The sequence below is a fragment of the Hypanus sabinus genome, chromosome 25 (assembly GCF_030144855.1).
Source record: "Hypanus sabinus isolate sHypSab1 chromosome 25, sHypSab1.hap1, whole genome shotgun sequence".
NCBI lineage: Eukaryota > Metazoa > Chordata > Chondrichthyes > Myliobatiformes > Dasyatidae > Hypanus > Hypanus sabinus.
In genome coordinates this window covers 45,728,855-45,953,640 of record NC_082730.1, presented here as the reverse complement: position 1 = coordinate 45,953,640, position 224,786 = coordinate 45,728,855, and the positions used below count along the sequence as shown (strand labels likewise).

The following is a 224,786-nucleotide window of genomic DNA, read 5'->3' as shown; positions in this document are numbered from 1 at the left end:
GAGGGATGTCCATTTGAAACTGAGTTGAAGAGGTATTTCTTCAGCCAGAGAGTGATGAATCTGTGGAATTCATTGCCACAGGTGACTGTGGAGGCCAAGTTATTGAGTACGTTTAAGGCAGAGTTTGATAGATTCTTGATTAGTCATGATATGAAGGGATACAGGGAGAAAGCAGGAGATTGGGGCCGAAGGGGAAATAGATCAGCCATGATGAAATGGCAGAGCAGTCTCAATGGCCTAAATGGCCTAATTTTGCTCCCATATCTTATGGTTTTAACAAAATCAGAGCCCATGGTCTTACAGGAAAGATACTAGCATGGATAGAAGACTGGGAGACCAGCAGCAACAAAAGAATGGGAATAAAGAGGGCCTATTAAGGTTGGCTGCTAATGACAAATGGTGTTCCACAGGGGTTGGTATTGGGACTGCTTCTTTTCACGTTATATGCATTGACGACTTTGTGACTGAATTTGCAGACAATACGAAGATGGGTGGAGGGGCAGGTAGTGTTGAAAAAGCAGTAAGTCCTCAGAAAGACTTAGAGAGATTGGGAGAATTTGCAAAGAAGTAGCAGATGGAATATAGTGTAGGGAAGCATACAGTCTTATACAGTAGTAGAAGGAGTAAGGGTGTAGACTATTTCCTAAATGGGGAGAAAATTCAACAATCAGAAGTGCAAAGGGTCATGGGTGCCCTTGTGCAGGCTTCACTAAGGTTAACTTGCAGGTTGAGTTAGTGGTAAGGAAGGCAAATGCAGGGTTAGCATTCATGGAGTAGAAAAGCAAGGATGTAATGTTGAGGTTTTATAAGGCATTGGGGTATTGCAATTGCAATTGGGGTATTGTGAGCAGTTTTATTCCCCTTCTCTAAGAAAAGAGGTGCTGGCATTGGAGAGGGTCCAGAGAAGGTTCCTGAGAATTATTCCAGGAATGATCGGGCTAACGTATGAGGAATGTTTGATGGCTCTGGGCCTGTGCTCACTGGAGTTCACAAGTGTGAGGTGGAATGTCATTGAAAAGCCTCAATAGAGTGGATATGGAGAGAATGTGATAGAGTCATAGAAAGTACACACAGAGACTGGCCACCGAGGATCTACAGATCAAACTGCCTACTCCTATTGACCCTCCATACCCCTACCATCCATATACCTATTGATGCTTCCTACAGTGGGGGAGTCTCGGACAAGAGGTCATAGCTTCAGAGTAGTAGAACGTCCCTTTAGAATGGTGATGAGGAGGGATTTCTTTAGTCAGCAAGTGGTGAATATGTGGACTTCATTGCCACCGATGACTATGCATGCCAAGTTATTGGGTAAATTTAAATTGGAAGTTGATAGTTCTGGATAAGTCAGGTCATCCACGGTTACAGGGAGCAGGCAAGAGAATCAGTATTAGCTTTAATATCATCGGCACATGTTGTGAAATGTGTTGCTTAGTGGCAGCAGTACGTTGCAATATCTAGTACTAAAAACTACAAATTAGAATAAAATCTATATATAGAAGAGAAAATAAGTAATGCAAAAAGAGAGGGGGAAATACTGAGGCAGTGTCCAAGGGTTCAATGTCCATTCAGAAATCTGATGGCAGAGGGGAAGAAACTGTTCCTGAAATATTAAGTGTGTGTCTTCATGCTCCTGTATCTTTACCCTGAAGGTGGTATGACCTTGGTGATAGAGTCATTGAACACTACAGCAGGGACACAGGTCCTTCAGCCCATCAGGTTAGACCCATCAAATCCACACCAAATCATTAATCTACCTAGTCCCATTGACCTGCACCAGGGCCATAGCCCTGCATACCCTTCCCATCCATGTACATACCCAAACTTCTTTTAAATGTTGAAATCGAACCCATATCCACCACTTCTGCTAGCAGCTCATTCCATATTTACACTATTCTCGGATTGAAGGAGTTCCCCCTCGTTCCCCTTAAGCATGCCACCTTTCACCCTTAACCCATGACCCCTAGTTCTAATCTCACTCAACATCAGTAGAAAAAGCCTGATTGTATTCACCCTATGTAAACCCCTCATAATTTTGCATATCTCTAGCAAGCCTCCCCTCAATCTTATACGTTCTAAGGAATGAAGTCCTAACCCATACAGCCTTTCCCTGTAACTCAGGCCCTCAAGTACCAGTAAATTTTCTCTGTGCACGTTGAATCTAATTTACATCTTTCCAGAACTGCATACAATACTCCAAGTTGGGTCTCACACACTTCTTATACAGCTTCAACGTAACATCCTATCTCCTGCACTCAATACATTGATTCAGGAAGGCCAATGTGCCAAAAGCTTTATTTACCTACTTGCAATGCCACTTTCAATGAATTATGAATCTGTATTCCCAGATCCCTTGGTTCTGCCGCTCTCCGTGTAAGACCTATCCTCTTTGGTCCTCCCAAAGAGCAGTACCTCACACTTACCTGTATCAAATTCCACCTGCCACTTTTTTGGTCCATTTCTCCAGCTGGTCCAGATACCACTGCAGGTTTTGATAGTCTTCCTCGCTGAGCAGGAATGGGATTCCAGTGATGTAATGGGGGTGATGGGGTCATTCGTGATGGTGACAAACTGCATTTTGAAGATGTCCTCGATACTGGGGAGGGCTGTGCCCATTTAATTATTCTGCTGTTTCAAGTTTACCTTAGAAATCCATTCTCCTATAGCCAGTTATACAGAGGGTGAAAGATTTAACCCTTTACTCCCCTGCAACATCCAACTATATGTACCCCTACTGCATTTGCACATGTGTATCTTACAGAGCTCATGTTTGCTGGTATAAATTAGGGGCAATAATTGCATATGGTGCTCTCAATGTGGCCTCCTCTACATTGGTGAAACCTGACATAAGTTAGGGGCCATTTTATTGAGTATCTTCTTCCATCCACCAAAAGCAGAATTTCCTAGCGGCAAACTATTTTAATTCCTATCCCCAATGCCTTTCTGACATGTTGGTCCATAGCCTTCTCTTTTCCCATGCCTTGAGATACACACTTGGAAAATGGAGTGTTGCTTCTCTCAGGGTGGAGGAGTAACAACTTCATATTATGTTTAGGTAACCTCCAACCTGATGGCATGAACATCAATTTCTTCTTCTGGTCATTTTCCCCTCCCCCTTCCCTCCCATCTTCCTCTATTCCCAAAATTGGCCTTTTACCTCTTCTCCTGACCTGCCTATCTTTCCACCACCCCCCAACCTCCAGTGCCTCTCCTTCCCTTTCTCCCATGCTCCACTCTCCTCTCCTATCAGATTCTGTCCTCTCCAGCCATCCTATCCCAACTATCTCCACTTGACACCTTCTAGCTAATCCCCCCTCACCTTTCTACTCTGACACCTTCCCTTTCCTTTCCAGTCCTGAAGAAGGGTCTTGGCCCGAAATGTCAACTGCTTATTTATTTCCATGGATTTTGCCTGAGCTTCTGAGTTCCTCCAGTATTTTGTCTGTGTTACTCTGGATTTCCAGCATCTGCAGAATCACTTGTGTTTATAATTACGAGATAGTTTGTCTGTCCAAACCAGATTGAGAAAGTCATCCCTGGAATATAGGGAGAAGGGATAAACATCATGAGAAACAGGGTTCTGGCTTGTGGGTATGGTTGCATTTAGTGACTGGGTGAGGTTGCAATTCTAAGACAGAATTACAATGAAGTTTATTATCACAGAGGAAAGCACAAAACATGCTGCAGAAATTCAGCAGCTCAGAAAGCATCTGAAGATGGGAATGTACAGTCGATGTTTCAACTGGAGACCCTTCGTCAGGACTGGGGAGGAAGGGGAGGGGAAGGGGTACAATGTTTCAGGCTCAGTCCCTTCGTCAGGACTGGGGAGGAAGGGGAGGGGAAGGGGTACAATGTTTCAGGCTCAGTCCCTTCGTCAGGACCGGGGAGGAAGGGGAGGGGAAGGGGTACAATGTTTCAGGCTCAGTCCCTTCGTCAGGACGGGGGAGGAAGGGGAGGGGAAGGGGTACAATGTTTCAGGCTCAGTCCCTTCGTCAGGACGGGGGAGGAAGGGGAGGGGAAGGGGTACAATGTTTTAGGCTCAGTCCCTTCGTCAGGACTGGGGAGGAAGGGGAGGGGAAGGGGTACAATGTTTCAGGCTCAGTCCCTTCGTCAGGATGGGGGAGGAAGGGGAGGGGAAGGGGTACAATGTTTTAGGCTCAGTCCCTTCGTCAGGATGGGGGAGGAAGGTGAGGGGAAGGGGTACAATGTTTCAGGCTCAGTCCCTTCGTCAGGATGGGGGAGGAAGGGGAGGGGAAGGGGTACAATGTTTCAGGCTCAGTCCCTTCGTCAGGACGGGGGAGGAAGGTGAGGGGAAGGGGTACAGTGTTTCAGGCTCAGTCCCTTCGTCAGGACTGGGGAGGAAGGGGAGGGGAAGGGGTACAATGTTTCAGGCTCAGTCCCTTCGTCAGGACGGGGGAGGAAGGTGAGGGGAAGGGGTACAATGTTTTAGGCTCAGTCCCTTCGTCAGGACTGGGGAGGAAGGGGAGGGGAAGGGGTACAATGTTTCAGGCTCAGTCCCTTCGTCAGGACGGGGGAGGAAGGTGAGGGGAAGGGGTACAATGTTTTAGGCTCAGTCCCTTCGTCAGGACTGGGGAGGAAGGGGAGGGGAAGGGGTACAATGTTTCAGGCTCAGTCCCTTCGTCAGGACGGGGGAGGAAGGTGAGGGGAAGGAGTACAATGTTTCAGGCTCAGTCCCTTCGTCAGGACGGGGGAGGAAGGGGAGGGGAAGGGGTACAATGTTTTAGGCTCAGTCCCTTCGTCAGGACAGGGGAGGAAGGTGAGGGGAAGGGGTACAATGTTTCAGGCTCAGTCCCTTCGTCAGGACTGGGGAGGAAGGGGAGGGGAAGGGGTACAATGTTTTAGGCTCAGTCCCTTCGTCAGGACTGGGGGGGAAGGGGAGGGGAAGGGGTACAATGTTTTAGGCTCAGTCCCTTCGTCAGGACGGGGGAGGAAGGGGAGGGGAAGGGGTACAATGTTTTAGGCTCAGTCCCTTCGTCAGGACTGGGGGGGAAGGTGAGGGGAAGGGGTACAATGTTTTAGGCTCAGTCCCTTCGTCAGGACGGGGGAGGAAGGGGAGGGGAAGGGGTACAATGTTTTAGGCTCAGTCCCTTCGTCAGGACTGGGGGGGAAGGGGAGGGGAAGGGGTAAAACCTCTGGCAGCTGATAGGTGATACCTGCTGAGGTGGAAATTGGTTGGGTGGGGGAAAGAAAATGAAGTAAAAAGCTGGGATTTGATAGATGGAAGAGGTAAAGGACTGGCGTAGAAGGAATCTGATTTAAGAGGATAGTGGGCCATAAGAGAAAGGGAAGTTGGAGGGGCACCAGAGGAGAAGGGCTAAGAAAGATCTATATTGTGTTCATTATCCATTCAGGAATCTGATAGTGGAGGTGCAAAGCTATATATATAATGTTGTGTGTGTCTCTTCAGGCTCCTGTATCGATCCCCTAATGACATAAGTGAGAAGAGGGCATGGGCAAGTCCTGGGTAGTGAGGGCCCTTAACGATGGATGATGTCTTTGTGACACATTGTCTTTTGAAGGTATCTTTGATGCTGGGGAGGCTTGTGTCCACGATATACCTGGATGAGTTTACAGCCTTCTGCAGCTTTTTCTAATCCTGTGCATTGGCTCCTCCATACCAGACAGTGAAACAACCCATTAGAATATCCTCCACAGTACATCTGTAGAAATAGCTCAAGTCTTTGGTGACAATCTAGATCTCTTCAAACTCCTAATGTGTCTTCTCTGTAATTGTATCATTATGTTGGTCCAAGAATAGATCTTCAGAGATGTTGACACACAGGAACTTGAAGATGCTCACCCTTTCCTCTGCTGATCTCTCAATGAGGACTGCTATGTGCTCCTTCCACTGTGTCAGGAGGGGTAGAGGAGGCTTAACCCTAAGCCAGAGCAGTGGAAACAGTTTAGCAGTAAATGAAATATTAGTAATAAAATACAAAAACAATGCCACAAGGGCCCACAAAACAAGTGAGATCCGACACTTAACACGACAGACAACAAGGTAACTGAAGCCTCAGAGCAACTGGTTGAGGCTGGCTGGTATGATAGGTGAACGAAGGATTGTTGTTGTTCTTCTGATTTTAATGGCAGTTGGCAGTCCAAATTAAAGGTCCATTATTGCCACCAACTGGACTGGCATCTGGTGTTCAGATTTAAGAAGTGAAACCCTTATTACTTCTTTCTCAAATGAAAGCTAAATTACCCCAAAAGCCCTATAGAATTTAAGTAGTGAAAGATAATACTGTGAATTAAATTAAAGTCACTCCCATAACTTAATAAAGTTTTATAATGAAAACTACCAACCTCTAAAGATTGTAATGAAGCCTACATTTGATTTCTTTCAACCTTACATGCTTCACACTGCAGTAGTATATGTTCAACTTTTTCATGATGACAAAATCTACGCAACCCAGAATGATGTTTGCCAACAAGATATAAAGAATAATTAAGCATAGTTTGCCCAATTCTAAGTTGAGTCAATATAATTCCCTCCCTTCTTGTTTTACCCTCCCCCAACAGTTTTATAATTCTGTGAAGGTGTCTCCCCTTATGCCCATTAACCACAAATCTTGCCATAATCCCCTAATCTTAATCCCACTGACCCTTTCACTTCTGATTTGCTAAATCTATATCTAGAGCTGAAATTTTAACAGCTTTTTTAGCTAAACAATCAACCCGCTCATTCCCCTCATAACCTCTATGCACAGGGACCCATAGGAAGGGGACATGTAAACTATATAACCATATAACAATTACAGCATGGAAACAGGCTATCTTGGCCCTTCTAGTCCGTGCCGAACGCTTACTCTCACCTAGTCCCACTGACTTGCACTCAGCCCATAACCCTCCATTCCTTTCCTGTCCATATACCTATCCAGTTTTATTTTAAATGACAATACCGTATCTGCCTCTACTGCTTCTACTGGAAGCTTGTTCCACACAGCTACCACTCTTTGAGTAAAAAAATTCCCCCTGGTGTTACCCCTAAATTTTTGCCCCCAACTCTCAACTCATGTCCTCTTATTTGAATCTCACCTACTCTCAATGGAAAAAGCCTATCCATGTCAACTCTATCTATCCCCCTCATAATTTTAAATACCTCTATCAAGTCCCCCCTTCTATGCTTCAAAGAATAAAGACCTAACTTGTTCCATCTTTCCCCGTAACTTAGGTGCTGAAACCCAGGTAACATTTTAGTAAATCTCCTCTGTACTCTCTGTATTTTGTTGACATCTTTCCTATAATTCGGTGACCAGAACTGTACACAATACTCCAAATTCAGCCTTATCAATGCCTTGTACAATTTTAACATTACATCCCAACTCCTATTCTCAATGCTCTGATTTATAAAGGCCAACATACCAAAAGCTTTCTTCACCACCCTATCCACATGAGATTCCACCTTCAGGGGAATATGCACCATTATTCCTAGATCACTCTGTTCTACCGCATTCTTCAATGGCCTACCATTTACCATATATGTCCTATTTGGATTATTCCTACCAAAATGTAGCACCTCACACTTATCAGCATTAAACACCATCTGCCGTCACTCAGCCCACTCTTCTAACTGGCCTAAATCTCTCTGCAAACTTTGAAAACTTACTTCATTATCCACAACGCCACCTACCTTAGTATCATCTGCATACATACTAATCAAATTTACCACCCCATCATCCAGATCATTCATTTATATGACAAACAACATTGGACCCAGTACAGATCCCCGAAGCACACCACTAGTCACCGGCCTCCAACCTGATGAACAGTTACCCACCACTACTCTCTGGCATCTCCCATCCAGCCACTGTTGAATCCATTTTACTACTTCAATATTAATACCTAACGATTGAACCTTCCTAACTAGCCTTCTGTGTGAAACCTTGTCAAAGGCTTTACTGAAGTCCATATAGACAGCATCCACTGCTTTACCCTCATCAACTTTCCTCGTAACCTGTTCAAAAAATTCAATAAGATTTGTCAAACATCACCTTCCACACACAAATCCAGGTTGACTGTTCCTAATTCAATCCTGTCTATCCAGATAATTAGATATACCATCTCTAAGAATACTTTCCATTAATTTACCCACCACTGACATCAAACTGACAGGCCTATAATTACTAAGTTTACTCTTAGAACCCTTTTTAAACAATGGAACCACATGAGCTATATGCCAATCCTCCGGCACCATCCCCATTTCTATTTCTATTTCTATTCTAATACTTTGAATATGAAGTAAAGTTTGATGAGCTTCCAACAGTAAGTCTGATGTACTGCTGCAATGACCTGCTCTAAGACTTATCAAAACCGAAAAGGAATCTGAACAAATTGCGACTTTGCAAGGACAAATTTCCTCCATCCACTGTGACCAAAATGACATTCAACCATTTCTGCTGTATATTCTGATAAATTGTTGGTGAGACACTTCTTTTTTGTTACCTTTAACTCAGGCACAAAAACAGCCTGAATCATTCCCAGTTAAATTATGTTTTGGACCATCTGTAAAGTTAGTTAGTATATCATAATAATTTTTCTTAATATATTGATAAAGCAACAGACTCTCAGACATATCGGAGCCCTTAGACTTTATTGAATCATGTAACCTGAAATCAATGAAAGTCAATGAAAAAAAACAAGGTGGAGTTACCAAGAATGCTACAGTGGGACATATTGCATAATGCAACAAATCCTTATACCTAGTGTAATAAGACCCCAGCCAGACAAAACTAAAATCACTCTTCTTGTGATGTTCATAACAGACAAAAGGTTGTGGATAAGAATTGGGTTTAAATCAGCTGCAGGTGATGAGTTGGAAGTGAGAGGCAGGTGATTCCGATTAGCTGGAAGATTGCAAAGGGAGTGGAGTGTTCAGGTGTGTGTGTCAGTCTAGACTCTGGGGATTGAGGAGTCTGATGGCTTGGGGGAAGAAACTGTTACACAGTCTGGTCGTGAGAGCCCGAATGCTTTGCCAGATGGCAGGAAGGAGAAGGGTTTGTATGAGGGGTGCATGGGGTCCTTCATAATGCTGTTTGCTTTGCAGGTGCAGCGTGTGGCGTAAATGTTTGAAGTGGTGGGAAGATGCTGCCTGGCCTGCTGAGTGGATCTAACATTTCTTCAGACTCTTTTCAGGAGTCCAATATGAAAGTCAGGAGGCTTGCTTCTGATCAGAGACAATGGGCAGTGCAGTCCCTAAAGGACAACTTGCAGGTTGTGCAAGTGGAGATGCAAATGTAATGTTAGCATTCATTTCAGAAGGACTAGAATACATAAGCAAGGATGTAATGCTGAGGCTTTATCAGGCATTGATCAGACCGCAGTTGGAGGACTGTGAGCAGTTTTGGGTCTCTTATCGGAGGAAGGATGTGCTGACATTGGAGAAGGTCCAGAGGATGTTCATGAGAATGATTCTGGGAATGAAAGGGTTATCATATGAGGGGTATTTGATGGCTCAGGAAGTGTACCCACTGGAGTTTAGAAGAAAGAGGGGGAATCTCATCAAGACCTAGCGAATATCGAAGGGCCTAGCAGTGAGGAGGATGTTTTCTTTAGTGGAGGATCAAGGACCAAAGTGAATACCAGGATGTCCCATGTGAACAAAGATGAAGAGAAATTTCTTTAGCCAAGGAATATACTCCCACAAAAGGTTGTGGAGGACAAGACTTTGGATATATTTAAAGTAGAGGTTGATAAGTTCTTGATTAGTAAAGACATCAAAGAGGAAAAGGAGTTGAGAGGGATAATATATCACTGGGCTGAGTGGCCTAATTCGTTGCCTATGTCTTATAGTCTTAATTAGCCCAGAGATGCTCACAACTCAGTCAACACTAACAGAAGGAAAACAACCATGAAATTCCAGCCAAATTGGAAAATAGAATCTCATTTAAAATCAACAAGCGTGGTCATGGACAGGAAGTGTTTCAAAATGATTTGATTGTCTCAGGCCATTCAGCCCATCCAGTCTGCTCCACCATTCCCTCATGGCTGATTTATTACCCTTCCCAACCCCATTGTCCTGTCTACTCTCCATATCTGATGATGCCCTGACTAATCAAGAACTTATCAACCTCTGCTTTAAACAAACTCAATGACTTGGCCTCCACAGCCATCCATGGGAATTAATTTCAGAGGTTCACTACCCTCTGGCTAAAGAAATTTCTCCTCAACTCTGTTCTAGAAGGACATACTTCTATTCCAGACCCTTTTATGCCACGTATCCCTACCATTAACTGAAGGGTCCATGGACCCCAGGTTGGGAATCCCTGTCTGAGACTCTCCCAGTAAATCAAACACTCTCTCCATATCCACTCTATCCAAGTCTTTCAATTTTAAATCATTTCAATTAGCTCTGCCTCATTTGTCTAAATTTAAATGAGCATAGGCACAGAGCAATCAGTCACTCCACATGTTAACTCTGCTATTCCTGGAATCCAGTGAACCCTCTCCAATGCCAGCTCATCTTTTCTGAGATAAGGGACTCAAAATTGCTCCAAGTGCGGTCTGACCGATGCCCTATAAAGCCTCAGCATCGAATCCTTGCCCTTGTAGGTTTCATAAATAAAACAGCTGAGATGTTTTATGTCCATAACAACTCCTTTAACGTCCTTCAAACATAGAACACTAGCACAGTAAAAAACTTTGCATCATTTCATCATCATAAGAAATAGGAGCAGGAGTAGGCCATCCAGCCCATCGAGCCTACCCCGCCATTCAATAGGATCACAGCTGATCTGCTCCATCTACCTGCCTTTCCCCATAACCCTTAATTCCCCTACTGTGTAAAATCAGACATCACATCAGATAGACCTGATAAACTGAACCCCAACTCAGTGTTGGTGGGTGTGAATTATACATATGTCTCCACCCATTACATTACCCGACACAGGACCCCCAGAATTCACCAAAACAGGCATTGTGAGCATGTTGGGAAATCGGATGAGCCTTCCAGCTTGGGTCCCATGTTCCATGGGTGGAGCAATAATAGTTTCCTCTGGCTTGTCCAGAGATAGGTTTACTAGAGGTGTTGGGAGCAGTTTAAACTAATATAGCAGGGGGATGGGAACCAGTATGCTAGAGCTGAGGATGAGCCAGCAGGTTTACAAGTAGATGATGGGTGTAACATGAATGTGAGGAAGGACAAGCCAATGATTGGGTACAAATGCAAACAGAGCAAAGAGTTAAATTGTACCATGGAGGCAAAATTCAAAAGAGTGAAAAATGCAGGAATGTAGCATTTGGAATAAGGTAGATGAATTTCTGGTGGACAAATTTGTTGATATGATGTTGTGGTCATCACTGAGTCATGGCTGAAAGAAGACCATGGTTGGGAGCTTAACATGAAAGGATATACTTTGTATCAAAAGAACAGGCAGGAAGGCATAGGCGGTGGTGTGACTCTGTTAGTAAGAGATGGAATACCAAATAAAGTGAAGGACTTTATAAGAGCCTTAAAAGTTTTAGCTTTTATATTCTTTGGCAATGGGCCAACGCAATCCACAATAACTTTAGAAAGAGAATCACCAAATGTAGGAATAGGCTGCAGTGGGGCCACTGGGGTGACCTGATTAGGTTTTCCCACAACCTGACAGGTGTGACAAGTTCGGCAAAATGTCATAACATCTTTCCTCAAACTAGGCCAGAAGAATTGTTTCAAAACTTTGTTCACAGTTTTATTCACACCTAGATGGCCACCCAAGGGCATACTATGGGCCAAAGTTAAAATCTCATTAGGAACCACAGCCTGGTGAACAATTGCCCATTCCTTGCTTACAGAAATATCAGGTGGTCTCCACTTCCTCATTAACACCCTATCCTTGAAATAATACCCTACTGGCACTTTCACAATCTCATCACCTGAGAGAGCTTTTTCTCTCAAGGCTGCAATCTCAGAGTCTCTGGTCTGTTCTGCTATAAACTCCTTCCTGGAAGAGACAGATCTTTATAGTCAGACCTAATACAAGGATCCTGGTTGAACAACGAAAGCAGGAAAGTCATCAAAACTTGAGTCCCGATTTGAGCTATCACGGGTAGTGGAACCATGCTGCACAGGACCTTCTGCATTGGCAAGTTTCTTGGCCCTAGTCGAGTTACTGCACAGGATGGATAAATGTTAGAATCCATCTTTGGGAATTCAGTGTTTGACTTAGTCGTCAGCTGCACTGCAGGGACAACTTTGCCCCTGCTAGGTCATTCCCTAACAACAAAGAAACCCCTTCCACTGCTAACCTGGGGCATAGTCCTATCTTAACAGGTCCCAGAACTAACTCTGACTTCAAAATTACCTTGTGCAGAGGCACAGAAACAATGTCATCCCCTATGTCTTAAATAAGATTTACCTCACCAGTTGCAGTCTCATCACTAAACTCTAGAACTCTGTCTAACAAGAGTGACTGAGAAGCCCCAGTATCTCAAAGAATTTTCACTGGCACCAGGGATGACTCTTTATTCACTGAAACAAATCCCTCCAACATAAAATGAATGTATTTTTTCCTAACCAGGCCAGACGTCTTAGATCCGCAACCCTGTGGGTTCAAAGTGTTGAATACAGGCGGCTTCTTCTTCTTCTTCTTCTTCTTCTTCTTCTTCTTCTTCTTCTTCTTCTTCTTCTTCTTCTTCTTCTTCTTCTTCTTCTTCTTCTTCTTCTTCTTCTTCTTCTTCTTCTTCTTCTTCTTCTTCTTCTTCTTCTTCTTCTTCTTCTTCTTCTTCTTCTTCTTCTTCTTCTTCTTCTTCTTCTTCTTCTTCTTCTTCTTCTTCTTCTTCTTCTTCTTCTTCTTCTTTCCTACAATAGTGACAAGTAAGACCAGAATGTTTCCCCTTTAACTGTTTCCCTTCATCCTTACCTTTGTCACTAGTCCCATATTTGATTTTTGGTTTACCCTGACTATCCATGCTACTCTTTTGGAAGGTCTTACTTGGGGTAAACTTAAATTTGTGGGGTAGAGAAAGCTCATCTGCTAACTTAACAGATTCTTGCAAAGTTTCAGCATTCTTTTCATCTAAATATGCCTTTATATCATTATGGACACACCTTTTAAACTCTCCAATTAAAATTAACTCTTTCAGTTTGTTGAAATTATCATCCACATTTTTAGATGTGCACCATCGTTCAAAACACACAGACTTCTCATAAGCAAATTCCACAAGAATCTGGTTCACAGATTTCCTCAGGTTTCTATACCTTTGCCTACAGGCTTCTGGAACCAGTTCATGAGCTTTAAGCACAGCCTGTTTCACTGCCTTATAGTTAGCTGCCTCACTAACTGATAAGGCAGAATAAGCCTGCTGAGCCTTACCCTTAAATACACTCTGCAACAGGAGAGACCAGCCATCTTTCGGCCACCATAGGCTCTGAGCAACTTTCTCAAAATGTTGTAAGTTTTTATCAACCTCAGCCTTAACAAATGGAGGGACCAATTTAACTTCCCGACTGGCAACAAACTTATTCCTAGAGCCAGAAATTTCTCTCTCGGGCCTTAACTTCTCTATCTCAAACTGTCTTTGTCTTTCATTGTCCTCTAATTCAAGTTTCTCTAACTGTAATTGTCCCTCTTCAGATGAAGCTCAGGGTTATCTAGTTTACTCTCAGGAAACATTTCTAACACTCCCTCTTCAAACACCCTCGTAGATACATAGTGCTCAGCTATTCTCCTCTGAATCTCTGCCTTTCTCATAGACGACTTTACCACTGTAAGTTCCAGCTTTTCAGCAATGAGCAACAAGTCTTTCTTTTTTGCTACTCCTAATGTCCCAGAGGTTGGTAATGCCAGAAATGCACCAATAGCACCAAGTGGAAACTTATGGTTTCCACACACAAGTCAATCAAAAAGGAAGCAACCAATGAGATCGATAATCAATCAATCAATACGCTCCAATTTTGTTCATGTCGCAGATCAGCCCCCAATTTTGTTACATACCAACAGCAAGAGATCACAAATTGAGTCAGGTTTTGATGTTAAAACCATTATCTTTATTAGTATCTACTCACAATATAGAGAATTACATGATATAAACAGAAGTTAACAGTGTTGTGTGTGTGTGTGTGTGTCTCCCAAACAGTCAAGTTTAGAAACAGTTCTTAAAATCTTAAGATTAAGATGGCAAAGTAGAAAGGTCCAGTAATCCATGGAATAAGTGATGGGAGAGATTTGTAAATCCACGTTAAAATGTAGAGAGAAGGCAATTACAAAGAATTTCACAGATTCCATGCTGGGTAAACAAAGTAACAGTCGCTGAAGATCTTATCCATCGAGCCGTTCCGAAATCCATGCAGAAATATCACAAGGTGACAGTCACAGAATATCCCCTCACACAAGTGGTTACCACATAACACACACACACAAATCCAGGTAACGGTTACCAAAAGTGGTTCCACAGGATACTCCAACAAAATCCACATATGGATAATCCGAAGTGACAGTTACACATTCAGTGTGCACGGTGTGTCATTGATCAACCCAATCTTTTGGGCATGGGAAAGCATCGGACTTTACCCATATCATAGCAAACCACTGCCAGTAGCTTGCAGTCCAAATTTTTTCTCTCTCTCTCTCTCTCTTCCCCCCTCTCCCTCTCCCTCTCTCCCTACCCCCCTTCTGAAGATCCCAGTGGTCTGTAGCAGCTTGTTATACTGATGTCACAGTCCTGCCTCATCCAAGCATTTTTTAAAGTGACACAGTATGAAACAGTGGTCACGTAACACCTGACAAATCTGTTTGAGTTCTTCGAGGCAGTGACAGGCAGGGTGGGCAAAGGAGAGGCAGTGGATGTCACTTACTTGGATGTTCAGAAGCAACTTGATAAGGTGCCACACATGCAGCTGCTTAACAAGATAAAATCCTATGGCGTTACAGGAACGATACTGACATGGATAGATGAATATTTGACAGGAAGGAGGCAGCGAGCTGGAATAAAAAGGCCCTGTTCTAGTTGACTGCCGGTGACTAGTGGTGTTCCTCAGGGGTCGGTATTGGGACCGCTACTTCTCACACAATTTGTCATTGATTTGGATAATGGAATTGATGACTTTGTGGCAAAGTTTGCAGATGATATGAAGATAGGTGGAGGGGTAGGTAGTGCTGAGGAAGCAATGCGATTACAGCAGGACTTAGACAAACTGGAAGAATTGGCAAAATATGACAGATAGAATACAGTGTTGGGAAATGTATGATAATGCATTTTGGTAAAAGGAACAAATGTGCAGACTATTATCTAAATGGGGAGAAAATTCAAATATCAGAGGAGCAGGGGGACTCAGGAGTCCTCGTGCAAGACTCCCAGATGGTTAACTTCCAGGCTGAGTCTGTGATAAAGAAGGCAAATGCCATGTTTGTTGCACGGAGCGACTGAGCAGAACCCAAAAGCAGGACACAGGTATGGAGACTGAGTTGGGGATGCTGGCATAGACATGAATGTTGAACAGCAAACTGGAGGAATTTTGATACGGAGCTTTGATATGGAGTCTTGACATGGAGACAGGGTTTTCATGGAATATCTTGAGCTGAAGATAGAGCTGATAGATGGAGCTGAACTTAGAACAAATGGTTCTAAGCAGTCAAGAAATGAAGTTATCACATGGGAATAGACCAAAAAACTGGCAACCTGTGATAGTGATGCCATTGTATTTATTTCCCAGTCTCTGACAAAAACCAGGTGTACTGTAATTGAGTAAACCAGCAGCAAATGGAGATCTGATGACTGAAGTTAGGGCATAATCAGGGAGAAAGAAGTGTTAAAGGGGAACAGCCAACCAGAACCATGACAATGTTGGCATTTATTTCAAGAGGAATTGAATATAAAAGCAAGGATATAATGCTGAGCCTTTATGAAACACTAGATAGGCCACACTAGGAGTATTTTCAACATTATTGGGCCCCATATCTTAGAAAGGATGTGTTGTCATTGGAGAGTGTCCAGAGGAGATTCACAAGGATGATTCTGGGAATGAAGGGGTTAACGTATGAGAAGTGTTTGGCAGCTTTGGGCCTGTACTCCCAGTAATTTAGAAGAATGCGGGGGAATCTCATTGAAACCTACCAAATGTTGAAAGGACTAGATATGGTGGATGTACAAAGGATGTTTCCTATGGTGGGCATGTCCAGAACTAGAGGGCATAGTGTTAAAATTGAGGGGTGACCTTTTAGAACAGAGGTAAGGGGTAGGTTTTTAGCCAGAGAGTAGTGAATCTGTGGAATGTTCTGCCACAGACTGTGGTGGAGGCCAAGTCTGTGGGTATATTTAAGGTAGAAGTTGATAGTTTCCTGATCAGGCAAGGTATCAAAGGATATGGCAAGAAGGCAGGTGTATGGGGTTGAGTGGAATCTGAGATCAGCTATGATAGAATGGTGGAGCAGACTCAATGGATTGAATGGCCTAATTCTGCTCCTATGTCATATGGTCTTATGGTCTTACTGCTGCTGCTGCTGCTAGGTTTACAAATATCACAACATATACAGGTGATATTAAACCTGCTTCTGATACTAATAGGTGACTTTTCAGCAGTGATATTTTTTGCATTCAGGTGGGTGTTTAAACAGACTCACTACTCTCACTGCCGTGGAGCTACTAAGTGACACTAGTATATAGTAATACTTAGTGTTATCCACGGAGATTTCTCGCAGAGCAAATTGGGCCTCAGCTTGTACAAACCAAGCAACAGCATTTTGCTCCCAAATCTCCAGCAGTTTCAAAGCAATTGATTTGGCCAACATGCTGAATAACTCTGGAATCATCTCCAATGTAGGTTTTTGTAAGTAAACCAACAGAGGCATTCTAAGTTTAAGGAAAACTGTAACAACTCATTTATGGTCAACCAAACACAGAATATAAAGCGTGGTAAAAAAAAACTTAATATCATTATGTCATCACATCAGAGCAGCTTCTTCAGGGGAAGCTCATCTCAATGTCAGTGATAGTGAATTATGCATATGTTTCATTACCCTACACTCTTACATTCTCCTCCTCTCAAAATGAATTCTAACATCGCGTTTGCCTTCCTTACCACCAACTCAACCTGGAAGTCAGCCTTTAGGGAATCACAAGGACACCTAATCCCTTTGCACCTCTGATCTTTGAACTTTCAGCCCATTTAGAAAATAGTCCGTGCCTTTATTCCTTCTGCTGAAGTGCATGACCATACACAATATTCCATCTTCCACTTTTTGCCTATTCTCCCAAGAAAGTACTCAGAGTAGAAGAGAAACAGCTGTGTGCTTAAAGAGAACAGCAGAGTGACTCCAATAGGGACAGCATGGCAGGGTAGCGGTAAAGCCAATTGTTTTATTGCGCCAGTGATCACCGATTGGGGTTCCATTCCCATCTCTGTCTGTAAGAAATTTGTACGTCTGACTGTGTGGGTTCCCTCCCAATGCTCTGGTCTCCTCCCACATTCCAAAGATGCACAGGTTAGGGTTAGTGAGTTGTGGGCATGCTATGTTAGTGTTGAAAGCATGGCAATACTGGTGGGCTGCCCCCAGACATGTGACAAATAAAGATAATTGGTGCTGGGACCACTTCTTTTCATATTACATATCAGTGATCTGGATGATGGAATTGATGGCTGTGTGGCCAAGTTTGTGGATGAAGGTGGAGGGGCAGGTAGTTTTGAAGAAGCAGAGAGGCTTCTGAAGCACTTGGAGAGATTTAGAGACCATATCCTAAATGGGGAGAAAATTCAGAAATCAGAGGGTCAAAAGGGCTTGGGAGTCCTAAGATTAACTTGCAGCGTTGAGTCGGTAATAAAGATGGCAAATGCAATGTTAGCATTCATTGGGTATATTTAAAGTGGAGGTTGATAGGTTGTCATTTATTCAGAGTGACAAAGGATAGAAGAAGGCTTGAGAACGTGGTTGAGAGAGACAATAAATCAATCATGAGGAAGGATATCTGGATCTGCAGAGGAATATACTGTAGACTTAGAAACAGAGAAAACCTACAGCAAAGTACAGGCCCTTCAGCCCACAAAGTTGTGCTGAACATGTCCCTACCTTAAAAATTACTATAGCCCTCTGGTTTACTAAGTTTCATGTACCTATCTAAAAGTCTCTTAAAAGACACTATCATATCCACTTCCACCACTGTTGCCAGCAGCCCATTCCACGCACTCACCACTCTCTGAGTAAAAAACTTACCCTGACATCTCCTCTGTACCTACTCCCCAGCACCTTAAACTTGTGTCCTCTTGTGGCAACCATTTCAACCCTGGGAAAAGCCTCTAACTAGCCAGAAGATCAATGCCTCTCATTATCTTATACACCTCTATCAGGTCAGCTCTCATTCTCCATCACTCCAAGGAGAAAAGGCCTAGTTCATTCAACCTATTCTCCTAAGGCATGCTCCCCAATCCAAGCAACATCCTTGTAAATCTCCTCTGCACCCTTTCTATGGCTTTCACATCCTTCCTGTACTGAGGTGACCAGAACTGAACACAGTGCTCCAAGTGGGGTCTGACCAGGGTCCTACATAGCTGCAACATTATCTCTCAGCTCCTAAACTCAATCCCACAATTGATTAAGGCCAATGCACCATACGCCTTCTTAACCACAAAGTCAACATGTGCAGCTGCTTTGAGGGTCCTATGGTCTCGGACCCCAAGATCTCGCTGATCCTCCACACTGCCAAGAGTCTTACCATTAGTACTACATTCTGCCATCATATTTGACCTACCAAAATGAACCACCTCACACTTATCTGGGTTGAACTCCATCTGCCACTTCTCAGCCCAGTTCTGCATCCTATCAATGTCCCGCTGTAACCTCTGACAGTCCTCCACACTATCCACAACACCCCCAACCTTTGCGTCATCGGCAAACTTACTAACCCATCCTTCCACTTCCACATCCAGGTCATTTATAAAAATCACGAAGAGTAAGGGTTCCAAAACAGATCACTGAAATAGTGACCGACCTCCATGCAGAATATGACCCGTCTACAACCACTCTTTGCCTTCTGTGGGCAAACCAGTTCTGGATCCACAAAGCAATGTCCCCTTTGATCCCATGCCTCCTTACTTTCTCAATAAGCCTTGCATGGGGCACCTCATCAAATGCCTTGCAGAAATCCATTTACACTACATCGACTACTCTATCTTCATCAATGTGTTTAGTCACATCCTTAAAAAATTCAGTCAGCCTTGTAAGACATGACCTGCCTTTGACAAGGCCATGCTGACTATTCCTAATCATATTATGCCTCTCCAAATGTTCATAAATCCTGCCTCTCAGGATCTTCTCCATCAACTTGCCAACCACTGAAGTAAGACTCACTGGTCTATAATTTCCTGGCCTATCTTTACTCCCTTTCTTGAATAATTGAACAACATCTGCAACCCTCCAATCCTCCAGAACCTCTCCTGACCCAAAGATGCAAAGATCATTGCCAGAGCCTCTGCAATCTCCTCCCTCACCTCCCACAGTAGCCTGGGGTGTGTCTCATCCAGTCCTGGTGACTTATCCAACTTGATGCTTTCCAAAAGCTCCAGCACATCCTCTTTCTTAATGTCTCTTTGCTCAAGCTTTTCAGTCTGCTGTAAGTCATCCCTATAGTCACCAAGATCCTTTTCTGTAGTGAATACTGAAGCGAAGTATTCATTAAGTACCTCTGCTATCTCCTCTGGTTCCATACAGACTTTTCCACTGTCACACTTGATTGGTCCTATTCTCTCACATCTTATCCTCTTGCTCTTCACATACTTGTAGAATACCTTAGGATTTTCCTTAATCCTGTCAGCCAAGCCCTTCTCATGGCCCCTTCTGGCTCTTCTCATTTCATTCTTAAGCTCCTTCGTGCTGGCCTTATTATCTTCTAGATCCCTATCATTACCTAGTTTTCTGAACCTTTCGTAAGCTCTTCTTTTCTTCTTGACTTCTTGAAAGTGAGTCCATAGGTTGTGGGAAAATTTCAGTGATTGGGCAAGTGATGTTGACTGAACCTATCCCCTTTGGTGGCCGACCTCCATGCAGAATATGACCCGTCTACAACCTTCTGTGGGCAAGCCAGTTCTGGATCCACAAAGCAATGTCCCCTTGGATTCCATGCCTCTTTACTTTCTCAAAAAGCCTTGCAAGGGGTACCTTATCAAATGCCTTGCTGAAATCCATATACACCACATCTACTGTTCTTACTTCATCAATGTGTTTAGTCACATACTCAAAAAATTCAATCAGGCTCCTGAGGCACGTCCTGCCCCTTGACAAAGCCGTGCTGACTATTCCTAATCATATTATACCCCTCCAAATGTTCATAAATACTGCCTCTCAGGATCTTCTCCATCAAATTAGCAACCACTGAGGTAAGACTCACTGGTCTATAATTTCCTGGGCTATCTCTACTCCCTTTCTTAAGTAAAGGAACAACATCCACAACCCTCCAATCCTCTGGAATCTCTCCCGTCCCCATTGATGATGCAAAGATCATCTCCAGAAGCTCAGCAATCTCCTCCCTCACCTCCCAGTGTAGCCTGGAGTACATCTCATCCCATCCGGGCGACTAATCCAACTTTGAATCTTTCCAAAAGCTCTATCACATCCTCTTTCTTAATATCTACATGCTCAAGCTTTTCAGTCTGCTGAAAATCATCACTACAATAGAACATAGAACAATACAGCACAGTACAGGCCCTTCGGCCCACATTGTTGTGCTGACCCTTAAACCCTGCCTCCCATATAACCTCCCACCTTAAATTCCTCCAAATACCTGTCTAGTAGTCTCTTAAATTTCAATAGTGTATCTGCCTCCACCACTGACTCAGGCAGTGCATTCCACGCACCAACCACTCTCTGAGTAAAAAACCTTCCTCTGATATCCCCCTTGAACTTCCCACCCCTTACAAGCCATGTCCCCTTGTACTGAGCAGTGGTGCCCTGGCTGTCCACTCTGTCTATTCCTCTTAATATCTTGTACCCCTCTATCATGTCTCCTCTCATCCTCCTTCTCTCCAAAGAGTAAAGCCCTAGCTCCCTTAATCTCTGATCATAATGCATACTCTCTAAACCAGGTAGCATCCTGGTAAATCGCCTCTGTACCCTTTCCAATGCTTCCACATCCTTCCTATAGTGAGGTGACCTGAACTGAACAGTACTCCAAGTTTGGCCTAACCAGAGTTTTATTGAGCTGCATCATTACCTTGCGACTCTTAAACACTATCCCTCAACTTATGAAAGCTAACACCCCATAAGCTTTCTTAACTACCCTATCTACCTGTGAGGCAACTTTCAGGGATCTGTGGACATGTACCCCCAGATCCCTCTACTCCTCCACACTCCCAAGTATCCTGTGATTTACTTTGTACTCTGCCTTGGAGTTTGTCTTTCCAAAGTGTACCACCTCACACTTGTCACACCACTAATCACAACCCTCCAATCTGAAAGTACTCCCTCCATCACGACACTCAGCTTTCTGCAAGCAAGGCAATTCTGAATCCACTGGCCAAACTTCCCTGGATCCCATACCTTCTGACTTTTTGAATAAGCCTTGTCAAATGCCTTACAAAAATCCATGCATCCACTGCACTACCCTCATCTATATGCCTGGTCACCTTTCTCAAAGAACTCTATCAGGCTTGTTAGACATGATCTGCCCTTCACAAAGCAATGCTGACTGTCTCTAATCAGAACAAGATTCTCTGAATGCCCATAGATCCAATCTCTAAGGATATTTTCCAACAGCTTTCCCACCACGAACGTAAAGCTCACTGGTCTATAATTACCTGGACTATCCCTACTACCTTGTTTGAACAAGGGGACAACATTCGCCTCCCTCCAATACTCTGGTACCATTCCCGCGAACAACAAGGACAGAAAGATCCTAGCCAGAGGCTCAGCAATCTCTTCCCTAGGATATCTCCTGGTGGTGGCTGATGGAGTAACAGCAATCTGACGTAGCTCCAGCTCTAATTATCTTACTATTTCCAACCTGTCTTGAAACTTCTTTTTTAAGTGTGATGTTTTTTCATTATGGCTGCATTAGGGGGTGGCAGAGGTACTAAAAAGGATGATCCCCCTGTTTCTTTGGATTCTATTATGGATTTGCTGCAAAGTCAGACACGAGAAGCCGCTGAGAAGTTTCAAGAATTCAGCTCTGAATTTAAACAAATAGATGGTAAATTGGATTCTATTCAGCAAACTCTTAATGAACACGATAAACGTATAAAAATAATGAAGCAATTTTGTCGTCTCTGGAAATGGAAGTGGATGAATTGCAAAAGCTTTGTGAAAAGCAATCGAAGTCCAATGAAAAGTTCAGACAGAAGATTATCAACATAGAAAATAGAAGTAGAAGGAACAACCTATGGGTTCTGGGTCTCAAAGAATTAACCAAAGGTAATCATCCTATGGAATTCTTTGCAAACTTTCTGCAAGAATTATTTCCGGAAATTTTGGTGTATTTGCCTATGATTGATCGAGTTCACAGGTCTCCCATGTTTAGACCTCCTAACAGAGATAGACCAAACTCAGTAATAATTTGTTTTCATGAAATTAAAACAAAGGAACTGTTAGTATGCGGATCTTGTTGAAGAGGCATGATTGACTATCATGGTGCAAGATTAGAATTGCTGAAGATTACTCACCTGAGGTTATGCAGGAACGTGCTAAGTTCAAAGTAGTTATGTCTGAGTTTTTTAACAATGGTTTCAAGCCCTCCCTTCGCTACCCAGCTTGACTCAGAATCACACTTAAAAATGGATCTTTCGAATGGTCTCATTCGACTGCTGAAGCACAAAGGTTTTTAAAATCCAAAGGCTAGCTGTTTAGTGTGTCCTTACATGAAGACAGAAGATTAAATGAGAAACTTTTAATTTGCAAATCCCGTCAAAGGGGCATGATTCATTATTGGGTGGAATATTAAGATTCTCAAAGACTAGTTGCTTGAGGTAGAGCAGAAATGTAATAAGTTTAAACAAGCTTTATTGGAATTTTTTTAACAAGGGTTTTAACCCCTCCCTTGGCTACCCATTTTGACTGAGAATCTCATTAAAGATGGATCCTTCAAATGGTTTTGTTTGAATGCTGAAGCATAAAGATTTTTTAAATTTGAAAGCTAACTCCTAGCCTGTTTTTTCATGAAGATATAAGATTAAATGTTTAATGTCTTTCTGTATGAATAATTGTATCTTTTACTTTCGGTAAACCTTTGTAACTAATTCCCTTTTGTATTTTTTAATACTGTATTTTTGATATATGAGAATTGAATTCCTTGTTTGGATATTGTTTAGTCTAGATTGGAATATAAATAAACTTGAAACTAATTGGAGCGATCACCAGGTTTTTTTGTGGGGTTGTCCATTGTTGTAGATGCCGGCTTTCTATTGGTCGGTCTTCTTTCTTTAGGAGGTGGGGGGGGGATGTTTTTTTTTCTCAGAAGCTGTTTTCAACATTTTTTTTAGCCAACTTGTTGCTTGGTTACCATTTCTCAAGGTTTATGGATTGGTTTAAACATATTTTAACCATTCCTTTAAATAATATTAAAAATGGACCAAACTATTCATTTTCTCAGTTTTAATGTGAAAGGATTAAATCACCCTGTTAAATGTAATAAAATTTTTGCTTATATTAGAAAATTTAAGGTCCCTTTTTTTTACAAGAAACTTACAAAAGCAAATGTGATAATCTATTTTTTTTTAGCCGTTGGAATGGACTTTGTTTTCATTCATCTTTTCTAGCCAAATCTAGAGGAGTTTCAATTCTTATAGATAATACACTTTCCTTTGTCCAACAAAAAGTAGTGTCTGATACTAATGGACGTTTTGTTATACTTTCAGGAAAACTAGATAATAAATTAACAGCATTTGCCAATGTGTATTCCCCAAATGTAGATGATCCAGGATTCTCTGAGTGTTTTGTTTTCATTTTTATCAGATCTGAGTCTTTATACTTTGGTGATAGGAGGAGATTTTAACTGCCGGCTAGACCCAATTTTAGACCGATCATCTAAACCAGAGTCTCTTAATAAATCAGCTTTGTTTATTCTATCTTTTTTATTGAAATGTGGTATTGTTGATGTTTGGCATTTCTTAGATCCTTTAGATAGGGAATACTCATTTTTTTCCCATGTTCATCATACAAATTCCAGGATTAAAAACACAAAATGCTGGCAGAACTCAGCAGGCCAGACAGCATCTATGGGAGGAGGTAGCGACAATATCTCTGGCCGAAACCCTTCATCGGCCCGAAACGTCATCACTACCTCCTTCCATAGATGCTGTCTGGCCTGTTGAGTTCTGCCAGCATTTTGTGCTTTTATTTATTTCCAGAATCTGCAGATTCACTTGTGTTGCCTCCAAATTCCAGGATTGATTTTTTTATTAATAGTCAAATGATTTCATCTGTTTGTTCCCGTGAATATAGAGATTGCTGTATCAGATCATGCTCCTGCATTACTATTTCTAAATCTCCCTGGTCTTCCTCAAACAAACAGATTTTGGCATTTTAATACAACTTTGTTATCTGATAAGGAATTTTTTTAAATTTCTAGAGAGGCATGTTATTTTGTTCTTTGAAGAGAATAAAAAGGAAGAGACTTCTAATCTTATTGTATGGGATACTTTCAAGGGCTATATTAGAGGACAAATTATTTCATATACTGCAAGAGTTAAGAATAAAGCTAATAAAGAAAGAATTGAATTAGCCAATCAATTGAAACAATTAGACCAAAAATATGCTATAGCTCTAGATCCTGTTTTATATAAAAGACGTGTTGAAGTTAAAACTAAATATGATCTTCTGTTAACATATCCAATTGAAACTCAACTTCTTAAAGATAAAACTCAATTTTACATTCACGGAGATAAATCAGGCAAAGTACTGGCCAACCAATTAAAAACTTCTGTAGTTAAATGACAAATGCAAAACTAATGGTGATAGGACAACTGATCACTCTGAAATAAATGATACCTTTAGAGAATTCTATTCTAAACTTTATAGTTCTGATTCCAATAAAGATAATACCATAATGAATAATTTTCTAGATCAATTAAATATTTCTGCAGATAATTGTAAACAGATGGATTATGAGGAAGTTGCTGTGGCTATACGTTCATTACAATCAGGGAAGGCTCTGGGTCCAGATGGATTTTCTGGAGAATTTTATAAAGCTTTTTCTTCATTAATTATACTGCAGTTACACTTAGTCTTTTTGGATTCTTTCAAATTTGGTAGCTTGCCTCAATCTTTCTATGAAGCCTCTATTTCACTTATCACTCAATGTTGATACTAAAGTCCTTTCTAAAGTTCTAGCTCATAGGATTGAAAATTTTCTACATTCTATTATTTCTGATGATCAGACTGGATTTAGTAAAAACCGACATTCCCATTTTAATATACGCCATGTATTAAATGTTATTTACTCTCTCTCCCAGGAGATGTTGAAATGTGTGATATTATTTAGATGCTGAGAAGGCCTTTGATTGGGTTGAATGGAATTATTTATTTAAAACCTTAGAAAAAATTAATTTTCGATCAGATTTTATTCAATGGATTAAATTACTGTATCTATCTCCTTCTGCTTGGATTCTTACTAATTTTCAAAATTCCAAACCATTTAAACTTCATCACAGAACTAGACAAGGCTGTCCGTTGAGCCTTTTGCTCTTTGATCTAGCTTTAGAACCCCTTGCTATTGCTTTTCAAGAATCTAATGATATCTGTGGTATTTTAAGGAGAGGTATCACTCACAAAATTTCGCTTTACACTGAACATGTATTGCTGTTTATCTCTAATGTTGAGACCTTGTTACCTTGTCTACTTTCTTTACTCTCCCAATTTAGCCTGTTTTCAGGATAAAAACTGAACCTACATAGGAGTGAATTATTTCCTTTAAATAATTTGGTATCAATTAATACTAATCTCCCTTTTAAAGTTATAAGGAATCAATTTACTTATTTGGGTGTAACAGTCACTAAGAATTACAAACACCTGTTTAAAGAAAACTTCCTTACTTTATTGAATCATGTAAAAAGGACATAATTAAATTGGTCACCTCTTTCAATATCATTGATTGGATGAATTAATTCTATTAAAATGAATATTCTTTCTAAATTTATATGTATTTTTTAGGCTTTACCCGTTTTTATTCCTAAATCCATTTTTTACTTTCTTGATTCTATTTTATCCTCTCATATATGGAAAAATAAATGTCCTCATTTAAATAAAGTTCATCTTCAAAAATCTAAAAAGTCTGGAGGTTTAGCCTTGCCTAATTTTGGGTTTTATTACTGGGCAGTTAATATGAGATATCTTACGTTTTGGCTATATTATATTAATTGTGTGGACTGTCCGGTATGGGTCTCTTTAGAAGCTAACTCTGTTAATAAATTCTCTATTATTTCTTTTCTTGGATCCTCACTTCCTTTATTTGTAAGTGAATTAACTGATAATTTCATTGTTAAACATACTCTGAGGATTTGGGTACAATTTAGAAAACACTTTAGTCTATTGAGATTTTCCCTTTCAAGTCCCTTTTATTCTAATTTTTTTAAACCCTCCATGATTTAGTTTTTAAAGAATGGGACAGGTTGGGTCTTGAATGCTTTTGCGATCTATTTGTTGGAGAAACCTTTTTTCATTTGAGCAATTGTCAGCTAAATATAACTTACCCAAAACTCACTTTTTTAGATATTTATAAATCAGAGACTTTTTAAGATCTCAATTATGTACATTTCCTATAAGCTCAGATAAGAACTTAATAGACGTAATATTTAGTTTGACTCCTTTTCATAATGTTTCAATATCTAATATTTATGGTACGTTACTGGAGATGAGGAACGTTCCTTTAGACAAAATTAAGAATCTCTGGGAACAAGATTTACAGACGTTAATATCTGAGGAAACTTGGAATGAAATTTTTAAACTGGTTAAAACTTCATCATTATGTACTAGACATTCCCTCATACAACTTAAGGTGGTACATAGACCTCATTTGACTAAGGATAAGCTATCTTGTTTTTGTTCAGATATATATCCCTACTGTGACAGATTAATAATGGAGAAGCTTCATTAATTCATATGTTTTGGACTTGTCTGAATCTTGAAAAATATTGGAAGGAAGTTTTTCAAACTCTTTCCTTACTTTTTAAAGTCAATTTTAAGCCTAACCTTCTGATGGTCCTATTCGGTATTGTTGCAGGACAAGATATCAAGCTGAAGGCATCTGATTTACATAGTTTGGCCTTTAGCTCTCTTATAGCTAGGAGGGCACTTTTGTTTAAATCAAAAGATGTTTTTCCTCCTACTCATGCTCAATGGTTATGCAATGTTATGTCATGTTTAGATTTAGAGAAGATTCGTTGTTCAATTTCTGAATCTCGTCAAGACTTTCAAACTTTGTGGGGACCTTTTCTGAATTATTTTCAAAACCTTTAATTCACTGTTTAAACTCAGATGTTGGCTATTACTCTTTTTTTATAATACGAGGTTATCTTACCTTCTTTTCTCCTTAATGAACAGCTTCGGTCTTGGTAGGGGTTAGATTCTTCTTTTGGTAATAAATTAGTATATTTTAATATAACTATTGATTAACTTACATGAATATGAGGTAATGATATTGTTATTATGAACAGATGTAATGTAATTGGTAGTTTTTAAAATCTTTTTGACCTTTTATATAGACTTTCTTCTACTCTGTATTCTTTTATGTAGAAACTAATAAAAATATTGGAAAAACTATTTCTTCCCTCGCCTCGTGGAGCAGCCTGGGGAATATTCCATCAGGCCTCGGGGACTTATCCCTCCTAATGTATTTTAACAACTCCAACACCTCCTCTCCCTTAATATCAACCTCACTCATATTGTCCTCACCGTCATCAGGCTCCCTCTCATTGGTGAATACTCAAGAGAAGTATTCATTGAGAATCTCGCTCATTTCCACAGCCTCCAGGAACACCTTCCCACTTTTATCTCAATCAGTCCTACCTTCACTCCTGTCGTCCTTTTGTTCTTCACATAATTGAAGAATGCCTTGGGGTTTTCCTTTACCCTACTCGCCAAGGCCTTCTCATGCCCCCTTCTTGCTCTCCCCAGCCCCTTCTTAAGCTCCTTTCTTGCTACCCTATATTCCTCAATAGCCCCATCTGATCTTTGCTTCCTAAACCTCATGTATGCTGCCTTCTTCCACCTGACTAGATTTTCCACCTCACTTGTCACCCATGGTTCCTTCAGCCTACCATCTTTATCTTCCTCACTGGGACAAATTTATCCCTAACATCCTGCAAGAGATCCTTAAACATTGACCACATGTCCATAGTACATTTCCCTGCAAAAACATCATCCCAATTCACACCCGCAAGTTCTAGCCTGAAAGCCTCATAATTTGCCCTTCTACAATTAAAAATTTTCCTGTCCTCTCTGATTCTATCTTTTTCCATGATAATGCTAAAGGCCAGGGAGCAGTGGTCACTGTCCCCCAGATGCTCACCCACTGCAAGATCTGTGACCTGACCCAGTTCATTACCTAATACTAGATCTAGTATGGCATTCCCCCTAGTCGGCCTGTCACCATACTGTAACAGGAATTCGTCCTGGACACACTTATCAAACTCTGCCCCATCTAAACCCTTGGAAATAATCAGGTGCCAATCAATATTAGGGAAATTAAAGTCACCCATGATAACAACCCTGTTATTTTTGCACCTTTCCAAAATCTGCCTCCCAATCTGTTCCTCTGTATCTCTGCTGCTACCAGGGGGATCTATAGAATACTCCCAATAGAGAAACTGCCCCCTTCCTGTTCCTGACTTCCACCCATACTGACTCAAAAGAGGATCCTGCTACATTACCCACCCTTTATGTAGCTGTAATAGTATCCCTGACCAGTAATGCCACCCCTCCTCCCCTTCCCCCCCAATCCCTTTTAAAGCACTGAAATCCAGGAATATTGAGAATCCATTCCTGCCCTGATGCCAGCCAAGTCTCTGTAATGGCCACTACATCATAATTCCATGAATGTATCTGTGCTCTCAGTTCATCACCTTTGTTCCTGATGCTTCTTGCATTGAAGTACACACACTTTAGCCCTTCTACCTTACTACCTTTACACCCTTTATTCTGCTTCTCTTTCCTCAAAGCCTCTCTATATGTTAGATCTGGCTTTACTCCATGCACTTCTTTCACTGCTCTATCACTCCGGGTCCCATCCCCCTTGCAAATTAGTTTAAACCCTTCCGAACAATGCTAGCAAACATACCAGAAAGGATATTGCTCCCCCTCGAGTTCAGGTGCAACCCATCCAATCTGTACAGGTCCCACCTTCCCCAGAAGAGCTCCCAATGATCCAAAAATCTAAAACCCTGCCCCCTGCACCAACTCCATAGCCACACATTCAACTGCCATCCTCCAATTCTTACCATCACTATCACGTAGCACTGACAGCAATCCTGAGAACGCCACCCTTGAGGTCCTGTTCTTCAGCCTTCTGCCTAGTTCCCAAAACTCACACTTCAGGACCTCATCCCTCTTCCTGCCTACGTTGTTGGTCCCAACATGTATCACGACTTCTGGTTGCTTTCCCTCTCATACCAGGATGTCATGTACCTGGTCAGAGACATACCGGACCCTGACACCCGGGAGGCAACAAACCATGTGGGTGTCCTTCTTACATCCACAAAATCTCCTGTCTGCTGCCCTGACTATAGAGTCTCCAATGACTACAGCTCTCCTCTTCTCCGTCCCACTCTTCTGCACCACGGAGTCAGACTCAGTGCCAATGGCCCTGCCAATGTGGCTCACCCCTGGTTGATCACCCCACCAACAGTATCCAGGACGATATACTTATTACTCAGGGGAATGGCTATGGGGTGCTCTGCACTACCTGTCTACTTACCTTCACTTTCCCCCCTCTAACTGTCACTCAACGACGTGCTTCTGGCAGCCTAGGTGTGACTACCTCCCTGTACCTCTCATCTATGACTGCCTCATTCTCCCTTATGAGTCGAAGGTCATCCAGCTGCTGCTCCAGATTCCTCACACGGTCTTCCAGACCAGCCAGTCACATGCACTTCGGCAGATGTGACTCTGTGGGAGGGGGGAGTTCCCTCAAGACTGCCACATCTCACAGGAGAGGCACATCACCGTCTCAGGAGGCATTGCAAAGCCTAACTGGGAGCAAACTCGTCCTCCGCCTCTTCACATCGAAGCCTCTTGAGTCAAAGCCTCAAAGCTCCACTCCTTCACTGGCCCACTCACTCACTGACTTCTCCACTTGAGCTATCCTCTGTTTATTTGTTTGAGCTTTTCAAATTGCTTGGTCACCTGACCTCGATTGCCCAGTCAGCTGCTTTCTGCTGAGTCTGAGCTATTCAAAACTTGATTCTCTAATCAACTACTTTCTGCTGAGCTATTCAAATCTTGATTGACATGATTGCACAGTCCAACTGCCAAAAACTTCAACATGCAGCCTCAAAGCTCCACTCCTTCACTGACCCACTCACTCACTTTCCCACTGTCACACTTGACAGGTCCAATTCTTTCACGTCTTATCCTCTTGCTCTTCACATACTTGTAGAATGCCTTGGGGTTTTCCTTAATCCTGCCCGCCAAGGCCTTCTCATGGCCCCTTACTTGATAAGTGACTGGGAAAGGGTCTGGCAGATGGAATACAATGTTGGTAAATGAGAGATCATCCACCTTAGAAGGAAAATAGAAGATCAGATTATTATTTAAATAGAGACACAGAACATTACAGCCAGGAAATAGGCCTTTCAGCCCATCTAGTCCATTCTGTACTATTAATCTGCCTAGTCCCATCAACCCACACCTGGACCATATCCCTCCATAACCCTCCCATCCATGCACCTGTCCAAATTTCTCTTAAATGCTGCAATCAAACACTAGCTCCCAGTGGAAATCATAGATGAACATGCATACATGATTTCCACCAGCAGCTTGTTCTGTACTCACATCGCCTTTTGAGTAAAGAAGTTCCCCTTAAATATTCCAAGCACAAGTTAAGAATGAGGCATGACTTATTGCTTATGGTCATTTCATTAAGTGTTACAAAGGACATAAGGGGAGAAGCATAGAGAGCACAAGGAAAGAAAAAGAGAAAACAGACAAATGGAAAAACAGGGTTAAGAGACAGACTAATGTCTCATCCCAAATCACAACTGTTTATTCCTTTCCATAGACGCTGCTCAACTGCTGAGTTCCTCCAGCATCTTTGCATGTGAGATTAAGGTGGTGAAGTCTTCTTATATAAACTATTGAAAGTTCTCAAGGTAGGCAGATCACCTGGGCCAGATGAAATACATCCCAGGGTTCTGAAAGAGCTAGCCTGTGAGATTGTGCATACATTAGTAATGATCTTTCAAGAATCACTAGATTCTGGCATGGTTTCAGAGGACTGGAAAATTGCAAATGTCACCTTCTAAGAGGGAGGGAGGCAGAAGAAAGGAAACTCTAGGCCAGTTAGCCTAAGGTCAGTGATTGGGAAGATGTTAGTGTCCATTATTAAGGATGAGGTTTCAGGGTACTTGGAAGCACATGGTAAAATAGGCCATAGTCAGCACAGTTTCCCTAAGAGGAAATTTTGCCTGACAAATCTGTGGGAATTCTTTGTGGAAATAACAGGCAAGATAGACAAAGGAGAGTCAGTTGATGGTATTTACTTGGATTTTCAGAATGGTTTTCAGATTATAGAGAAAAAACAAAGTATTTGGCAAACTTGCCTTTATTCATCAAGGCTTTAAGTTCAAAAGTCAGGAAGTTATATTGCAGATTTATAAAACTCTACTTAGACCAGATTTGGAGCATAGCATACAGTTCTGGCCACCCCACTATAGGAAGGATGTTGAAAAACAGTTTACCTGGATGGTGCCTGGGTTCGAGGGCATGGGCTGGATAAACATAGGTTGTTTTCTCTGGAACGGCAGAAGCTGATGGGAGATCTGAAAGAGGTAAGATTATGAAAGGGCCAGAAAGAGTAGACAGAAATATGTTTTTCCAAGGTTTGTAACGTCTAATACCAGAGGGCATGCATTTAAGGTGGGAGGCGGTAATTTCAAAGGAGGAGCAGGTTGTTTGCACTGAGAATGGTGGGTGCCTGGAATGTACTTCCTGGACTGGTGGTGGAGGCAGAAATGTCAGAGACTATTAAGAAATGTTTTGGTAGCCACATGAGTATGAGGAAAATGGAAGGATATGGTCATTGTGCAGGCATAAGGGATTAGTTTAGTTAGTCGTTTGACTATTAATTTATTTGGTTGACCACAACTTTCTGAGCCAAAAGGACAGTTCCTGTGCTGATTTGTTCTATGTTCTATGTTAGAGACCAGAGCATTCTACCATTATTAGAATTGCTTATTTTAAATATATGCATTAATTTTCCTCAACAAAGTCAGTTTGTAAAATTATCTTTTGCAAGAGATTTTTTTCACATGACAAGCAAGTGTTAGGCACGGGCGGGCACCTCACAGTGTCCACCCAGCCACTTCTTTCCAACTCATCACCTGCAGCCTAATAAAACCGAGCTCTCATCAACTTATTGTTCGCCTATAAAAGCAAGGAGATAATGTTGAGGCTTTCTAAAACACCAGTCAGGCAGCACTTGGAGTATTGTCGACAGTTTTGGGCAGCATATCTCAGAAAGGATGTGATGTCATTGGATTGAGTCCTGAGAAGATTCATGAGGATGATTCCTGGAACGAAGGGGTTAACATATGAGAAGTGTTTGGCAACTTTGGGCCCGTACTCACTGGAATTTAGAAAGAATGCAGGGGATCTCACTGATAGGAGATCCCTGAATGTTGAAAGGACTAGGTAGGGTGGATTTGGACAGAATGTTTCCTATAATGCAGGTGTCCAGAACTACAGGGCACAGCCTCAAAATTGAGGGGTGAGCTTTTAGAACAGAGGTAAGGAGGAATTTTTTTAGCCAGAGAGTAATGAATCTGTGGACTGATCTGCCACAGACTGTGATGTCGACCAAGTCTGTATATTTAAGGTGGATATTGATAGTTTCCTGAGCAGTCAGGGCATCGAAGGATATAACAAAAGGGCAGGGGTATGGGGTTGAGTGGGATCCAGGATCAGCCATGATGGAATGGCAGAGCAGACTTGATGGGCTGAATGGCCTAATTTTGCTCCTATGTCTTATGGTCTATTGAACCAGCCAGCCTCAAACATTTCACCTAGCCTTCAGCCACGTTGTTTTCTTGCCATATTCAGTATCTGCTTTTTGTTGTTTTGTGGCCCCTTGTGGCTTATTAGGAAAATGTTGTTTACTGCTAAATCATCTCCACTGCTCTGCTTTTGAGTAAAGCCTTTGCTACACCTCCTGACAATAAGGCTGCACCAGTTATAAGATCAATGATGTAACGCGGAGGCATTGTTCAGACTGCACCTAGAATATTGTGAGCAGTTTTTAAGATCCAAGATTGTTTAATGTAATTTCCAGAACACAAGTGTAAAGGAGAACAAAATAACTGTTACTTCAAATCCAATGCAGCATAAAAACACTATAACATGAAGAACATAATAAAAATACAATAAATATAAATACATAAGACAGCTGAGATACATTGATTGATTGTATGTCCATGAAGTGACACTGGGTACAGAAGTGTCTGTACATAAGGTAACTGACAGGAAATGATAAAGTAGTTGTGGTGGTTGGGAGTGTGCCGGGTTGGGTTAGTGGATGGAGGTGTTGATCAGTCCTACTGCTTGGGGAACGCATCTGTTTTTAAGTCTGGTGATTCTGATATAGATGCCATGTAGCCTCCTCCCTGAGGCTAGAGGGACAGATATTCCACAAGCAGGGTGGGTGGGATCTTTCCTGTCTGTTGCAGTGCAGTTTCTGTACCAGGCAGTGATGCAGCTTGTTGGGAGGCTCTCTTCTGCACATCAGTAGAATGATGTGAGTATAGATTGCAAAGTCCAGCTCTCTTCAGCCTCTTCTGAAAGTAGAGGCATTATTGGGCTTTCTTGAGTGTGAAGGATGTGTTCTGGGACCATGTGGGAGATGTGCACCACCAGGAGTTTGAAACTGCTCATAGTTTCCACTGCTGTGGCATCAATATGTAGAGGAGTGTGAGTGGTGCAAGTTTCTCTGGTCAATAACCATCTCCTTGGTCTTGTTAACATTGAGGCCTTGCACCAGGCCTCGAGCTCTTCCACCTCCTGTCTGCAGGCCATCTCATCATTCTTGGTGGTGAGCTCTGCCACTGTCATGTCATCGGCAAACCTGACTATGTGATTACTTGGATGTTTGGCTGTGGGCCCCGTACCTCCAAAAGGATGTGCTGACTCTGGAGAGGGTCCAGAAGAGGTTAATGAGAATGATTCTGGGAACTAAATGGTTCATGTTTGAGGAGCATTTGATAGCTCTGAGCCTGCATTTGCTGGAGCTTAGAAGAATGGGGGAGAAGGGATCTCATTGAATCCCACAAAATATTGAAAGGCCTAGATAGAGAGAACATGGAGAGGATGTTTCCTATAGTGGGGGAGTCTACGAACAGAGGGCGCAACTTCAGAATAGAAGTACACCTTTTTAGAAGAGATGAGGAGCAATTCCTTTAGGTAGAGGGTGCTGAATCAATGGAATTCACTGTCAGAGATGGCTGTTGGAGACCAAGTCATTGGGTGTATTTAAAGGATGGTCTGTTCTTGATTAGTAAGGGCTTCAAAGGTTATAAGAAGACAGGGGAATGGGTTTGAGAGGGAAAATAAATCAGTCTTGATGGAATGACAGAGCAGACTTGATGGGCCAATTGGCCACATTTTTCTCCTATGTGTTATGGTCTTATATAAAATGCATTCCAATATTTCTCTGTTCAATTAAATAACAGCATTTCTATTTTGAGAACAGTTTATCACAATGCAAAATGTGATCGCGCGCAGTTTAATCCAAGTATATTAAGAAGCTTAAATATCTTATTTCATGGTGTCCAAAAGAGACTGCAGCATTTTTTTCCTTTGAAAATATTTACACCAAGAGAATCCATTTGAATATGTAGACATCATGACCATCATCTAGGTCAAGCTCTCATCTCGCTGCTGCCATCAGGAAGGAGATACAGGAGCCTTGGGTCCCACAACACCAGGTTCAAGAACAATTATAATCCTCTGCAGCTATCAGGCTCCTGACCGGCACATATAACCACTCACCTCAGCCCTGAACTGATTCCATAACCTAAGGACTTTCGTTGAAGGTCTCTATGACTCATGTTCTCAATGTTAATTATTTATTTATTATTATTTTGTGTTTTCTTTTTGTGTTTGCATTTGCTCAGTTTCTTGTATTTTGCACATTGCTTGTTTGTCTGCCTTCTTGTGCAGATTTTTATTGATTCTATTGTGATTCTTGGTATCTATTGTGAATGCCCGCAGGAAAGTGAATCTCAGGGTTGCATATGGTGACATTTGTACATTAACAATACAAAATAAAATTGTTGAGTTGGAGACAGAATTCACTTTGGGAATGTGTGGCAGGGCTTTGACTGACAGAACATTCAGGCTATAAATTATTTAGAACAAAATGATTAAAAAGGAAGGAACTTTATTAAAGATTCCACTGACATATCAAAATACCAATATGGCAGTCTGTTTCATTCCACACAGGCACAGGAGAATGAGAGGTGGCTCTAGAGAAATGTTTAAAATTATGACGTGCATGGATAAGATGATTATTAATAAATTTACTTTGCTTTTGAACTTTGAAATTGTTTACCAAAAAATGCTCTTTACTTAGGACAGCTGTGTAAAGTTACAAAAAAGAGACTAAAAACCATCTCTTAAATTATGGCGGGCCTTTAATTATAAATCAGTTGTATCAGAGACCAAAGCAGCCTACCGCTATTGGAATTGCTTATTCTGAGTAAGTGTGTTAACTTTCCTCCACAAGGCAATTTGTGAAATCAGACTTTGTAAACTGCTTTCTTTCACATGAGGAGCAAGTGTCAGGCCTGCATAGGCAGGGATCTCCCAGTCTCCAGCCAGCTAACAGGAGTCTCGTCCACTTATTTTCAACATTACCTGCCACCTATGTAAACCTAGCTCTCATCCAGGCAAGGGGAGGGTTTAAACTAGATTTGCAGGGGGATGGGAACTGAAGTGAAGAGGCAGAGGTTGGGGCAATGGTACACAAGTAGAGACAGCTTCTAGGGAGTTTGTGAGGAAGGATAGGCAGATGATAGAGCAAAGATGCTCTCAGCCAGATGATTTGAGATGTGTCTACTTTAACACAAGGAGCATCATAAACAAGGCAGATCAATACGTGGGACTGTGACATTGTGGGCATGACACAGACTTGGATGTCTAAGGGGCAGGAATGGCTGCTGAATGTGTCAGGCTTTAGATGTTTTGAAAGGGACAGGGAAGGAGGCAAAAGAGGTGGAGGAGTGGCATTGCTAATCAGGGATAGTGTCATGATGGGTGATTTTAACTTTCCTAATATTGACTGGCATGTCCTTAGAGCAAGGGGTTTAGATGGGGTGGAGTTTCTTAAGTGTGTTCAGGAATGTTTCCTGATGCAATATGTAGATAAGCCTACAAGAGGAGAGGCTGTACTTGATCTGGTATTGGAAAATGAACCTGGTCAGGTGTCAGATCTCTCAGTGGGAGAGCATTTTGGAGATAGTGATCACAATTCTATCTCCTTTACCATAGCATTGGTGGGAGGTAGTAGACAATTTGGCAAAACATTTAATTGGAGAAGGGGGAAATATAATATTAGGCAGGAACTTAGGAACATAAATTGGGAGCAGATGTTCTCAGGAAAATGAATGACAGAAATGTGACAAATGTTAAGGGAACATTTGTATGGTGTTCTGCATAGGTATGTTCCATTGAGACAGGGAAAGGATGGAATTGTAAAAGAACCATGTGTACAAAGCATGTAGTTAAGAAGAAAAGAAAAGCTTATGAAAGATTAGAGCTCTAGAAAATTACAAGGGTGCCAGGAAGGAGCTCAAGAATGAAATTAGGAGAGCTAGGAGGGGCCATGAGAAGGCCTTGGTGAGCAGGATTACAGAAACCCCAAGGCATTCTACAAGTATGTGAAGAGCAGGAGGATGAGCCGTGCCGGAATAGGACCAATCAGGATTGAGAGTGGAAACACATGCATGGAGCCGGAGGAGGTAGCAGAGGTACTCAATGAATACCTTGCTTCAGTATTCACCAGTGAAAAGGACCTTGGCAATTGTGGGAATTACTTGCAGTGGACTGAAACGCGAGTGTATAGATGTTAAGAAAGAGGATGTGCTGGAGCTGTTGAAAGGTATTAAGTTGGATAAGTCACCGGGACTGGATGAGAATCCCAGGCTCCTGTGGGAAGGGACAGGAGAAGTACCAGAGGATTGGAATATTGCAAATGTTCCCTTGTTCAAGAAAGTGAGTGGAGATAACCCAGGAAATTACAGACCAGTAAGTCTTACTTCAGTGGTGGGTAAGTTGATGGAGAAGATCCTGAGAGGTAGGATTTATGAGAATTTGGAGAGACGTAATCTGATTAGGAGTAGTCAGCATGGCTTTGTTAAGGACAGGTCATGACTTACAAGCCTAATTGAATTCTTTGAAGATGTGACTAAACACATTGATGAAGGTAGAGCAGTAGATGTAGTGTATATGGATTTCAGCAAGGCGTTTGATAAGGTTACCCATGCAAGGCTTATTGAGAAAGTAAGGAGGTATGGGATTCAAGGGGACATTGCTTTGTGGATCTAGAATTGGCTTGCCCACAGAAGGCAAAGAGTGGTTGTAGACGAGTCATATTCTGCATGGAAGCCGGTGACCAGTGGTGTGCCTCAGGGATCTGTTCTGGGACCCCTACTCCCCATGATTTTTATAAATGACCTGGATAAAGAAGTAGAAGGGTGGGTTAGTAAGTTTGCTGGTGATACAAAAGTTGGAGGTGTTGTGGATAGTCTGGAGGGTTGTCAGAGGTTACAGCAGGACGTCAATAGGATGCAGAGCTGAGCTGAGAAGTAGTAGATGGAGTTCAACCCAGATAAGTGTGAAGTGGTTCATTTTGGTAGGTCCAATTTGAATACAGAATATAATATAAATGGTAAGACTCTTGGCAGTGTAGAGGATCTGAGGAATCTTGGGGTCCGTGTCAATAGGGCACTCAAAGCTGCTGCATGGATTGACAGTGTTTTTAAGAAGGCATATGGTCTGTTGGCCTTCATCAACTGTGAGATTGAATTCAAGAGTCATGAGGTAATGTTACAGCTATATAAGACCTTAATTAGACCCCACTGGGAGTACAGTGTTCAGTTCTGGTCGCCTCACTATAGGAAGGATATGGATACTATAGAGAGAGTGCAGAGGAGATGTACAAGGATGTTGCCTGGATTGGAGAGCATGCCTTATGAGAATAGGTTAAGTGAACTTGACCTTTTCACCTTGGAGCGATGGAGAACGAGAGGTGACCTGAAAGATGTGTATAAGATGATGAGAGGCATTGATTGCATGGATAGCCAGAGGCATTTCCCAGTGTTGAAATGGCTAACACAAGGGGGTATAGTTTTAAGGTGGTTGGAAGTAGATACCAGCGGGGTGTCAGAGGTTTTTTTTAACACAGAGAGTGGTGGGTACGTGGAATGCACTGCCAGTAGTAGAGGCAGATAATGTGCTGTACAGACAGACAGACTTTATTGATCCCGAGGGAAATTGGGTTTCATTACAGTCGCACCAACCAAGAATAGCGTAGAAATATAGCAATATACAACCATAAATAATTAAATAATATTTAGTAAATAGTGCCTAGTGGAAATAAGTCCAGGACCAGCCTATTGGCTCAGGATGTCTGACACTCCGAGGGAGGAGTTGTAAAGTTTGATGGCCACAGGCAGGAATGACTTCCTATGATGCTCAGTGTTGCAACTTGGTGGAATGAGTCTCTGGCTGAATGTACTCCTGTGCCTAACCAGTACATTATGGAGTGGATGGGAGACATTGTCCAAGATTTCTATGTTCTATGTTTCTATGTTCATCCACAGACTTCGTTCACTCATATGAGCCAGCAAGGCTCAACCAGCTGCTCCTAGCATTCAGTTAACTTGGTCCCTGTTGAGTTACAGTTGAGGTTTCGGCCCGAAACGTCGACTGTACTTTTTCCCACAGATGCAGCCTGGCCAGGCTGAGTTCCTCCAGCATTTTGTGTATGTTGATTAGACTTCCAGCATTGGCAAATTCTCTTTTGTTTGGCTTAAGTATCTGTTCTTATTTTGAGGCCTCTCATAACTTGTTATTTTTCAGATGACGGTAGACAACAAAGATTTTGCTTCATGAATACTTTTGGTGTATCTTATGGATTTTGGGCTGCTGATTATGAAAAGGGTTAATGTACCAGGAGCTTTTGATGGCTCTCAGCCTTTACTCACTTGAGTTTAGAAGAATGTGGTGGTGGGGGCGAGATCTCATTGAAACCTGCGAAAGGCCTAGGCAGAGTGGGTATTTAGGCCTCAGAATAGTAGGATATCCTTTTAGAACAAAGATGAGAAGGGATTTCTTTAACCGGAGGCCGGTGAATCTGTGGAATTGGTTGCCACAGACAGCTGTGGAGGCCAAGTCATTGAATATATTTAAAGTGAAGATTGCTATGTCTTTGATTAATATGGGCATCAAAGATTACATGGAAAAGACAGGCAAATGGGGTTGAGAGGTAAAATAAATCAGCCATGATAAAATGGTGGAGCAGACTCCATGGGCCGAATGGCCTAATGTGCTCCTATGTCTTATGGCCTTAAATACTACAATGTTACTTTGTTGTAATTATTCAAAACATGGTCTATAGCACTCACTGTAATGAACAAGATAGCTCTTTCTCAACACACACAAAATGCTGCAGGAACTCAGCAGGTCAGAAGGCATCTTTGGGGGGAAATGAACAGTCAACATTTCAGACCAAGGCCCTTCATCAGGACTGGAAAGGAAAGGTTTACATCAAATCAATTGATTAGATCAGTAAAGATAGTTCAAATATTTGGATTCATCTACATCAAAGTTCAAAGTAAATTTATTATCCAAGTACACATATGTCACCATATACCACCTTAGATTCACTTTTTTGCAGGCATTCACAGTAAAACAAAGAAATAGACCTGAATGAATGAAACAAACAATACACACAAAGACTGACAAACAACCAATGTGCAAAAGATGATAAACTGCAAATTAATCAAATAAATAGATAAATAACACTGAGAACATGAGTTGTAGAGTCCTCGAAAGTGAATCAGATCAGTGTTGTGCTGAGTGGACTGGTTCAGGAGCCCGATGATTGTAGGATAATAACTGTTCCTGAATCTGGTGGTTTGAGACCTAAGGCTCCAGTGCCTTCTGCCTGATGGCAGCTTAGAGAAGAGAGCATGGCCTGGATGGTGGGACTATTTGATAATGAATGCTGCTTTCTTGTAGCAGCTCCCCATGTAAATGTATTCCGTGGAGAGGTGAGTGAAGTTATCTTCTCTGGTTCAGGAGCCTGATGGTTCTAGGATAATAACTGTTCCCGAACCTGATCGCAGCATTAATGGAAAGGAATAAATGTTAGACAGTTTGGGCTGAGAGACTTCATTCCTGATGAAGGGTCTTGGTCCAAAATGTTGACTGTGTGTATACAGAAATAAAACCTGACAAACAACTGATTTGCAAAAGAATTGTGCAAAATAGAAAATTGCACTCAGATCGTGAGCTGTGGAATCCTTGAAAGTAAGTCCGAAGTTTGTGGAATCAGTTCAGAGTTGAGGTGAGTGAATCTATTTATGCCTGGTGTTTGAGGGGTAATAACTGAGGCTGAACCTGGTGTCATTTGATGACTTTGCAATGTAGTGTCATTTGAAATGACTTAACACGCTGCAATGTTGTTTTGGTTGACTTTCCAAATGCGGTACATTGGAGAATATGTTACTTAGTGAAGTCTAATAGAGCCACCAGCAAAGATTATACTCTTTGTACAATTTCCCTGAATGAAGCAGTCCATGAAATCACATCTTATCCATCCAAGTGAGTAGCAAGGCTGCATCACAGTGTGTGACATTGCTTATGAAATAATTCAATAAGTAGTGAAAATCATTCCACTGAGATAATATTCAAAGGTCAGAGTAAATTTACTATTATCATACATCTATGTAACCAGGTACTACCACCCTGAGATTCATTTTCTTGCGGGCATACACAGGAGAACATGAGGAGTGTTTGATGGCTCTGGGCCCATAGTCACAGGAGCTTAGAGGAATGAGTGAGGATTTCACTGAAAGGCCTAGAAAGAGTGGATGTGGAGAAAATATTTCTTGTAGTGGGTGATTATGGGACCAGAGAGCACAGGCTCAGAATAGTGTGACGTTCATTTAGAACAGAGAAGAGGAGGAATTTCTTTAGCCAGAGGGTGGTGAATCTGTGGAATTCATTGCCACAGACAGTTGTGAAGGCCAAGTCGTTCGAGTATATTTAAATCGGAGGTTGATGGGTTCTTGATTAGTCATAGAATGAAAGGTTACGGGAGAAGACAGGAAAATGGGGTTGAAAGGAATAATAAATTAGCCATGATGGAATGAGAGGAGAATGGATGGGCTAAATAGCCTAATTCAATGAGTCCTATATCTTATGGTTATATGGTTTTAGCAATAAAATACAATATAATCAATGAAAAGCTACACCAATGCACAAAAGACAAACTGCAACTATTTAAAAAATAAAATAATAAATAAATTTGTACATAAATAATACTGACAATATGAATTGGAAAATCCTTCAAAGTGAGTTCATAAGTTCTTGAATCTTTACAGTGTTGAGCTAAGAGATTAATCCATTCTGGTTGAGGAGCCTGATGGTTGAAGTAACTGTTCCTGAACCTGGTGGTGCAGGACTAAGGCTTCTGTGCCTCCTGCCTAACGGCAGAAGTGAGAGGAGTGCATGGCCTGGATGGTTGGGCTCCTTGCTGCTTTCTGTGGCAGAGCTCTTGTGGATGTGTTCAATGGTGGGGAGGACTTCTCCTGTGATCGATGGGGCTGTCTCCACCACTTTTTATAGGCTTCTTCTGTTCCTGGGCATTGGTGTTTTCATACCAAGCCAAAGTGCAACCTGTCACGATTCTCTCCACAGTCCAGCAATATAAATTTATCAGAGTTTTAAATGACATACAATACATGCACAAACTTCTAAAAAAGTAGAGGTGCTGCCATGCCTTCTTTGTTATCGCACTTAAGTACTGGTCCCAGAACAGATCCTCTAATATGATAACGCCAAGGAATTTAAAGCTACTGACCCTCTCCAACCCCAATCTCTTAATGAAGACTGGCTCAGGGATCCCTGGTTTCTTCCCCTTGTAGTCAATAATTAGTTTTGATAATAACCATATAACAATCACAGCAAGGAAACAGGCCATCTCGGCCCTCCTAGTCCGTGCAGAACACTTACTCTCACCTAGTCCCACCTACCCTCACTCAGCCCATCACTCTCCACTCCTTTCCTGTCCATATACCTATCCAATTTTATCTTAAATGACACAACTGAACTGGCCTCTACTACTTCTACAGGAAGCTCATTCCACACAGCTATCACTCTCTGAGTACAGAAATACCCCCTTGTATTTCCCTTAAACTTCTGCCCCCTCACTCTCAAATCATGTCCTCTCATTTGAATCTCCCCTACTCTCAATGCAAACAGCCTATTCACGTCAACTCTATCTATCCCTCTCAAAATTTTAAATACCTCGATCAAATCCCCCCTCAACCTTCTACGCTCCAATGAATAGAGACCTAACTTGTTCAACCTTTTTCTGTAACTTAAGTGCTGAAACCCAGGTAACATCCCAGTAAATTGTCTCTGCACTCTCTCTAATTTATTGATATCTTTCCTATAATTCGGTGACCAGAACTGCACACAATATTCTAAATTTGACCTTACCAATGCCTTGTACAATTTTAACATTACATTCCAACTTCTGTACTCAATGCTCTGATTTATAAAGGCCAGCGTTCCAAAAGCCTTCTTCACCACCCTATCTACATGAGAATCCACCTTCAGGGAACTATGCACTGTTATTCCTAGATCTCTCTGCATTCCTCAATTCCCTACCATTTACCCTGTATGTTCTGTTTGGATTATTCCTGCCAAAATGTAGAACCTCACACTTCTCAGCATTAAACTCCATCTGCCAACGTTCAGCCCATTCTTCTAACCGGCATAAATCTCCCTGCAAGCTTTGCAAACCCACCTCATTATCCACAACACCTCCTACCTTAGTATCATCGGCACACTTACTAATCCAATTTACCACCCCATCATCCAGATCATTTATGTATATTACAAACAACATTGGGCCCAAAACAGATCCCTGAGGCACCCCGCTAGACACCGGCCTCCATCCCGAAAAACAATTATCCACCTCTACTCTCTGGCATCTCCCATCTAGCCACTGTTGAATCCATTTTATTACTCCAGCATTAATACCTAATGACTGAACCTTCTTAACTAACCTTCCATGTGGAACTTTGTCAAAGGCTTTGCTGAAGTCCATATAGACTACATCCACTGCCTTACCCTCATCAACATTCCTCGTAACTTCTTCAAAAAATTCAATAAGGTTTGTCAAACATGACCTTCCACACACAAATCCATGCTGGCTACTCCTAATCAGATCCTGTCTATCCAGATAATTATTAATACTATCTCTAAGAATACTTTCCATTAATTTACCCACCACTGATGTCAAACTGACAGGTCTATAATTGCTAGATGGTGAGGGAGAGGTTATTTTTGTGGCACCATTGAACATGATTTTCAGTCTCCCTCCTCTATACTGATTTGTCGCTAACTTTGAGTTGGCCAATGACAGTAGTGTCATCAGTAGGTATAAATCTGGCAATGGAGCTATACTTAGTTTCACAGTCCTAAGTTTAAAGCAAGTAGAGCAGGGGGCTAAGCACATACGGGGTCTGTGGAGGAGGTATTGTTGCCAATCCAAATTGACTGGGGTCTGCAAGTGAGGGAATCAAGGATCCAGTTACACAAGAAGGTATTGAGGCCCAAGTCTTGAAACTTGCTGACTAGTTTCAAGAGGAAACTAGTCCACTCAAAACTACTGCAAGTGTAATTCATGATCAACAAATCGGCTTTCCTTGCTTCCAACAATCATTTGTTGAGACAAGTGAAGATTTGCAAATTACTTGGAAGGATCTACATGATAATACTACACCGTGTAACATATCTTTCCACAATGCTGCTTTGATCTTTGTTGCCAATCAGCTCTTCTGGTCTAAATTATTTGATGGGGCCAAAGGTATCCCCATCAAAGTGTATATGGATTTCAGTAAGGCATTTGATAAGGTTCCCCATGCAGAACTCTTTCAGAAAGTAAGGAGGCATGGAATCCAAGGAGACTTTGCTTTGTGGATCTAGAATTGGCTTGACCACAGAAGGCAATGGGTGTTTGTAGATAGTTTGTATTCTGCATGGAGGTCGGTGACCAGTGGTTTTTCACAGGGATCTGTTCTGAGACCCCTCCTCTTGTGATTTTTTTATAAATGCCCTGGATGAAGAAGTAGAAGGGTGGGTTAGTTAGTCTGCTGATGACACAAAGATTGAGGGTGTTGTGGATAGTCTGGAGGGTTGTGAAGTGTGAAGTGGCTCATTTTGGTAGGTCCAATTTGAAGTCAGAATATAATATAAATGGTAAGACTGTTGGCAGTGTGGAGGATCTGAGAGATTTTGGGGTCCGTGTCAATAGGACACTCAAAGCTGCTGCACAGGCTGATAGTGTTGTTATGAAGGCATATGGCGATAGTGTGGGTAGTGTGGGTTTTGTACTTTTTTTTAAGGATTATATGGGTCAGCACAACATGGAGGGCTGAAGGGCCTGTACTGTGCTGTAGTGTTCTCTGGTTCTATGGTGTGTTGGCATTCATCAACCATGGAAATGAGCTCAAGAGCTGAGAGGTAATGTTACAGCTATATAAGCCCGAGGTCAGACCCCACTTGGAGTACTGGGTGTTATGGTTGGGTCCGAAGTCTGCATTCTGATTCTTGATCCGGTCCGCAGGCTCCGGACTCCGGGTCCTTCGACCGTCCCTCGTTTCACCTTGAACTCAAATATTCACACCTGAGGATCATCTTAGCTCGGTTGGGCTCAAGGAGGCACAACCGATGCCTATCAGTTGGCTGTGAATATAAGGGGCTCTGGGATTGAGTATAGTTGAGGGGTCGTCCTGTCTGTCCTGGCTTGCAGTACCATCGTTAACGACAAGTTCTGTGAGTGAGTTATGGACTGGGCTGCCCCATAGCCTGCCGAGTCTTCCGGCCGAAGACTTGAAGTCACCCTGGACCAAGCTCCCTTCCTACCCCTTGCCTCCATCGGGTAAGCCAGGCCGGATTGCCGTTGCCCGGTGGAGGGCTCTGCCCCTCCCTATTCCTCGCCTCTGACGGTGTGTGCCCTGCGACCTGCCAAGGCCCCTGTGTCCTGCCTGGGAGGTCCAGGTCCTGCCCAGGAGTTCTGCGGCCCACCCAGGGGGCTATCCTCCCAGCATTCCTAGTCCCGAGACCCCAGATTTGAGAGTCAAGCCTTGAGACCACCTTGGACTCCAAGATCATCTCTGAACTCAATGGTCTCCACATCTTGTCCTATCCTTTAGCTTGTCCCTTCCTGCCCCTAGTACTTCAGTGCCTGCGTCCTGCATTTAGGTCCATTCTCACATTCCTTATGACACTGGGTTCAGTTCTGGTCACCTCATTACAGGAAAGATGTGGATACTATAGAGAGAGTACAGAGGAGATTTACAAGGATGTTACCTGGATTGGAAAGTGTACCTTATGAGACTAGATTGAGCATACTTGGCCTTTTCTCCTTGGAGCGACGGAGGATGAGAGGTGACCTGATAGAGGTGTATAAGATGATGACGGGCTTTTCCCCAAGGATGAAGTGGCTAACACAAGGGGGCATGTTTGGAAATAGGTGGGGGAGGGGATGTCGGGATCAGGTTTTCACACACAGAATGGTGGGTGCGTGGAATGCACTGCTGGTGACAGTGATAGAGGTAAATACAATAGGGGCTTTTAAGAGCCTCTTAGATAGGTACATGGAGCTTCGAAAATATAGAGGGCTATGCGCTAGGGAAATTCTAGGCAGTTTCTAGAGTAAGATCAACACAACATTGTGGGCCAAAGGGCCTGTAATGTGCTGAAAATTTCTATGTTCTACATATCTCTACCACTGTGGTGGACAGAAAGGCTCTATAACAGGTAGTCAAAACTGCTCAATGCCTCTCTGACACCAGCCTACCCACCATTAAGGTCATACAGTATGTATCGACCTGCTATGCTGTAGGTATTTCATTTTAGAAGTTCTGTAAGAGCAGTCTATTCTGCTTTCAGCCTGTTTGGGTTTGAGCTGAGATAAGAAGAGGCTTTGTTGTTCAACTTAGGAATGTGGTGTCAGACAATCAGGATGGTGGAATTGGGAAAAGGTTCTAGAGAACACTGGCATGGAAAGAAGACAGGAGGAAAGGTGGCTGAGAGTGCCATTCCTGGTGCACAAGGTGCTTTGTGTAGATGAATGGCTTCGGGGGGGGGAAGAACCAAAACTCCCATTGGAAAGCCTATTTGTTCAAGATGGATTTCAAGCAACATTCAGAAGGTGGTGTATACTTCCATCCAGACCAAGGTCCCAGCGTGTGCGTTACAGACTAGTTCAAGATGAGCTCCAAATTAAGTGCCCAAGTGACTGTTAAAGTATAATGGGCCCTTTTTGTGTTTTTTTTCCTTTCCTTTGATAACCGCTTGCTTAAGTTAACATTCTTAAATATACTTCTTTACAATTGCCTGCAGTGTACGATCTGTTATTTCTTGCAAACGGTCAATTGCCAGGGACAGTAACTCACACAGCATTCACACAAACTGGGTGGGTGCGACATCCCAACCTCACGGATTTGACAGGACCAAAGTTGTATATACCCTAGGTATATGAGGCCTGAGAAAGGTGGGTTTCTTGCTTCAGAGTCCAGTGGTTGTTAGCGAGGGACTAATGAGCCACATTTCCAGAGACATCCAGTAAAAAGGAGCTTCAGGTAGATAGAGGGCCAGACAAGGGCCAGTAACATCATGAAGGACCCCACACACCCTGCTCATGGACTATCAATCCCACTCCCATCAGGGAGGATACTATGTCAATGGGTCAATAGGTACATTTAATGTCAGAGAAATGTATACAATATACAACCTGAAATTCTTTTTCTTTGCAGCTATCCATGAAAACAGAGGAGAGCCTCAAAGAATGAATGGCAGTTAAATGTTAGAATCCCAAAGCCTCCCCAGCTCCCCCTCCCTCACACAAGCACCCCCCCCCCCACCCTCACCAGCAAAAGAAAACATCATCCATGCCAGGACCACCAGGCTCATAAACAGTTACTTTCCCCAAACAGCAAAACGAATCAACACCTCCACCCACTAACTCCACCACTACTTTGTTATATACCATCAGTCACCTTATGTACAGTCTGGTGTCACTTTATGGACATATAATCAATCTGTGTATATAAGCTATCTTATATGTTTGTACTTATTGTGTTTTTATTGTTTTTATCTTCTTTATCTTTTGTGTTTGTCTTTGTGCTGCATCTGCCCCGGAGTAAAATTATTTTATTCTCCTTTACTTGTGTACAGGAAATGGCATTAAGCAATCTTGAATCTTAGGCCATAAGACATAGGAACAGAAGTAGGCCACTCAACCCATCAAGTCTTCTCTGCCATTCCATCATGGCTGATTTATTATCGCTCTTCTGCCTTCCCTCCATAACCTTTCATGGCCTGAGTAACAAAAAAACCGACCAACCTCTGCTTTAAACATACTCAATGACCTGGACTCCAGAGCTGTCCATGGTGATGAATTCTGCAGATTCAACACCCTCTGGCAAAAGAAATTGCTTCTAATCTCTTTTCTAAATGGACGTCTCTCTACTCTGAGACTGTGTCCTCTGGTCTTAGACTCCTACACTATAGGAGACATCCTCCCTATATCCACTCTATCTAGGCCTTTCAATATTCCATAGGTTTCAATGAGATCATCCCTCATTCTTCTAAATTCCAGCAAGTGCAAGCGCTGAGCCATGAATCACTTCTCCTAACTGAATCCTTTCATTCCCAAAATCTTGAACCACCTGTTCTCAACGGTCAATGGAATTTCCGTCAGATAAGACAGTTTGTGATGCGAGGGTTTCCCTGGAAATTTTGTTCATACAGTATATAGAGTAATACTACATCATGTGCAAGTATTGTAAGTACATGTACAAGGAGCTCTGCCACTAGAAAGTGGCATCCATTAGCATGGACCCCACACCAGCCAGGCTCTGCTCTTTTCTCGCTGCTGCCATCTGAAAGGAGGTACAGGAGCCACACCACCAGGTTCAGGCACAGTTATTACCCTTCAATCATCAGGCTCCTGAACCAGAGGGGATAATTTCACTCACCTCAACTTTGAGCTGATTGCAAAAACTATGGATTGCAACTCTCATTCTCAGTGTTCATTTTCTCAGCTCAAACTGGTAAAACTGAAGTATGGGCATGTCCAAGCTCGCTCATTTCTCAATTGCAAGGAACTTTTAGACTACCCTAGTGGTGTTTAGTGTTGTGGCTTTCTGGACATTTATGTAGATATTGCCATGTAAGCCTAACTGTTTGATGCTATTGCGTAGTGCCTTTGGGATGATACCAGTTGTAGATATTACTATTGGGACAGTGTATACTCTGTTCACCTTCCATAGTCTTTCAATTTCCTCTTTTAATTCAGCATATTTCTGCTGCTTTCACTTAATGATTTCTGTATGTTGTGCTATATCTAGTAAATAAGTTTTCCTTGTTTGTTTATCATGTAATATTATATTGGGATGGTTATTATTGATTGTCCTATCTGTGATAATGGATCAGACATAATATAATTTGTAGTAAACACAAAGTGCACTACAGATGCTGTGGTCAAATCAAGATGTTCAAAAAAGCTGGATGAACTCAGCAGGTCGGGCAGCATCCGTTGAAAGAAGGAGTCAACGTTATTGCTTCTTTCAATGGATGCTGCCCGACCTGCTGAGTTCATCCAGCTTTTTTGTACGTCTTGATATAATTTGTAGGACTCTAACTCTAGAACTAGATCAGGCTTATATTTATATAAGTGTGTCTTTTACAAGTTTGTATTTTAAAACAAAATTTTGGTGAATGATGTTTGCCACTTGATTGTGACTGTGTAAGTAATCAGATTGAGTTCAACTGCTGCAGGATCCTGTAACATTTTGGATTGTTTCTGGTTTCTCTTGGCATTTTCTGCATTTGTCATCTTGAATTTGTTAGTCTTTTATTATGTATTTTTATCATTTTTTGTGTTAACCACCTAGTCCTGTGTTTCTGGAACACCTCTGTTTCTGGGAACAGGTCTCCAACTCTGAGCCGAGTATTCTATGGTTCTTGTTAACATCTAATCTGCTCAGACCATAGGGATGTCTTCCATGGAGGGTCATGCTCTTCCATTGGTTAACTTTTCTTCTGATAAGATAGTGATAATATCTTCATTTTTCTGAGTTGCATTTTCATTTCAGTTTAGTGGTGTGTACTTTTTATCAGAATTCCATATGCTTGCATGGAGTGCAGTGCTGAATCCTGTTTTCATCTATTAAAGTATATCATTAGAAGTTTTATCTGACTGCTGCATAATTTTCTTGTTGTTGGTAGTGTTATTATAAGCATGTTCAAGTGTATATAGCATTTTCTAAAATTGTTATTTCAGTTCTTATTTTCTTTGTAAATTTTCCAGATCAGTTTCAGAAAGAATGCCAAAAGAATGTGTTAATATGGGTAGAGCAAAAGCATTTGTTGCCTTTGTTCTATTTTTACTGTTGAGCTCTGTTTGGCAGATTTTCTTCAGGTTTGAAGTAAATTCTGTAGAAAGTTTTCCCTTTATCACACTATGACATATTTTCTCTGCATGTTGATACCCCAGATACTTCTATATTTCATATTCATCCATCAGTGGTATTGCATCCTGCTGCTCTGTTTTCTATTCTATTGGCTCTATTGCACCTTTCTCTCTGTTTGATGTTCTGCGCTTATCCAGTCCAAAGTTCATATTTATATCTTTCAAAAATAGTTCTACTATCAGAAGAGGGAAGGGCAGGAGTCAGATACTAAAGAGTACCCCTGTGGCTGTACCCCTTGACAATAAGTACTGTTGGGGGGGAGCAAGAGTGGCCATGCCTCTGGCACAGAGTCTGGCCCTGTGGCTCAGAAGTGGAGGGAAAGGAAGAGGTTGGCAGCAGTTATAGGGATAGTTAGGGGATCAGACAGGCGATTCTGTGGATGCAGGAAAGAAACACGGATGGTAGTTTGCCTCCCAGGTACCAGGGATGGGATATTTCTGATTGCGTCCATGATATCCTGCAGTGGGAGGGAAAACAGCCAGAGGTCATGGTACATATTGGGACCAATGACATAGGCAGGAAAAGGGAGGAGGTCCTGAAAGCAGACTACAGGGAGTTAGGAAGGAAGCTGAGAAGCAGGACCACAAAGGTAGTCATCTTGGGATTACTGCCTCTGCCTCTGCCAAACCCCCAGCCACACATTTATCCACCACCTCACTCTATTCCTATACTCACTGAGGGTTTGGAGCAGGGGGCAGGGATTCAGATTTCAGGATTATTGGAACCTCTTTTAGGGCAGGAGTGACTTGTACAAAAAGGATGGGTTGCACTTGAGTCCAAGGGGGGACCAATATCCTGGTGGTGAGGTTTGCTAAGGCTCTTGAGGAGAGTTTAAACTACAAAGTAGAATTGCTGGGGGTGGGAACCAAACTGAAGAGACAGAGAAAGAGGCAGTTGGCTCCCAAATAGAGAAAGCTTGGAGACAGTGCCAAGAAGGAGGATAGGCAGGTGATAGAGAAGGGACGTGCTCAGACCGAAGGTTTGAGATGTGTCCATTTTGATGCAAGGAGTATTATGAACAAAGCAGATGAGCTTAGAGCATGGATCAGTACTTCGAGCTATGATGTGGTGGCCATTACAGAGACTTGGATGGCTCAGGGATAGGAATGGTTATTTCGAGTGCCAGGCTTTAGATGTTTCAGAAAGGACAGGGAGGGAGGCAAAAGAGGTGGGGGTGTGGCATCATTGATCAGAGATAGTGTCACAGCTGTAGAAAAGGAGGAAGACATGGAAAGATTGCCTATGGAGTCTATGTGGGTGGAAGTTAGGAAAAGGAAGGGGTCAATAGCTATACTGGCTGTTTTTTATAGACCACCCAATAGTAACAGGGACATTGAAGAACAAATAGGGAGACAGATTCTGAAAAGGTGTAATAATAACAGAGTTGTCATGGTGGGAGATTTTAATTTCCCAAATATCAATTGGCATGTCACTAGAGTGAGATGTTTATATGGGGTGGAGTTTGTTTGGTATGTTCAAGAATGTTTCTTGACACAATATGTAGATAAGCCTACAAGAAGAGAGGCTGTACGATCTGGTATTGGGAAATGAACCTGGTCAGGTGTCAGATCTCTCAGTGGGAGAGCATTTTGGAGATAGTGATCACAATTCTATCTCCTTTACCATAGCATTGGTAAGTTAGGAAAGCGTTCAATTGGAGTAAGGGGAAATATGAGGCTATCAGGCAGGAACTAGGAAGCATAAATTGGGAACAGAATTTCTCAGGGAAATGTACAGAAGAAATGTGGCAAATGTTCAGAAGATATTTGTGTGGAGTTCTGCATAGGTATGTTCCAATGAGACAGGGAAAGGATGGTAGGGTACAGGAAACGTGGTGTACAAAGGCTGTTGTAAATCTCATCAAGAAGAAAAGAAGAGCTTATGAAAGGTTCAAAAAACTAGGTAATGATAGAGATCTAGAAGATTATAAGGCTAGCAGGAAGGATCTTAAGAATGAAATTAGGAGAGCCAGAAGGGGCCATGAGAAGGCCTTGGCAGATAGAATTAAGGAAAACCCCAAGGAGATTCAAACTAGAGGACATGATTTGAAGTAGAAGTTTAAGGGAAACACGAGGGGGTATTTCTTTACTCAAAGAGTGATAGCTGTGTGGAATGAGCTTCCTGTAGAAGTAGTAGAGGCCAGTTCAGTTGTGTCATTTAAGGTAAAATTGGATAGGTATATGGACAGGAAAGGAGTGGAGGGTTATGGGCTGAGTGCAGGTAAGTGGGACTAGGTGAGATTAAGGGTTCGGCACAGACTAGGATGGCCAAGATGGCCTGTTTCTGTGCTGTGATTGTTATATGGTTATATGGTTATTCTACAAGTACGTGAACAGCAAGAAGATAAGTTGTGAGAGAATAGGACCAATCAAGTATGAAAATGGAAAAGTACATATGGAACCACAGGAGATAGCAGAGGTACTTAATGAATACATTGCTTCAGTATTCACTACGGAAAAGGATCTTGGCAATTGTAGAGATGACTGAAAAGCTTGAGCATGTCTATATTAAGAAAGAGGATGTGCTGGGGCTTTTGGAAAGCATCAAGTTGCCACAAGAGGACACAGGTTTAAGGTGCTTGGAAGTAGGTACAGAGGAGATTTCAAGGGTAATTTTTTTACGCAGAGAGTGTTGAGTGCGTGGAATAGGCTGCTGGCAACAGCAGTGGAGGTGGATACGATAGGGTCTTTTAAGATACTTTTGGATAGGTACATGGAGTTTAGTAAAATAGAGGGCTATGGGTAAGCCTAGTAATTTCTAAGGTAGGGACATGTTTAGCACAACTTTGTGGGCTGAAGAGCCTGTATTGTGTTGTAGGTTTTCTATGTTTCTATGTTAAGTCACTGGGACTGGACGAGATAGACGCCAGGCTACTGTGGAAGGTGAGGGAGGAGATTGCAGAGCCTCTGGCGATGATCTTCACATTATCAATGGGGACGGGAGAGGTTCCGGAGGATTGGAGGATTGCGGATGTTGTTCTTTTATTCAAGAAAGGGAGTAGAGATAGCCCAGGAAGTTGTAGACCAGTGATTGGTAAGTGATTACTTCAGTGGTTGGTAAGTTGATGGAGAAGATCCTGAGAGGCAGGATTTATGAACATTTGGAGAGGCATAATGTGATTAGGGATAGTCAGCAAGGCTTTGTGAAAGGCAGGTTGTGCCTTACAAAGCCAATTTAATTTTTTGAGGATGTGACTAAACACATTGATGAAGGTAGAGCATATGGATTTCAGCAAGGCATTTGATCAGATACCCCATGCAAGGCTTATTGAGAAAGTAAGGAGGCATGGGATCAAAGGGGACATTGCTTTATGGATCCAGAACTGGCTTGCCCACAGAAGGTTGTAGACGGGTCATATTCTGCATGGAGGTCGGTCACCACTGGGGTGCCTCAGGGATCTGTTCTGGGACCCTTACTCTTCGTGATTTTTATAAATGATATGGATGAGGAAGTGGAAGGATGGGTTAGTAAATTTGCTAATGACACAAAGGTTGAAGGTGTTGTGGATAGTGTGGAGGGCTGTCAGAGGTTACAGTGGGACATTAATAGGATGCAAAACTGGGCTGAGAAGTGGCAGATGGAGTTCAACCCAGATAAGTGTGAGGTGGTTCATTTTGGTAGGTCAAATATGATAGCAGAGTTTAGTATTAATGGTAAGACTCTTGGCAGTGTGGAGGATCAGGGGGATCTTGGGGTCCAAGTCCATAGGACACTCAAAGCCTCTGTGCAGGTTGACTGTGTGGTTAAGAAAGCATACTGTGCATTGGCCTTCATCAATACTGGGATTGAGTTTAGGAGCCGAGAAGTAATATTGTAGCAATGTCTGACTCTGGTCAGACCCCACTTGGAGTACTGTGCTCAGTTCTGGTCGCCTCACTACAGGAAAGATGTGGAACCATAGAAAGAGTACAGAGGAGATTTACAAGGATGTTGCCTGGATTGGGGAGCATGCCTTATGAGAATAGGTTGAGTGAACTTGGCCTTTTCTCCTTGGAACGATGGAGGATGAGAGGTGACCTGATAGCGGAGTATAAGATGATAAGAGGCATTGGTCATGTGGATAGCCAGAGGCCTGTTCCCAGGGCTGAAATGGCTATCACAAGAGGGCACAGTTTTAAGGTGCTTGGAAGTAGGTAAATCAGGGGTAAGTTTTTTACACAGAGAGTGGTGAATGCGTGGGATACACTGCTGGTGATGGTGGTGGAGGTGGGTGTGATAGGGTCTCTTAAGAGACTCCTGGACAAGTACATGGAGCTCAAAAAAATAGAAGGCTGTGGGTAACCATAGGCAACTTCTAAGGTAAGGACATGTTCGGTATAGCTTTGTGGGGTTGAAGAGCCTGTATTGTGCTATAGGTTTTCTATGTTTCTATTCAGATTATCTGTTTTAGCTTTACCACTGAAGAAGCAAATCGTCCATGTATAAAGGATTTTTCAAGTTATAATTCGTTTGGTTGTCACTGATACCCAACTTTTGTCCAATTCAGAAAATTAAAGGTTTAAAGCTAGACAAAATCACTGTGGGCTTACAGAATCACCATAGAAAATACCTCGGTTTATTTTGTTAAGGGTGGCTGGTTATTTTTGGGTGTTATTACTATTTTATTATTATTTGTATTTGCAGTTTGCCTTCTTTTGCACTTTGGTTATTTGAGAGCCCTATTTGCGTGTTGTTTTTCATTGATTCTATTATATTTCTTTCTTCTACTCTGAATGACTATGAAATAATTAACATCAGGGTACTGTACAAAAGCCTTAAGCACCCAAGATTTTTTATATCATGTCAGAAGGTATAGCCTCACAGAGCCCTGATCTCAACATCATTGAGGTTCTTTGGGATTGCCTAGAGAGACAGAATCAAGTGAGACAGCCTGAGTCTGCAAAACTGTGGCAAGTTCTCCAAGATGTTTGGAACAACCCACTAGCCGATTTGCTATTAAAATTGAATGACACCTAAGAAAACACGTAGACATAAAGGCAAAGGGTAGTCACACCAAATATTGATTTTATTTTGTTTTTTACTGTTTCTGGTTATTTATAGTATATTTTGATATTTCAAAACATTTCATTTCATTATTTTAAAAAAAAACATCTTTGCTTTACAGATTTTTTTTTACATGGGCCTAAGACTTCTGCACAGCACTGTATATGGTGACCTTGATAATAAATTTACTTTCAACTTTGAACTTTTGAAATTTGAATATACAATTTTATTCAAATTTAGTTCACAATTCGATTACCAGGGAGAGCATAGTGTGCCATAGCAGAAAGAACAACTCCTCATGTTTTAAATAGTTTACATTAAAGTAGTCAATTTGTCCCACATTGTTTGTAAACTGTGGATTCATTTGTATAGCAATGTTAAAGTAACATTGTTTAAGAGACAGACAGAATGCAAGGTCTGCCTTGATTACAATTACAAATGTAGGACATAGGAGTCAAACTTTTTAGTAGGGAATAACAGTCACCAATGCCTAATCAGAGGAATATCCCTCAAATAAAGGGCGACATGCAGCAGAGCAGTTACACAACACTGTTACAGTTTAAGGCATCAGAGAACGGAGTTCATTTCCAGTGCCCACCATAAGCAAGTCTGTACGTTTCTTCCCATAAGAGAGATGAGAGTGAATATCAGACCACTGGAAAACGACACTGGGGAAGTAGCAATAGGGGACAAAAGAAATGGTAGATTAATTTAATGAGTATTTTGCATCAGTCTTCACTGTAGAAAACACTAGCAGAATTCCAGAGGTGAGAGAGTGTCAGGGGGCAGAAGTCGGTGTCATTTTTATTTCTAAGGAGAAGGTGCTTGGGAAGTTGAAAAGTCTGAAGGTAGGTGAGTCACTCAACTAGATGGTTTACACCAAGGGGTTGATAAAGAGATTGTGCAGGCACTAGCAATGATCTTTCAAGAATCTCTAGATTCTGGAATGGTTTCAGGTGTCTGGAAAATTGCAAATGTCACTCTACATCTTAAGAAGTAAGGGAGATAGAAGAAATGAAATTATAGGCCAGTTAGCCTGACAGTAGTGGTTGGAAACATGCTGGATTCCATTATTAAGGATGAGCTTTCTGGGTACTTGGAGGCACATGATAAAATAAGGCAAAGTCAGCATAGGACTTAAGGGGAAATCTTACCTGACAAATCTGTTGGAATTCTTTGAGGAAATAACAGGCAGGATAGACAAAGGAGAGTCAGTGAATGATGTTTACTTGGAGTTTCAGAAGGCCTTTGACAAGGCTTAGAACATAGAACATAGAATAGTACAGCACATAATATTGTGCCGACCCTCAAACCCTGTCTCCCATATAACCCCCAACCTTAAATTCCTCCATATACCTGTCTAGCAGTCTCTTAAACTTCACCAGTGTATCTGCCTCCACCACTGACTCAGGCAGTGCATTCCACGCACTAACCACTCTCTGAGTGAAAAACCTTCCTCTAATATCCCCCTTGAACTTCCCTCCTCTTACCTTAAAGCCACGTCCTCTTCTACTGAGCAGTGGTGCCCTGGGGAAGAGGTGCTGGCTGTCCACTCTGACTATTCCTCTTAATATCTTGTACACTTCTATCATGTCTCCTCTCATCCTCCTTCTCTCCAAAGAGTAAAGCATTAGCTCCCTTAATCTATGATCATAATGCATACTCTCTAAACCAGGCAGCATCCTGGTAAGTCTCCTCTGTACCCTTCCCAATGCTTCCACATCCTTCCTATAGTGAGACGACCAGAACTGGACACAGTACTCCAAGTGTGGCCTAACTAGAGTTTTATAGAGCTGCATCATTACATCACATCTCCTAAACTCTATCCCTCGACTTATGAAAGCTAACACCCCATAAGCTTTCTTAACTACTGTGGGGCAACTTTCAGGGATCTGTGGACATGTACCCCCAGATCCCTCAGCTCCTCCACACTACCAAGTATCCTTTTTAAAAAGATAGCAGCCCATGGTATTACAGGAAAGATACTAGCATGCTAACTGGGAGGGGCAAAGAGTGGGAATAAAGGGAGCCTTTTCTGGTTGGCTGCTGGTACCTAATGGTGTTCCACAGAGGTCAGTATTGAGACCGATTCTTTTCATGTTGTAGGTCGATGAATTGATGGCTTTGTGGTCAGTTTTGTGAACGATACAAGGATAGGTAGAGGGTATGAAAATATATCTGTAATGGATGCAGATAAGGAAAGAGTACAAATATGAGGTGGAACAACCTCAATGATATGGTTCATGAATTATTGGACTCTGTAAATGTATAAAAATGTTCTGTTTTGAGCTGTAAGATGGTGACCACCTACCAACGACTAAACATGTGGAGATAGACTTTCCCATGCAAGTAATAAACATACTTTTAATTTGATCCACTCTGAGCTTGTTGTAGTTTGTTACAACGGAAGACCCAGCTGAATATCTTGCCCAAGATATTCTTGGGCATAATACAAAAGATGCAAATGCAGTTCATTCCAATGAGAAGGAAGGATTCAAAGAGGGGGAAGGGGCCACAGTGGTTGACAAAGGAAGTCAGAGATTGTATAGCATTAAAGAAAAAGAAGTATGACAGGACTAAGATGAGTGGGAATACAGATGATTGGGAAAGTTTTAAGGAACAGCAGATCTTAACTAAAAAAGCAATACGGAGAGAAAAAATCAGGTATGAGCTCAGTCTAGCCAGGAATATAAAAGGGGATAGCAAAAGCTTTTTTAGCTATGTGAAGAGAAAGAAGATAGTTAAGAACAATGTTGGCCCCTTGAAGAATGAATTGGGAGAAATTGTTATGGGAAACAGGGAAATGGCAACAGAATTTAATGCATACTTTAGATCTGTCTTCACCAGGGAGGACACAAGCAATCTCCCAGATGTATGGATGGGCCAGGGTCATAAGATATCAGAGGAATTGAGACAGATTGACATTAGGAAAGAAACTGTGATGAGTAGACTGGTAGGACTGAAGGCTAATAAATCCCCGGGTCCAGATGGTCTGCATCCGAGGGTTCTAAAAGAGGTGGCTTAGGAAATTGCGGATGCATTGGTAATCATTTTCCAATGTTCCTTAGATTCAGGATCAGTTCCTGAAGATTGGAGAGTGGCTAATGTTGTCCCACTTTTCAAGAAGGGAGGGAAGGAGAAAACGGAGAACTATCGCCCTGTTAGCCTAACGTCAGTCGTGGGGAAGATGCTTGAGTCCATTATTAAGGACGAAATAGAGGCACATCTAGATGGCAGAAATAGGATTAGGCCGAGCCAGCATGGATTTACCAAGGGCAAATCATGCTTGACTAATCTGTTGGAGTTTTTTGAGGGTGTAACAAGGATGTTAGACGAGGGTAAGCCAGTAAATGTTGTGTACCTAGATTTTCAGAAGGCATTCGATAAGGTGCCACATAGGAGATTGGTGAGTAAAATCAGAGCTCATGGCATTGGGGGCAGGGTTTCAACATGGATAGAAAACTGGTTGGCAGATAGAAAGCAAAGGGTAGCAGTGAATGGGTGTTTCTCAGACTGGCTGGAGGTGACTAGTGGGGTACCACAGGGCTCTGTATTGGGACCAGAGCTCTTTACGATTTATGTCAATGATTTAGATGAGGGCATTGAAAACTATATCAGCAAGTTTGCTGACGATACTAAACTGGGTGGCAGTGTGACATGCGAAGAGGACGTTAGGAGAATACAGGGAGACTTGGATAGGCTGAGTGAGTGGGCAGATACTTGGCAGATGTCATTCAATGTGAACAAATGTGAAGTTATCCACTTTGGAAGCTGGAACAAGAGGGCAGAGTATTGTCTGAACGGTGTCGAGTTAGGTAAGGGAGAAATGCAAAGAGACCTAGGAGTCCTAGTTCACCAGTCAATGAAGGTGAATGAGCAAGTGCAACAGGCAGTGAAGAGGGCAAATGGAATGTTGGCCTTTGTTACAAGGGGAATTGAATACAAGAGCAAGGATGTTCTTTTGCATTTGTACAGGGCCCTGGTGAGACCACACCTGGAATATTGAGTACAGTTTTGGTCTCCAGGTTTAAGGAAGGACATTCTGGCAATTGAGGAAGTGCAGCGTAGATTCACTAGGTTGATTCCTGGGATGGCAGGGCTGTCTTACGCAGAGAGATTGGAGAGATTGGGCTTGTACACGCTGGAATTGAGGAGATTGAGAGGGGATCTGATTGAAACGTTTAAGATAATTAAAGGATTTGATAGGATTGAGGCTGGAAATATGTTCCAGATGTTGGGAGAGTCCAGTACCAGAGGGCATGGATTGAGAATAAGAGGTCAGTTATTTAAAACAGAGTTGAGGAAGAGCTTCTTCTCCCAGAGAGTTGTGGAGGTGTGGAATGCACTGCCTCGGAAGACGGTGGAGGCCAATTCTCTGGATGCTTTCAAGAAGGAGCTGGATAGATATCTGATGGATAGGGGAATCAAGGGATATGGGGACAAGGCAGGGACTGGGTATTGATAGTGAATGATCAGCCATGATCTCAGAATGGCGGTGCAGACTCGAGGGGCCGAAAGGTCTACTTCTGCACCTATTGTCTATTGTCTATTGAACACTAGCTGTACACAACAAGGGCAGATATATTTTGAGGAAGTAAGGAGCCTGCAGATGGACTTGCACAGACTGTGATAACGAGCACAGAAAGTGCAGGTGGATTATAGTGTTGGGAGGTGTATGGTAATGCATTTTGGTAGAAGGAAGAAAGATGTAGACTATTCTCTGACTGGAAAGAAAATTCAAAAATCAGAGTTGCAAAGGGACTACGAGCCCTTGTGAAAGATTCCCTGGGAGTTAACTTGCAGACTGACTCATTGGTAAGGAAGGTAAATGTGATGTCGGCATTCCGTTCAGGTGGTCCAGAATAAAAGAGCAATTATGTGATGCTCAGACTTTATAAGGCATTGGTGAGAAAACATGTGCTGGCATTGAAGAGGAGGTTCATGAGAATGATTCTGAGAATGAAAGGGTTAATGTATGACGAGCATTTGATGGCTCTGGGCCTGTACTTGCTGGAATTTAGAAGAATGAGGAGGGGTCTCATTGAAACCTACTGAATATTAAAAAGGCTAGATAGAGTGGATGTGGATTGAAAGCTTCCTATAGTGGGTGAATCTAGGACCAGAGGGCACCACCTGAGAATAGAGGGCATCAATTTATTCCCTCTGGAATTGAGGAGGAATTTCCTTAGCCAGAGGGTGATGAATTTGTGGAATTCATTGCCATCAGACAGCTGTGGCGGCCAAGTCATTTAGTATATTTAAAACAGGTGGTGATAAGTTCTTGGTTAGTCAGGTTGTTAAAGGTTATGGGGAGAAGACAGTAGAGTGGGGTTGAGGAGGATAATAAATCTGCTCTGATGGAATGAAGGAGCAGACTCGATGGGTCAAATGACCTAATTCTGCTCCTATGCTTTATGGTCTTATATTTTAAAAGAGTCATCGTTTCTTCTTGGTATTACTATTCTATCAAATAAATCTTGCTTGACAAATCTGTTGGAATTCTTTGAGGAAATAACAGGTAGGATAGACATTGGAGGGTCAGTTTATTTATTTAGGGATACAACACGGAACAGGCCCTTCTGGTCCAACCCAGAAACTCACATATTTAACCCTAGCCTAATCACAGGACAATTTAAAATGACCAAGTAACCTACTAACTTTGGACTGTGGGAGGAAACCAGACCACCCAGAGGAAACACATGTATTCACAGGAGACCATAAAAGCTCTTTACAGAAGGCGTAGAAATGAACTCTGAACTCCAGCTGTAATAGTGTCGTGATAACTGCTATGTTACCATGGCACTTTTCTTCTTTGGATTTTCAGGATTTTTTTTGACAAGGTTCTGCACGTGAGCTGTCTACCAAGATAAGAGACCCTGGTATTACAGGAAATATACTAGGTAGGATAAAAGATTGGCTGACTGGCAGATGGCAAGAGGGCATTTTCTGGTGGGCTACTGGTGACTAGTAGTGTTCCACAGGAGTTGGTGTTGGGACTGCTTCTTTTCATATTATATATCAATGAATTGGATGACAGAATTGATTGTTTTGTGGCCAAGATGTGGACGAATCAAGGGTTAAATACATGGAGGGGCAGGTAGTGTTGAAGCAGGGAGTCTGCAGAAGGAACAAATTAGGAGGATGAGCAAAGATGTGGTGGATGCAATACAAAGCAGGGAAGTGTGTGGCCATGCACTTTGGTAGATGGAATAAAGGTATGGACTGTTTTCTAAATAAGACCATAAGATATAGGAGCAGAAGTAAGCCATTTGCCCCATTGAGATTACTCCGCCATTCAATCATGGGCTGATCCAATTCATCGGCCATCTCCACTCCCCTGCTTTAACCCCATACCCTTTGATGCCCTGGCTAATCAAGAACCTGTCTATCTCTGCCTTAAATACATCCAATGACTTGGCCTGCACAGCCGCTCATGGCAATGAATTTCACAAATTTACCATCCTCTGACTAAAGCAATTTCTCCACATCTCTGTTCTAAATGGACGTCCTTCAATCCTGAAGTTGTGCTCTCTTGTCCTAGACTCCCCTATCATGGGAAATAACTTTGTCATATCTAATCTGTCCAGGCCTTTTAACATTTGGAATGTTTCTATGAGATCCCCCCTCATTCTCCTGAACTCCAGGGAATACAGCCCAAGAGCTGCCAGATGTTCCTCATACAGTAACCCTTTCATTCCTGGAATCATTCTTGTGAATCTTCTCTGAACCCTCTCCAAAGTCAGTAAATCCTTTCTAAAATAAGGAGCCCAAAACTGCACACAATACTCCAAGTGTGGTCTCACAAGTGCCTTATAGCGCCTCAACATCACATCCCTGCTCATAAATTCATATTCATATAGCTCAGAGAATTCGACTGTGTAGGTAGGATTTAAGCCTACCTGGTCAATACCTGTGGAGGAGGGGGAACTGCGCAGGCGCGAGTGACGTCAGCATCGAGCGCGCACTTTAAAAGGCAGGACTTCTTTTCAGAGCGGGCAGCGGAGTGCGTGGAAGCAGAGTCCTGGGCTTTGGCTAAGTGGGCTTCGGCGTAAGGGGACTTCGGTAAGGCTGTGTGATTGCTCGCTGAGGGGAAGAAGGTAAGGTCGCTAGGTGCTTTTTAGACATTCTATTAATTCAGTTCAGGTATGGGGGAGACAGTCAGAGCAGTGGTGTGCTCCGTATGCAGTATGTGGGAAGTCAGGGTCAACACAGTTGTCCCTGATGACCACACCTGCAAGAGGTGTGTCCAGCTGCAGCTCCTATCAGCCCGAGTTAGGGAGTTGGAGCTGGAGCTGGATGAACTACGGATCATTCGGGAGGTGGAGGCAGAGATAGATAGGAGTTATCAGGAGGTAGTCACACCAAAAATCCAAGAAGTAGGCAGATGGGTGACTGTCCAGAGAGGCAGGGGGAGCAGGCAGAGAGAGCAGAGCACCCCTGCGGCCATTCCCATTAACAATAAGTATACCGTACTGGATACTGTTGATGGGGATGACCTACCAGGAATGAGTTGTAGTGGTCCTGCCTCTGGCACAGAGGTTGAACCCTCAACTAGAAAGGGGAGGAGGGAAGAGAAGAGAGCGATAGTTTTAGGGGACTCTATAGTTAGGGGGGCAGATAGGAGATTTTGTGGGGCAGATCGGGAGTCTTGGATGGTATGTTGCCTCCCTGGTGCCAGGGTCCGGGACATCTCAGATCGGGTGCAGGCTATTCTTGAGAACGAGGGCATGAACCCAGATGTAGTGGTCCATGTAGGGACCAACGATGTAGCTAAGGTGAGTGAGGGGGTCCTGCTTAGAGAGTTCAGGGAGTTAGGAGTGAAGCTGAAAGGCAGGACCTCCAGGGTGACAATCACGGGATTGCTACCTGTGCCACGTGCGAGTGAGGCGAAGAATAGAATGATTATGCACATTAATACGAGGCTGACAGCATGGTGCAGGAAGGAAGGGTTCAGATTTTTGGATAATTGGTCTTTGTTCCAGGGACATTGGGATCTGTTTCGAAGGGACGGTCTACATCTGAACCGGAGGGGTACTAACATTCTTGCAGGAGTGCTGCTCGGGGGGGGGGGTTAAACTAGATGTGCAGGGGGCAGGGATCCAGATCCAAAGGGTTGGTCAGAAGGAGCATGGGGTTAAATGTGTAGAAGGTTTGGGTGATCTTGAGAAGGTCCTCAAAATTCAGGGTGCAATTATCCCGATGGAAGTTCAAGGAGCTGGGTTAGGTACAGTAGACAGTGTTTTAAGCAAAGAGAGGAGGAATGGGCTAAGAATTCTATACTTGAATGCGCGTAGTGTCAGAAATAAGACAGATGAGCTGAAGCTCAGATGAAAATGGGGAACTACGATATTGTTGGGATAACTGAGACATGGCTGCAAGGGGATCAGGCCTGGGAATTGAGTGTACCAGGGTATACATGCTATCGTAGAGACAGAAATATGGGAAGAGGGGGTGGGGTGGCCCTGTTGGTGAGGAATGAGATTCAGTCCTTAGCAAGAGGTGACTTGGGAACAGGGGAAGTAGAGTCTGTGTGGATTGAGCTGAGGAACAGTAAGGGTAAAAAGACCCTAATGGGTGTTGTGTACAGGCCCCTAAACAGTAGCATGGATATTGGGTACAAGTTGATTAGGGAGTTTACATTGGCATGTGCTAAAGGTAATGCAGCCGTCATGGGAAATTTCAACATGCAGGTGAACTGGGAGAATCAGGTAGGTGCTGGACCCCAGGATAGGGAGTATGTGGAGTGTCTAAGGGATGTATTTTTGGAACAGCTTGTGCTTGAGCCAACCAGGAACGAGGCTATTTTGGACTTGGTGATGTGTAATGAACAGGAATTGATAAGTGATCTTGAAGTAAAGGTGCCATTAGGAAGTAGTGATCATAACATGATAAGTTTTTATCTACAATTTGAGAGGGATAAGGGCAGATCAGAGGTGTCAGTGTTGCAATTAAATAAAGGAGACTACGGAGCCATGAGGGAAGAGCTGGCCAAAGTTAAATGGGCGGATGCCCTGGCAGGAAAGACAGTGGATCAGCAGTGGCAGATATTCTTGGGCATAATACAAAAGATGCAAAAGCAGTTCATTCCAATGAGAAGGAAGGATTCAAAGAGGGGGAAGGGGCCACAGTGGTTGACAAAGGAAGTCAGAGATTGTATAGCATTAAAGAAAAAGAAGTATGACAGGGCTAAGCTGAGTGGGAATACAGATGATTAGGAAAGTTTTAAGGAACAGCAGATCTTAACTAAAAAAGCAATACGGAGAGAAAAAATCAGGTATGAGCTCAGTCTAGCCAGGAATATAAAAGGGGATAGCAAAAGCTTTTTTAGCTATGTGAAGAGAAAGAAGATAGTTAAGAACAATGTTGGCCCCTAGAAGAATGAATTGGGAGAAATTGTTATGGGAAACAGGGAAATGGCAACAGAATTTAATGCGTACTTTAGATCTGTCTTCACCAGGGAGGACACAAGCAATCTCCCAGATGTATGGATGGGCCAGGGTCATAAGATATCAGAGGAATTGAGACAGATTGACATTAGGAAAGAAACTGTGATGAGTAGACTGGTAGGACTGAAGGCTAATAAATCCCCGGGTCCAGATGGTCTGCATCCGAGGGTTCTAAAAGAGGTGGCTCAGGAAATTGCTGATGCATTGGTAATCATTTTCCAATGTTCCTTAGATTCAGGATCAGTTCCTGAAGATTGGAGAGTGGCTAATGTTATCCCATTTTTCAAGAAGGGAGGGAAGGAGAAAACGGAGAACTATCGCCCTGTTAGCCTAACGTCAGTCGTGGGGAAGATGCTTGAGTCCATTATTAAGGACGGAATAGTGGCACATCTAGATGGCAGAAATAGGATTAGGCCGAGCCAGCATGGATTTACCAAGGGCAAATCATGCTTGACTAATCTGTTGGAGTTTTTTGAGGGTGTAACAAGGATGTTAGATGAGGGTAAGCCAGTGGATGTTGTGTACCTAGATTTTCAGAAGGCATTCGATAAGGTGCCACATAGGAGATTGGTGAGTAAAATCAGAGCTCATGGCATTGCGGGCAGGGTTTCAACATGGATAGAAAACTGGTTGGCAGATAGAAAGCAAAGGGTAGCAGTGAATGGGTGTTTCTCGGACTGGCTGGAGGTGACTAGTGGGGTACCACAGGGCTCTGTATTGGGACCACAGCTCTTTACGATTTATGTCAATGATTTAGATGAGGGCATTGAAAACTATATCAGCAAGTTTGCTGACGATACTAAACTGGGTGGCAGTGTGACATGCGAAGAGGACGTTAGGAGAATACAGGGAGACTTGGATAGGCTGGGTGAGTGGGCAGATACTTGGCAGATGTCATTCAATGTGAACAAATGTGAAGTTATCCACTTTGGAAGCAGGAACAAGAGGGCAGAGTATTGTCTGAACGGTGTAGAGTTAGGTAAGGGAGAAATGCAAAGAGACCTAGGAGTCCTAGTTCATCAGTCAATGAAGGTGAATGAGCAAGTGCAACAGGCAGTGAAGAGGGCAAATGGAATGTGGGCCTTTATTACAAGGGGAATTGAGTACAAGAGCAAGGATGTCCTTTTGCATTTGTACAGGGCCCTGGTGAGACCACAGCTGGAATATTGTGTACAGTTTTGGTCTCCAGGTTTAAGGAAGGACATTCTGGCAATTGAGGAAGTGCAGCATAGATTCACTAGGTTGATTCCTGGGATGGCAGGGCTGTCTTACGCAGAGAGATTGGAGAGATTGGGCTTTTACACGCTGGAATTGAGGAGATTGAGAGGGGATCTGATTGAAACGTTTAAGATAATTAAAGGATTTGATAGGATTGAGGCAGGAAATATGTTCCAGATGTTGGGAGAGTCCAGTCCCAGAGGGCATGGATTGAGAATAAGAGGTCAGTTATTTAAAACAGAGTTGAGGAAGAGCTTCTTCTCCCAGAGAGTTGTGGAGGTGTGGAATGCACTGCCTCGGAAGACGGTGGAGTCCAATTCTCTGGATGCTTTCAAGAAGGAGCTAGATAGATATCTGATGGATAAGGGAATCAAGGGATATGGGGACAAGGCAGGGATTGGGTATTGATAGTGAATGATCAGCCATGATCTCAGAATGGCGGTGCAGACTCGAGGGGCTGAATGGTCTACTTCTGCACCTATTGTCTATTGTCTATTGTCTATATTCTATACCTCTAGAAACAAATGCCAGCATTGCATTTGCCTTCTTCACCACCGACTCAACCTGGAGGGTTTCCTGCACAGGGACTCCCAAGACCCTTTGAATCTCTGCATTTTGAATTCTCTCCCCATCTAAATAATGGTCTACCCATTTATTTCTTCCACCAAAGTGCATGAGCATACACTTTCCAACATTATTCTGATGAAGGGTCTCGGCCCAAAACGACGACAGTGCTTCTCCTTATAGATGCTGCCTGGCCTGCTGTGTTCCATCAGCATTTTGTGTGTTGTTGTTTGAATTTCCAGCATCTGCAGATTTCCTCGTGTTTGCTTTCCAACATTGTATTTCATTTGCCACTTCTTTGCCCATTCCCCTAAACTATCAAAGTCTCTCTGCAAGGCTCTCTGTTTTCTCAACGCTACCTGCTCCTCCACCTATCTTTGTATCATCGGCAAATTTAGCCACAAATCCCTTAATACCATAGTCAGAATCATTAACATACATCGTAAAAAGCAGCGGTCCCAACACCAACCCCTGTGGAACTCCACTGGTAACCGGCAGCCAGACAGAATAGGATCCCTTTATTCCTACTCTCTGCTTTCTACCAACCAGCCAATGTTCCACCCATGCTAGTAACTTCCCTGTAATTCCACGTGCTCTTATCTTGCTAAGCAGCCTCATGTGCGGCACCCTGTCAGAGGCCTTCTGAAAATCCAACTACAGCACATCTACTGCATCTCCTTTGTCTACCCTCCTTGTAATTTCCTCAAAGAATTGCAGTAGGTTTGTCAGGCAGGATTTTTCTTTCAGGAAACCATGCTGGCTTTGGCCTATCTTGTCATGTGCCCCAGGTACTCTGTAATCTCAACCCTAACAATCGATTCCAACAACTTCCCAACCACTGATGTCAGGCTAACAGGTCTATAGTTTCCTTTCTGCTGCCTCCCACCTTCTTAAATAGCGGAGTGACATTTGCTATTTTCCAGTCATCCAGTACAACGCCAGAATCTATTGATTCTTGAATGATCATTGGTAATGCCACTGCAATCTCTCCAGCTACTTCCTTCAGAACCTGTGGGTGATTCCACCAGCTCCAGGATATTTATCCACCCTCAGACCATTAAGCTTCCTGAGCACCTTCTCAGATGTAATTTTCACTGCACAAACTTCACTTACCTGACATTCTTGAACATCCAGTATACTGCAGATGTCTTCCACTGTGAAGACTGATGCAAAATGCGCATTCAGTTCCTCTGCCATCTCTACATCTTTCATTACAATATTTCCAGCGTCATTTTGTATTGGTCCTATATCTACCCTTGACTCTCTTTTACCCTTTAGATAATTTTTAAAAAGCTTTTAGTATCTTCTTTGATATTAGTCACCAGCTTCCTTTCCTAATTCATCTTTTACTTCTTAGTTTCCTTCTGCAAATTTTTAAAAGCTTTCAAATCCTCTATCTTCCCACTAGCTTTGGCTTCCTTGTATGCCCTCTCTTTTGCTTTTACTTTGGCTCTGACTTCACTTGTCAGCCATGGTAGTGTCCTTCTTCCCCTTGACCCTTCTTCCCTTTGAAAATTTCTTCTTATTTGGAATATATCTGTCTTGCACTTCCCTCATTTTTCACAGAAACTCCAGCCATTGCTGCTCTGCTGTCCTTCCTGCAAGTGTCCCTTTCTAGTCATCTTCAGTCAGTTCCCCTCTCATGCCATTGTAATTTCCTTTATTCCACTGAAGTACCGACACATTGGATTTTATCTTTTCGTTGTCAAGTTTCAATGTGAACTCAATCATATTCTGATCACTGTTCCCTAAGGGTCCCTTAACTTTAAGCTCTCTTATCATCTCTGGATCTTTGCACAACACCCATTCCAGCACAGCCGATCCCCGAGTGGGCTCAACAACAAGCTGTTCTAAAAAGCCATCCCTTAGACATTCTACAAATACTCTCTCCTGAGGTCCAGTACTGACCTGGTTTTCCCAATCCACTTTCATGTTAAAATCCCCAATGATTATGAACTTCTGATATGCCTTTTCTATCTCCTGCTATAATTTGTAATCCACATCCCAGCTGCTGTTTGGAGGCCTGCATACAACTACCATTAGGGTCCTTTTACTTTTATCATTTCTTTACTCATCCCATAGAGACTCTACACCTTCCAATCCTATGTCATCCCTTTCTAATGATTTAATATTATTTCTCATACACAAAGCCACACCACCCCTTTTGCCTACTAACCTATCTTTCTAATAAACCATATATCCTTGGACGTTTGGCTCCCAATGACAGCCATCCTTTAGCCAAGTTTCAGAGATGACCACAACATCATATTTGCCAATCTGCAGCTGAATGTTGAGATCATCCATTTTATTCCTTATGCTGTGTGCATTCAAATATAACTCTTTCAGTCCAGTAAATCTGGAGGGAATACAGAAATCAAAGTTGAAAGTATAAAGTTCCAAATAAATTTACTATTAAAGTATGTATATGCCACCATATATTACCCTGAGATTCATTGTTTGTGGGCATTCACAGTAGAACAAGGAGTTGATATGTTTCATCACTAATCACTCAGATCATTTCATCACAGTGGATGTGAGTGCTACTGGATGACACTCATTGAGGCAAGTTGCCATGTTCTGCTTGGGCACCGGTATAACTGAAGCCTGATTGGAGCAGATGGGTACCTCAGAATGCCAAAGCCAGAGGTTAGAGATACTGGTGAACACACCAGCCAGCTGAATACTCAGCCCGGAAGCCCACCTGCTCTGGATGCTTTCATGGGTTCCCCTTCCTGAAGGATGCTCTCAAGTCTGCCTTCAGAGACTGAGTCATACTGTTGTCAGGGGCTCTGGGGGCTCTGGGGGTTATGGTTGCTTTGCCTCCACGTTTTCAGACTCAAAGCGACCATAAAAGGCATTGAGTTAATTTGGGAGTAAAACCTTGACACATATGTCGCTTGGTTCACTTTGTAGGAGGTGATAGTATTCAAGCCCTGCCGCAGCTGATTCAATGATCCGTGTTTTCTCTGGAATTGTCACTTTGCTTTCTGGAGGTCACACATGGACCTTTTTGTATTTTACTTGCTCAACAATAATGGTGCATAGTTCCCTGAAGGTGGAATCTCATGTGGAAAGGGTGGTGAAGAAAGCTTTTGGTATGCTGGCCTTTATAAATCAGAGCATTAAGTATAGGAGTTGGGATGTAATGTTAAGATTGTACAAGGCATTAGTAAGGCTGAATTTAGAGTATTGTGTACAGTTCTGGTCACTGAATTACAGGAAGGATTTCAACAAAATAGGGAGAGTACAGAGAAGATTTACTAGAATGTTACCTGGGCTTCAGCACCTAAGTTACAGAGAAAGGTTGAACAAGTTAGGTCTTTATTCTTTGCAGCGTAGAAGGTTGAGGGGGGACGATAGAGGTATTTAAAATTATGAGGGGGATAGAGTTGACGTGGATAGGCTTTTTCCATTGAGAGTAGGGGAGATTCAAACAAAAGGACATGAGTTGAGAGTTAGGGCGCAAAAGTTTAAGGGTAACATAAGGGGGAATTTCTTTACTCAGAGAGTGGTAGCTGTGTGGAACGAGCTTTCAGTAGAAGTGGTAGAGGCAGGTTCGGTATTGTCATTTAAAGTAAAATTGTATAGGTATATGGACAGGATGGGAATGGAGGGTTAAGGGCTGAGTGCAGGTCAGTGGGACTAGGTGAGAGTAAGCATTCGGCACGGACTAGAAGGGCTGAGATGGCCTGTTTCCGTACTGTAATTGTTATATGGCTTTATGGTAACAGACCTTAACGCCACTGATCTGGCCTTGAGCAGATGACAGATCTCTTGGTTCAACTAGAGTTTCTGATGGGGAAGACTGAATGATTTTGTTGGTACTCACTTGTCTACAACTGTCTTTATAAAGTCCATGATAACAGTGGCACGTATTCATTCATATCCTCTAATGAGTGGGAGTATTAAGGCAAATGCAATATTAGCATACACTCCCAGAGGATTAGAATATGAAAGTAAGGATGTAATACTGAAGCTTTATGAAGCATTGGCCAGACCACACTTGTAGTATTGCGAGCAGTTTTGGGCCACATTTCTCAGAAAGAATGTGCAGACTTTTGAGAGGTTTATGAGAATTAAAATCTATCGAATATTGAAAGGGCTAAATAGAGTGGACATGAAGAGACTTTTCCAATCATGGGAGAGTCCAGGACTGGAGGACACTGCCTTAGAATAGACAACAGACAATAGACAATAGACAATAGGTGCAGAAGTAGACCATTCGGCCCCTCGAGTCTGCACCGCCATTCTGAGATCATGGCTGATCATTCACTATCAATACCCAGTCCCTGCCTTGTCCCCATATCCCTTGATTCCCCTATCTATCAGATATCTATCCAGCTCCTTCTTGAAAGCATCCAGAGAATTGGCCTCCACTGTCTTCCGAGGCAGTGCATTCCACACCTCCACAACTCTCTGGGAGAAGAAGCTCTTCCTCAACTCTGTTTTAAATAACTGACCTCTTATTCTCAATCCATGCCCTCTGGTACTGGACTCTCCCAACATCTGGAACATATTACCTGCCTCAATCCTATCAAATCCTTTAATTATCTTAAACGTTTCAATCAGATCCCCTCTCAATCTCCTCAATTCCAGCATGTACAAGCCCAATCTCTCCAATCTCTCTGCGTAAGACAGCCCTGCCATCCCAGGAATCAACCTAGTGAATCTACACTGCACTTCCTCAATTGCCAGAATGTCCTTCCTTAAACCTGGAGACCAAAACTGTACACAATATTCCAGGTGTGGTCTCACCAGGGCCCTGTACAAATGCAAAAGAACATCCTTGCTCTTGTATTCAATTCCCCTTGTAACAAAGGCCAACATTCCATTTGCCCTCTTCACTGCCTGTTGCACTTGCTCATTCACCTTCATTGACTGGTGAACTAGGACTCCTAGGTCTCTTTGCATTTCTCCCTTACCTAACTCGACACCGTTCAGACAATACTCTGCCCTCATGTTCCAGCTTCCAAAGTGGATAACTTCACATTTATTCACATTGAATGACATCTGCCAAGTATCTGCCCACTCACTCAGCCTATCCAAGTCTCCCTGTATTCTCCTAACGTCCTCTTCGCATGTCACACTGCCACCCAGTTTAGTATCGTCAGCAAACTTGCTGATATAGTTTTCAATGCCCTCATCTAAATCATTGACATAAATCGTAAAGAGCTGTGGTCCCAATACAGAGCCCTGTGGTACCCCACTAGTCACCTCCAGCCAGTCTGAGAAACACCCATTCACTTTGCTTTCTATCTGCCAACCAGTTTTCTATCCATGTTGAAACCCTGCCCCCAATGCCATGAGCTCTGATTTTACTCACCAATCTCCTATGTGGCACCTTATCGAATGCCTTCTGAAAATCTAGGTACACAACATCCACTGGCTTACCCTCATCTAACATCCTTGTTACACCCTCAAAAAACTCCAACAGATTAGTCAAGCATGATTTGCCCTTGGTAAATCCATGCTGGCTCGGCCTAATCCTATTTCTGCCATCTAGATGTGCCACTATTTCGTCCTTAATAATGGACTCAAGCATCTTCCCCACGACTGACGTTAGGCTAACAGGGCGATAGTTCTCCGTTTTCTCCTTCCCTCCCTTCTTGAAAAGTGGGACAACATTAGCCACTCTCCAATCTTCAGGAACTGATCCTGAATCTAAGGAACATTGGAAAATGATTACCAATGCATCAGCAATTTCCTGAGCCACCTCTTTTAGAACCCTCGGATGCAGACCATCTGGACCCGGGGATTTATTAGCCTTTATTAGCCTTTTAAAGTAGGATGCTACTTTAAAACAGAGGTGAGGGGGAATTTCTTTAGCTAGAGAGTAGTGAATCATTGGACTTCATTGCCACAGATGGCTGTGGAAGTCGTCATTGGATACATTGAAAGTGGATGTTGATAGATTCTTGATTAATAAAGGCATCAAAGGTTAGAGGGAGAAGGCAGGAGAATGGGGTTCAGAGGAGAAAATAAATCAGCCATGATGTAATGCAGAACAGACTCATTAGGCTAAATCACCTAATTCTGCTCCTGGGTTTTAAGATCTTCTCTCTTAACACATGAAGATTTGCAAAACAATTGGGTTGATTCAGATGCTTCAATAGAGACACCATATTACCATATTAGATGTTGTTTTTATTACCATCATGGCCTATCAGAGTATCTTTTATTTGCTGGATACCATTTGGGGAGCAGATCTATAAGTTGTTTTTGTTTTTTTGGATCTAAATAGCCAGTGGGTTTAAATAGTCAGCAGCAAATTTGTTTGTATCTTCCTGCATTGCATGATGACAAAAGTGGTGGATGCTGACTTTCAGTGGGAGATCCTGTAATACATTCCATAAGACCATGAGATATAGGAGCAGAATGAGGCCATTTGGCCCATCAAGTTTGCTCCACCATTTCATCATGGCTGATCCATTTTTCCTTTCTGCCTCAACCTCCTGCCCCCTCCCCATATCCCTTTATGCCCTGACCAATCAAGAATCTTTGTCTTTGTCTTAAATATATATAAAAACTTGGCCTTCACAGCTGCCTGTGGCAACAAATTCCACAGATTCCCCACCCTCCAGCTAAAGAAATTCCTCCTCATCTCCATTCTAAAAGGATGTCCCTCTGTTCTGAGGCCGTGTTCTCTGGTCTTAGACCCTCCCACCATGGGAAACATCCTCTTCACATCTACTCTATTAAGGGCTTTCACCATTCAATAGGTTTCAATAACGACATCACTCATTCTTCTGAATCCCAGTGAATACAGGCCCAGAGCCATCAAATGCTCTTCATATGACAAGCCATTCAATCCTGGAATCATTTTGTGAACCTCCATTGAATCCTCTCCAGTGTCAGCACATCCTTTCTAAGGTAAGAGGCCCAAAACTGCTCACAATACTCCAAGTGTGGCGCTGCCAGGAAGTCCAGAAACCTTTAGTAGACACTAAGTTTCACAACATCGAGGCAGTCGTTTAAAAAGAGAGAATTGTTTGGAACCTCGATTTGAAGGACCACTTCATGTATTGTTTGTTACTAAAACAGCCCGTCAAGCTAAGAGAAAAGCCATTGTAGATTTAGGTTTCTCACTGTGAGAAGATGCCTAATGACTTGAAGAAAATATAACATCACTGAGAGTCCTAATGACAGCGGTTAGATCAGTCCTTATCTTTTCTCTGACAGATGTCACTGCCGTGTACATGGGCAAACAGATTGATGTCCTAAGCTGCCGGGTTTCTATGGAGTCCAGGCATGTGGAAATAGCTGTGCCCTTTTTACCCATGCCCTTCAAGAGAACAAAAATAAACTGTTGCTTTAATTGGTCTAAGCCCTCTGCCCTAGATATGTAGGTACAATGGTGTTGGGACTCTGAAAGATAGACCCCTTCCTCCCCTTATTGGGTAGAGCCAGAATATCACTGGGAGAGGGTGGGGATATAAATTTGGAAACAGCAACCATTTTTGAAGTATATACCTCATAAGACAATACTAACCCAGAGTAAAAGGGCTTAGTGTTGTCCCTGGGGAAGGTAACACTTGCCTATGTAACAAGTAAAGCAGGCAGAAACTGATTAACGTGACATTGACATTGGAAAATTTAGCAAATGAAACTGCATATTATCTCAATCAAATTTAACAAGCAATATCTGAATTGTTGACAAAATTGATGGTAGTCCACACAGCAGTATTGCAAGAAATTAAATGACTTTGGAGTTTATTTTGTCTAAAAAAGGAGGCAAGTGTGACCTGATTGGACAAGAACATTGCATTTATATGCCAAATGAATCTGAAGACATAATTCACTTTGTGGATCACATTCAAGAGGCCACCAAAAACGTTAAGAGAATCAGACATCAATTTCACAATTATAACACTCCAGTAAGAGGAAGGTGGTTTGACTATCCCACATTACTGTGTAATCTTTGGTATAATAAGATCAGCTGTTATTCTTTTGTGGTTTATAAGAAGAAGAGTATATAGAAAATGGGTCCCCGTTTGTCCAGACTGGAAAAGAGGATTTTACTTAAGTTCTGAAACTGTATCATTCTAAGAATATTTGAAATCACTTTGATTCCTGTACTCAAACCTTAACAATTGTGTTTTGACAATTATAGTGGTGACAACAAGGAGAGAATGTGGAAATATATTTGTAGCCCTATGAAATCCCAAGGTGTGTTGCTGGCTTGGATGGGAAAACTTACAAGTTTGTGTGTTTTATGGGAGAAAGCTGCTTTTTATAGCAAGCAATTTGTTTTCTGACTGGATGGAATGTTTTGAGAATCGAGATAAGCAGGATAGAGCTTCTAACAAACAAATTTGAAAACAAAATAAGGATAAAGTTAACAATGTAATATTATGGAACGGAGCAACCTAATTACAGTTCTTGCATAAAAAGTATAAAAGTTCTTTGGTTAAAACATAAGATGAAATTTGACTGGAAATATACCTTCCCTTGCAAGTAAAATAATAAATGCATTAATACTGTGATCCACTCTGAATTTGTTGTAGTTTGTTTCTGTGTATTAGAAGACCGACCTGAATGGTATGTGACATCTGCTTCCACGTTACAACATGAAAGAGGAATGAAGTGTCAACTAGAAACTTTCCTCTTGGTTTTAGGGCATCATGGTATGCAGAGGCTAGCGCATCTCAATTACATTTCAGGGCATTGGAGTTCAGAGTTCAGTACTGATATCCTCCATAAGGAGTCTCTGTACTTCCTCCCCATGGAATGCTTGGGATTTTTTTCCATGTCTTCTGGTTTCCTCCAAAGACATACCAGGTAAGTTAATTGGGTTAATTGGTCATTGTAAATTGTCCTGTGATTGTTATAGTTAAATCAGGGTTGTTTGGTGGGTTGCTGGTCGGAGAAGCTTGAAGGACCAGAAGGCCACATTCCAGATTGTATCTCTAAATAAACAAATTTTAACTTGCTTCTAATAAATAATCAATATAGAGTTTTGTCAACTACAGTCGGCGCTCCTTATCCGCGGGGCATTGGTTCCGAGACCCCCCGCGGATACAAAAACGTGGGTGCTCAAGTCCCTTATTTAACATGTCTCAATGCAGTGGTCGTTAGGACCCAGCGGAACCCCAGACTTTATTTAACATGAAATAGTACGGTGGTCTTTAGGACCTGGCGGTGCAGGTCTGAATCCGCAGTGTTTCTGTTCACGAAAATAATCACGATCACGATTGAAAATAAGGTGGAAATAATAAAGCGATTGGAAAGCGGTGAAACGCCATAGGTAATTGGAAAAGCGTTAGGCTACAGTCGGTCAATGATCGGAACAATTTTAATGGAGCATGTGAAAGGCCCTGCCCCGATGAAAGCTACAATTATTACTAAGCAACGCAGTGGTTAAATAATTGAATACGTATGTTTCTTAAGTGTTTTATATGCATAGAAAGGTAAAATATGTACTATATACTAAGAAAAACGTTTCACTTACTGACGCTAAATAATACCGGATGTACCTGTTCCGACTTCAAATCCGACTTAAAGACGGACTCAGGAATGGAACTTGTTCATAACCCGGGGACTGCCTGTACTTTTAAGTCATTTCTAGATTACTTATAATACCTAATACAATGTAGATGCTATGTAAATAGTTGATATACTGTATTGTTTAGGGAATAATGACAAGAAAAAATAGTCTGTATGTAACCCCCTGGGTCGCCTCAGGCTCGCTCAGCCCGTTCTCGTCTAGGGGGAGCAGCCTTCGGCCCCGCCAAACTGGGTAATCAGCTGGTGTGGATGCTGTGTGATGTCCCCGGCTCGCCCAAAAACAGACAGTACACCATATGCGATTAAATGAGTACAATTTATAAAGGTTACTATAACTAAGTGATTAATAATGATACAGTATATATGAAGAAAAAAAAATAAAGAAAAGGCGCCAAACTTATCAAAGTCCAAACCACTTCGTGCACAACCATTGGAGCTCAAAGTCTTCTGACAACCATTCGATCCCCTCCGAACTCCTCGACTCGCAGCTCAGGACCCTCCGAAGATGAATCTAGCTTCATCTCCTCTCCTCGGAGTACCTCCTGGCCTCGGAACCCCGCTTGGGGTCCGTTCCTCGCCCAATTTACAGCATCGCGTCCTCTCTCTCTCACCCCCTCGCGCCGATCTCCCCAAAAGCCCGCCAACAATAGCTTACAGACTCAGAAGAAAGAACAACATTAATCCCAATTGGTTTACAAAGGAATACAATTCTCGTTATCAGTAAATTTTAACCCAAACAAGCTTCCAGCACTCTCTCGCAACAAAGAAGCATTCCTGCTTTTAACAAAACAAAGAAGCCATTTTGATTACATACACAGTAACAAAGAAAAAAGAAGAAATCCTCTTTACATGTACATGCTCAAACAACGAGTGCTGGAGCGAAAACTTCCGGGTTTTCCTGGTCCGCGGTTGGTTGAATCTGTGCATAAGGAAGGCCGACTGTATGTGGATTCATGTACACAGTAGTACAATTTAATTTGGGATATCTTCTCAGCAGTCTATCAACCTCTCCCTGGTGCCCCTCCTCCTTCTCTCATTGTCCACTCTCCACTCTGACCAGATTCCTTCTTCTCCAGCCCATTACCTTCTCCACCCATCAGCTCCCAGCTTCTTAGTTCATCCTCCTCCCCCACCCACTTGGCTTCACCTATCACCTTCCAGCTTGTCCTCCTTCTCTTCTCCTCCCACCTTTTTATTCTGGCATTTTACCCCTTCTTTTCCAGTTCTGCTGAAGAATCCCAACCTGAAACATCAATTTCCATGGGTGCTGTCTATCCTGCTGAGCTCCTCCAGCATTTTGTGTGTGTTGTTCTGGGTTTCTAGCATCTGCAGAATCTCTGGTATTCAAGTTTATTGTCATTCAACTGTACACATGTATGTTGTCAAATGAGAAATTCCTCTGGACCAAGGTGCACAACACAGTGCTTACAACTCACACAATGTAATATTATCACAAATAAATTAACAAAATAATAAGGTAATATACAAGTTAAAAACTAAACAGTATAGTGGCACTTCATACATAAGACTATAAGACATAGGAGCAGAATTAGGCCATTCAGCCTATTGAGTCAGCTCAACACATTCCATCATGGCTATTATTGGATCTCACTCAACCCCATAGACCTGCCTTCTCACCATATCTTTTGATGCCCTGACCGATCAGGAAACAATGAACTTCAGCCCTTAATATACCCATGGGACTTTGTCTTCACCACAGTGATGAGACCTGGGTGGCAGCAGGGACTTCAGTAGGCTCGTGGCCTGGGGGAAGAAACCATTTTCAATCCTAACAGTTCTTGTTGTGATGCTATGGTACCTCCTGCCTAATGGTAGGGATCAAAGAGATTGTTGGTTAGATGGGAGGGATCACTGACAATGCTAAAAGCTCTGCATTTGTACGTAGCACTCCCAATAAATATCTCTAATGAGTGAAAGAGAGACCTTGATGATTCTCTCCACGGTCCTTGCAATCCTTTGTTGGGACTTGTTTATGATTACTGGCAAAACTTATTGCTAATGCTTGAAGGAATTTCCCTTCAGTGAAGCAGTTTGTAATATGAGAATTGTTAAGCACTTTCCTTTTACACAAAGAAAATATAACCATTAATAGTTATAGCATAATCTAATATGCTAATTTTAATGAGATTTTCAAAACATGATATAAAGTACTCCACTGGTTTGGAGACTAAAGGCACAATTTATAATCAAGCAGGAATCTTTTCTTTATGTGGTAACTAGTTTGCATCAAATTATATATCTCCAGTGATATAAAGGTTTGAAAATTAATTGGAATGACACTCAATTGCCACTTTATTAGGTACAGGAGTGGAGCCCTGTGTGGCCTTCCGTTGCTGTAGCCTGTCCACCTCAAGGTTTGACATGTTGTGCATTCAGAGATGCTCTTCTGTTGTAATCAGTGATACTTTAATTATTCGCATTCCTGTTAGCTTGGATCAAACTGGCCGTTCTCTTCTGACCTCATTAACAAGGCTTTTCTGCCCACAGAACTGGCACTCACTGGATTTTTTTTCCATTTTTGCACCATTCTTATACAAGTTGGAGACTGTTGTGCACGAAGCTCCAGGAGATCAGTAGTTTCTGAGATACTCAAACCACCCCATCTGGCACCAACAAACAATCCATTGTCAATGTCACTTAGATCACATTTCTTTCCCTTTCTGATGCTTGGTGTGAACAACAACTGAACCTCTTCTTCTTCCAGTAATGTTTAATGGCAATTGGCAGACTAACATAAGGTGCATTACAGCCACTACTGAGCCAGGGCGTGGAGCAGAGACAGAAAGGGTACACCCTTTAATTTTCCCCACCAACAAAAAGAAAAACATCTAATGCTTTTCAGAAAGTCAAATACAGACCAATATACAATAGGATGGCAGTGATATCCTAGCATTCTATCCCTGTTAAACGTAGCCTGTCCCAAAGATCTCATTTTTGCAATTGATGTACTTGGCAAGTACATGCCCAGTGAATGTCCACATCATGTATATGAATTCTGAACAAGGAATTATTCAGCCTGGTATGTCAAACAGCTAAACCAATCAACCTCTTGACCATGCTTATTTGTATGAGGAGCAAGTATACCTCATGAATGGCCACTGAGTATGTTTGCCCAGTAATTCTGCTTCATTTGGGGTGACCTCATTGCAATGCAAGTTGTTGTTTAGTTTATCATTGAACATTGTAGTACCATACAGGCCCCTGGTCCTTCAATCTACTTGAAGATCAACATTACCCTTCCTCCTACATGGCCCTCCATTTATCTTTTATCCATGTACCTGTCTAAGAGTCTCTTAAGTGTCCCTGATGTATCTGTTTCTAAAACCACCCCTAGCAGTACATTCCATGCACCTACCAATCTCTAAAAACAAAACTACCTCCGACATCCCCATTACACCTTCCTCCAATTACCTTAAAATTACGCCCCCTGATATTAGCCACTTACGCCCTAGGTAGAAGCCTCCAGCTGTCCTCTCGATCTATGCCTCTTATCATCTTCAACACCTCTATCAAGTCACCTCTCATCCTTCTTCACTCCAAAGACAAAAGCCCTAGTTCACTCAGTCTCTAATCCAAACAGCATCCTGGTAAATCTCCCCTGCACTCTCCATAAAACTTCCACATCTTTCCAATGATGAGACAACCGGAGGACCTCTTTTGGTCGAGGTCGACCATGGATATGTGATACGCAAGCCGGGGCAGTACCATACAGTGTGGAAGCTGCTGCCCACGTAGCAGAGGCTCCCGCTCTTCTCGCAGCGATCGAGTCCAAAGGGACGGCAGAGAGCGAAGAAACATTTTAGCACCAGCGACGACGCAGGAATTGCCTTAGGGACTCCAGCTGTAGTTTTTTTCTTCGAGGTTCACTCCCGAAGCCTTCCCATGAGTGGGTACAACCTCAAGGGAGCAGAGGTTTGAGATCAAAGTTTTCCTTTTCCTAGATGAGCCGCTAGCTATCCTGGGCTGACGAGCCCCATCTGCCCGATGCAACGGGCTTTGTGGCACCAGACCTGTAGAGTTCCTCCAGCATTTTGTGTGTTACATTAAACAGCTTTTGCCCTTTCTGTCAGTAGAAACGGTTTCGCCAGATTTAGTATCGAAGCACGCGTGGTGCGGGTGCTGGACTTGATTGTTAGAGGCTATTTGAGACACACGCCATTGGGAGCATTTAATAGGTAGTGGGAGCTTATCCCCACTACCACCTCCAATTATAACAACCTTCAAGAACAGGTGCGACCAAAACTAAACACAATATTTCAAGTGTGGTCTAACCAGGTTTTATAGAGCTGCAATATTATATCACGGCTCCTGAACTCAACCCCTTTGCCTAATGATTGTCAACACCCCACACGCCCTTTCCACCACCTTATCAACTTGCGCAACAACTTTGTGTGATCTGTGGGTGCAACCTCCGCCCCCCCACCCCCCGGGCGGCGCGGGTTCCCGCGGCTGTGCGCGCGCTCGCCCCAGGCATTCCCGGCACGGTGCGGGTTCCCGCGGCTGTGCGCGCGCTCGCTCCAGGCATTCCCGGCACGGTGCGGGTTCCCGCGGCTGTGCGCGCGCTCGCTCCAGGCATTCCCGGCACGGTGCGGGTTCCCGTGACTTGTGTGCGCGCTCGCTCCAGGCATTCCCGGCACGGTGCGGGTTCCCGTGACTTGTGTGCGCGCGCGCGTACGCGTTCCGGTGGCTGTTTACCGCTGCTTGCCGCGGAGCCGCGTCTCTGCTGTAGGGGGGAAGCACCGATGGGACTGGTCCGAGATGGCCGGCCACTGCTGGCGGCTCTCCTGCTCGTCGGAGTAGGTAAGGACAGAACGGCGGCGTAGGCAGGGAGAGATACACGGCTCAGATACAGGCCTTTTGGCCGAGTACCCCAGACGGCTCCTCCCAAAACACTGCGTTCTCTGTATCTCTCCCACCAGATCCCCGCCCCTCCCTCCTCCTTCCACTTTTCTCCTTAAATGTCACCATTGCACCTCCTTAAGTTAGGCAATAATGTACCCGCTCCTTAAATGTCACCATTGCACCTCCTTAAGTTAGGCAATAATGTACCCGCTCCTTAAATGTCACCATTGCACCTGCCTCGAAACACACCCGGAATAGCTTGTGCCACCCTGTAACTGAAGAAGTTAGAGCCTATTTAAATCTTTTCCCCTCATCTGACCTATACTCCCTAGTTTTAGACTCCTCTACCCTGGGGAGAAGACTGCTATCTTCCATATTATCAATGTGTCACATAATTTTAAAGACTTACATAAGGCCACCTCTCCTTATAACCTAGCCTGGCCAACCTCTCACAATAACTCTGGTCCTCTTGTCTTAGCAACATCCTGGTAAGTCTTTTCTTCACTACTTCCAGTTTCTTTCCCCTCCCACCTCACCTGCTTTCCCCTATTAACTAGTAGCTTGTACTCCCCCCCCCCCCCCCATGGATGCTTTCTGACCTGAGTCCTCCAGCATTTTCTGAGTTGTTCTGGAGTTCCTGCACCTGCAGAATCTCTTGTGTTTATCATCCCATTTTATAGTCAGATTTACTCACCACATCAACATTGAAACATACAGTGAAATGGATTGTTTACAATAACAATACAACCTAAGGATGCGTTGGTGGGCAGCCATCAACTGTCACCACAGATCCTGGCACCAACACAGCATGCTTGGCAGAACAATACAGAACACACTGCAGTAAAACAAACCCCTTTTCTCCTATCCACACACCACACACTCTGCTCCAACCCCAGGACAAGTCTCCAGTCTGCAGCCATTAGGTTTCATTGTACAGATTGATCTTTGATCTAGCCATTTAGAGTTACTGTACTTAACTAAAACTGTGCATTGTACTCCCAAGTGCAGCTTCTCCAACAACATATACCAAATATAAACACACGAGATTCTGCAGATGTTGTAAATCCAGAGAGACACACAAAATGCTGGAGGACCTCTGCAGGTCAGGGAGCATCTTTGGAAATGAATAAGTAGTCACCTTTTTGACTGAGTGATCTTCGTCAGGACTGGAAAGGAAGAGAGAAGATGCCACAATAAAAAAGATAGGGGGAGGGGAAGGAAAACTGGCTGGAAGGTGTTGGGTGAAACCAGTGATGGGAAAGGTAAAGAGCTGGGGAGAAAGGGATCTGAGAGGAGAGAGGACAATGGGAGAAAGGGAAGAAGGAGGGCCACCAGGGGCAGGTGAGGAAAAGAGGTAATTAGCCAGAGTGAAGAACAATAATATAATATCCTATGTCCTGTAGTCAGTGCTCTGACCGAAAAAGGCCAGTGTACTAAACACCTTGTTCACCACTCTGTATACCTGTGATGACACTTTTCAACTAACTATGTACATACTCCTGAGTCCCTCTGTTCCATTACTCTCCTTTGTTCTGTACTGTACATAGTATAAGTCCTGTGCTGGTTTGATTTTCCAAAATGCATCATCTCACACCATGTCTGGTTGAAATTCATCTGCCACTCTTTGGTCCATTTTCCTGTCTAGATTCCTCTGTAACCAGCACCACCTTCACTATCACCATTTCCTAACTGTATTTGACATATACATTTGCATGTATTAGGAATTTACCATGATGTGTTGGCATGCCATGCAACAAAACACAACATTCAACAACTATAAAGAAATATATAAAAAATAAAGTTAGAAGTTTAAGTATGAAATTACATGAATATCAACATGTATTTGCAATAGAAACAGCATTATAACAAGCGGTTAAAGTGTCTATGTGCAGTGACTGTGCTAATAGATAGACGGGAGTGGGGGGGGGGGAGCTAACTAGAATGGTTGCCGGGGGGAAGGAAATTTAAAAATGGTTTGTTTTGTGTTAATAGCCCAGTAGAATTTTTTAGAAGGGAGGTTTGGAAAAGGCTGTTTGCTGGGTGTCTGTACTGATTCTTACCTGCCCGCTTTCAAGTCCTGCCAGTGACCTTTTCTGCTGACCTGACAGTTTGCTGTGGTTTTCATATATTGTGAGAAGATGCTGCACCAAACACGATAGTGATGGCTGGGGGTCTGTGGATCCCACTTGGAGTTGTGCTCAGTTCTGGTTGCCTCACTACAGGAAAGATGTGGAAGCCATAGAAAGGGTGCAGAGGAGATTTATAAGGATGTTGCCTGGATTGGGGAGCATGCCTTATGAGAATAGGTTGAGTGAACTTGGCCTTTTCTCCTTGGAGTGACAGAGGATGAGAGGTGACCTGACAGAGGTGTATAAGATGATGAGAGGCTTTGATCATGTGGATAGCCAGTGGCTTTTTCCCAGGGCTGAAATGGTTGCCACAAGAGAACACAGGTTTCAGGTGCTGGGGAGTAGGTACAGAGGAGATGTCAAGGGTAAGTTTTTTTTTACTCAGAGAGTGGTGAGTGCATGGAATGAACTGCTGGCAACAGTGGTGAAGGCAGATATGATAGGGTCTTTTAAGAGACTTTTAGATAGGTACATGGAGCTTAGTGAAATAGAGGGCTATAGGTAAGCTCAGTAATTTCTAAGGTAGGGACATGTTCGGTACAATTTTGTGGGCCGAAGGGCCTGTATTGTGCTGTAGGTTTTCTATGTTTCTATGTTTCTAACTAATCACAATGCAGTTCAAGATTCAGAGTTGTTTAATATAATTTCCAGTACACAAATACACAACAGTACACAAAGGAGAACGAAATATCGTTATTCTGGTTCTGATGCAGGACCAAAAAATACAACAAGATGAAGAACACAACAATAATAAAAAACTACAATAAATACATAAGATAGCTTATTTTACATAGACTGACTGTATGTACATAAAGTGACATTAGATATAGGAGTGTCTGTACATAAGGTATCTCCAACAGGAAATAATAAGTAGTGGTGGTTGGAGGTCTGCAGGGATAGACAATAGACAATAGGTGCAGAAGTAGACCATTCGGCCCCTCGAGTCTGCACCGCCATTCTGAGATCATGGCTGATCATTCACTATCAATACCCAGTCCCTGCCTTGTCCCCATATCCCTTGATTCCCCTATCCATCAGATATCTATCCAGCTCCTTCTTGAAAGCATCCAGAGAATTGGCCTCCACTGTCTTCCGAGGCAGTGCATTCCACACCTCCACAACTCTCTGGGAGAAGAAGCTCTTCCTCAACTCTGTTTTAAATAACTGACCTCTTATTCTCAATCCATGCCCTCTGGTACTGGACTCTCCCAACATCTGGAACATATTTCCTGCCTCAATCCTATCAAATCCTTTAATTATCTTAAACGTTTCAATCAGATCCCCTCTCAATCTCCTCAATTCCAGTGTGTACAAGCCCAATCTCTCCAATCTCTCTGCGTAAGACAGCCCTGCCATCCCAGGAATCAACCTAGTGAATCTACGCTGCACTTCCTCAATTGCCAGAATGTCCTTCCTTAAACCTGGAGACCAAAACTGTACACAATATTCCAGGTGTGGTCTCACTAGGGCCCTGTACAAATGCAAAAGGACATTTGATGGGTTAGTGAGTGGAGGTATTGATCAGTCTTAACTGCTTGGGAAAGGAACTGTTTTTGAGTCTGGTGGCCCTGGCATGGATGCTACACAGGCTCTTCCTTGATGGGAATGGGACAAATAGTCCATGAGCAAGATGTGTGGAACCTTTCATGGTATTGCATGGTATTGAGACCTATCTGTATACATTACCTTGATGGTGTATAGGCTGCTGCCAGTGACGTGTTGGGCAGTTTTGACTACCCGTTGTAGAATCTTCCTACCTGCCACAGTGCAGTTTTCAGTGATGCAGCATGTTAGCATGCTCTCTACTGCACATCTATAGAAAGTCATGAGTATTGATGTGCATAGTCCAGCTCTCTTCGACCTCCTTGGAAAGCAGAGGCATTAGTGAACTTTTTTGACTGTGTTCTGGAACCATGAGAGGTTGTGTGAGATGAGCACTCCTGGAAGTTGGAAACTGCTTACAATTTCCGCTGCTGTGCTGTCGATATAGAGGGGTGTGGGTATTGTGAGTTCTCTTGGTCGATAACCATCTCCTTTGTCATTCTGACTTTGAGGAAGAGGTTATTTGCCTGGCACCAGGCCTCGAGCTGTTTCACTTTCTTGCTGTAGGCTACCTCATTGTTGGTGATGGGCTCCCCCAGCGTCAAGTCATTGGCGAACTTATCAAGGTGTTTGGCCATGGATCATATGTTTGCTCCTCATAATACAAAACTCCTTAGCTGACAGTCATAAATGCTTTGTTGAACTGGTTTTTTGGGACAGGGAGCTGCAGAGGTATTGCTCCATCTTCTCTGCTCAGTGTCTTTGGGTGGTGCGGTAGAGTAGCAGTCAATGTAACACTATCACAGTGCCAGTGACTGAACCAACACTCACCCGGCAAATAACACCTCCCTTGTCCTACAATAAACAACTCAATTTCAGGTTTATTGTCATTCAACTGTACACATGTACCATCATACGAGACCATGTTCCCCTGGACTAAGGTACACAAGAGTACATATAATTCACACACAACACATAAAGTAATACTACTACAAATAAATTAACAAATAGTAAGGTGCGTATATGATAAACTTTGAAAAGTGAAAAGTACAACGCTACTGGTGCCTCATATGTGATGAGACCTGGGTGGCAGAAAGGGCTTATGGTCTGGGGGAAAAAGCTGTTTCCCATCCTAACAGTTCTTGTATCAATGCTATGGTACCTCCTGCCTGATGGTAGGGATTAAAGTGATTGTTGACAGATGGGAGGGATGATTGACAATGCTATGGACCCTGCATATTCAGTGCCCCTGATAAATAGCTCTAATGGGTGGAACACAAGAAATAGGAGCAGGAGTAGGCCAATCGGCCCATCGAGCCTGCCCCGCCATACAATAAGATCATGGCTGATCTGTCTGTAAACTCAGCTCCATCTACCTATCTTTTCCCCATAATCCTTAATTCTCCTACTATGTAAAAATCTATCTAACTATATCTTAAATATATTTAGTGAAGAAGCCTCAACTGCTTCCCTGGGCAGAGAATTCCACAGATTCACCACTCTGGGGAAAAACAGTTTCTCCTCATCTCCATACTAAATCTTGAGGCAATGTCCACTAGTTCTAATCTCACCTACCAATGGAAACAACTTTCCTACTTCTAACTTATCTATCCCTTTCAAAAGAGAAGAGAGACTCCATTGATTCTCTCAGCCATCTTTGCAATCTTTTGTAGGAACTTGCAGTCAGATGTCTTCCAATTCCCATACCAGACTGTGATGCAGCTGGTCAGGACACTTTTGATGAGAAATGATGAAGAAGAGAAGTCCTTTGCACAGCGATTCTTTCCACACTGTATCCCCCTCACAATACAATATCTCCCATCCAAACACTCAAATTCTCTCCATATAATCATCCCTTGACATAGAACATAGAACAGTACAGCACAGGAACAGGCCCTCCAGCCTACAATGTTGCGCTGACCCAATTAAATTAATAATCAAGTGGCCAACTATTATTTTAGACATTTCAGCCCTGGGAAAAAGTACTATCTGTCCATCAGTGCCTCTCATGATCTTATAAACCTCCATCAGATCTCTCCTCAGCCTCTGACACTCATCAAGTTTGTCCAACTTCTCGTTAGCAGTAAATAGCCCCCTCCCCTCAATACACATCCAACCACTGCCCCTGCCAGCTTCACCCTTGGCCAGACTCTGCCCTCATATAAAATCCTGAACCACAAAAACTCATTGTCCACAATGATGCCCCTCCAAACAGACTTTCAACCCTGAGCAACCTAAATGAAGTCCTTCTCCACTCACTTCCTCGCCCTTCATTCAAGCCTTACATACTCACTCACAATTCTCCCCCAGCAACACACACAAAATGCTGGAGGAACTCAGCACATCAGGCAGCATCTACGGAAATGAATAAACACTCGACGTTTCAGGCTGAGATCCTTCATCAGGACTGGAAAGGAAGGGGGAAACATCAGTATAAAAAAAGGTGGGAGGGAGGGGAATGAGGACAAGCTAGAATATGAAAGGTGAAGCCAGGTGGGTGGGAAATGTAAAGGGCTATGGAGAAGAAGGAATCTGTTAGGATAGGAGGGGAGAATGGGAGAAAGGGAAGGAGGAGTTGCACCAGGAGGAGATGATAGGCAAGTGAGGAGAAGAGGTAAGAAGCCAGAGTGGGTAATAGAAGAAGAGGGAAGGGGAAGGGAAAAAATTATTGGAAGGAGAAGTCGATGTTTATGCCATCAGGTTGGAGGCTTCCCAGATGTGTTGCTTCTCACGCTGAGAGTGGCCTCATCATGGCAGAAGAGGATACCATAGGTTGACAAGTCAGAACAGGAATGTGGATAGGAATTAAAAAGGTTTGTCAATGGGAAATTCCACTTTTGGTGGATGGAGTGGAGGTGCTCAACAAAGCGGTCCTCCAATTTGTGTAGGGTCTCAGCAATGTAGAGGAAGCTGCATCAGGAGCATTGCATACAATCGGCTACCTGACACATTCGCAGGTGAAGCGTTGCCTCACCTGGAGAGACTGTTTGGGCTCTGAATGGAGGTAAGGGAGGAGATGAATAGAAAGGCGTAGCCTTTCCGTCCCATTGTAAATGCAGTTATTTCAGCTTAAGTCACTGGTTCCAGAACCAAGTGTTTCACTCAAGAACTGAATTTTAAATTCTGCATTGATGTGATCACTTTTTCATTGGAGATTCTTTACAGTGAGATCATTGAGTGATAGCTCACTGCGTAACAGCAGATTTGAAGTGTCCTCACTAAACAGATTGGTCTAAGAAACCATTCCAAATGTACTCAATGGACATCCACAAAGCCTATTCTTTGATTTCTCCAATATACTCATTAGCCACTTTATTACGTAACTCCTGTACATCTGCTCATTAATGCAAATGTGGCAGCAACTCAGTTCAAATTTCAAAGTCAATCTATTACCAAACTACATACAGTATATGTCACTATATACAACCCTGAGATTCATTTTCTTGTGGCCGTTCACAGTGAGTACAAAGAAGTACAGTAGAAAGATATAACTCAACAAGATGAATAAACATCAATACACAATAGGCAACAAATACAAAAAAAGAAAATAATAATAATACATAATTAAGCAATAAATATCAAGAACATGAAATGTAGAGTCCTTGAAAGTGAGTCCATGGGCCGTGGGAACACTTCAGTGATGGTGTGAGTGAAGTTATCCCCTCTGGTTCAAGAGCCTGATGGTTGAGGGGTAATAGCTGTTCCTGAACCTGGTGTTGGGGGTTCCTGAGACTCCAGTGTCATTGTCCTGACGGCAACAGCAAAACTGTGCATGGCCTGGTTGGTGGCGTTCCTTGGTGATAGATGCTGCTTTCCTGTGACAGCCCTCCTTACAGATGTGGGGAGGGCTCTACACATGATGGACTGGGCTGTATCCTTTACTTTTTGAAGGCTTGTCTGTCTAAGGGCATTGGTTGCATTCAGGCTGTGATGCAACCAATCAATATTCTCTCCACTGCACATCTATAGAAGTTTCTCCAAGTTTCAGATGACATACCAAATCTTCACAAACTTCTAAGAAATTAGGGGCGCTTCCATGCCATGTAAAAGCATGCAGTCATGGTCAAAAGGCTCAGTTGTTGTTCAGGCCAAACATCAGAATGGGGAAGAAATGACTTTGATCATGGAATGATTGTTGGTGCCAAACTGAATTGTTCAACTGTCTCAGAAACTGCTTATCTGCTGGGATTTTCACAGACAACAGTCTCGAGACTGTAGCTACTATTCTAGTAGGCAGGTATTCTACTCTCACTAGTGACCCTGTACACTTACTATTCTGTCTCTCCCTATCAGCACAAATTTGACATCTTCACCTTCTGAGCCATTATCATACCACAAAACTGGTGTAATCTCATTATTTATTAACACCTTTACCCATCTACCTGCATTTAAAAGTTGAATATCCAGCAAAAAATTGATAAAGGTGTACATGATAAGAGACGAGCTGTAGATTGAGTGGACAGCCAGATACGTTTTCTCAGGATGGCAATGGCTGAAGCCAGGGTGCATATTTTGAGGTAATTGGAGGAAAGTATAGGGAATGGGGATATCAGAAGTAGATTTTTTATACATAGAAAATAGTGGGTTCATAGAGCACACTGCCAAGGGTGGTGGAGAGGCAGATGCATTAGAGACATTTATGACAGATGAATGGAGGGCTATGTAGGAGCGAAGGATCAGATTGATTTCAGAGGAAGTTATAAAGCCAGCACATAGTTGTGGGTTGAAGGCCCTGTACTGTGCAATAATGTTCCATGTTCTGTATCCTCTAATGTTTACTTTCCAGCTGTCATCACTTTGAAACTATACCTCTGTGCTGGTCATCAGAATATCCCCACTTATTTCTCTTTCTACCATCAACTTTTCTCTCATTAGGAATAGTGTGTACATTCAAGTAAACAACCTTTCCCAATTCTGACTCAGTTTGCTGGTGCAGTCACAGACATGAACATCAGCTCTCGATATACTCTGGTTATGAAACTTGATCTGTTAACACTACCTCTTTGTTCAAGAAAGCACGGCAGCATCTGAGGAGACTGAGGTGAGAGAGGCTCCCCCCTCCCACCATTCTAATCAATTTTTGCAGGAGCACCATTGAGAGGGTCCTTGCAGCTTGCGTTACCGTTAGGGTTAGGGTTAGGTCAACCCTAACCCTAACCCTAATGCGCATTACCGTTAGCTATGGGAGTTGCAAGGCAAGTTACCACAAAGCCCTAGAAAGGATTAAAAGACTGCTGATAGGATCATCGAGGTTGCTCCTCAACCATTGAAGATGTTTATCAGGAGCACTGGGTACATAGGACCCTTAGCATTGTCAGTAACCCCTCCCATCCATCTCCAAACTCTTTGATCCCCTATCACCAGGCAGTAGGTGCCATAACATTAGGACAAGAACTATTAGAATGGCAAGCAGCTTCTTCCCCCTGGCGAAGACGACTGAACTCCCTGCCACCATCCAGGTCTCATCACAATTGAAGCACCTGTAGCATTATACAGTTTACATCTTAACTTATAACATACATGCACCTTATTGGTTGTTAATTTATTTGTGGCATTTAAGTCTGGTGGTCCAGGTCTGTAAAAGAAAACCAGGAATGACTTGTGGAGGGCTATTTCAAGGGGTAAGAAACAATTCCAGGAGAGGTTGGAGAAGACATCGGATGCACATCGACTCCAGCGGGGTTTGTGGGATATTACTTCCTACAAAGCAAAACCCAACATTGTGAATGACAGTGTTGATTCAGATGAGTTCAATGCCTTTTATGCTCACTCACTTCGAAAAGGCGAATAAAACCACAGCTGAGAGGGTCCTGGAGGATCCGATGACCCTGTGATCTCTGTTTCAGGAGGATGAACCGTCACAAGACAGCAGGGCCCGATGGAGTACATGGTAAGACTCTGAAAACCTGTGCCAATCATCTGACGGGAATATTCAAAGTCATTTTCAATATCTTACTGCTACAGTTGGAAGTTCCCACCTGTTTCTAAAGGGCAACAATCATACTAGTGCCCAAGAAGAGCAGAGTGAGCTGCCTTAATGACCATCATCCAGCAGCACTCACATTTACAGTAATGAAATACTTTGGTCGTGGCCAGAATCAACACCTGAAACCTGGACGCACTACAATTTTCCAATCGCAACAATAGGTCTACAGCAGACGCCATCTCAGTGGCTTTCCACACAGCCTTGGATCACCTGGACAAAACAAATACCAGTGTTAGGATGCTGTTTATTGACTGTAACTCTGCATTTAACGCCATCTGCAGTGGTGATGGAACAGTTACAGAACCTACAGGCCTCTTTACCTCCCTCTGTAACTGGATCCTCAACTTCCTAACCAGAAGTTAGGAAATGGAAATAACATCTCCACCTCACTGGCAATTACACTGGCATTCAACAGGGATGTGTGCTTAGCCCACTGCACTACACTCCACACCCATGTCTGTGTGGCTACGCATAGCTGAAACTGCATCTATAAATTTAGACCATATGAGATAGGAGCAGAATTAGGCCATTCAGCGCATTGAGTCTGCTCAGACATTGCTAATCCTGGATCCCACTCAACACCATATATCTACTTTTTTGCCATATCCTTTGATGCTCTGACCAATCAGGAATCTATGAACTTCTGCCTTGAATATACCCACAGACTTGGCATCTACCGCAGTCTGTGGTAGAGCATTCCACAGATTGACTATTTTCTGGCTAAAAAAACTCCTCCTTACCTCCAGTGTCCCTGACAACGACACCTACAAGAAGCGCATCCAGCTGCTGCTCCTAACAAACCGCATTAGGGAACTGGAGCAGGAGCTGGATCACCTCCGGATCATTCGGGAGAATGAGGTGTTAATAGATAGTCGTTTCAGGGAGGTAGATACGCCAAAGGTGCAGGGCACAGGTAATTGGGTTACCGTCAGGTGAGGGAAGGGCAGGCAGAGCAGGGCTCCCCTGTGGCCATTCCCATCAACAGGTATACCGATTTGGATACTGTTGGGGTGGATGACTTACTTGGGACAAGCTGCAGCAGCCGGATCTCTGGCACTAAGTCTGGTTCTGCAGTGCAGAAGGGAGGGAGGAAGAAGAGGAGAGCAGTAGTGATAGGGGACTCCATAGTCAGGGGTACAGACAGGTGATTCTGTGGTCATGACAGAGACTCCCGGATGGTTTGTTGCCTCCCGGGTGCCAGGGTCAGGGATGTCTCTAATCGTGTGCACAGCATTCTGAGGTGGGAGGGTGATCAGCCAGATGTCAAGGTACATATCGGTACCAATGACGTAGGAAGAAAGAGTGAGGAGGTCCTGAAGAGTGAGTACAGAGAGCTTGGTAGGAAGTTAAAAAGCAGGACCTCGAGGGTAGTAATCTCCAGATTGCTGCCTGTGCCACGTGACAGTGAGGGTAAGTGCAGGATGCTCTGGAGGATGAACACATGGCTGAGGATCTGGTGTAGGGGGCAGGTTTCAGATTTTTGGATCATTGGGACCTCTTCTGGGGCAGGTGGGACCTGTACAAGAGAGACAGGTTACGCCTGAACTACAGGGGGACCAATATCCTTGCAGGAAGATTTGCTAGTGCTATTGGGGAGGGTTTAAACTAGATTTTCAGGGAGATGGGAACCAGAGTGCCAGAACAGATAGTGCAGTGGGGGTGAAAATAAATGACATTAGAAGTTCATGCAAAGTCAGAAATAGAAGGGTTGTGTATGGTGGTAATAATCTTCTGAGGTGTGTCTATTTCAAGGCGACGAGTATTGTGGGGAAGGCTGATGAGCTGAGGGTGTGGATAGCACCATAGAACATTACAGCACAGAAACAGGCCTTCTTGGCTGTGCCAAACCATTTTTCTGCCTAGTCCCACTGACCTGCACCTGGACCATATCCCTCCAAACCCCTCTCATCCATATACCTGTTCAAATTTTTCTTAAATGTTAAAAGTGAGCCCCTAGAAACATGGATTGACATGTGGAATTATAACATCACAGCCATTACTGAAACTTGGCTACAGGAGGGGCAGGACTGGCAGCTCAATGTTCCAGGGTTCCGATGTTTCAGACGTGATAGAGGCAGAGGGATGAAGGGTGGGGGTTGGCTTTGCTAGTCAGGGAAAATGTTACAGCAGTGCTCAGGCAGGACAGATTAGCGGGCTCGTCTACCGAAGCCATATGGGTGGAGCTGAGAAACAGGAAAAGTATGACCACATTAATGGGGGTTGCATTATCAACCACCCAATAGTCAGTGAGAATTGGAGGAGCAAATCTGCAGAGAGATAACAGGCAACTGCAGGAAACATAAAGTTGTGATAGTTGGGGATTTTAATTTTCCACATATTGATTGGGACTCCCATACTGTTAAAGGTCTAGACGTGTTAGAGTTTGTAAAATGTGTTCAGGAAAGTTTTCTAAATCAATATATAGAGGCACCAACTAGACAGGATGCAATATTAGATCCATTAGGAAACGAGTTAGGACAAGTGACGGAAGTGTGTGTAGGGGTACACTTTGGGCCCAGTGATCATAACACCATTAGTTTCAACGGTCATGGATAAAGATAGATCTAGTCTTCCACTTAAGGTACTAAACTGGAATAAGGCCAAATTTGAAGAAATGAGAAAGGATCTAAAAAGTGTGGATTGGGACAGGTTGTTCTCTCGCAAGGATGTGATTGGTAAGCGGGAGGCCTTCAAAGGAGAAATTTTGAGAATGCAGAGTTTGTATGTTCCTGTCAGGGTTAAAGGCTAAGTGAATAAGAATAAGGAACCTTGGTTTTCAAGGGATATTGGAAATCTGATAAAGAAGAGAGAGAAAGATGTATGACAGGTATAACAACAAGGAGCAAATAAGGTGCTTGAGGAGTATAAAAAGTGCAAGAAAATGAGGTTGCTTTGGCAGTCAAGGTGAAGGATTTTCCTAAGAGCTTCTACAGGTACATTAAGAGCAAGAGGTAGTAAGGGATAAAATTGGTCCTCTTAAAGATCAGATTGATGGGCTATGTATGGAACCAAAAGAAATGGGGGAGATCTTAAATTTTTTTTTGCATCTGTATTGACTAAGGAAATTGGAACTGAGTCTATGGAAACAAGGCAAACAAGTAGTGAGGTCATAGAACCTATACAGATTAAAGAGGAGAAAGTGTTTGCTATCTTGAAGCAGATCAGAGTAGATAAATCCCCAGGACCTGATAGAGTATTCCCTCGGACCTTGAAGGAGACTAGTGTTGAAATTGCAGGGTCCCTGGCAGATATATTTAAAATGTCAGTATCTACGGGTGAGGTGCCAGAGGATTGGAGGATAATTCGTGTTGTTCCGTTGTTTAAAAAAGGCTCTAAAAGTAATCCAGGAAATTATAGGCCAGTAAGTTTGACATTACTAGTAGGTAAATTTTTGGAAGGAGTACTAAGAGATAGGATCTACAAGTATTTGGATAGACATGGACTTATTAGGGAGAGTCAACATGGCTTTGTGCGTGGTAGGTCATGTTTAACCAATCTATTAGAGTTTTTCGAGGAGGTTACCAGGAAAGTGGATGAAGGGAAGGCAGTGGATGTTGTCTACATGGACTTCAGTAAGGCCTTCTACCAAGTCCCGCATGGGAAGTTAATTCGGAAGATTCAGTTGCTAGGTATACATGGTAAGGTAGTAAATTGGATTAGGCATTGGCTCAATGGAAGAAGCCAGAGAGTGGTTGTGGAGGATTGCTACTCTGAGTGGAGGCCTGTGACTGGAGGTGTACCACAGGGATCAGTGCTGGGTCCATTGTTATTTGTCATCTCTATCAATGATCTGGGTGATAATGTGGTAAATTGGATCAGCAAATTTGCTGATGATACAAAGATTGGAGATGTAGTGGACAGTGAGGAAGGTTTTCAAAGCTTGCAGAGGGATTTGGACCAGCTGGAAGAATGAGCTAACAAATGGCAGATGGAGCTTAACACAGACAAGTGTGAGCTATTACACTTTGAAACGACAAACCAAGGTTGAACATACAAGGTAAATGGTAGAACATTGAGGAGCGCAGTAGAACAGAGGGATCTGGGAATACAATACCTAATTCCCTAAAAGTGGAGTCACAGGGTCGTAAAGAGAGCTTTTGGTACATTGGCCTTTATAAATCAAAGTATTGAGTTTAAGAGTTGGAATGTAATGGTGAGGTTGTATAAGACATTGGTGAGACCGAATTTGGAGTATTGTGTGCAGTTTTGGTCACCTAATTACAGGAAGAATATTAAGAAGGTTGAAAGAGTGCAGAGAAGGTTTACAAGGATGTTACAGGGACTTGAGAAACTGAGTTACAGAGAAAGGTTGAATAGGTTAGGACTTTTTTCCCTGGACCGTAGAAGAATGAGGGGAGACTTAATAGAGGTGTATAAAATTATGATGGGTATAGATAGGGTGAATGCAAAAAGACTTTTTCCACTGAGGCCAGGGGAGAATAAAACCAGAGGACATGGATTAAGGGTGAAAAGGGAAAAGTTTAAAGGGAACATGGGTGGGGGGGGCTTCTTCACACAGAGAGTAGTAGGAATGTGGAACAAGCTGCCAGTTGAGGTGGTGAATGCAGGCTCACTTTTAACAATTAAGAAAAACTTGGACAGGTACATGGATGAGAGAGGTATGGAGGGATATGGTCTAGGTGCAGGTCAGTGGGACCAGGCTGAAAAATGGTTCAGCACAGCCAAGCAGGGCCAGAAGGCCTGTTTCTGTGCTGTAATGTTCTATGGTTCTACCTCTGTTCTAAAGGGTCGCCCCTGTGTCCTCTAATTCTCGATACCCCCACTGTAGGATACATCCTCTCCACATCCACCCTATCTACTCCTTTCAACATTTAGTAGGCTTCAATGAGATCCCCAAGCATTCTTCTAAATTACTGTGATTACAGGCCCAAAGCTGCCAAAAGCTCCTTGTAAGTTAATCTCTTCATTCCAGAATCATCCCCATTAGCCCTCTCTGGACTCTCTCCAAAAACAACACATTCTTTCTGAGATAAGGGGCCAGAACTTTTGACAATACTCCAAGTGTCTCATATAGCCTCAGCATTATCTCCTTGCAGTAAATTCTGCTTGAAATAAATGCCAAGTTGCATTTGCCGCCTTTAGCACAGACTCCATCTGTAAATTAACCTTCTGGGAGTCTTGCATGAGGACTCATAAGTCTCTCTGCACCTCTGATGTTTGAATCTTCTCCCCATTCAGATAATAGTCCACACTATTGTTCCTTTTACCAAAATGCATTATCATATATTATTTGTTGATGATACAACCATGGCCTTTTGCCAGAATTTCTGATGGTAACGAAAGGACGTACAGGAGTGAGATATACCAATTAATTGAATGATGTCACAGCAGCAACCTTTCATTCAATGTCAGCAAGACCGAAGAGCTGAGTGTGGACTTCAGGAAGGGTATGGCGAGGGAACACAAACCTGCTAATTAAATTTGCCAATGACACTGCATTGATTGGCCTTATCTCAAACAATAACGAGGTGGCCAACAGGGAAGTCATCTCTCTGACACAGTGATGTCAAGAAAACAACCTCTCCCTCAATGCTGCAAAAACAAAGGAGCTGGATTACAGGAGCATTAGGGACGGGCTAACCCCTAATGACGTCAATGCATCTGGGGTTGAGAGGGTAAATAGCTTTAAGTTCCTCGGCACCCACATCACCGAGGACTTCACGTGGTCTGTACTCACCAGCTGTGTGCTGGATAAAGGCAGAACAGCACCTCTTTCACCTCTGATGGTTGAGGAAGTTTGCTATGGGCCCTGAAATCCTTAGAACTTTCTACAGGAGCACAATTGAAAGCATCCTGACTGGCTGCATCACTGACTGATATGGGAACTGTACCTCCCTTAATCACAGGACTCTGCAGAGAGTGGTGCGGACAGCCGAGCACATCTGTAGTTGTGAACTTCCCGTGATTCAGGACATTTACAAAGACAGGTGTGTAAAAAGGGCCCGTAGGATTATTGGGGACCCAAGTCACCCCAACCACAATCTAATCCAGCTGCTACCATCCAGGAACTGGTACCGCAGCATAAAAGCCAGGACCAACAGTCTCTTCCAACAGGCTATCAGACTGATTAACTCACACTGATTTGAGTGTATCTCTATGTTACATTGACTGTTCTATTTATTATAAATTACTATGATTTCACATTTAAATGGAGACGTAACATAAAAAATGTTACTACTCCTCATGTATGTGAAGGATGTAAGAAATTAAGTAAATTCAGTCCTCAAAGGGGGATTTGAAGTGGGAGTTTCAAGTTCCTGGGTGTCAATATCTCTGCGGACCTAACCTGGACACAACATATTGATGCAGCTGTAAAAAAGGCAGGACAGAGGCTATATTTAATAGGAGTTTGAGAAGATCTGGTTTGTCAACTAACCCACTCGAAAACTTCTACAGAAGTACTGTGGAGAACATTCTGACTGGCTGCTTCACCATCTGGTATGGGAGTGGGGTGGGAGCACTACTGCACAAGATCAAAAATAAGTTGCAAAACCTTGTAAAATTAGTCAGCTCTGTCATGGGTATCAGCCTCAGTAGTACCCAAGACATCTTCAAGGAGTGATGCCTTAGGAAGGCAGTGTCCCACTCTGCATGCTGTTACCGTCGGAAGGAGGTTCAGAATCCTGAAGGCACAAACTCAGCAATTCAGAAAGAGCTTCTTCCCCTCTGTCATCCGATTCCTAAGTGGACTCTGAACCTCACTATTTTTTTATTTCTGTTATTTTGTACTAATTTTAACTTTATTATTGAAGACTTATATATGCTTAATGTAACTCTGTATTTCCCTCTGTACTTATTCATCATGTATTTCATGGTACTGCTGCCGTAAAGTTAACAAATTTCACAACATATGTTTGTGTTATTAACCTGGTTCTGATTATGTGTTGTGTGTGAATTATATGTACTGTGTTGTGCACCTTGGGGTACAGTTGAATGACGATAAACTTGAACTTGTATAGAAAACATGAGAAATTCTGCAGATGCTGGAAATCCAAAGCAACACACACAAAATGCTGGGGGAACTCAGCACATCAGGCAGCATTACGGAAGTGAATAAACAGTCAACTTTTCGGGCCACGACCCTTCTTCAGAACTGGAAAAGAAGAGGGAAGATGGTAGTATGAAAAGCAGAGGGAGGGAAAAGAGGATAGCTCGAAGGTGATACATGAATCCAGGTGGGTAGGAAAGGTAAAGGACTGGAGAGGAAGGAATCGCATAGGAGAGGAGAGTGGACTGTAAGAGAAAGAGAAGGAGGAGGGGACCCAAGAGGAGGTGATATGCAGATAAGTGAGAGGTCAGAGTGGGAAATAGAAGAGGGGAGGGAGAGGGAAAAAATCATATATTCACTTCCATAGATGCTGCCTGACCTGCTGAGTTCCTCCAGCATTTTGTGTGTGTAGCTTGAATAGTTAACTGGAATCAGGATCTGTCCCAATTAAATTAGAACTAGAGTTTTGTAGGCAATCCTGTTACTTAATGGTGAGCTGCCTCTAATGAAGAGACGGTTCAGGTATGTGGAGGCAAATTCCCCTGAGGAACCAAAAAAGAACAAACAAGTTGAGATCTTCCCGGCTCACTAAGGAGAAACAGAGGAGAATAATGCTTAAAAACAAACTGCTTGTGATGGTCTGTGCCAAGTTAAAAATGCCATTTAGAACTCAATCATTACCAAAGAACAAGAGGGCAAGTAGAAGGAGATGTAAAAATGCATACGAGTAAAGATTAGTTGCCAAAATACATTCAGTGCCCACCTTATGAGGTACCTCCTGCACCTAATAAAGTGGCCACTGAGTGTATGTTTGTGGTCTTCTGTTGCTGTAGCCCATCCACTTCAAGGTTCAACATGTCCATTCAGAGATGCTCTTCTGCACACTACTGTTGTAGCACGTAATTATTTGAGTTACTGTTGTCTTCCTGTCAGCTTGAACCTGTGTGGCCATTCTTCTCTGACCCCTCTCATTTACAAAGCATTTTTGCTCACAGAACTGCCCACTGGATTTTTTTTTTTGTTTTTCACACCATTCTCTTTAAACTCTAGAGATTCTTGTGCTCAAAAATCCCAGGAGATCAGCAGTTTCTGAGATACTTAAACCATCCCATCTGACACCAACAATCATTCCATGGTCAAGTCACTTAGGTCACATTTCTTCCCCATTCTGATATTTAGTCTGAACAACAACTGAATCTCTTGACCATGTCTGCATGCTTTATGCATTGAGTTGCTACCATATGATTGACTGGTTAGATATTGAGCAGGTGTATCTAATAAATTGGTCACTGAGTGTGTGCCACCATACATCACTTTGAGACTCATTTTTGTGCAGACATTTACAAGAAAATAAGGAAAGAGAATAAAATTTGAGGGAAATCTATATAAAATTAAAGATAGACAAATAGCCAATGTGTAAAAGAAGACAAAACTGTCAAAAAAGTTCTGTTGTTCTGATATTTCAGATCTTAGTAAATTTTTGTAAGTGGAATCTTTCAGTCATAGAATGAAAGAAATGTGTAGTGATTCGTCAGGTGCCACAGTAATGTAGTGGTTAGCATGTCACAATTACAGCTTGGGGCGTCAGAGTTCCATCCTAGTATCCTCTCCAAAGAGTTTCTGTACGCCTTTCTGTTGGAATGTGTGGGTTTTCGCCAAGTGCCCTGGTTTCCTCCCACAGAACAAAGATGTACTGCTAGTAGGTTAATTGGTTATTGTAAATTGTCCTGTAGAGTTAGAGTTAAATTAGGGTCATTGGAGGGTTGCTGGGTGGTGTAACTCGAACTGCCAGAAGGGCTTATTCAGCACTGTGTCTCTAAATAGATCAAATAAAATATAGTGCATTTGAATTTCCAAAAGGCACTCAACAAGCTGTCATAAAAATTGCAGAAATTAGGAGCCAAGTTATTGGAGGAAATGTGTTGGTATGGATTGAAAACTGATACATAGCAAGCAAATGTTGGACTCTCTTTCAGACTGGAAAGCTGCAAGTGGTGGAGTACCCTGGGGATAAGTTCTTGGCTTCAGTTTCTTTAGTATTTACAATCCAGAGGATGGAACAAATGTAAGATCCAGTTTTGCTACTGATTTAGAAATAGGCAGAAGGGCATGTTGTGATTAGGATACTGCACTTCTGCTAAAGAATACTGATGGATTGAATGATTTGGACAAAAACACGGACAAATTAATGATTGCTTAATGTCATTTCCAGTACACAAATATAAAGGAGATCGAAAAAATTATTACTCTGGCTCCAATGCAGCACAAAAACACTAAGATAAAGAACACAATAATAATAACAAACATAAAAAATATAAATAGACAAGATAGGTTATATACATAGACTGATTGTATGTTCGTATAGTGGTGCTTGGCACAGGAATATCTGTACACAGGTGACTCTGACCAGGAAATGATGGAAGTTGTGGTGATGGAGGTTGTTCTGGGGGGGTGGTGTTAGTGAGTGGAGGTGTTGATCAGTCTTATTGCATGGGGAAGGTAACCACTTTTGAGTCTGGAGGTCCTATTATGGATGCCATGTAGCCTCCTTCCCAATGGGAGTGGGATAAACAGTCTGTGAGCAGGGTAGGTGAGATCCTTCATGATGTTACTGGCTCTTTTCCAGCATGTTTCTGGATGTATGTCCTTAATGGAGGGTACTTTGGTACCAGTGATGTGTGGCACAGTATTGACTATCTGTTGGAGTGCCTTCCTGCCCACTGCAATGTATTTTCCAGACTACAGCGATGCAACTTGTTACGATGCTTCCTGAAGTGAGTTACACCTGCATAGTCCAGCTCTCCAGCCGCTTAGAAAGTAGAGGTGTTGTAAATGGAGTTTAATGCAGGCAAGTGTGAGTTCATGCATTTTGGTAAGAGAAATCAAATGCTGGATTATTATGGAAATGGAGAGAGACTGTTGATAAATGAAGTTCAAAGGGGTTGAGGTTTTTGAATATATGAATCACAAATCATTAGCAACCAGTTGCAGGAAATAATTAAGATGACAAGAGCATGTTGACCTTTATTGTGAAGGGGTTGTAGTTTAAGAATAGAGAGATGTTGTTACGGTTGTAACAGGGTATGATGAAGTCAGATTTGGAAATCTTGCCTTGGTGCCTTTGGATATAGTAGCATTGGAGGCAGTCCAAATGTTCAAAAGGCTAATTCCTGGGATTCGAGATGGTCAGAGAAGGTTGACGAGAATGATGTTGGGAATGAAAGTGGTTACACATGAGGAGGGTGTTATGCTCTGGGTCTGTACTAACTGGAGTTCAGAAGGATGAAGGGAGAATCTCATTGAAACCTATCGAATATTGAAAGGCCTATATAGAGTGGACATGGAGAGAATGTTTCCAACAGAGGGCACAACCTCAGAATACAAGGACATCCCTTTAAACAAAGATGAGAATGAATTTCTCTGGTTAGGGGATAGTGAATCTGTGGAATTCATTGCCACATACAGTTGTGGAGGCCAAGTCAATGAATATATTTAAAGTGTAGTTTCTTGATTAGTCAAGGTGTCATAAGTTACAGGAACAACCAGGAGAATGGGGTTGAAGGATAATAAATCAGTCGTGATGGAATGACAGGACAGTGTCAATGGGCCGAATGGACTAATTTTGCTCCTATATCTTATGGTCTTATGAGGTGCTTGCCCTATCTTGAGAGGCTATACCATTTGGGCCTGCATTTCATGGAGTTTAGAAGAATAAGGACTCCTGAAGGACTGTATTGTTTTCCATAGATTCAGCCTGGTCTGCTGAGTTCCTCCAGCATTTTGTGTATGTTGTTCCAGTATTACAGAGAATTACAGAGGCATGAAAGAGGAGTTGGTCAGAATTAAATGAAGAAGAACACTGGCAGTGATGACAGCAGAGCAGCAATGGCTGGAATTTCTGGAAGCAATTCTGAAGGTACAGGGTATATACATCCCAAAGAGGAAGAAGTATTCTAAAGAAAAGATGACACACCCTTAGAACCATAGAACCATAGAACATTACAGCACAGAAACAGGCCTTTTGGCCCTTCTTAGCTGTGCCGAACCATTTTTCTGCTTAGTCCCGCTGACCTGCACCTGGGTCATATCCCTCCAAGCCCCTCTCATCCAGATACCTGTCCTTCTTAAATGTCAAAAGTGAGCCCGCATTCACCACTTCATCTGGCACACTCCCACCACTCTCTGCGTGAAGAAGCCCCCCCCCCCCAATGTTCCCTTTAAGCTGTTCCCCCTTAACCCATGACCTCTGGTATTTTTCTCCCCTGGCCTCAGTGGAAAAAGCCAGCTTGCATTCACTCTATCTATACCCATCATAATTTTATACACCTCTATCGAATCACCCCTCATTCTCCTACGCTCCAGGGAATAAAGTCCTAACCTATTCAACCTTTCTCTGTAACTCAGTTTCTCAAGTCCCAGCAACGTTCTTGTAAACCTTCTCTGTACTCTTTCAACCTTATTAATATCCTTCCTCTAATTCGGTGACCAAAACTGCACACAATACTCCAAATTCGGTCTACCAATGCCTTGTACAACCTCACCATTACATTCCAACTCTTATAATCAATACTTTGATTTATAAAGGCCAACGTACCAAAAGCTGTCTTTACATGTGAAGCCACTTTTAGGGAATTATGTACCTGTACTCCCAGATCCCTCTGTTCTACTACTCTCCTCAGTGTCCTACCATTTACCTTGTACGTTCTACCTAGGTTTGATCTTCCGAAGTGCAATACCTCACACTTGTCTGTGTTAAGCTCCATCTGCCATTTGTCAGCTCAATTTTCAGCTGCTCCAAATCCCTCTGCAAGCTTTGAAAACCTTCCTCACTGTCCACTACACCTCCAATCTTTGTATCATCAGCAAATTTGCTGATCCAATTTACCACATTATCATCCAGATCATTGATATAGATGGCAAATAACAATGGACCCAGCACTGATCTCTGTGGCACACCACCAGTCTCAGGCCTTCACTCAGAGTAGCAATCCTCCACTACCACTCTCTGGCTTCTTCCATTGAGCCAATGTCTAATCCAATTTACTACCTCTCCATATATACCTAGTGACTGACAATGAGAGAAGTCAAAGCCAACATAAAAGCCAAAGAGAGGGCATATAATAGAGCAAAAATTAGTGGGAAGTTATAGGATTGGGAAGCTTTCAACTGCCAACAGAAGGCAACCAAAAAAGGCATTAAAGAGGTAAAGATGGAGTTCGAAAGTAAACTAGCCAATAAAATGAAAGAGGATACCAAAAATTTCTTCAGATACATGAAGTTTCAAAGAGAGGCAAGAGTGAATGTAGGACCACTTGAAAACAATGCTGGAGAGGTAGTAATGGGGAAAAACGAAACGGCGGGTGAACTGAATAAGTATTTTGCAACAGTCAGTGTGGAAGACACTGGTAGCATGGTGGGAGTTCCAGGTGTCAGGGGGCATGAAATGTGTGAAGTTACCATAACTACAGAGAAAGTTCTTAGGACACTGAAAGGTCTGAAGGTAGATAAGTCACCTGGACTAGTTGGTGTACACCCCAGAGTTCTGAAAGAGGTAGCTGTAGAGATTGTGGAGGCATTAATAATGATTTTTCAAGAATCGCTATATTCTGGAATGGTTCCAGAAGATGTCACTCCACTCTTCAAGAAGGGAGAAAGACAGAAGAAAAGAAATTATAAGCCAGTTAGTCTGACCTCAGTGGTTGGGAATATGTTGGAGTCGATTATTAAGGGTGAGGCCTCGGGGTTCTTAGAGGCACATGATAAAATAGACCATAGTCCGCATGGTTTCCTCAAGGGAAAATCTTTTGGAATTCTGAAATTACAAGCAAAATAGATAAAGGAGAATCAGTTGATATTGTGTACTTGGATTTGACAAGGTGCCACACATGAGGTTGCTTAACAAACTACAAGCTCATGGTATTACAGAGAAAGACTCCAGCATTGATAAAGCAGTGGCTGATTGGCAGGAGGCAAAGAGTGGGAATAAATGGAGCCTTCTCTGGCTGGCTGCCAGTGACTAATGGTGTTCCACAGGGGTCTGTGTTGGGACCAATTCTTTTTACATTACATATCAATGATTTGGATGATGGAATGGATGGAATTTCTTACAGAGTTTGCAGGTAATATGAAGATAGTTGGAGGGGCAGGTAGCTTTGAGGAAGTATAAAGGCTACAGAAGGACTTAGACAGACTAGGAGAATGGGCAAAGAAATGGCAAACGGTGATGCACTTTTGTATAAGAAATGAAAGAGTTGACTATTTTCTAAATGGAGAGAAAATACAAAAGACTGAAGTGCAAAGGGACCTAGGAGCCCTTGTGCAGGATTCCCTAAAGGTTAATTTGCAGGTTAAGTCTGTGGTGAGGAAGGCAAATGCAATGTTAGTATTAATTTCAAGAGGACTAGAATATAAAAACAAGGATGTAACATTGAGGAATTAAGGAGATTGAGAGGGGATCTGATTGCAACATATAAGATTATTAAGGGATTGGACAAGATAGAGGCAGGAAATATGTTCCAGATGCTGGGAGAGTCCAGTACCAGAGGGCATGGTTTGAGAATAAGGGGTAGGTCATTTAAGACAGAGTTAAGGAAAAACTTCTTCTCCCAGAGAGTTGTGGGGGTCTGAAATGCACTGCCTCGGAAGGCAGTGGAGGCCAGTTCTCTGGATGCTTTCAAGAAGGAGCTAGATAGGTATCTTATGGATAGGGGAATCAAAGGATATGGGGACAAGGCAGGAACCAGGTATTGATAGTAGATGATCAGCCATGATCTCAGAATGGTGGTGCAGGCTCGAAGGGCCAAATGGTCTATTTCTGCACCTATTGTCTATTAAAACTTTATAAAGCACTGGTGAGGCCTCACTTGGGAGTATTGTGACTGGGTTTGGGCCCCTTACGTTAGAAAGGATGTCCTGAAAGTTGAGAGGGTTTGAAGGAGGTTCACGACAATGATTCCAAAATTGAATGGCTTGTTATATGAAGAGCATTTGATGGCTCTGGGCCTGTATTCAATGGAATTTAGAAGAATGAGGGATAACCTCATTGAAACCTGTTGAGTGGTGAAAAGCCTTGATAGAGTGGATGTGGAGAGGATGTTTCCTATGGTGGGAGTGTCAGACCAGAGGACACAGTCTCAGAATAGAGATGCATCCTTTTAGAATGGGGATGAGGAAGAATTTCTTTAGCCAGAGAGTGGTGAATCTGTGGAATTCTTTGCCGCAGGCAACTGTGGAGGCCGATTCTTGATAGGTAGTGCATGAAAAGATACAGGGAGAAGGCAGGAGATTGGAGCTGAGAGGAAAATTGGATCAGCCATGATGAAATGGTGGAGCAGACTCGATGGACCAAATGACCTAATTCTGCTCCTTTATCTTATGGTCTTAAGGGTAGCCTTTGTAACACCTTATTCAAAATCTTAAGGGGTTTGACAGGAAATGTGTTGAGATGTTTTCGCTGGTGGGAGAGGTACAAACAATGGGATACAGTTACAAAATCAAGGGCAGTCATTTAAAATGGGAGTGAATAGAAAAGTCTTCTGTGAGCATAGTGAATTTCTGAAATTCTCTGCTCCTAGGGGTGGTATAAGCCAGTTCATTGGATATATTAGACCATAAGACATAGGAGAAGAGTTAGTCCATGCAGCCTATCCACTCTGCTCCGCCATTCTATCATGGCTGATCCCAGATCCCACACAACCCCATACACCTGCTTTCTCGCCATTTACTTTAATGCCCTGACCGATCAGGAAACAATCAACTTCGGTCTTAAATATACCACTGACTTGGCCTCCATTACAGTCTGTGGCAAAGCATTCCATAGATATACTGCACTCTGACAAAAAAAATCCTCCTTACCTCTGTTCTGAAGGTTCTCCTCTCAATTTTGAGGCTGTGCCCTCTAGTTCTGGATACCCCCACCAAAAGAAACATCCTCTCCACATCGACCTAATCCAGTTCTTTCGGTAATCAGTAGGTTTCAATGAAATTCCCACCCCCCCCCCCAAACCCTGTATTCCAGTGAGTACAGGCCCAAAGCTGCCAAATGCACCTCATATGTTAACCCCCTCATTCCCAGAATCATCCTCATGAACCTCCTGTGGACTCTCTCCAATGACAACACATCCTTTCTGAGCTATGGGGTCCAAAGCTGTTGACAATACTCCCAAGTGTGGTCTGACTAGTGTCTTTATTGGTATTTATTTATATTTGCATTTTCACAGTTTGTTTTCTATACTTTTGTTCTTTCATTGATCCTGTTTACATTCAGTTCTATAGTAAATAGATTTACTATAAATTCTAATAAATTCTATAGATTTGCAAAGTATGCAGGAAAAAGAATCTTGGGTGTATGTGATGACATGTACTACTCTGATAATAATTTTTACTTTGAACTTTTAAAATACCCAATGATGGCCTCCACAGCTTTTGGCAAAGAGTTCTACAGATTCACCATCCTCTAGCAAAAGAAATTGCATATCTCTGTTCTAAAGGGACATCCTTCAGAGGCTATTCTCACACTATTGGCAAGTCCACTCTATCTAAGCCTTTCAATATTAGATATGTTTCAATGAAATTTCCCCCTTCATTCTTCAAAACTGAATACGGGCCCAGAGCCATCCAACACTCCTCATGTTAACCCTTTCATTCCTGGGATAATTTTCATGAATCTCTTTTGTACCCTTTCCAATGCCAGCCCATCCTTTCTTAGACAAGAAGCCCAAAACTGCTCACAATACTCCCGTCCCATTTGGCCAATGCTTTTTAAAGCATCACCATTTCATCCTTACTTCTAGTCCTCTTGAAATGAAGCCAGACATTGCATTTACCTTCCTTTCTACTGACTGAACCTGCAAGGACAGGCTATTGGTGATGTTCCCTCCTAGCATCTTGAAGCTCTCAACCCACCTGTCCCCAGTACCATCAATATAGACAGAAGCATCAGCATCACCCTCTTCCTGAAGTCAAAGACCAGCTCTTCTGTTGCACTGCATTAACGGGTAGGTTGTTGTCATGAAGAAGGTACAAGAACCTACACCTCCTGGATCATGAACAGTTACTATCCCTCAACTGGGGGGATTACTTCACTCAACCCATCACTGAATTGTTCACACAAATTATGGACTCGCTTTCAAGGACTCTTAATCTCATATTCTTGATGTTTATTGTTTATTATTATTATTCTTTTTTTTATTTTTGTATTTGCAGAATTTGTTTGTCTTTTGCACATTGGTTGGTGGTGGCCTCCCACTGATTCTATTGTGATACTTGTAGTCACTGTGAATGCTGCAAGAAAATAGATCTCAGGGTTGTATGGTGACATATATGCATATGTAACCCCCTGGGTTGCCTCAGGCTCGCTCAGCTCGTTCTCGTCTAGGGGGAGCAGCCTTCGGCCCCGCCATACTGGGTAATCAGCTGGTGTGGATGCTGTGTGATGTCCCCGCCTCGCCCAAAAACAAACAGTACACCATAAGCGATTAAATGAGTACAATTTATAAAGGTTACTATAACTAAGTGATTAATAACGATACAGTATATATGAAGAGAAAAAATAAAGAAAAGGCGCCAAACTTATCAAAGCCCAAACCACTTCATGCACAACCGTTGGAGCTCAATTACTGAAGTCTTCTGGCCACCATTCAATCCCCTCCGAACTCCTCGACTCACAGCTCAGGACCCTCCGAATGGTCAACCAAGCACATCTAGCTTCATCCCCCCTCCTCGGAGTACCTCCTGGCCTCGGACCCCCACTTGGGGTCTGATCCTTGCCCAGCTTACGGCATTGCGTCCTCTCTCTCGACCCTCTCGCGCCGATCTCCCCAAAAGCCCGTCAACAAAAGCTTACAGACTCAGAAGAAAGAACATTAATCCCCATTTGGTTTACAAAGGAATACAATTCTCCCAGCACTCTCTTGTAACAAAGAAACATTCCTGCTAGTTAACAAAACAAAGCCCTTTTGATTACATACACAGTAACAAAGAAAAAGAAGAAACCCCCCCTTTACACTCTCCCCCCATCAAATAAAAGTCATGTCCCCATGACTATTAAATAACTCGCCACCTTTCCTGCCAACACACTGTAACCCAGGCACAAACAGTGACATCTCCTCCCCACACAGTAAACCTCGCGCCCTGTTCCTCAGGCGCTACTTAGGCCAACTATCTGGGAGTTCCCTAACCCCTCTGAGACCTCCGTAACCCCTCACCTAAACCCTTCAGGCTCGGACACAACTGGGGATACCTTGGGCCCACTACCAACTCCTCTCTCAACCTCTCACTCATGCCCCCCACTGCACACAGCTAACCCTCCCCGCTACACCTGACTCAATGGGAGAAGGGCCAAAGGTCTCTTCCTCAATCGAAGGAAAGTCAGCAAAAGGCAGCATGTACCACACATCCAGCACATTATCCATCGAATCTGTATTCTTCCTCATTTCTGTGATCGGTAGCTGCTGTTTGATCTTCTCCAAACGGAAACACGTGGCCTGCACTGCTCCTGCAGTCTCTTTAGCCTCCTGCTCAGTATTCACTGCACTTCTCTCCAGCTTTTTCTTCCTCATGACTTCTTCCAGATCAACTTTAAGGTTTTGCACTTCATTTGAACTGTCGATGGTCATCTTCAGGTTCCCTTCAAGCTTCCGCTTCTCTCTTCTGAGATTTGTCTGTAATTTCTTCACCTCCGCAAACTCCCCTCTCCAGGTTCTCAGTTTGCTATTGCCCTCAGTCAGACAACTTTCTTCATTCTCTCCAACTTGTAAGTCTTCCGAATGGTTCCAGATCATTTCCTCCAGTCTCTCCGTCTTCATTTCAAACTTGATTCCGTAGAGACGGTCACTCACGAGCTGCGACCTTCGCCAGCCCTGGCACATGTCCAGAAAACACTTTAACTCGGTAGTTCTCAGCTGCTCCTGCAACGACCTCACTTCATATTCTCCTGAGGCAAATCCAAATACCAAGAGATCGTCCCCATACACCAAAACTCCAAATGCCTCCACATCCCCTATGGTCTTCCACCTGCCCCGCAGGAAGGTTGCAAGGGCTCCAGATATGCCCTGTGGCATCTTTTCGGACCGGAAGACTCCTAAGGAATTTATAACAGCTGTCTTCTCTTTGTTGGCCTCACTCATCGGGATCTGGCAACATCCACTCCTCAGATCCAGCAGCTTAAACCACATCACACCACTCAGATAGGCCATCGCCTCTTTGCCGCAGACACAATTTAAAGAGGGTGATCACACAGCCTCCACAGAAATCAATCCCGGACGAGCCCCCACAATGTAACCCCATGGTCGCCTCAGGCTCGCTCAGCTCGTTCTCGTCTAGGGGGAGCAGTCTTCGGCCCCGCCATACTGGGTAATCAGCTGGTGTGGATGCTGTGTGATGTCCCCGCCTCGCCCAAAAACAGACAGTACACCATAAGCGATTAAATGAGTACAATTTATAAAGGTTACTATAACTAAGTGATTAATAACGATACAGTATATATATGAAGAGAAAAAATAAAGAAAAGGCGCCAAACTTATCAAAGTCCAAACCACTTCGTGCACAACCATTGGAGCTCAATTACTGAAGTCTTCTGGCCACCATTCGATCCCCTCCGAACTCCTCGACTCGCAGCTCAGGACCCTCCGAATGGTCAACCAAACACATCTAGCTTCATCCCCCCTCCTCGGAGTACCTCCTGGCCTCGGACCCCTGCTTGGGGTCCGATCTTCGCCCAGCTTACAGCATTGCGTCCTCTCTCTCGACCCCCTCGCGCCGATCTCCCCAAAAGCCCGTCAACAAAAGCTTACAGACTCAGAAGAAAGAACATTAATCCCCATTTGGTTTACAAAGGAATACAATTCTCCCAGCACTCTCTCGCAACAAAGAAACATTCCTGCTAGTTAACAAAACAAAGCCCTTTTGATTACATACACAGTAACAAAGAAAAAGAAGAAACCCCCCTTTACACATAGATGTACTTTCAAAAATAAATTTACATTGTACTTTGAACCACGTCAATAAGCTTTCTGTCTCCTTCTTGTACTCCAACTCAGCATTATTTGAGATATGGCCCAAGGCAGTTGAAATGAATTCATAGATCAAGACAAAAATGGGAATCTGATTTGAATGTTAAAATTGATGGAAAAAAATGGTCAAGATTATGTTCTGATAGTATGAGAAATACAGTAAATATTCAACTTAGATTAATACAATATAATTTTTACATCAATTATATATAACACCACAGAAAATAAATAGATTAAATTTAAATATGTCTGACCAATGTTTTCGATGTAATCAAGAAATTGGTACTTTTTTACATTCTACTTGGTCTTGTTTTAAAATTCAACCTTTTTGGATAAATCTAAGACTTTTATTGGAACAAATTATTGGAGTACAACTTCCACATAGTCCAGTATTATTTTTATTAGGAGACATTGAAGGGATAATACCGAAACTTAAATTGAATAAGTATCAGAAAAAATTTATAAAAATTGCATTGGCAGTAGCCAAAAAAGTTATCGCAGTTACTTGGAAATCTGATTTATATTTAACTATGGATCATTGGAATAATGAAATACATAGTTGTATTCCACTTGAAAAAATTACATACAATCTAAGAAATAAATATGATATATTTTTGAAAATTTGGTTCCCATACTTACAAAAGATGGGATTAAATACATAGGTCCTTTGAAGATAAAATTATAAAGTAGTTGGGGAAAGAACAAAAATAAGTATTAAAATTATTTTGAACTCCATGGAGCATGTGGGGATCCTCCGATATCCAGGCAATCTTTCTCTTCTTTTTTTTCAGATAAGGGTTAAGGGGGAAGGGTCAATATTATTTTTCTTACTATTTTATCATCCCATCTATTCTTGTAATTTTCTCAAATTTAATAAATAAATATATATTTTTTAAAAGGCAGTTGATATGGTCAAAGACTAAGAATCCTGCCCTCAATATAAAAGGCAGGATTCTCTTCTCTGTCTAAATGTATGTTTCATTAAAATCTGAATGGTAATATATTTCTATAATCATCCTTTATTTCTGATTTTATTTATTATTTTATATTATTTAGCGATACAGTGTGGAACAGGCCCTTCTGGACCAGCAAACTGTGCCGCCCAGCAATCACCTGGGTGAAGGAATTAACCACATTATATAAATTGGTAAAATTTAATTTCATTGAATTGATTAAAAAATCTACGTTTTTGTAAATAAAGCTCTGTTTTTTTCTTTTTAAACACACAAGTATCTATTCCCAGATTTTGTCTGCAATGAGGACTGCATATATATTCAGTGACCATTTTATTAGGTACAGGAGTGGTACCTAATAAGGTGGCCACTGAGTCCATCTTCTTGGTCTTCTGCTGCTGTGGCCCATCCACTTCAAGGTTCAATGTGTTGTGCATTTAAAGATGCTCTTCTGCACACCACTGTTGTAGTACATGGTTTTTTGAGTTATTGTTGCTTTCTTGACAGCTTGAACCAGTGTGGCCATTCTCCTCTGACCTCTCTCATTAATAAGGCACTTTTGCCCACAGAACTGTCACTCTCTGGATTTTTTTTTGTTTTTCACATCATCTGTTACTTTTGGAGACTGGTGTATAAAAGTCATTTCTTCCCCATTCTGATGTTGGGTATGAATAGCAACTGAACCTGTTGACCATGTCTGCATGCTTTTGTGCATTGAGTTGCTGTCACATGATTGGCTGATTAGATACTTGCTTTAACAAGGTGTACAGAGGTACCTAATTAAGTGCATTGAGTGCATATTCAGTCCTTTCCCCTTTGCATTGCTCATATGGTGTCCTTTACTCTCCCCCAGTGTCTGCAGGTGATGACTGTTTGTGGTATACCGATAAACGAGGAATATGGCACATTGGCTTTGACTGTTCGTTCTTTCAATTCTGCTGCGGAAACTGCACATACCGTTACTGCTGCCTGGATCCACTGCAGCAGATTACAGAAAGACAACAAAAGTATTGTGCAGCCACCAATCTCAGGTCAGTCTCTCTAGTCTGTACTGAAGAGACGTACCACAAATGCCTCTACCCTGGGGCTTCTGGCAGAAGGCTCTAAATAGATTTTTTTTGGCTTTAGATGTACAGTGGATTCCGATCAATTTGACCATTGGTTATTGGGGCAACCGCTTAACAGGGACAACTCTAAAAGAGCAAAAACTAAATTGTGAAAATAGTGGGAACTAGCATCAGTCACGTGCACTTGCATGGACCTTGGACATTACACTGTGCTTAGAGTAATCAGCTTTTAAACAGCATCAGTTGCATGTGTTTATGTTAAAAAACCAGTGATTTTTTTTGTCACAGATAGTTGGCAAGAAGTAAGTAAGAAGACAATTCAAGGCTGTTTTGCTCAGCACAGTTTCAAGCATTCAGGTTGGGAGATGGCAGAAACAGCTAGAGTGAAAATGTAACTATTTCACTACTTCAATAAGTTAGGAATTACAAAGAATTTGAAGGTGTTGACAACCATCTCAAATGCTACAATGATAATGAAGATTTGCAATCATCTAAAGCAGTGACCCCCGAGGGGGTGGTTATGTGTCTTAAGGGAGTGTAAGGGGAAATAGAAGTCTTCGGGGGCATTCAAGATTCTTTGGGGCAGAGGCGGTAACTTAAGGCACCCTAACTTGAGGAACAAGAGCTGACTGACTGTTAATAGAGCAGGCACTCCCAAAAAACAGATGAGGAACTGGAACACAGAAAGGCCCAAAGCTCTGCAGACGGTGAGCACTCATCGTCACAACATGTCTGAAACTCGTCAATCTCATCCGACTTTACCAACCAAACAGACATTATTGGGGATGCATAAATTAGCAACCAGATTGCCCAACAGTTCCCCTTGGCTCATGGCACAGAACAAGTTCATGCAATTTAGCATTTGATAAGTCAAGTACGCCCTTTCAACTTTCTCTACAGATCTATGATACAGCACTGGCCACAACCAAACAGTGAAATAGAGCCAATCAGTGAATCTGCAGATTCCTCTTGAGTGTTCAAAGTGACCTCTTCTTTGGGGATTATGAGACCGTATGTGATTGGTCAATGGCACTAACTGGAATAGTATAAAGTTAGCTTGGCAAACACCAGCTCTACCCTGACTAACATTCAGATTCCAAACTGAATCCTTGTCAATGTAATTTTCACTGCTGTGATCATCTTCACCTCATCATTCCTTTGTGTGTCACTCCATCGATCCATCCGTGTCAACTCACTGCCATCATCAACATCAAATAGGCATTCCCAGTTTGTGTTCATTTTTTATTTTTAACTTAGCCCCATTAATGATAGATAAATATGTACAGTGCAATCTCTGTGAGTCTGAAGGCAGTGAAGCCTTGAATTCTAGTCCTGCTAAGAAACAGGAACTATAGAAAGTGCGTCAATACAAAGTTACATACATGGAGTATGGTTTTATTCAGTCTTCGTTGGATCAGTGACACCTCGTGTCTTATTTGTAATACTGTAGTGTCTAATGAAGCCATGAAACCATCAAGATTGCAGGAGCACTTCCGTAAAAGACTCCCTGAAAAGGCGACTTAAGGTATCACTCAGTTACAGAAGATGAAAGAAGCATTTGAAAAGCATTGCACACTTGAGTCATTTGCCAAGAGAGCTAAAAATGACCTTGACAGTGGTCTAATTGCTTCTTATAACATTTCCAAAATGATAGCAAAGTGTGGAAAATCTCATACAATTGGTGAAAGATTAGTAAAGTGTGCTATATCAGAAGTGATCGCTACTGTTCTCAAAATGGATACCAGTATTTTTAAATCAGTTCCTCGGAGTAATAACTGTAGCTTGTCATGTTGATGAAATGAGTGAGGACATTGAGTATCAACTATGCACAGAGTAAGAATTTGGGATATAACTGGATGACTCAACTGTGCAAGACATGAGATATTGCTAATAGCTTATGTATGGTGTATCAAAAATGGAAAAATATATGAAGATATTCTCTTTTGCAAAAGGTTAAAACAAATTTAAACAGAAAATCAATCTACAATGAGCTCAAAATGTATATTGAGGGTAAAAATATTCCAATTAGGAACATGATTTCTTGTGCAACATATGGAGCACCTTATATGACAGGTCACATTGCTGTTTAGAATCAGAATCAGAATCAGGTTTATTATCACCAGCAAGTGTCATGAAATTTGTTAACTTAGCAGCAGCAGTTCAATGCAAAACATAATATAGAAGAAAAAAAGTAAAAATAAATAAGTAAGTCAGTTATAGTATACGTATATTGAATAGATTAAAAATTGTGCAAAAACAGAAATAATATGTATTTAAAAAGTGAGGTAGTGTTCATGGGTTCAATGTCCATTTAGGAATCGGATGGCAGAAGGGAAGAAGCTGTTCCTGAATCGCTCAGTGTGTGCCTTCAGGCTTCTGTACCTCCTACCTGATGGTGACAGTGAGAAAAGGGCATGCCCATGGTGCTGGAGGTCCTTAATAATGGACACTGCCTTTCTGAGACACCGGTCCTTGGAGATGTCCTGCGGACTTTATAGGCTAGTCCCCAAGATGGAGCTGACTAGATTTACGACCCTCTGCAGCTTCTTTTGATCCTGTGCAGTAGCCCCTCCATACCAGACAGTGATGCAACCTATCAGAATGGTCTCCATAGAAAATCTATAAAAGCTTTTGAGTGCTTTTGTTGACATACCAAATCTCTTCAAACTCCTAATGAAATGTAGTCGCTATGTTGCCTTCTTTATAGCTGCATCGATATGTTGGTACTCAGAGATATTGACACCCAGGAACTTGAAACTGCTTACTCTGTCTACTTCTGATCCCTCTATGAAGATTGGTATGTGTTCCTTCGTCTTACCCTTCCTGAAATCCACAATCAGTTCTTTCGTCTTACTGATGTTGAGTGCAAGGTTGTTGCTACGACACCACTCCACTAGCTGGCATGTCTCGTTCCTGTATGGCCTCTCGTCACCACTGAGATTTTACCAACAATGGTTGTATCATCAGTAATTGGTATGGTATGCCTAGCCCAGGGGTCAGCAACCTTTACCACTGAAAGAGCCACTTGGACCCGTTTCCCACAGAAAAGAAAACACTGGGAGCCGCAAAACCCGTTTGACATTTAAAATGAAATAACACTGCATACAACGTTTTGTTTTGCCTTTATGCTATGTATAAACAAACTATAATGTGTTGCATTTATGAAATTGATGAGCTCCTGCAGAGAAAACGAAATTACATTTCTGCATGCAACAAAAACATTTTGAACTCCGAAAATATGACGTTGGGTTGAAGGTTACTTTTAAGTAAAATACTCAACGTCTATTTGAGTCCTTCTTGTATTTATGAAAAATGCTAAACTTAAATTTGCCGCCAGCAGCAAACCAAAAATAACGTCAGCCAGCTGTCAACCTGAAAAATAAAAGGACTATTTCACTGAACAATGAAAACATATGAATATACGTAAAATAATAGGCAATTAAAATATTTATCATACTTGGTCAGGTTGACTCACACCTGACAATGCAGTCGTATTCGGTAGGGATGGATTGATGCTTAGGGGAGTGACCAGGAAGGATAATGTGTTTTTTTCCTCTCTGAACTCACAGAAGCGTTTCCCAAACGATGTTTGCATTGCGATGATTGCAGAATGTAAATACTCCGAATTTATCATGTCGTGACCTTGTTTGAACTCTCTCAAATTGGGGAAGTGAGACAATGTGCCTTTCTGTAAATCTCTGGCAAGCACTGTCAACTTGCGCTCAAATGCCAAAACATCCTCCAACATGTGCAGGGCTGTGCGTTCTTTCCCCTGAAGAGCTGTGTTCAGCATGTTCAGGTGCGCTGTCATGTCTACCATGAAGTGTAGCTTTTCCAGCCCTTTGCTGCCCAGGAAAGTTTTCACTTCTTCCAGACACGAGACAAAGCGTTTCAGCACCTCCCCTCTGGACAGCCAGCGATAAAAACACGTTGTAGCGGTGTGCTACACGCAGTCAGTAAACTGCAGTCAAAGATAGCTTTATTCGAACTAAACAGCCTTGCTTTTAAGCCTCCCTCAACCTGCCCCCCCATGGGCGCAGATGCTGCAAAAGACACGTACTCACAAACCCCCGTAGGCTATCTCCCTTAGCCTGAACGCTGGCTAATTGTGAGCCGGTTTGGATGTGTCAGGAAATGGGTCGCCACAACGTCTTATTTAGATTGTACAAGATCACCATAATCTTCAAATTTAGAATTACATTTCAAAAACTAACAAACCAACATAAAATACATTGTAATTAAATACTGACCAATTATTTCCCAAAGCAACAGGGAGCCGCAGCACAGACGTAAAAGAGCCACATGTGGCTCCGGAGCCACGGGTTGCCGATCCCCGGCCTAGCCATACAATCATGGGTATAGAGTGATTAGAACAATGGGCTAAGCACACACCCCCAAGGTCCACCACTGTTGATCATCGGTGAGGAGGATATGTTATCACCAACCTGTATAGATTGTGGTCTTCCGGTTAGGAAGTTGAGGAACCAATTACAGAGGGAGGTACAGAGGTGTAGGTTCTGTAATTTATTGATCAGGATTGTGGGAATTAGGATTGCACCCAAGTTACAGGGAAAGATGAACAAGTTAGGTCTTTATTCTTTGGAGCATAGAAAGTTGAGGGGGGGACGATAGAGGTATTTAAAATTAAGAGGGGGATAGATAGAGTTGACATGGATAGGCTTTTTCCATTGAGAGTAGGGGAGATTCAAACAAGAGGACATGAGTTGAGAGTTAGGGGGCAAAAGTTTAAGGGTAACGCAAGGGGGAATTTCTTTACTCAGAGAGTGGTAGCTGTGTGGAATGAGCTTCCAGTAGAAGTGGTAGAGGCATGTTCGGTATTGTCATTTAAAGTAAAATTGGACAGGTATGTGGACAGGAAAGGAATGGAGGGTTATGAGCTGAGTGTGGGTCAGTGGGACTAGTGAGAGGAAGCATTCAGCACGGACTAGAAGGGCCAAGATGGCCTGTTTCCAAGCTGTAATTGTTATATGGTTATATGGAATGATGGTGTTATATGCTGAGCTATAGTCAATCAACTGCATCCTGACATAGGTGTTTGTGTTGTCCAGGTGGTCTAAAGCCATGTTGAAAGCCATTGAGATTGTGTCTGCCACTGACCTATTGTGGCGATAGGCAAATTGCAATGGGTTCATGTCATTGCTGAGGCCGGAGTTCGGTCTAGTCATGACCAACCTCTCAATGTATCACTGTAGATGTGAGTGCCACCAGGTGATAGTCATTAAGGCAGCCCACATTATTCTTCTTAGGCACTGGTATAACTGTTGCCTTTTAGAAGCAAGTGGGAACTTCCGCCTGTAGCAGTCAGAGGTTGAAAATGTCCTTGAGTACTCCTGCCAGTTGGTTGCTACAAGTTTTCAAACCCTTACCAGGTACTCCATCAAGACATTCCACCTTGTGAGGGTTCACTCTCTTTAAAGACAGCCTAACATTGACCTCTGAGTCAGAGATCACAGGGTCATCAGGTGCAGCAGGGATCTTCACAGCTGTAGTTATATTTTCCATTTCAAAGTGGGAGGGGCATTGAGTTCATCTGGTGGTGAAGCATCACTGCCATTCATGCTATTGGATTTCACTTTGTAGGAAGTAATGTACCAGAGTTGTCTTGCATTCGATGTTGTCTCCAACCTCATCGACATGGCATTTGTGAAAAAAGAATTTCCAAATCTGTTTCCAAATCATTGTGTAATTCTTCATCAATATCTCACAGCCAAAAACCTCAGCCTGTGACTTTTTTCAATTATGACTCTTCTAATATCAGCTATCAATAAAATTAAAGCTAATCCACTAAATAGCAGAATGTTTTGCCAGTTATGCCAAGATATCGATGTAGAGTTTGAACGCTTGCTTCTTCACACTGAAGTGCGTTGGCTGTCAAAAGGCTGCTGCTTAAAGTGTTTCTTTGATCTTTTTGACTCTGGTTGAATTTTTGCTCAAAGTCGACAAGAGCTTGGGAAACAAGATTGAACATCTAAGTGGAAATGTTGCATACCTAGTTGATCTGTATGAAAAAATGAACATTTTAAATATGAAACTGCAGCGTGAGAATTTCAATTTAATCCAGGCAAAAAGTGCAATGTCCACTTTTATTGATTGGGAAATTGGAAATATATAAGCAAAACATTGGGAGAAGAATGTTCTCACAGTATTCCTGCCTGGAAAATATGGCACTCTTTTTCACAGACGGTGATTTGTTTACACCTGCAATTACTGCAAAAGGATTTTAAGAATCAATTCAAGGATATGAAAGATCTGGAAATTCCAGACTAGGTAATTAACCCATTTCTTTGCAAGATGGAAGAACAGGAAGAGAGCTTGCAGGAAGAAATGATCAAAATTCAGAATGACAAAGAAGCAAAAATGCTTTTCAAAAATGTTGGCTTTGTGTTATGTGGCTACACAGTCATATGAAGTTTCCAGGTCTTTGGAGAAGAGCCAAACTGCTCTTCATTGCATTTCCATCCTCCTATCTTGTTAAAAGAGACTTCAGTGCAGTGAACCACATACAAAAAAACAGAAACCGCTTGGACATTGTTTCACGTGGGGACTTGAAGCTTTTGCTGTCACAACTTGAATCAGATATTTCAACTCTTGCTGAAAACCATCAAGCTCAAGGATCACATTACAGCACACACGTACTGTGTAAGCTAGGTTTAAAGACTATTACAGTTTTACAGTACTGTAGTACTATTGGTAGTGTTCTAATTTGTTCTAAATACTTTAATTTAATTTAATACTAAATACATTTAAATACATAAATTATTACTCAGTTAAATGATTGTCTTTTTTATATCTCAACTATTTCCGTGAAACTTCAGCTGATAGGGCCAGCCACGTAATTGGGCCAATAGTACTTGATGTGTTCCAATTAATCAGAATTCACTGTAATAGTTTGCAGATGTTGAAAGGAACAAAGCCGTTGAGATTTTTAAAATAGAAAGAAAATTTATCATCAAAGTACATACATGTCATCATATGTAACCCTGAAAATCACTTTCAGAATCAGAATGAGGTTTATTATCACCAGCGTGTGTCATGAAATTTGTTAACTTAGCAGCAGAGTTCAATGCAATACATAATATAGAAGAAAAAAGCAAAATATAGTAATAATGATAAGTAAATCAATTACAGTATACGTGTATTGAATAGATTAAAATTGTTGTTGCTTCATTGACTCATATGTTCTGGTCTTGTCCTTGTTTACAAAATTATTGGAAAGATATCTTCAGTATTATTTCAAAAGTCTTAAAAATTAATTTTCAACTGCATCCTCTTACTGCAATTTTCGGTTTACCAATGACAGATAATAATCGTTTATCTGCTTCATCTCAATGAATGATTGCATTTGTTACATTAATGGCTAGAAGATCTATATTATTGAATTGGAAAGAAATTAATCCTCCAACTGTATTTCAGTGGTTTTCTCAAACTATTTCTTGTTTGAGTTTAGAAAAGATTAGAAGTGTGGTTTTTGATCCTTAGTTAAATTTGAAGAAACTTGGAGACCTTTTATTCAACATTTTCACATGAGTTGAATTGTCTTTTCCTAAACCTTACTTATATTATCCTTAATCAATTGGATGGAGGTTCGGAGTTATTGGCACAACTGTATATGTACTTAATATTATTCAATGGCCCATGTTGGTTAGTGTTTTTTTTTCTCTCTTTTTTTGGGGGGTTTTTCCTTTTTTTTTCTTTTTACTTCTTTGTTCATTATTGTTCTGGGATTGAGAGGTTATATATTTTTATTATTATATATCTGAATGTCTATTTAAACTATTAATTATGTACTCTCAAACATTTTGTATTCATGTTTCATTTATGTTTGTTTAAAACTAATAAAAAGATTTAAAAAGAAAGTAAAATTGTGCAAAAAACAGAAGTATATTAAAAAAGTGAGATAGTTTTCACGGGTTCGATGTCCATTTTAGGAATCAGATGGCAGAGGGGAAGAAGCTGTTCCTGAATTGCTGAGTGTGTGCCTTCAGGCTTCTGTACCTCCTACCTGATGGTAACAGTGAGAAAAGGAGGTGGGTGCTGGAGGTCCTTAATAATGGATGCTGCCTTTCTGAGACACCGCTCCTTGAAGATGTCCTGGGTACTTTGTAGGCTAGGCAAGATAGAGCTGACTAAATTTACAACTGTCTGCAGCTTCTTTCGGTCCTATGCACCCCCATACCAGACAGTGATGCAGCCTGTCAGAATGTTCTCTGCAGTATATATGTAGAAGTTGTTGAGTGTATTTGTTGACATACTAAATCTCTTCAAATTCCTAATGAAATATAGTTGCTGTCTTGCCTTCTGTATAACTGCATCAATATGTTGGGACCAGGTTGGGTCCTCAAGAGATCTTGACACCCAGGAACTTGAAACTGCTCACTCTCTCCACTTCTGATCCCTAAATCCCTGTAAGGATTGGTATGTGTTCCTTTGTCTTACCCTTTCTAAAGTCCACAATCACCCCTTTCGTCTAACTAATGTTGTGCAAGGTTGTTGCTGCAGAACCACTCCGCTAGTTGGCATATCTCACTCCTGTGTGCCGTCTCATCTCTGTCTGAGATTCTATTGACAATGGTTGTGTCATCAGCAAATTTATAGATGGTATTTGAGCTATGCTTAGCCACACACTCGTGGGTCTTGAGAGAGTAAAGCAGTGGGCTAAGCACACACCCCTGAGGTGCACCAGTGTTGATCGTCAGTGAGAAGGAGGTGTTATCACCAATCCACACAGATTGTGCTCTTCCGGTTAGGAAGTCAAGGATCCAGTTGCAGAGGGAGGTACAGAAGCCCAAGTTTTGCAACTTCTCAATCAGGATTTTGGAAATGATGGTATGAAATGCTGAGCTATAGTCGATGAACAGCATCCTGACGTAGGTGTTTGTGTTGTCCAGGTGATCTAAAGCTGTGTGAAGAGCCATTGAGATTGCATCTCCCATTGACCTATTGTGGCAATAGGCAAATCGCAATGGGTTCAGGTCCTTGCTGAGGCAGGAGTTCAGTCTAGTCATGACCAATCTCAATGTATCACTGTGAATGTGAGTGCTACCGGGCGATAGTCATTAAGGCAGCCCACATTATTCTTCTTAGGCACTGGTATAATTGTTGCTTTTTTGAAGCAAGTGGGAACTTCCACCCATAGCAGTGAGAGGTTGAAAATATTCTTGGAATACTCCTGCCAGTTGAGAGCATTCACAATAACTAGAAGAAACACAATACAATCAGTGAAAGAATGCACCCAACAAGGACGGTCAAGCAATGTGCAGAAAAAATCTGTGAAAATACAAAATGGAAAAAATAATAATAATAAGTAAACAATAAATCTAGAGAATCTGAGATGAAGAGTCTTGAAAATGAGTCCAGTTCATTGGGAACAGTTCAGTGATGGAGCGAGTGAAATTATCCTGATGGTTCAGGGGTGCAGGTCCTGAGGCTCCTGTAGCTTCTTCCTGATGGCAGTAGAGAAAAGAGAGGATGCTCTGGTTGGTGGGGGTATTTGATGAAGGATGCTGCTTTCCTGTGACAGCACTCTGTGTAGATGTGCTCAGTGGTTTGCTCTCTGCTAGCAATTAGACTGATGGTATATTTCTTTATTTCTTCAGGTCAGAACATGTCATGGATGGTTGTGGACCTTGTGCAGGTCATGTAATCTAAAATACTGGAAGCACTCAGCAGGTCAGGCAATATCTGTGGAGAGAGAAATAGAGTTAGTATTTCAGCTGGAACGTTCTTCGCAATAGCAAAGAAAGAGAGAAAATAAATTAGCTTAACGTTTCAGGAGGGTGTGGGATGGAGAGACAGAACAAAGGGGATATCTCTGATCTGGGGAATTCATTGCCACAGACAACTGGTATAGTCATTCGGTATATTTAAGCAGAGTTTGATAGTTTATTGATTAATAAGGGCACCAAATGTTACGGGGAGAAGGCAGGAGAATGGGGTTGAGAGGGATAATAAATCAGCCATGACGGAATGGGCTGAATGGAGTAATTCTGCTCCTATACCTTACCCATACCCCTCTCACAACCCCAAAACATCAAATTCCCAAAATGGACTTTATGAAATGTCTATTTCATTTTTCTCTATTTAATAGTTAAAATGAGATTTACACTCAGCTAAGTTGCCAATGAGAACACATAAGCAGTCGAAAGAAAACATGTTTCTTTCCTGTTTTTCTGCCCCTCAGTTACTGAAGCATCTTTGACATCCACTCAAGGGCCACATAATTAGGTTCCTCCTATACTTAGTAAAATGGCTGCAGGGTAAAGTAATTGGTGGAAACATACATCATTCACAACCACTGACATTGAATTAGGGTTTACTTTAAGAGGCTGGTCTGATGTGATGATGTAATGATGTAAAGTTTTTACTGTGCTTTGTGTTCAGTGTTTGGAGTACAATAAATTAGATGTTATGGTTTTTTCTTTAATTAAAAATGCCTCCACCATTTTTATTTGTGACTCCAATGCTCTGGGCCGATTCCAAAGTTATTGAACTTGTCGGCCAACGCAGTCCAGTCACTTTGAAGCTGCTTTTGGGAGCAAAATGCCGATGCTTGGTTTGTACAGGTTGAGGCCCAATTTACGCTGTGAGAAATCACTGCAGACAGCACCAAATATTTCTATGTGGTAACGTCTCTCTGCAATTCTATGGCTGAGAGTGGTGAGTCTGCTGGAACACCAGCCCAAGCACAATAATTACTCAGAACTCACCTTTTACAGATTTTTGGACTGTCAGAGCCTGAGCACTCCAAACAGATGCTCTTCTTGCCCAGCCTTGGCAGTGCTAAGACATTGAAGCTAATGGACCACATGCTGTCTCTAATGGGAAATCACCATCCTTGTTTTATTTTTCAAAGAACTCTTCATGCAGTAAATGCCTGATTAAGTGTGCATAGCCTTCGCTAATGCACCATGAAGGACTATAGTGAGCTTGATAAATTGGCTGATAGTCTACAGTGCAGTAGTGGATCATTCCTCCTCCATTCTTTACCTCAATAAGGCCAGACAGCAAGGCCTCCAAAACAGACAACACCGGGCCTGTGTTTTTACCACACCAGAAAGTGCCGACCGCTTTGCAGTATCGACAGTGTCGGCGCATCAAGACATTCGAGGTCTGAGAACACCAAGGGTTCCAGCTGCCAGGATCGTCTTCTGCTCATTACAGACACCCTTTCAGGGTGACGCTTCAAAAGAATGTGCACAAGTGAGTGTGTGCCAGCTTCGCCTATTGATGAGAAGGCAAAAAGCAACAAAACCTCGCTGGAAGCCAGCAACAGCATGAGGATCCAGACTTACAGGATACAATGGCTGACGCTCTGCTTCGGTGGGTGATGTTACACAGGGGACTTCGTCCTGGCTAAAGTGGCTAGTCCTCTGCTAGGTGCAGATTTCATGTGTGCCCAAGGACTCTTAGTCAATCTTAAGATATGCCCGCCTGTGGATGTCAAGAACTTTGGGTCATTACCCTACTTTGTTATTATGTCCCCACATTGACTCTGTGAAGCACATACACCATTGCATGTGAGTTTACTCGACTGCAGGGAGAATTCCCAAACCTCACCAAGACCACATTCTCCACTACAGTCACAAAACATGGGGCTAAACACCGCATTTCCACAACTGGCCTGCCAGTGCATGCCCGCATGTGTAGACTGGCTGGCAACTGCAAAGGCTGAGTTTGCCAACATGGAAAGATTTGCATTGGACAGCAGTCGAATGGCCCCTGAGCTTCAACCCTCCATGTGGTCCCTAAGTCTGATGGTGGTTGCCGGCCATGTGGAGATTACCAACACCTTAATAATGCCACCATCCCCAATCTTTACCTGGTCCCACACATCCAAGACTTTTCAGCAGGTTTAGTCTATCTAGTTAGGTGCCTATGTGCTCAGAGGAATTCCCAAAACGGACATGATATCTGTTATTTGTGAAGTGGGGTGCCGTGCGCAATCATATGTGATTGAAAACGGACGTGGAAGCACGGAGAAACATCGGGAAATTCCAGGAAGACCTTCTTTGTTGCTGCTGCTGCTGTGAGGTCCGGGACTCTGCCGGGAAGAACAGGCCCCCAGTCCTCGGGGTCGCGTTGCCGATGGCCGTTGGCAGGGCCATCTTAATACGCTCAGCAGAGGATGGTGCTCAGAGAAGCTGTGCCAGAGGGGATGGTCGTCGGCTTGGAGGTTTGACAGACTCGGGTTGCTTTTGGTGTATGCTGCATCTGCGAGGCTGAGTCGGGCGGCGCCTTGGCAGTCCAGAGGGGGGTATTCCCTTCTGCCGCCAGCGTGGGATGACGAGTCTGTCGGGACCCTGGGGACTTGTGGAAACTGTGGTGATTTCTTTTGAACTTACAGTCCTTTAACATCTTGGACTACTTTTACTGTGCCCATTGTCTGTTTTTTTTTTATCAATTATGCTATTGTTTGCACTGTTGTAATTATGTGGTTTTGTGCAGGTCTTGTAGCTTTAGTTTTTGGTTTTGTTTGTCTGGTGGAATTGGAGCTCCTTTCCAGGGAACGCGCTGAGACGGTAGCGCAATATTAATACGCAGCAGCCTCTCCGGACTCTGGATTGGGGATTGCCAAACATTACGTGGATTTTCTGGTGTAGTCTGTTTTGTCATATGCTTTTGTGATATCATTCTGGAGGAACGTTGTCTCATTTTTTAACTGAATTGCATTTGTGGTTTCTAAATGACAATAAACTGAATCTGAACAACCCCGTTCGGCCTCTGTGAGTTTCTGCACATGCCGCTTGGGCTGAAAACGCAGCACAGACTTTCCAGCGGCTGATGGACTCCGTACTAAAAGACTTATCCTTTTCATGTACCTGGCTGACATATTTGTCACCAGTATATCCAAATCCGAACACATATCTCATTTCTGCTCACTTTTCCAGTGCTTAAGCTAACACAGGTTGATTATTAACCCTGCTAAAAGCCAGTTTGTGTTGGCAACCATTGACATCCTTGGGCATCACATCTCCACAAAAGAGGCCACTGTTACGGACTTACCACCACCCCACACTACTAAAAGCCAATAGTGGTTTTTAGGCATGGTGAACTTCAATCTCTGCTTCACTCTGTGAACTGCCAAACTTATGCTTCCCCCTGTCTAGTACGTTTAAAGGCAACACCCTGAATCAAGTGTTAGACTGGTTAGTGGGCATGAGAAGAGCATTTGAGCTCTTTCCAACCTGACCTTACTGGCGCACCCATAGCCATTACTACTGACTATGGCGTGGGTGCTGTGCACGAACCGTTAGTTGGAGGCATGTGGCAGTCGTTCTGCCTTCTTCAGTCAGCGGTCCCGTACCCCTGAAAGCATGTTTGACCATGAGCTTCTTGGTCTCTAACTGGTCGACCACCATTTTTGTTTTTTCTTCTGGAGAGTCACCATTTCATAGCATTTGTAGACCACAAGCCCCACATGCACACAATGGCCAAAATATCAGACTCTTGTTCTACATGGCTGCGACACTACCAGGCCTACATACCTGAGGCCTGATATACAACATTTCACAGGGAAAAATGATGCCGCGGTTGATTGACTTCCATGATCAGCCGTTGAGATGATACATACAGGGGTTGACAATGGCAGTTCACCAAGCTATTGACCCAGAGATCCAGGCTTACTGAACAGCCATCACAGGCCTGCATTTGGCTGACTTTTAAGTTCAGGGAAGCTGGAGGTTCTCTCCTGTACGAAGTCTCAACCGGTTGCCCTCATCCCGTTTGCCTGCAAACGAGACGGACTATTTTTGACTCCATTCATAGCCTCTTGCATCTGGGCTGGAAGGCTTCACAGAAACTGTTTGCACTAATGTTTGTTTGGCACAGCCTCTGAAAGGACGTGTGATTGGAGTGGAGCCTGTGTAGAGTGCTAGTGTAGAGTACAGAGGGCATTGGTTTAATGCCCCAAAAGCAGGATGGTGCCTTGGATAAGGCAGTACTCCTTCAACCAAAACCTCTCACCATCAGATCACTGAAGTGGGACCCATACCCTGCTGAAGCCAGTCCTGAAATGCTGACCTACATAGATGCTGTCTGACCTGCTGAGTTCCTCCAGCAGTTTGTGTATGTTAGCCTGTCCACTTTCTTTGTTTTCTAAAAAGAATAATGACCATGTTTTCAGTATTGTGCAGTCATGTTTCTTATACAAGCAGAAAAATTCCACATTTTCTGAAATCACTGAACAACCACAGACAATCTGTCACATATGCTTATCTACGTCAAACAAGCACCATATGCAGCAACTTCCCAGGCCAAGAAGTTTGTGTGTGCTGGAGAGCCCTACATTTTAACTTTCTCTGCATTTCATAATGAAAACATTGTTAAAGGCACATTTGCTGCACTCGGTAGTCATGGCAACTGACTGGTGTGGGTTGAGGATTCATTAAAGCAAAGAAAGGAATGTATGGGAATAAAAGAATCATTTTCAAGTTGTAAACCTGCAAACAGTGGGAAGCCATGAGGATTAGTATTGAGTCCAGTTTATAGCAGTGACGCGGAAGAGGTGACCAATTGTAACGTGTCTGTTTTGTTGCAGAGATACTCAGTCATCACTCCACTTTTTAAAAAGCAAGAGAGGCAAAGGACAGGAAATTACACTAAGTGGCCATTGTGTACTTGTGTATTTTCATGGTCTTCTGCTGCTGCAGCCCATCCACTTCAAGGTTCAAAGTGTTATGGGTTCAGAGATTCTCTTCTCAACACCATTGATGTAATGCATGATTTCTTGAGTTACTGTTGCCTTCCTGTCAGCTTGAATCAGTCTGGCCATTCTCTCTGACCTCTCTCATTAGCAAGGAGTTTACAACCATGGAACTGCCATGGAGTATTTCTATCTGTTTTTCACACCGTTCTCTGTGAGCTCCAGAGACTGTTGTGTATGGAAATCCCAGGAGATCAGCAGTTTGTGAGATACCCAAAGCACCCCGTCTGGCACCAACAATCATTCCACAGTCAAAGTCATTTAGATTCCTAATTTTGACATTTGATCTGACCATGCCTGGATGCTTTTATGCATTACGTTGCTGCCACATGATAGTGCTGATTAGATATTTGCATTAATGAGCAGGTGTTCCTAATAAAGTGGCCACTGGATGGAGATGGTCTTGGGGGCTGTGAAAAGGATGCGGGCCAGACCCGTTCATCAGAATCAGCTTTAATATCACTGCAATATGTCATGAAATCTGCTGGTTTGCAGCACCAGTACATTGCAATACATAATAATTAAAACTATAAATTACTGTAAATGTTTATATGTATGAAAAATAAATAAAATAAATAGTGCAAAATGAGAGAGCAAAAATTACTGAGGAAGTGCTCAATGGTTCATTGTCCATTCACAAATCTGATGCAGAGGGGAAGAAGCTATTCCTAAAACACTGAGTATATGTCTTCAGGCTCCTGTACAACCTCCCTGATGCTGGCAATGAGAAGAGGGCATGTCTGGGCAATGGGATCCTTCATGATGGATGCCGCCTTTTTGAGACATCGCCTTTTGAAGGTGCCCTTGTTGCTGGGGAGGTTAGTACCCAGGATGGAGCTGGCTGAGTTTACAGCTTACTACAGCTTCTTCCAATCCTGTATAAGTGGCCCCTCCATACCAGACAGTGATACAGCCAGCTGGAATGCTCTCCAAGGTACATCTATCAAAAGGAAAATTCTAGAGGGATATGGACAGATTAAATAAATGGAGAAAGGCAGAGCACTAGGATATAATGTGGAAAAGTATGAAATTGCATGTACATAAATTATTGTAAGTTGACATACAGATTTTCCTACCTATTAGGAAGGGACAGGATATTTTAAAACACATCTGTTTGTGAACTTCACTGGGCCCTGGTGTGTATGGATTTGGAATATTTAATACAGGTCTAGTTTACCTACCTGAGGAAGGATATTCATTTAATTGTAGTGAATATTCAATTTTGCTGCTTTAAAATCTTGACTGTCTTCCACTGAAGGCTTTTAAAGATGACCTTTATTTGTCACATATACCTTCCGGCACCCACGTAACATGCCCACAACTCACTAACCCTAACCCATGCATTTTTGGAATGTAGGAGGAAACCCGAGCATTGGGAGGGAACCCACACAGTCAGATGTACAAATTTCTTGCAGACAGAGGTGCGAATAGAACCCCGATCAGTGATTGCTGGCGCTATAAAACAATTGGCATTACTGCTACCCTACCATGCTGTCCCTGTTGTTCTCTTTGAACTCTGCTGTTCACTTTAAGCACTCAGCTGTTTCTTTTCTATTCTGAGTACTTTCTTGGGAGAATGGGCAAAATGTGGAAGGTGGAATATAGTGTATGGTCCTGCACTTTGGTAGAAGGAATAAAGGGATGGACTATTTTAAATGCCCTGATGCTGCATAGCTCTTTGTGAGCCCTGGTTGTATGAGGGTCTCAATCTGTTGTTGTATTAAACTCTGAGCCAATTTCTTGTTTTACACGATGAGCTTTCTCACTTTTATCATTCGACCTGCTGTTTTCAAGATTCCAGATTGTTTAATGTCATTTCCTGTACACAAGTGTAAAGAGAACAAAATAATTGTTACTGTGGATCCAGTGCAGCACAAAAATGCACAAAAGATAAGGAACACAATAAATAATAAAAACCACATTAAATATATATGCATAAGATAGCTTATAGACATAGTTTCAAGATGGTGCCAGTGAACAACATGACCCTGCTACAGTTCATGGAACTACTTCTTTTACTTCTGCTTTCAAATATGATAATATTAAGTTGTGTGTGATTGGAACCTGAGATTTACTTTTGATGGTGTGTTTTGGGACTGTTTGAACCATCTAGTGCTTTGCTATCTCCGAGCAGAGTGTGCAGCCTGGGGGCCTGGTAGCGAGTGCATGATCAACATTGCTTCTCTCCAACTGAGGCGTCAAACAAGGTCAAAGTTGACAAGGATGAGACTGGAGGGCAGGTGGGTGTTCAGCGCCATCTGCCTGCGTTTGACCACTTTTCTTCTCCCTCTTGCTACCTGCTTCCAGAGGAAAGTGCAGGATTCTTGGGATCCGTGTTGTCAGGATTGATTGGTGAGGCTGTGAACTCGTTTTGGGGACTTTTAGGTTCATGTTGCATGTGTTCCTGGATTCCGTTTACTTTTTTTTGCTGTCTGATCAGGGCAATTGATGCAGACGAGTCCCTTCTCGAAGAATGGCCCTGCGACCTGCATTGTCTAGCAGTGCGGGGCTGAACTGAACTAAACTGAATACTACTGGTTTGATGTTTGATATTCCATGTGTTCTTTGCTCACTTTTTGCCATTGGTGTAATTTGTTCTTTTTTTTTCACATTGGGTGTTTGATGTTTTCTTGAACGGGTTCCATGGTGTGTGTGTGTTTCAAGACTGCAGGAGGATGAATCTCTGTATACATACTTTGATGATAAATGTACTTTGAATCTTTCATATATGTTCATGAAGTGACACTAGGCTGTACATAAGGTGACTGACAGAAAATAGTAAAGTAGTGGTGGAGTTAGTGGGTGGAGGTGTTGATCAGTTTACCTGCTTAGGGAAAGTAACTGTTTTTGAGTCTGGTGGTCCTGGCCTCCTTGCTGATGGGAGTGGGACAAACAGTCCTTGAGCAGTGTGTATGATATTGCTGGCCTTTGTAGAAACACAGAAAACCTACAGCACAATACAGGCACCTTTGGCCCACAAAGCTGAGCCAAACATGTCCTTACATTAGAAATTGCTAGGGTTACCCATAGCCCTCTATTTTTCTGCACTCCATGTCCCTATCCAGGAGTCTCTTAAAAGGCCCTATCATATCCACCTCCACCACTGCCGGCAGCCCATTCCACACACTCACCACTCTCTGAGTAAAAAAAACTTACCCCTGACATCTCCTCTGTACCTACTTCCAAGCATCTTAAAACTATGCCCTCTCGTGTTAGCCATTTCAGCCCTGAAAAAAACCTCTGACTATCCACATGATCAATGCTCTCGTCATCTTACACACCTGTCAGGTCACCTCTCATCCTCTGTCACTCCAAGGAAAAAAGCCAAGTTCACTCAACCTATTCTCATAAGGCATGCTCCCCAATCCAGGCAACATCCTTGCAAATCTCCTCTGCACCCTTTCTATGGTTTCCATATCCTTCCTGTAGTGAGGCGACCAGAATTGAGCACGGTGGGGTCTGACCAGGGTCCTATGTAGCTGCAACATTACCTCTCAGCTCTTAAACTCAATCCCACGATTGTATGCTTTCTTAACCACAGAGTCAACCTGCGCAGCAGCTTTGAGTGTCCTAAGGACTTGGACCCCAAGATTCCTCTGATCCTCCACACTGCCAAGAGTCTTACCATTAATACTATATTCTGCTATCATGTTTAACCTACCAAAATGAACCACTTCACACTTATCTGGGTTGAACTCCATCTGCCACTTCTCAGCCCAGTTTTGTATCCTGTCAATGTCCCGCTGTAATCTCTGACAGCTCGCCACACTATCCACAACACCTCCAACCTTTCTGTCATCAGCAAATTTACTAACCCATCTCTCCACTTCCTCATCCAGGTTATTTATAATAATCCCGGAGTAGGGGTCCCAGAACAAATCCCTGAGGCACACCACTAGTCACCGACCTCCGTGCAGAATATGACCCGTCTACAACCACTCTTTGCGTCCTGTGGGCAAGCCAGTTCTGGATCCACAAAGCAATGTCCCCTTGGATCCCATGCCTCCTTACTTTCTCAATAAGCCTTGCATGGGTACCTTATCAAATGCTTTGCTGAAATCCATGTACACTGCATCTACTACTCTTCCTTCATCAACGCGTTTAGTCACATTCTCAAAAAATTCAGTCAGGCTGATAAGGCACAGCCTGCCTTTCACAAAGCCATGCTGACTGTTCCTCATCATATTATACCTCTCCTAATGTTCATAAATCCTGCCTCTCTGGATTTTTTCCAGCACCTTTTTGTATATATGTGGCCTGGAGGTTCATGCCAGTGAAGTGCATGTTTTAAACCCTTGCCTGGCTCTCACTCTGTCACTGTTTTAATTATTCTGCTGGCTTCCTTGCTGTTATGTTTGGTAACTCCAGAACATAAAGACTAATTGAAAGGAAAACACAGAGTGCAGAATGCATGTCTAACTTTGTTTTTTATTTTAGGCAAGGTGTGCACATATTGCATGTTAGCGTGATGATGTATTCTATTTACATACAATACAATAAAAATGTTTAATTAAATGATATATTTACAATGTTACTGAAATAGTAAATATACAACATTCCTCCATTATGCTTGTAGGAGTTGACTCTGACACTGCAGGAAGTGGTTCTGACAACTCTGGACATCTTCCTCCTTTTCTGAGCTTTTCACTCTGGATCTCCTTCAATCCTTGCCTCTTTCCTGGTCCTCTTCTTTCTCTCTCTTTATCTCTTCCCTTATTCTTGGTTCTCTCACAATCCCGATCAGACTCACTCGTGGTCCCGATTCCACTCACACTCTTGTTCCTGTTCTTTTTCTTCTTTCTAGGATGTACCTTGATCTTGTGAAGGTGCATTTAGTTCAACAGAGTATTCTATTATTAATTCTTCCATTGCTCTTGTTACAATCTGATCTCTCCTGTTGGTATCCTCATCTACAACATCATCTGACGAATCGTCTGTTTTCGTATTTCCATGGACTCCTTTCTTTTTGGCCTTCCATTTGTCCAGCTGGGTTGGTTTTCCTAACTAACTACAGCCTGACACAATTTGTTTAGCCAAGCCAGTTTCTGTCTAGATATTGCAATTCTGTTCATGCTCACTTTCATTCCTGACTGCAACTCATTTGCATCCTTGTCTTCCGTTTCCATTGACACAGCTATTTCAACTGTTCTTTTAAATGTAAGCTACACTTCAGTTAGGAGCCTTTTTTAATGTTTTCTTAAATTTTTTTATTGAATTTTCAAATAGGTTACAGAAAGAAAAAAAAATTATTTAAAAAATCATCAACCCTTAACCCCTCCCCCCTAACATATCCCTGTTAGCCTAACGTCAGTTGTGGGGAAGATGCTTGAGTCCATTATTAAGGGCGAAATAGTGGCACATCTTGATGGCAGTAATAGGATTAGGCCGAGCCAGCATGGATTTACCAAAGGCAAATCATGCTTGACTAATCTGTTGGAGTTTTTTGAGGGTGTAACAAGGATGTTAGACGAGGGTAAGCCAGTAGATGTTGTGTACCTAGATTTTCAGAAGGCATTTGATAAGGTGCCACATAGGAGATTGGTGAGTAAAATCAGAGCTCATGGCATTGGGGGCAGGGTTTCAACATGGATAGAAAACTGGTTGGCAGATAGAAAGCAAAGGGTAGCAGTGAATGGGTGTTTCTCAGACTGGCTGGAGGTGACTAGTGGGGTACCACAGGGCTCAGTATTGGGACCACAGCTCTTTACGATTTATGTCAACGATTTAGATGAGGGCATTGAAAACTATATCAGCAAATTTTCAGAAATATTTCATATTTATCTCTTAAATTATAAGTAATTTTTTCAGGTGGAATGCAGCTAAAAATTTCATTCTTCCAATTATCCATACTTAAGTATGAATCTGATTTCCAAGTAATTTCAGTAGCCTTTTGGCTGCCAATGCAATTTTTATGAATTCTTTGTGATATTTATTCAGTTTGGTTTCGGTTTTATCCCTTCAATATTGCATAGTAAAAATAGTGTTGGATTATGTGGAAGTTGTGTTCCAATAATTTGTTCCAATAAAATTCTTAAATTTGTCCAAAAAGGTTGAATTTTAAAACAAGACCAAGTAGAGTGTAAAAAAGTACCAATTTCTTGATTACATCAGAAACATTGATCAGATAAATTTGGGTTTAATTTATTTATTTTTGTGGTGTAATATATAATTGATGTTAAAAATTATATTGCACTAATCTTAACCGGACATTTGTTGCATTTGTCATACTGTCAAGACATAGTCTTGACCAACTTGTTCCTTCAATTTTAATCTTCAAATCAGTTTCCCATTTTTGTCTTGACTTATGAATTCTTTGTTTAATTGCCTGTTTTTGAATCAAACTATACATACAAGAAATAAATTCTTAAATTTTTTTCTTTTTGAATTAAAGTTTCTATTTCATTAGGTTTTGGCAATAACATTGTTTGACCCAATTTATCTCTTAAATAAGCCCTTAATTAGAAATAACAAAAAAGAGTGTTGTTTGATATTTTGTTTTTATTCTTTAATTGATCAATTGACATTAATATACCTCCTTCAAAACAATCTCCTATATATCTAATCCCTTTTTGAAACCAATTGGATAAAAGTTGGTTATCCATTGTAAAAGGAATAAGTTTATTTTGAATTAAAGGTCTCTTTGCTAATAAAGATTTCTTTATCTCATCATCAACATTTATCTTATCCCATAAATCAATCAAGTGTTTTAATATAGGAGATTCTTTCTTTTCCCGTATCCATTTAGATTCCTACTGTATATAAAATCTTCTGGTATATTTTCTCCTATTTTGTCTAATTCTATTCTAATCCATGCTGGTTTATCTTCATCAAAAAAATGCAATAAATCTGAATTGACTTGCTTTATAATAATTCTTGAAGATTGGAAGTTCTAACCCTCCTAGATCAAATTTCCATGTCAATTTTTCCAATGATATTCTTGACATCTTACCTTTCCAAAGGAACTTCCTCACACATTTATTTAACTCTTGAAAAAACTTCTGCAGTAATTGTATTGGTAATGTTTGGAATAAATATTGTAATCTAGGGAATATATTCATTTTACAGCATTTACTCTGCCTACTAATGTTATTGGTAATGTCATCCATTTATCAAGATCTTCTTGAATTTTTTTCAATAATGGTATATAATTTAATTTATATAATTTCTTTATATCATTATCAACTCTTATACCTAAATATTTTATAGCATTTATGGGCCATCTAAATTGAGTTATTAGTTGACATTGACTATAATATCCTTTAGTAAGGGGTAGAATTTCACGTTTATCCCAATTTATTTTGTAGCCTGATATCTTCCCACATTCTTCCAATCTAGAAGATAATTTACGCAGCGAATACAATGGGTTTTTTAAATAAAGCAAAACATCCTCAGCAAATAAATTAATCTTATATTCTTACTGGTTAACTCTGAAACCCATAATATCTGGGTCCATTCTAATTAATTCAGCTAATGGTTCTATTGCCAACACAAATAAAGCAGGTGATAATGGACAGCCTTGTCTAGTTGACCTTGTTAACTGAAATGATGTTGAAATTTGACCATTTGTCACCACTTTAGCTTTGGGATTAGTATTTAAGGTTTTAATCCATTTTATAAAAGATACTCCTAATCCATACTTTTCCAATACCTTAAATAAAAAATCCCATTCCAATCTATAAATGCTTTTTCTGCATCTAAGGCAACTGCCACACTCATTTCCTCCCTCTTTTGTGCCAAATGAATTATGCTAAGTAACTGAGTTACATTATCTGCCAATTGTCTATTTTTGATAAATCCTGTTTGATCCATATGTGTTAATTTTGGTAAGTATTTAGATCATCTATTAGATAAAAATTTTGCTATTTTATAGTCAGTATTCAACAAAGAAATAGGTCTATAGGTGATGTTGGTTTTAAAAGATCTATCTTTTTTTGACAATACTATTAAAATAGCTGTCGAAAAAGATTCTGGAAGTTTATGCATTCTTTCCGCTTGGTATATTAACTCCATAAAAGGAGGAATTAGTAAATCTTTAAACTTTTTATAAAATTCAGGCGGAAAACCATCTTCTGCTGGGGATTTATTACTCTGAAGTGATCCTAGAGCTTCTTCGACCTCTTTTAATGTAAAAGGCATATCTAATCCCTTCTGTTCTTCCGAATTCAATTTTGGAAGAGATATTTGTGATAAAAACCTTTCTATCTCGATGTTATCATTTTGTGATTCTGATTGATACAGTTCAGAATAAAAATTCTTAAAAGTTTCATTAATTTCTAAAGGTTTATAAGTAAATTTATTTACACTTGTTCTAATTGCATTTATCGTTTTGGAAATCTGGTCTGTTTTTAACTACCAAGCAAGAATCTTGTGTGATCTTTCACCTAGTTCGTAATATCTCTGTTTAGTTCTCATAATTGCTTTTTCTGATCAATATGTCTGAAGTGTATTATATTGTAGCTTCTTGTTAACAAGTTGTCTTTGTTTTTCTTCTGTCATGTATCTTTGAGATTCTTTTTCTAATTTTGTAATCTTTTTCCAATTGATCTATTTCTACCATATATTCCTTCTTAATTTTAGAAGTATAACTTATTATCTAGCCTCTCAAATATGCCTTCATTGCTTCCCATAATATAAATTTATCATCAACTGAATGTAAATTTGTATCTTAAAAAAAACTGAATCTGCTTTTTCATGAAATCACAAAACTCTTGACATTTTAATAATATTGAATTAAATCTCCATCTGTAAATCGATTCCTCTTTATCCATCATTGTCATTGTCAAGCGGGAATGATCTGACAATATTCTTGCTTTATATTCCATATTTTTCACTCTGTCTTGAATATTCGCTGATAATAGGAAAAAATCTATCCTTGAATAAGTTTTATGTCTATTTGAATAAAATGAGTAATCTCTTTCTTTTGGATTAATTCTTCTCCATATATCAATCAAATTTAAATCTTTCATCAATGCTAAAGTTAATTTTGCTACTTTTGATTTTGTAACAACATGTGTTGATCTATCTAAAACTGGGTCTAGACAAAAATTATAATCTCCACCTATTAATATTTTGTCATGTGTGTCAGCCAATTTCAAAAAGGCCTCTTGTATAAATTTTACATCATTTTCATTTGGTGCATAAGTATTCATAAGAGTACATAGCTCTGAAAAAATTTGACGATGTATAATTCCATATCTCCCCGCAGAATCAATTAATACATTTTGTATTTTAATTGGTAAAGTTTTATTAACCAAAATTGCAACTCCCCTTGCCTTTGAATTAAATGAAGCTGCAATAACATTTCCGACCCAATCTCTCTTTAATTTCTGATGTTCTATCTCTGTTAAGTGAGTTCCTTGTAAAAAAAAGCTATATCTATTTTCATTTTCTTAATGTATGTTAAAATTCTTTTTCTTTTCACCGGTCTATTAAGCCCATTAACATTAAAACTTTAAAAATTCAGTAAATTAGTCATTATTTTTAACTGGGTTACTCCAATCTATAGTAATACCTAGCCTTTCAACTTTCGCAGTACCTTGGGGAATCTTTTTAAAATTCTCCATGTTGCTGTGTATCTCCCCCCCCCCCCCCCCCCGATTGTCCAGGCAAAGAAAGAAAGATAAAAGAAAAATAGATTATAAAGAAAAAAGTAACAAAATACCCCCCCACTGATGTTGTGAATAAAAAAAACACAACATTACCCCCCCTCCGTTGTACGGGTCATGGTAATCGCCATGATTACACACGTGAATCCCGTAGCAATCGATCCAAAGTTCCCCCAGCTCCCAAGTAACATAAAAAAGTATATATAAGAAAGGAAAAAATTATATCACTACTCTCGATTAATATTTCTCAAATTTTTACCTTTCTCCCCCTGTATCATATAATTAAGAATATATTTAAATATTCTTCTGTCCTTAAACATCCATCAACTCCATTCACTGTCCCTGTCTTCATGTTTAATCCGTTTCACTTTTAAATCTTTGGCTGTGGTCAGCAAATATTTGGGAGTTCTTGTGCAAATTCTTCTGCATCCTGATAATCAGTAAAAAAAAATCTTCTTTTTCCGTCATCCAAAAAAATTATCAGTGTTGCCAGGTGGCGCAATATAAATTTATAACCTTTTTCCCATAAAACTTTTTTCGCTGGGTTAAATTCCTTCTTTCACTTCAAAAGGTCATAACTTATATCAGGATAGAAAAGAACTATTTTCCCTGCTACCATCAATGGCCCGTTTCTCTTTCTGGCACGTTGGGCAGCCGCCTTCAGGATCTTTTCTTTATCTTGATATCTTAAGCATTTTATCAAGTTTGATCGTGGGTTTTGATCAACTTGAGGTCTTGGTCTTAAGGCTCTCTGAGCTCTTTCAATTTCAATTAACTGGGTTCCTTCTTCCATTTCCAAAATTTCCGGAATCCATTTCTGAAAAAAATTTATTGGATCCTCTCCCTCTATACCTTCTTTAAGTCCAACAATCTTAATATTATTTTGTCTGCTAAAATTTTCAAGTACATCCACTTTTTCCAACAACCGTTTTCTTTCTGATGTCCAGGCAGAAATATTATCTTCCATTTTATTCACTCTGTCAATGGTGTCTCCGGTTGTTTCTTCCAGGTTTTTAATTTTCTTGTCCATTTTGTCCTGTCTTTTCATTATTTTATCAAACATAATCTTCATATTGTTAATATCTTTTTTTTATTACTTTTAATGCTTTTAATTTATGCATTATTTGCACCAAAGTTTTTGTTATGTCTCCAATATCACCTCCAACCTCTTCCTGTTGCTTTTCTTTGTTTGTCTCTTCATCTTCATCTGATTTATCCAGGGAATCTGATTCCACCTCATATTTACTTTCACTTTCAGTTCCGATCATAGCTGGGATTTGTAGTTTGGGTTGCTCGTGTTTGCACATGCCCCTTCCTTCACGCATGCGCAATTCCTATTGCTCTTTTTTTTTTTGGAAACGGTTGATGTTGCCGCAGTTTCCTGTTCTGTATCGCCGGAGGTAAATTGCACTTGAGCCCGAGGCTCTTTCATGGCGGCCGGCCTTGATTCTTTTCCAACTTGTGTCGTCTTCAAAGTAGTAGTTTTCTTCTGCTTCTGTTTAGGAGGCATATCTTAAGACAATCCTGAGTATTTTATAAGTAGTTTTTAGGAGGTATTTACTAACTTTTCTTCACTTAAACATTATTTTACTAGTTTTTTTACGGGAGAGCTGGGTTCCAGCGTCTCGATCCTACATCATCATGTGACATCCCCTCTTTTTTAATGTTTTCTTGTAAGATTCCACAAACTAGATGATCTCTCAGTGCAGCATTAAGCTCATCACTGAACTGTCAATGGTCAGACACCCTCTTTAATTCAGCCACGCATGCTGAAGTGGGCTCCCTTTCTTTTTGATTCCACTTATGAAACCTAAAGCATTCTGCATTCATGGTTCTGTTCCTAAATGTTCCTTTAATACTTTCATGATATCAGCCAAGCTCACTTCAGCTGGTTTGTTTGGAACAGTCAAATTTCTGAGCAAACTGTATACAGTACCTTTTAAACCAATACACTCAGCAAAACTGGTACTTGTTTCTCATTGTCTATTTCATTTGCTTCTAAGTACTGCTCAATTAGCTCAGTATACAGTACATTGAGCAATCAAACATGTCGATCTTTCAGATGTAGCCTGCCATGTCTGCCCTTTTTTATGATTATTATCACCCAGTACTTTTTTTATGGATCCATGAATTCTTCCATTTTTTAATTTGATTGTCTTTCCTTTAGCAAAGAAAATGTGCTGCTCTAGAGAAAAAATGATGTGCTTTTTTTTTACAATATTACTGAAATATTAAATACAGGACACTTACTTTCACATGTCTTTAAATTCTCAGCTTTTCCTTTAATCTGTCACTGCTTGTACTGCAAGCTGTCTCCACATGCTATGTTACATAATTGCCAGTCTGCTGTCCTACCGTTTTAAAGACCAGAAGATATGGGAGCAGCTTTCATCCCATCGCAAGTGCCCTGCTGTTCTATCATGGCTGATTTGTTATCCCTCTCAATCACATTCTCCTGCCTTCTCCCCACAACCTTTGATGCCCTTACTAATCAAGAACCTGTCAACTTCCGCTTTAAATATACACGACCTGGCTTCCACAGCCATTGGTGGCAGTGAATTCCACAGATTCACCACCCTCTGACTAAAGAAATTCCTCCTCATCTCTGTTCCAACGGGATGCCCCTGAGTCTGAGACTGTGCCCCCTTGTCCTAGACTCCCCCAGCATAAGAAGCATCCTCTTATTTCACAACATATGTCAATAATATTAAACCTGATTCTCATTCATATATCTTTAAATTCTCAGCTTGTTCCTTAGGTCCATCACAGTTTGTAATGCAAGGTCTGTCCACATGCTGTCTTGTTGCATAGTTTCCACTTTGTTCTCCTACCATGGTAAACCGCTGGTCCAAACTAGTATTGTACCCTGAATCTGCTCTCTGGCATAATTCCGCAGCTGTTTTAAATTCTGAGGCAGTGTTTTTGCCGATGTAATTCACAGCTCATTTTATCATTGTATCTTGAGCCACTGCTTTGCTTTCTTATGCCATATCACTTGCGGTCCTGTGACTCGCCAGTTTGTACTTTCCAGAGCTGCTGTCTCCCTGATTTAAATCCACGCCAACAGTCTCACTCTTTAAACCCGTTCTGCTGTTTCAGGCACTCTAATTGCTTTAAGCATCCAATCTGTTCCCACCCTGCAGTAAATAATTGACCCAGTTTTTCACAGCATCAAACTGTTGGTCCTTTGTCAGGCTGCATTAAAGTCGCATCATTTGCTGTAAGATTCCTCTTTTGCACTGAACATTCTCCCATTTTCTTCACAATGTTAAACTCCTGGGCTTCTCTTCCAGTGCGACAAATGCTTGACCTATTCTCTTGCCTGGTGAAAACTTTGTCCTCACGCTCTGGCTCTCTTAAAGGGGGGCACACTCCCCTCCACAATAGTTGTATTAAATTCTCAGATTTCACTTCCCATCCAGCTGCTTGGCCAAATCTCTCTCCCAGGCTTAAACAATGCCAAACCACTGGCCCACTCCCCAGCGCAATTGTTCTCTGCCTCTTTATTCCACTCTCTCTCTCTGTATCTCTGTCTCTCTGTCTGTCCCCCTTCCTCTGTCCCCTCTTCTCCCTCCCTCCGTTAAACTCTTAGCTCCCCTGCATCACTGTTTTGCGTTCTCCACCCAGGCGCTTGCTGTTTGGGTCACTTTCTTGCTCCTTCACTGCTTTAGACACTCTGTCTGCTGCTCACCAACTTGCTTCTGCTGTTGTGCTGTTTTTAAATTCCAGGATTCAGACTGCTATTCAGGCCTCTCATCTGTGCTCTAAGCTTTAATCACTCCATTCCACTGCACAGGATCAGAAAAAGCTGATCAGAAAGTTGTAAACTCAACCTGCTCCATCATGGGCACTAACCTCCCCAGCATCCAGGACACATTTAAAAGGCAATGCCTCAAAAAGGTGGCATCCATCATTAAAGACCCCATCTCCCAGGACACGTCTTCTTCTCATTGCTACCATCAAGGAGGAGGTAGAGGAGTCTGAAGACATATACTCAACATTTCAGAAACAGCTTCTTCTTGTCTGCCACCAAATTTCTGACTGGACAATTAACTCATGAACACTTCTTCAGTACTTTTCCCCTCTCATTTTGCATTACTTATTTATTTTTTTATATAATTGTAACTTATAGTTTTTATTATGTATTGCTATTTACTATCACCACAAAACAACGAATTTCATAACATAGGCACAATGCGTTAGCGCAGGTTTTATTTTGGTCGGATATTAAACCCGATTCTGATTCTGATACCCATCACCACTGTCTTGCTTTTTTAAACTTGCAGCATGTGTGCTCTTTTCTCTTGATGTCTCGGCCCACTTTCTCCGGCGTCCTGAACTCTTGTCTAAGTCATTAGCCTACTCAGAAGGGTTAGATCAATTGACAACACCCTCACCTTTTATACTTCTCAGCTCTGCAGCTGTTTCACAGCTTTTTTCAGCCCACTCATCACACATTCAATGCACAGCTGTGATCTGACTGCTTAACATTCTCAGCCTTTTTTTTTGCTGTTGTAAATACAGTGGATTCTGGTTAATTGGGACAAATCAGGATCAATTAATTTGGCCCAATTAAGCCGCTGCCCCAATTAGCTGATGTTTCATGGAACTAATTAAAAGGAATAAAAAAAAAGACAAACTTCCGTTTAACTGAGTAACAAATTACGTATTTAAATAAAATACAGAAGAAATTAGAATACTACCAATACCTTTGCAGTATTATAAAACTGTGTTTTAGTTCCCAATAGTTATTGACAGAGTTATTTATCTACTGTGTTCTTTTGACTGTAAATGAACAAAGTCAGCCTACTGCCTTCATACAATGCTTTAGACCAGGGTGGCCAATCTTTTACATTCTATGTGTCAAGTTTTTCACGTACGAGTTCAGATGCGCCATACAACTCTTGTACCCCCATTCAATTCTAGTAAAAATATGTTAATATAGATATATTTAGCATTTTTATATGATATATTGATTTAATATTAGAAACAAGGTAAACATTACTTACCTTAACAAGACTTTTAACAAATATATTTTGTCTTCTTTTGATTTCTTCCTTTTTCGTAATCACACATTCTTTTCGTAACTCAGACCCAAGCACTGGCTTCAGCTTTCCTTCTATTTCAGTCTGATGTTCTGTTTTGATTATCAGTCTGATTATCTGTTATTTGTGAAGTGGGGTGCCGTGCGCAATCATAATCGATTGAAAACGGACGTGGAAGCACGGAGAAACATTGGGAAATTCCAGGAAGACCTTCTTTGTTGCTGCTGCTGCTGTGAGGTCCGGGACTCTGCTTGGGAGAACAGGTCCCCAGTCCTCGCGGTAGCATTGCTGATGGCCGTTGGCAGGGCCGTCTTAATACGCTCGGCAAAGGATGGTGCACGGAGAAGCTGTGCCGGAGGGGATGGTCGTCGGCTCAGGCGTTCGATGGACTCGGACTCCTTTCGACAGACTCAGGTCGCTTTCATTGTGTGCTGCGTCTGCAAGGCTGGTTTCGACGGAGCTTCCATTGTGTGCTGCGTCTGCAAGGCTGAGTCAGGCGGCGCCTTGGAAGTCCAGAGGGGGGTATTCCCTTCTGCCGCCAGCGTGGGATGACGAGTCAGTTGGGACCCTGGGGACTTGTGGAAACTGTGGTGATTTCTTTTGAACTTACAGTCCTTTAACATCTTGGACTATTTTTACTGTGCCCACAGTCTGTTTTTTATCAATTATGCTATTGTTTGCACTGTTGTAACTACATGTTGTAACTATGTGGTTTTGTGCAGGTCTTGTAGCTTTAGTTTTTGGTTTTGTTTGTCTGGTGGAATTGGAGCTCCTTTCCAGGGAACGCGCTGAGACGGTAGCGCAATATTAATACGCAGCAGCCTCTCTGGACTCTGGATTGGGGATTGCCAAATGTTACGTGGATTTTCTGGTGTAGTCTGTTTTGTCATATGCTTTTGTGATATCATTCTGGGGGAACATTGTCTCATTTTTTAACTGAATTGCATTTGCGGTTTCTAAATGACAATAAACTGAGTCTGAATCTGAAACTGATTTCAGTCTGATGTTGTGTTTTATATTGTCTATTAAGATCATGTCTTCTACTATGTGAGAAAGTGTTTTCACAAGCAATGCACAATGGTTTTCTTGACAGACCTGCTATAAATAAGAACTCATTTTCCCACTGTTCATTGAATTCACGCGTACTATCACTTTTTGCTTTTCTTTGGCTCATTTTCTTTTGCACTGTGGTGGGTAACTGAATGTAAGGCTTAATTTTCGAAAAAGTACAAAACTACAAATGTTCACAAAGGGTGAACAAAGCACAACTCCGTAGCGCACGAGTGTCAATTGCAAACTGACCGGCAAAAACCCGCGACGCACCGCCGGTGCAGATGCCTGGCACCTCAGGATCAAACGAGTATCAAACGTGTATTGAACAGTTATGGAACAACTGCAGAACAAAAGTCCTTCTTTCCTAGTTTGATTCATTGAACATTTTTTAAAATTGAAAACAGATTAATGTGAAAGAAGATAACATTCACCAAAAGATGTGCACAAAATAATAAAATCGCTAAAAATAATTGCTAAGTTTTAGATTTATTCTCAATGAAACCCATTTCTAGCTCAAAGCTACTTGAATTCCCGTTACAGATTTTTTTCTACAAATCGGTTTTTGGTTAATACTTTTTGCATGAGTAGGCTGACTTTTTTATTATCACTGGGGTGCAATGCACCACTTCTACTCACCCAATGCGCCAAAGGTTGCCCATCCCTGATTTGGAGGATTGCATCCAAATCCAAATCTTCATCTTCATTGTAACATTTAAGTTGATTGCTGATACTTCAGTATTTCCTAACCTGTTGAAGGAGTGAAATAGTTTTATTTTCACTCCCAGCTGTTTCTGGCTTTTCCAAGCCTGAATGCTTGAAATGGCTGTGAGCAAGACAGTTCCGAATTGTCTTACTGCTTATTCCTCACCAACTATCAACAATAAAAATCACTGATTTTTGAACCCAAACACACCTGACACTATTCACTCTAAGCATGGTGTAGTGTCTAACAGCCACATAAGTACACACACCAGTATCCTACCCCAACTAAGCAGCATAGTGTCCCAAATAAAGAAGAGGAATCTTTGCTTTTCTCTGGATTATTTCTCGTTAAGAGTTCTCCCAATTAACCGATGGCCCAGTTGACTGGAATCCGTTGTATGTTTTAATCTCACTTAGTTGCAGCACTCTGGTAGTTCCGTGTTGTGTGCCCAGTGACTCTGATCCTTGGCTGCTCACTTGCTCAGTCCATACATTTACTCAGTGGCCAATCTACGTCAGGTCTCACCGCTCAGAACCAGAATCACTAGCATATGTCATGAAATTGTTGTTTTGTGGCAGCAAAGTATATATAATATATATAAAATTAGTGCAAAAAGAGAGAAGAAGTAATAATATAGTAGTGTACTTAGGTTCGTTATCCATTGAGAAGTCTGATAGGGGAGGGGGAGAAGCTGTTCCTGAAACATTCAAAATCCTGTGCTTCCTCCTTGATGGAGGCAATGAGAAAAGGGCATGCCCTGGGTGATGGGGTCCTTAATGACAGATACCACCTTTTTGAGCTATTGCCTATTGAAGATGTCCTCAGTGCTGAGTGGCTGCACCAAGAGCACTGCATACAGTAGGTGACCCCAGCAGACTTGCAGGTGAAGTGTTGCCTCACCTGGAAGGGATGTGGGTGAGGGAGTTGATGACGGACAGGTGCAGCACTCACATGGATAAGAGCCAAGAGGGAGATCAGTGAAGAGGAACAACCTTCATTTGTATCTGGTGCTCCTCTACATTGGCAAGACCCTACATAAATTGAGGTACACTTAGTCACACAACTTTGCTTTGTCTGCAACAAGCATGACCGCCCAGGGGCTGAGCTTTTTAAATCCAACCCCCATTCCCATTCTAACATGTTGGTCCATGGCCACCCCTATCGCCATGACGGGGCCACTCTCCAGTTGGCAACACTCCATCTGGGTAGCTGCAAATCTGACTGTATGAACTTCGACTTCTCTAACTTGCAGTAATTTCTCCCTGTTCTTCTTCTCCTTTCTTCTATTGCCCATTCTGTCTCCCATCTCACTTCTCCTATTCTCCTTACCTCTTGTGTCCCTGTTCCTTCCCTTTCTCCATGGTCCGCTCTCCTATGTGACCAGATTCCTCCTTCTTCAGCCCTTTACCTTTTCTACATACCACCTCCCAGCTTCTCACTGCAACCCCTCCCCTATTCAGCCACATTCCCCCTCAGGTGGCTTCTACTATTACCTCCCCCTCCCCTCACTTCCTACTTTGGCTTCTTCTCCCTTTCGTACCGGTCCTGACGAAGGGTCTTGGCCAAAACATTGACTGTTTATTCCTTTCCAAAGATGCTGTCTCACCTGCTGAGTTCTTCCAACATTTTCTGTGTGTCACTCTGGATTTCCAGCATCTGCAGAATTTATTGATTTTTTCCCATTCTAGTCCCACAGTGTCTCTGCATTAAATACTTTGTCTGAACTCCTGTCGCTAGCAGTGATTGGCTAGAGCTCTTGGGGTTTCAAATTCTGAGAACATTACTTTCAAAGTTCGAGGTAAGTTTTTATTACCAAAATAGATATATGTTGCCACATGAGATTCATTTTCTTGCAGGCATTCAGAGTAAAGCAAAGAAATACAATGGAATTAGTGACCAATTTGTCTGAAACAATAATGCTAAACATAAGTTGTAGAGTTCCTGAAAGTGAGTCTATAGGTTATGTAATCTGTTTAGAGTAGTTGCGATTGAAGTTATCCACTCTGGTTCAGGAGCCTGATGGTTTTAGGGTAGTTACGGTTCCTGAACCTGGTGGTGTGGGACCTAATGCTGCTGTCCCTTCTACCTGATGGTAGTAACAAGAAGTCTGGATCAATGTTGCTTTCTTGTGGCAATGCTCCATGTAAATATGCTCAGTGGTGGGAAGGTCTTTGTGATGATCTGTCCACAGTCTCGATTGGTGTTTTAGCCAGCTCACTGGTTTAAACATTTGCTCCCTTTATCCCATTACAGTCAGTCCACTCACTCACTGCATCCTTAGCATACCTATCTCTTTGCCCAAAATTCTGCTTTAAATTATCATCTCATTTCTTCATAGAAACATAGAAATGCTACAGCACAATACAGGCCCTTCGGCCCACAAAGCTATACCGAACATGTCCTTACCTTAGAAATTACCTATGGTTACCCACAGCCTTCTATTTTTCTAAGCTCCATGTACCTATCCAGGAGTCTCTTAAAAGACCATCTCATATCCACTTCCACCACCATCACAGCAGTCCATTCCACACACTCAACACTCTGTGTAAAAAAAAATTACCACTGACATCTCCTCTGTACCTAATTCCAAGTACCTTAAAACCATGCTCTCTCGTGCAAGCCATTTCAGCCCTGGGAAAAAGCCTCAGACTATCCACACGATCAATGCCTCTCATCATCTTATACCCCTCTGTCAGGATATCTCTCAGCCTCTGTCACTCCAAGGAAAAAGGCCAAATTCACTCAACCTATTCTCATGCTCCCCAATCCAGACAACAGCCTTGTAAATCTCCTCTGCACTCTTTCTATGGCTTCCACATCCTTCATGCAGTGAGGCAAAAAGAACTGAGCACAGTACTCCAAGTGGGGTCTGACCAGAGTCAGACGTAGCTGCAATATTACCTCTCGACTCCTAAACTCAATCCCACGATTGATGAAGGCCAATGCATCATATGCTTTCTTAACCACAGACTCAACCTGCGCAGCAGCTTTGAGTGTCCTATGGACTTGGACCCCAAGTCCAAGACTGTCAAGAGTCTTACCATTAATACTATATTCTGCTATCATATTTGACCTACCAAAATGAACCACTTCACACATCTGGGTTAACTCCATCTGCCACTTCTCAGCCCAGTTTTGCATCCTGTCAATGTCCCACTGTAACCTCTGACAGCCCTCCACACTATCCACAACACCCCAACCTTTGTGTCATCAGCAAATTTACTAACCCATCTCTCCACCTCCTCATCCAGGTCATTTATAATAATCCAGAAGAGTAGGGTTCCAGAACAGATCCCTGAGGCACTCCACTGGTGACCAACCTACGTGCAGAATATGACCTATCTACAACCACTCTTTGCCTTCTTTGGGCAAGCCAGTTCTGGATCTACAAAACAATATCCCCTTGGATCCCATGTCTCCTTACTTTCTCAATAAGCCTTGCATGGGGTACTTTGTCAAATGCCTTGCTGAAATCCATATACACTACATCTACTACTCTACCTTCATCAATGTGTTTACTCACATCCTCAAATATTCAGTCAGGCTCGTAAGGCACAACCTTCCTTTCACAAAGCCATGCTGACTATTCCTAATCATATTATGCTTCTCCAAATGTTCATAAGTCCTGCCTCTCAGGATCTTCTCCATCAGTTTATCAACCACTGAAGTGAGGCTGACTGGTCTATAATTTCCTGGGCATCTCTACTCCCTTTCTTGAATAATGGAACAACATCCGCAAACCTCCAATCCTCCAGAACTTCTCCCGTCCCCATTGATGATGTAAAAATCATTGCTAGAGGCTCAGCAATCTCCTACTTCACCTCCTACTGTAGCCTGGGTACATCTTATCTGGTCCCGATGACTTACCTATCTTGATACTTTCCAAAAGCTCCAGCATTTCCTCTTTGTTAATATCTACATGATCAAGCTTTTCAGTCCGCTGTAAGTCATCCCTACAATCGCCAAGATCACATTTCCATAGTGAATACTGAAGCAAAATATTCCTTAGTACCTCTGCTATCTCCTATGGTTCTATACATACTTTTCCACTGTCACACTTGATTGGTCCTATTCTCTCACTTCTTATCCTCTTTCTCTTCAAATACTGTCGAATTCCTTGAAGTTTTCCTTTATTCTGTCTGCCAATGCTTTCTCATGGCCCCTTCTGGCTCTCCTAATTTCTTTCTTAAGCTCCTTCCTGCTAGCTTTATAATCTTCCAGATCTCTATCATTACCTAGTTTTTTGAACCATTCATAAGCTCTTCTTTTCTTCTTGACGAGATTTACAACATACTTTGTACACCATCCTTTTATCCTTTCCCTGTCTCATTGGAACGTACCTATGCAAAACTCATGCAAATATCCCCTGAACATTTGCCACATTTCTTCCGTACATTTCCCTGAGAACATCTGTTCCCAATTTATGCTTCCAAGTTCTTGCCTGATAGCCTCATATTTCCCCTCACTCCAATTAAACACTTTACTAATGTTTGTTCCTATCCCTCTCCAATGCTATGATAAAGGAGATAGAACTGTGATCACTATCTCTAAAATTCTAAAATTTTCTAAATTTCTCTAAAATTCTGTCCCACTGAGAGATCTGACCTGACCAGGTCCCAATACCAGATCACGTACAGTCTCTCCTCTTGTAGGCTTATCTACATATTGTGCCAAGAAACCTTCTTGAACACACCTAACAAACTGCACCCCACCTAAACCCCTCACTCTAGGGACATGCCAATCGATACTTGGGAAATTTAAATCTCCCACCACAACAACCCTGTTATTACTACACCTTTCCAGAATCTGTCTCCCTATCTGCTCCTCAATGTCCATGTTAGTATTAGGTGGTCTATAAAAAAAACACCCAGTAGAGTTAATTGACCTCTTCCTTTTCCTAACTTCCACCCACAGAGACTCAGCAGACAATCTCTCCATGTCTTCCTCCTTTTCTGCAGCCGTGACACTACCTCTGATCAACAGTGCCATGCCCCCACCTCTTTTGTCTCCTTCGCTGTCCTTTCTGAAACATCTAAAGCTTGGCACTCAAAGTAACCATTCCTGCCCCTGAGCTATCCAAGTCTCTGTAATGGCCACAACATCATAGCTCCAAGTACTGATCCATGCTCTAAGCTCATCTGCTTTGTTCATAATACTCTTTGCATTAAAATAGACACATCTCAGATCATCGGTCTGAGCACGTCCCTTCTCTATCATTTGCCTATCTTCCCTCTCCCTCTGTCTCCAAGCTTTCTCTATTTGTGAGCCAACCGCCCCTTCCTCCTTGTCTTCAATTTGGTTCCCACACCCCCCTCCCCAGCAATCCTAGTTTAAACTCTTCCCCAATGGCCTTAGCAAACCTCCCTGCCAGATATTGGTCCCCCTGGGATTCAAGTGCAACCCATCCTTTTTGCACAGGTCACTCCTACCCCAAAAGAGGTCCCAATGATCCAGAAATCTGCATCCCTGTCCCCCTGCTTCAATCACTCAGCTATGCATTTATCCTCCACCTCAGTCTACTCCTATACTCACTGTCATGTGGCACAGGCAGTAATCCCGAAATGACTACCTTTGTGGTCCTGCTTCTGAACTTCCTTCCTAACTCCCTGTAGTCTGTTTTCAGGACCTCCCCCATTTTCCTACCTATGTCATGGTACCAATATGTACAACAACCTCTGGTTGTTCTCCTTCCCATTTCAGGATATCATGGACGTGATCAGAAACATCCTGGACCCTGGCACCTGGGAGACAAACAACCATCCATGTTTCTTTCCTATGTCCACAAAATCATCTGTCTGACCACCTAACTATAGAGTTCCCTATCACTACTGCCTTCCTCTTCCTTTCTCTACCCTTCTGAGCCACAGGGCCGGACTCTGTGCCAGAGGCACGGCCACTGTTGCTTCCCCCAGGTAGGCTGTCCCTCCCAACAGTACTCAAACAGGAGTATTTATTGTCAAGGGGTACAGCTATGGGGGTGCTCACTAGCGTCTGACTCTTGCCCTGCCCTCTCCTGACTGTTACCCACTTACCTGTCTCCCAAGGCCCTGGTGTGACTACTTGCCTACAGCTCCGCTCTATCACCTCCTCACTTTTCCTGACTGGATGAAGGTCATCGAGCTGCATCTCCAGTTTCCTAACACTGCCTAAGAAGCTGCAGCTCAACGCACCTGGTGCAGATGTGGCTGTCTGGGAGGCTGGGAGCCTCCTGGACTTCACACATCTGACACTAACCACAGAACACCGGCCTCACATACAGTCTTCCTGTCTGTATTCTACATAGGCAACCTACCTCGCCTCAACCTGTTATCGCCAAAGCCCCGTTGAACCAAAGCCTTTCTACTCTTGTCTCCTTCTACTCTTGTCTCCTTCTACTCCTGTCTCCTTCTTGTCTCCTTCTACTCTTGTCTCCTGCTACTCTTGTCTCCTTCTTGTCTCCTTCTACTCTTGTCTCCTGCTACTCTTGTCTCCTTCTTGTCTCCTTCTACTCTTGTCTCCTTCTACTCTTGTCTCCTTCTACTCTTGTCTCCTTCTACTCTTGTCTCCTGCTACTCTTGACTCCTTCTACTCTTGTCTCCTTCTACCCTTGTCTCCTTCTACTCTTGTCTCCTTCTACTCTTGACTCCTTCTACTCTTGTCTCCTTCTACTCTTGTCTCCTTCTACTCTTGTCTCCTGCTACTCTTGTCTCCTGCTACTCTTGACTCCTTCTACTCTTGTCTCCTTCTACTCTTGTCTCCTTCTACTCTTGTCTCCTTCTACTCTTGTCTCCTTCTACTCTTGTCACCTTCTACTCTTGTCTCCTTCTACTCTTGTCTCCTTCTACTCTTGTCTCCTTCTACTCTTGTCTCCTGCTACTCTTGACTCCTTCAACTCTTGTCTCCTTCTACTCTTGTCTCCTTCTACTCTTGTCTCCTTCTACTCTTGTCACCTTCTACTCTTGTCTCCTTCTACTCTTGTCTCCTTCTACTCTTGACTCCTTCTACTCTTGTCTCCTTCTACTCTTGTCTCCTGCTACTCTTGACTCCTTCTACTCTTGTCTCCTTCTACCCTTGTCTCCTTCTACTCTTGTCTCCTTCTACTCTTGACTCCTTCTACTCTTGACTCCTTCTACTCTTGTCTCCTTCTACTCTTGTCTCCTTCTACTCTTGTCTCCTTTTGTCTCCTTCTACTCTTGTCTCCTTCTACTCTTGTCTCCTTCTACTCTTGTCTCCTTCTACTCTTGTCTCCTGCTACACTTGTCTCCTGCTACTCTTGTCTCCTGCTACTCTTGACTCCTTCTACTCTTGACTCCTTCTACTCTTGTCTCCTTCTACTCTTGTCTCCTGCTACTCTTGTCTCCTGCTACTCTTAACTCCTTCTACTCTTGACTCCTTCTACTCTTGTCTCCTTCTACTCTTGTCTCCTTTTGTCTCCTTTCTACTCTTGTCTCCTGCTACTCTTGTCTCCTGCTACTCTTGTCTCCTGCTACTCTTGACTCCTTCTACTCTTGACTCCTTCTACTCTTGTCTCCTGCTACTCTTGTCTCCTTCTCCTTTTGTCTCCTTCTACTCTTGTCTCCTTCTACTCTTGTCTCCTTCTACTCTTGTCTCCTTTTGACTCTTTCTACTCTTGTCTCCTTCTCCTTTTGTCTCCTGCTACTCTTGTCTCCTTCTACTCTTGTCTCCTTCTACTCTTGTCTCCTTCTCCTTTTGTCTCCTTCTACTCTTGTCTCCTTCTACTCGTCTCCTGCTACTCTTGTCTCCTGCTACTCTTGTCTCCTTCTACTCTTGACTCCTTCTACTCTTGTCTCCTTCTACTCTTGTCTCCTTCTACTCTTGTCTCCTGCTACTCTTGACTCCTTCTACTCTTGACTCCTTCGACTCTTGTCTCCTGCTACTCTTGTCTCCTGCTACACTTGTCTCCTGCTACTCTTGTCTCCTGCTACTCTTGACTCCTTCTACTCTTGACTCCTTCTACTCTTGTCTCCTTCTACTCTTGTCTCCTGCTACTCTTGTCTCCTGCTACTCTTAACTCCTTCTACTCTTGACTCCTTCTACTCTTGTCTCCTTCTACTCTTGTCTCCTTTTGTCTCCTTTCTACTCTTGTCTCCTGCTACTCTTGACTCCTTCTACTCTTGACTCCTTCTACTCTTGTCTCCTGCTACTCTTGTCTCCTGCTACACTTGTCTCCTGCTACTCTTGTCTCCTGCTACTCTTGACTCCTTCTACTCTTGTCTCCTTCTACTCTTGTCTCCTTCTCCTTTTGTCTCCTTCTACTCTTGTCTCCTTCTACTCGTCTCCTGCTACTCTTGTCTCCTGCTACTCTTGTCTCCTTCTACTCTTGACTCCTTCTACTCTTGTCTCCTTCTACTCTTGTCTCCTTCTACTCTTGTCTCCTGCTACTCTTGACTCCTTCTACTCTTGACTCCTTCGACTCTTGTCTCCTGCTACTCTTGTCTCCTGCTACACTTGTCTCCTGCTACTCTTGTCTCCTGCTACTCTTGACTCCTTCTACTCTTGACTCCTTCTACTCTTGTCTCCTTCTACTCTTGTCTCCTGCTACTCTTGTCTCCTGCTACTCTTAACTCCTTCTACTCTTGACTCCTTCTACTCTTGTCTCCTTCTACTCTTGTCTCCTTTTGTCTCCTTTCTACTCTTGTCTCCTGCTACTCTTGACTCCTTCTACTCTTGACTCCTTCTACTCTTGTCTCCTGCTACTCTTGTCTCCTGCTACACTTGTCTCCTGCTACTCTTGTCTCCTGCTACTCTTGACTCCTTCTACTCTTGACTCCTTCTACTCTTGTCTCCTTCTACTCTTGTCTCCTGCTACTCTTGTCTCCTGCTACTCTTAACTCCTTCTACTCTTGACTCCTTCTACTCTTGTCTCCTTCTACTCTTGTCTCCTTTTGTCTCCTTTCTACTCTTGTCTCCTGCTACTCTTGTCTCCTTCTCCTTTTGTCTCCTTCTACTCTTGTCTCCTTCTACTCTTGTCTCCTTCTACTCTTGTCTCCTTTTGTCTCCTTCTACTCTTGTCTCCTTCTACTCTTCTCTCCTTCTACTCTTGTCTCCTTTTGACTCTTTCTACTCTTGTCTCCTTCTACTCTTGTCTCCTGCTACTCTTGTCTCCTGCTACTCTTAACTCCTTCTACTCTTGACTCCTTCTACTCTTGTCTCCTTCTACTCTTGTCTCCTTTTGTCTCCTTTCTACTCTTGTCTCCTGCTACTCTTGTCTCCTTCTCCTTTTGTCTCCTTCTACTCTTGTCTCCTTCTACTCTTGTCTCCTTCTACTCTTGTCTCCTTTTGACTCTTTCTACTCTTGTCTCCTTCTCCTTTTGTCTCCTGCTACTCTTGTCTCCTGCTACTCTTGTCTCCTGCTACACTTGTCTCCTGCTACTCTTGTCTCCTGCTACTCTCGACTCCTTCTACTCTTGACTCCTTCTACTCTTGTCTCCTTCTACTCTTGTCTCCTGCTACTCTTGTCTCCTGCTACTCTTAACTCCTTCTACTCTTGACTCCTTCTACTCTTGTCTCCTTCTACTCTTGTCTCCTTTTGTCTCCTTTCTACTCTTGTCTCCTGCTACTCTTGTCTCCTTCTCCTTTTGTCTCCTTCTACTCTTGTCTCCTTCTACTCTTGTCTCCTTCTACTCTTGTCTCCTTTTGTCTCCTTCTACTCTTGTCTCCTTCTACTCTTGTCTCCTTCTACTCTTGTCTCCTTTTGACTCTTTCTACTCTTGTCTCCTTCTACTCTTGTCTCCTGCTACTCTTGTCTCCTGCTACTCTTAACTCCTTCTACTCTTGACTCCTTCTACTCTTGTCTCCTTCTACTCTTGTCTCCTTTTGTCTCCTTTCTACTCTTGTCTCCTGCTACTCTTGTCTCCTTCTCCTTTTGTCTCCTTCTACTCTTGTCTCCTTCTACTCTTGTCTCCTTCTACTCTTGTCTCCTTTTGACTCTTTCTACTCTTGTCTCCTTCTCCTTTTGTCTCCTGCTACTCTTGTCTCCTGCTACTCTTGTCTCCTTCTACTCTTGTCTCCTTCTCCTTTTGTCTCCTTCTACTCTTGTCTCCTTCTACTCGTCTCCTGCTACTCTTGACTCCTTCTACTCTTGTCTCCTTCTACTCTTGTCTCCTTCTACTCTTGTCTCCTTTTGTCTCCTTCTACTCTTGTCTCCTTCTACTCTTGTCTCCTTCTACTCTTGTCTCCTTCTACTCTTGTCTCCTGCTACACTTGTCTCCTGCTACTCTTGTCTCCTGCTACTCTTGACTCCTTCTACTCTTGACTCCTTCTACTCTTGTCTCCTTCTACTCTTGTCTCCTGCTACTCTTGTCTCCTGCTACTCTTAACTCCTTCTACTCTTGACTCCTTCTACTCTTGTCTCCTTCTACTCTTGTCTCCTTTTGTCTCCTTTCTACTCTTGTCTCCTGCTACTCTTGTCTCCTGCTACTCTTGTCTCCTGCTACTCTTGACTCCTTCTACTCTTGACTCCTTCTACTCTTGTCTCCTGCTACTCTTGTCTCCTTCTTGTCTCCTTCTACTCTTGTCTCCTGCTACTCTTGTCTCCTTCTTGTCTCCTTCTACTCTTGTCTCCTTCTACTCTTGTCTCCTTCTACTCTTGTCTCCTTCTACTCTTGTCTCCTGCTACTCTTGACTCCTTCTACTCTTGTCTCCTTCTATCCTTGTCTCCTTCTACTCTTGTCTCCTTCTACTCTTGACTCCTTCTACTCTTGTCTCCTTCTACTCTTGTCTCCTTCTACTCTTGTCTCCTGCTACTCTTGTCTCCTGCTACTCTTGACTCCTTCTACTCTTGTCTCCTTCTACTCTTGTCTCCTTCTACTCTTGTCTCCTTCTACTCTTGTCTCCTTCTACTCTTGTCACCTTCTACTCTTGTCTCCTTCTACTCTTGTCTCCTTCTACTCTTGTCTCCTTCTACTCTTGTCTCCTGCTACTCTTGACTCCTTCTACTCTTGTCTCCTTCTACTCTTGTCTCCTTCTACTCTTGTCTCCTTCTACTCTTGTCACCTTCTACTCTTGTCTCCTTCTACTCTTGTCTCCTTCTACTCTTGACTCCTTCTACTCTTGTCTCCTTCTACTCTTGTCTCCTGCTACTCTTGACTCCTTCTACTCTTGTCTCCTTCTACCCTTGTCTCCTTCTACTCTTGTCTCCTTCTACTCTTGACTCCTTCTACTCTTGACTCCTTCTACTCTTGTCTCCTTCTACTCTTGTCTCCTTCTACTCTTGTCTCCTTTTGTCTCCTTCTACTCTTGTCTCCTTCTACTCTTGTCTCCTTCTACTCTTGTCTCCTTCTACTCTTGTCTCCTGCTACACTTGTCTCCTGCTACTCTTGTCTCCTGCTACTCTTGACTCCTTCTACTCTTGACTCCTTCTACTCTTGTCTCCTTCTACTCTTGTCTCCTGCTACTCTTGTCTCCTGCTACTCTTAACTCCTTCTACTCTTGACTCCTTCTACTCTTGTCTCCTTCTACTCTTGTCTCCTTTTGTCTCCTTTCTACTCTTGTCTCCTGCTACTCTTGTCTCCTGCTACTCTTGTCTCCTGCTACTCTTGACTCCTTCTACTCTTGACTCCTTCTACTCTTGTCTCCTGCTACTCTTGTCTCCTTCTCCTTTTGTCTCCTTCTACTCTTGTCTCCTTCTACTCTTGTCTCCTTCTACTCTTGTCTCCTTTTGACTCTTTCTACTCTTGTCTCCTTCTCCTTTTGTCTCCTGCTACTCTTGTCTCCTTCTACTCTTGTCTCCTTCTACTCTTGTCTCCTTCTCCTTTTGTCTCCTTCTACTCTTGTCTCCTTCTACTCGTCTCCTGCTACTCTTGTCTCCTGCTACTCTTGTCTCCTTCTACTCTTGACTCCTTCTACTCTTGTCTCCTTCTACTCTTGTCTCCTTCTACTCTTGTCTCCTGCTACTCTTGACTCCTTCTACTCTTGACTCCTTCGACTCTTGTCTCCTGCTACTCTTGTCTCCTGCTACACTTGTCTCCTGCTACTCTTGTCTCCTGCTACTCTTGACTCCTTCTACTCTTGACTCCTTCTACTCTTGTCTCCTTCTACTCTTGTCTCCTTCTCCTTTTGTCTCCTTCTACTCTTGTCTCCTTCTACTCTTGTCTCCTTCTACTCTTGTCTCCTTTTGACTCTTTCTACTCTTGTCTCCTTCTCCTTTTGTCTCCTGCTACTCTTGTCTCCTTCTACTCTTGTCTCCTTCTACTCTTGTCTCCTTCTCCTTTTGTCTCCTTCTACTCTTGTCTCCTTCTACTCGTCTCCTGCTACTCTTGTCTCCTGCTACTCTTGTCTCCTTCTACTCTTGACTCCTTCTACTCTTGTCTCCTTCTACTCTTGTCTCCTTCTACTCTTGTCTCCTGCTACTCTTGACTCCTTCTACTCTTGACTCCTTCTACTCTTGTCTCCTGCTACTCTTGTCTCCTGCTACTCTTGTCTCCTGCTACTCTTGTCTCCTGCTACTCTTGTCTCCTTCTACTCTTGACTCCTTCTACTCTTGTCTCCTTCTACTCTTGTCTCCTTCTACTCTTGTCTCCTTCTACTCTTGTCTCCTTCTACTCTTGTCTCCTGCTACACTTGTCTCCTGCTACTCTTGTCTCCTGCTACTCTTGACTCCTTCTACTCTTGACTCCTTCTACTCTTGTCTCCTTCTACTCTTGTCTCCTGCTACTCTTGTCTCCTGCTACTCTTAACTCCTTCTACTCTTGACTCCTTCTACTCTTGACTCCTTCTACTCTTGTCTCCTTCTACTCTTGTCTCCTTTTGTCTCCTTTCTACTCTTGTCTCCTGCTACTCTTGTCTCCTGCTACTCTTGTCTCCTGCTACTCTTGACTCCTTCTACTCTTGACTCCTTCTACTATTGTCTCCTGCTACTCTTGTCTCCTTCTCCTTTTGTCTCCTTCTACTCTTGTCTCCTTCTACTCTTGTCTCCTGCTACTCTTGTCTCCTTCTACTCTTGTCTCCTTCTACTCTTGTCTCCTTCTCCTTTTGTCTCCTTCTACTCTTGTCTCCTTCTACTCGTCTCCTGCTACTCTTGTCTCCTGCTACTCTTGTCTCCTTCTACTCTTGACTCCTTCTACTCTTGTCTCCTTCTACTCTTGTCTCCTTCTACTCTTGTCTCCTGCTACTCTTGACTCCTTCTACTCTTGACTCCTTCTACTCTTGTCTCCTGCTACTCTTGTCTCCTGCTACACTTGTCTCCTGCTACTCTTGTCTCCTGCTACTCTTGACTCCTTCTACTCTTGACTCCTTCTACTCTTGTCTCCTTCTACTCTTGTCTCCTGCTACTCTTGTCTCCTGCTACTCTTAACTCCTTCTACTCTTGACTCCTTCTACTCTTGTCTCCTTCTACTCTTGTCTCCTTTTGTCTCCTTTCTACTCTTGTCTCCTGCTACTCTTGACTCCTTCTACTCTTGACTCCTACTACTCTTGTCTCCTTCTACTCTTGACTCCTTCTACTCTTGTCTCCTTCTACTCTTGTCTCCTTTTGTCTCCTTTCTACTCTTGTCTCCTGCTACTCTTGTCTCCTGCTACTCTTGTCTCCTGCTACTCTTGACTCCTTCTACTCTTGACTCCTTCTACTCTTGTCTCCTGCTACTCTTGTCTCCTTCTCCTTTTGTCTCCTTCTACTCTTGTCTCCTTCTACTCTTGTCTCCTTCTACTCTTGTCTCCTTTTGACTCTTTCTACTCTTGTCTCCTTTTGACTCTTTCTACTCTTGTCTCCTTCTCCTTTTGTCTCCTGCTACTCTTGTCTCCTTCTACTCGTCTCCTGCTACTCTTGTCTCCTGCTACTCTTGTCTCCTTCTACTCTTGACTCCTTCTACTCTTGTCTCCTTCTACTCTTGTCTCCTTCTACTCTTGTCTCCTGCTACTCTTGACTCCTTCTACTCTTGACTCCTTCTACTCTTGTCTCCTGCTACTCTTGTCTCCTGCTACTCTTGTCTCCTGCTACTCTTGTCTCCTTCTACTCTTGACTCCTTCTACTCTTGTCTCCTTCTACTCTTGTCTCCTTCTACTCTTGACTCCTTCTACTCTTGTCTCCTTCTACTCTTGTCTCCTGCTACTCTTGTCTCCTTCTACTCTTGTCTCCGTCTCCTTCTACTCTTGTCTCCGTCTCCTTCTACTCTTGTCTCCGTCTCCTTCTACTCTTGTCTCCTTCTACTCTTGTCTCCTGCTACTCTTGTCTCCTTCTACTCTTGTCTCCTTCTACTCTTGTCTCCTTCTACTCTTGTCTCCGTCTCCTTCTACTCTTGTCTCCGTCTCCTTCTACTCTTGTCTCCTTCTACTCTTGTCTCCGTCTCCTTCTACTCTTGTCTCCGTCTCCTTCTACTCTTGTCTCCTTCTACTCTTGTCTCCGTCTCCTTCTACTCTTGTCTCCTTCTACTCTTGTCTCCGTCTCCTGCTACTCTTGTCTCCTTCTACTCTTGTCTCCTTCTACTCTTGTCTCCTTCTACTCTTGTCTCCGTCTCCTTCTACTCTTGTCTCCGTCTCCTTCTACTCTTGTCTCCGTCTCCTTCTACTCTTGTCTCCTTCTACTCTTGACTCCTTCTACTCTTGTCTCCTTCTACTCTTGTCTCCTTCTACTCTTGACTCCTTCTACTCTTGTCTCCTTCTACTCTTGTCTCCTGCTACTCTTGTCTCCTTCTACTCTTGTCTCCGTCTCCTTCTACTCTTGTCTCCGTCTCCTTCTACTCTTGTCTCCGTCTCCTTCTACTCTTGTCTCCTTCTACTCTTGTCTCCTGCTACTCTTGTCTCCTTCTACTCTTGTCTCCTTCTACTCTTGTCTCCTTCTACTCTTGTCTCCTTCTACTCTTGTCTCCGTCTCCTTCTACTCTTGTCTCCGTCTCCTTCTACTCTTGTCTCCTTCTACTCTTGTCTCCGTCTCCTTCTACTCTTGTCTCCGTCTCCTTCTACTCTTGTCTCCTTCTACTCTTGTCTCCTTCTACTCTTGTCTCCTGCTACTCTTGTCTCCTTCTCCTTTTGTCTCCTTCTACTCTTGTCTCCTTCTACTCTTGTCTCCGTCTCCTTCTACTCTTGTCTCCTTCTACTCTTGTCTCCTTCTACTCTTGTCTCCTTCTACTCTTGTCTCCTTCTACTCTTGTCTCCGTCTCCTTCTACTCTTGTCTCCTTCTACTCTTGTCTCCTTCTACTCTTGTCTCCTTCTACTCTTGTCTCCTGCTACTCTTGTCTCCTTCTACTCTTGTCTCCTGCTACTCTTGTCTCCTTCTACTCTTGTCTCCTTCTACTCGTCTCCTGCTACTCTTGTCTCCTGCTACTCTTGACTCCTTCTACTCTTGACTCCTTCTACTCTTGTCTCCTTCTACTCTTGTCTCCTTTTGTCTCCTTCTACTCTTGTCTCCTTCTACTCTTGTCTCCTTCTACTCTTGTCTCCTTCTACTTTTGTCTCCTTCTACTCTTGTCTCCTTCTACTCTTGTCTCCTGCTACACTTGTCTCCTGCTACTCTTGTCTCCTGCTACTCTTGACTCCTTCTACTCTTGACTCCTTCTACTCTTGTCTCCTTCTACTCTTGTCTCCTTCTACTCTTGTCTCCTTCTACTCTTCTCCTGCTACACTTGTCTCCTGCTACTCTTGACTCCTTCTACTCTTGACTCCTTCTACTCTTGTCTCCTTCTACTCTTGTCTCCTTTTGACTCTTTCTACTCTTGTCTCCTTCTCCTTTTGTCTCCTTCTACTCTTGTCTCCTGCTACTCTTGTCTCCTTCTACTCTTGTCTCCTTCTACTCTTGTCTCCTTCTCCTTTTGTCTCCTTCTACTCTTGTCTCCTTCTACTCGTCTCCTGCTACTCTTGTCTCCTGCTACTCTTGTCTCCTTCTACTCTTGACTCCTTCTACTCTTGTCTCCTTCTACTCTTGTCTCCTGCTACTCTTGACTCCTTCTACTCTTGACTCCTTCTACTCTTGTCTCCTGCTACTCTTGTCTCCTGCTACTCTTGTCTCCTGCTACTCTTGTCTCCTTCTACTCTTGACTCCTTCTACTCTTGTCTCCTTCTACTCTTGTCTCCTTCTACTCTTGACTCCTTCTACTCTTGTCTCCTTCTACTCTTGTCTCCTGCTACTCTTGTCTCCTTCTACTCTTGTCTCCGTCTCCTTCTACTCTTGTCTCCGTCTCCTTCTACTCTTGTCTCCGTCTCCTTCTACTCTTGTCTCCTTCTACTCTTGTCTCCTGCTACTCTTGTCTCCTTCTACTCTTGTCTCCTTCTACTCTTGTCTCCGTCTCCTTCTACTCTTGTCTCCTTCTACTCTTGTCTCCGTCTCCTTCTCCTCTTGTCTCCGTCTCCTTCTACTCTTGTCTCCTTCTACTCTTGTCTCCTTCTACTCTTGTCTCCTGCTACTCTTGTCTCCTTCTCCTGTTGTCTCCTTCTACTGTTGTCTCCTTCTACTCTTGTCTCCTTCTACTCTTGTCTCCTTCTACTCTTGTCTCCTTCTACTCTTGTCTCCTTCTACTCTTGTCTCCGTCTCCTTCTACTCTTGTCTCCTTCTACTCTTGTCTCCTTCTACTCTTGTCTCCTTCTACTCTTGTCTCCTTCTACTCTTGTCTCCTGCTACTCTTGTCTCCTTCTACTCTTGTCTCCTTCTACTCTTGTCTCCTTCTACTCTTGTCTCCTTCTACTCTTGTCTCCTTCTACTCTTGTCTCCTTCTACTCTTGTCTCCTTCTACTCTTGTCTCCTTCTACTCTTGTCTCCTTCTACTCTTGTCTCCGTCTCCTCTTGTCTCCGTCTCCTTCTACTCTTGTCTCCTTCTACTCTTGTCTCCTGCTACTCTTGTCTCCTTCTACTCTTGTCTCCTTCTACTCTTGTCTCCTTCTACTCTTGTCTCCTTCTACTCTTGTCTCCTTCTACTCTTGTCTCCTTCTACTCTTGTCTCCGTCTCCTTCTACTCTTGTCTCCGTCTCCTTCTACTCTTGTCTCCTTCTACTCTTGTCTCCGTCTCCTTCTACTCTTGTCTCCGTCTCCTTCTACTCTTGTCTCCTTCTACTCTTGTCTCCTTCTACTCTTGTCTCCTTCTACTCTTGTCTCCTGCTACTCTTGTCTCCTTCTCCTTTTGTCTCCTTCTACTCTTGTCTCCTTCTACTCTTGTCTCCGTCTCCTTCTACTCTTGTCTCCTTCTACTCTTGTCTCCTTCTACTCTTGTCTCCTTCTACTCTTGTCTCCTTCTACTCTTGTCTCCGTCTCCTTCTACTCTTGTCTCCTTCTACTCTTGTCTCCTTCTACTCTTGTCTCCTGCTACTCTTGTCTCCTGCTACTCTTGTCTCCTTCTACTCTTGTCTCCTGCTACTCTTGTCTCCTTCTACTCTTGTCTCCTTCTACTCGTCTCCTGCTACTCTTGTCTCCTGCTACTCTTGACTCCTTCTACTCTTGACTCCTTCTACTCTTGTCTCCTTCTACTCTTGTCTCCTTTTGTCTCCTTCTACTCTTGTCTCCTTCTACTCTTGTCTCCTTCTACTCTTGTCTCCTTCTACTCTTGTCTCCTTCTACTCTTGTCTCCTTCTACTCTTGTCTCCTGCTACACTTGTCTCCTGCTACTCTTGTCTCCTGCTACTCTTGACTCCTTCTACTCTTGACTCCTTCTACTCTTGTCTCCTTCTACTCTTGTCTCCTTCTACTCTTGTCTCCTTCTACTCTTGTCTCCTGCTACACTTGTCTCCTGCTACTCTTGACTCCTTCTACTCTTGACTCCTTCTACTCTTGTCTCCTTCTACTCTTGTCTCCTTTTGACTCTTTCTACTCTTGTCTCCTTCTCCTTTTGTCTCCTTCTACTCTTGTCTCCTGCTACTCTTGTCTCCTTCTACTCTTGTCTCCTTCTACTCTTGTCTCCTTCTCCTTTTGTCTCCTTCTACTCTTGTCTCCTTCTACTCGTCTCCTGCTACTCTTGTCTCCTGCTACTCTTGTCTCCTTCTACTCTTGACTCCTTCTACTCTTGTCTCCTTCTACTCTTGTCTCCTTCTACTCTTGTCTCCTGCTACTCTTGACTCCTTCTACTCTTGACTCCTTCTACTCTTGTCTCCTGCTACTCTTGTCTCCTGCTACTCTTGTCTCCTGCTACTCTTGCCTCCTTCTACTCTTGACTCCTTCTACTCTTGTCTCCTTCTACTCTTGTCTCCTTCTACTCTTGACTCCTTCTACTCTTGTCTCCTTCTACTCTTGTCTCCTGCTACTCTTGTCTCCTTCTACTCTTGTCTCCGTCTCCTTCTACTCTTGTCTCCGTCTCCTTCTACTCTTGTCTCCGTCTCCTTCTACTCTTGTCTCCTTCTACTCTTGTCTCCTGCTACTCTTGTCTCCTTCTACTCTTGTCTCCTTCTACTCTTGTCTCCGTCTCCTTCTACTCTTGTCTCCGTCTCCTTCTACTCTTGTCTCCTTCTACTCTTGTCTCCGTCTCCTTCTACTCTTGTCTCCTTCTACTCTTGTCTCCTTCTACTCTTGTCTCCTGCTACTCTTGTCTCCTTCTCCTTTTGTCTCCTTCTACTCTTGTCTCCTTCTACTCTTGTCTCCTTCTACTCTTGTCTCCTTCTACTCTTGTCTCCTTCTACTCTTGTCTCCGTCTCCTTCTACTCTTGTCTCCTTCTACTCTTGTCTCCTTCTACTCTTGTCTCCTTCTACTCTTGTCTCCTTCTACTCTTGTCTCCTGCTACTCTTGTCTCCTTCTACTCTTGTCTCCTTCTACTCTTGTCTCCTTCTACTCTTGTCTCCTTCTACTCTTGTCTCCTTCTACTCTTGTCTCCTTCTACTCTTGTCTCCTTCTACTCTTGTCTCCTTCTACTCTTGTCTCCTTCTACTCTTGTCTCCGTCTCCTTCTACTCTTGTCTCCTTCTACTCTTGTCTCCTGCTACTCTTGTCTCCTTCTACTCTTGTCTCCTTCTACTCTTGTCTCCTTCTACTCTTGTCTCCTTCTACTCTTGTCTCCTTCTACTCTTGTCTCCTTCTACTCTTGTCTCCTTCTACTCTTGTCTCCTTCTACTCTTGTCTCCTTCTACTCCTACTCTTGTCTCCTTCTACTCTTGACTCCTTCTACTCTTGTCTCCTTCTACTCTTGTCTCCTTCTACTCTTGACTCCTTCTACTCTTGTCTCCTTCTACTCTTGTCTCCTGCTACTCTTGTCTCCTTCTACTATTGTCTCCGTCTCCTTCTACTCTTGTCTCCGTCTCCTTCTACTCTTGTCTCCGTCTCCTTCTACTCTTGTCTCCTTCTACTCTTGTCTCCTGCTACTCTTGTCTCCTTCTACTCTTGTCTCCTTCTACTCTTGTCTCCGTCTCCTTCTACTCTTGTCTCCTTCTACTCTTGTCTCCGTCTCCTTCTACTCTTGTCTCCGTCTCCTTCTACTCTTGTCTCCTTCTACTCTTGTCTCCTTCTACTCTTGTCTCCTGCTACTCTTGTCTCCTTCTCCTTTTGTCTCCTTCTACTCTTGTCTCCTTCTACTCTTGTCTCCTTCTACTCTTGTCTCCTTCTACTCTTGTCTCCGTCTCCTTCTACTCTTGTCTCCTTCTACTCTTGTCTCCTTCTACTCTTGTCTCCTTCTACTCTTGTCTCCTTCTACTCTTGTCTCCTGCTACTCTTGTCTCCTTCTACTCTTGTCTCCTTCTACTCTTGTCTCCTTCTACTCTTGTCTCCTTCTACTCTTGTCTCCTTCTACTCTTGTCTCCGTCTCCTTCTACTCTTGTCTCCTTCTACTCTTGTCTCCTTCTACTCTTGTCTCCTTCTACTCTTGTCTCCTTCTACTCTTGTCTCCTTCTACTCTTGTCTCCTTCTACTCTTGTCTCCTTCTACTCTTGTCTCCTTCTACTCTTGTCTCCTTCTACTCTTGTCTCCTTCTACTCTTGTCTCCTTCTACTCTTGTCTCCTTCTACTCTTGTCTCCGTCTCCTTCTACTCTTGTCTCCTTCTACTCTTGTCTCCGTCTCCTTCTACTCTTGTCTCCTTCTACTCTTGTCTCCTTCTACTCTTGTCTCCTTCTACTCTTGTCTCCTTCTACTCTTGTCTCCTGCTACTCTTGTCTCCTTCTACTCTTGTCTCCTTCTACTCTTGTCTCCTTCTACTCTTGTCTCCTTCTACTCTTGTCTCCTTCTACTCTTGTCTCCGTCTCCTTCTACTCTTGTCTCCTTCTACTCTTGTCTCCTTCTACTCTTGTCTCCTTCTACTCTTGTCTCCTTCTACTCTTGTCTCCTTCTACTCTTGACTCCTTCTACTCTTGTCTCCTTCTACTCTTGTCTCCTTCTACTCTTGTCTCCTTCTACTCTTGTCTCCTTCTACTCTTGTCTCCTTCTACTCTTGTCTCCTTCTACTCTTGTCTCCGTCTCCTTCTACTCTTGTCTCCTTCTACTCTTGTCTCCTTCTACTCTTGTCTCCTTCTACTCTTGTCTCCTTCTACTCTTGTCTCCTGCTACTCTTGTCTCCGTCTCCTTCTACTCTTGTCTCCTTCTACTCTTGACTCCTTCTACTCTTGTCTCCTTCTACTCTTGTCTCCTTCTACTCTTGACTCCTTCTACTCTTGTCTCCTTCTACTCTTGTCTCCTGCTACTCTTGTCTCCTTCTACTCTTGTCCGTCTCCTTCTACTCTTGTCTCCGTCTCCTTCTACTCTTGTCTCCGTCTCCTTCTACTCTTGTCTCCTTCTACTCTTGTCTCCTGCTACTCTTGTCTCCTTCTACTCTTGTCTCCTTCTACTCTTGTCTCCTTCTACTCTTGTCTCCTGCTACTCTTGTCTCCTTCTACTCTTGTCTCCGTCTCCTTCTACTCTTGTCTCCGTCTCCTTCTACTCTTGTCTCCGTCTCCTTCTACTCTTGTCTCCTTCTACTCTTGTCTCCTGCTACTCTTGTCTCCTTCTACTCTTGTCTCCTTCTACTCTTGTCTCCGTCTCCTTCTACTCTTGTCTCCTTCTACTCTTGTCTCCGTCTCCTTCTACTCTTGTCTCCGTCTCCTTCTACTCTTGTCTCCTTCTACTCTTGTCTCCTTCTACTCTTGTCTCCTGCTACTCTTGTCTCCTTCTCCTTTTGTCTCCTTCTACTCTTGTCTCCTTCTACTCTTGTCTCCTTCTACTCTTGTCTCCTTCTACTCTTGTCTCCGTCTCCTTCTACTCTTGTCTCCTTCTACTCTTGTCTCCTTCTACTCTTGTCTCCTTCTACTCTTGTCTCCTTCTACTCTTGTCTCCGTCTCCTTCTACTCTTGTCTCCTTCTACTCTTGTCTCCTTCTACTCTTGTCTCCTTCTACTCTTGTCTCCTTCTACTCTTGTCTCCTTCTACTCTTGTCTCCTTCTACTCTTGTCTCCTTCTACTCTTGTCTCCTTCTACTCTTGTCTCCTTCTACTCTTGTCTCCTTCTACTCTTGTCTCCTTCTACTCTTGTCTCCTTCTACTCTTGTCTCCTTCTACTCTTGTCTCCGTCTCCTTCTACTCTTGTCTCCTTCTACTCTTGTCTCCTTCTACTCTTGTCTCCTTCTACTCTTGTCTCCTTCTACTCTTGTCTCCTGCTACTCTTGTCTCCTTCTACTCTTGTCTCCTTCTACTCTTGTCTCCTTCTACTCTTGTCTCCTTCTACTCTTGTCTCCTTCTACTCTTGTCTCCGTCTCCTTCTACTCTTGTCTCCTTCTACTCTTGTCTCCTTCTACTCTTGTCTCCTTCTACTCTTGTCTCCTTCTACTCTTGTCTCCTTCTACTCTTGTCTCCTTCTACTCTTGTCTCCTTCTACTCTTGTCTCCTTCTACTCTTGTCTCCTTCTACTCTTGTCTCCTTCTACTCTTGTCTCCTTCTACTCTTGTCTCCTTCTACTCTTGTCTCCGTCTCCTTCTACTCTTGTCTCCTTCTACTCTTGTCTCCTTCTACTCTTGTCTCCTTCTACTCTTGTCTCCTTCTACTCTTGTCTCCTGCTACTCTTGTCTCCGTCTCCTTCTACTCTTGTCTCCTTCTACTCTTGTCTCCTTCTACTCTTGTCTCCTTCTACTCTTGTCTCCTTCTACTCTTGTCTCCTTCTACTCTTGTCTCCTTCTACTCTTGTCTCCTTCTACTCTTGTCTCCTTCTACTCTTGTCTCCTTCTACTCTTGTCTCCTTCTACTCTTGTCTCCTTCTACTCTTGTCTCCTTCTACTCTTGTCTCCGTCTCCTTCTACTCTTGTCTCCTGCTACTCTTGTCTCCTTCTACTCTTGTCTCCTTCTACTCTTGTCTCCTTCTACTCTTGTCTCCTTCTACTCTTGTCTCCTTCTACTCTTGTCTCCGTCTCCTTCTACTCTTGTCTCCTTCTACTCTTGTCTCCTTCTACTCTTGTCTCCTTCTACTCTTGTCTCCTTCTACTCTTGTCTCCTTCTACTCTTGTCTCCTTCTACTCTTGTCTCCTTCTACTCTTGTCTCCTTCTACTCTTGTCTCCTTCTACTCTTGTCTCCTTCTACTCTTGTCTCCTTCTACTCTTGTCTCCGTCTCCTTCTACTCTTGTCTCCTTCTACTCTTGTCTCCGTCTCCTTCTACTCTTGTCTCCTTCTACTCTTGTCTCCTTCTACTCTTGTCTCCTTCTACTCTTGTCTCCTTCTACTCTTGTCTCCTGCTACTCTTGTCTCCTTCTACTCTTGTCTCCTTCTACTCTTGTCTCCTTCTACTCTTGTCTCCTTCTACTCTTGTCTCCTTCTACTCTTGTCTCCGTCTCCTTCTACTCTTGTCTCCTTCTACTCTTGTCTCCTTCTACTCTTGTCTCCTTCTACTCTTGTCTCCTTCTACTCTTGACTCCTTCTACTCTTGTCTCCTTCTACTCTTGTCTCCTTCTACTCTTGTCTCCTTCTACTCTTGTCTCCTTCTACTCTTGTCTCCTTCTACTCTTGTCTCCTTCTACTCTTGTCTCCGTCTCCTTCTACTCTTGTCTCCTTCTACTCTTGTCTCCTTCTACTCTTGTCTCCTTCTACTCTTGTCTCCTTCTACTCTTGTCTCCTGCTACTCTTGTCTCCGTCTCCTTCTACTCTTGTCTCCTTCTACTCTTGTCTCCTTCTACTCTTGACTCCTTCTACTCTTGTCTCCTTCTACTCTTGTCTCCTTCTACTCTTGACTCCTTCTACTCTTGTCTCCTTCTACTCTTGTCTCCTGCTACTCTTGTCTCCTTCTACTCTTGTCCGTCTCCTTCTACTCTTGTCTCCGTCTCCTTCTACTCTTGTCTCCGTCTCCTTCTACTCTTGTCTCCTTCTACTCTTGTCTCCTGCTACTCTTGTCTCCTTCTACTCTTGTCTCCTTCTACTCTTGTCTCCTTCTACTCTTGTCTCCTGCTACTCTTGTCTCCTTCTACTCTTGTCTCCGTCTCCTTCTACTCTTGTCTCCGTCTCCTTCTACTCTTGTCTCCGTCTCCTTCTACTCTTGTCTCCTTCTACTCTTGTCTCCTGCTACTCTTGTCTCCTTCTACTCTTGTCTCCTTCTACTCTTGTCTCCGTCTCCTTCTACTCTTGTCTCCTTCTACTCTTGTCTCCGTCTCCTTCTACTCTTGTCTCCGTCTCCTTCTACTCTTGTCTCCTTCTACTCTTGTCTCCTTCTACTCTTGTCTCCTGCTACTCTTGTCTCCTTCTACTCTTGTCTCCTTCTACTCTTGTCTCCTTCTACTCTTGTCTCCTTCTACTCTTGTCTCCGTCTCCTTCTACTCTTGTCTCCTTCTACTCTTGTCTCCTTCTACTCTTGTCTCCTTCTACTCTTGTCTCCTTCTACTCTTGTCTCCGTCTCCTTCTACTCTTGTCTCCTTCTACTCTTGTCTCCTTCTACTCTTGTCTCCTTCTACTCTTGTCTCCTTCTACTCTTGTCTCCTTCTACTCTTGTCTCCTTCTACTCTTGTCTCCTTCTACTCTTGTCTCCTTCTACTCTTGTCTCCTTCTACTCTTGTCTCCTTCTACTCTTGTCTCCGTCTCCTTCTACTCTTGTCTCCTTCTACTCTTGTCTCCTTCTACTCTTGTCTCCTTCTACTCTTGTCTCCTTCTACTCTTGTCTCCTGCTACTCTTGTCTCCTTCTACTCTTGTCTCCTTCTACTCTTGTCTCCTTCTACTCTTGTCTCCTTCTACTCTTGTCTCCTTCTACTCTTGTCTCCGTCTCCTTCTACTCTTGTCTCCTTCTACTCTTGTCTCCTTCTACTCTTGTCTCCTTCTACTCTTGTCTCCTTCTACTCTTGTCTCCTTCTACTCTTGTCTCCTTCTACTCTTGTCTCCTTCTACTCTTGTCTCCTTCTACTCTTGTCTCCTTCTACTCTTGTCTCCTTCTACTCTTGTCTCCTTCTACTCTTGTCTCCTTCTACTCTTGTCTCCGTCTCCTTCTACTCTTGTCTCCTTCTACTCTTGTCTCCTTCTACTCTTGTCTCCTTCTACTCTTGTCTCCTTCTACTCTTGTCTCCTGCTACTCTTGTCTCCGTCTCCTTCTACTCTTGTCTCCTTCTACTCTTGTCTCCTTCTACTCTTGACTCCTTCTACTCTTGTCTCCTTCTACTCTTGTCTCCTTCTACTCTTGACTCCTTCTACTCTTGTCTCCTTCTACTCTTGTCTCCTGCTACTCTTGTCTCCTTCTACTCTTGTCTCCGTCTCCTTCTACTCTTGTCTCCGTCTCCTTCTACTCTTGTCTCCGTCTCCTTCTACTCTTGTCTCCTTCTACTCTTGTCTCCTGCTACTCTTGTCTCCTTCTACTCTTGTCTCCTTCTACTCTTGTCTCCTTCTACTCTTGTCTCCTTCTACTCTTGTCTCCTGCTACTCTTGTCTCCTGCTACTCTTGTCTCCTTCTACTCTTGTCTCCTTCTACTCTTGTCTCCTGCTACTCTTGTCTCCTTCTACTCTTGTCTCCTTCTACTCTTGTCTCCTTCTACTCTTGTCTCCTTCTACTCTTGTCTCCTTCTACTCTTGTCTCCTTCTACTCTTGTCTCCTTCTACTCTTGTCTCCTGCTACTCTTGTCTCCTGCTACTCTTGTCTCTTTCTACTCTTGTCTCCTTCTACTCTTGTCTCCTTCTACTCTTGTCTCCTTCTACTCTTGTCTCCTGCTCTATAAGATGTCTCATTTTGAACTCTTCTCGCCGCTATCACCGGCTGACATCCATGCCCTGATCAGATCGCTGAAGAAATAACAGACCGGATGTTTCCTATAGCCGGGGAGTATAGGACCGGAGGGCACAGATCGAGTGGGTGTGGAGAGGATGTTTCCTATAGTCGGGGAGTATAGGACCGGAGGGCACAGATCGAGTGGGTGTGGAGAGTATGTTTCCTATAGTCGGGGAGTATAGGACCGGAGGGCACAGATCGAGTGGGTGTGGAGAGGATGTTTCCTATAGTCGGGGAGTATAGGACCGGAGGGCACAGATCGAGTGGGTGTGGAGAGTATGTTTCCTATAGTGGGGGAGTCTAGGACCGGAGGGCACAGATCGAGTGGGTGTGGAGAGTATGTTTCCTATAGTCGGGGAGTATAGGACCGGAGGGCACAGATCGAGTGGGTGTGGAGAGTATGTTTCCTATAGTGGGGGAGTCTAGGACCGGAGGGCACAGATCGAGTGGGTGTGGAGAGGATGTTTCCTATAGTCGGGGAGTATAGGACCGGAGGGCACAGATCGAGTGGGTGTGGAGAGTATGTTTCCTATAGTCGGGGAGTATAGGACCGGAGGGCACAGATCGAGTGGGTGTGGAGAGGATGTTTCCTATAGTCGGGGAGTATAGGACCGGAGGGCACAGATCGAGTGGGTGTGGAGAGGATGTTTCCTATAGTCGGGGAGTATAGGACCGGAGGGCACAGATCGAGTGGGTGTGGAGAGGATGTTTCCTATAGTCGGGGAGTATAGGACCGGAGGGCACAGATCGAGTGGGTGTGGAGAGTATGTTTCCTATAGTCGGGGAGTATAGGACCGGAGGGCACAGATCGAGTGGGTGTGGAGAGGATGTTTCCTATAGTCGGGGAGTATAGGACCGGAGGGCACAGATCGAGTGGGTGTGGAGAAGATGTTTCCTATAGTCGGGGAGTATAGGACCGGAGGGCACAGATCGAGTGGGTGTGGAGAGGATGTTTCCTATAGTCGGGGAGTATAGGACCGGAGGGCACAGATCGAGTGGGTGTGAAGAGGATGTTTCCTATAGTCGGGGAGTATAGGACCGGAGGGCACAGATCGAGTGGGTGTGGAGAGGATGTTTCCTATAGTCGGGGAATATAGGACCGGAGGACACAGATCGAGTGGGTGTGGAGAGGATGTTTCCTATAGTCGGGGAGTATAGGACCGGAGGGCACAGATCGAGTGGGTGTGGAGAGGATGTTTCCTATAGTCGGGGAGTATAGGACCGGAGGGCACAGATCGAGTGGGTGTGGAGAGGATGTTTCCTATAGCCGGGGAGTATAGGACCGGAGGGCACAGATCGAGTGGGTGTGGAGAGGATGTTTCCTATAGTCGGGGAGTATAGGACCGGAGGGCACAGATCGAGTGGGTGTGGAGAGGATGTTTCCTATAGTCGGGGAGTATAGGACCGGAGGGCACAGATCGAGTGGGTGTGGAGAGGATGTTTCCTATAGTCGGGGAGTATAGGACCGGAGGACACAGATCGAGTGGGTGTGGAGAGGATGTTTCCTATAGTCGGGGAGTATAGGACCGGAGGACACAGATCGAGTGGGTGTGTAGAGGATGTATCCTATAGTCGGGGAGTATAGGACCGGAGGGCACAGATCGAGTGGGTGTGGAGAGTATGTTTCCTATAGTCGGGGAGTATAGGACCGGAGGGCACAGATCGAGTGGGTGTGGAGAAGATGTTTCCTATAGTCGGGGAGTATAGGACCGGAGGGCACAGATCGAGTGGGTGTGGGGAGGATGTTTCCTATAGCCGGGGAGTATAGGACCGGAGGGCACAGATCGAGTGGGTGTGTAGAGTATGTTTCCTATAGTCGGGGAGTATAGGACCGGAGGGCACAGATCGAGTGGGTGTGGAGAGGATGTTTCCTATAGTCGGGGAGTATAGGACCGGAAGGCACAGATCGAGTGGGTGTGTAGAGTATGTTTCCTATAGTCGGGGAGTATAGGACCGGAGGGCACAGATCGAGTGGGTGTGGAGAGGATGTTTCCTATAGTCGGGGAGTATAGGACCGGAAGGCACAGATCGAGTGGGTGTGTAGAGGATGTTTCCTATAGTCGGGGAGTCTAGCACCAGAGGGCATGACCTCTAGAAAAGAGATGAGGAATTTCTTTACCCAAAAGTTGGTGAATGCGTGGAATTCCTTGCCACAGATGGCTGTGTATATTTAAAGTGGAGGTTGATAACTTCTTAATTAGTACGGGTGTCAAATGTTACAGGAAGAAGGCAGGAGAATGAGGTGAGAGGGATAATAAATCAGCCATGATAGAATATGGAGCAGACTCAATGGGTTTTCATGTTGGTATTCTCAAATATCTTGTACACCGCTCTCTCCTCCAAGCCAGTGAAATGGTAAATAATTCAGGGCCATAGATTGATAGTTTTTGGTGGTGCTCCACTAGTTACATACTTACATCCTGAGAAAGGTTCATTAACTCTACCCATTCATCATTTTCCCCAGACTGTGAGCTCTTGTATAGTGTGATAGCCTTTTATCAAATTCTTCTGGAATGTTAACCACCCAATGGCCACTTTATTCAGTACAGGAGGTACCTAATAAATTAGTCACTGTGTCAGCTTGAGCTAGTCCGGCCATTCTGCTCTGACCTCTCTCATTAACAAGGTATTTACACTCCACAGGATTCTGCTTGGCGGATTTTTAAAAATGTTTTTGCATCGTTCTCTAAACTCTAGAGGCTGTTGTGCTCAAAAATCCCAGGAGATCAGCAGTTTCTGAGATAATCAAACCATCCTCCCTTCTCTCCCCACCCCCTTAATTCTGATTTTGGTCTGAACAACAACTGAACCTGTGACCGTGCCTGTATGCTTCTATGCGCTGAATTGCTGCCACATGATTGGTTGATTAGATACTTGCTGGTATGCAGGTGAACTTAATAAAGTGACCGTTAAATTTACATGGGAGAGTTTGAACTAGTCATGTAGGAGGCAGGGAACTGAAACCCGGTCAGTAGGGAAGGATTGGAAAAATCAAGACAGGTATGTGGGTCGGATAGTTTGAAGTGTGCATATTTTAATACTCAGAGTATTATGGGTGAGGGTGATGAACTTAGAGCATGGAACAGTAAGTGAAACTATTTTGTTGTAGCCATTACTAATTGTGAGAGGGGCGGGAACGAGTGATTAATGTACCAAGTTTTTGAAGTTCCAGTAAAGATAGAGGAGGAGGTAAAAGAGGGGAGCAGAATTGCACTATTAATCAAGGACATCACAGCTGCACTCAGGAAACATAATGGGAGGGGCAGACGCTGAGTCTATTTGGGTAGAACTCAGGAAAAGTAAGGGCACAGTCAAACTGATGGGTTTGTACTACAGACCCTCAGTAGTCACCGGGACAGTGAAGAATGGATATAAAATGTATTCTCCCCCTCTTGGAAGTTTTCATGGTTAATTGATTTACAACATTGAATTACAGTGGATTTAACTTGACTTTTTTGACAGTGATCAACAGAAAAAAAACTTTGTGTGAAAATAGATCTCTATAAAGTGATCTAAATTAATTACAAATATAAAAAAATGGATTGCAGAAATATTCAGACCCTTTAATTTGACACACCAAATCATCACTGGTGCAGCCAATTGGTCTTAGAAGTCACATGATTAGTTAAATGGAGATCACCTGTGTGCAGTCAAGGTGTTTCAATTGATTGGGGTAAAAATAAACCTGTATCTGGAAGGTCCAACTGCTGTTGAGTCAATATCCTAGCAAAAAGTACACCATGAAGATGAACACTCTAAGCAACTCTGTGAAAAGGTTATTGAAAAGCACAAGTCAGAAGACGGAAACAAGAAAATTTCCAAGTCGGTGAATATCCACTGGAGTACAATTAAGTCCATCATCAAGAAATGGAAAGAATATGGCACAGCTGTAAATCTGCCTAGAACAAGCTATTCCCAAAAACTGAGTGACTGTGCAAGAAGGGGACTAGTGAGGGAGGCCACCAAGAGACCAGGAGGAGTTAGAAGCCTCAGTGGCTGAGATGGGAAATACTGCGCATACAACACTGTTTCCCGGCTGCTTCACCAGTCACAGCTTTATGGGAGAGTGGTAAAGAGAAAGCCACTGTTGAAAAAACTCACATGAAATCTCAGCTAGAGTTTTCCGGAAGGCATGTGGAAGATTCTGAAGACAGCTGGAAAAATGTTCTGTGGTCTGATAAAACCAAAATCGGGTTCTTTGGCCATCAGACTAAACGCTATGTCTGATCTTCATCAGACATCAGGAAATTATACCTTGAAGATAATTTCATCAAGAAGTTTGTTTTTACTTTGATGTGAGAGTCTCTTCTGTTGATCAGTGTCAAAAAAACCAAATTAAATCCACTGTGATTCAATATTGTAAAACAATAAAACATGAAACCTGTATAAAATAATAAAGTTGCTCTCATGGGGACTTCAAATTCCCTAATATAAACTGGGACCTTGGTGTATGGGGTTTCAATGCGGCTGAATTAGTCAAGCGAGAGGAGAGGCCGTACAGGACCTGGTGTGGGGTCATGAGCCTGGCCAGGTGACTGACCTTTCAGTGGGTGAGCAGTTGGGGAATGTGACCACAACTCATTAACTTTCAGGATAGGTATGGGCTTTGCGGGAAAGTTTTAAATTGAAGTGGGGCAAATTGTGGGAGCAGTTGGCAGGAAATAAGAAGAGTTAATTGGGAACACCTTTTCTTGGCAAGTCCACATCAGACATGTGGAGGGTGTTAAAGATCAATTGCACAGAGCACAGGAAAGGTATCTTCCTGTTAGAAGGAAAGATAAGAGAACCTTGGATGTCCAGAGAGGTGATGAATTTAGTCAAGAAGAAAAAGGAAAAGTATGTGAAGCTTCAGAAGTCAGGGTCAAACAGAGCATGTGAGAAGTCTAAAGAAGCCAGAAAAGAACTACAGAAGGGAATTAGGAAAGCAAGAAGGGGCATGAAAAGTCCTTGGCAAGAAGGACTAAGGTGAATCCCAGAGCATTATACACAAACATCAAGAGCAAGAGGATTAGCAAGGATAGGACCACTCAGAATAAAGGGAGAAAATTTTGCTTGGATGCAGAGAATGTGAGTGAGATATTTTATGTGCAGTTTGCTTCAGTATTTACCAAGGCAAAGGATATGGAGATACTTTAGGGTGTTTAGAAGTCAAGAAGGGGGAAGTGTTGGGCCTGCTGATGAATTATTCCTCAGGGCCTGATGAGATTTACTCCAGATTATCAAAGAAGGAAAAAGACAAGATTGCTGGGGCCTTGACCAGTATCTTCGTATCCTCTCTCAGCACAGGAGAGGTCCTGGATGACTGACAAGTGGCTAATATGCCTCTATTTAAGAAGGGAACAGTGGAAGTTCAAGGGAACTATAGACTGGTGAGTATTGCTTCAGTTGTAAGGAATTTGCTGGAGAAAATTGTTAGGAATGGGATATATGAGCATTTGGGAACCCATGGCCTAATTAGGGAGAGCCAGCAAGTTCCTCATGGGAGGCTAATCCAGAATGTTAAGATGCATGGGACCTGAAGCAAATTGTCTGTTTGGATTCAGATCTGGCTTGAAGACAGAGGGTAGTGGTGAAGGGACTTGCTCGAGCTGGAGGTTGTTTTCTGTGGAGCACCGGAGTCTGGGGTGGGGGGGGAGGAGATGTGATAGAGGTTTATAAGATTATGAGAGGCATAGAATAGACAGGGAGTTTCTCATGGTTGAAATATCTAAGTACCAGGGGGCATGCATTAAAGGTGAGAGGGGGATGTGAGAGGTAAGATTTTTAATCAGTGACATGGATACCTGGAATATGCTGCCTGTTATGGTCATAGACTGAAATACATTAGAGGCTTTTATAAGACGTTTGGAAGTTGGAGAGATATGGACATTGCATAGGTTGGAGGGTTTAGTGTTTAAGCGTTTTAGCTGGTTGGGCTCAACGTTGTGGCTGAATGGCCTGTTCCACGAGTGTACACTGCATCTACAAATCCTCCTTATCACTTCTGCTTGTTACATCCTGAATGGACACTCAGATTTGTTAAACATAACTTTCTTTTATAAAATTATGTAGACTTAGCTTAATTACATTAAACTTTTCAAAGCAACTAGCTATTACTTCCTTGATTATAGACTCCAGCATCTTGCCAACAGCAGATGTTAAACTAACTGCCCTGTAGTTTTCTGTGGTTTTTGTCACCCTCCCTTCTTGTACAAGGCAATGACATTTAAAGTTTTCCTGTTAACTGGCAACCTCTCGGAACTCAGGCTACAAATTCAGAAACCAATTCCTTTGGATGCAGAATCAGGTGTACTAATATTGACATATGTCATGAAAGTTGTTGTTTTGTGGCAGCAGTACAATGCAATGCATAAAACATTTTATATATATCCGGGATTCCCTTTGTTTATTTCGAACACGTTGCCGCCCTCTTAATGGGGACAGGAGACTGCTGCTGAACAGTTTCTAACTAGCATCAGTCACATGTACTTGTTTGGCCGTTAGAACTACACCGTGCTTAGAGCAAACAGCTTTTGAGTAGCGTCATTTGCCTGTACTTGTGTCATGTTATCCTTTTGGGCCAACAGACGCCAATTTAAAAAGTAGTGATTTTTGATAATTTTGTTTTATATTATGACTTAATAAAAATTCAGACCAGTGTCAAGAAGACATAAAAAGATTTGACCCTGGCAGAAAAAGTTATTCTAGGTGTCTGCACTGATTTTCTTTATTTACAGTCAATCAGAAGAACACGACAGCATACACTGGGTGAATTCCTCCGATAACTAACACGATCTTATAGCACAATAGTCATATTGGTAGTGTTCTAATTTGTCTGTATTTTATTTAAATACATCATTTCTTAGTCAGTTAAACGGTAGGTTCTCTTTTATATCTTTTTAACTATTTCCATGAAGCTTCGGCTAATTGGGTCAGGGGCTTAGTTTGGCCAAAATGTACCAGCTGATCTGTCTCACTCCTGTAGGCCGTTAGGTCCTGGTGACTTGCACACCTTTAGGGCTGATTTATATTTGTGCGTACGGGCTACACTGTAGCCCTGATTTTCACTTCTGCATAGCTCTACACCTTAGCGAGCATGCATTGGTGTGTGCCAAGATGCCAGTTGACGGTGGGGTTTCTATGCCACTGTGTTCAGTTTCTTCGTGAGAGACATGGACGAGGAAATGCATTTCAAACATTTTCACATGTTGGCAGGTAGATTTGATGATTTGGTTCATCTCTTCCGCATCGGTGTACAGACATGGTGAAGAAGAAGCAACCGGAAATGCGTAGGAGGAAATGCAAGGCTACCAAGCGGACCAATCACAGTTAGACAATAGACAATAGGTGCAGAAGTAGACCATTCGGCCCCTCGAGTCTGCACTGCCATTCTGAGATCATGGCTGATCATTCACTATCAATACCCAGTCCCTGCCTTGTCCCCATATCCCTTGATTCCCCTATCCATCAGATATCTATCCAGCTCCTTCTTGAAAGCATCCAGAGAATTGGCCTCCACCGTCTTCCGAGGCAGTGCATTCCACACCTCCACAACTCTCTGGGAGAAGAAACTCTTCCTCAACTCTCTGTTGTTGCAGTCTGCATCGCCATGACGCGCGAGTTACTTTTTTGGGGAGGTGCCCGTCACCCTACAGCGTAAGGCACAGCTTAGGGTACACAGTACCTGAGGCGCACAAATATAAATCAGCCTTTAATCTCATTATCTTGCCCTTACAACAGGGAGGGTTATGAGTTCTAACATTCTGTTGGAAACTTGTTTTATCTCTGAGGTGTTTGCCAGCGTCCTCTGTGAAAACAAATGCAAAGTATTGGTTGAAACTATCTGACATTTCCTTGTTTCCTGTTAATAATTATTTTGCTCTGCAGGGCTCCCAGATACATCTTAGTCACTCTCTTTTTCACACTTCAAGATTCCTAATTGTTTAATGTCATTTCTACTACACAAAAGTAAAGGAGAACAAAATAATTGTTACTCCAGATCCAGTATAGCACAAAACAAAACACAATAAGCATAAAGAACACATAAGTATAAATACATACCAAGCTATGTTTATAAGCTATCTTGTGTGCCCATAAAGTGATGCTACGTACAGAAGTAAGTGTACGTAACATGACCAACAGGAAATGGTGGTTGTGCATTAGTGGGTGGAGGTGTTGATCAGCTTTGCCGCTTGGGGGAGGTAACTGCTTTTGAGTCCGGTGGTCCTGGCATGGATGCTACTTGACCTCCATTTTTATATCTATGAGCAATCTGTACTTCGTATAATTATTACTTGCCTGCTTACTCTTAGAACCAATTTCTCCTCTCAATATTATCTTTTTCGTCTCTTGCTGCATATGCCTGGAAAAAATACCCAGTCCTCTGATCCACCACAGCATTTGCCACTCTACATACTGTAGTTTTTGATTTAATAGTTTCCTTCATGTCTTTTGTTAACTGCAGAAGGTTCCTCTTTCTCATCGAGTCCTTTGTGTATTTCAGCAGCTATTTCATGGTGCTCAGCAAAAATATATTACAGAGTGACAACTTTTTGTAGATATTCCTGTACACTTGCTTGTCGATGCAAATATCTAATCAGCCAATCACGAGGCAGAAACTCAATGCATAAAAGCAAGCAGACCTGGTCAAGAGGTTCAGTTGTAAGAATGGGGAAGAAATGTGATCTAAGTGACTTTAGCTATGGAATGATTGTTAGTGCCAGATAGGGTACTTTGAGTATCACAGATCTTCTGATTTTCACTCACAGCAGTGGGTAGAGTTTACAGAGAATGGTTTGAAAAAACAAAAAAAAAAATTCAGTGAGCGGCATTTCTGCGGGTGAAAAAGCCCTGTTAATGAGAGAGGTCAGAGGAGAATAGCCAGATTGATTCAAGTTGACAGAAAGGCGACAGTAACTCGAATAGCTGCTCAAACGATCATCCATCACCTGCTCCATGTGATCCTGATCGGGGAGCTAAGCAGCTGCTACACCTTGCCCAAGGGTGACCTACAGACTAGCAGAGGGAAGGAGTAGAGTCGTATCTTCACCCTGCCACCAAAAATGATTGGATGAGAGAATTAAGTGTAACGTTTCCAATTTTACAGATGTACAGAGCTGAAGGGGAATATGAGCTACGCGGTGGATGATTTAAGCATGTTCAATAGGTAGGCAGGTAAATGACATGCAGTTTAAGTCAGAGCCATAGAACAATACAGCACAGAACAGGCCCTTTGGCCCATCTAATCCATGCTGAACTGCCTAGCCATATTGACCTGCACCTGGACCATTGCCCTTCATAGCTTTCGCTGCCAGCTCGTTCCACACTCTCACCATCCTCTGAAAAAATTCCCCTTAAACATTTCACCTTTCACCCTTCACCCATGACCTCTGGATATAGTCTCACTCAACCTCAGTGGAAAGAGCCTCCTTGCATTTACCCTATCTGCCTCATAATTTTGTATATTTCTATCAAATCTCCCCACATTCTCCTACATTGCAGGGAATAAAATCCTAACCAATTCAACCCTTCCCTATAACTCAGGGCCTCAAGTCCCAACAGCATCCTTGTAAGTTTTCTCTCCACTATTTCAATCTTATTTATATTTTTCCTGTAGGTAGGTGCACACAATACTCCAAATTAAGCCCCACCAAAAATATAATTTCAACATAACATCCCAACTCCCAGACTCAATGCATTGATTTATTAAGGCCAATGCCCAGAACTTTCTTTATGATCCTATCTACCTGTGATGCCTCTTTAAAGGAATTATGGATTTGTTCTGCCACACTCCACGGTGCCCTATTTCTCAACTTGAAGGACCTACTCTTGTTGGTCATCCCAAAGTACAACTGCTCACACTGTCTGCATTCAATCCTTTCTGCCATTTTCAGCCCAATTTTCCAGCTAGTCCGGATCCCGCTGCATGCTTTGATAGTCTTCCTTGCTATCCACTAACTCCCCACTCCACCCCAATTTTGGTCTCATCCACAAATTTACTGATCCAGTTGACCACATTGGCATCCAGGTCATTGATATAGATGACAAACAACAACGGGCCCAGCGTCAATGCCTGCAATACACTGTTGGTCTCAGGTCTTCAGAAGCAACCACCTACAACGGGCCCAGTGTCAATGCCTGTGGCCCACTGCTGGTCTCAGGTCTTCAGAGGCAACCACCTACAATGGACCCAGCGTCAATGCCTGCAGTACACTGTTGGTCTCAGGTCTTCAGAAGCAACCACCTACAACGGGCCCAGTGTCAATGCCTGTGGCCCACTGCTGGTCTCAGGTCTTCAGAGGCAACCACCTACAATGGACCCAGCGTCAATGCCTGCAGTATACTGTTGGTCTCAGGTCTTCAGAAGCAACCACCTACAACGGGCCCAGTGTCAATGCCTGTGGCCCACTGCTGGTCTCAGGTCTTCAGAGGCAACCACCTACAATGGACCCAGCGTCAATGCCTGCAGTACACTGTTGGTCTCAGGTCTTCAGAGGCAACCACCTACAACCACTTTGTAACTTCATCCACAAAGCCAACAACAGAACAACTTTGGCTTTCCTCCAATCCTCCAACCATGGCTAAGGATGTTTCAGGTATTTCTGCTAGACTCTGAGGGAACACTTTATCAGGCCTGGAGATTTATCCACCCTGATTTGCCTCAGGACAGCAAATACTGTGATCTATATAGGGTCCATGACTTCACTACTGCATTGCCTCACATCTCTAGACTCTGTGTCTGGCTCCTGAGTGAATACAAATGGAAAAAATCCACAAGATCTCCCCCCTCTCTTTCAGTTCCAAGCATAGATTACCACTCTTATCTTCCAGAGGACCAATGTTGTCTGTTGCTATCCTTTTGCTTTTAATATATTTGTAGAAGCCCTCAGGATTCTCCTTCAGCATGTCTGCTGAAGCAACCTCATGTCTTCTTTTTGCCCTCCTGATCTCATTGTGTTCTCCTGCATTTCTTATGTTCAAGTACCTCATGTGTTCCTAAGAGCAAACATGAGGAAATCTGCAGATGCTGGAAATTCAAACAACAACACACACAAAATGCTGGTAGAACACAGCAGGCCAGGCAGCATCTATAGGGAGAAGCACTGTCGACGTTTCGGGCTGAGACCCTTCGTCAGGACTAACTGAGAGGAAAGATAGTAAGAGATTTGAAAGTAGTGGGGGGATGGGGAAATGCAAAATGATCGGAGAAGACCGGAGGGGGTGGGATGAAGCTAAGAGCTGGAAAGGTGATTGGTGAAAGTGATACAGAGCTGGAGAAGGGAAAGGATTATGGGATGGGAGGCCTCAGGAGAAAGAAAGGTGGGGGGAGCACCAGCGGGAGATGGAGAACAGGCAAACAACTAAATATGTCAGGGATGGGGTAAGAAGGGGAGGAGGGGCATTAACTGAAGTTAGAGAAGTCAATGTTCATGCCATCAGGTTGGAGGCTACCCAACCGGTATATAAGGTGTTGTTCCTCCAACCTGAGTTTGGATTCATTTTAACAATAGAGGAGGCCATGGATAGACATATCAGAATGGGAATGGGATGTGGAATTAAAATGTGTGGCCACTGGGAAATCCTGCTTTTTCTGGCGAACCGAGCGTAGGTGTTCAGCAAAATGGTCTCCCAGTCTGCATCGGGTCTCACCAATATATAAAAGGCCACACCGGGAGCACCGGACACAGTATACCACACCAGCCGACTCAGGTGAAGTGTCGCCTCACCTGGAAGGACTGTCTGGGGCCCTGAAAGGTGGTGAGGGAGGGAGTGTAAGGGCAAGTGTAGCACTTGTTCTGTTTACAAGGATAAGTGCCAGGAGGGAGATCGGTGGGAAGGGATGGGGGGGGACGAGTGGACAAGGGAGTCGCGTAGGGAGCGATCCCTGTGAAAAGCAGAAAGTGGGGGGAGGGAAAAATGTGTTTGGTAGTGGGATCCCGTTGGAGGTGGTGGAAGTTACGGAGAATTATACGTTGGACCTGGAGGCTGGTGGGGTGGTAGGTAAGGACAAGGGGAACCCTATCCCGAGTGGGGTGGCGGGTAGATGGGGTGCGGGCAGATGTACCCCTTCTCCTGTCTTCAACCCTCCTCCTCTTCATGGACACCCCACTCTGGTCTTCTGCCTGCTCTGGATCTCTTTATTGCTAGTTGCTGATGGGACATCAACTGTCTTGACTTCACCACACCCTGTTCCAATTCCAACCTCACTCCTTCCGAACGCACTGCTCTCCGCTCCCTCCGCACCAATCCCAACCTCACTATAAAATCTGCTGATAAGGGGGGAGCTGTTGTTGTCTGGCGTACTGACCTCTACCTGGCCGAGGCACAGCAACAACTCTCTGATACCTCCTCTTATTTACCCCTTGATCATGACCCCACTAAAGAGCACCAGGCCATTGTCTCCTATACCATCACCAACTTTATCAGCTCTGGAGATCTCCCGTCCACTGCCACCAACCTCATAGTTCCCACACCCCTCACTTCCCGTTTCTGCCTCCTGCCCAAGATCCACAAACCTGCCTGTCCAGGTAGACCCATTGTCTCAGCTTGCTCCTGCCCCACTGAACTCATTTCTGCATACCTTGACACTGTCTTATCCCCCCTTGTTCAATCCCTTTCCACCTATGTTCGTGACATTTCTCATGCTTTGAATTTTTTCAATGATTTTAAGTTCCCTGGCCCCCACCATCTTATTTTCACCATGGATGTCCAGTCCCTATATACCTCCATCCCCCACCGAGATGGTCTCGAAGCTCTTCGCTTTTTTTTGGATTCCAGACCTAATCAATTCCCCTCTACCACCACTCCTCCGTCTAGCAGAATTAGTTCTTACTCTCAATAATTTATCCTTTGGCTCCTCCCACTTCCTCCAAACCAAGGGTGTAGCCATGGGCACCCGTATGGGTCCCAGTTACGCCTGCCTTTTTGTTGGCTTTATGGAACCGTCCATGTTCTAAGTCTATACCGGTATCCATCCCCCTCTTTTCCTTCGCTACATCGACAATTACATTGGCGCTGCCTCTTGCATGCATGCTGAGCTTGTTGACTTCATTAATTTTGCCTCCAACTTTCACCCTGCCCTCAAATTTACCTGGTCCATCTCCGACACCTCCCTCCCCTTTCTTGATCTTTCTGTCTCCATCTCTGGAGACGGCCTATCTACTGATATCTACTATAAGCTTACAGACTCTCACAGCTACCTGGACTATTCCTATTCTCACCCTGTCTCAATTCCTCCATCTCCGCTGCATCTACTCTCAGGATGAGGCTTTTCATTCCAGGACAAAGGAGATGTCTTCCTTTTTTAAACAAAGGGGCTTCCCTTCGTCCACCATCAACTCTGCTCTGAAACACATCTCACCCATTTCCCGCACATCTGCCCTCACCCCATCCACCCGCCACCCCGCTTGGGATAGGGTTCCCCTTGTCCTTACCTACCACCCCACCAGCTGGATGACCTTCAGCTTGTACGAGAGAGTGAGGAAATAAATGATCAAAGTTATAGGGAAGTAGTTACCCCAGAGTTGCAGGAGGCGAGTAGCTGGGTGACTGTCAGGAAGAACAGAAAGAGGTCCTGAGAAAAGATTTTAGAGAGCTAGGTAGAAAGCTGAGAAGCAGGACCTCCCAGGTAGTAATTTCTGGATTGCTGCCTGTGCCACGCACCAATGAAGGTAGGAACAAGATGATTTGGCAGATAAATGCGTGGCTGTTACACACCCCATGGGTATCTTGTGACTGTCACATGACCATGATGTAATGGTCTTGTGATGGTGGAGTGATGTAATTTTCCCGCCAGTGAGAGGTCATGTGATGGCCTGTTTCAAAGCTATAAAAGGAGAACGCATCACTGTGATGTAGGTCGATTCGTGGCTTAATTCGTCAGTGACTCCATTCTGCTGTGTATTTGATTTTATGATGCAGTCTCGTTTAAAAATGGAGTTTTAATTTCTACTGTAAGAATCGTTGTGCTGGCAGTTCTGAAAATTGCTGCCAGTTGAAGTCCAGTTGGAGAGTGAAGAATTTATTGAAGTACGGAAAACCCGAAGGATCGAGAAAAGTTGGTGTTGTCAGCGATGAAACAGGTTCAACCTTATTTGATCTTCATTTGGAAGGAGTTAGTAACCTGCAATCCAAGATAGTCCCTGCTAAAGAGCAGAAAGGACTGCAGCAGGATTTTGCCAAGGAAATGTCAGTGCCTTTAAGCCGTTTTATTTCCTTCATCATAAATCCTTCAGGCAAGGCATATTTTCGGCTGGGATCAGCAGTAACGTCATGACGTCGAGGGATTCGTTACTTCTAGAAAAATCTCTCCTGACTGTGTAAATCATTTGGACTTTTTTCATTATCACTGTAAGAACTGTTCTTGCATTATCGCTTTAAGAACTGTTCGAGCTGCCGTATAGCAGCCGACTTCTGGTTAAGTTAGTCGTTTGTTTACTTTTGGGTTTTTTTTTAGCAGTGTTTAATAAATGTTTTATTTGTTATAAAAAAACTGTCTGAATTCTATATTCATTGTTGCTGGATCATAACAGTGGCTGAGAAACTGGTGCAGGGGGCAGGGCTTCAGATTCTAGGGGAGGTATGACCTGTTCAAAAGTAATGGGTTGCACCTGAACCCGAAGGGGACCAATATTCTCGCGGGCAGGTTTATTAGAGCTGTTGAGGTGGGTTTAAACAAATTTGGTAGTGAGGTTGGAACTGGAGTGAAAGGTCTCAGGATAGGACAAATGGTAACAAAGTAAGGATAGTGTACAGTCAGACTGTCAGGAAGGGCAGACATAGCTGCAGCCAACAGGGTGAGTATCAGTACATTAAGGATGCAAAATCAAAAAGGATAGCAAATACGATACTCAAAGTGTTGTATCCAGATGCGCGGAGTATAACGAATAAGGTGGAAGATCTTGTTGTACTATTACCAATTGCCAGGTATGATGTTGTGGCTGAATCGTGACTGAAGGATGGTTGTAGTTGGGAGCTGAATGTCCAAGGCATAGGAAGGTAGGCAGAGGGGGTGGCATGGCTCAGCTGGTAAAGAATGGCATCAGATCAGTAGGAAGATGTGACATGGGAACTAAAGGAGTTGAATCATTGTGGGTTGGATTAAGAAACTGCAGGGTAAAAGGACCCTGATGGCAGTTATATTCAGGCCTCCCAACAGTGGCTGGGAGGTGGACCACAGGTTACGACAGGAAATAGAAAAAGCATGTCAAAAGGGCAATGTTATGATAGTTATGGAAGATACACAGGTCGACTGGGAAAATCAGGTTGGTAATGGATCTCGAGAGTGAGTTTGTTGAATGCTTAAGAAATGGCTTTTTAGAGCAGTTCGTCGTTGAGCCTACTAGGGGATCAGCTATACTGTGTTGTGTTTTGTAATGAACTGGAGGAGATTAGGGAGCTTAAGGTAGAAGAACCCTTAGGAACCACTGATCACAATAGGATTGAGTTCAACTTCAAATTTGATAGGGAGAAAGTAAAGTCTGATGTAGCAGTATTTCAGTGGAGTAAGGGAAATTACAGTGGTATGAGAGAGGAGTTGGCCAAAGTAAATTGGAAGGAGCTGCTGGCAGGGATGACAGCAGAGCAGCAATGGCGTGCGTTTCTGGGGAAAATGAGGAAGGTGCAGGACGCGTGTATTCCAAAAGTGAAGAAATACTCAAAAGGCAAAATAGTACAACCATGGCTCACAAAGTAAAATCAAAAGATAGAGCGTACAACAAAGCAGAAATTAGTGTGAAGATAGAGAATTGGGAAGTTTTTAAAAACCTACGGCGAGCAACTAAAAGAATCATTAGAAGGGAAAAGATGGATTATGAAAGCAAGCTAGCAACTAACATCAAAGTGGATAGTAAAAGCTTTTTCAAGTATGTAAAAGATAAGAGAGATGAGAGTGGATATAGGACTGCTAGAAAATGAGACAGGCGAAATAATAACGGGAGACAAGGAGATAGCAGATGAACTAAATGAGTATTTTGCATCAGTCTTCAATATAGAAGACACTAGCAGTGTGCCAGATGTTGTAGTGTGTGAAGAAAGAGAAATGAGTGCAGTTACTATTACAAGAGAGAAGGTGCTCAAAAAGCTGAAAGGCCTAAGGGTACATAAGACACCCAGACCAGATGAATTGCACCCTAGGGTTCTGAAAGGGGTATCGTTAGAGATTGTGGTGCCATTAGAAATGATCTTTCAAAGTTCACTGGACTCTGGCATGGTGCTAGAGGACTGGAAAATTGCAAATGTCCTCCACTCTTTAAGAAAGGAGGAAGACAACAGAAAGGAAATTATAGACCAGTTAGCCTGATCTCAGTGGTTGGGAAGATGTTGGAGTCAATTGTTAAGGATGAGGTGATGGAGTAGTTCGTGACACAGGACAAGATAGGACAAAGTCAGCATGGTTTCCTTAAGGGAAAATCCTGCCTGATTAAACCTGTTGGAATTTTCTGAGGGGATTACAAGTAGGATAGTTAAAGGGGATCTAGTGGATGTCATATATTCGGACTTTCAGAAGGCCTTTGAAACGGTGCTACACATGAGGCTGCTTACCAAATTAAGAGCCCATGGTATTACAGGGAAGTTACTAAGATGGTTAGAGCATTGCCTGATTGGAAGAGGGCAGTGGTTGGGAATAAAAAGATCCTTGTCTGGTTGACCAGTGACTAGTGGTGTTCCTCAGGGGTCGGTGTTGGGACCACTTCCTTTTATGTTGTATATCAGTGATTTAGATGACAGAACAGATGGCTTTGCTGCCAAGTTTGCAGATGATATGAAGATCGGTGGAGGGGCAGGTAGTGTTGAGGAAACAGGTAGGATGCAGAAAAACTGAAACAGATTAGGAGAATGGGCAAGAAAGTGGCAAATGAAACATAATGTTGGAAAATGCATGGTCTTGCACTTTGCTAGTAGAAATCCAAAACTCTGAAATGCAAAGAGACTTGGGAGTCTTTGTGCAGAACACCCTAAATATTAACTTGCAGGTTGAGTCAGTGGTAAGGAAGACAAATGCAATGTTAGCATTCATTTCAAGAGATCCAGAATACAAAAGCAAGGATGTGATGCTGAGGCTTTATAAGGCACTGGTGAGGCCTCACCTTGAGTATTGTGAACAGTTTTTGGCCCCTCATCTTAGAAAAGATGTGCTGGCATTGGAGAGCATCCAGGGGAGGTTCACAAGGATGATTCCAGGAATGAAAGGGTTATCATACAAGGAACGTTTGATGGCTCTGAGTCCATACTCACTAGAATTTAGAAAATGAGGGGGAATCTCGATGAAGCCTTTCGAACATTGAAAGGACTAGACAGAGCAGATGTGGAAAAGTTTCTTGTTGTACTATTACAGATTACCAAGTGTGATGCTGTGGCCTCCCCAATCTTAATTTTAGTCCCTCTAGCAATGAAGGCCAACATCCCATTTGCCTTCTTGATAGCCTTCTGCACCTTCAAACCAACCTTTTGTGATTCATGCACAAGCACTCCCAAGTCCCTCTGCAAAGCAGCATGCTGCAATCTTTTACCTTTTAAATAATAATCTGATCTTCCATTTTTCCTTCCAAATTTACCAACATTGTATTCCATCTGCCAGACCCTTGCCCACTCACTACATCTCTCTACAGACTCTCCATATCTTCTGCACAATTTGCTTTACCACTCAATTTAGTATCATCAGCAAACTTGGATACACTATATTCCTTCCCCTCTTCCAGATCGTTAATGTATATTGTGAACAGTTGTAGGCCCAGCACCGACCCCTGCAGCACACTGCTCACCACTGATTGCCAATCAGAGTAACACCCGTGTATCCCTACTCTCTGCTTTCTATTATACACAGTATATATAACTCACACACACATATAAATTAATAGTAACCACAAATTAACTAACAATAAAATATATCTCAGAAGACTAATGTTTAGCATAAGGTAAACAGTGTAATGAGACCTGGGTGGTGGTAGGGAGTTCAATAGTCTCATGTTCTGAGAGAATATTGTATGTTATTTCCCATCCTAACAGACCCTGTCCTAATGCCATGGTACCTCCTGTTGACTGGCCATAAAAAAAGATTGTGGGATGGATGGGGGAAAGCCTTGACAATGCTAATATCTGACATTTTACTTGTGGCACAGGAGATGTATTTAACTGGGCTAGCACTACTTAGTAGACTTAAAAACTCAAATCATCAGAAAAAAATGTCATGGTCCTCACCTTCCTGTTGACCACAGATGTTTTTTTTTAAACCCTAGAACAATCACAGTTTTGTCCCAACTTCCGTTTGGAAGCATCAATCACCTTGATCAAAAGTGGAGTATTCTATATCTCAGTCAAACTATAAGACAGACACAATGGTGGCGTAGCGGTTAGCACGTTTTACAGTGCAAGATCTACAGCACCAAAGGCACGAGCTGAGAAGTGTTGCTGTCCACAAATCAACACCCCCTCTGCACCAGTTCTGTCATTTTTGAATTTAATTCCTGGTCTTCCACATCCAGCTGGCACTCTGACACTGACATTGCTGTCCTTGTGTTTATTCTCCTCTTGTGTTCTTTCCCATTCAGCTTGCCCTCCTCAGTATTCACAGATTCTCTCCTGGCTGACTGGTTTGTTCCTGTTCTCTTGCACTGTTTCTCCTTTAAACTTCAAGTTTATTGTTATTCAAACATACACGTGTGTACGGCTAAGCAAAATATTAGTCCTGTGAGGCCAAGGTGCCAAACAGAGTACATATAGTCACAGATAGCCCAGTGCATCACCAGCACCAGCCTACCCACCACCAAAGACATTCATATGTACAGAAAGCTGCTGGAAATGGGCTAATGACATCATGAAGGATCCTACCCACCAGCCTCATCAACTGTTTGTCCCACTCACATCAGGGAGGAAGCTATGTAGTTTCCACGCCAAGACTACCAAACTGTTTTCCCCAAGCAGTAAGACTGATCAACACCTCCACATCCCCAACCACCACTACTTGTAGTATTGATGACAGAGACACCTTGTAGGTACTAGCCTTTAACCTAGCATGAAATCCAGCACTACACGGTCCCATTTCTGGCGTCTCCTCTTCTGAGTGAGTGGACAGGCAATGCCGCAGTATGAGGACAATTTCCATGCAGTAATCTGAACATTATGAACCAGACTTACAGTACTTTGTATTATTAATGTCCAACAGGGTCTTGCAATCAAGAAAAAGGTGTAAAACAACATTTGCACCATTTGTTGTATCTGGAGAGACCGCTGCACATCACTGGAAAGCTTCCCCTCCAGTTGTCCATTGCGCCACCATGTGGTAGAGTGGTGTTTTACTCTGCTGTCAGATTTCACAGGCTTTCATTAATGGCAGCAATATTGATTGGCAGCTCAGTCAATTAACTCTTAACAGCAAGCCTCATAAAAGAATGAACTGTTAGAGAAGAAGGGTCGAGATAAAATTAATAACAGTTCCGACCAGAATCCAGCCCATGCTGTCTTCGCGTTGTGGCCATTAGGAAGAAAGTTCAGGTCACATCACCAGGTTCAGGAACAGTTATTACCCTTCAACCATCAGGCTTCTGAACCGGCATGGATAACTTCACTCACCTCAACTGTGAACTGATTCTACAATCTATGGACTCACTGTCAAGGACTCTACCACTCATGTTCTTGATATTATTTATTTATTAATTCTTTTATATTTTTGCACAGTTTGTCAACTTCTACACATTGGTTGTCTGTCTTTGTTGCACCAGAAGAATATAAGACATAGGGGGTAGAATTAGGCCAGTCGGGCCATCAAGTCCACTCTGCTATCTCATCATGGCTGATTTCTTAACCCTCTGAAAACCATTCTCCTGCATTAGCCCCATAACCATTGCCCTTACTAATTAAGAACCTGTCAACTATTGTTTTAAATATACCCAATGACTTGGCCTCTACAACCATCTGTGCACTGAATTCCACAGATTCATCACCCTTCTTGTGCAATTTTTCAACGATTCTTGGTATCTATTGTGAATGCCCACAGGAAAATGAATCTCAGGGTTGCATATGGTGACATTTGTACATTGGCAATACATTTACTTTGAACTTTGGACTTGCAACTACAAAATAAAATTGTTGAGTTGGAGACAGAATTCACTTTGGGAATGTGTGGCAGGGCTTTGACTAACTAAACATTCAGGCTATAAATTATTTACAACAAAATGATTAAAAAGGAAAGAACATTATTAAAGATTCCACTGACACACCAAAACACCAGGATGGTAGTCTGATTTTAAAAATCTGTATCATTCCACACAGGCATAGGAGAATGAGGGGTAATTTTAAATACTAATTATGAAAAGGGTGATGGTAAATCTTTTCCTCAGGGTAAAGTGTGAAAGGGAGAAGATTTAAAAAGGACCTGAAGAGCAATTTTTCCGTGCAGTACACCCGCTTTATTAGGTACAGAAGTAGACGAATAAACTCGTCTTGGGCTTCCAGCTAGAAGCCCAAGAAGAGTTTATTTGTCATATACACCAAGAAAACACTGGATTCTTTTTCACAGAAGTGGAACCCGATGTGGTCTTCTGCTGTAACCTATCCACTTCAAGGGTCAGTGTTTTATCCGTTCAGTGCTTTTCTGCACAACACTGTTGTAACATGGTTATTTGAGTTACTGTTGCCATTCTGTCAGCATGAATCAGTCTCCCTTGACCTCTCTCATTAATAGGCCTGAAACATCAACTATTTACTCTTTTTCATAGATACTGCCTGCCCAGCTGAGCTTCTCCAGCATTGTGTGTGTGTGTGTGTGTGTGTGTTGCTTCATTAATAAGGTGTTTTCACCTACAGAACTGCCACTCTACTCACAGGATGTATCATTTTCTGTAAACACTACAGTCTGTTGTGCATGAAAATTCTAGGAGTTCAACAATTTCTGAGATACTCAAACCACCCTATCTGGCACCAGCAATCATCCCACAGTCAAAGTCACTTAGATTACATTTCTGTTCCCCGTTCTGATGTTTGGTCTGAACAACAACTGACCAGGCCTGCATGCTTTTATGCATTGAGTTGCTGCCACATGATTGGCTGATTAGATATTTGCTTTAACAAGCAGGTGTACAAATATACCTAATAAAGTGGCAACTGAGTGTTTATGGAATGAGCTGCCAGAGGAAGTGGTTTTGAGAGGTAAAATTGTATCATTTGAGAAGAACTTGGATAGCTGCATGAAGAGGCAAGGCTTAGAGAGAAATGGGACAAACACAATAAATTAGGACTAGCTGAGTGGCACTGTGGTTAGCATGGACTGGTTGGGCCGAAGGCCCATATCTGTGCTGTATAGCTCTACACGTTAAATTACTGCTAAGAATTTCCAAAGGTTTTTTCATGAGGACTGTGAATGAATCACTGTTAATATGCATGATTAACACGATCGAGTTGCAGATGCAAACTGGAAAAGAGCTTGAATCGTGTTGATCTTTTGCTATGAGCATCAGCAGGCCACCCCTCACCACCGCCAACCCCACTACTACATCCTTAACAAACCCCCTCCATTACCACACCAGTCCCCACCAAAGCTTCCAACCATCACAGCCCTACCAATGGACAGCAGCAGAGGACACTCCTCATTCTAAATCATGGCTTGGATTTAGCTGTACATTTTAGATGTGTAATGCCCTGGGTAAGATTTCTATTGCTATGCTATGAGGTATTTTTAATTTAGTAGTTTTCTGTAAAAGCCATTTGTCCTGCTAGTATGTGTGTTTTGGCTTTGGCTAAGGATAAGGAGCCATGTTGTCCAGCTTAGGAATGTGATGTCAGCCAGCCGAGGTTGTCTTGGTACATGTCATAACTTTCTGCCCAATGGAACATTCCAGAGGCCTGGGCAGAGAAGATTTCTGAAAGACAAGGAATTCTAGTTTGGGATCTTTTGGTGGGAGCTGCAAAGCAGGGCACAAGGAAAGATTTAGAATGCTTTATGTACATGAATGGTTCTAAGGAGGAAGTGCCAATACCGCTGAATTAGCCAGTACATTCCAAGATGGTCTTCGAGGGAAGTTCAAACCATGACTGGTGCCTTTCACACAGAACTTGGGTTCAGCATGTGAGTAGGCGATACACCAGATTACTCCAGAAATGAGCTCCAGCATTTATGTGCACATTAGACTGGTTTAAGTTTTTATTTTTATTTTCTTTTTCTGTTAACTGTTTGATAGTGTGGAAAAATTGGTAAATATACAGTTGAGTGTTTAAGCTAGAGTCTAAACTAGTGTTTGTGGAAAGTGAGATGTGTCGTAATTAAGATATTCTATTATGGTTGCCATGGGATTAAGCTCTAGTGCAGTGCAAAGTGGGTATCCACACATAATGCTTGTATTCTGACAGGCTGGATGTCTGAATTCCTGACAAACTGCTACTTAGAGTGCTGAGTGTTGGGGAAGTTACATTGAACAGCATTTTGATCAGTCAGCTAGTACAGATGTTGTATTAGTCCAGGCTATCAGTGATGTGACTAAAGTCACGATGCCCAATAGAATGGGGCAGCTTGAAACGTGGGGCCACAGCTAGTTCATATCTCTGGAGGGAGGTGGGGGTAATGTAGCTAAGCTGAAGAGGGTGAGAGTTATGAAGGGAGCGCTGTCACATGATGTGATTGCTGTATGTATTCGAATAACCCAGAAGATGTGCCTTCCTCTGTCTTTTACCAAATTACTCAGAGATGTTAAAGAGGAGAAAGACGTGACTGAGAAGTGGAACATTTCCAAAAGCTGAGTAGTGCATTCAGTGAGAGCATCTACTGCTGAGCCGACCCCTGATGCCACAAGGAATGGGTGAAAACCCTCCGAGCTGAGCCGTTTGCTGATGTTCCAGCTAAACGGGACACGTCGAGCTGACCTAGCTGGAAGACTTGCTAAGCAGAGGAATGTTGCTGAAAAGAGTTTCTTGACTACAGGGGCAGCCAGTATTTTCTGTTACAACTGTGGACAACATCGATCTTTCAAGCAAGACTGTGAGGGATAGGAAGATCTTTTTCAAAAAGTAAGTTAGCAGCTAATCAAACAGAAGAAATTAAGCAAAACTACCGAGGGACCCAGTAAAGGAACGGCCTTGCATCTCAAAGAGAACACATTCCAATCCATGTATCAAGGGAAATACTAAAGTGCAAAGCACTATTCCTGAAGATTTAATGGGACCAAGTTCTCATGTATCCATCCAGATTGAAAGTGTTTGTGCTAAAGCCATACTTGACACAGGTTCTCAAGTTACTTTGTTTTATAAATCCTTTTACAACCAGTATTTGATGCATTTACCATTAATGACACTCAGTGCCCTTGAGATTTGGGGCCTAGTACTGATGATTACCCATACGGTGATTACGTCATTGAAGCTGGAGTGTTCAGAAGCAGGTGTTGGAGTAACTGAGACAATTGACACACCAGTGCTGGTCTGCCTGGATCCGGTTGAAAAAGATGAAGCTCCCACTCTTGTGGGAACAAATATTCCCATTGTGCCTTTGTGAGATGGGTGTTAGGGGTTAGATTTTTAAGGAGAAGGATGTGGGGGAATAGGAGGTCAGAATAAGCCTCCATCGTGCTTTCAAAGGCAGTGACATGGATGTGGTCTACACACCAGCTAGGATTAGGGCTGGAGTTGTCAAAGTGTTCCTGGATCAGAGTTCCTTGTGGCAGAGTTCCAGGAGGCCCAAGCGGCAGTGGCATTCTAGATGAGTCGGTGGGACTGACTTTTGAGGCCTAGCGTTCGGGCCACATCGTCTTTGAGTCCTAGGCCAATACCAAGATTGATCAGAAGTCCAGATCAAAGCCTGAAAGTCAGTCCGAAGTCAAAACCCAATGACCGGAGGCCTGATTGCTGATTCTCTCAATCCACCAGGGAAGCAGAAAGCAATTCTGAGTCAGCTGGAGACCAAAGACAGCCTGTCCTGTGTTTAGAGGACTATGTGTGTGCCTGTCTGGCTGGCTGGTTGCTTGGGAAGGTGAGAAGAACAGTACTTGTTTCTGCTGTTGTTTTGTTGTCTGTCTTCTGTGGTGTTCTATCGAGCATGCTACATTGGCACTGTAACATGCAGCAACCCTTGCGTGTGGCTCCCAGCACAGCGTCGACTGTGTTGGTTAATCCAAATGATGAATTCCACTGAATGTTTCAATGTAGATGTGATAAATAATCTGAATCTACCTCAGACCCTGGAGTTGACCAAATCTTTCTGTACACTGCCACTCCCTTACCAGAACCACCTTAACCCAACAAATTCAAGCTCATCTAATTATCATTCAACTATACATGAATACAACCATGCAAAACTGCATTCCTCTGGGGCCAAGCTGCAAGACACAGTGCCAACAATCATATACAGCACAAGACACATAGAGCACATAAAGGATAGCAGTAACCATGCAGTCACACAAAAAAATATAATTTAGCCCAAGTCCCTGAATGACATGTCCTGCAGATTGATGGTGCATGGATGATTGTCAGCAAAAGCAAGCCCTCAGCATGCCAATAAATACCACTGGATGTATGAGCTGTCTATCACAGACAAACTCACCGTGTTATAAATTATCTGTGCACATGCTCTGTACTAGTGTCATTTGCATGACCAGCCCAAGCACACTGCTGGCTGCACGTACTCACACACAAGGTGTACTACCAAAAGCAATAAGGGCAGTTTGACCAAAGCCACTGACTCTGGACAAGTCCACCTATTTTTCAATACCATTCAGACGTTCTAAAAGTTCAGAGTAAATATATTATCAAAGTACATATGTCATCATATTTAATGCTGAGATTAAATTTCTTGATCATTCACAGAAAGTACAAAAAACACAATAGAATCAATGAGAGACCACTTCCAACAGGACAAACAAACAGCCAATGTGCAAAAGGCAACAAACTGTGGAAATAAAAAAGCAATAATAATATTAATGTTATCAATAAATGTCGAACATGAAATGAAGAGACCTTGAATATGAGTCTGTAGGTTGTGGTGTTCAGTAATGAGGTGAGTAAAGTTATCCATGCTGGTACAAGATCCTGATGGCTGGAGGGTAATAACAGTTCCTGAACCTGATGCTGTGTGTCCTGAGGCTCCTGTACCTCCTTCCTGACTGCAGCAGTGAGAAGAAAGCATAGCCTAGATGGTATGGGTCCTTGACGATGGATGCAGTTTTCCTGAGACATTGTGCCATGTGGATGTTCTCAGTGGTCAGGAGGGCTTTATCCGTGATGAACAGAAAGGTGAAATACCAGCTTTGTTTGTCATTTACATCGAAACACATGTGAAGTGTGTCGTTTGCGTCAAAGCAAATCAGGGAGGATTGTGCTAGGCAGCATGCAAAGCTGCTGGCACTTTCTGGCACCAACTCAGCATGCCCACAGCTCACTAATCCTAACCCATACCACTTGGACTGTGGGAGGAAACTGGCGCACTTGGGGGGAACCCATGTAGTCACAGTGAGAACATACCAACTCCTTACAGGCAGCAGTGGGAATCAAAGTCTGATCTTACGGCTAGCGCTGTAATACTGATACGCTAACGACTATGCTAGTGTGCCATCCAGAAACTACAGTGCCATTGGGTTACCCGCACTCATTCCAGTACCACTGAGCAAATCAGGTCATTTCACTCACTGCCACTCTGTCATACCTGATTCATTCTTTCACTCAGCCCCTTTCTTTCTTTCTTTCTTTCTTTCTCTAGGGGGTGGGGAAGAAGGACAAGATGGGTGAAGCCAGGTGATAGCTGGCAAAGGGGTGGAGAAGAAGGGATCTGATAGCAGAGGAGAGTGGACCATGGGAGAAGGGGAAAGAGGAGGGGCACCAGGGTGGTGATGGGCAAGTGAGGAGAAGCAGCAAGAGGCCAAACTGGGGAATTGAAGAGGGAAGAGAGAGGGAAATTACAAAAAGGAGAAATAAATGTTCATGCCATCAAGTTGAAAGCTACCTACACAAAATTTGTGGCTTTGCTCCTCCACCCTGAGAGTGGCTTCATCATGGCAAAAGAGGAATGTCAGAACAGGAATGAGGTTAGGAATTAAAATTGTTGGGCCTCAGAAATCTCTGCTTCTTGCAGAAGTGCTTGACAAAGAAGGCCCCAGTTTTTGTCAGGTTTCTCCAGCATAGTGGAGGCCATATCGAGTGCATCAGATACACCAGATGACCCCCAACAGATTTGTAGGTGAAGTGTCTCCTGACCTGGAAGGAAAGTTTGAATGGAAGAGGTGAACAGGTAGCATTTCTGCCACTTCCAGGGATAGGTGCTAGGAGGAGACAAGAAAAGCACAGAGGAAGTGATCCTTGCAGGAAAAGGAGAGTTGGGGGGAGGTTAAGATGTGTTTGGTGGTAGGGTACTGTTGAAAGAGACAGAAGTGGCATTGGATGTGGAGGCTCATGGTTTCTCTGCAGATACCGGAAGTCTGAAATATATCAAATCACACTGTCCATTCTATCAGGGAAATGCTCTTTGTTCCTCCCATTTTCCACCTCCAGCTACTCTGTTACCCAGACTCTTTTTTGATCTCTTTTTGAACTTGGTCTCTTTCTTGACTCCAATGAAGGTCCTGATGTGAATCATTAATACTTTCTCTTTGCTTGACCTGCTAAGTTTGCCAGCATTTTATTGGTATGGTCACACCAACAGATTGTTCAACACCTGAAACAATGTACACAGCCCATCATTTTACAGAATGATTTCCCAAACCACCGTCAATACCACTGACACAGAAGCAGGCCCTAATGAGTGTATTTCTGTATGTTTGTGGTCAACTGCTGTTGTAGCCCGTCCACTTCAAGGTTCAATGTGTTGTGCGTTCAGAGATGCTCTTCTCTACATCACTGTTATGTCGTAACATTTGAGTTACTGTCACCTTCCTGTCAGCTTGAACCAATCTGGCCAATCTCCTCTGACCGCCCTCGTTAACAAGGTGCTTACACCCACAGAAGTGCGCTCACTGGATTTTTTTTTTCTTTTTTTTGCACCATTCTCTGTAAACTCTAGAAAAATTCCAGAAGATCAGCAGTTTCGAATGTACTCAAACCACCCCATCTGGCACCAAGAATCATTCCATGGTCAAAATCACTTGGGTCACATTTCTTCACCATTTTGATGTTCCATTCAAACAAGAACTGTACCTCTTGATACTTCTATATATTGCTGCAAGATGATTGGCTGATTAGATTAAGAAGCAGGTGTACTGGTATACCTAAAGTGGCCATTGAGTGGTTAAGGAGGTCATCTGGCCCATTGGGTTTCTGGCAACCACAAAGACAATCCCATCTATCCCATTCTTCTGTCAGACTAAAGTTCAATTAAAGTGGCTGTTTAACTTGCCAATCATCAATCTTTGTGATATGTGAAGAGACCACCGTACCCAGGAGAAACTTAAGGAAGTGGGCAAACTCCACACAAAAGACACAGAGAGGTCAGGTTTGAACTTTGGTTAATGCCCCTCCTCCCCTTCTTACCCCATCCCTGACATATTTAGTTGTTTGTTTTTTTTCTCTCTCTCTCTCTCTGCCCATCACTCTGCCTGTTCTCCATCTCCTTCTGGTGCTTCCCCATCCCCTTCTCCCAAGGCCTCCCGTCCCATGATCCTTTCCCTTCTCCAGCTCTGTATCACTTTCGCCAATCAGCTTTCCAGCTCTTAGCTTCATCCCACCCCCTCCGGTCTTCTCCGATCATTTAGCATTCTCCCTCCCCCCACTACTTTCAAATCTCTTACTATCTTTCGTTTCGATTAGTCCTGACGAAGGGTCTCGGCCCAAAATGTCGACAGTGCTTCTCCTTATAGATGCTGCCTGGCCTGCTGTGTTCCACCAGCATTTTGTGTGTGTTGTTTGAACTTTGGTCACTGGAGCTGTGTTTGATGCAATAACATTGCCTGCTGTGTCCCTTTCAGTTATCTGGCTATTCACTGGAGATTACCTGTGCATTATGCAATTCCAATAACCATTTTGCACTTCCACCCTCCAGACCATGCTCTCTCCTCACCATTCATTATGCAGGAGACTTAGCTCCCACACCACCATGTTCAGGAACAGTTATTACCCCTCAACCATCAGGCTCCTGAACCAACATGGATAACTTCATTCACCACAACTCTGAACTGACTGCACAATCATTTGTAGAGTCACTTACAAGAACTTTACAACTAACATTCTCAGTATTATGTTTCATATTTGCGCATTGGTTGTTTGTCAGTTTTTGTCTACATATAGTTGTTACAAATTCTATTGTATTCACCTGTAAATGCCTGCAAGAAAATGAATCCCAGGGTTGTATATGGTGACATACAGTATATGTAATTACATAATAAATTAACAAACCATGCTAGTGTAGCCATTAGTATGACACTATTACAGCTCAGGAGGTAAGAATTCAAAGTTGCAAGCAAGTTTGTACATTTCTTCTGATGTGCATGTGAGTTTTCTCCTTTGCTATGGTTTTCTCCCACGGTCCAAAGATGTACCAGTTAGTAGGTAGACTGGTCATTGTGAATTGTCCCATGATTAGGCTAGGGTTAAATCGGGGGTTGCTAGGGGATGCAGCTCAAAGGTCCTATTCCATGCTGTATAACCATTTAACAGTTACAGCACAGAAACAGGCCATCTTGGCCCTTCTAGTCCGTGCCAGATGCTTACTCTCACCTAGTCCCGCTGACCCGCACTCAGCCCATAACCCTCCATTCCTTTCCTGCCAATATACCTATCCAATTTTTTTAAATGACAAAACCGAACCTGCCTCTACCACTTCTACTGGAAGCTCGTTCCATACAGCTACCGCTCTCTGAGTAAAGAAGTTCCCCCTCGTGTTACCCCTAAACTTTTGCCCCTTAACTCTCAACTCATGTCCTCTTGTTTGAATCTCCCCTACTCTCAATGGAAAAAGCCTATCCATGTCAACTCTATCTATCCCCCTCATAATTTTAAATACCTCTATCAAGTCCCCCCTCAACCTTCTACACTCCAAAGAATAAAGACCTAACTTGTTCAACCTTCCTCTGTAACTTAGGTGCTGAAACCCAGGTAACATTCTAGTAAACTCAAGGAAATCTGCAGATGCTGGAAATTCAAACAACACACACAAAATGCTGGTGGAACACAGCAGGCCAGGCAGCATCTATAGGAAGAAGCACTGTCAACGTTTCAGGCCAAGACCCTTCATCAGGACACTGACATTCTAGTAAATTCTAGTAAATCTCCTCTGTTCTCTGTCTATTTTGTTGACATCTTTCCTATAATTTGGTGACCAAAAGTGTACATAATACTCCAAATTTGGCCTTACCAATGCCTTGTACAATTTTAACATTACATCCCAACTCCTATACTCAATGCTGTGATTTATAAAGGCCAGCATACCAAAAGCTTTCTTCACCACCCTATCTACATGAGATTCCACCTTCAGGGAACTATGCAACATTATTCCTAGATCACTCTGTTCTACTGCATTCTTCAATGCCCTACCATTTACCACACATGTCCTATTTGGATTATTCCTACCAAAATGTAGCAACTCACATTTATCAGCATTAAACTCCATCTGCCATCTTTCAGCCCACTCTTCTAACTGGTCTAAATCTCTCTGCAAGCTTTGAAAACCTACTTCTAAGTAAATAAAATCCAATAAAACATTCGTCAACCCCCAATCCCATGTGCTCACATTTTGTTTAATATTCTTGCTGCGCCAATTGATGTTTAAGAATGTGTAAGATGGGTTGGCCATCATTAGTTGGGGGATTGTGTGCCAGAGTTGTGAGGTAATGTTGCAGCTCTATAAAATCCTGATTAGGCCACTCTTGGAATATTGTATTCAGTTTTGGTTGCCTCGTTAAAAGAAGGATGTGCAATATTTAGAAAGGGTGCAGAAGAGATTTACTAGAATGTTTCCTGGCTTAGTAAGCATATTCTGTGAAGATAGAATGAGCAAACTAGGGCTTTTCTCTTTGGGGCGAAGGAGAATGACAGGTGACTTGGTAGAGGTTACATGATGACAAGAGGCATAGATCACAGACAGCCAGAAACGTTCTCCTAGGGCAGAAATGGATAATACGAGAGCATGATTTTAAGGTAATTGGAAGAACATATATCAGAGTTGTCAGAGGTAAGTTCTTTACACAAGGAATAGTGGGTGAAAGGAACAGGCATGGTGGTAAAGGCAGATACATTAGGAACATTTAATGTATCTTAGGTAGGCGCATGGATGAAAGAAAAGTAGAGTAGAGGGTTGTGTGGGAGAAAAGGGTTAGACCTTGATCTCAGATCTCAGTTGGCCAAATGGCTTGTACTGTGCTGTTACGTTGCTTGTTCTGTTCTCCTGTGTGGCATTCTCTCAAAGTCACACTGAGTGTTTAAATATGCCACATACTCTGATTCCCCTTTTTTTTATTCTGCTAATTATAATTTCAGAAATTTCTCAAACATGAAATTTCTTTCATAAGTCCATATTGACCATACCAAATCCTGTTATTTTTCCAAATGATCTCTTACCACTTCACTAACATTACATGTTCTATCATGAAGGATTCCATACACCCTGCTCATGAACTATTTGTCCCACTCCTATCAGGGTGGAGACAACGTAGCATCCACACCAGGACCACCAGACTCAAAAACAGTTACTTTCCCCAGGCAGTCTCCACTCACTAACTCCACCACTGTTTTATTATCTCCCTGGCACCAGTTCATGGGCGTACAATCAATCCATGTATATATGCTATTTTATGCATTTAGACTTGTTGCGTGTGTTTTAGTTTTAGTACTATTGGTTCTTTATCTTTTGTGGTTTTTCTGTGCTGCACTGGATCCACAGTAACAATTATTTTGTTCTTACACTTGTGTACAGGAAATGACAATCTTGAATCTTTTCATGAGCCTTCCTTATGCAGTGGCAATGATCTTATTGTAGATGGTACTCCTGGGTTATTCACTGGGTAAGGATTTGCAGCATACAATATTGTAAACCTTGCAAAATTTAGGGGCAAGCAGCTGTTATTACAAAGTTAGTTGTTACAAAGAAGGCATGACAGCAGCTTTTTTTCATTAGGAGTTTGAGATCTGATTTGTCACCAAAACCTCTTGTAAACATATGCAGATGTACCGTAGAGAGCATTCTAACTGGTTGCATCACCACTTGGTATGGAGGGGCCACTGCCCAGGATCGGAAAAAGCAGCTGAGGTTTGCAAACTCAGCCAGCTCCATCACAAGCACTAGCCTCCCCAGCATCAAGGATACATTCAAAAAGCAATGCCTCAAAAAAGACAGCATCAGTAGTTAAGGGCCCCCATCTCCCACGATATGTCTTCTCATTGCTATCTTAAAGGAGGAGGTAGTAGTAGGTAAACGCCAATCCCAGGGGATCATGGGTTTGTGCCTCTGAACTGTGTCCTCTCCAGGGCACAAGCCTGGGTGGGAAGATTGAAGAACCGGCTGTTGCCCATGCAGCGGGTTTCCCATCTCCACGTCACCGATATAGTCCAAGGGAAGGCAATCATTGATACAGCTTGACACCAGTGTCATCGCAGAGGATGCCAGAGTGAAGTTGTAAACATCAAACTGCCTGAGGGACCCAGCTCCGGGTTTCTTCCTCGGGGTTTACTCCTGAAACCTTTCCCATGGTGGGTATGGCTGCAATATATTTCTTATTGTAATTTATAGTTATTACAATGTACTGCTGCTGCAAAACAACAAGTGTCAGTGATATTGAACCTGATGTTAATTGTGATTCTGGTTATGCATTGGTCACTACAGCTTTTTGACACAATGTTTCTGTTTTTTCTCTTTAACTAGCCCAAAGACTATTGCTGGAATTGCCTCTGCTCTCTTTCTATTTATTGTCATCATCGGGATTATTGTTTGCTGTTTCTTGTGTTCCTGCTGTTACCTGTATCGACGGAGACACCAGCTAAGAGAGCAATTCGCAGGTCAGTGAACTAATCAGCATAGACATTCTAGACCCCCCATTTCAACCTCAGGCTAATCACAGGACAATTTACATTGACCAGTCAACCTACCAGCAAGTACATCTTTGGGCTGTGGGTGGAAACCAGAGTGTGCGGAGAAACTTCACGCTTTCTACAGGAAGAACACAAAAGCTCCTTACGAATGATGTTCTGAACTCCAAAGCCCCCAATTTGTAATCACCTTGCACTAACTACTGCACTTCCCAGCTAACACGTGCTGTTGCAGGGGAAAGAGCAGTGAAGACTAGTAAATAGAGATGTGTATTGTGCTTGAGCAGTAACAAATTCTGTGGCAGCTGAACATGAACAGGTAGCAGCAGACGAAGTGGAATGCAGCAATGACACCTCTAGGTGCTTTTGGCAGATCAACAACCCTTTGGTCTGCCTGAAATCTGTTAGTCGACTGGCTCAGTGACAGTCCATGGAGGAATGCTGCTGAGTAGCATATTCCATGTTGCAGGAGTACATGCTGGCTGGGGAAGGAGGTTGTCCTGCTAATGGAGAGGGTGGGGCTTTGTTTGTGAGGGAGCCCCTCAGTTACTGTAGAAGTGTACCACCCTAGGGGGCACAGGAGTGGCAGCAGCACTACTGATGTAAAGGAATGTAATAAAACAGAACGGACTTCGAATGTAAAGAATGAAAAGGCTTTGCAATGTTTGTTCTTGTAAGTATTTTTTTATTATGAAAAATGTGTATTTTGATAAAATATGTTTCTGTAAGATCTGTTTTAGGGGAAAGATTAGAAAGGGATAGTAACTAACTAGTAAATAGAATCAGAACGAGTTTAAAAATCACTGACATATTTTGTCAAATTTGTTCAGCAGCAGTACATTGTAATACATAGTTCAAAACTATAGACTGCAATGAGAACTCAGAGTACACAGCATCAGTGGCCAGCTACATCGGCAAGTACATTGATGATGTTACTTTGTCCAAGACCATCACTATACGCGCTAACCAGAAGCCATGGATGACCGTGGAAGAGCGTGCGCCGCTGAGGACCCGTGACTCCGCCTATAGAGCAGGCGACAAGGCAGCCCTAACAACAGAAAGGGCCAAACTGTCCTGGGCCATCTGAGGGGCAAAGCGAGCACACGCCCAGCGAATCCACAGCCCCTTCCAGTACAGCTGCGACACGCGGCGCATGTGGAAGGGCATCCAGAACATCACCAATTACAGGACTGTGCAGGTGATGCCTCCCTCCCAGATGCGCTGAATAACTTCTACATCCGTTTTGAGGTGGAAATTGACGTGGCGCCAAGTAAGTCCACCCCTCCTCCTGTGGATGACCAGGTGCTGTGTCTCACCGTGGCCGATGTGAGAAGAACCCTGTGCAGGGTCAACCCACGGAAGGCTGCTGGACCAGACAACATCCCTGGTAGAGTGCTCAGAGGATGTGCAGACCAGCTAGCAGATGTTCTCACTGACATCTTCAACATCTCCCTGAGCAGCACCACCGTTCCAACGTACTTCAAGGCCGCCACCATCGTCTCCATGCTGAAGAAGTTTTCAGTGTCCTGCCGAAATGAGTACCGTCCCGTTGCTCTCACATCCATCATCATGAAGTGTTTCGAGAGGCTCGTCATGAGGCATATCAAGACCCGGCTGCCCCCCCTGCAGTTTGCGTACCGTCCCAACCGTTCAACAGACGACGCCATTGCCATCACCCTCCACCTGGACAAAAAAGACACGTACGTTCGGATGCTGTTCATAGACTTTAGTTCAGCATTCAACCCTCAGAAGCTGTTTGGAAAGCTGAGCCTACTGGGCCTGAACACCTCCCTCTGCAAATGGATCCTAGACTTCTTGACTGGGAGACCTCAGTCAGTCCAGATCGGAAGCAGCATCTCCAACATCATCACAGTGAGCACGGGGGTCCCCCAGGGCTGTGTGCTCAGTCCACTGTTGTTCACTCTGTTGACCCACAACTGTGCTGCAACACACAGCTCGAACCATATCATCAAGTTCACCGATGACACGACCGTGGTGGGTCTCACCAGCAAGAATGATGAGTCAGCTTACAGAGAGGAGGTGCAGCGGCTAATGGACTGGTGCAGAGCCAACAACCTGCCTCTGAATGTGAACGAAACAAAAGAGATAGTTGTTGACTTCAGGAGGGCACGGAGTGACCACTCCCCGCTGAACATCGACGGCTCCTCGGTAGAGATCGTTAAGAGCACCAAATTTCTTAGTGTTCACCTGGCGGAGAATCTCACCTGGTCCCTCAACACCATCTCCATAGCAAAGAAAGCCCAGCAGCATCTCTACTTTCTGCGAAGGCTGAGGAAAGTCCATCTCCCACCCCCCATCCTCATCACATTCTACAGGGGTTGTATTGAGAGCATCCTGAGCAGCTGCATCACTGCCTGGTTCAGAAATTGCACCATCTCGGATTGCAGGACCCTGCAGTGGATAGTGAGGTCAGCTGAGAAGATCATCTGGGTCTCTCTTCCCGCCATTACGGACACTTACACTACATCCGCAAAGCAAATGGCATTATGAAGGACGCCATGCACCCCTCAGAAAAACTCTTCTCCCTCCTGCCATCTGGGAAAAGGCACCAAAGCATTCGGGATCTCACGACCAGACTATGTAACAGTTTCTTCCCCCGAGCTATCAGACTCCTCAATACCCAGAGCCTGGACTGACACCTTACTGCCCTATCATCTTGTTTATTATTTATTGTAATGCCTGGACTGTTTTGTGCACCTTATGCAGTCCTGAGTAGGTCTGTAGTCTAGTCTAGTTTTTTTTTCCTGTGTTGTTTTTTACATAGTTCAGTCTAGTTTTTGTACTATGTCATGTAACACCATGGTCCTGAAAAATGTTGTCTCATTTTTTACTATATATTGTACCAGCAGTTATGGTCAAAATGGCAATAAAATGTGATGACTTGAAGTATACAGTATTATATATATAAATCAATAAGTGCAAAGAGAGAAGGGAAAAAGAAAAAAGTACTGAGGACGTGTTTGTGTGTTCAATGTCCATTCAGAAGTTTAATGGTGGAGGTGAAGAGGCTGTTTCTGCAACATTGAATGTGTGCCTTCAGGCTCCTGTGCCACTTCCTTAATAGTAGCAACAAGAAGAGGGTACGTCCTGAGGACTGCTCCTGATGGATGCCACCTTTATGAGACATCACCTTTTGAAGGTGTCCTGGATACTGGGGAGGCTGGTGTCCATGACTGAGGTTACAATTTTCTGCAGCTTTTTCTGATCTTGTGCAGTGGCCCCTCCATACCAGACAGTGATGTAGCCAGTTAGAACATCTGTAGAAATTTGAGTGACTTTGGTGACATACCAAATCTCCTCAAACTCCTGATGAAATACAGCTGATGTCATGCCGTCTTTGTAATTCCATCGATATTTTTGGCCCAGGAGAGATCCTCAGAGATGTTGACATCCAGCAACTTGAAACTGCTCACCCTAACAGGCAAATGTGGATTGTGTTAATGTGATAACAAGGATCTTCAGACAAAAGTAGAGACATGGAATGCAGCAAAGATGACGTTTCAGGAGTTTCACTCACTGTAAAGATGTGCACCCATTGTTATAATAGAAAATTGGGTTTACTGTTAGACCTGAGGATAATCATTTCACTCTGTATTCAGGACCTACTCTGTTACTTAATTAAATCTTCCTGTAGCCACCATTCAGTCATCAAACTATAGTTTTACTGGTAATCTCATCAACTGAGAATGTAAAAGCTGTACCAAATTTATGCTCTGGTAGATCAGCTTTGGCTAGTCTCCTGCTGTGCACCGGATTTTTTAATAAATCACACATTACTCCATGTGATCTCTCATTTTCTTCCAACACATGTCAGTGAGCCTATCAGAAAGCACTAATTGTTATTGCCAATGAGCTCATCTTAACTATAGACCTGAATTATAAACACAAGAGATTCTGCAGACATTGAAAATTTAGAGCAACACACAGAAACTTGTTCGGTTTTTTTTTTAAATCAATTCATTAGAAAGAGGTAACATTGTGGATAGAGCTAAGGAATTGCAAAGATAAAAAGACCCTGATGGGAGTTGTATATAGACCCCCACCCAAACAGTAGTAAGGAAGTGGTCTACAAATTACAATGGGAGATAGAAAATGCTTGACAATGTTACAATACTCATGTGGGCTTTCAATATACAGGTAGATTAGGAAAATCGGGTCAGAGCTTGATCCCAGAGGGGGAATTTCAAGAGTGTCTATGCGATGGCTTTTCAGAGAAGCTCATGGTTGAGCCCACTAGGAGATCAGCTATTCTGGATTGGGTGTTGTGCAAAGAGCCAGAATTGATTAGAGAGCTTAAGGTAAAAGGGAGAGGGAAGGGCAGAAGTCAGAGGTTAGAGAGCACCCCTGTGGCTGTCCCCCTTAACAATAAGTCCTCCTGCTTGAGAACTGTTGGGGGGACAGCCTACCTGGAGGAAACAACAGTGGCTACACCTCTGGCACAGAGTCTGGCCCTGTGGCTCAGCAGGGTAGGGAAAGGAAGAGGGTGGCAGCAGTGATAGGGGACTCTATAGTTAGGGGGTCAGACAGACAATTCTGTGGATGCAGGAAAGAAGCACGGGTGGTAGTTTGCCTCCCAGGTGCCAGGGTCCGGGATGTTTCTAATTGCGTCCGTGATATCCTGAAGTTTGAAGGTGAACAGTCAGAGGTTGTGGTACATATTGGTACCAATGACATAGGCAGGAAAAGGGAGAAGGTCCTGAAACCAGACTAGAGGGAGTCAGGAAGGAAGTTGAGAAGCAAGACCTCAAGGGTAGTAATCTCGGGATTACTGCCTGAGCCACGTGACAGCGAGTATACGAATAGAGTGAGGTGGAGGATAAATAAGTGGCTGAGTGATTGGAGTGGGGACAGGGATTCAGATTTCTGGATCTTTGGGACCTCTTTTGGGGCAGGAGTGACCTTTACAAAAAGGATGGGTTGCACTTGAATCCTGGGGGACCAATATCCCGGCGGGGAGATTTGCTAAAGCCATTGAGAGTTTAAACTAGAATTGCTGGGGGAGTGGGAACCAAACTGAAGAGATGGAGGAAGAAATGGTTGGCTCACAAACAGAGAAAGCTTGGAGACAGTGCAAGAGGGAGGATAGGCAGGTGATCAAGAAGGGACGTGCTCAGACCGATGGTTTGAGATGTGTCTATTTTAATGCAAAGTGTATTATGAACAAAGCGGATGAGCTTAGAGCATGGATCAGTACTATGATGTTGCAGCCGTTACAGAGACTTGGATGGCTCAGGGACAGGTATGGTTACTAAAGCCAGGCTTTAGATATTTCAGAAAGGACAGGGAGGGAGGCAAAAGAAGTTGGGAAGTGGCACTGCTGATCAGGGAGAGTGTCACAGCTGCAGAAAAGGAGGAAGTCGTGGTCTACTGAGCCTCTGTGGGTGGAAGTTAGAAACAGGAAGGGATCAATAACTCTTCTGGGTGTTTTTTATAGACCACCCAATGGTAACAGGGACATCGAGGAGCAGATAGGGAGACAGATTCTGGAAAGGTGTAATAATAACAGGGTTTTCGTGGTGGGAGATATTAATTTCCCAAGTATCAATTGGCATGTCCCTAGAGCGAGGAGTTTAAATGGGGTGGAGTTGTGTTAGGAGTGTTCAAGTGAAGTTTTGACATGATATCTAGATAAGCCTACAAGAGGAGAGGCTGTACTTGATCTGGTATTGGGAAATGAACCTGGTCAGTTGTCAGATCTCTCAGTGGGAGAGCATTTTGGAGATAGTGATCACAATTCTATCTCCTTTACCATAGCATTGGAGAGGGATGGAAAAGTTAGGAAAGTGTTTAATTGGAGTAAGGGGAAATATGAGGCTATCAGGCAGGAACTTGGAAGCATAAATTGGGAACAGATGTTCTCAGAGAAATGTACGGAAGAAATGTGGCAAATGTTCAGGGGATATTTACGTGGAGTTCTGCATAGGTACGTTCCAATGAAACAGGAAATGGATGGTAGGATACAGGAACCATGGTGTACAAAGGCTTTTGTAAATCCAGTCAAGGAGAAGAGCTTACGAAAGGTTCAAAATACTAGGAAATGAAAGAGATCTGGAAGATTATAAAGCTAGCAGGAAGGAGCTTAAAGAAATTAGGAGAGTCAGAAGGGGCCATGAGAAGGCCTCGGCAGACTGCATTAAAGAAAACCCGAAGGCATTCTACAAGTATGTGAAGAGCAAGAGGACAAGACTTGACAGAATAAGACCAATCAAGTGTGACAGTGGAAATGTATGTATGGAACAGGAGGAGATAGCAGAGGTACTTAATTAGAACTTTGCTTCAGTATTCACTACGGAAGAGGATATTGGTGATTGTAGGGATGACTTACAGCAGACTGAAAAGCTTGAGCATGTAGATATTAAGAAGGAGGATGTGCTGGAACTTTTGGAAAGCATTGTTGGATAAGTTACTGGGACCGGACAAAATGTACCCTAGGCTACTGTGGGAGGCGAGGAAGGAGATTGCAGAGCCTCTGGCGATGAGGACAGGAGAGGTTCCGGAGGATTGGAGGGTTGCGGATGTTGTTGCATTATTCAAGAAAGGGAGTAAAGATAGCCCAGGAAATTATAGACCAGTGAGTCGTACTTAAGTGGTTAGTAAGTTGATGGAGAAAATCCTGAGAGGCAGGATTTATGAACATTTGGAGAAGCATAATATGATTAGGAATAGTCAGCTTGGCTTTGTGTAAGGCAGGTCGTGCCTTACGAGCCTGATTGATTTTTTTGAGGATGTGACTAAACACATTGATGAAGGTAGAGCAGTGGATGTAGTGTATATGGATTTCAGCAAGGCATTTGATAAGGTACCCCATGCAAGGCTTATTGAGAAAGTAAGGAGGCATGGGATCCAAGGGGATATTGATTTGTGGATCCAGAACTGGCTTGCCCACAGGAGGCAAAGAGTGGTTGTAGATGCGTCATATTCTGCATGGATGTCAGTCACCAGTGGTGTGCTTCAGGGATCCGTTCAGGAACCTCTACTCTTCGGGATTATCATAAATGACCTATGAAGAAGTGGAGAGATGGGTTTATAAATTTGCTGATGATACAAAGGTTGGGGGTGTTGTGGATAATGTGGAGGGCTGTCAGAGGTTACAGTGGGTCATTGATACTGGGCTGAGAAGTGGCAAATGGAGTTCAACCCAGATAAGTGTGAGATGGTTCAATTTTGTAAGTCAAATATGATGGCAGAATATAGTATTAATGATAACATTCTTGACAGTGTGGAGGATCAGAGGAATCTTGGGGTCCAAGTCGTTAGGACAGTCAAAGCTGCTGCGCAGGTTGACTCTGTGGTTAACAAAACATTGACCTTCATCAATCGTGGGATTGAGTTTAGGAACTGTGAGATAATGTTGCAGCTATATAGGACTCTGGTTAGACCCCACTTGGAGTACTGTGCTCAGTTCTGGTCGCCTCACTGTAGCAAGGATGTGGAAACTATAGAAAGGGTGCAGAGGAGACTTACAAAGATGTTGTCTGGATTGGGGAGCATGCATTATGAGAATAGGTTGAGTGAACTCGGCCTTTTCTCCTTGGAGAAACGGTGGATGAGAGGTGACCTCATAGAAGTGTACAAGATAATGAGAGGCATTAATCACATGGATAGTCAGAGGCTTTTTCCCAGGGCTGAAATAGCTAACACCAGAAGACAGTTTTAAGATGCTTAGAAGTAGGTACAGAGGAGATGTCAGAGGTAAGTTTTTATGCAGAGAGTGGTGAGTGTGTGGAGGCACATCCGATAGAGACTTTTAAGAGACTCCTGGACAAGTACATGGAGTTAAGAAAAATAGGTGAAGGGTAATCCTAAGTAATTTCTAAGGTAGGGACATGTTCAGCACAGCTTTATGGGCCAAAGGACCTGTATTGTGCTGTAGGTTTTCTATGTTTCTAACCCTGTGGGGAGGCAATATGATTAAATTTACCCTGAATTTTGAGGAGGAGAAGCTAAAGTCATTATTACGTGGAGTAAAGGGAATTACAGAGGCTTGAGAGAAGAGTTGGCCAGAATTGATTGGAAAAGAACACTGGCAGGGATGATGGCAGAGCAACAATGGCTGGAATTTCTGGAAGCAATTCGGAAGGCACAGGATATATACATCCCAAACAGGAAGTATTCTAAAGGCAAGATGACACTGGCTAACAAGGGAAGTCAAAGCCAACATAAAAACTAAAGAGAGGGCATGTAATAGAACAAACATTAGTAGGAATTTAGAAGATTGGGAACCTTTCAACTACCAACAGAAGGGAACCAAAAAATTCATTAAGAATGTAAAGATGGAATATGAATGTAAGCTAGCCAGTAATATTAAAGAGGATACCAAAAGTTTCTTCAGATGCACAAGGTGTAAAAGAGGTGAGAGTGGATATCGGACCGCTGGAAAACAGTGCTGGAGTAGTAGTAATTGGGGACAATGAAATGGTTGATAAAGTATGGGGAAAGGCCTAGGTATTAGGGGTCATGAAGTGTGTGAAGTTACCATTAATGGAGAGGAGGTTCTTGGGAAACTGAAAAGTCTAAAAGTAGACAGGTCGGTTTTGCCAGATGATGTTCATCCCCCCCCCCCCCCCAGGGGTCTGAAAGAGGTGGCTGAAGAGATTTTGGAAGCATTTCAAGAATCACTAGATTCTGGAATTGTTCTAGACAACTGGAAAATTGCAAATGTCATTCCACTCTTCAAGAAGGGAGAGAGGCAGAAGAAACGACACTTTAGGCCAGTTAGTCTGACCTCAGTTAATGAGAAGATGTTGTAGTTGATTATTAAGGATGAGGTCTCAGGATACTTGGAGGCACGTGATTTTAAAAAAAACGGCTGTATTTCCTTGAGGGAAAATCTTGCCTGACAAATCTGTTGGAATTCATTGCAGGATTAACAAGCAAAATAGACAAAGAATCAGTTGATTTTGTGTACTTGTAAGCTCATATTTTCAAAAGGCCTTTGACAAGGTGCCGCACAGGAGCCTACTTAACAAGCTATGAGGCCATGGTATTACCGGAAAGATTCTAGCATTGATTGGTTGATTGGCAGGAGGCAATGAATGGGAATAAAGGGAGCCTTTTCTGGTTGGCTGCTGGTGTTCCACAGGGGTCTGTGTTGGGACTGATTCTTTTTACATTATATTTTGATGATTTGAATGATGGAGTTGGTGGCTTTGTTGCAAGGTTTGCAGACAGTATAAAGATAGGTGGAGAGGAAGGTAGTTTTCAGGATGTAGAGAGGGAAAGACTTAGACAGATTAGGAGAGTGGGCAAAAAAATGGCAGATGGAATACAGTGTTGGGAAGTGTATGGTCATGCACTTTGGTGCAAGAAATGAAGAGGAAATACAAAAAACTGAGGTGCAAAGGGAATTGGGAGTTCTTGTGCAGGATTCCCTAAATGTTAATTTGCATGTTGAGTCTGAGGTGTGGAAGGCAAATGCAATGTTAGCATTCATTTCAAGAGGACTAGAAATGAGGGTGTAAAAGCAGGGTATAACGTTGAGACTTTATAAAGCACTGTTGAGGCCTCACTTGGAGTATTGTGAGCAGTTCTGGGTCCCTTAAAAAGGATGAGCTGAAACTGGAGAGGATTCCAAGGACCTTCATGAATATGATTCCAGAATTGAGTGGCTTGCCATATGAAGAGCATTTAATGGCACTGGGCCTGTATTCACTAGAATTCAGAAGAATGAGGGGTGACCTCATTGCAACCTATCGAATAGTGAAAGGCCCCGATAAAGTGGATGCAGAGAGGAGTCTAAGACCAGAGAATATGATTTCAGAATGGAGGGGTGTCCTTTTAGAACAGAGGTGAGGAGAAATTTCTTTAGCCAGAGAGTGGTTTATCTGTGCCATTCTTTGCCACAGGCAGCTGTGGAGGCCAAGTCTTTATGTATATATAAGGCAGAGGTTGATAGATTCTTGATTCAGGGCAGGAGATTGGGGCTGAGAGGAAAATTGGATCAGCCATGATGAAATGGCAGAGCAGACTTGGGCCAAATGGCCTAATTCTACTCCTATATCTTATGGTGTTATGTTACTCTGTGATGTCTGCATTCCTCAAATCAGCACAACTACGCATTTGTATTTCTGTGTATTAATTGTAAGGTTTCTTTAGGTCCAAGAGAGGTGGTTCACAGCTATCCAATGCACCCAGCTTACCCCTCGAACGTGTCACCTGGGATGCAGGCTCCATATCCAACTGCTCCAGCCTATGGTGCTGCAGGTAAGTTCTCCTTGGGCTGTGTGTAAAACTGTAAACAAGGAAAGACTGGGCATTTTAACTAATATCAAGGCTGGGCAAAGTTATGCTGTTAGTAGAGGGGATCAAGGATTAACTTAATTCATCATAGGTGGCTTCCGGTTAACTCGGACATCAGGACCAGTACATTTTGGCTCAATTATAAGGGCTGTGCCAATAATCTGGTTCCATGGAAATAGTTAAAAAGGTATTAAAAACAGTCAAATTACTGTAAACTGAGCAACAGGTTATATATTTACAGTTGAAGTCAGAAGTTTACATGCACCTTAGCCAAATACATTTAAACTCAGTTTTTCACAATTCCTGACATTTAATTCTAGAAAACATTCCCTGTCTTAGGTCAGTTAGGATCACTATTTTAAGAATGTGATATGTCAGAATAATAGTAGAGAGAATGATTTATTTCAGCTTTTATTTCTTTAATCACATTCCCAGTGGGTTAGAAGTTAACATACACTTTGTTAGTATTTGGTAGAATTGCCTTTAAATTGTTTAACTTGGGTCAAAAGTTTTGGGTAGCCTTACACAAGCTTTTCACAATAAGTTGCTGGAATTTTGATCCATTCCTTCAGGCAGAACTGATGCAACAGACTCAGGTTTGTACACCTCCTTGCTTGCACATGCTTTTTCAGTTCTGCCCACAAATTTTCTATCGGATTGAAGTCAGGGCTTTGTGATGGCCACTCCAATACCTTGACTTTGTTGTCTTAAGCAATTTTGCCACAACTTTGGAGGTATGCTTGGGGTCATTGTTCATTTGGAAGACCCATTTGTGACTGAGCTTTAACTTCCTGGCTGATGTCTTGAAGTGTTGCTTCAATATATCCACTTAATTTTCCTTCCTCATGATGCCATCTATTTTGTGAAGTGCACCAGTCCCTCCTGCAGCAAAGCACCCCCACAACATGATGCTGCCACCCCCATGCTTCATGGTTGGGTTCGTGTTCTTCGGCCTTTTTCCTCCAAACATAACGATGGTCATTTATGGCCAAACAATTCAATTTTTGTTTCATCAGACCAGATGACATTTCTCCAAAAAGATCTTTATCCCCATTTGCACTTGCAAACTGTAGTCTGGGCTTTTTATGGCAGTTTTGGAGCAGTGGCTTCTTCCTTGCTGAGCAGCCTTTCAGGTTATGTCGATATAAGACTCGTTTTACTGTGGTTATAGATACTTGTCTACCTATTTCCTCCAGCATCTTCACAAGGTCCTTTGCTGTTGTTCTGGGATTGATTTGCACTTTTCACGCGAAAGTACGTTCATCTCTAGGCGACAGAATGTGTCTCCTTCCTGAGCGGTATGATAGCTGTGTGGTCCCATGGTGTTTGTACTTGCATACTGTTGTTTGTACCTTCAGACATTTGGGAATTACTCCCAAAGATGAACCAGACTTGTGGAGGTCCACAGTTTTTTTTTCTGAGGTCTTGGCTGATATCTTTTGAATTTGTTTGTAAATTTCTGACCCACTGGAATTGTGATATAGTTAATTAAAAGTGAAATAATCTGTCTGTAAACAATTGTTGGAAAAATTACTGGTGTCATGCAGAAAGTAGATGTCCTCAACGTCTTGCCAAAACTATAGTTTGCTAATATGAAATCTGTGGAACTGTTAAACAATGTTTTAATAACTTCAACTTAAGTGCATGTAAACTTCTGACTTCAACTGTAAATGAAATGCAGAACAAATTAGAACGCTGCCAATACTGATACAGTACTAAAACTGTGTATTAGTTCCTAATCATTATCGACAAAGGAATTCAGTATGTCACAGTGTTCTTTTGATTAACTGTAAATGAACAAAGTCAGCACAAATAACTAGTGTAGATAAGGGACTGCCTTATAACCATATAACAATTACAGCATGGAAACAGGCCATCTCAGCCCTTCTAGTCTGTGCCGAACGCTTACTCTCACCTAGTTCCTCCAACCTGCACTCAGCCCATAACCCTCCATTCCTTTCCTGTCCATATACCCATCCAATTTTACTTTAATGACAACATAGAACCTGCCTCTACCACTTCTACTGGAAGCTCATTCCACACAGCTACCACCCTCTGAGTAAAGAAATACCCCCTCGTGTTACCCCTAAACTTTTGCTCCCTAACTCTCAACTCATGTCCCTTTGTTTGAATCTTCCCTACTCTCAATGGAAAAAGCCTATCCACGTCAACTCTATCTTCATAATTTTAAATACCTCTATTAAGTCCCCCCTCAACCTCCTATGCTCCAAAGAATAGAGACCGAACTTGTTCAATCTTTCCCTGTAACTTAGTTGCTGAAACCCAGGTAACATTCTAGTAAATCTTTTCTGTACTCGCTCAATTTTGTTGACATCTTTCCTATAATTCGGTGACCAGAACTGTACACAATACTGCAAATTTGGCCTTACCAATGCCTTGTACAATTTTAACATTACATCCCAACTCCTATACTCAATGCTCTGATTTATAAAGGCCAGCATACCAAAAGCTTTCTTCACCACCCTATCCACATGAGATTCACCTTAAGGGAACTATGCACCATTATTCCTAGATCATTCTGTTCTACTGCATTCCTCAATGCCCTACCATTTACCATGTTTTGATTATTCTATTTTGATTATTCCTACCAAAACATAGCATCTCACACTTATCAGCATTAAACTCCATCTGCCATCTTTCAGCCCACTTTTCTAACTGGCCTAAATCTCTCTGCAAGCTTTGAAAACCTACTTCATTATCCACAACGCCACCTATCTTCGTATCATCTGCATACTTACTAATTCCAATTTACCACCTCATCATCCAGATCATTAATGTATATGACAAACAACTTTGGACCCCCAGTACAGATCCCTGAGGCACACCACTAGTCACCGGCCTCCAACCTGACAGTTATCCACCACTACTCTCTGGCATCTCCCATCCAGCCACTGTTGAATCCATTTTACTACTTCAATATTAATACCTAATGATAGAACCTTCCTAACTAAACTTCCATGCGGAACCTTGTCAAAGGCCTTACTGAAGTCCATATAGACAACATCCACTGCTTTACCCTCATCAACTTTCCTAGTTGCCTCTTCAAAAAATTTAATAAGATTTGTCAAACATGACCTTCCACGCACAAATCCATGTTGACTGTTTCTAATCAGTCCCTGTCTATCCAGATAATTATATATGCCATCTCTAAAAATATTTTCCATTAATTAACCCACCACAGACATCAAACTTACAGGCCAATAACTGCTAGGTTTACTCTTAAAACCCTTTTTAAAACAATGGAACAACATGAGCAATATGTCAATCCTCCGGCACCATCCCCATTTCTAATGACATTTGAAATATTTCTGTCAGAGCCCCTGCTATTTCTACACTAATTTCCCTCAAGGTCCTAGGGAATATCCTGTCAGGATCCGGAGATTTATCCACTTTCATATTCCTTAAAAGCACCAGTACTTCCTCCTCTTTAATTGTCATAGTTTCCATAACTTCCCTACTTGTTTCCCTTACCTTACACAATTCAATATCCTTATCCTTAGTGAATACTGAAGAAAAGAATTGTTCAAAATCTCCCATCTTTTTTGGCTCCACACATTGGTGTCCTCTGATTCTCTAAGACTGTTTTACAATGTTTTCGATGATTGCATCCTCAATCTTCATCTTCATTATAACTTTCAACGTGATTGTTGATATCATCATATTTTTCTTAGTGTGTTGTCACCGCTCCAGCTACTCTGCTTTAATTTTGATCTCCAGCATTGTCTGTGTGGAGTTTGCATCTTCTTCTTGTGACCACGTCATCTGGGTTTCCTCCTGTTTTCAAAAGGCTTGTGGGCTGTAGGATTAGTTGCCTGCTATAAATGCCTCTAGTGCTGGTAAGTGGTAGAATCCAGAGAATGGTGTGGTTGATGGGGTGAACAGTGTAAATGGTGTTACATGGTCAGTGAGCAAAAGTGCCTGTTTCCATATGGTATTGCTTTTAGCAGTATAGGAATAGGTGCATACTGTTTCTGTTCCCTCTGCTTTACCACAGCCAATACCAAAGTTCAAAGTATATTGATTTGAAAGCAGATGTGCTAGAATTGGAGAAGATCCAGAGGAGGTTCATGATAATGATTCCAGGAATGAAAGGGTTAACATGTCAGGAGCATTTGATGGCTCTGGGCCTGGACTCACTGGAACTTAGAAGCATAAGGGGAGATTTCATTGAAACCTGTCGAATATTGAAAGGCCTAGATAGAGTGGATGTGGAGAGGATGTTTCCTCTAGAGGTCTCAGCCACAGAATAAGGAAGAATTCCTTTAATCCGAGGGTGGTGACTCTTTAGAATTCACACTACGGACTGTTGTGGAGGCCAGGTCATTTAGACCATAAAACAGAAGCAGAATTAGACCATTTGGTCCATTGAGTCTGCTCCGCCATTCAACCATGGCTGATCCTTTTTCCCCTCCTCAACCCCAGTTCACAACCTTCTCCCCATAACCTTTGATGCCATGTCCAATCAAGAACCCATCAATCTCTGCCTTAAGTACACCCAATGACCTGGCCTTCACGGCTGCATGTGGTAACAAATTCCAAAAAATTAACTACCCTCTGGTTAATGAAATTTCCCTGCATCTCTGTTTTTAAAATGGATGCCTCTCTATCCTGAGGCTGTGTCCTCTTGTTCTAGATTCTCCCACCACAAGAAACATCCTTTCCACATTTACTCTGTCAAGGCTTTTCAACATTTGTAAGAATTCAATGAGATTCCACCCCCCATCCTTTTAAATTCCAATGAGAACAGATCCAGAGCCATCAAACGTTCCTCATATGATAACCCTTTCATTTCCAGAATAAGCTTTGTGAACCTCCCCTGAACCCTCTCAAATGACAGCATATCAATTCTTAGATGAGGAACCCAAAAACTGTTCACAATATCTAAGGTGAATCCTCACCAGTGCCTTGTAAAGCTTCAGCACCACATTCCTGCTCTTATATTCAAGACCTCTTGAAATGAATGCGAACATTGCATTTGCCTTCCTCACCACCGACCCAACCTGCAAGTTAACCTTTAGGATGTCCTGCACAGGGACTCCCAAGTCCCTTTGCATCTCAGATTTTTGGATTTTCTCCCCATTTAGGAAATAGTCTGCACATTTATTTCTACTACCGAGGTGTATGACCATGCATTTTCCAACATTATATTTCATTTGCCACTTTCTTGCCCATTCTCCTAATCTCTCCAAGTCCTTCTGCATCCTACCTGTTTCTTCAACACTACCTGCCCCTCCACCAATCTTTGTATTGTTACGAACCCCGTAACTGGGTCACTTATCAGCAAAGATAGAGAGGTCTGTTGAAGTCTGATGGTACTATTTTTAAACAGTATTTATTAGTAAAAATACACAAAAATAATATCAATGCAAACATACAGATAATATACGTCATCAATACTAAATCTAAAAGTGCGGGTATAATAATAATCAATAAGAAATAAGCTCTATTGTTGTCTAGGGGATAATGTATTGTCCGATGGGAATATAAAAGTCACTTAGTTCATTCAGGCTGCAGCCTTTGGTTGGAGAGAGACAGATTTTAGAAACTTGCCGGCTTTCCTTTATCCGATATTGATCCGTATTCATCCTTTAGCGAGGCCATTCCATGGAAGACTTGTCATCTGGGCAAGGATGGACACACACAAGCCTCCACCGGTCTCATACGTTTCTCCTGGTGCGTCTGCAGGGGTTGTTCCCCAGACCCTCTTTTATCCTCACTCACGGGGTCTCAGATGTCAATCAGGTTGGGATGATACAATCCCTCAACCAGCCCACTCTGGTCGTCCCCTGAGGGCTTCAATGAATAGTACAGTACTCAATACACAATTCCATCTCCAAGAGACAATAGCCGTTATCAAGGGTTCCGCCTTGCTGAGGCCAGGACACATTCCAAACCCTTTGTATTCTGGACGTCTCTCTCTCTCTCATTTCCTGGGTTCCAGACCTGAATTAATAGCGATCTTGCGATTCTCACAAAGAAGGGGGCTACCTTGTACCCTTCGGCCCCTCAGAGTTGTGGCACATTTGTACAGTATCATATGCAAACTTGTCATCAAAGCCATGTATTCCATCATCCGAATCATTGATACACAGTATAAAAGGAATCAGTCCCCTGTGGAACACCACTAGTCACTGGCAGCCAAACAGACAAGGATCCTTCTATTCCTACTCACTGCCTCCTAACAGCTAGCCAATGCTGTAACCATGTGAGTAACTTCCCTGTCATATCTTGGGTTCTTAACTTGTAACACCTTGTCAAAAGCCTTCTGAAAGTGCAAGTATACAACATCCACTGCATCCCCTTTATCTATCCTACTTGTAATTTCCTCAAAGAATTCCAACAGGTTAATCAGGAGGGAAACCATATTAACTTTATCCTATCTTGTCCTGTGTCACCAAGTACTCCATCACATCATCCTTAACAATTGAATCGAACATCTTCCCAACCACTGAGATCAGGCTAACTCCTTTCTTAAAGAGTGGAGGACATTTGCAATTTTCCAGTCCTCTAGCACCATGCCAGAGTCCAGTGAACTTTGAAAGATCATTTCTAATGGCACCACAATCTCTAACGATACCTCTTTCAGAACCCTAAGGTGCAATTCATCTGGTCTGGGTGACTTGTGTACCATTAGGTCTTTCAGCTTTTTGAGCACCTTCTCTCTTGTAATAGTAACTGCATTCACCTCTCTTCTCTCACACCCTTCAATATCTGGCACACAACTACTGTCTTCCACAGTGAAGACTGATGCAAAATACTCATTTAGTTCATCTGACATTTCCTTGTACCCCATTATTATTTCTCTGGCCTTATTTTCAAGCAGTCCTATATCCACTCTTATTTCCCTTTTAATTTTTACATATTTGGAAAAGCTTTTACTATCCATTTTGATATTGTTTGCTAGCTTGTTTTTGTATTTAATCTTTTCCCTTCTAATGATTCTTTTAGGTGCTTTCTCTATGTTTTTAAAAGCTTCCCAATCCTCTGTCTTCCGGCTAATTTGTGCTTTGTTGTATCCCCTGTCTTTTGCTTTTACATTAGCTTTGACTTCCCTTGTCAGCCACAATTGTACCATTTTGCCATTTGAGCAATTCTTTGTTTTTGGAATACATCTGTCCTGTACCTTCCTCATTTTCCCAGAAACTTGCACCATTGCTGCTCTGCTGTCATCCCTGCTAACAGCTCCTTCCAATTTATTTAGCCAGTTCCTCTCTCATACTGTTCCTGCTGAAATACTGCTATGTCAGACTTTACTTTCTCCCTATCAAATTTCAAGTTGAACTCAATCATATTGTGATCACTGGCTCCTAAGGGTTCTTTTACCTTAAGCTCCCTAATCACTTCCAGTTCATTACATAACACCCAATCCAGTAGAGCTAATCCCCTAATAGGCTCAATGACAAACTGCTCTTAAAAAGCCATCTCATAGGCATTCAAAACTCACTCTCTTGAGATCCAGTACCAACCTGATTTCCCCAATCAACCTGCATATTAAAATCTCTCATGACTATCATAACACTGACATTTTGACACACCTTTTCTATTTCCCATTACAATCTGTGGTCCACATCCCAGCTACTGTTGGGAAGCCTGTATATAACTGCCATCAGGGTCCTTTTACCCTTGCAGTTTCTTAACTCAACCCACAATGATTCAACATCTTCCAATCCTATGTCACATCTTTCTCCCGATTTGTAGCCATGTTTTACCAGCCAAGCCAAACCACCCCGTTCCTATCCCTCTGATACAATGTGTAACCTTGGACATCCAGCTCCCAGCTACAACCATCCTTCAGCAAAGCAGAGGTTAATAGGTTGATAAGATGATGGGGTGGTAAATTGGATTAGTAAGTATGCAGATGATACTAAGGTAGCTGGCGTTGTGGATAATGAAGTAGGTTGGCCTGTTACGTGCTGTAATTTTTATACGGTTATATGGTTAAGTTCTTGATCATTCAGGGCATCAAAGATTATGGGGAGAAGGCATGAGAATGGGGTTGACAGGATAATAAATCAGCCATGATGGAATGGTGGTAGTCTCGATGAGTCAAGTGGCCTAATTCTACTCCTATGTCTTATGATGTTATTATCAAAGTATGTATATGTCACTAAATATCATCCTGAGATTCATTTTCTTGCAGGCATTCACAATAGAACAAAGAAGTACAATAGAATGAATGAAAAACTACACACAAAGACTGACAAATTGTGCAAATACAGAAGAAACAAGTAATAGAAATGAATAAGTACATACATAGATATTTAATACTAATAATATGTTTGCTGGAGTCCTTGAAAGTGTGGAATCAGTTCAGTGTTGAGATGTTGAGCTTCTTTCAGCAGCTTGATGGTTGAAGTTCCTGAATTTGCTGGCATGGGACCTGGAGCTCTTGTACCTCCTTCCCCATGGACAGACACTGCTTTCTGCCCAGTTCTCTCTGTGAGAAAAGGGAAGAGGATAGGAAGGGAATAGGAAAATAGCCATTCTCTCCTGTTCTGCAAGTAAAATTCTGCTTGTTGCTCACAGTCAGAATCATTTGCATACATCATGATTTTTTTTCTTTTCCCTTTCCTACTCTGGCCTCTTACCAGTTCTCCTCATCTGCCTATCACCTCCCCGCTGCCCCTCTTCACTTTTTCCCATGACCCACTGTCCTCTCTGATCAGATTCCTTCTTCTCCAGCACTTTACTTTTCCCATCTACCTGGCTTCACCTATTATTTTGTCCTCCTTCCCCAATCCCCACCTTCTTGTACTGGCATCTTGCCCCTTCCTTCTCACTTTAGAAAAAGAGTCTCAGCCCAAAATATCGAGTGTTAATTCCTTTCCATAGGTGTTGCCTGACCTGTTGAGTTCCTCCAGCATTTTGTGTGTGTCATGAAATGTGTTTTGCATCATCAGGACAATGTAATACATAAAGATAAATTACAATAAGAAATATATAATTAAACAGTGTAAAAAAGAGTCAGGTAGTATTCATGGTTCATTGTCAGCTCATAAATCTGATGGTGACAATGAAACTGTTCCTAAAACACTGAGTGTGTGTCTTCAGTCTCCTGTCCTTCCTGCATAATGGGGAGGGCATGTCCTGGGTGATGGGGTCCCTTTTGAGTCATCTCCCTTGAAGATATTCTGCAGTGTGTTCCAAATCATTTTCATTTATGGGATGAATCTTTTATGAATAGGACTTTAATGACAACTTCTAGGGCACAGAGAGTGATGGAGCCTAATCTATAAATTGTCAGACTCTCCCATGACCATCTCCCAAAATATGTTAAAATGGTTATATGGTAACAGGTTGATAGGTTCTTGATTAGTAAAGGCATCAAAGATTATGGGAATGGTGGTTGAGAGGGAAAATCAATTAGCCATTATTGAATGGCAGGCCAGAATGAAAGTGCTAAATGGCCTAATTCTGTTCCTATGTGTATGATTTTATTTATATTGCAATGTGCTTGTTATTCTCCTAGGCTCAGCCAGCGGTTTTCAGAGCTACCCACTGAACCCAGTTTACCCACCCAACATACCTCCTGGATCGTATCCTCCATACCAGACAGCCCCAGCTTACAGTGCTACAAGTAAGGGCTAATTAATAGTACAAACACAGAGAACTCCTGCCAGCACTGTGGATAAGAAGGAACGCAAATGGGGTTTGCAAGTTACTGGACTAGTATCCACAGTCTGGGACACCACAGTAGCGTAATGAAGCTATTACAGCTTGGGGCATCCCATTCACAGTTCATTTCTAGCGCCCTCTATAAGGAGATTATATGTTCTTCCCGTGGCTGTGTGGATTTCCTCTCGATGCTCCTGTTTCCTGCCACAGTTCAAAGATGTACTGGTTATTTGGTCATTGTAAATTGTCCTGTGATCAGTGGGTTGCAGGACAGCACGGGTTGTTGGGGCAGAAGGGCCTATTTGACACTGTATCTTAAGGTCAGTTTGAGATGTTATCCGAGACCAGTCTAAAATCCCGGATTTTCTTCCTGCAGCTGCTCCGCCACAGTCCTAGTCAGGAAGAGGGAGTGCTGCGCTTTTCCTGATGCGGTTTCCATGTGTGCAATCAGCTGGCAACAAGCCTGTTCACGGACTCGTTTTCCACGGATTCCTTCTTTGTTTGCAGTGGATGGACTGCAGTAACTTCCTGGATTAACTGCCCCAGTTCCTTGACTTATCATTGCTGGTTCACTCTTCACCAGGAGTCTTCGATTGCTACTAAGATCCCTTGTGTATGGACGTTATTCCAATTGTGTCTTTCATTATTCTGCATTACAATAAACTCTAATTTTACTTGTCTTTACATAAATTATTAATTCATACCTCTTTCAGCCGTGTCATTTATTTTAAAATGTTGTCAATAACTCAAGAACGTTAACACAATTAACATGCACTCTGGGGAGATGGGACGTCAGCTGTGGTTGGCAGCTCATCTAGGAGAAGGATTACTGATTTCAAACCTCCACTGCCTTGTGGGATAACTCCTATGACAGTGCTGATGCCAAACTGTATCGGTCTCTGTATTTCAGCTGCATGGGGGGCAGCTTGCTCTCTATATTGTACTAGCCTGGCTTGCATCTCAGGATGATCCATGATCGACCCCAGCATTCCAGAAACATCAGGGAAGACAAACTGACCAAGAAATATGAAGAATATATTTGGTGAGAGACATTTTTAGGTTGCTTGCATTTAAAGTCATAGGGCACTATAGCACAGAAGCAGGCTCTTCAGCCCATCTAGTCTGTGCTAAACGATCATTTTTCTGAGTCCCATCTGTAACATGCCTCTCCCATCCATGCACACATCCAAAATTCTCTAAAATTTTGAATTCAAACGCACATCTACCATTTGCGTTGGAGGCTCGTTCCACACCCTCACTACCACCTCAATGAAAATGCTCCCCAAAAACATTTCACCTTTCACCCTTAACCCATGACCTCTAGTTGTAGTCTCACCTAATCTCAATGGAAGAAGCCTGCTTGCATTTACCCTGTCTATATACCTCATAATTTTGTATACCTCTATCAGATCTCCCTCATTCTCCTACACTGCAGAGAATAAAGTTTTTACCCTTTTCAACCTTCTCCACAACTTAACTCCCCCATCAACAGAATTGTAAATTTTCTCTGCAGTCTTTCAATCTTACTGACATTTTTCTTGCACGTGGGTGACCAGAACTGTACACAATACATGAAATTAGGTCTCACCAATGTCTTGTACAGTAGAGATGCCAGGTAGGATAGGTGAATGCCCCTTTTGCAGGACACCTCCAGTGTCCCTGACGACTGCACCTGTGGGAAGTGCATTCAGCTGCAGCTTCTAACAATCTGCATTAGAGTTGGAGCTGAAACTGGCTGAACACTGGACCATTCAGGAGGCTAGGGGGTGATAAATCAGACACACAGAGAGGTAGCTACACCCAAGGTGTAGGACACAAGAGACTGGGTGACATGAAGGGGAAAGGCACGAAAGAGCTAATACAGAGTACCCCGTGGCTATCCCCATCAACGACAGGTACTGTTGGGGGGGTTGGTCTAACAAAAGGAAGTTACAGTGGTCAGGTCTCTTGCACGGAGTCTGGCTCTGTGAATCAGAAGGTAAGTGGGGGGGGAGAGACACACTGTGGGTGATAGGGGATTCATTAATTACAGGAACAAGATTGGGTGAGAACAAGATTCCTGCATGCAATGTTGCCACCCAGATGCCAAGGTCCAGGATATCTTGGATCATGTGCTTGAGTGGGAGGGTGAACAGCCAGAAGTCGTGGTCCACTTAAGTACCAATGACATGGGTATGGCAAGTGAGGAGTTCTGCACAGGGAGTTGCGTACAGAGTTAGGACAGAACCTCCAGGGTTATAATCCCAGGATAGCTACCCATGCCACTTGCAAGTGAGGTCAGAACTAGGAAGATTAGACAAGTTAATATGTGACTAAGGAATTGGTGAAGGAGGGAGGGCATAAGATTTTTGGATATTTGTGCTCTCTTCTAGGGAAGTTGGGACCTGTACAAATGGGACGATTTGCAACAGAACTGGAGGGGGACTAATATCTTAGTGGGAAGATTTGTCAATGCTTTACAGTGGGGTTCAAACCAGAGCTGAAGGGGATGGGATCAGAGTACCAGAGCAGTTCGTGGAGAGGTTTTGGAGGCAGATATTGGTCAACCTCAGACAAAGTTAGGAATCAAAAGGTTGAGCATGGTGCAACTAGAGTTCTGAGCGACATATATTTCAATGCAAGAAAGGCAGATGATGAGGTAGGTGCTTTACAAACAGAGGCAATGTGTAGTGATGAGAGGCCATTGATTGGAAAAAATTGCAGTCAACAGGATGAGTTGCAACATAAAAGATGGACACAATCGAAAAGGGTGAGTACAGGACTGAAGGTGTTTATTTGAATGCATGCAGTATAAAGAATAAGGTTGATGAACTTGTAGCACAGTTGCAGATTAGTATAATGTTGTGGGCATCACTGAATTACGGCTGAAAGATTTAAAGCTGGGAGCTTAATGTCCAAGGATGCACTGTGTATCAAAAGGACAGGCAGGGGGGTGGTGTTACTCTGTTGGTAAAAAAATGAAATCAAATCATTAGAAACAGCGCCATAAAGTCAGAAGATGTTGAATCATTGTGGATTGAGCTAAGGAATCGCAAGGGTAAAAAGACCCTGATGGGAGGTGTATACAGACCCCAAACAATAGTAAGGATGTGGTCTACAAACTACAATGAGTGATTAAAAAAATGCATGCCAAAAGGGCAATGTTACAATAGTCATGGAGGATTTCAATATGCGGGTAGATTGGGGCTGGATTCCAGGAGGGAGAATCTCTAGGGTGCCCATGAGATGCCTTTTCAGAGCAGCGCATGGTTGAGCCCACTTGAGGATCAGCTATTCCGCAAAGAACCAAAATTGAATAGAGAGCTTAAAGTTAAAGAATGCTGGGGGGGGAAGGGGGCACATAATTATAATATGATCAGATTCACCCTGAAATCTGAGGAGAGGCTGAAGTCAGATGCATGGGTATTACAGTGGGGTAAAGGGAATTACAGAGGCATGAGAGAGGAGTTGGCCAGAACTGGTTAGAGAATGACACTGTCAGAGCACAAAGGCTGGAATTTCTGAGAGTAGTTCAGAAGGCACGGGATATAGACATCCCAAACAGAAAGAGATATTCTAAAGGCAAAATGACACAATTGTAGCTAACAAGGGAAGTCAAAGCTGACATGAAGGCAAAGAGAGGGCATATAATTGAGCAAAAATTAGAGGGAAGTTAGAGGATTAGGAAGCTTTGAAAAACCAAAAGAAGGCAACTAAAAAAGTCATTAAGAATGTAAAGATGGAATATGAAAGTAAACTAGCCAGTAATATTAAAAAGGATACCAGAAGTTTCTTCAGGTACTTGAAGTGTAAAAGAGAGGTGAGAGTGGATATCAGACCACTGGAAAACGACGCTGGAGAGGTAGCAATGAGGATAAGGAAATGGCAGATGAACTGAAGAAATATTTTGCATCAGTCTTCACTATTGAAGACACTAGCAGTGTGGTGGAATTTCCAGGTGTCAGGGGTCAGAAGTGAGTGTAGTTACCATTACTAGGGAGAAGGCTCTTGAGAAACTGAAAGGCCTGAAAGTAAGTAAATCACCCGGACCAGATGGTGTACACCCCAGGGTTCTGAAAGGTGGCTGAAGAGATTAAGCAGGCATTAGTAATGACCTTTCAAGAATCACTGGATTCTGAAAGACTGGAAAAATGCAAATGTCACACCACTCTTCAAGGGAGAGAAGCAGAAGAAAGGAAATTATAGACCAGTTAGTCTGACCTCAGTGGTTGGGAAGATGTTGGAGTCGATTATTAAGGATGAGGTCTCAGGATACTTGGAGGCATGTGATAAAATAGGCCATTGTCAGCATGGTTTCCTCAGGGGAAAATCTTCCTGACAAATCGGTTGGAATTCTCTGAAAAAATAACAAGCAGGATAGACAAAGGAGAATCAGTTTATGTTGTGTACTTATATTTTCAGAAAGCCTTTGACAAGGTGTTGCACATGAGACTGCTTTAACAAGCTATGAGCCTATGGTATTTCAGAAAGGATTCTAGCATGGATAAATGAGTGGCTGATTGGTAGAAGGCAAAGTGGGAATAAAGGGAGCCTTTTCTGAGTATGGAGGCTAAGTCATTTAGACCATAAGTCATAGGAGCAAAATTGGGCCATTTGGCCCATCGAGTCTGCTCTACCATTTAATCACGGCTGATCTTTTTCTCCCCTCCTCAGCCTTCTCCCCATAACGTTTGATGCTGTGTCCAATCAAGAACCTAACAAGCTCTGCCTTAAATATACCCAATAACCTGGCTTCCACAGCTGCATGTGGCAACAAATTCCAGAAATTCACCACCCTCTAGCTAAAGGAATTTCTCTGTATCTCCATTTTAAATGGACACCCCTCTATCCTGCAGCTGTGGTGTCTAGTCCTAGACTCCCCACGATGGGAAACATCCTTTACAACTAGGCTTTTCAACTGATTTCTCTAACTAATGTATCCCCTAACAAGACAGCTCGCCTCTTCTCCCCGCCCCTCCCCTTTGCTTCTGAGTTGCAGAGCTAAACTCAGTGACCGAGATCTGACCGCAGTGACTTCTCTCTGCTAGATCACCCCAAAGTGGCATACATGCTGTTGAGGGTGATGGCCACAGGGGTTCTCTGCACTGGCTGTTTAACACCTTTTCCCTTCCTGACGCCTGTGTGTGTAACTGCCTCTCTATATGTCCTTGTTGTGATGGAAAATAACTGGTTCTTTGAGTCTCAACAGTAGAGGCCTGGACACACAGTTTTAATAATAAGGAATTTATTATTAAAGGGGAAGTCGGGTCAACACACGCAACTACAATACACAGGGAGCAGTGTGGGGACAGGGTACGGTAACACAAACAAAGAACAAGGGAAAAGCACTACAACAGCTATCCCCCTTGACCTTGGATAGCTGCGGTTCCCTTACCAGGACAAACGATAAACCTTCCCAAACATAAATCAATGCACTTACCTTCAATGAGGTGGTCTGTAAGAGAGGCCAATCCAGGGACAAGTCTCACCTTTTATAGCATGGGGCTGGGCGAGATAATCCAATTAAGGTGACCAATAATTTAGGTGTGCATTGATTAGTTGGGAGGGACCAAATGTTGATTGGCATGTGGTGTGTCCTTTAACCAGCCAAGTGGCAGTGCATCTGTCACATGGCCGGTATCTCTGGAAACAGTCCTTTCTATCACCCCTTCAGCCTCCCGG

At 42.8% G+C, this 224,786-nt stretch overlaps 1 protein-coding gene across 8 annotated transcripts; it reads left to right on the top strand.

The window, feature by feature from the left end:
• The first annotated feature begins 80,278 nt into the window (after positions 1-80,278).
• On the top strand, positions 80,279-219,805 carry shisa4 (shisa family member 4). 8 transcript variants are annotated; one of them, XM_059950515.1, is made up of 9 exons: positions 80,312-80,433; positions 110,209-110,299; positions 110,959-111,136; positions 172,612-172,699; positions 199,066-199,199; positions 209,346-209,453; positions 217,651-217,738; positions 218,980-219,087; positions 219,502-219,805. In XM_059950515.1, exons 3-9 carry the CDS (start codon positions 110,971-110,973, stop codon positions 219,647-219,649), a joined length of 840 nt encoding a protein of 279 aa, XP_059806498.1. In that variant the 5' UTR covers positions 80,312-80,433; positions 110,209-110,299; positions 110,959-110,970; the 3' UTR covers positions 219,650-219,805. The 8 variants fall into 8 exon arrangements, with proteins under 8 accessions (XP_059806499.1, XP_059806504.1, XP_059806497.1 ...); XM_059950514.1 differs by lacking the exon at positions 110,209-110,299 and having other exon boundaries at positions 80,298-80,433; XM_059950517.1 differs by lacking the exons at positions 80,312-80,433; positions 217,651-217,738 and adding an exon at positions 99,181-99,206 and having other exon boundaries at positions 219,502-219,661.
• The last annotated feature ends 4,981 nt before the right edge of the window (positions 219,806-224,786 follow it).

Bases quoted from the DNA above. Each gene is read 5' to 3' on its own strand.
- shisa4 (XM_059950513.1), top strand. From the start codon at position 93,131: ATGTATGGAACCAAAAGAAATGGGGGAGATCTTAAATTTTTTTTTGCA.